We start from the raw sequence: 283,330 nt of genomic DNA, 5'->3' as shown, positions 1-283,330 counted from the left end.
TAACAAGAGCAAAATAAGAGAGTGGCTACTCGATCAACAGTTTATATATGAATAGTAGCTTATGTTTAAATATTTGAATTTTTTATATATTTTCTTGTATTTCAAAAATAAATTTAAATTTTATTACTTGTATAAACATGTTTATTCTGATCTTTTCGGCAGTTAAGTTTTATCTGTTATTCATTGTTTTTACAAATTAAAATATTATTACATAAGTTAGTATAAATATAATCTCCACCAACAAGCTACAGAAAGTGGCTTGGTGGAATTTTAGTTTTATTAAAAAAAATTTTTTTTTTTTTTTAAATTGTAAAAAATTTATAATTTTATTATTTAAATAAAAAAATAAATAAAACCGTCTTTTAAGCTGGTATTTTAATTCTTCACTGCCTCTCAGAAAATGATTAATTTAGGGATTTTTATTTCATGTTTTACATTTAAATTTTGCTTTATTTATATGGCAACACTGATGATTAAACGCCAAATAAATACAGAAACATTTCTAATTTTTATTTATTTATTTATTCATATAAAGATACAAATTACAAAAAATAAATATCGTATTCCTTACTCTATGAGACCAAGGGCCCTGTGTTGAATTGGGGTACAACATAATATAGAATGGAAGCATGCGTATTATTAAAGAAAACTACAAATAAAAATTATAACATAAACTTGAATTTTAATAAACATTTGAACAACTCGCTCACTAGTAATATGAATATATATACGAAGATCTGTGCAATATCTCACAGCAGTCTCCTGTAATGGTCTCTTCCCTTAGACAAAATCCAAACTTGTTCACATCTTCTAAAAATGGCCTTCGTTTTGAAGAACTTAGTATGTTTATTCGGGAGTGTTTACATTTTAATGGGTAAGATTATTTCACGAAATTCTAACGCCTCGTATTTCATGGATATTGTAGGAGTTCAAATACTTACCTATTTAATAAAATACGCACTGTCTGGAACCTACAATTTTACTCAACAAAAACAATATGTGGACTTTTCAACGCATACATCGTAATAGTGCACAATTTCGTGCGAGTTGATATTGATAATTATATTTTTTATTATTCCTCGATTGGGCGGGCAGTGCAATATCCAAATAGCCATATTACCATGGCAGAGTATAAATAATATTCTAAAGTTATAGTAAAGCATAAAATCATAATTCAGATGATTATAAAACATGTATAAACAAAATAAAATAAACAAAATATTTAAGATCAAACCAAAAAAGATTTAAAGATAATGTTACTCGAAAAATAATATAATTAAACCAACTGGTCAAAGAAGGAGTTTAAAAATTGTATAATTAATTTCTAGCGTTACTTAGTTCGTAAAATAATTCGATTAAATGAATTTCTTCAGGTTTCAACTCTTTAACTTCACTCTAATCAACAAAAGGAAGAATCAAAAAAATATGGATGTTCAAACATAGGCAAAAATGGTGAGTGTTACATAGTGTGTAAAGTGGCCACTTTAACCAGCCAACGACAGATCTTAAGCCCTGTAAATGCCCGGAATTCCATATTCGTTTCTTCAAAATGTTCTTCATCTCTGTTGTAATTTATTTATCTAGAAGTTAAATCATTTTCCTAATTTTTGTGCTTCTACCACATATTATTTTCACATCATAACAATATTAACATAGATTTATTTTGTAAAAAGTCGGCCTCGTGGTGTAATGGTCATCGCGTTTGCCGACCATGCAAGAGTACCCTTTAAATACCCTTTCAATTATGATGTAACGTAAATTAAAAGCAATAAACTTAAGATGCATAAATGATAAAATATTGTCTCAAGTAATTACTGTACCCGTAATGTTTTTTACATAATTATGCCCATACGAGTAAAGGATCGAAAAGCTTTTTAAGTGGAAAGCTACACGCAACATGCTTTTGTCGGCACCATATAAAAATGCAATGAATTAGTACATAAAATGTAGGTATAATAAAAGCCTTTACAACGAAGCGAAAGTTTTATGGGTTCATTCACGTGATTTTCAAAGGTTAAACTCTTTGACAGGTTAACAAAAATGTCATTTTATCAACCTCATTTTTCAGACAAGGGATAATCTTTTCATTCGAGTATCACAATATGAGATAATATTCAAAGGATGAAATGTTCGACAAGTTCAACAACTCGAAGAAATTAAAATCTTTGATATTTTCTCTTCATGGATTTTTTTTGAAATTGAGAAAAATTATTAGACAATGATTTTTCAGATCAAACCAGGTTTGAAATTTATTTGATTTCGTATACGCCTACATCAAGTAGATTTATATTGTAATGTAATATATTTAAAACATTTAAATTTGTAAGTAAAAGTTCTTGATGGAAGTTCATTGTAAATTATTTTATAAGTAAGAAAAAAAAAGCTTTCTAACTCAGGAACTCACCTTCTTAATTGTAACGACTGTAAAAACACATACTCCGTAGGCCAAACGGGGAAAGCCTTTAAAACTCGCATAAAAGAGCACATAAAATCATGGTCTATTAATAAAGATAAATCAAATTTTGCCAATCATTTAATGGAAAATTAACATTTCTTCGATTTGAAAACTAATGTAAAAATAATTCATATTGTACCTAAAGGCCATAAACTTGACATTCTAGACATTCTTGAAATTAATAGATTAAAAAATAAACCCGACGTAAAATTACTCAATGAACAGATAACACACGTGCATTCTCCATTACTTTACCATTGTAATATTTTTTTACTAATAATTTCCTACCCTTTGTGATTCAGAAATCATAATTGTCAAAAATCACACTCACGAAGGATGGTGCACTAAAAATAAAATACTTAAACTCATTAAAATAGCATCATATCAACTTATTAGATAACCCAAATAAATAATTGATAATGATCCTTAAGATAAAAATAACTTTTTAAAAATTACTTTGGTACAATTTTGAATTATCTATCTTTACCTTTGTTTTGTGTAAAAACATTGAGCTTCTTAATAATGATTCCAGCCTCGAAGATGTCACCAAAGCGATGAAACCGGTCACTGGATATTCCAAATTTGTGGATAACGTATCGCTCGTCTTTTATTTATACAATAAATTGTAATATATTTCTTTACGAAAATCTTAAGAATAAAATTTGAACATCTAGTTATACCTTAACTAGTAAACTATAACCAATATAAAAGTATGTACATCTACAAAAGAAGTATTAAAAACAAAACATTGTTATCCAATCCAGATGCTTTCCAATAACACTTTCTACCTAGATAGATGTTGGTTTTTAACAAAAACCATCGCTTTCTCAGCATCCCATATCTTTTTTGACAACTCATGAACATTTAAATTCCTTAATGACACATTTATTATTCATTTATTTATTTTTACATATTTATTACAACAATTTACAATGAATCATGAATACAAAAAAATAATTAAGAAGTAAAAGTAAACATGTATATTTTTTATTTTTGCTGGTGGTTCATCTAAACTGCCTAACTAGGGATTGCTTCCCCGTTCTAAGGCAGTCAACTATGTATTTTATAATAATATTGAAAAATCATTACAGTTTTATAATTATGTGTGCTTTTTCAGTATTAAAAGAAAAAAATAAATGTACAGTGAAAACATAAATAATACCAAAATCACTATATCCTTAGTCCTAAGTAATTACTAGTAAAACAAGAAATCAGCTTACGTTCTTCTACATCGGACATCAATTTCTCTGACTCTCTCCAACCAATACAGATCAAAAATGCAGTCAACACTTTCCTTAGCCTGGCAATCCCACTACATTTCCGTGAACCTGGGGTAAGGTTATATATCCTCGGGCCTATATAGTATTGCTCCCTTTGAGCCAAAAAATATTGACTCCTCTCTGTAGAATCAGATCCTTATTGGAGTGTCTAGTATTATGAACATGACAAACCTAATTAACATATTGTTATGATTTGCCTGGATTCTTGTTTGACATGTATTGAAATGTATTTTAACGGATACAAAGAAACTTTTATGAATTGAAAAATATACAAGTGTTGGCATAAATAGAACTAGCGACTTGTTACCGGCTTGATTTTTTTATGATCACTACGCAAATTGTGTCAATTTCGTTCTACATAGAAAATTATTAATTCACAAATCAACAGTCTAATTTTACCGATTTTTAATTAGTTGATTATTGTGGAGTAAAAAAAAACATAAATATTGGTTTTTAAATTTAAAACGTATTTTTTTTGCACCACAACAGGCAAAGAAGCCCGATTTAAGTGGTTAATTACAGCACAAAACATCTAGGCTTGAGAAAAATAAATTAAATTTATGTGATCTCACCAGGAATCGGAATTGGAATCATTCATGCATGAGTCAAGCGACTATTTTATTTCACTACATGGGTCGCTATGGTTATGCCTGTTGGAAGGGCTATCTCTATGTTGAACCATATTACTTTGGACATTGTCATTTTTCACGTCTCTGAGGGAGTTTTTCGTTATAAGATCCTCTTACTTTTTTAACATATTATTCTCTGGATATTATGTATACTTATGTGTTCATTTTATATACTTAATTTTACCTAATTATTTTAATTATTTCTATATGCATGAAATAAGATATTCCATTTGGTAATGTACATTTATATGTATAAATAAAATGGATTAAAATATAATCTCAGCATTTACTTGATTTAAATAAAAGGACTGGACAGCTCCCTGAAGCATAATATTGACTTGCCTTCCTAGTTACAAAAATGATCTGCAATTTGAGTACGAATGCATTGCTTTGTGTATTGCTTCAGTGTGGATAAGAAAACAATGATATTTTTTTTCAATAGTCAGCCAAGTGCTAATTATATACTAAATTATTCTCATAATAACGTATGTATTTTCATAATTATCCCATTATCCGTGTAGGATTTAGCTAATAAAAAGAGTTGGAGCTCCTAACCCAGTTGGAGATTGACAAAACACATGAGGTTCATGTTTGATTCGTATTTATTGAATATTGAATAAAATGTGGCAGATAGTGCATGAAAATAATGGTGATGAGAAGTTGAACGAACTGCACTTGGACTACATGCTTGAACTGAGTGACTACGTTGAGCTGACTCGGCTGACTCTTGGGGCTGTCTTTCTTGGGCTGACTTGCTGGACTGACTGGGCATTACCACGCACTGTAATTTCTTCATAGGCCGCTTTACTTAAGTATTTATGTCTTCATGCCGTATATGCACCGCAAGACGTTGCTCTTATGTAGACGGACGCTTAATATGCAATTCTTTTAGTATTGCAAAATAAAATGTATTGTATTCCATATTTTATGTACCAACTTGTAAAAACAATTATACCTCGAATTCATTCATAAGACGTACCTGTAGAAATTATAATGGATTCAGTATTGATGTAGACATTTTTAACTGCACGTTGCATTTGTACAGAAAATTTCTTCATGGGGTCGATTATTTGGGATAGTTGCTGAATGTGCATCTTGAGTGTTTTACGCTATGTATATGTGCCGCATGTAATGTATAAGTTTGTGTATGTTTTATATGTGCATTCATGTGTGTGTGTGGATAGCACAGAGTGTACATTAGGTATTTTTATTTATTTTAATTTATTACCTCCATGGAAAACGCAAATGTTAACAATTATTCTTTTCTCACTTAAAATTCTTATTTATTTATTTTTTTTGTCACATTTAATGTCCATATCTTTTGCATAATTTATGAAAACTGAATTGGTTTTTTTATGTTAAAAAAATGTTAGTTTTCATACTTATTATGTATGTTTTTTGAATAAAATAAAATAAATTAAAAATAAAATAAAAATAAAAATAAATAAATATAAAATGATAAATTGCTTCATTGGTCATGGCTCAATATTTTAGGTGTAATCATCGCACGTGTGTGTCATCAATCAATAGACTATGACTCCCACATCCGCACTCAAAGGTGCATGTGGCACTGAATTAGTTCAACAGAATACAGTGAACTTCAGTCGCATTAATTATCCTATACAATTAGTTGACCAGTTTTACTTTTACAAATATTTGCGTTCATACAATTTACCAAATAATAAAATTTTGCGTTTAAGGTTGAGGTACAGGTTAAGCTATTGAAAATTGGAGTGGAGTGGAGTTCTGACTTTGGACATCTGATCCGTTAGTCTGCGACTTTGGCCATAGGACAAAACTTGATTTTTAAAAATTAATAGTATTTTTGTGTTGTCCTCGTCAGGAATGGAATTCAAGGATTCTTGTATGAAAGATATAGACGCTTACTATTACACCACAAAACAAAGAATAAAAAACTCATAATTTGAAATTGAATTATAAAATTGAAAATTCGTATTAATTGCGTATTCAATTTTTTAAAACTCACCACGCTGAAATAATATTGAGCTCATATAACTAAAGACAAAAAATTTGTTATGTAATCTGTAAAAATGAATAAATAAAAAATAAACATTGGAAATAATAATTTAATTGTTGATATAAAACATAAATTATCAAAAAACGTTTTTCACAAATTTATTTTTATGTACATGAATAGGAAAAACCTTAAAAAATACATCAATCAATAAAATAAATTATATATTAATTACTAGGTATGTGTTCAATTTTAATAATATTCATGTTATTTAACTATTTTTAAATGGCTTACAATGATTAGATTGATATACGAGTAAAAAAACAAACTCATAAAAAAGTTATAATTTGTTTTGTTGATTTTTTTATGACCTATGTTTTTTGTGTATCATTTGAAAGCTGAAAGATTTTTAAAAATACCGATGTATCCAATTTTTTGCATTCATGTGAAGCCATGATTTTTTTTGAGGCTTTGCACTTTTTTTTATTAAACAATGTTTCGAGTATGTCGAAGTGTTTGCAGACAGGCTGGATTAATTTCCTTCTTAGAGAGAAATCTTAAATGTTTTTCCTCTCTGTTGCAACTAATTTAAAACTATTTTATTTTCTTAAAAATACCAAGTTTTCGTTTATTTGATTTAAAAAATCAGTTTAAATGGTAAGACAGAATAATTAACTAATGTTTTTTTTTCGTCTTAATTTGAAAATCATCGGATAGTGTCATTGTTATATTTGGAATGTTAAAAAATTTCACTACTGTAAAAAAAAATCTACGAAACACAAACTATCAAGATGCTATTTTATGGTTTTTTAATACACACAAACAAATAAACGTATATTTTTAACCTAAAATACAAAAAAATATTGGGAAAACTCAACTTTTAATATTTACATATTATGCATATAATTATAATCAATGACGTAGTATAAACAGACACGCTACTCCTATACTAACTTAATCCAAAATACAAAAATTCCGTTGTACTCAACAATTTAAAAAAAAATATGTATCAAATCAGGACACAAGTGCTATAATAAATGTAAGAAAGAAATGAGCAATTTTTTTTATTCATGTTAATTTCTGTTCTGGAGTCAAGCTGGCAGCTGTTAAAATTTAGAAAAACTTACTGAAAATAAAACTGAAAAAAAAAAAGTTGCAGTGCGATTAAGCCACTTTTTCTTCATACACATCGGCATATTTCTGTGTAGTATTGCGTCTGATCATGATGAGTTCGTTAGCTCCTGTGTGGCTGTGGTGAATACATAGTACACAAGACTTGAAATATCTCTCTTATTTTTTTAAATAGTAGAGTTTTTTTTTTGGTTTATTTTAAATTTGTATAAATATGCCGGATTGTACAAAACATATTTATCCTTACGATGCGAAGAATTATTATATACATGAAAGCCAATACCACATAAATCTGTTTTACTGTACAAGAAAGAGCACGAGAATAGAATTTATAACAAAAAAGACAGAGACGCTGTTTTGTGGTAGGTGTTTGTATGAAAGAGACAGAATTAAAAGAAGAAATTCGTTCAATCAATAAGTAATTTGCAGTAAGCGGGAGAGCACGTTATTTCTTTGATCTTATTTTCCTATTACAGGATTAAATTATACTAGAGTTTTCATAAATTATAGAAGTAAAAATATTAACCAGCTTGTCTCCGTGTTTTATTTTCAAATATGTGAACTTCAGAATATTATGTCTTTTGCTTGAGGTAACGCAATGTTACATCACCGCGCGTAAAGGAATTTTGGGACACAGCCTTTAAAGAGTTAAAGAATAATGCAAAAATGGGTGAGGAAAAACTACGCACAAATTGAAATGTAATTTTTTTGCCTTTGTAACGTGTTATCGTACATTTTTTTTGTGAGTATTTTTAATTTATTTACTTAACTACAGAAGTATACACATTTTTAAATGCATAAAATGGAAACTATTTGACATGTTACACTCAAAATACCGAGAATTTTTATGCTTGTTTTTCATCTTGTTTCAAATCTTTCGCATTTCTGTACTGCCATCCTTGGTAGGCGAGGTCTTGTGAATGTCCTTCTTCTCTGAAAGCGACTCCGCCTGAAGATCCTTGCTCCCTACCGTAGTAGCCTTCATGAGGCCTTTGGTGATAGAGAGATTGGCCGTAGCTCGGCAGACCTATCCCCGCAGGAGTATACTGTGGGCCGCTATAGTATTCATTTCCAAATCCAGGATATGATGATTGCAGGTTTGGCTTGCAAAGTTTAAAGTAGCCGATTAGACCTGTAAAGAAAAACAAAGACATTTTCGTCAACATTTCAATACATATTTTTTCATAACTACTAAGCCATTTTACTGTATCTATCATTTTTAGGACATACAGGTCTTTCCATCAGGATACTAACTACGCTAATATAAAAATTCTTCTGCATTACATTTTTATTTATTTATTTATTCATTTAAAAAACCTTTAAAAAATATTAAGTCTTACTAAACCGTATGGCTGTGGTCCGTCAGTAGGTGCTTATTACTAAGATTTTATAAATAAAATATACATAGTATTATCTCTTGATTTTTTAGCACGTCAACAAGCTTGTTATCGTGTGAAAAAACATACATGTACATCTCAATTTGTCATAGATAGAAACATAAAAACCAGAAATGGTCCAAATATTTTAAAAATTGTAACACAAAAAACTCAATACAGAAAATCAATTTTTAAAAGCAAAATCCCTAGCATAAGTATTCACCGTAGTTTCACAAAATATTATTGGTAATAGGACACATGCTTTTGTACAATAACACCAATGTGCGCTTATTATAATAATAAAATAAATATACGGAAAAAAAAACCTAAGACTCATTTATATTTTTAATGTAATCATTGCACGTTAATTTTGTGTTTTTATTTTTCTATTTCTAATAATATTAATTTTTAATTATCATTATTAGGTGCGGATAAATTATGTAGCGCCACTTTTGTAAAAATCACCTCAAGGTCGCTGTTTTACTAGCACACTACTTTGCAGTTAAAATATGTATGTGTATTGTCCAAAGGGCAAAAAATTGTACAGAAGGGATATTGAAGTCTAGGCATTTACAAGAATCATGATATGTCATTGGCTGGTTTCAGTATGCTAATTAAATGCCTTGACTTCATACCCCTCTCAAAGGCGAGCCTTATCTCTGTTGTAATATAATTTAATCCACAAATATTTGAGCTTACTCGAAATATTTTTGGCGAAAATTCCACTTTTTTTTACTGAGAAAAATCAAAAGATCAAAGTTTTTACAGAAAACGATTCCTTTAGATGTCTGATATTTTTTCTGCGGTGAAAAACTTTACCAAGAGAAAGGCTTAAAAGACTTGGATCACATGCCTACTTTACCTTTACAAAACACTGGGAGGCAAACTTACGTTTTGCTTTCACCAATATAATCTTCTTTATTGAATTAAAAAGGACTAACGCACCTTAAAGCTACTAAATGTCAAGGACCGAGGTTTTATCTTTATTTCATAAACCATAAAAGATATTTTAAAATGCCAAAGAAATAGTTTCTTTAACAATGTGGAGATTTTTCTTAAAATATTTAGGTTTTTTTTTTTAAAATACTGTGATAAAAAAGAATCCCCTTGCATTCGGTGCTGTAACCTCGTGTTACATTAATCAAGAGACGGAATATTTTTAACACTTTGTATCCCGGAGCCGTGTAAACACGTGATTATATAACCACACGTTGTGTTCCGTGTGGTCACGTAATTTACTAGCTGTTCAAAATGTGCATTTTAATGACATCTGGTGAATTTAATTAGTATTTTTTTGCTGTTGGTAAACTACGTAAAAACACGGGACCGGGACACAACGCGTGGTTATTATAAACACGTGTTTACACGGCTCCGGGACACAAATCACGAAAAAAGGAGTCTGACGTTGTAGGGATATGTGCGAACATTGCAATGTGGCTCTCCGTAAAGGCCAATGTTGGCAAGACTGTCATACAAAAATTACTTAGTAAATTGTTTCAAATAAATATGAAAAGTGAGTATTGATTTTATTTAGTATTTTTATAATTATGACACGTTTAAGAAACCCTTCACAAAGTATGCATTTTCACAAAAATGGGCCAGGCACAGGGTAAATTCTATGTGCATTCGGCCGGTGCTCAAAGTGTTAAGTTAAGATTTCAAAAATAAAATCTTAAAGACATGCTGTTAAATAATTATTTTTTCATAATTTATAAAATTTCTAGTAAAATTTAGGCCTGTAATGCCAAAACAAATACAAAATCATAAATATGCTAGTCATGCACGCACGAAGAAACGGCGTGATGCTTTGTTGTTGTTGCTGTTGTTAGTACCTAAATACTTTTTTTTTTAAATACTGTGACTTTAATAAATTGATGTAATCAATAAACTTTTAATAAGCGGTGCTGCAAGTATGGTTATGGGAGTTTTCTTTTGGTGATTTATATGAAGAGCGTCAGTGTTCAGAAATTTAAAAACAAAACTAGCGTCCTTGTATGCAAGTAAATATTGTGCGCAATGGCGCAGTCGGTCAAACGGCCAACTCTGAAACTGGCGTCGCGAATTCGATTCCCACAAGCTGCAAGAAAAAAATCCATGAAATATTTTTATCTCAATTGGTCTGATTGTGGTCTAAGCTTCCTTTCATATCCCCTCTTCACCACCTGTTGACAAGCTTCTCAAATGAAGGCTTACCGGGTCATTCCTATTAAATATAATATACAAATAAACATCAGTCGTAAATGTACAAAATTTGCTTTGTAAACTTTTTTTTATTAATAAGGAGCTCACAAGAAAATATGTATTTATTGTTTTGTAATACTCATAAATAACACAATATTAATTTATAAATTTTAAAACTGGAGCAGGTTTGGAAACTCAAAATAATTTTAAATTCACTTTGATATTTTAACGAAATGTAGTATAATTCACTCATAGTTATTTTGTTTTAGAGAAGATAGCGTGTTTTGATCTACGACTCCTATACTCGTTATATTCTAAGGAATATGCGAGTATTTCATATAAAAATATTACTAAGGCTATGCAAAGCTAAGGCATCACGTTCATTCTGCTTCATTAATTCAATAAGGTCTCGGTGACGTACGAATATAAAATTGTTTTACGTGCTTTTAGAAGCTTAAAAGCTTCCAAAGTTATTGATGGTTAAAGAATTTTTTAGACGTTTGCTAGCTGATTTATTACCCATAAAAAAATTTAAATTTTGTAAAGACTAATAGGTAGACGTGAATAAACTAAAAATTATGTTAAACGACTTTCGTGTTTTTACGCCACACGAGTTTATTTAAGTTTTGTTATTAAAAATTTACAACAGAAATGGATAATATTTAAGATAAGATATAATTAAAGTCTAGGCGTTTACAGGGCTCATGACCTGCAATTGGTTGATTTAAGTGACTAATTTACATACTGTGTAATATTAACCATTTTTCCTATGTTTGAACATCCAAATTTCTTCAATTCTTGACATCATCTGTTGACAAAAGTATTTTAAAACGACCAATCAGTCACCTGAGCGTGAAATCACTTCAATTGGGTCGAAAAACAACCAATTATAATTTTCGAACGTTTATCTATGCAAATATAAAAAGTAATATTTTAGGCAAAAACTATTATTGAATTTCAAAAATATTTCAATAAGATTTGCGAGTCCACTGTTTGTGAACTCGCTCCAACAGGGTGGAAAATCAACCAATCATATAAACAAATGTATATTAATTGTTTTTGTATATGTTATAAAAAGTAACAAACGAGCTAATAAGTTGAAATGATCAGGTAAGTAGTTCTGGTAATTTATTCATGGTTTCATCCACAAATCATGTGCCTAAATTGATACATTTTTAATTTAACCCGCCTCTTCCTGTGATGTTACCGGCGTTGAAAATTGCATGAAATTCATTAATATCTCGGAAATTACGGTGAATATTACCACTTTTTTTATAATCTTCAAGTGAACCTTACCACATTAAAAACATATATTTCACGTATTTTGGCATATTAGGTAATTATAAATCAAATATTTTGTCCATCAGGATCACCAAAAATGACAAAATATCTAATACCCTGTGATAAATAAAACGTTGAATATTCCTTTGTGACTAAGAGATAACAAATCATTAGATTAGTAATTGACAGATATATAAAATTTTGATAAGATAAAAAGACGGTGATTATCAGACAATCAAATTATACCAATTTTTGAGTTTGTCCAAATGTTTGTAGACAAAAGACTGGATTTCGACCCCTCGGGAGTCGTTAAGATAAAAAAATAACAACATGGATGGAGATAACTTTCTTTTCTGTATTGTTGTAATTCAAATATTGTAATAAAACCAACTGGTCCAAAAATAAATTATTAAAATTGGTAAACTGTTTTCAGGCGTTGCCTAATATGTGAAATAATTCAGTCAAATATTATATAAAAGAATAACAATATGGTCGCTATTTAGTAAACAAATGTAAGATTCAATACAAAGAACAATGAATAAAGCACTCAATGTAATATTTAATTTTAATAAATATACTAGAACCAGAGATTTATATAGAATAACAAAAATGCTCAATCTAGAGGAATTAATCCACGCAGTAAATATAAAAATGATATTCAAGATGAAAAATAATAAAATAAAGACAAATATTGAATCAAATTTCAACAACAACATACATAAAATAAATACAAGAGCATCAACTAATTTAACTTGCAAACAACCTCGGACCAACAGAAAAAGAACAATTTTTTGTATACAGCAATAATTTTTTACAATTCACTTTCTAATGACCTAAAAATATACAAAACATATACGTACTTTAAAAATACCTAAATATAACAGTTCTTACAGCCCGTGTGACGAGTGATATGTGATGTTATTTCATCGACTTTTTATTTAAACTATTGTGTTATTATATATAATATCCCCTCATACCAGCACTTTTGCTGATTGGGAATATTTCGTACAAATAAAATATATAATGTAATGTAATGTAATACTTCAAGTTTATAAATCTTGTTTTTTTTCATAAATAAATAAATTATTAATAAATAAATAAATGAATCTCTTCACAACAACAAAGGTTTCAGCTATTTAACTTCACTAAAATCAACAGATTAAAGAATTGAAGAAATATCGATGATCAAACATAGGCAAAATGGTAAATGTTACACAGTGTGTAAAGTGGCCGCTTAAACCAGCCATTGACAGGTCATAAGCCCTATAAATGTTGTAATTTGTTAATAAAATTACTACCTTAGATAAACTAAGACTACCACACAATGACTCAAAGGGATTTTTCCACACAGTACGTCAAAGTTCAATGTGTAAATGATTAATTTATTAAATCCGGGCGGATTAATTTTTAAATAACAAAACTTTTAGAAATCCGTGATAATCATGCAATACATAAATGATAAAAATGAAAATGTTGGCATAGTTTGATAATTAATCAACAAATAAAATAATAATAAAAACCACTGGACCTCAGTTTTGAATGAATAAATAATAAATTTCAAAACATAAATTTTACAATTCGTAATGCAGTGTAATCAACTGAAAAAAAAATAAATATGTATGATTCAAGTCGAAATGGAAATACACAAATTCACGAGTATATACAATTTTTAAAAATTGCAAGGATATGGAAATTTCAAATAAGACAAAATACTTCATGTTTCATAATATGTTAATGCCCGGTCGTTTGTAATTGTTCATTTTTATAATACATTCTTTAATCTTCATTTTCTGAGAATTCTTAACGTAATTCTGTCTGTTTTCAATTTCAGAAAGCTTTCTTTGTATTTTTAATAATGTTATATTTTATCTTTAATCAGAATAAAGATTAAAAATAAACCTGTCTTTTGATAAATTTCTTAAGTATTGGATAACGAAAACTCTGTTTGAAATTTTATTACAGTGATATTATTTAACTCTTAGCCTAGAGTGTTATTGTTGGTAAAACGTTTCAAATGCCACATAATAGTAAAAATTATTTAATACAACCCAACAAAGAAAAGGTTACCATTCATAGAATTTAATAAATTTTCTGTGTTTTCTGTGTTTCTGTGTCGAAAATAAGCAGTTTACAAGAAACCATAAAAAGTAACACAAATGTTTATTTGTATTCTTACTGAGGTAAGCTTTTTATTGCAATTAATTTTGACTAAAAACTAGAACAAGGAAATGTTTCGCTTAACCGTGACTACTTTGAAACTAATTAAAAACTTTCACAAGTTTATGGACAAGATTAGCATTTAATCGTAAAAGGGTGCTAATTTTGTTAATTTAATTACAGGAATAAAACGAATGTATAATTTCAATTTCACACAGAATAAGAAAGCTTTTGTTAATATTAACACGAACCCTCATTTAATGTAAATGTAAGTTAACATTTGTATATAACCACTTACCGACTTTTAAGTCTACCAGCTTCGAGACGTACCCGTCTTTTTGTCAGGTAACTAATTAAGTTAACATGCAAATCACAGTACGCACCTTCATCATATATACAAATATTTACTTTATGTTTGACCTTTAAGTCGATTCTGTAAATATTTATAGAAACTTTTATTATTATTATAAATAATTTATGAAGTTAAATTTTCTTTTTACAATAACAAAAGTGCGCTTTGTGAGTGATCAAGTAAGTGATCAAATAATGCCGACTTTAATTTGAAATAAAATTATGAAAAGTTTTAGTCTTACAATTAAATTCATTTGTCATACCATTTTTTATTTAGATAGTTTCAAAAATAAAAAAAACGATTAACAATTTTCAGTAAACTAGATATGTACAAAAATAATTTCAATAACTATGTTACACGTTATTAAATCAGACGCATTATGTTTCCTATTTTTTTTCGTATTTCCCGTTAATTATCTGATTGAGTTATTTAAGCAACTTTGTACGCGTCATCCCTCTGTTTTTGAAGTTCACCCAAGGGTTGATGCATAGAATTAAGAGTAGTCCAGAAACCGCATATGCACATCAAACAGAAGGCGACAAAACTACTCATAAATGAGTAGGTTTACGTTTTGTCCCATTAGTTTCTTTATAGATGTCGTTCAGTACGCAACTCCTGATTTGAATTTAACTATGCCGTAATGTGTTCTTTTGAAGTGTAAAAATACTGCTAGGATCTTAAAGAAACAGGGTGGTATCACATTTCATATGTAATTAGCAAACGAATGTTTAAGTAGCAAATGCATTAATTAAAAATTTAATTATGTTTGCATCTGTCAGATTGTCGAAGAAACAAAATGGAAATTTCGTTAGTGTTGCCAGGGTAGTAAATTTTTTTACCCTACTTTGCTCATCTAATGAAAAAAACTAATGAAAATAAGACTTTGAATTAAACAACGCCTTGAGGGTTATTTGAACGACATTATCTTTAAATCATCAAATATTATTTAACGTGATATAAAAATATCCGTTTTATGTAAAATAAAGTTTATTTTATATTTTAAGTTCAAAGTTCATTAATTCAATAACTCTTATTAAATGACCCTTTACTTATCTACTCTGTTGTGTCAATCAATATTTCCGTGTGCACAATAAAATTTTGGAGAAATTAACATATTGCTTTGTTTTTACCTTACATTTGTGTTATGATTATCGTCGTGCGTGCAACATTACGCGGCGTCATCACGAATGCGCGCGAAAAACGTGGGGCATAGTAGGGGGATTTTTGGACACAGTCCGATGTATTCAAATATGATTCTACGCTCCTTCTGGACTATTCTTATTCTTAATTCTATGAGTTGATTTATACCATTATTGGTTAATTTATTCTTAATTCTAAGAGTTTATGGTTAATTTATTACCATTATTGGTAAATTTTCGTAATTTTTTTTGGTAAGTATGAAATTGTCAAATTTCATCACAAAACTCACTATTATTTACGTCACATGTAGATATTTCATTTTTCTATATTTCTTTTTTATGATCCATAAATATGTTTTCTTTGTCAAACTCTTTTTTTTACCTCTTTTAATTCTTGTTTTTACCTCTTTTAATTCATGTTTTTTGACACCAATATTCGAAAAAAACCCAAAACAATTAAAGCCTTGATTTGAAGAATGACATACATACATACGTGATTTTTATATTTTTATTCCCAACTTGTATAACGAGCATCGTGAGTTTTGTTATATAAACTTATTTGAAATTATCTTGAAAGAAATTTTACTTTGGATTACGATCGTTACGCCTCCTGTACACTGACTTAACGAATCACATGTGACACTCTTGTATCCTGGAAACATTCATAGTTTTTTCTTAAGCTGCGTACGTTTCACTTAGCATCAGCATATATGGTTAATACTTATATAATAATACTTCAAGTTCTTCGCAAACTTAAAGCCTTTAAACATTCATTGCATTCATGCAAATTGTACCAACAGAGATTTACGAACAAAGAAGTAATAATGATATCTTGTACAAAACAATCAAAACTCTGCCTGTTCGAGGACTACTGTGGCTTTGCATCATTTTATAACAATTTAATAGTATTACATTCAAGTTTCCTCTCAAACATAACCATAATACACGCTTCACGTTTAATGATGGCTTGGTAGTACCAAAAGTATGGAAATAAAAATCTCAAATATTTAGTAACTAGAATTTTTAATTTATTGCCAAAAGAACTTAAATTAAACTCACATTGTAACAATAGCAAAATAAGAGAGTGGCTACTCGATCAAAAGTTTATACATGAATAGTAGCTTATGTGTTAATATTTTAAGTTTTCATATATTTTCTTGTATTAAAAAAAAAATATTTAAATATTATTATTTGTACAAACATGTTTATTCTGATCTTTCCGGCTGTTAATTTTTATCTGTTATTTATTGTTTTTTATAAATGTAAATAATATTATTAAGTCAGTATAAATATTTTAATCTTCACCAACAAGCTCTAAAAAGTGGCTTGGTGGGATTTTAGTTTTAGAAAAAATATAACAAGTGAAAAAAAAATAAAAATAGTAAAAATGTATAAGGATGCTATTAAAATAAATAAAAAAATATATAAAATATATTTGAAACTATTTTTTACTTCAAAAAATCTATTTTTCGTTTCTCTGATTCGTTTATTTTTTTATTATCTGCACATTCCTTAATTCAACCCGGATAGTTTATATAAAATTGTAATTTCAGTAGTTTATCTGTGATCTGTGATCACATTTAGATTAAGATATGAATAGTGTAGTATCAAAGTCGGACATCTGACATCTAGATGATTTTTAGCTACACTTACTTTTTAACCCTGATAGATTATTTTCGTTTTCTATCCCAATACTTTAATTTTATACATCGAAACACATATTTCAAGTTAAAAATATCAATATTTCATTACTAGTTGCTGAAATTTAACTGTAAAAAAATAGCTGTCCGCTTTTGATTAAAAAACTCGTAGATGTCCGCCTTTGACATAAACTTAGTCACAAATGTCCGTTTTTGATCCAACCATTCTAATTCATTGATTTGCTATTGTGGTTATGTTTTTTTTTTTAAATGGCTGCAAAATTATACTCAGAAAACCTTTAATTTTAGTGTATCACAACAAACGACTGACGGCAACACACTATCCGCCATGACAGTTTACTAATCACGTAACCCAAATACCGGCCTCTGATTGGTTGGTTGTACAGGTGTCCGATTTTGGAACTAAACTAGTAGGTAAGAGTTCGATTTTGAAATAAACACAGATTTTTCATGGCGTTTTCTGTACTTCCTATCATTTCTATCAAATATATCATTTTGTTATTTTATTTTTACTTCAACTGTTCCGTTAGGCTGAAAATGTTTCATACTGGTCTCTTTTTTTGTAAAATACCTATCATTTATTTATCTACGAATTTTCATTTTACTTATTCCTGAAAATATAACTTTCTTTGGATCTTTTGCATAAAATTATGACATTTAAATTTCTCAACCCCGAATCTTCGATCTAAACTGGATCTAGATTGTTTAATGTCATCAGATATAATTACAGTTGATTGTCCTATATTTTTTGGTTTAATTATAACCACAGCACTATTTATTAAAACGACATTTAAGTCATCACAATTCATTTGAATGTTTTTACAATGTACGAAGGTTTTTTTTTCTATGTCTTGACCAGCTAGAAATTATTTTCATTATTACTTCTATGTAGTTGATTATTGAATTGATTTGCATGTCGTTGCATTAAATTTATTATAAGATTTTATATTTTCAGACCTTACAATTTCTCGTTTTGAAATTGCAAAAAGCTTCCAATTTCCACATTTTTTTCATTTCATATCGTAAAGTTAATAAATTTAACAATTTTGATCGACTCATATGGTGTGATGTGTAGTGACCGTATAAGCGCCTTTGAAATGAATATCATGCAATTTGCACAGCACGTGTGTAAAGCAAATAGTAAAGGAAGGCGTTGTATAAAATGGCTTACGTAGAAGACTTCCTCATAAAATTATTTATGCAAAGAGAAAATCTTTAAGATAAAAATTAAACCTTATTTTTTTGACAAAGATATCAATATAAAGCCAAAAAAATAATCGCTTTATATGTTTTGAGCAAACAATAATATAAACAAAAACAGAATTATAACGATTGAGTAATTTATTTCTAAAACCACTAAGATTTTTTTAGTATATACGTGTTATTATCATGAGAGTTTTTTATTTTTTATTTTATTGAAATAAACGGCACTTAGTGCCTTTTACATATTAGTTACAAATACAATTAAATGTACATACATGTAAGCATAATTATAAGTAATACAGAGCATTTAAAACAATATTATTAATTTAGAAAGTCTAAGAAATATAAACTATATAAAATAATAAAATATTACCAGTTGTAGAATTATGGATAAAAAAAGATAATTTGGTATAAGAAATACTTTGAACCTTGGTTTTAACGAAGATAAGGGTTTGTCTTGAAATCAGTACCCATTAAAATATCAGGAAGTATTTTAGGGTACTACTTGCAAGCCTGGCAAAATATAAAGTCCAAAAAAATAGAGATATTAATTGAAACTTATTTAGAATACAAATTTAAACAGTAATTATAACATTCTCAGTTAAAAATACGGCTTTATTTGTAAGAAATCGACTTTTGAATTATCGACTTTGTTACAAACATGGTAACCTCTACTTGAGTATTGTAAAATTAGAATGTATAAAAAAAATATTATTTCAGTACTGTTTTATTGACATAATCATAAAATATTTACTGATTAAAAAAAATAAAATTAAGTTTAAAAAAGTTGAAGCTAAGTATTGTTACAGTTTTTTTATGATTTGCTCAAAATAAAGAAATATGGATTTTGCCGGGTTTGCAAATAGTACCCTCATTTAAATACTCGTAAAATACCAAACCAATATAGCCTTAGTAATGATTAAAACAATAAAAAAAATATTGTTAGCTTTTAATCAAAATGTTACCTGGAATGATGATAGCTAAGAATCCAAGGAGTTTTTTGAAGCTGGCCAGACCCAAAATCAGCGGCAGGAATAGAAGAAGCTTCAACTTGAAAAGTTTCAAGATCAGAAGCATGGGAATAAAAAGTTTCTTCAACTTGTTCCTCTCTGAAAATATAATAAAATTGGTTTTAAAATTTCTAACCACTTCAATCTTCCCTTCTCTAGCAATTTTTAATTTTTTCATTTCTTTTTCTCTTTGATGTACATAATTGTAATAATAAGATAGTGTTTTTATGTTTCCATTAACATATTTTAGACGTGCATCATAACTTTTTTTATTTGATTCCAAAATTTATGTTTCTTGCATATTTCATTGCGCATCATTGAAGAAAAATGCTTAAAAATCCTTCTGATGACGAAACTGTACTTTTTTTTGGACAAAATACGGTCACTGGGATTTCGTAAAAACAAATGTAAAATAAAACTGTATTTTAATAACATTAGTTGAAATGCAGTTTCACCGAAAAATATATTCAATATTCGATTCTGAACGAGAAACTTAAAATGAATTTCTCTCAGCTCAACGACTCATTTGAAAGTTTGAATTTTGCATATCTGTTGAATTACCTTTTTATTTATTTATTGACTTATTTATGCTGAAAGTAAACTTATAGAGCCTTATTTATTAAATTTTTTTATACCAGGTTTAAATTAAGAAATAACTTTACCCGGTTTAACTGTTTATAACCGATAAAAAAAAACCTTACTTTGAAAAATATTTATTACCTATAATAACAATTCACAGGTTATTTCATGCTTATTTTTTTAAACAGTCAACACTGTTATATGCGCATGCGCAGTAACTTTCAAATCAACACAAACAAACGTCAAAGTCAAACATAGAGAAAACCGTTAGAAAAAAAAATCAATATTGGAAAGAAAAGGAGAATTTAAAAACGAATTGTATACTTTACTCGTATTCCTGTTTCTTTTTTTATCGAGATTAATTAAAAAAACATACAAACTTAAAACATTTCGGACATTATTTTTAAAAAAAATTCAAAATCACTTGACACGCATTAAAAAGGTCACAGGACTTCAAAATTGTTTAAAATTTAAATTAAAACTGATAAACTAATTGTTTTGACTGCCAAAAAATATGATTTTTGACAGATCGCGTGCTTCTTACAGCGTTATACAACAAAATATGCAGGCATAAGTTTCTATGGTCACTATACCAGATTTAAACCGAGTTTAACTCTATGCGAGGTTTCTAAGTAATATTTTTTGCAATGCCATCATGCATTCTACCACTATTCTAAAGCTTAACTTAATACCCAATTTATAAGTAAGGCCCATAATAAAATACGATTCGATCTATAGAATAATTTATTATATTATCTGATTTGGAATTATTTATTTATTTGCCTTTAAATTAAAAAAACGAATAAACTGATAATAATGATCACACTACGCGCACAATGCACCCGATGGCGCATACGCCACTGCATTGGTACATCACATGCAGTGCATGTCAATCGTGTGCTATAGGAAGGTAAAATGATTGAAATTCTGCGGTGTTAAATCCCTTAATAAACAAATATTTCATGTTGACCCTCCTAGGACACGAATCCAGGACCTCAAACCTAGCAGGAAAATACGCTAACAACTACATCAATCATCAGTCAGGTTTTTTTCCACTGGATTAAAAAAAAAATTGACCTTAAAGTAGCCATCGAGTCGAAAATACTCTTTTTCTTTTGCACTTAGGGTTTTCATTCGAGGTTTTTTATTCTACATGCACTATTATCGTAGGCATCGAATAGTCGTAAAGGCTCGTAAAGTCTAAAGATTTGAAGACTTGGTCTCCGAGTTTCATCTCAGTCTAAAATTCAAAGTTGTCCCGCGACTAGAAGCTCAAATAGCACAAACATAACTATTATTTTCATCCACCTGGACACAGGCACATTACAAACTGTAAATATTCGCGATTTTACAAAAACATGAGAAAACCATCCCAGGTTTGCATTCTTGTCAGATTTTATCATTTTTGTTATTTTGTCATGCTTTTATCGTGTCCGATAGTATGAAGACTACAATTATGCGTGTAAATAAATAAATGTATTTTTGTGTCGTTGTTCTCAAGCTTAAAACCCTTAAACAGTTAATCAAGTAAAGATATAAGATCCGACTAGTAACATTGTAGTTGACGTGTTTGTCTATCACGCTTGAGGTCCCAGATTCATTTAGTAACAAAATTGACAAAAAAATCTTTTCTTTTACATCGAAAGCCCCACTCACTTACCCGGATCTATTTGAGAGGTCTTACGACCTATTTTCAGATCGGCAAATTGCAAAACAAATATTTTTTGCTTTAATAATCGATTTATTTTTATTTCAATTCTTTGATAACAAAATATTATTGTTGTCTTTCAATTTTCATTTATTGCTTTCAATGCCCATATTACCTCCTGTTACCACGTTAGTGCACCTCAGTATATAATATATATAGTTAGTTTGTCTGTCCCCTCAATCTAATTTTTCTATTTTATTTTTATTTTTATTTATTAAGGAAAAACAACAGTTGTTATATAAGAATACAAAATATTTAAATGAGTTCATACATCCAGTTAAAGTTTTTCACAAATATAATGAGAGAACATGTTACACAGTTAAGAAAAAAATATTATATTATATAAGACATAAGAAAAAAAAAAGAAAATTAATTAATAAAAGAAAATAAAAATTTTGATATCATAATAAAATAAACTAATATAATTAATTAAATGAACATAAACTTATTACACACTGACAAATGTTTCATTTTACAGTGTTTTAAAACGGTATTTGCTTAAACGGTGTTTTTACAATGTGATATTTCATCGTCTTTAGGGTTGAACATGAGGTTAAAGGCTGATCAGTTTACTTTTATGTATATATGTTATTGCCAGATAAAAATCCCTACGCTAACACGACTTTTAAACTGCGGTCACCATGTGACCTTAGGCATTCTTATCTGGCGACGACTTTAATATCAATATACGCTGTATTTGTTTTACAAATACAGTCCCTATGCACCATCGAATACGGGTAGATAGATGATAATGAATTTTGTCTAACATCAATTACTTAGACATTCGTATTTGAGATAATATGTTTTACCTTATTTGAAACCAGTTATTTGTTGTGCCAAGTTTCGATAAAATCCATCTCACAATCTCACCCAATTATTCAGATTAATTGGCAAAGCTCCGTGTATGATTGGATGGCCGATTTCCAAAAATACCTTTTATCCGCGTATACAAAGGACCAAGGATACTATTCAACCTTCCAAGAAAAACCCTGGACCATTGATGCCGGCCGCTTGAGGATTCAACGAATTATTCGGAGACTTAAATTGTATGGGACGAATGGACAATTTGTTGATTTTCAGGATATGTATTTATTGTATCAATGGTGTTTTGTAAAGAATTTTGTCATGGACTGATAATTGCCTCAAATACCAGTTAATTAAAGTATTTTATTATTTATTCAACAAATAAAAAAATACTTTTTATTAGTTGTTTAGTTTCAAAAGTATGTGAAAATATATAAAATCTACTCAAAATAAAGCTAGCATCATTTGAATTAATGTAAATATTACACAGTGTTTTTTGAAAATGCTCTAACAAGGCGAAACAATTATCACGAAATGTTTGTTTTTATATTAGTTAAAATAAAGTCAAGTGTTCAGTAGACTCAAATCAGTGTTTGATTTCTTGAATTTTAAGTTTAATATGGCCACTATAACCTGCCAATGATAAGCCTGTAAATGTCATAACTTACATATTCCTTTTTTTTTAAATGTTGTTTGTCTTTTGAAATATGCTTATTGAATTACACTTTACTTTCTTTAATACCTTTTACTATAAGGCAAAAACTTATATTTTAATGTAAGATACGATTTAAATAGAAGATTTACTTTTACTCAATCGAAAAACATGAACATTTTGCGTGTAGAAAATAAATGTCCATAATAAGATCAACCAGAAATTAAAAAAATAAATATAATAAAAATTGATTTTTATAAATCATCAAAAAAAATCTGCAGACCCACGACTTGCTCCCGTCGTTTTAATAAAAGGACGACATAAAAAAATCATGTTTTTTTTTGTTAAATTCCCCGATGCTGTGCACCGCTAACACATGTATCCTACAACATCAACCCTTTCTTTAGGGCATTATTTTTGTATCGTTTTCGAATTTTTTCAAATCTTTAAATTTTTTGAGAGGGGAAACATTTTTGAGAAGGGAATATAAAAGTCTAGGCATTTTTAGGGCTGACGACCTGTAGTAGGCTGGTTTTTAAATTTTTGATTAAAAAACTCATAAAACTCGCCCTATCCTGAACTTTATACAGTAAAATATTATGTGCGTTTTAAAATGTAATATTTGTTTTTAAGGAACTCGTTTAAAACATGAAAATTAATGTAAAACAAAATCGCTCTCTAAATACAAGTTTTTCGCTCTCTTGAAGAAGTAAAAACGTTATGACTAACTGAAGAAATACATATCCCTATTAGGTTTATGCTTATTTTGTAAAACTATTTTGATCAATAAAAAAAAATGAAGAACATGAATATAAAAAACTTAAATAAAACAGAAAATTTTTGTGTTACTTACTGAATAATGGAGCCTTTTTATCTTCCAAAACGTCGATTTCTTCGGCAATTTCATTGATGAACCTCGGGGAATACCTCCCTTCCTCACTGACACTGTTGTCAATATCAATTTCGAAAGCTGACGATTTCAGGAATCTGAAAATGGATAATTTCAGGGTGAAAACCAGCATTCTTACAGTATTTAAGCATTAATTCACCACCACTATAGACCCATGTATTTGCGAATCAATATGCTAATGACATCGATGTCTTTAACATAAACCCTTTAAATAGTAATGGGCAAACATTTATTATCTATCAAACATATTTAATATTAAGTAACTTTTTTTATTAATGAAAACAAAAATAGAATATATAAATCAGGTTGTAGTCCTGTGGCTAGTGTTGCGGGCTCATAAATGAGAGTTTCTAGGTTCGACCCCACTCTACTCTAACTTGGTTCCCATTTTCTAAAAGTGAGTTTTAAGAACTTGTTGAAAACGGCCGCAAAAATTAAAATGTTTTGGTAAATCATGAAAACGCTATTTTTTTATTTTTTACAAACAGTTCTTTGTTTAAAATTTCTTTTTAAAAAGTATTTTTAAAGTTGTAAGCGGAAAATAAGAAGCTTTCGAGTAGAAAGATAAAAGTACAAAAGTTGTTACAAACAGAAGATTCGATAAATGTTTCCTATGAAAATCCCAAGGCCAGCTTCTTTTCTTAACCACAATTATCAAATAAAAGTCCCAATTTAACAATGTAGAATCGGAAAATTTGCCGAGTATAGTTGTAGGTGAAATAAATTGGGCAGTTAACTAAGTTAGGCAAATGAAAAACAGAAAAAGGCTTGGGAAAGAAGATATTATTCCCGAAATGCAAAAATCAACTAGTCATCGCTTAAGGGAAATTTCGTGTATTTTGTTTAACAAATGTTTATAAGAGGGACATGTACCATTATACTGGTGCAACACAACAATTATTCTGATCCACAATAAAGGTGACGTCACAAAATTATAAACCATTGACCAATAAGTCTTCTCTTTCATATTTACCATATTTTCATATAGTTAACAGGATCACGACAAACCTAGATCTCTATCAACAAGCTGGGTTTCGTTTAGAATACAGCAAGAATGACCATTCCAGACCTTTAAAATCACGTTTGAAATATACAACAAATACAAAAAGCTGCTCGTTGTTACCTTTGTGAACTATGAAAAGGCTTTTGAATCTAATGAGATGTGGATTATTTTAAACGCTTTAAAGATAGCAGAATAGATGGAAGATATGCCACCTTCTTGAAAAACATATATTGCAATACCACATCAGTAATTAAACTGCAAAATACTGGTAAGTTTGCCATTAAGAAAGGTGTAAGAAAAGGCGATACAATATCTTCCAATCTATTAAAGGCCTTAGGATAATGTCTTTAAAAAGCCAAACTGGGAAGAAAGTGGCCTTAATATTGACAGGGGGAGGCTTCACTACCTAAGAATTGCAGACGATTTAATCTTGATTTAATCTTGAGAGCGTGAATGAGATGACTGGGATAGGACGCTCAATAACTTGAAAGTGGAATCTGCTAAAATTAAACATAAAATAAACGTCAGTAAAATAAAAATGTTGACAAACATCAATTACAATAGCAAAATCTTACCTGAAGACAAAGTTGACCACTGTACACGGTGTTTCTGGGCCAGGCCGTGAAACTTCAGAGGAATATTCGTCATTGTAAACAATGGAAAAAATCCTAATATTTCTTTTCCAAAAAACTTTTTTTTTCAATAAAACCTTTACGTCTCCTTTACTCAGCCGCTTCTTTTGACTGCGCGCAGTGCTTATCGCTTCGTAAATAAATTAAGTTTTTAATCTAGATTGTTTTTGAAGGAGAGGAATTGGGGTTTGTGGGTGAAATGCTAGTCGGAGAAATTAAATTTACTTTTTTTTCAAATTATTAAAAAAAAAAAAAAGTTTCGAAAAAAAAATATTACAAGGAATATCCCTCTGAAGTTTCGCGGTTTGGACCGAAAACACGTTTATATACTTGGGTAACAAAATCACCGTCGGCAAAGATAATCAGATCAGTGAAGCAGAATAAAGGAAAGGTCTCGTTTGGGTGGCATTTGGTAAATTAAATTCCACATTTAGAATCTCCATTCCAAACTCCTTAAAGACTAAAGTATTTGATCAATGTGTCCTACCCGTCTTTACATACAGTGCGAAGACTCTGTGTCTGATTAAGAAGCCTTCTCATAATTTTTAAGTTGCACAGAGAAGTGTGGAACGCATTATGCTTGGGATAACATTAAACAATAGAAATAGAAGCGATTGGATCCGCAGTCTAGCCAAAGTGTGTAATGTGGTGGAAAGGACTGGTTAGTTGAAGTGGAAATGAACAGTCCATGTCGCTAAAATGTCTGATGATAGATGGACACAGCATGTTCTCGAGTGGAGACCGAAGAATAGGCCCCAATGACGCCCCCTAATAAGACGGTCTAATGATATTTAGAAGTTTTGCCGGTAGACAACAGATGAAAACGGCGCAGAACTAAAAGCAAAAGATGGAGAAGACAGGGGACGGCCTATGTCTTGCAGTGGACCAAAACAAGCTTATCATAATCCTAATACAATAGTATAAGCCGTCCTTTCCCATCAAAGGGAAGAAGTGTTGCTAACTCTCAATGTTGAAATTGTCAAACGTAGTACGTACCTTTGCACCTTTTAACATTCCTTGTACTGCAATTTGATTAAATTGATGGGATTTATCTTTCGGTGACTTTTATAAAGGGCCTCTGAGTAAGATCATTTTAAAATAACTGTAATTATGAACTGACCTGACGTTATTTAATGTATAAAATTACTACAATGGACATGGGTTATTGTGAAATGAGTCAATACAGTTTTTGCAACCATTCGCGTTTGCAATATGAGGATGTATGACAATATCCGACAAAGGCCCTTCATATAATTTGCCAAACTCTCAGTGATAGTTTTAGAGTAAACTTAATCAAAATCGCGATAAATGAAACTTAAAATTTTAAAAGAGTAACTCGTTTATTGTTAAAAAAACATTGTTTTTTGTATGAGTGATATCGAAAGAAAGACCGACGGTCTTAAAAAAGATATCGGGTTTGTGGAGGAACGTACTTCAAGTAAATAAATTAGAAAAAACACAACCTTTTCACTAATTTTTACATAGTAAGAAAGAAGTTAGAGAGTAGAATAATAGCTGTTAGATGGCCAACGCATGTTCTAATTTGAATTGTGATTACATATTTTAATTTATTCCATTGATTGAATTATTGAGATCTTAATAAATTTTTTGTTTTTTAGTATTTAAAAAAAATGCTTTTTTTAAAAAGGTTTTTTTTATGATATGTTTAAATAAGATGCTTGTTTTTATTACGTTTTTTACTATGATTTCAAATATTTTTCTACTATGCCTTTTACTACATTTTTTACGGTGTATTTAATTTTTGTATGTTTTTTCTGTGTATTGACAACTATTTTTATATTTTTACTGTCGTAGAACGAGGATAATAACTTATGTTCGACATTCAAAGCAACTTAAGATAAATATAAAATTTAATGGTCATGATTAGATAATAAATAAATATAATAAAATAAATAAGCACAACAAAAAAAAAGTGTCGGTTGTGGTCCCGTGGCTAGTGTTGCGGACTCACGGGCCGGAGGTCCGAGGTTCGAACCCCATTCCACCCCAAATTTATTTCCATTTTCTAACAGTGAGTTATTTACAACTCGTTGAAAATGACCACGAAAATTGGAATATTTGGGTAAATTATAAGAACGCTAATATTTCATTTAAAAAATATAAAAAAACAATTTATAAAAAAATAGACATATTTAGATTAACAACAATGTACTTCGGGAGGTGCGATATATTACATCTGTCAGAAGTATGTATCTACCTTACTTTTGTTGAAAGCAAGTCATTCGTATACATATCTTCATTAGATAGCACGGAATGTAATTAATTCCCGAGATTTCCATATTACATTATACTATATATGTGTAAGAGTGTACTAAGAGTGTTTGACTATTTGTATTTACTAAATTAAGTTCACACTTATTAACCCTTAACGGCTAAAAACATCAACATATTACAACAGAGGTGAAGAGCATTTTAGAGAAGGAAATATACCTATATAGATACTGCAGAATATAAAACTTTTATAATTTTACATATAGATTACTGCTCTTCAATATTATTTTTAGCCAATGATTATTACTGATTACTTAAGAAGCGCCATTTCTGTAATATTATGCATCAAAGAAGTTAAAATAAATTGAAAGTACTTCAAAATAGAGCCAGAGGAATACTGCTTAAGAAAGAAAGGTATAAAAAAAAAGAAAAAAAAGCGAAAAGAACTCAATTGGATACAAATAAAAAAGGAATTGATGTTTAATATCAATGTGTTTCTTTTTTTGGTGATACCATGTGTGTTGGATTTGTTTCAACGTTTCAACTATCATTGCAGGAGCCATATTCAGGGTAAATTGTGTGTTTTGAAGACAAATACACAGACACCCAAATAACATAAACAGAGACGACGCCGACGGGCTTAAGTTAAATTCAACATTTCAGCACAACATACAACAAAAACGAATAGAAATGTGCCTACTGCCGACTGCGACACGGTATAAATTTTTAGTACATAAACACCCAGTTTGTTTGTAAAAAACACACAATTTACCCTTAAAAAGGCTTCTGCAATGGTAGCCGAAACTTTGAAACGAATTCAACACACGGCTTCCCCTAAAAATGAACATATTGATAATAGGGACCGTGAAAATCTTCCCACCTCTTTGATACATAATACCCTTTTTTCAAGTATTTAAAAAAAAATTGAATGTTTAAATATTCCACTAAAAATAAAGTATTAAACAAATATTTTCATAAGTTAATTACTAGAAATAAAATTAGAATAAGACTGCATTACAAAAAGTAGAATCCTGAAATTGCATTATGTGTAAAGGTTTAAAAATGTATGAAGAGATGCCGGCATGTATAAAGAATGAAAAGGCTTTTAATCAATTAAAAAAAAATGTTGTTTACTTTAAGAAGACGTAAATAGATATGCAATTGAAGTAAGTGTAAATATTAGTTTATGTACCCTGATGTATGGGAGCGAGGTATGGACTTGGAAAAACAAGGATGAAAGTAGTCTGAATGCTGTTGAAATGCGATCTTTCAGGCGGATGTGTGCTAAAACTATGTACGATAGATGCACAAATGTCGAGAACCGTACATTATTTACGGCTGAGATAAGCATTATCGACATAATCAAGAAAGGAGCTCTGCGTTGGTTTGGACATGTAGAATGTCTAACCTTCTTCCAACCTCTTTCACAACACGGACTATATCTTCATTCTAGTAACGAGATAACTCTTTTGTTACCCTGTCACCGCTCTAATTTTCTTGCCTCGTCTTTTACAAAAGTACCCGCTCGATTGTGTAATAATCTACCCAGTAATGTTAGAGACGCCCCTTTTTTATTTACATTTAAGTCAAGATTGAAATGTCACTATCTTAATATTTAAATTGTTCCTTAACCTTATTCTTTTCCTCCTATCCCATTTCCTCTATTTATAGTATAGTTTATTTTTTTTAAATATTTTTGTTTTGTTAATCTTTGTTTTTAATTTTTGTATAAAATTGTAAGATTCAATATGTCCATGAATTTGTAATTTTCTCAAACTGAACGGTTTGGGTAGGTAGGAAGAAATTGCCTTAAGGCAATTTACCTGCCCTTATATGTAAATATATTGTATATGTATATAAAGTGTAAAATAAATAAATAAATAGAGCGAATGGACAGCGAAAGAACGGCTAAGAATATTAACAATGCTAATGTTGATGGATACATAAATAGAGGAAGACCGAGAAAGACATAGCATGAACAAATCCAACAGATACTTGAAGATGGACATGACAAAGGTCAGAATAATCGGCGAGCGTGCATGAAAAGATGTATGAATGTAGAGGAAGCGAGATTTGTATGCAAATATAGAGTGATATAGTATTCTATCCATTCTGTCTAGTTTTGAGGGGAAACAGCGTGATGGTTGTTGTTATTGTACTAATTGTAATATAAGCTTAACTTAAGAAATATATTTTTTTTTAAATATAAATATAAGTCTAGGTATCTACAAAACTTATAACCAGACATGAGCCATCTAGACAGGGAGTTTTTTACACAGTAAGTTAAAGGTAAACAGCTCCCTAGAGGGTTGAATCCAAGTGTACAAAAATTTGGACAAACTCAAAACATTAAATCCACCTTGTCCAAGAAGAATAAGAAAAATAATATTTTCGGGCGTTGCCTGGTGCATAGGTGAAATATATCAATCAGAAGAATGTCACCCGCATCAATAAGGGTTTCAACTTCACAAATACCAACGGATGAAAGAATTCAAGGAATACAGATATCCAAATAAAGGCTGAATGGTGAATATTGCACAGTGTGTAAAGCGGCCCCTTAAATCAGTTTATGACAGGTCATAAGTTCTGTTAATGCCTAGACTTTAATATTGCCTTCTCAAAAAAAATTTTCCTCTGTTGCAACTTCAGCTAAAAAAAATGGTAATTGACTGATCACATGCTTTAGAGTTTTGTCAACAACTAGGAAAGAGATGATATGGAAGGAATTTTTGAAAAATACACTTATTATAGACTAGATTTTTTGAAAATCTGGCGGAATCAAACTTTCGACGCCAGTTTCATAGTTGTCCGTCTACCAAACTGCGCTACGGCACCTCATATGATTTGTACACGTTTTTTAAAATCTTTTTCCGAACGAGTTGTTTTGGTAATTATTTTTTTGTTATCATCACTTTCTGACTATAATTTTCGTATTCAGTTAAGTTTCAGTAAACTTACTGTTTTTTTAAATAAATTAAAAATTGAGAATGTTGTTTGTTGTTAATAATAACAACCTCGTTTTGAAGAAGTTAAATAATTTCCAAGTAGGTTACATTCAAGATCTTAAACTGGTTAGCAAACACGGATCGCTTAAAGCCCGACAAAAGCTTTCACCCTCTTTAGGTATATTTTGATTTACATAAAATTTACATTGATATTTAGATAGAAGTGACTGTAAACATTTACTGTGAATTCAAGTCGCAAAATAGGACAATACCATTCAATAGTCCTAGAAAACGTGTACAAAATATGTTGATGTATTAAATCGGCGAAAAACAGGAGTATAAAATTTATACTTACGTTTTTTTAATAAATAGACGGTAGTCATTATTTCTTATCGAAAATTGAAAATTTTCAATTTCTGTGTCAAAATACAGAATTTATTGGCAAAATAAGAACATTTTATTCACATGCAATATGAAAATCCAAAAAAAAAATGCATAATAACATATATAAATTTGTTTTTTTTTTTTTAAATAAAAAATGAAACAAAAAAAGTTTTTTAAATGGAAAACTTTTAACGTCACTCGAAAGAAAATTTCCTATTTTACATGAAACTGTATTTGGTTTACTTTACAAAAATTACTTAATTAGATTAGGAGCTTTCAAAATGTCGATGTCTGTCGATGTGTTCCAACAGCAAAGACAAGTATTCAAGAAGCAAGCGGTGTTGTCACTCCTGGCTCGCAATTACACACTTGCTATGTCCGTCTAGATTATGCCATAATTTCATCTTTTGTAAATTTAAATAGACTTTAAGATTATTTTGATTAAGTGTTATTTTATATTACCATTAATGCTAATCTATTAGGGCTTGAATAAGCCCGTTGATCGAAAAAAATATTTGAAAAAAATGCAATGTCAAGAAGAGGAAAGTGAGAATCGTCAATGCTATTCTTATGTTCGTGTTCAATCAAGGAAATAAAGGAAAAAATAAATAAGGAGCATACACATTTACTAACTTGTTATAAAATAATGAAAGAGAATACATTATTCACTAATTTGTCATAATAAATTTTTTTCCCTCTTTTTCCCTTTATTTATATAGGACAAAAATTTATGTTAACATCTATACTTAAGATAAAACGGTTATTTCATTTTACAATAGTAAAACGTTATTTCCTACAAAGGCATGGCCTGTCCCCCTTTATTTTATTTTATATTCAAATAAAGGTCTACTGAAAAAATACGATAGATATGAAAAAGTTTAACAATTAGTGCTTATATAAGAACACAATTTATTTGTCGTAAAATATTAGAAAATTATAGTAAAACTAGATTTTAATCATTAAAAAAATTTTTTTTTTTAATCTGCTTTTTTTATCTATAATTTCAACAAAAAAAATGTTTTTGAATATTGTCGTAATGAAATGCATTAAAGAGTTTTGGAGCTTCAAAAAATTAGTGTCCTTGCCCGAGCCTGGATTTACAATAAGGGATTTCAAGTAAATTATTCAAACTTTAACCAGTTATCAACTATCCTTCATGTAACAAAACGATCAAGATACCTACACTGCAAATGTTGTATCATTAAAGCGCCATATGCATCATTTGGCGTTAGTAATAATGATGATGATGATAGTTATAACATATCCTTTCTCTAATCCTTGAACAATAAACTCGTTATATATAGTAATACATCATTTTTATCAATTCTACATAAAAGATTTCCAGAAAACCGAAATTTTATCTGGAACTTGCATCATTTATATGGTTCGTCAATAATTTAAAATAAAGGATTGCTTCAAAACAAATATTTTGTATCTTTAAGGTACAAATCTTCATCAGTTTAACACAAATTAAAATATGTTTAACCCTTTATACGACACCTAAAATAACATGGTTGATTAATTGAACTGTAGACTGAATTCAAGTATTTACGCATTTTCTAATGTTTCTCACAATAAGTCTTATGTCGCGAGAGAATCGTAATTACTTTCATTTGAATATCAGTCTTTGACTCTGTTTTTTAAAACGTATATTTTTAATTTTCATATAAATTTTCAATAACTTATTATAATATTAAATAAGAAAGGAGGGAGGACTGATCTGGGGTTACTCCGTGTGCATCCGCCGGCGAAAGGATTTTTAAGTCCGAGAAAACAAAAAACTTTTGAAATTTATTTCAACAGAGAGGGAAAATATTATTGAGAAGGGGATATGGAAGTCTAGGCATTTACTTCACAAAAGTCAACAGATGGAAGAGTTGAGGAAATGTGGATGTCCAAACTTGGGCAGAATGGTAAATGTTACACAGTGTGTAAAGTGGCCACTTAAACCAGCCAACGACAGGTCGTAAGCCCTGTAAATGCCTAGACTTCCATATTGCCTTCTCAAAAATGTTTTCCCTCTCTGTTGAAATAAATTTCACTATGAACAACTCCCTAGGGAGGAAATCCAGCCAGTCTGCAAGCATTTGGATATAATCAAACATTGTTAAAAAACTTTTTCTTTAATTTTTTTTATTATAATTGTAATATTTTATTTATTTTTACGTGTGGAATGATGTGGAGTGGCTTTTTAAAGTGACGCCTTTTTTCTTATTTTTTCGACATTGTATTTAGTCATGTATAAAAAACTATAATTGGCCTGTAATTTTTGTTTTTTTGTAAATATTACATTTTTAGTTGTTCTTTTCTTAAAATAAATCTTAAAAATTATGTATTTTATTAGGTTTGCAAGACATACAGAAACTCAAACTTTGCGCCCTTTGAATGGTTAAGTGGTATTTGTAAATCTGGTCAAATCTGCAGAAAAATAAGTGCTATTTTTCTAATTTTGTTTCTTTATATAATTTATTTTCTTAAATATTTTTTCTAAAAATATCCTAAATGCAGACTTTTTTAATCCTTGTTTCGTTTTTTTTGTGACAAATAAACAACAAATAGTCAACTTTTCCCACTGTACAATTATTTAAAAAAAATAAGGTTTTGGATATGAAATTGTCATATAAAAAGAATTGTTTGCTTCAAATACATAAAGACAAAATACAAAGTAGTATTTATAGGTCACGAAACGTAAGTACGCAACCTCAAACAGGTGGTAATATCTTAATTCCCAAATCAAAAACAACTACAGCACATCATTATACTTACAGAGGAATATTTTTCTTTAATGAAATGAACCGAGATAATAAAAAGTACAGTCAGGAATACAATATATTTAAGAAAGAAGTGAAATGTTACATTTATTATTCTTCTTTATGTAGCAATGATTAAAAACACAGTTTAAACGTATTTTTTGTAATTTATATATGTTATCCTAAAAATATTAATAATAAAAATAAAATAAACTATTTTAAGACGTCACTCCCCATTATGTAAACAAGAATCGTTTATTTATTTTACGTAATGGGAAACGTTAATGTAAATATATGTATTGAATAAATGTAAAAAATTGTATTAAGCAGTATTATTAAATTTGTATTTGTTATCTAAATAAAAAAATATAAATAAATAAATAAATAAAAAAAGTATGTTCGTAACATAAAATATGGCTAACTTAATTTTTTTCGTATTCAAAATATAAATATTGCAAACACGTTTTTTAGGGCGGTACCGCGAAATTTCATTTTTTATTTTTTTAAATATCCTGAAGATTTGTTTTGAAAATTGCCAACGAAGCTGTACGCACCAGATGTCTAGGGAAGGGGTCAGATGGGGGAGGGGTAGGAGATTGTGGAAGGGACGGTAGTCTGCGACATTAAGGATTGTATCAATTTTTAAATCATAACATTAATTTTTTTGAAATGAAAAAAAAAAGCCTAAGAAAACAATAAAATGATATTTTTTACAGTTTACCATGAGGAATTTTTGCCAAAAGTTTTGTGGTTTGGCCCTGAAAAATCTTATATATAGGATGTCTATATATTAATTTGCATCTTAGTGTATTTAAAGTCATGACGAATCGCAAAATATAGATTTTAAATGCATATTTTGCAATGTTAACAAACATTTAACTAGCTGTGTTTATTTAAACAGTGGCAAAATGTTTATCACATCCTTGTTCAGTATTTTCTCTTATATATTATTATAATTTAATGGGAGAGCCTATAATAATCTTTTTATGCCTTAAGAAACCGTTCGAAAAATAATTATTTTACAAAATATTTTTTCAGTCAACAAATTATTCTAGGAAGCTGAATTTTTGGAGTTTAAATAAATTTATCAATAAAATTCTCCCTAATATGCTTTTCATGCGCTAATACTTTTTTTTTTTTAAAAATAATACATATAACCAAAGATTGTACGAAAAATTCTATATTTTAAACTAAGCCAAGCGATGAGACTCATTTTTCATGTCTCCAAAAATGTTCAATGTATTTTTTAAGGATCGTAATACGATGAAAATGAAAAAAAAAATGGTTTCCACTTACTTTTTTTAAAATTTATGGATACAAAGAGTAGATTTAAATAACCTTGCAGTCTCATTTGGTAAAATATATGATATTCAGGTGAGACTGTTAAGGAGGACTGAACCAAATAGCATAATTCGTTGGACAAAATATATGTGTGAAGGTTTATATTTTAAAGTATGTGATGTCCTGCCGGTAATACAAATGTGTGACTATAAATTGATTGAAGATCACTTTGTTAATCCGGAATATAAAAAAAAGAGTTTCCCACACACACAAGACTAGATTAAAAATGAGAGACTTCCTGGTGGTTAACAAACTTTTAAAGAACTATTCCAAGTATGTTCAATAATCTCCAGCAAACCATGACAATATCAGTGTCGGCGTCCCTAATACACTGTTGAGAAACACTGCTTTTCAATAGAAATTGTTTTTTTAATACTGTTTAGATTGAACGTATAGTTTAATATTTCCGCAACATTTAAAAAACAAAGAAAAAAATATTTTAAAGAGTAAATATTTATTCCAAAAAAATATTATTTCATACGACAGTGTGCAAAATAAACTAAAGAAACAGTAAAAAAAAATATATCTCAGGAATGGTTAAAAATTAATTTTAAAATTTGCCCTTTTTACACAGCCCTTGAGGTGTTATATTCCATGTGTTTTTTTACTTCAAGTATTTAGCCACTTGTCTAAGATTAAATAACTATTTACACGTTCCGGAAATTATGATACAAATACGTACATAGATATATACAAATATATTCTCTAATTTATTGTAAGGAATAAACTTTAATGATATTAAAATTTCTTAGGAGATATTGTTTGCGGAAGCTCATTGTAATTTATTATAGAAATAAAAGGTTTACATTTCATACCTGTAATAAACTTCAATTATTTAATATTAGCACTTTTTAAAATTGCTGATTACTATTGTAATCTTCCAGTAATAATTAAATGATTTTTTTAATGTCTCACACACCAGTTTTACCTTTGTAAGATTTTTTTGAAATTATTAAGTATTTGTAATATTTATTGTCAAAAATAAAACTGAAATTCAACGCTTTTATCTTTACCGTTTGTTTTTAATTGACATATTAAAAGCAATCTGAATCAAGCTTATTTAAATTCAAAGTTTAATGTCTACAAATTGATTTATTAACATTGCGTCAATGCATCACGTATGTCTTCATTCAGGATTGTTTTACGTGGAGCGTTTGATAGACAAACGTTTTAATAAAATGTGTTTCCAAGATGTCCAAGATAAATTGTTCCTTGGAAAGCAATATATTCACAAGAAACTCTGTAAAAAGACTACATTAAATCGTTAATACAAGACACTACGTCACGAAGCGATCGGAAAAAGCTCTGACTTATGTTATGGCCAAAAAAAAGTTTTTAGTTTTGTGAAAATTAACTTCGAGAGAAATGAAGCGTTAACGAAAGATATGGTAACCTTTTCGTTTTTTAAGGTTTTTTTTATAGTTCCCATATATTTGTACTAACTGAATAGTTTTAATATGAACTTCATTTAAAAACAACTTAGGAATGTGCGTCAATTAAAAATGTACTCTTATATGTCAAAAGTGGCTCGAAAGCTTTTTGTGTGAAATAGAACCAGAACCCTGGATTAGTCTGTGACATTACGGCGATGAGGTACACGTCACTAAAATTGAGGAAAATTAGTTAATTATACAGTTCCACTCTAAAAGGTCTCCAGAAGGTTGCGTGAAGATATAAAATTGAAGAAGAAAATATTTATTTTAATACTAAAATTGTTTGACGTTGAAAATTTTGGAGATACTCTTAGGTAAAGAGTGAATATTACCTGTAAAAAAATTGCATTTTACAACATAAAAAACCCACATATGAGAAAAAATTATACAATAATATTATTTGAGCCAATGCGAGTGATATCTTCAATTTGAATGATAACAAATTTAAAAGGGACATCGGCGACAGCGTGCAGGCATTGTCACCGTGGGTGAGTAGTGATGATCATTTTATTTTAAATTTACAATGGTAAATATGTACAAACATTTTATTCATAGTTTTCCAAATAATATAAATATATTTTTGTCACATTCAGTATATTTATAATTATAAGTTTGAGATCATTTTTAGTCTAGTTTTAAGTACCTATAATATTATAACCTTATTATTGTATATGACTGCAGATTTAAATAAATAAATATTTTTTAAAAAAATTAAAAAAAAGCAATATGACTTGTACCACTCTACATATTTTAATCCTAAGTGTACGGTTTTAAATTTTATTCAAGGATAACACCTAAAACCATATGCACCTTTCCTCGTAAAAGTAATTAAATTCTAGAAAACAAGAATTAAATTAACTATTTTTAGGAATTCTCGCAAGTTAACTATTACTATGGATAACTTGTACTCCGTTATTTGATACCTTAAGGCGCTTCACACCGTGATTTTATATTTGAACAATTTAAATTTTAACATTAAAAATTTGTAATTTAAGAAAAACAATTTACTTTTAATATTAAAAGCATCAACCTTATGGTCTGTGAATTTTTAAATATTTGTATTTAACCACTAACTGACTTGTCTTTGTCTACCGGTTGCAAGGCGTACCGTCTCTTCGTCAGGACATCAATTAAACCAGCATGCAAAACCCACTACACACCTTTACCATAGTTATTGCATAAAAATAGAAAACCAATATTCCTGCTTTATACGAGTATATGCGGTCATATATGTGTGCATGGATGGCTCGTAGTGAGCATTCGGTATTTTTTATTAATTACCAATAAAAATCTATATGGAAAACGAAAATGTTTACGATTATTCTTTTCTCACTGAATTTTTTTATTTATTAATTTTTTGTTACATTCAATGTTAACAATGCTCATATAATTTATAAAAAACTTAATTGGTCCTTTATTTTATAGAATCATAGTTTTTATTAATTATTATGCTTGACTGTATGTTTTTTTTTTCAATTGAAAAAATAATTCCATGCATTTTTTTAAATGTTATTGAAGTCACGCCCCTCCCTTCATCCCCTTCTTCTTTTCCAACTTCTTTTCGAAAAACATAAAGTATTTACACACATAATCAGTGCATGTAAGGGTTGCCTATTTAAATGCATGACATGTAGGTTTTATATTTTTTCGCAACAACTATGGTGAAGGTATAAAGTGGGTTTTGCATATTAGTTTGATTGGTGTCCTGAGGAAGAGACGAGTACGTCTCGTAACTGGTCGACATAAAAAAGTCGGTAAGTGACTATGAACAAACATTTATCAAAACAATTTACTTTGTTATCAAGGATAGAGTCAATCAGTCTATAATGATTTATATTTAGCTCTAAAGCAACTCAATCTATTTTTGCTTTCAAAAAAGTTCTGAAATGTTTTGTCATCTTGTAATAGCTAAATAGTTGAAGAAAAGTAGTGAAGAAGTTATTATTTACAAGACTTTTGGTGTCTTGCACAGAAATAAACCAGCAAGAAACATTAAATGGCTTCCCTGCACACTTCGATAATAGCGACATTTTTGTATTTTACCACAAACTGACTTGTAATTGTCTACCGGTTTCAAAGCGTACCGCTTCTTTGTCAGGACATCAATTAAACCAATATACAAAACCCATTACACACCTTCACCATAGCTATTGCACAAAAATAGAAAATCTACATGTCATACATTAAAATAGGCAACCGTTACATCCAGCAAGAAACATTAAATGGCTTCCCTGCACACTTAGCTAATAGCGGCATGTTACTCTTTAACTTAATGCCACAGAAGTGGTTTCAACTCTGGCTACAATCAGGTAAAAAGTGAAAATCCTGAAAGGGAAAATTCAGTGCAGATTATTCTACCTTGAATTAAAAAGTTAAGTGGTTTTTCATTTTTTTTACTTTAAAGGGACTATTCAATTAAGCCTTTAAAAAGAATATGTATCGTATTAAAAGAGCTATAATTTTTTTAAGTTTTGTGATTCTGAAAAAGTTGTTCTTATTCTTAAATTCTAGGTTTAATGTGTAAAAAATTAAGGAAAAAAAATGAAAACTTAACAGTTTTAAACAGTGTTAAAAAAAGTGTTTGTATATATTTTTGTTATGTTAGGGTAACAAAAAAGACTTAATTTACTATCATTTTTTTCTAAACTTTTGTTTTGTCGAAATACGAGTATTTCAGATTTTTTTACGCAAACATTATAGTGTGTTACTAAAATATTTTAAGAGAGAAATCCTTGCAAAAAACCTGATTTTGCAGTTTGGTGGGAATCAAATGAATGTTTGAAAAAATGCTTATGTAAATAAATTGAAAAAAATTTTTTTTAGTTCATCCGCGTGTGACGCCTCAAGTTCTCTTTCGTATTTTTTCTTCAGTTCTGCCAATTGGTCCGTTCACGGTAAGCAAACCATAGATCTTCGAAAATTCCTGACCCTGCGCTGTTCGAAGCAGTTAATTTTTATTAAATTATGAATAATGATATTTTTGGTACATTTTCAAGAAAATTTGCCGTTTTATTTACTGCTCTATTTTTTACCGCGTGAAAGAAAACTTTTTTGTATCCAGTTTCCCGTAAAGCTGAAGTTCTTCATTGTTGTGGATGGTGCATTTGCGTACCTTTTTCGAGGTCCTGAATTCAATTGATAACAGGGTGGGCATGTCATACTGATTTTAAACGTGGGTTTTTACGACAATATATTATTGATCCTGGACTACCACCTGAAGCGTAAGACTGATAACCTTACGTTCCGTGTTAAAAAAATGATCAAGTGACGCAACGATTGGCGCACCAATGCAGAACCCTATTGCAGAACTAGGATAGATATAAATGAAGTATTTTGTCATCAGTTGTTAATTTGCTTATCAAGTATTTTTTGTTTGATTAGAAAGTTTGTGTTCTAGTTTACGTCTGAACAACTTGACTTAAAAATAGATATTGTGAATACCGGATGCTCTATCAGGGAAGTTAGTAATATTAAACGTGCGTATTATTTAGATTATGTTCTCTCACAGGTAAGCACTTTTCAGGTGAGTGTATGAAGTATACTGTTCTAAATGTGAAATAGAATCTGTTTTCTGGACTATTGTTTTTGACTCGATAGCTACGCTCAAGTTATAACCTTCAACAAAGAAATCTAGTTAAGGGCTGACGTGAAATGGAGGCTTTAAGGTAGTTCTACATTGCAATATTTTTTGCTTTCGAAATACGATCTGAAATATGGTATTTCTGAAAAAACTTCTGAAAGATCTATTTGGCAAAATCAAGAAAATAAATACTGCGTTGGTTTGAACACGGAGACCGAACTGAAGGTGAAAAATGATTTCGACGCTGTCAAAAAGAAATTGAGCAACTTTACGAAAGAGCCAATTAAAGGCTCTTTTTTAAAAATTCCTTTTTTTTACTTAAATGATGTTGAAATCACGCCAAAGTAACACGTTTGTGTAGTTATTGATTGAAAAAAAGGATTTTTTTTTTTTTGTACAGTTACCCGATTTTTGTTATTTTCATGTATTCTAAAATATTTTAAACTTAAAAAAAAAGTTACGAATGCAGATGAATTTAAAAACCAAGGTAGACCGAGAAAAATGAATTTATGGTATTTAAAATGTAAAAATTAACAGTTAATCGAATTGAAAAAGCATGGATATTTAACAGATGTAAATATTGCACATATGTAAAACTACTTGATGACGGATAATGAGCCGTGTAAATGACTTTTTTTTATTTAGTGAAAATTTGGATGCTATCAAAATTTTGGTTACTTAGTAAATTTACAACCTTACCGTTAAATGTTTCATACATAGAAATAAATATTTTTTTAACGACGTTTGGTCCTCAAAGACAATATAAAAATTCTTACCTCTCTAACTTTCTAGTGGCAAACTTTACTAAAGCATCCCATTCAGAATCCTCTGCCCTGGCCTCTCCCGAGTACTCGTAAGGCTCCTGAATCAATGACCTCAGCTGATTTTCTGGCATCCTGATGATTCTTGCTGAATCAGACAATCTGAAAATAAAAAATGTAAAAAATCAGCAAAGTAGGAATCGTCGAAAACAAATAAAAAACTCTAATGAACATTAATACTGTATTTTTTCTTGAACGTATTTTTATCATTACATATTTCATTTGGTTTTCTTCAGAATAACTCTCTTTGCTGTAATTGGGAGTCACTCAAACTTCTTTACACATCCCTTGTTGATCAAGTATAGTGGTAGACCAAAAGCAATTTGTTTTTCACATATTCCAGAAAATCCGTGCACAACATCGATCTTTTTTCTAACAGAAAACATTTACAAGTATTTAAACTATTTGTTGGATCTTCAGTATTTTGAAAGAAAGAGTTAAGAGTTGCGGCAAATTAACTCAAGCAAATTGTTTCTGCGGAGGCAGGGTGCGTTTGCTATTGGATTTTTTGACCGCGATCAAGGCGAAGTGTTAACTGTTTGTATTGTGCACTCCCTACGAGGCCGAGTATGTCGAAAAAAATCCCTTCTTTGATAAGGCTAACGTTAAAGTATTTTTTAAAACTTTTAAATCGATATATATTTAAGTTTGTATTTTCTCCAGTATATCATGGTGTGTAATGTTCTATAACATCATAAATATTCATAATGTTTTATTTAAAAGTAATGTTTTTTTAAATAAAGTTCTGACGGAAGCATAAAGGGAGACTACCGTAGAGAAATTGTGTATATTTATTAATTGCACGCTTTTTTTTTGCCCAAATTTCGACTTAAATTACTTGGCAATTTTCTTTTAAAAATAATGTATATGGAAAGTAAATTCGTTAAAATAGCGTGGTTGACAGCTGCGGGTGGAGGTGAATTTTCTTCCTCAAAATTCCAGAATATACAAAAAGTCCCAAACAATTTTCTAACAGCTTTTTAAATTTTTTTCTCTCTCGAGTTCTGGAAAATTCAAGTTGAATATAAAGTTTCCAATTTTTACCTGAAAATTATCTTAAAGTTCTTAATCTAAAAAAAATCAACGGTAAATGTTGTATAAAAACGAAAAAGAGATGATCGACCCTGTGGGATATTTGCAAACAACAATTTAGGCCTCAGAAGAGCTTTAACCCAAGTTGCCTCAGCTTCACATCTGAGGACTCTTGCGGTCCTGGAAGGCCATCATGTGGCTTTATTCGGTGGAAACAAGGACGCGAGGGGTAGTCCAGTGTACCTTTTGCGTATCTTGATCTTTCTTTTATTTAAATATTAATTTATTTATATTTTTTATAATCCACTAGGATTGTATAAACATCTGAATGTATTATTTAACTGCTTAAAGATTCTTTTTCTATCTCTCAAATATTTATAACAATGATCCACAAAGTTAGTGTTACAAATACCCAAAATACAATATTGATTAATCATAATGAATAAAATGTTTTTTTTTTTTTTTTTTAAAAAAGAAATATTTGCGTTCTTATGATTTACCCAAATATTTAATTTTGAGGGCCATTTTCAACGAGTTGTAAATAACTCACTATTAGAAAATGGAATCAAGTTGGGGTAGAGTGGGATTCGAACCACAGACCTTTGGTCCGTGAGTCCGAGACACTAGCCACAGGACCACAACCCGACATATGGTTTTTATTTCATGGTCTACACTAGTAATTAGTGTATATATCAACATTAAGTCCAATTTTCAGCCCAAATTGGCTTTTATTTATAAAATGTACAAAACGGCACTACTGCCAATTACGATGTACAGATTATAAAATTAGGTATCTACAAAAACATGATAAAAAGCACAAAATATTATTAAAGTCCATGTAAACAATAGGAAACAAAGACGAATAAGTCATCAATACAGATGAGGTTACAGAGTTAGAGAGGAAGATCCTAAAACTGATAATCCCAGCATGGAAAAAATCTACCTCTATCGAAAAGCTGTTTAACAGACTAATAATTCTTCCCACAGGCATTGAAAACGGTAAACTCTCCAAGAATAAACAATATTTTGAGTTTGTCCAAATTTTTGTAAACAAGAACTGGATTAAACTCCCTGGGGAGCTGTTTATATTAACATATTACAACAGACATGAAGAAATCCTTCTCTTAAATGTTCTTCATGTCTGTTGTAATATGTTAATATAAACAGCTCACCAGGGAGTTGAATCCAGTTCTTGTCAACAAAAATTTGGATAAACTCAAAATATTGTTGATAAATTACCTGGTCCATGAAGAAGTATAGAAATTGAAAAAATAATATTTTCAGGCGTTGCCTAGTATGTAGGTGAAATAATTCAATTGGATGAATCTCACCCGCATAAATAAAGGTTTCAGCTGTTTAACTTCACAAACATCAACAGATTAAAGAATTGAAGGAATATAGATGTTCAAATATAGGCAGAATGGTGAATGTTACACAGTGTGTAAAGTGGCCACTTACACCAGCCATTGACAGGTCATAAGCCCTGTAGATGCCTAGACTTCTATATTGCCGTCTCTTAAATGTCTTTCATCTCTGTTGTAATATGTTAATCTCCAAGAATACTTATAGCTAATGACCTGTCATTGGCTGGTCTACGTGGCCACTTTATGCACTGTTTAACAATCACCATTTTGTCCACATTTGAACATCTATATTCCTCTAATTCTTTTTTCTGTTGATGTTTGTAAAGTTAAAGAGCTGAAATCTTTATTAATGCGGGTGAGATTTATCTAATTGAATTATTTCTCCTACATACTAGGCAACGCCTAAAATTTTTTTTTTCTGTTCTTCACCTCTGTTGTAATATATTTATATTAAAAAGTCCCCAGGGAGTTAAATCCAGTCCTTGTCTAACAAAATTTGGACAAAACTTTAATATTGTTGATAAATCTACCTGGTTCATGAAGTAAAGAATTAAAAAAAAAAAAAATTTCAGGCGTTGCCTAGTAAGCAGGTAAATAATTTAATTAGACGAATCTCAGCCACATAAATAAAAGGTTTCAGCTCTTTAACTTCACGCACATCAACAGATGAAAGAATTGAAGGAATATAGAAGTTCAAATATGGGCAGAATGGTGAATGTTATACAATGTGTAAAGTGGCCGCTTAAACCAGCCAATGACAGGTCCTAAGTCCTGTAGATGCGTAGAATTCTATATTCCTCTCTGTAAAATGTTCTTCATCTCTGTTGTAATATGTTAGTATATTTCAAACTTCGGAATACTTGGCGCGAATGCATGAGAAGAAGTATGACTGGAGAGTAAGCGAGGCCTGTATGCAAAGCCATGGTATTTTATCCTCTCCGCCTACATCTATTAGAAAACGGCGCGACGTGGCGTGATGGCTTGTTGTTGTATTTATTAAGGTACTTACAAATACGACTCTTTGGAGAAAAATTCGCTGAAGGAACTTAAAGCCTGTGACTTGAAACATTCTGCTAAATCTCCAGATAAACATCCTTGATTGGTCCTGGACAGGTAAGGATCTGTGTCAGATCCTGTGCCCAAACCAATCCAGTCAAGAAGATTTCGTCCTTGACGCTCCTGAAAAAATAAAATCAAAATTATAATTTCAATTTTCATGTGTTTTGAGGATAAAAAAAACTAAAGTTCCTCTTCAAATGTATCAATTTTTTAATTATCATAATTATTTCCTTTCGGCAACCGTGTTTGTAGGATGCGACGTAATTTGATCATCTGTTATAATGTTCATCAATCATCAATCGCCAGTTCAAAAACGTTTACATAATAACTCTTAAAAGCAAAATTTTAGGTCCGCCCTGCCAGGAATCGAAACTGTGACCTCAAAATTATATGTAATTTTTGCAGACAAACGCGTCATCCACCACACAATACCTTATTAGAGAGTTTTAGTCATAGAGTCAAAAACACTCCCCAAAGATTCTGGTTCTATTAAACACACAGAACCGTGTTCTCCATTAACCTGTATTTTGAGTTAGTTAAAATGTTTTTGGAAAAAAAAAATGTACCAATCGATTGCATAGAGCAAAGAAACTAAGGTTAGAAAAAACAATTTGTATCGAAATAAATTATTTACTTTTAAAAATGTAACAAAAAAAGTTGTGGATCACATTAAAAAAGATAATTAGTAGTTAACATAAAGAATGCCGTAATGAAATCGAGTTCTCCGATGATACCAACACAAATAAAGAAAAAAATTGCCCTTACCAACAAAAATTGTATTCCAAACGCTCTCGTGCCCGTATTATCTCGTGTATTTACGTACAAAATACACGAAAAAAACTGTTTTCTTGTGCCACGAGAATGGTTTAGAATAGCACCCTTGTTAACACGAGCTCGTGTTAAATTATCGCAAACTTAAAATTAGACTGCTGGATGGTATGGTTTAACGATTTGTATCATTAAGGAATTAACGCTTATTGTTGGAGAATATTTGGTGAGGATTATAAATGATTCGTTAAAAAGGGGTGTGTTTCCTAAAAAAATAAAAAGCTCTGTAATAACACCGATACTGAAGTCGACAATGCAAAGCAAGTTGAAAATTTCAGACTTCTAAAAAGAAGATACTTAAAAATACATCATTTGGTAACATGTGTTTTGTGTTCTTTGTCAAAGCTACAAATTCTCGTAGAAAAGATAAAGATGTTATTTTTAAATACAATATAAATTATTTAAAGCTGTTATTTAATGATACAATAACTCATAATTAAATATAAGTTACTAATTAAAAATACTGGGTACACCTCTATTTATTTATTTAAATAATTAACGCTTTCATCCTCTTATGGGCATATTTGGACTGTTATATAAATCTTAAATGTGATTATTTATTATTGGATGATTTTAAATGACAGTTCTTTATATATCTCATTTGTGTAATTATCTAACTTCATGTATGACATTATCAAGAGCAAAATATTTTTTGTATTAAAAAAAAATACTTATTTAAAAAAAGAAAATCATGATGTAAAAGATTTCATTATTAATTTTACTGTATAATACATAATCAATATTTCTAAACAATAAAAATACGGTTCATGCCGTTTAACATCATTAATGTGTAAATTCATATATAAATAAAATCCTTCAAAATAAAACTAAGATTTTTTTATGGTGAGATCTTAATATTATATTTGTTCATTTGTTATTTAATTTTCAAGCATGATAATATATTTACCGTTGAATTAAAAAAATTAAACTGAGAACCTTTAAGATGGGTTTTTCATATTTTTATATTTCAATTAGTGTTTGTGATTATCTTGAATAAAGAAATGTGATGTATAAAGAACTGTGATTTAAATCTTAATACAAAGCCGCATCCTGTTTTATGAAAAAATATGATTTTGATAAAAATATAAACATGAATTAAGTTTACCCAAAAAAAAGTTTTTAGTCAAATATTATTTAAAATTTAAATAAAAATATTTTGTTTCTATCCAAATAATTTTTAATTTATAACCGACCAATTTCGAAGCTACGCAAGTTTTCTTTATAAGGTATTATTTTTGATTGAATAACTATGAATACCTACAGGGCTAGTGCATTAAATATATTCAATAGTAAATACTCATTTTTTGCGATTGGACGAAGAATGCCGTTTTGGATGTGATATAGAACCCAAACCCTTGTCAAGGGTTTTTGACTTATTGGTTACACTTTGGATTGAATCCTGATAAAGGAAGTAACGTGTAGATAATTCCGATTCGTAGTGTAGTGATTAACAAGTGTGTCTTTCATGCCCAAGATCCTAAGTTGAATTTCTGGCAGAGAATATGGCAAAGTTTCAAAGGTTCTACACTGCAATATTTAATTTTTCTCGATTGGCACCTGAGGCGTAAAACTAATCACTTTACCTTCATGTAACATATGATTGAACTTACCGATGCAGTGCCCTATGCACCACTGCATACAGAAAAGGAGACGATGATGTTCTTTCTTAACTGATAAAATTGAGTATTAAATCCAGTAATTTTTTAGGAAGATGATGACGTGGTAAAACATATTGATTTTTAACTGTCTTGGTGTTATGGACAAATACGTCAAGCCAAAAAATCTAAATAATGAGTTAGTGTCAGAATCGTGATCTAAAAGTGATGTTGACATGTTACAACACAGGTGAAGAACATTTAAGAGAAGGTAATTTAGTCGCTTATGCATCTACAGGGCTTATGACCTGTCATTGGCTGGTTTGAGTAGCCCTTACACACTGTAACATTCTCCATTTTGCCTATATTTGTTCTATTTTCAATTCTTTCGTCTGTTGATGTTTGTGAAGTTGAAAATCTGAAACCTTTATTTATGCGAGTGAGATTTATCTTATTGAACGATTTCACCTACATACTATGCAACGCCTGAAAACTTTATTTTTACGATTTCTGCACTTCTTCATGGACCAGGTGAATTAATCAACAATATTTTTAGTTTGTCCAATTTTTTTTAGACTAGGACTGGATTCAACTTCCCGGGGAGCTGTTAATATTAACATATTACAAAAGAGATAAAGAACATATTAGAGAAGGTAATATGGATGTCTAGGCATCTACGGGGGCTTATGACCTCAGATGACGATCAAGGATATGTACTTCATAAAAATGTTAGATTGTTTTTAGAATTATTTTGACACGAAACCTAATCTTATAATATCTTCCATTATATATGTGCTTATTTTACGCCAATCTTTTTACGCCGGTGTCTCTCGGAACTAAACCCTGGCGTAAAACAACGTTTACCTGTATATATGTGGCTAAGTTGATAACAATACTGCAAAAATGTGTTAACCCCGCAGTAGATGTTTTTTTTTTAAATCAGAATTGCCGACAAGTTTTGTTTATTACAAACGACAACTAATTTTTTGTAATTTGAGGATTCATATTAACAGTAAATCCTATGATATTTTAAACGTCTGGTTTAGAACGTGAAGCATTTATTTTTATTTTTTTATTCAAAATGTTTATTCACAATAAAACTTATTCTATTGATAATTGTATATTTAAAAAAATATAAATAAAGATTAATTTAACACTATATATTTGTTTTCAAAAAAAATTTTCACTTTGTGGTATGACATTTTACACTTATTTGTGTATAAATTTGTATAAACCACATAATTTTTTTAATTACACTTCGACCGGTTTTGAGGTTACTACCTCATCCGTAATGATTTATTTTATCTTCTTTCGTCTCTTTCATACAATATTTTATTATATAAATAGCAACGCGTGTAATTATAAGTTAGTTGAATTCCTGACGATGAGGTTGTAACCTCGAAACCGGTCGAAGTGTAATTAAAAAAATTAAGTGGTTTATACAAATTTATAAACAAATAAGTGTAATTTAACACTTTTTAAAAAATATGTTTGGATTACTGTTATTACGAAGGTTTTAAGGTGGTTTGCCACAATGTGTTTTCTCACTTTTTGTTAAATTTTAAAATATTAAATTAAAAATAATAAATACATTTTTGCACCGTGTTTCATTTATATCTTAAGGGCTTTTTATACTCTTAGCTTGATTCGAATTCATGAAATTTTTTTCTCCATTACGAATTGAATAATTTTTCATTATATCTTTCTCCCAGAAGTTTTTAAGCAATCAGATAATTGTTTTGAAAAATTATAATTTATAAAAAATAATCGGTCTTCATTGTTTAAGTGGGTTTGCTTTATTTATTGTGGGAGTAAAAAATAAATATTTATTTACGAGCTTGCGTTTTTGATTTTATTTAATGTTTGAATTTAAATTAGAACGTGGTCCAGTAAGATTACAAATGATTTTTGTTGATCCACATCAAAAAATCTTCTAATTTTTCCCAAAGTTGATTTTTTCGCATTATTTTTTATTACCATGTTTTGATGATAAATGTATGAAAAAAAAAACTACTATTTTTTTTTGTCCGTATCTGTATCTGAGCGGATTAAAAATACAGTTCTACGTGTGAAATAAGACCAGAATCCTGGACGAGTGTTTTTGACTCATTGACTAATCTCTGGTAAAAATACTGAGAAAAAAAATCAAGTAGAGATAAATCTACCACTTAGTGTATTGATGGCGCGTTTCCTTACAATGCTTGCGGTTCTGATTCTTGGGAAGGTTGACATAAAATAATAAGCAAATATGTGGTTCTACAATGCAACATTCCATATTCCTATACTGGTACCTGAATCGATCACCTAACCTTACACTCAATAAAATTGATTGAAGCATCATAATTACTTAAGAGTTTTTTTAAATTATTTTTTTACATTTCACTCAATTCAAGATACGTGAGTGTTCCTCTACGAAAGATAGAAAAAAATATGGTTTAGCATTCATAACTCAAAACAGCCAAACTTAGGTTTATGAAATTGGACTTTTGGAGGTGCTATGCGTAATTAAATAATAAAAAACTAACAAAGAAACTACAGACTTTATTCCTCTGTAACTCTTAAAAGATTGTGGCATAAAATATTTTTGCGCGCGGTGATGTAACATCGTGTTTCTTCGATCAAAAACGGAATCTTCTTAATAGTTTAGACGCTTAAAAAACACATGAAGATAATCTTTTTGATGATTTTTTTCTATAATTTATAAAAATTTACAAGTAATTTAGCCCTGTTATGGAAAAATAAATTAAAAATCATCAATACGCATCTTATTTTACATACGTGCGTCCGCCATCACTGTCAACAACCGACTAAATTTGTTTTATACAAACACAAATCACAGAACAGCGTCTTTGTTTTCCTTGTTATGAGTTCTATTTTCGTGCTCTCTCTTATACAGATTTATTGCGGCATTGGCGTCACATTTATTTTTTGATAAATGTTATTTCTATTAAAATCCAGTATATGAAAACAAATTTTCCCTTTGAAATCCGGTGTGAAAATGTCCATTTGAAGACAAAATTACAACTTGATCATTATAAAAAATAAGAAAGATATATCAAGTCATGTATCGTATGTAGACTAATGTGTGCCACACAAGAAATTATAATAATATTAAAAGTGGAATTTTCATAGATTTTCTTACCCCATTTCTTCCCTCCGTTTCTGGAGCGCTCGGACTAGATTGAACGGATGATGGTTGATCGGGTAACCTTATACCGCCTTCTCCATGACTCTGCATGGTGAATACAGAGGCTGCCATGGCTATCAATAACCATTTAGCTGAAGAAAGCATAGTGCACCGGTTTAAAAAGACAGCGGCTTAATCTGAAAAAAAAAATTAAAACACCCATTAATGGAGAAATTCAGACGAAATAAACAACAGCGACATTAGAATAAACACATAAGATATATTCTTACGAAAAATGTTTGCAATTGGCCGATACAAATCCATAGGGACAAAGTTGGCAATCTTTTTAAAGTTCGATTTAAAATGTACTAATTTGCTTTCATTTAATACTTTTATTTTCTTATTATACCTATATATCTTGATAAGTTGATATTTTTTAATGTTCTTTTTGTATTTTTTGATTAAGTTTTCTGTTATTTGGCATATTATTGATTACTTAAATATCTTACCATAGAACGACTAAGTAGAAACCGTATCTGAGTTATTACTTCAAGAGCATGAATTATGTCATACCCAAAACCCGTACGACTTTTGCTCAAAGACATCTCTCATTTATCGCACCGAGAGTGTGCAATATTTTGGAAGAACGTATTTAGCTCTCAAGGACAAAAAATAATTTCAAGAAAAGTTGAGCACTTGATTTTCCATAGTGGGAGGGATTTGAGTGAAAAACTCCTTTATGATTTTCCAAATTCTTGAGTTTACGGTTTATCATATTGATGTGCCTTTATATATGTTTTTTTAAATACTTTTCATAGTTATTTTTTTATATTTCTAATCCTTAATTTGTGGTTTACTCATGAGTCTGTGTCATGTAATTGCTCGTCCCATCTCAACACAGGACTTTTAGTCCCATGGAGTTGGGACTGATTGTTTCAAAAAATGTACAATAACCTTATGTATATAAATAAATAAATTATGCTTTTTTACTATTTTTTATAGATTTAAATGAAACTATTTTTTGTTTATCTGATAATGTATGTACTTAATTAATGAAAACTATTATTAATGAAAGAATTATTTCGTTTATCTGATTATGTATGTATTACTGATTATGTATTAACTTAATGTGTGTGTGTGTGTAGAACATTTGAACTAGACAATTTCTAAAAAAATTAAGTTTGTAAGTGAAAATTCTTGATTGAAGTTCATTGTAATGTATTATATAAATAAAAGACAAGTGATACTTTAATCCACAAATTTGGAATATCCTTACCTCTATTTCGTATAAATACACTGAACTCCTTAATAAAGATACCAGTTTTGAAGATGTCGTGAAAGCGATGAGACCGGTCACTGGATATTCAAATTTGTGGATTGAAGTATCACTCGTCTTTTATTCATAAAATAAATTAGACAATTTATGCTCAGTTTTTCAGGCTGAACTACTCGCAATACAAGAAGCTTTTAAATGGTTATTTAAAAAACTACCACATAAAATGCAGTCTTTGCTGTGGGAAATTATAAAACCAACATCAAATTCTTTTCCCCTCTGCCGAGAAACCTCAGAACAATTAACTAAATCTCATTAAATGGTACTGTTGATGTGTTCCAACAGCAAAGACAAGCATTTAAGAAGCAAGCGTTGTTGTCACTCCAGACTCGCAATGATGCATTTGCCATGTCCGCCTAGATTATGCCATAATTATACATTTGTAAATTTAAATAGACTTTAAGATTGTTGAGATTAAGTGTTGTTATTTAAAATAAAGTCAATAATGCCAATATGTTAGGCTTTTCATAAGCCTGTTGATTGTTCTGAAAAAAAAATGCCTAGACTTCCATATTGCTTTTATAAAAACATTTTTCCCCTGTGTTGTAACGAATTTAAACGTCAAAGGTTCACGTTAACGCATACTAATCATTATAGCAATGTGAAGTGTTGTGATAGATTTCCAGTTTCTGGGTGGACATTTTTTCAACGTTTATTTTGGACAGCTTCAAGGTTCAACTTTTAAATGTCAGCACAAAACATCGACGAAAACTCGTGATATCACGGGCGGAGTAATAGTTAAATGACAAATCTTTAAAAATCATAGCCATAAAAAAACGGTACTTTATTTATTTTTCCTAATTTTGCCGGGTTTGATTGTTTTTTGACAAAAAACACGCCGATCTTCTTAATTAACAAATAACTCAGAAAAACATAAATAAATCACAAAACGAAGGCTATTCAATAAGTTTATCAAAATGTATTCTAAAAAGATTTTGGAAGTAAATAATGTACCTATTTGGCAGTAATTTCTTGCCTCCATTAAATTAATTGCTCAGTGAGAAAGACCGAGGCGATATCGAGGCGTAAGTATTTGAAGGCTGTATTTATCATGGAATTAAGATCGAAAGCCTAAGGTCTTTCCAAAGGACATTATTATTTATTATGCGAAAGAAACCACAACATATTTATGTCTATTTTAGTTTAGCAAGATATAAGGAAAAGTAGCGACCAAGATAGTTTCGGTTTCTGTTTCAATTTCGGCCAGTAAAATGAGTTTCGGCCGAAACTTCGGCTCAGCCAAATCCTGTGGTCGGGATGTGTAAAAGCCTAGACATTCATATTCCCCTTTAAAAATGTTTTCCCTCGGTTACAACAAAATAAAAACTTTTAACATGTTTAAATAAAATTCAGGTTCGGCCAAAAACTATAACACGATCTGAAATTCAGTTTCGGTTTTAGCTAAAAATTTTGTTTTGATCGGACACTAAAGAGAAGGGAAAAATCGACAATTTGTCATTGACCTAATTATTTTAGAACCCGGTTGTGATTTGTCGTCCAATGGTCGCGTAGCGGATTCACTTATTTTGAATGTTTATTATTTATAACTTACCAGCAGAAAACTGCCAGCTATCGCAGACTGTTACATGTCCCTTTAGCTTCATTTAATTGACCCTACGGGTCTAAGTGATCGGCCCTTTGGACCTTGGTTCATTTGGTTTTCGGGCACCTAAAATGGTGGCGTTTTTGTGACTTACAATTTCTTTTTTGTCGTCCGGTGCAAAAGAAATGTAAAAAAAGAAGAATGTGTCACTCAAAATAATGTTACTAAAACAACACAAAATAAAAAAATACTATTTTTTTAGTTTATGACGACGTTGCATGGTTATTCTGTTGAAATGACAATGAATTTTAGACACATAATTTTCCTGAAAAAGTGTGATGCTTTTTCGGAATAAAAAGTAGCATTTGAAACTTGTAAGCCCTTCGTCTATCCCTTTGCATTGTCATAACCTTTCATTGGCCCGTTTAAGTAGCCATTTTACACAAGGGAGAAAATCCAACATGTTTACAAACATTCAGACATACTAAAAACATTGACTATTAAACGATGAGAAAAAACGAAAAAATATAAAAATATATATTTTTATAGGTTAAATAATGCCAAAATAAACATATTACAACAGAGATGAAGAACATTTTAGAGGAAGTATTATAGAAGTCTAGGCATCTACAGGGCTTATGACCTGTCATTGGCTGGTTTAAGTCGCCACTTTGTACACTGTCCAACTTTCACCATTCTGCCCATAGTTAAACATCTTTATTACTTCAATTCTTTCATCTGTTGATGTTTGTGAAGTTATAGAGCTGAAACCTTTATTTGTGCGGGTGAGATTCATATAATAGAATTATTTTACCTACATACTAGGCAACGCCTGAAAATCTTATTTTTTCAATTTCAACTTCTTCATGGACCAGGTGAGTTTATCAACAATATTTTGAGTTTGTCCAAATCTTTAAAGACAACAACTAGATTGAGCTCCCCGGAGAGTTGTTTATATAAACATATTACAACAGAGATGAAGAACATTTTAGAGAAGGCAATATAGAAGTCTTTCCTATCTCTGTTGTAATATTTTCATATAAACAGCTCCGCAGGGAGTTCAATCCAGTCCATGTCTACAAAGATTTGGACAAACTAAAAATATTGTCGTTAAATAATGCCAGTTTAATTTCACCCACATTTATAAAGGTTTCAGCTCTTTTACTTTGCAAGAGTCAACCGTGGGAAAAGTTGAGAAAATGTGGATGTTTTAGTATAAACATAATGGTTAGTGGTACATGGCGTGTAGAGTGGCCATTTAAACTAGTCAATATCTGATCATCCACCCCTTTAATGCCATATGAGGGGGTGAAATGCAAAACCACTACTGTGCATGATCGCTTTTTATGGGAAGATCAACAAAACCACTAGCCAAATGACTATTTCTTTTTAGTTTAATGTTCATGATACATAGTCCTTTTGCTGCTAGTTTAATAGGTCTTCTTTAAAACAGCAATCATGCACAGTGGCGGTTTTGCATTTAACCCCCTTATATTATACTACAATTTCCCTAAAAATTATTTCCCTCTTTTTCGCAATTGATTAAGAATTAATTCGTAATCAGATAAGCCAAAATTTCAAATCTGGGCATGTCAAAATCTAACAAAATCACAAAACATATGATATTACAAGGCTTAATGCATCAAATGATTAGAAAAAAATGAGAACGAATGAGCTGATGAGTTCCATTCTCTCAAAGTAGCAGTACTAAAACATGCAGTTATTTAAAAATTCACTTTCATGTTTCAGACACATTAGACTTGACTCGTTAGAAGCGTGACCATTAACGCCCATACATTATTTTCTTTGAATACCTTCCACAGCCACAGATAAATAAATAAATTTCTCTTTCAACGATAATCTAAAATTGCTGAAAATTTTATTATCTTTCGATTAGTCGGATCTAACATTTCCTACCAAAGATTATTCACAATCAAATATTTTTTCTTTTGCAATAATCTATTTTGTTAAATTTATTATAATGTTTCCTTACTACAGGGGTGTTTCATACCGGGTAAGTAAAAAAGCCTTGTTAGTCTAGTAGTGTAATGGTCAGCGCGTTTTCCAACCATGCAAGATGTCTCGGGTTCGATTCCCGACATGGTTGCTGCAATTGGTACCAATGCAGTACCCTATGCACTATTAGGTGCGGAAAGGGAATGAAAAAGTAAAAAAGTAATTCAGGGTGTTCTTATAACGGATACTTTAATTTTAATATACAAATATGTATATTAATGTTATTCTGAAACTTATTTTACTATACCGATGTAAACACTAATGCAGCAAAAAATTCATGCATACATAAAATTAGTAGTAAAGCCAATGCGAGTGATTTATTCAATTTGAATAATAATAAATTTAAAAGGGAAATCAGCGATAGCATGCAGGCATTGTCACCGTGTGTAAGTAGTGATAGGTAAATACAATATTATTTTTTCATATTATTTTAAACCTACAAAGGTAAATATGTGCAAACATTTTATTTACGGTTTTTCAAATTCTGTTCTTGTATAATATGAATTTATGACACATTAAGTACATATTTAATTATGAGTTTTAAATCATTTTTAGTCTAGTTTTAAGTAAATATTAATATATTATAACCGTTTTACTGTATAAATGACTAAAGATTTCAATAAACAAATTTTAAAAAATCAAGAAAATGTTATTTCGAACAATACATGTAAAAAGAGATTCCAGTTATTTGGCTAGAATAATTAATCAAAGTAATATTTTTGGATGTTTTCCCGTTTCATTATTAGGCAAAGTGATACTTGAAACACATGGTAGCCGATCATCTATTTCTTTAACCTGATTTTAAATGTATCTGACTTAAACAGATTTAAACTGTAAATTATGTATGAGAATGTGTACGTGCCGATATGCACGACTGTTGATAATATTAAGTTTGTGTGTCACTATTTGTAAATCATCATCATCATCTTTTCCTTTTCCACAACCAATGGTGCATAGGACACCGCGTTTGTAAACCAAATGCAGCCTACTTCGGTCATTTATTTTATTTCATTGGAAAGCCAACAGACATTTATAAATTTATAAGATACAAATATACCATAAATACATATCATAAAATCCAATTAGAAGCTTCCACAAAATATTGTTATTGTAAATGTTGTCACATAAAAATTATTCATAACATAGAAATGTTAATGTAATTTAATACATATTATTTAAAATATATCTACTTTGAATATTGGTCACACAGTTGCACATGATAATATTTAATACAAATATAGTTGACCATACAGTGTACATTTATAATGTGCCTACATACAGAACTGCACATAACCTGCATAATATAGGCTGCGGATTCAAGGCGCAACATCATAACTTGAATTATTTTTAGAAATTTCATTTTTAAAGGAAGTTAAAGATGTGTTATTAATATCAATACAATTTAATTTTTGATTACACATATTGCAGGTTCTATTTTACATGACGTTTAGGTGTTCAGTCCCACGGTTCAAACGCCTGTCCAGGAACAATAAGTAAAACAGTTTAACTCTCCCTTTACGATCTAATAAATTTTATATCTCTGCAAACATTTTAAATACTGTTTTAAGATTTTCGGTATTCCTTTGTTATACATTAAAAAACAAATTGAAATATTTTATTGTTAAATAAATATACGGCACAGAAAACGCATTTTATCAGAAAGCCGAGATAAATCAATTATACAATCCAAAGTTTACCAATGTGTCATATTGTCGCAGTAATGTAAAAATATACAGAATAAACATCGGTTTCAAAAATTATTTACGTCTTACTCTCGATGCTATAGATATACTCGCGAGAGAGAGACAATTTTACGCGTGACGTAGGCCAGTCTGTACCACTTCCACGAAACGCTCAGTTGATTTTGGAGATCCTCTAAAGGTGGATCGTTTGCTCGCGCTGTGAGCGTTAGAATTTTTTTTCCACGATTTTAGCTACAAAGTTGATTAAAGCAATTGCCATTTTTCAAATGTTAAATATGTGTTGTTATTATACAGGATTACGCGCGGATTTTTTAACACAGTAAGGGAAGGATTAATTTAAAGGAGTTTGAAGGAAGGACGTTTAATATCGATTCTTGGCAGAGTGAACGTGTTGCTGATTTTAAATATATTTTAAATTGAAATGCTTCATGGTTCTTGTAGCGTGGGACTAACCGCCTTACTTTCATTAAACAAATGATAAAATATTCTGCATTTGGTTTACAAATTGAGTACATTTTGCACCACCGGGTGAAGAAAGAAGAAAGGTGACGATAATGAAGTATAGTTTAAAACATGTTATTAACATAAAAAAAAGGATAAAATAATCTAAGGCATAAACATGCCCTTGCTGTGTAATTATCTAAATTTTATTAAATTTATTTATATCTCTGCAACTACATTGAATATTATCTAAAAATAAAAAAAGTAGACTTAAATAAATATATCACGTATCTAGATATATGAGATAGTTTTGAATGAAATATTTGTCACTCAGAATCTCCGAAAAAAAAAAATATCGAGTTTGCTGAGACAAATGAACAAAACATTCATTTGAGAGAAAAAAACGTAATCTAACTTGATCACTTAGTAAAATACACTTGTTATTTCAATAAGATGAAGAAACAGTGACTATTAGGTGGTTAGGTATCATTTCCTTACCCCACGTTACTACACAATGACTAGAGAGACTTTTTTCACACATGATATAAAAGGTTAAAATAATATTTAACAAATGCAAGGTAGTCAAAAATACTATGCAAAGGATTTAAACACTAAAATTACTATAAAATAAAATTATGTTTTTAACCACTTATATTTTTGCTTTTTTTACCGACCGGTTTCAAAACTACACAAGCTTCTTTATCAAGGTATACTTAACTGATGAATTTTATCATATTTTATTTTTGCTATAATTACTAAATAATATTTTATTTTATCAACATAATCGGCAAATCAGCCTTTTTAAAAACATTTATAATACCTAATATATTTGGCTTAATATATTTTTTTTTAAGTTTTAAATTTCCTTTTACCCAAAATTTATAAAAAAAATAAAACCTAAAAATTATACAACATTTTCAGTAGAAAGTTTAAACAATTCAAGAATAAATGTAAAAAACAAATTAAATCTTAAAATATTTTAAACTAATATAACAAGAAAATCAAAAATACTGTTGCATACAGCTGGGCAAAGTGAACAAAAAATTGTATCTATTATGAAATGCATAAATAAATAAATATAATTACCATTCACCATCTCTGAAAAAGTTCAAAAGGTTTGTTCTATAGGAACAATACCCTACACTAAATATATTAGATACGTGGGAATAACTATTGCCGAGTTCATGAAGTCTGTTTAGTACGACATTACAAGTATACACTGTCCGTGAATTGTTGCTACAAAATGGTGGCACCTGTCTAGTCATTCTAATTAAAGCTTATGAAGCTAATGAGTCAGGTAGTGGTTTTATATTTAATTCATTACTCGCTTTTACTGGCGGCCTCACTCGCGTGTTATTTGGAAGAAATATTTAATTAAGGTAATTAGTTTTGTTGTTTATCAATATAAGTTTTTGTTTATCGATATAAATTTTTCTGATGGAATAAAATGTTTTATTGGGATTGAAAGCAACTTTTTTTCTTACTACTCGTATAACTATGAAAGGAATACCATTATATAATACGTGAGTGACGTATTTTCGTTATTCTATTCACAAATCAATAATTCTACCATAAAACTAAAACAAAAAGCAAACCAAACTAATCACAGATCATTATCCCCTTTCCGCATTTTATAGTACATAAGGCACTGCATTGGTACACCAGTCGGCGTGTATCTTGATCATTTTTGTTACATGAAGGCAAGATGATCAGCCCTACGCTTAGGATACCAGTGATAATCAATATATACATTTATAAAAACAGGGTGTTCTTTAAACCCTGTCACATTCAAAACCACGGTGATCAGTATGGGCAAGAGTACATATTAGCATATTTGAAAAAAATATTTAGAACAAAGAAAATTTTTAAAAATAAAATATTAAACAAAACAAATGGTTGCTTACTTCTGCAGGGGAGAAGCGACGAGAGCGCGGCAACGCATTTTTGGCGTATCAGACTCCCCCTTCCCTCTTCTTGTTTGTTTCACTCTTGCAGAAGGCAGAAACCATTTGCTTTTTCTGATATTATATTTTTTTTAATTTATTCGTTCTAAAAATTTATTTTCATGTGTCAATATGTCTTCTTGCTCATACTGATCATCGTGGTTTCGGATGTGGCAGGGTTTGATGAACACGCTGTATATTACAAACAAGAATCTAAATATGCATTTGACCAGTTTTAATGATTTTTAAGTACCGTAAATTTTTTTTAGTGCTGTAAGTGTTTTCTGCTAATTGAGAAATGCTGTTTTTGCGATCGGCCAATTTTAAGAAGGTGATTTTTATGTTTTTTTTAATAAAAGCCGCCTGGCGGTTTTAAGCAACATAGAATCAACCTTATTGCATCTGATAACACCAATATCTTTTTTTTATTTATTGAGAACTAGCTACTTTCTGCATAACTACGTTAAAATATTTTAGAGTAAAAATACCCTTTCAAATAAATATTTCATATCAAACATGTCGTGAATCGAACCCGAGACCTCTTGCATGGTAGGCAAAGTCACTCACCATTACGCCGCGAGGCCAACAATAAAGCAATTCAATTGTAGAAATTAAAAAAAAAATCAAATGAATTATATCTCACATCCCACCTTACCGCCTATTTGCAAATAATGTTGCCAATTGTCGATTTTTTTTTCAAAGTATTTAAAAAAAAATTCGGAACGAAAAATTAGTATCCTTTTTTACTTCTCACCTCTCCGGCTATCCCTATGCAAAAGTTCTTCGTTTACAATTACATCAGGGGCTAATTTATGAATAAGTTTTAAGGATTCTAGTTTAAGGAGTTTAGTTACATTTAATTGTTTAGTTTATTAAAAAAGTTCTTAAGTTGCTGTTAGATAGGGCAGGTCATAAATTAACTTTGATATTTAATTGTCTGTCTTTGTAGTTTGTTAATGTCATTTTGATTTCCTGTTCCGGATAGTAGTTGCATATAATATGTTTTAGTTATTACATAGGCTTTGTACATTAGATTTTTTTTTCGTTTTTGGAACAAGGTTTTTGATTTTAAACTTTTTAAATTTGTTATTTAAGTAAAACACGACAATGACTTATTTCGAAAGAAAAAAGAATGCGTTAATGGAACACTTACCACATTAATTTGTTTTCTATCACTTTCTTATTGATAAAGCATATTTTTGACACTTTGCTTTTCAAACTGACGTACCACAACATAACTATCTCGTTTCTTCGCTATCTTCTTCGTTTCGTGATCTTCTTCTACTCTCAATTGAACCTCCAGGTGACACGGTTGACAAATATTATTGAAATGCCGTTGATTTCAACTTTGTAAAGACGTTGCCGATTTTTTTACGACAGAACTCGACGAATGTTTAAAGTTTATGAATCAATTCCGTTATCTTTCTCTGGCATTCAAACATACCTCCGGCGAAACAAGTTATTTGCACCCGTAAAATAAAGACGCCTCACAAAAAGATTAAAGACACCGGTGTGATGCGTTTCAATGGCCAATACAACAAATGTGACACTTATTTTGTGTTCTTCTACTTTCTCTCGTTTGCTTAGTTGAGGTTAAGCCATAGAAATGCAAAAGGTTCCCAAACTGTGCGAACCAAGAAATATAAAGATTTACATGCATTAGAACTAATTTGAAAAACTTTGAAAGATTGACTTTGACTTTGTGAGGAATAAAATAATAAGATAACAGACGCAACAAACTATCATCAAGCGGAGGCAATACGGTTGGCTTGGCAATAAACTGCGGATGCCTCTTGAGAGTCTTAAACACGCAAGGCATCAGGTTCTTGAAGTCCTGATTCTCGGCAGTTTATGTCAGAACTTTAGGACGCGAACCTGATTTAGGAGGACGCATATGAGCTGGCAGCCGATCAAAATGCATGAAAGCTTTTTGTTATCACCGTATGCTCCACTTAAGAGGAGGATATAAAACGACGATGAGAACTAAATAATAAATATAAATCAACTAATTTTTATCATTGCAGAAAATTACATTAAAAAGGTTTAAAGTTTCCGTTATTTATTTTATATCATATTATAAAACTGACAAAAAGATTTAAAGATTTTTTATCTAAGAACGTAGATGTTAACCTACCATTCGTGAGGTCCTGGGTTCGATATCTCGTTGAGTGAAGGAGAATTATAATTTTAAAGTTGTTAAATATTTTATTGTTGAGTTTTTCTACTGACATTTCTTGGTAAAACTGCATTTTAATTATAATAATAAAAATACTTTATAGTTTCATTCCACTTTTATTTAAAGTTATTTTATAAACCAGTCTGATGATGTCGGTCACGACGAAACCCGGTCACTGGTAAAAAAATTTATAAAGTAATTATAAATGAAAGTGAAATAAAACTATAAAGTATTTTTATTATTATAATATGTTTTTGTTCCTGAATTGGCGCCTGAAGCGTAAGACTGATCATGTTACCTTCATAAAACATATGAATTTAATACACTACATTTGGTTTACCAATGCAAAGCCTTATGCACCATTAGGTGCGAAAAAGAAAGGCCGTTATAATTAAGCTTTTGAAATATAAGGCTGATTATATCTTGCAATTATGTTATAAATTATTTATGTATATAGCGATAAGTTTACACATTTAGTGCCTTTTGCTCAGTTTTATTTTTTAATATAAATGCCTCGCAGAACCTTATACAAGAATCGTAATAAGTAGAAATAAACATTTTAAATACGTATAAAGAAAACGTAAAAAAACAAAAAGAAATATAAAAAGGCATGTTAATTTTTGCCACAGAGAGAAAACATTCTTGAGAAAGAAATGTAGAAGTCTAGGCACTTACAGGGCTTATGACTTGTCATTAGCTGGTTAAATCGGCTACTTTACATACTTTGTAATATTGCTACTAGAAATCCAGCCAGTCTGCAAACATCTGGACATACTCAAAATATTGTATAAACGTATGTTTTTCATATTTCTATTCAGCAGATTCACGGGAAAAAACATACTTTTCGATTTTTAAATGTTAACATGAATATGTGCAAAACAAAAAATTTAAAAAAAGAATAAATAAAGCGAGTGCTGAAGTTTGGTTCTAATATTTATTATTAAATTGGAAAAAAAATGATTATATGAATACTTTTTTTGTTAATTCTCAAACAAGAGAATATTTTTATAATTTAATCAGTGCATGTATGTCCTAATTGGTGCATGTGCTTATAAAAATGCATGTCGTGTTGGTTTTATATTTTCATGCATCAACTATGGTGAAGTTGTATAGTGGGTTTTGCATGTTGGTTTGCATGTTGGTTTAATTGGTGTCCTGACGAAGAGACGGGTATGTTTCGAAACCGGTAGACATAGAAAAGCGGTAAGTGGTTTTATACAAATATTTAGTAAAATGTTTGACCACAAAGTTAATGCTTTAAATATTAAAAAAATATTGTAATTTTAATTGACACTGCACAACAGTTCAACAATCTCTGGAACAACGTACAGAAAAGTGGGTAACAATGCGTCTCACCTTTCCTCGACTTACTAAGTATGCGGCGTTCGGAGAGTTAAAAAGTTTAAACGTTAAGCCTTCTGGTCTTATCTCGACCTTGCAATTAATGCGTCTTTTTACGCAAAGTCATAAATTACCATGCCAGATTTTGCGTTAGTGTAAAATCACGGAATTGAGATACGAACTATCATCGGCGGTGTAACTGTTGAAAATATTAGTTGGCAAAAAAGTACGAAAAATAAAATTAACAGAATACAATTTTTTTTTATAATTTTCAAACGGTTGATTGAACGATATAAAAAAATACGCATTTAAATAATACAGATCGCTACTGAGTAATAATAATGGCACAAGTCTAAAATTGACGTTTTTATTTATTTATTATATACACCCGTTGGACTTTTACACGAAAGGGACAAAATTAAAATTCAAGCATTTCATGGTATGATAATTAAATAATAATGTATCTTTTAAACAAATTATACTTTAATTAATATTTAAACATTTTTTTTTTTTTGGTATTAAATAAGTTTAGAGTATTAAATAAATGAAATACATATTAACAGTAAAAATAGTAAATAGAAAAATCCCACAAAGACATGACGTGTTCGTGGGTATACAAGAAATGTTTATGAATTTTTGCTCTTATTAAATAGACGGTTATAAAATTTGTGTAATATAAGAAAAAGAAGAGAAAATATTCTGTAAAAGATTTTTTTGTTAAGGTTTTTTTTTTATGGTAATGATGTCAAACATTTTACAATTTTATTTATTTAAATAATTTATTGATAATTCTTAAAGGAATTCCATTGTAATGATGTAATAACTTATATTTATAAATAAGTTACTAATTTAAAATGGTTCGCTAGTCTGAAAATACCATTTAGAGGGTGAAAGCACTAATTGGTCAAACAAATAAGTGGACGTGTACCAAGTATTTTAAATTAGTAACTTAATTGTAAATATAAGTTATTACATCATTTTCCTAACTGTTATTAAATATTTGTATATAACCACTTACCGACTATTCTATGTCAACCGTCCGTTAGGAAAACGATTAAACCAGCATGCAAAACCCACTATACACCTTCACCACATTTGTTCTATCAGAAGTCATGTTGGTTTTATATTTTTGTGCAACAACTATGGTGAAGGTGTATAGTGAGTTTAACATGTTGGTTTAATTGGAGTCCTGATGAAGATACGGCCACATCTCGAAACCGGTAGAGAGTAACGAATTACGTACAAATATTTAATAATTTAATTCTGACTATTAGACTTCCAGCCAAACTATTATATAACTTTTCTCAATTTTTCTTGGTATATAAATTGTAATGTCTCTAGTGAGAGGAATCAAGAGCTTGTCTACAAATACTACAAATATATTAAAAATACTGTTACAAAAGTAAATATATAATGTTATATTTTTTTTTGTTTCCAGGAAGATCAATAGTACTGTTATGTGTGTGAAACAGAACCTTTTAATCTAGGACGAGTGTTTTCGACCCAACGGCTCTCAGGGAAAAACCCAGAAAAAAAATACGCCTCGCAGATAAGTGGTTTATGCATTCTTTTAGCATGCTTGAGGTTTTAGATTCAATTCCTGAGAGGGTTGACATGAATAAGTTCTTCATAAGGTGGTTTTCACTGAAATACTTCGTTGTAACTAGACTGATATTTAAAGCGTAAGGCTGAATATTTTACCTCCATAAAATATATGAGTGCCATTCCATGTACAGTAAAATATTGCAGTACGAAAAGGATAGTTCTCTTGGTGAACGGAGACGATATGATCTGATAATTTTGACCTGATTTTTTTTTTAAAGCGTTGACGTATTATTTTAAAATATTAAAGATTTTAAATTACACATATTCCTTAACTCTTGTGTGTCACAGCCACACAAGAGTTAATATTCCTTAACTCTTGTGTGGCTGTGATGTCAAAGGATTCGACATAGTACACCAAATTTAATATATCTCTCTTATTGTTTTTAATAATGAATTAAAAAATTTCGAACTCATCAAATGGATATTTTCATACTCGATTTGGAAAGTAAAATTTGTATAATTATGCTAAATGTTAATACAAAAAATATTTATCCTTGCTACGCAAAAAATGAATGTCCGCTAATTCAACAACACATCGATACAGATACCTTATACAAGAAAGACAGAGACGCTGTACTGCGGCGGGTGTCGTCTAAAACATATTCAGTCTTCAGTTGGTCGATGACAGTGATGGGAGACGCACGCGCGTAACATGAGCGGCGTATTTGTGATTTTTAATTGGTTGCTATAACAGGGCTAAATGATATGTTTATTCGCACACATTATGGAAAATAAATTATTAAACAGTATGTCTACATGTTTTTTTTTCAAGGTCTGAACTTTAGAATATTCCGTATTTTACTAGTGGTAACACGGTATAACACCACCGCGCGCAAATGAATTATTTACCACAGTCTTTTAAGAGTTAATTTTATTATTAATATTTAAGAATTTTGTAATGACTTTGTTAGAATTTTCCTTTTAAAATGTTTTTTTCTTCATAGTTCTTAAACATTTGCCCCAAATCTCTATAAACCATAAGCTCAAGCAAGCATTGCCTCATTAAAACGACCATTCTAACTGAAGTGCTTTCTAGAGTTTCCACGGCGATGGAGCTTGGAGTGGACCCAGTCGACAATAATAAGGCGTTGTCAACCAAGGTTGGATGTTAAACAAAAGGCCTGCCCCGTGGGTTATTGTATTTTTTTTTTTTAATTTTCTCCGTAGGGAGTTGTTCATATTTAAATTTATTTCAACAGAGAGGGAAAACGATAGCAGAGTTGAGGAAATGTGGATGTTTAAACATGGGCAGAATGGTGAATGTTACAAAGTGTGTAAAGTGACAATTTAAACCAGCCAATGACAGGTCATAAGCCCTGTAAATGCTTAGACTTCCATATTCCCTTCTCAAAAACGTTTTTTCTCTCTGTTGAAATAAATTTAAGTATAATTGAATACTGTTTTTGCAAGATTAAGAGATGGTTTTGAATAACGCTTTTATTTAATTAGTTAAGTTTTTGTGTATAGTTTATTTTGCCATAAATAATTAGTCTTTCTGCAATACTTGAGTTTGTCCAAATATTTGTAGACAAAAGACTAGATTTAACCCTCTCGGGAGTCATTTAGATTACCAAATTACAACAGGGACGGAGAATACCTTAGAAAAGGGAATATGGAATTCTAGGCATTCACAGGGCTTATGACCTGTCAATGGCTGGTTTAAGTGGCCACTTTACACACCGTATATCATTCACCATTTTGCCTATGTTTGAACAGCCATATTTCTTCAATTCTTCCATTTGTTGATTTTAGTGAAGCTAAAGCTGTGTAAAGTGGCCAATTAAACCAGCCAATGACAAGTCATAAGCCCTGTGAATGCTCAGAATTCCAAATTCCCATTTATCAACCGCCGCGCCGTTTTTAAATATATTGTCTATCCGATCGCGCTAATGTTGTGTCCTAAAACTCGCTCCAGAAGACCATCCCTTTTACGCAAATCGGGTCTGTATATTTAAAAGTGTCAAGTTTCGGGATAAAATCAATTGCTACAGGAAAGACCAATAACTGGAACAGGTTGATGGCTTGGCATTCTAGTTTATTTTCCCTAACAGAGGCTGTGAACGACAATTGACACCGCATACTGCATCGCTACTAGGATACTCAAAGATAAATGACGGTGCACTCTGCTCTAATAATAACATAGAAGCCGTTGGGCTTCGCCCCCATTACCGCGCCCCCGCATTCGCGACGTTAATTTGTTTTCCTGATCAAAGAGTTACATGATTTATTGACTAAGCTTTTGAGCAAAAATATCATGTGAAGAGTGTGCTTTTATTGTTGATTTCTACAATGTCAAAGAACTTGTAACTGAACATTTTAAAGAATACAAGACAAGCCAAAAAAAGACTTTGGATATAAGAAAACTAAGAATACCAAACAGATTTCTGTATTTTCCACGCCGATAGCTCCCAGCTATCGCCGTCCGTTTAATATCTGATGATCTTTACTATAAATTATTCTTACCTTGTACATTCAGAGCCAAGTTCATCTCATGTAAGCAATCTTAATGGTAAATTATTAAATAATCATGACCGATGTACAAAATTTATGCGTTCAGGTGGATGATGAATACAGTTTTGTATGCGATATAGAACCAGAACCCAGAATCAAGTGTTTTTGACTCGATGGCTGCTCTAAGGTAAAAATCCCGAATAAAAAAATCGAGTAGAGAAAAGTTTTTATCTTTCTGTAATGATGAATGTGTTCACCTACCATTCTAGATGTCCTGGGTTCAATCCCTATCAAGGTGGACGTGAAATATTAATTCGAAAGTTTTTTTGAACTCCAATATTTCATTCCTGGACTGATATCTGAATCGTAAGATTGATCACCTTACCTTCATATGACATTTTTACCTTACCTTTATATGAAAACGACTTTATTCAAAAAAAGATTAAAATGAGTTTAGGTCATAAAACGACTTCAATGAACATTATCCATCTTTCTGCATTAAAAAAAAACGCAACGTTTGGGTGGAAATATTACGAAATTCGGTATTTTTATTACTCAGATAATTCGAAATCCCTGTTAGTACGGAAGCGACACAACGCAGACAGATATATAGTGACCAAGAGCCGGTTGAGTCGATTTTATTCCAATACAAATAGAATGTTCGCTTAACTTTTTTAAGTTTCATATGTAACTTAGTAGACATTATAATAATAAATATGTACATCTCCCCTCCCCTCCTTATCCTCTCTTAGAGCATTTTGTCCTTATCCCGCCCAATTTACAGTAACTTAATGTTCTTAAAATTAATATTTAAAAAATCTTTGAGTATTGAGTACATGAAAATAACATTTTTATATGTATAAATTGTATGTATTTATTTGATATGTAATATATTTTCTTTACTAACTTTGTATACTATGTGGAAATTTGTTATTAGTTCTGAGTTTATACAGTATATCTGTTTGTTTACTAAAAATATGTATGTAGAACTGTATATTTCCCTAATAAAATAAAATAAAATTAAAATATTAAAATGACCAATTTAGCCTTGTGATTGTTTTATTCCAGCTTACCGATAATCCTAATGACTTGTTTAAGTTTATATCATTTTATTATTTGAATTATCGATAATCTTAGAGACTTATATGCGTTTACGTTATTTTGTAAATAAATAAAAATACGTGTTTGGTGACCTGATCAGACCTAATAAAAGTTATGTCATTATCTCATTTATCATAGTTCTTTTGTTTGTTTTTTTCGATCTAATAATGACTCATTTAATAAATGTCTTGTTTAAACTTTTAATAATTTATTTTTATTACGCGTGTTTTTTATAGATTCATAGTTGAAAGCTTTCGGTAAAATTTGTAACTCATAATTCGGTGCTTACTTCGAAAAATTCACAAAAATGTCACAATTTACATTCTTTTTTTGCAATTTTACAAAAAGTAGATTTTTTTAGTGGAGTCGTTTTCGTCCAAAGATGCGATTTGTTTAACCAATGCAGTGCTCTATTCACCACAAGGTACGAAAAGGGGGATAGTGATGATTTTGACATATACGATTAGAAATATAACTGCATTTATTAACTTATCTAAAATCGGGATAATCTACCAACGGATCATATCTCAAAAGTGCTAGTTGTTTCGAAATCTTTTTTGGCGTAGGGGAAATTTTTGTATCTCCTAAATTCGTATCCTTTTCTTAACGGTCTAAAGAACGAATGAAATTAAATGAATGGAGCAATTTAAGATTCACTGAGTACCCCTTCGCGTGGTCAAAGTATATTATGGCTACCGTAATAGTGTAACATAACAATAAGTATTCTTTAACTTTTGTACAAGTTTAATGTTGAGAAATGTTTTTTTTTTGGTAAAAATAAATAATATTTATTACTTTATCACCCATTTATCACTATCGGGATTAAAAAAAGGGGTCCATTTTTTGCCATTTTGAAGTTAAATGCAAAAATTATAGTAAAATGCCATTAATTTTACATGTGAATATAACACCGACGCCCATTTTTGTCATAAAATTGCTTTTTGTTGAAATGAAAATTTGTAATTTACTTAGTTTTAATGCAAAAAACATCAGTTGTCCCAGATACGCTATTTTTATAAGTACTTTTACTTTTAAGATAATAATTATTTCATTTTGAAGTTTTATATATTGTGTGGCAGTGATGGCGCACTAGTCTACGTAAAATACAATACTTGATATTTCTCTCTTCTTTTTTTAGTGACAAAGTTGCATTTGAACATTTCACACCGGATTTAGAATGTAAACTTTGTCAAACCAAACTGGATTTTAATACGGAAAATATTTATTTTTGTTGCATTAATACCGCAATAAATCGGTATAGGAGAGAGCACGAAGATAGAACTAATAACAAGGAAGACAGAGACGGCATTCTGTGGCCGGTATTAGTGCAAAACAGTTTTTTTTTTTTTTTTTAATATCTGTGTTCTTATGATTAACCCAAATATTTAATTTTGAGGGCCATTTTCAACGAGTTGTAGATAACTCCCTATTAGAAAATAGAATCAAGTTGGAGAAGAGTGGGATTCAAACCACAGACCTTTGGTCCATGAGTCCGAGACACTAGCTACAGGACCACAACCCGATAAAAATTTCAAGATTTCAACCCCGAGATTCAGTCTGTTATTGACAGTGATGGGCGATGCACGTTAGTAAGATGAATGGCGTATTTATGATTTTTAATTTTGTGTTTATTTTTATAAATTATAGCAAAAGAATTATTATCACCTTTCCATGTTTTTTTTTTCTAAAATTCTGTATTTTTACTTATGGTAACACGATGTTACATTACTGCGCGCAATGGAGTTATTTACTACAGACATTTAAGAGTTATAGATTTAAATAATTTCATTATTTGATTTTGCCCAAATGTTTGTAGACAAAACACTGGATTTCACCCCTCAGGAGTCATTCAGATTAACAAATTACAACAGGGATAAAGAATACATTACAAAAGGGCATATGGAAGTATAGGCATTTACCGGGCTTATGACCGGTCATTAACTAGTTTAAGTGGCCATTTTATACACTGTGTAACATTCACCATTTTGCCTATGTTTGAACATCCATATTTCTTCAATTCTTTAAATATTTTAGAGACCTGTTTCACTGTTTTAACATCTTTTATCAGTTTGCATCTATTACAGTTCTAAGATAGTGTGGAGTTATTTGTTTTTCTGACTCGTGTTCAATAAAGAACTTCAGCCCTACGGGAAATTGGATACAAAAGCAGTTTTTGTGCGCGCGGTAAAAATTAGAGCATTAAATTGTATGGCGTAATTTTTTGAGAATGTACGAAAAAAATAATAAATCATATTTTAATAAAAACACACTATTTGAATGACGTCACTGGTTCATATGAACCATTTAATGAAATGAGAGCTTTGAAGGATATTCGGTTTGGTCACCGTAAACGAACTAATCGGAAGAGCTGTGAGAGAACAACCTTTGACGTCACACGCGGAGTTGTTTCAGAAACACAACTTTAAGAAATCAAAGCGCTGATAAAAGAATATATGAAAATGAAAAATATAAAATTGGCTTCGTTTAATAGTTTATTAACAAATAAAAAAGAAAAAAAAGACACTGAACTTCTTCATTTCTGAGATGTATTGATTTATTTACTTATTTTCAGTTCACAAACAGTCAACGATATCAAAATATAAGTACAATTTATAAAATAAAAAATAAAAACACTAAACATCTTTCACCAATAGTCACAAAAGAAAAAGAAAAAATGTAGATAGACCAAAATTTAGTTTTAAAAATATGTTATTAAAGCAGTTTATTAGAATTTATATAAGATTTATTTTAATTAAATTTAATTTAAGATAGATGCAATTTATACAATCGAATATAATTTTACTTGATTATTAATAAAGTCTCATAGTAGTAATAAGTTTTTTTAAATGTTTTTAAATAATTAGAGTAATAATAGTCACAGTAAAATAAAAACAATACGTAATCTTATGGACTGCGTACTCTTAGGCGTACCTCCCCTAATATATGTTTGCTGGGACCCAATTCCACGATTTTATCAGTCATTGGTTGACTATTGAGCATGTAATAAAAAAAATATACAAGTAAATGACCGATGGTAAATAACATATTGTGTTAGTCTTATTTAACGGCCATAATTCAGTTTGATGGCAGAGATGCTAGATAAAATTTGTGAAACATGCGTTATAATAAAAATAACCTCGCACATTATTTATAACTTGACACACATGCTTTAATCTTTTGTTTGAATTATGATTTTTAAAAATGCCTAATTTATATTTTTTCCATTTTATATATTTTTTTACTGCCTTTCATACGGTTTCGGCAAGGATACATTCTGTCTCCTCTCCTTTTTAATATGTATTCGGAAGCCATTTTTAGAAATGCACTAAATGAACTAACAAACGGCATTAGCATAAATGGATAAATTATAAACAATATCCGATACGCGGATGATACTGTCCTTAGCAGATAGTATGGAAAGCCTGCAACTATTATTGGACAAAGTTTACACGGCAAATTTGAATAAAGGGCTAGAGATGAATATTTCCAAGACAAAATGTATGGTTATTCAGAAAAAGCCACAAACTTTCCCAATGACTTTAAAACTTGGAGCGCAGTTTATTGAGCAAGTTCATCAATATAAATATTTAGGATGCTGGCTGAATGATAAATGGGATCACTCGCAAGAGATCAAAGTCAGAATAGAGGTGGCGCGAGACTGCTTTTTCAGGATGCGTGACCTTCTTTGCAGTAGAGACTTTTATTTAGACCTCCGAATGCGCATGACTCGATGTTACGTCTTCTCAGTACTTTTTTACGGCGTCGAAACGTGGACACTCACCCGAAACACTTCAAAAAAGATCTTGAAATGTGGTGCTACAGGAGGATATTAAAAATCTCCTGGGTGGATAGAGTCCAAAACGATGATGTTCTCCGAAGAATGGAAAAAGATAAAGAGGTACTGAAGACCATAAAGAAAAGAAAACTTGAGTACTTTGGGCATGTGATGAGAGGCGAAAAATATAAAATTTTACAAGTCATTCTACAGGGAAGGATTGAAGGGAGACGTAGTGCAGGTAGAAGGCGCATCTCTTGGTTTAAGAACTTGCGCGAATGGTTCCATTGCAGCACTCAGTCCTTGTTCAGGAGAGATGCCAATAAAGTAAGAATTGCAATGATGATTTCCAACCTAAATCGGGGAGAGGAACTATAAGAAGAAGATACGGTTATGCAATACTTTGTGATATAGCCCTCTTTTAAAACGCCTTAATTTCTATTATTACACAAGATAAAGGGTAGCGTTCAATATATATAGGCGAGGTCCATATTATCACAAGCTTTTGAATTTACCTTATATTTTGGTACAAAGAACTAATTAAATATTCGCCTTATCAAAGAGGTAGCAGGCATAATTAACTCAGAGATAATCACTCGCCCAACGAGGGTCGACTCAAATTATCCTTAGTTATAATATTATTTTGTATAACTACGTAATCGACAAAATGGTATCATTTTGGTTTAGCCTTCTGAATATTTATTCTATAGATTTTGCTGAATACGTTCAAAGCCACACGCATACAGAAAAAGCCCTTTTCGAAATGAAAAAGTATCATGATCTATTATCATCAGAATTAAGAAATACTTTCCCAAAATTCAGTTTTAATATTTGCAATTTAAGAAGTTAGAAATTGAAATAATTTCCAACGATGAAGTTCAGAGCTGTCTGAAATTAGATATAATAAATAGTTTCTTATGCGTAAAAATAAGACCATTCAATTGTAAGGCGAAGTTTGTTGAAAATGTATAAAAGATTTAATAAAAATGACCTTCAAAAAAACTAACTTCTTTGAACGATGTCGATAGTTCTTTCGTATCAATCAATGATGGAGTATTGTGACAGATTTCCAGTTAACGGAAAGCGAATTGACCAATCCGCAGAGCTCACCGAAGAAAACTTGTGACGTCACTCATGCAGTAATCACAAAAAGTTAAAAAATCATAGTGGTGATTATATGATACATTTGAAAAAAATGTTGGTGTGTTTCGTAGTCCAATAATAAATAAATTTAAAAAAGAAACAATTATTTTTCCATTACCGCTTCTATTAAGATTTAGATTTAGCGTTCTCCAAAGTTAGTAAAATAAAAAAAGTATTGGGTCAGGTAAATGGTTTTAAATATCATCAGGCATTTATTATGATACGTTTTAGTAATAAAAAAACTATTTTTTTCCCTTTCCGGGAGACAAAAATATATATTTTTTTACAATTTTAAAACACGTGAGATTTGAATTTTTTTTATTTAAAAATAAGTTTTTTTGTAATACTTTCTACTGGGAGTTTTCAAAATTGACAAATATTGCAAAAGATTACAAACTCATTTAAATACAAACCAGGCTTATTTTTAAAATTACAGTACAATCCTTAAATGTACGAGCTTCTATATTATAAAGCATAATTTCAGGAGATGACATGTTAAATTTTCGGAGCATTACAAACGTCTTATTTGTTTTTGAAATTTCGGAGAAAATTGTCTGTTACAAATAATCCTTCGCTTTCTCTCCAGACTATGTACTTGTATGTCATGTGTGTTAAGCATTGAGTAATCATGTTTTTTTTTATGTCAGATGTCACCGACTCGCGAGGTTTTTGCGGCGATCTCATGCCTAATATTTTTTACAATAAATGAGTGTAATATTTCTTTTTTAAAGTCGGATAAATAAATGAGTGTAATATTTATTTTTTAAAGTCCACCAAGAAAGCAACTAATACATGCATGCGTTAATAAACTTATAATTAATCAGTCATACCATTAATTCGGTGGCTTGGATCTAAGAGAGGCAATGTCAGATTTCATATTTTTCTTGCCAATATTTTGTTTAGGGGCGATGACAATTAAAAAACTTGTATATAATGAATATCTTTTTTACTAAATTTGGTATTGCATCCAAAATAAAAAAAGTTTATTGAATTTTAATGTTTCTTAATTTTTAAACATATTTTAGTTCGAAAATGTCCTAACAAGATGAAACGCGTCACAATAAACCCTCTTGTATATAAAAAAAATAAGTAGAATTAAAATCCAATTTACGTGTTTTATTTTGAATACATTGCCAAATTTAATATGAAATTCTACCAATTGTCTGCAAACAATTTTTTTATTTGTTTTCAAAGAGCGTGAGAGACGTCACAAAAAGCTTCACAATTTTATTAATCCCTCGTAGAAGTATACGAGATTTTGTTTGTTTTTAAAATTTATTCAAGAAAAACTTTAAGGCAAACCTTTACTTAGTCAATTTGATTATTAAAAAAAAAATGTTTTTCATACGAAATTCAATGATTGTTAATGGTACCTCCTTGTTTTAACTACGTACACAAGTGCCAATGTACCTAAGAAAAATATTTGCAATTGGTTGCTGCACATCGATAGGGACGAGGTTGTCAATTGTTTTGAAGTCCGAGATGAGCAATTAGCGAAAATTGACAAATCTGCTTTCCTTCCAAACTTTTACTTTTATTTGCTTTTTATATATCTTGAAATTTTGTATGTTTTTTCACTACATATTTTTGTATAATTTAATTAACTACTCAATCTTATTTGGCATATTATTTATTACTTCTATTTCTTACAACAGTGTAGAGTGACATTCTAGAAACCACATCTCAATTATCATTTCAATTATGTTTTTTATTTATATATTCTTTTTCTATTGATTTCAATGATACTTTTACTAAACTTTTTTTCAATACTACTATATTTTACTATTACACTATTATTTTGTTGATTTCAATGATGCTGTTTTTTGTATATTTGATTATGTATGAATCTAAATTTGTATAATTTAAAAATAACATTTTTCCTTTTATTTCTGATTATCTTTATTTAAATTGTATTCTTTAAAATTTTATTGTTTACTACTTTTACCTTGTTTTCTTTGATTGTTATTATATTGCATCACATGTCATTATATTTGAATCTAATTATTTTTACTACGTATTTTTTATTGGAAATTATTATGACTTAAGACGGGCACAGCCTAAAAAACCTTAAAAAGTTCACTTATATTTAAACGAGTGTAATTTTGAATTAATAAATAAATAAATACAATTTTAAATCAAAATAAAACTCTGTTTTGTGTTTGTCTTTTGTATGGTATATGAACTTATACGTAGGCACAATTTAATTACTCTCCTGTAATATTAAGATTTATGACATTGTTTTTTTACAGATACGAGTCATAGAATTGTAAGGATTTTGCATTTGATAAATTTGATGTTATCATAATGAATAATAGATCAATTTTTATAACTACAGTAATATCGGATAAAATTGGACTTAAATGGGAATAAGAACGATCACCGGTAGAAAGTTCAAAATCCTATTACTTTATCTTGGCTAAAGTTTAAAACCCGGTTTATATTTCGTTTTCAGAATTCGATACATTTTCTTATCTGAATATACGAGTACTATCAGCAACCTTTGCACTGTGAAATTTTCAGATTTTTCGAATCGAGTGGAAGTTTAAAATGTTAGATTTTATATCACATAAATTCGGCTGTGAATATATTAAACATTATATTTTTTTTAATAATTCTACAATTACAAACAAACAAAATACGTGGATGGCTCATGTTTTGTTTCTAAGCATAGTTTCTAAGCAAAAAATTTTTTTATACTGATTAAACTATCAATTTCAACACTGTTTTGGCATCGAGACAACACTATTACGTAGGCAAAAAGGTCCATAACCTTTTGCCAGAATCGTGGAAAGACGGGAGTGTTGTCAAGTTACGGAAGGTGTTGACCTCGCTCTTTCATGACATTGGTCGTAGGGAGTCAGAAAAGTTGATGCATGCCACGGATGAACCTTACTGGATGTCAAAAATAAAATAAAAAAAATAAGGAATAATTTTAAAAATGTATTTTTATAGATGACAACCAAGAAGTTTCGCATAAATAAATTGTCTATGTTTTTATGAATGTATGTATGTGTATGTGCATGGGTGTATGTACGTGTGTGTGTATGTACATGTGTATATATGTGTATATTTATATATACGTGTGTATATATGTGTATGTCTGTATGTATATGAATCAAAATGTGTATCCGAATAAGTTTATATTTTGTTTGTCTGTGGTCTATATTAATTTGTTAACTATTATAATATATTAAAATGTAATTGCCTAGCTTGGAACGGGGTATGTACCCTTGTTAGCTGGGCAAAGTGAACATGGAATTGTGTTTTGATAAAGAGTGTGAATAAATAAATAAAAAAAATAAAAAAAAATAAAACCAAGTTTTTGGGTAACACGAGCTGTAGGTTGACTTAAAAAAAGTTTTTGTGGAAAATAAACACGCCACAAAAACCTTTTTTTTGGAAATTCAGTAAAAAAAATAAATAAAAATCAGAATCTTGAAGCAGTGCACATGTTTACAGAAAATGCGAATGTTTGAACATGGGCAGAGTGGTGTATGGTACACAGTGTGTAAAGTGGCCACTGAAATCAGCCAATGATAGGACATAAACCCGGTAATCGCTAGAATTTCATATTCCCTTCTCAAAAATGTTTTTCCTCTTAATTTAACTCAAAGCATCTTTACCCTACACTGTGTAAATATTGCAAACAGCTTTGGCAGGTTTATTCCCTCGATTAAACAAGAACAGAAGGAGGTTTCAAAAATACTCACTTGCATCTACTTGACATTTCATTTTGAAGGGTTATAATAAAACAAAATAATAAATGTAACTTAAAAGCAAATGCAATATCTTAGAGAACAGAATTTTTTTTCGAATGACGTATAACCTTTTTGTTTTACTTTCGGTGCTCATTTTTAAATTTGGAAAAAAATATACTCAACTTATGTTTAAACCAAATAATTTATTTAATTGCATATTTATTTAGAATACAAACAGACGTACAGGTTATCTAACCTGTACGTCTGTTACAAATAGCTACGCAAACAGCGCACTAAATTCGGCGAACGCGCATTTGCGGTCGCAGGCCCTACGGCATGGAATGCTCTCCCAGCAGAAGTCCGAAACTGTGAGAGTGAAGTGATGTTTCGGAAAAAACTTAAAACCCACTTGTTCTCTAAATCATTTGAATTAATTATTAGCATGTGGCGACAAAGTACATTATTTTTCTTAAATTAGAAAGTTTAAATTAAATTAATAACTTTATATAATCATAATGTATGGCGCCCTTGAGGTATTATATTATGAAAATGGCGCTTTATACGTTATGCATGATTATTATTATTATTATAAAATAGAAACTAAAAAAAATATTTATAAAAAAAGTAAGACCTGTCATTCAATAACACGTGTTTATTAAATTTTAGTACAATAAGGCGACGACGGGTTAAACTATATAAAAAAAAAATATTTACTACAAATTAAAATAAAAAATATATGAACAAAACAAGAAGATATCTGGAAAGAAATTAATTAGGAGTGGTGGAGGATAAATGAAAGAAAGTATGAGTGGAAAACTGCATCTGATTTGATGATTTGAAAAAAAAATAGAAAAAGAAGACAAAATGTATATTTTCTGTTATTTTGAATCAAACCCATTAGTTCTCTTTTGTACTTTTTATATCTATGGAGCGTAAAATATATTTACACTATTAAAATACTTGTTAAATGTTTCACATAAAACGAAGGGATGATAGAATGTTTCCGATGATTAGTTTTGATATTAGGCATATAGAAAATATCAGAAAGTCTAGTTGGTATATTGTTTTAAGTACATTTGACATGAATTAAACTTTCGAGACATTAAAAATTCAGTGCATTTTGATATTTCCTTTCCTCGGTGAAAGAAAGTGAGATGGGACCGTAGTTTTATAAAGCGGGTTTTGTCTTACCCGATTACGAAATCCGAATATGAGTCACACGATCCACTCTCACTCACGAGTCACTACTAAAAGGAATTGCAAATGGTGGCTTTATATATAACGTGAACCCGGAGTTAAAACTGCGAAAATATTACGTTATGATCTACTCAGTCACTGTAACATTAAAAGTATCGCACCTTGCAGACATTGATGACAAATCAATCAGAAACCCTACGATGACATAATAAAAGCGAACGAACTGTTTCTTTTTTGTTACGTAAATGTGACAAAAAAAGTAGTTTGAAAACAGTTTAAAAACAGGAAAAACACGTGGTACAAGTAACGTGATAAGATGGGTTCATACGAGGACAATATTGTCTTGTCCCAACTCCGTAAACAACATAGAAAACCCTAGACATCACAATGGGACAAGCTCTGCATTTATATGCGCATAAATTATGCATTTATAATTAAGTAGTTGTATTTTTTATTTTTATATTAGTATATAACTACTTCTACTTTAAAGCGTAAAAATATTTCATCTAAGAACAGGCTGAACCATGTAAGATGGTGACTATCCTAACCAGAGGACGCTCCGTATTCATTTTTTAAATCACTTATTTTAAAAATTTAGTTATATAACTACAATAGTAAGCATGAGTGTCCGAAATACGGTCCCTCAACCTGCGGCCAATTGGCATATGTTTGATAGTACGGACTTTAGTCTGTTGCGAGCAGTCCCCGGCTACTTTGGAACTTTTGTATCCTTGAAATTACTAAAATACGTAAGTACTGCACAAATCGATCTGGAAAAGCAATGTTATAACCTTTCACCGGCAAGTAATGTTCTTATCTAAATCAGTATTGTCAGTCTCCTGTCTCTGTCCTGCTCAGTTATTTGAGCGTATAATGAAACGACAAATAAAAGGTACGCGTATGCGGAAGGGAGCGACATATAGAATAGAACTTACAGTAGACCGATGTTGTTATTTCGTGTTTTGCTTGCCAAAGTCGACTTGAGATGACGTGACGGCACTTGCTCCCTCCGCTGGTCATTCCCTTCCCTTAAGGGGAGATTTGTTTGATCGCATTTATGTTGGCAGTCATTTTTTATATTATATTTCAATGGTTTTATATAGATTCCCTGGTTTGAAATATGTACAATTATTCACGCAATTTTTTATTTAAAAAAAACTATAAATACAATAATTCATCCGTAGTTCATACGATGAACACAACGAAATATATTTTGTTGATTTTCAACTCAACACAGGGCTCTTGGCCTCATAGAGTTTTTTTTATCTACCCCCACTAGTTTGCGAGTGATTTAAGCTCTTTAAAATTAGAATAAGAAAGTCAAAAAATATACGCTTTAATAAAACGACAAAAAAAAAACCCCCAAAAAAATATAAAACGTGCGATGTTTAGCATCAGTATTAAAGAGTTATGTGACAATAAAACATTATTACCGACTAAATTAAACGTAAACATCACATGGAATTGACGGGCAAAAAGTAAAGAAAGACATTCAATTAGTCTTTTTATTTGGATTTGGCAAATAACATTAAACGAATTCAAATATTTTTAGTTTTTATCCTTAAGAATTTAGTAAGAAGTATCCAAATTATTCTGGGCGAGTAAAAAAATAACGTTAAGAGGGATATTATTGCATAAGAGTTAGTCACAGAGTTAGGGATATTAATTTTTTTGTTTAATGTATCTATACATTAACAAATAAAAACATAAAAAAAGGAAACACCGTGGAGAAGTTTCAAAATTTATATTCGAGACTATTTAATAAAAATGATAGTTTAAAAAAAAACATGTAGTAAATATATAACATCAAAGCATATTTTTAATGATTTTTTTTATTTAAATAAATATAAAACATTCCAACCTTATATATTTCTATCAAAAATCTTCTTAAATCAATAACTAGTACAGAAAATACGTCTTTATCGACAGCCTCCATGGCCTAGTAGTCAGGACACTTATCTCAAAAATAAAACAATGAAAACTAGTTATAAGTGGAATAACTTGTAAACGATCAATACGTGTATATATATATATAAAATGTAATAGGTGATATACTTTATGGTATATTAATGACATTTATGGTTTACTAATGAGCCCATCTACAACACAAATTATGTTTGCGGGTAGTCAAAAATTGCTTAGTAAGCTGGGCGTATCTTCACTTAATCCTTTTTATGTCAATGGTACCAATATTCAATACAGGAAATCCGCAAAAAATCTAGGAGTACAAATGGATGAACATCTACGCTGGCGAGCTCATACTAATGAATTAAGCCGAAAAATATCTTCAGTCTACACTCACTAAGAAGGTTGCGAAAATTCTTATCCATTAATACTAAATGCACCCTTGTACAAGCATTACTACTATCCATTCTAGATTACGCTGATGTTTCCATGACTGATTTAAGCTGTGAGCAACTCGATAAACTTAAACGACTTCAGAATACATGCATAAGGTACATTTTTGGTCTTAGGAAGTGTGACCACATTTCTAATTATTGTAGAAAACTGAAATGGCTCAAAATTAGACAGCGGAGAGACTATCACTCCCTCTCACGTCTGTTCAATGTACTTCATAGTCCTAACGCTCTTATATACCTGAGTGAAAAATTTCAACGCTTATCAGTTCATGGTTTACCTCTTCGTTCTAATACTCAAGGCACTCTCTTAATACCCATCCACAATTTCTCTTTCTTCTCTAACTCATATAGTGTCCATGCGGCTCAGCTGTGGAATCATTTCCCATCCACCATCAAAGATGTTACTACATTATCTCTGTTTAAATCACGTCTGAAGGATCATCTCCTTTCTTTTCGTTAATCTCTCCTCCTTTCCTTTTTCCTTTTTTTTCCTTTTTCTCGTTGAGCAATAGTTTTGATTTAAGGTAATTTATAAACAAATACGTTTATTTATATTTTTATATATATTTAGCTCTTTAATCTTTTTTTTCTATTGAATATGTTCTATGAAAATAAAACATTTATTTTATTGGTTGGTAGAAATTGCCATTTGGCAACACGCCCGCCAATGTACCAATAACATTATGTACAAAAAGTTAAATAAAAAAAATATATATATCAACTTAATATATATATCTAAAATACAGTATGAATATAAATATGTATATGCGAGTCTATGGATGTATATGTGTGTATTTATTTTTATGAATGCATTACGTGTGCCTTGACTCAACACAGATTTTCTAGCGAGTTGAAGCAACGTCACAGATATGGGTCGTTCCATATTGTGTCGTTTTAAACTGTATTTCTGTCCCTAATAAATGTATGTACAATGTTATTTAGAATTAAATAAGTTAAGAATGGCGGTTTTGACCTAGAAAATATGTTTTTTGCTTTTTATTCTTAGTGTTGCCCGCGCTAGCACTGTCAAATTTTAACTTCAATTTCATAATTGTATTGTTAAATATATTTTTTTTTTAAATATGCGTTATTTTTTTCTTAAAGCATTTAAATAATCATATTTTTATGGATAAATATAGTTAAATATGTTGCTTTATAAAGAGTCGAAGATTACTTCATTAACTTCCGATAATAACTGCTTCCTAAGTTCTTAAAAAAAAACAAAAGTAAAGAATGTTTCAAAAATGAACACTTTTTTTTTAAAATTTTATTTGACAGTCATATAAAAGGTACGGTTTGTATGTGTATCCTCGATATACTGAATGACTACTGAAGTGATTTACATGCAGGTTTCAGAAAAATGATGAGCTTTGCCATGTGCATATTTATAGTTTTTAAAATCTTCAATCTGTTGATAAGTATAAAAATTAGGAGCGTAAATGTTTTATTCATCGTTTACCAGGGCTGCATTTGACAAGAATAGATATACAAAAAAAATTAAGGAGTTGGTTTTTCAATGTTTACAAACAACATTTACTTTTTATGGATTCAAACAGATTCTTTCCAAATTCCTTTAATTTTTACCCATTTATTTATTTTTAATGGTCTCAGTAATTATAAAATAAAATAAACTTAAATAAAATGCATTTTTGAATACCGCATTACTTTATAAAGTGCACCCCTGTTGACATTTGGAAAAATAATTATTTATTTGAAAATGAAAACTTTCCTATTTAGGGATTCAAACATAAAAAAGTAGTTAGGTACATACCAAAATTAAATAATTGAATATAAATTATTTTTACATTTGGAATTCAATTATAAACAAGTACCTAGATTCCTACTTTTAACAAAAAATTACGCCATAATTTGAAATGTTTTTATTTGCTTTTCCGCAAAATCGGGCGTTTGGGTTTTAAATGAAATATCAAGCTCACGTCAAAACCAGCTGACTGAAAGACTAAATACGCGTTGGCCATGACCATACGTTTGGGCACAAGATACGTGTCATAACTTAAGAGGGCTCAGGGTACGTTTAGGTACTAATAAGTTGATGGTTTTATTTTTTTAAAAAACTAAACTTTTTCTTAGGTTACGTAAAAGCATGATTTGCAAATTTGGAGAAAACTTTATAATAAAGACACGAATATCAAATTTTTCTTATGTTCTTCCAACGTATACTCAAGGCGATTAAAATTATATATTTTTTTTTATTTCTTAACTCCGACGCTCTTAATGTCGGTCATTTAAAGGTTAATCGCAAAACCGAACACGCATTACCGCTTATTAAAATTTTATTAACAATATCAATTGAATAAATGAACAGTGAAAGAATTGTTATTAAGTAGGTACTAAAATGAACAAACTGAATTGAAGAAATATGGATACTTAAACAGAGGCAGAATGGCAAATATTACGCTGTAGTTAAGTGAACACCTCAACAATCGAATGGCAGATCGTTAGCCCGGTAAATGCCTATGTTTCCGTATTTCCTCCTGAAAAATATTTCCCCTTTGTTTTGCAAAAAAATGAGAAATAAATATGTGTTTATTATTAACATAAGTTGAGTGCGTTTTTTTTCGAATTTCATGATGAGCGCCAAAAAAAACTAAATGTCTCAATTTGTACATCACGAGCTGAGCCCGGCAATGCTTTGCTATTGCTAGATTTAAGTTCATACTCGTATAAAGATTAAATGGACAAAATCAAATGCTGTCGAAATACGATCTCTCATGTGAATGTGTCGTAAACATATATACGATTGCTGCACAAATGTTGAGCTCCGTATATTATGTAAGGCTGGGATAAGCATTAACAACAAAATCAAGAAAAGAGCTCTGCGTTGGTTCGGGGATGTAGAGGAAATGGACAACGAAAGAACGGATAAAATTATTTACAACTCTTATTTTAATGGATGCAGAAATATAGGAAGACCGAGAAAAACATAGCATGACCAAATACAACAAATACTTGAAGATGGACATGGCAAAAGTTGGAATTATCGGCGCGCGTGCATGAGAAGATCTATGAATGTAGAGGAAGCGAGATCTGAATGCAAAGAAAGAGTAATGTGGCGTTCTATCCTCTCTCCCTACCTTAACGGGGAAACGGCGTGATAGTTTGTTGCTGTTGTTGTTATTGTAAAAAAACATTTCTCTAGTGCCATTCAGTGAAAAAATACGCGAATACGTTCGTATGAAGAAAAGTCGGACCGCGTTTGCCCTTAAGATTAAACACAATAAGGTATACTTACAAAACTCTAGTAAAAAATGTTTGGTAAAAACCGTTTGGATAAACGTGAAAACTATGTTGTAACTTTTCATTGGTATGTAGGTACTTAGGTACTTGCTTATGATTGAATTATAAATCTTAAAATAATAGATATTCAGATATTGGGTTTAAGTAGGTACCTAAGTTTTTGTTTATGTTTGAATTCCAAACCATGAAATAACAACAAACTATCTTTAAATAAAGAACTCTTTTGGCAATTGTCAAACTCTGCTTAGGGACGCACTTTAGTCAGGAATGTGATTATCAAAAATGTATAGAATGTCAGTTGTTATTATTTTAGTTGAACAAAAAATCCAATAAAAAGAAAAAAAATGAGTAGAAATTATAAGGAATCCAATGAAATAATCTGATTGGGATCCATAAAAAAGCCAATGTTGATTGTAAACATTAAAAAAACAGCTTTTTTATGGACAAAAATATAACCTCCGTCCATTTTTTTATATCCGCATTCTCCGCAAATGCAACCCTGGCGATGGATAAAAAAATCATTTACGCTCCTTACTTTTTTTGTACTCAATAAATTGAAGATTTTATGAGCTATAAACCTTTTAGTGGCAAAGATGTATAATTATCTGAAAACAGCACGTAAATCGGTCCTGTAGTTATCGAGTCCATCGAGGACAACCATTCGAACATTGCCTTTTATATACATAGATTTGCAAGTAAATTTTCTGTTCTACAAGATGGTGAATTTGGTTTCAATATACATAGTTTATTTTGTTTTATCCCAATCAATTTACACAAGTATTAAAGCTGCCGAAGCTGTTTGCGATACTAACACAGTGTACGGTAAAGATGCTATGAATTATGGACTAATTTGTTGTTAGTTTTTTTTGTTAAGTCCTCTCGTTCTTTTTATAAATATAATAATTCATTTTCTATAATTTTTTCAAATTAAAATAAAATTTAGCAAAATAAATTAAAAATCGTAAATTCGCCGCTTATATTACGCGCGTGCGTTTCCCATCACTGTCATAAACCGACTGAATATATAAATTTATTTCAACAGAGAGGGAAAAAGTTTTCGAGAAGAAATTTGGAAGTCTAGGCATTTACAGGGCTTATGACCTGTCATTGGCTGGATTAAGTGGCCACTTTACACACTGTGTAACATTCACCATTCTGCCCATGTTTGAACATCCACATTTCCTCAACTCTTCCATCTGTTGACTTTTGTGAAGTGAAAGAGCTGAAACCTTTATCACGTGGGTGAGATTCATCCGGCTGAACCAAATCACCTACTAGGCAACGCCTGGAAACAATTTTCCAATTTTTATACTTCTTCTTTTACCAGGTAGTAATTCAACAATGTTTGATTATGTCCAAATGCTTGCAGACTGGCTGGATTTCCTCCCTAGGGAGTTGTTCATATTTAAATTTATTTCAACAGAGAGGGAAAAAGTTTTCGAGAAGAAATTTGGAAGTCTAGGCATTTACAGGGCTTATGACCTGTCATTGGCTGGTTTAAGTGGCCACTTTACACACTGTGTAACATTCACCATTCTGCCCATGTTTGAACATCCACATTTCCTCAACTCTTCCATCTGTTGACTTTTGTGAAGTGAAAGAGCTGAAACCTTTATCACGTGGGTGAGATTCATCCGGCTGAACCAAATCACCTACTAGGCAACGCCTGGAAACAATTTTCCAATTTTTATACTTCTTCTTTTACCAGGTAGTAATTCAACAATGTTTGATTATGTCCAAATGCTTGCAGACTGGCTGGATTTCCTCCCTAGGGAGTTGTTCATATTTAAATTTATTTCAACAGAGAGGGAAAAAGTTTTCGAGAAGAAATTTGGAAGTCTAGGCATTTACAGGGCTTATGACCTGTCATTGGCTGGTTTAAGTGGCCACTTTACACACTGTGTAACATTCACCATTCTGCCCATGTTTGAACATCCACATTTCCTCAACTCTTCCATCTGTTAACTTTTGTGAAGTGAAAGAGCTGAAACCTTTATCACGTACGACTGAATATATTTTAAAAAAACACCCGCCACAGAACAGTTTCTCTGTTTTTCTTATTATAAGTTCTGTCTTCGTGCTCTTTCTTATACAGATATGTTGCTGAATTAGCGGACATCTATTCTTCCTGTAGCAAAGATAAATATTTTTTGTTCGAACATCCAGCATAGTTATACAAATTATACTTTCCAAATCCGGTGTGAAAATGTTCATTTGAAGATTACATAAAATACGAGATTTTAAATCAAAAAAAAAAATGAGAGATATATCAAATCTTGTATCCTAGGTCGACTAGTGTGACATCACAGCCAGACAAGAGTTAAAAAAATGGGAGTAAACCAATGTTAATACCCAATATTAAAGAAAAATTGGCTCTTTATTTTTTATGGCAGATAATTTCGATGAAAATGGGAATTTTTACTAATATAACATAATTTGTAACATGTGTCAAATATTTCACTAGTTGTTAACTTCTCAGACAAGATAAATGAAAGCGATTTCGAAATATTATGCCTACCGAATTTACAGCTTAAAATGTGTTGCAAAAAATATTGTGAATGAACTTGGAAAATCCGTTCATTCATAAAATAATCCATTACTCAGAACGTTTCAAATCAGATACTGCCACCAAAGGAATATAAACCCAATGATCTATGTACCGTATACTAAATTTAAATCACTTTACTGTGAAAATATCATTACGTGATACTTATACTTCGTAAAAGAAGAATGGTAAACCCACTCTCATACGCAATCTCATTACACAATGCTGCCTGGGTGACCACATTTTCTTAGAAATTTAGAACTCAAGAATATATTACATGTTTTACTAACAATGCTTTAGGCAATACCATAATATTTTATTATTCAGTCTATTTTTTCTGTATTTCAAGGCATCATTAATTGAATAAACAGAAAAATTGTGTTTTTTTTTAAACAATGCGAGAGGAATCTTAACAATATGGAAGTTTAATGCTGCGGGAAATTTTATTTCAAAATGCTTTTTTTTAAATTATACAGAAAAAAATTATCATCGTCATAATAATTCCTTTTCCACACCCAATGGTTCAAAGGGTGCTGCATTAGTGCACCAATCGCAGGGTACCTTGGTATTTCTTTTTTACAAGAAGGTAAGATGATCACTCTTACGCTTCAGGTGCCTGTTCAGGAACTCTAAAAATAGTTTGGTGTAAAAATACATTTAAAAAAAAATATTTCATGTCAAGCTTTGTATGTCGAGAATCAAACCCTAGACCTCTTGCATGGTAGGCAAACGCGCTGACTACTACACCACTAGGTCAAATTATAACTGCAATATTGTGTACTACTAAATACAATTTTATACATATTTTTACATTAATGTTTCTCTTTGCGTAAAAGAAAAAAACGATTATTGTGTAAATAATGGGGAGTGACGTTTTATAATGTGTTTATTTAAAAAATATTAATGATATTTTTAGTTTATATTTTTTGTGTTTTCAATCACCGCTACAGAAAAAATGGTTATTCCCATAACTTTTCATTTTTCTCTTATATATATTGTATTCCTGACTGAACCTTTAATTTCCTTTGTTCATATCATTAAATAAAAATATTTCTCGGTAAGTGTAATGATGTTTATTTATTGATTGAATTTTTTATATACAAATACAATTTATATAAGGGCGGGCATATTGCATTAAGGCGATTTCTTCCTACCTGCCCGAATTGTTCAGTTTGAGAAAGTACATGGACATAAATAAAGTTTTGCTGTAGTTGTTATTAATTTTGGAATTATGATGTTACCAGTTGTTTTAGATCGCGTACTTACGTTATGTGTCGTAGAAACACTACTATCTATGTTATCTTTATGTATTTCAAGAACACAATTCTCTTCAATTGTCGTTCACACATTTCTGATCATGTGGTTACAAGAGCAGATCCCAGCAAAATGCTCATACAAGGTTTTCCTGTAATTTGAATTATTTAATACGAGAAACACGTACGACTTTCGCTCAGAGAAATTTCTCTTCTGTGTCCTCAAGAGTGTTTGATGTCCTGGATGAACATACTCAGTCCTCTTAAACGAAAGCCATTTTCACGAGAGGTGTACAAGCTTGGATTTTGTCTCTGAGACCATTGCAGGAGACTACATCTACAACACAATGAGGTTTACTTGTCTCCATTTGATTTCTTGATTCAGGGTTTTTACCTGAGAGCAGCCAACGAGTTAAAAACACTCGTTCAGGGGTCTAGATCTATTTTACACACAGAGCTGCATTTTCGCTCCGAACTTAAGTGGATTTGTTTTTATCAGCGCATAAACTTTTAATCTCTCTCGCTTCTTCATAATATTTTTCAAAACCCTTTCCTTTTCCCTTTCCAAAATATCATGATGAGAACTTTATTTACCTTTCTGATCATGGTCTTTTGCTTCGCTCTTCTCGAGAGAGAACGTTTTCCATTCCTTGACAGAGCACATTGTTTTTTAGCTGTTTTTTTTTCCGTCGAAGCTGCTAGACTTTGAAATAAGCTAGCTCTTCATATAAAAAAATGCACCTTCTCTAGCCACCTTCGAGAAACATCTGAAACATTATTTTATATCCCCAGAATCCCGAACTCCCTGAATTAAACTGTTTTTTTTATTTATATATATTTATCCCCTTTTCTTTCCTTGGTTCCTTTTTCTTTCTCCTTTTCTGACTAATTATCTGATTCCACGTTCCTTAACATTTAATATATATATATATAAACCATACCGATACCTGAGAGATTTGGTCTTCAAAGAATTTCAAGTGCTGGATATTCGTCAACAGTATATATTGAGGTCAGTAGCGGTCACACATCTCAACAGGGAAAAATACGCAAGGGTTTGTCATGTTCATAATACTAGACACTCCAAATAGGATCTGATTCTACAGAGAGGAGTTAATACTTTTTTGGCTCAAAGGCAGCAATATTATATAGCCCCAGGGGATATAACCTTATCCCATATTCGTGGAAATGTGGTGGGATTTGCAGGATGAGGAAGGTATTGACTGCATTTTTAATCCATATTGGTTGGAGGGAGTCAGAAAAATTGTTGTCCGATGTAGAAAGACGTAAGCTGGTTTCTTGTTTTACTTGTAATGACTTAGGACTTAGAATATAGAGATTTTGGTATTATTTATGTTTTCTCTGGATATTCATTATTCACTTTCAAGACTGAAAAAGCACACATTATGATAAAACTGTAATCACTTTTTAATATTATTATAAAATACATGATTTACTGCCTTAGAACGGGGAAGCTATCGCTAGTTAGGCAGTTGAGATGAATCAACAGCAAAAATAAAAAATATATATGTTTACTTTTACTACTTAATTAATTTGTTGTATAAATAGTTACTTGTAAATTGCTGTAATAAATATATAAAAAATAAAAAAATAAATATAAAACATAATGCCCCTTTTTGCTTTAAGCAATAAGTCCCCGTAAGTGCTTATTCTAAGTACTTAAAGTTTTAAACAAAAACAATTTAATTTTATTTATCCACCAAGACATTTTCAAGAAACTTTACGGTACTCTGCTCTTATTTTTACCACGTGAAATAAAACATTATTTTTATTAAATATTGCGTAGCACGGAACACCTTCATTATATTTTATTGTAACATTAAACTAGAATCAAAACGAATTCAATTAAATTTTGAACACTGTTCAATCCTCTTTAGAACAAATTTCCCTAGCAGCGAAGACTTATAAACTAATTTTGTATAAAAAATAGTATACGGAATAATAAAAACATAAAATAAAAATTGCAAATACAAATAAATTTAACGGACAAGTATAATGGGATGAGGTCAAATATTGGTGTAGGAAATTGATTGAAATTAAAAATTCAATTAATGTCCTTTAAAATTAAGAATGAATTCAAAAGGCTTTTTATTTTAAAGAAATAAGAGTCATTTAATTTGGAAACAAACCATTTTAGTTAGTTTAATGGCAACAGAGGAACGGAATTGAAGTATTTCTGAGTGAACGTAGTTTGTCATTTTTTTGAGTTTTTACCTACATATTTTTGACCAGCCGCACCATTTTATCATCACCTTGTTGGAGCATATAGTGTCCGCAAAGAGCATCAATGCATCTCTATCAGCTGCTAGCTCCTGTGCGTCCTCCCAAGTCAGAGTCGCGTCCCAAATTTCAGTAAACTGCTGACGAAAAGTCAGCCTAGTAAAGTGAGCAAGCGTGGTTAAGACTCTCAAAAAGCATCTGAAGGATATGGTCCAGTCAACCTCATTGTCTCCGCTTGATGACAGTTGTCACTGGAGTTTTCTGTGTCCGTTCTCATATTTCTTCATTTCTTAGAAAGTCAAACAACCGCACACATAAAATTCTTCTGAGTATTTTCCTGTTTGGGCACAAGTGAGACCATGATTCGCATCCGTGGAGTAGAGAAGGTGTTATGCAGGTGTTATATAGGGATTATTTGGTTTTCACTGAGTAAATATCAAATCTCCAGACAGCTTTCATACTGTTGGATTCGGCGCTTTCTACTCCAAGCCGCACTACAATTTTTTTTAAAGCTGCCATTTCTGTAACATATACTCCCAGGTATTTTAAACTCTCGACCTTTTCGATGATTCGGTTTGACAGAGTCAGGGAATTTTGGGCATCAAGGCACAAAGTTTTACACAGGATATAGGTTTTTTTTAAATATAATTTTCACATCATTTAATTTGTATTTTTTTATTTATATTTTCCTGAACAAGAGTTAAGACAAAAGGAAAACAATATGTCAGTGATATTTTTAAAAAAATAGTGAATTTTTCTAGGATAATGTTAAACAGGTTTGTTTTCTTGTGTAAGAAAGGAAAACATGGTATACAGGGTACGTTCGAGGATTTGCGTAGGATGTTGTTTGCCTAAGTGGTAAATTCAACCTTACACTTCCTTCCCTTAGGCGATGCTTCCATAAATCATTACTTTCATTATTATTTCGACTTTTCAAATTTTTACCCTTTCAGCCCGACTGCCTCTGAAAGTAACAAACAAACCGTCATGGCGTTTTCCCTAAGGGTAGGTAGAGATGATAGAAGCCATATCACTCTGTCTTTACATGCATATCTCGCTTCCTTACATTCATACATCAACTTTTGACATGTTCATCTTCAAGTATTTGTTAAACTTGTTTTTTCCGTTTCTTTTTTGGTCTTCCTGGATTTCTGCAACTATCAAAATTCACATGGTACATGTTTGTAACCGTTTTTTTGCCGTCCATCATTCGCTATATATGTCCATACCAACTCAAAACACTTTTTTTCAAACGGTGGTTTTTTTTTTATGCATTTCCTACTGACGACAAATTTGCTTGTTTGCTTAGCCTTTAATAAAAAATCAGGCCTCGTAGCTGAATATGATTTTCCTAATGAACGTACCTCGAACTGAGCGCTCATTTTAATAATTAATTAGATTCCAGTAGAATGCTCGTACGAGGTTTTCCTGTAATTTGAATTATTTAATTCTAAAAACGCGTACGACGTTTGCTCAAATGAATTTATCTTTTGTAGCATAAGAGTTTTCAATGTCCTGGATGAACATATTTAGTTCTCCGAAACAAAACCCATTTTTAGGAGGAGTTTACAAGTCTGGATTTTGTTTAAGAGAAAAGACCATTGCAGGAGACTGCTGCGAGATATTGCATATATTTATATAATATTAAGCGTGTTCTCCAGATGCTCTTTTCAATATATGTATGTTTATGTAATAATTATTCATTTTTATTTTCGCTATTATTTTATTAGATTTGTGCTTCCACTTTCCATTATGTTGTATTCCAACTTGACACATGGTCCTTAGGGCCTATTTCACCACCTCTGAGTAAAGACTTGATTAGAACTACTCGTCGAGTAAAACAAATAATCTGTTTCACCACCGCTAAGTAGCGCTATTCGGCGAGTAAGTCCCTGAGTAAACTACTCAAAGCTCTTCCCTATGATTATTTGCTAATAATAACCTAGAGAAAAAATAAAATGGTGGCAAAACAATTTGACAGCCGGCAAGGAGGGTTTGTGTTTCGATTTGTTAGTTTGGAAAGTGGGTGTTTTTATAAATTATGGAACTGATAAAGCTTGTGGACGATTTTCTGTAAGACCGAAAGTGGTTGGATTTGGAGCACGCGTTAAACTCCGCTTCTATTGATTTCCACGCGGAATTTTTTTCTTCCCACAAAACATTGTCGCTTTTTTTATTTTCAATCACATTTTTGTGACGCAAAACCAAATTTATAAGTACTTCGCATTCCTCAGTACTAAAGTTTACACCCCTTCGCGCATATTCTCCATTATAATGCAGTTTTTAAAAAACACGTGCGACTCCCAAAGTAATGAACGAATACAATAAACAACACACGAAAGCTAGCAGTAGACGTTGTCATGTTGTCAGACGTGAGCGTAGACCGTTTAAATGCGACGTTGCCACACAAAGTATCTTTTTAGCAAATCAAAGGATACTCATAGGTCGTAAAACCGTTGCTCGGTAATCGGGACATTAATCATCGGATTAAGTTATGTGATGGTTAGTTATTCAATACTTTACTCAGAGGTGGTGAAATAGGCCCTTAGTCTCATAGAGTTAAGAATACATTATTATTGAATTTTTTTTTTGGTAATATGTATGTATTTGTATGAATAAATATATATATTTATTTTTTTAACGATTTGCATGCGTTACTCAACACGGAAAGTTTGATTTTAATTTGCTTGGTATAGCTTATTAAAACCTCTAACCTTAACAGATGTAACTTTACTAACATGCTTATTATACGCTTTTAAAAGTTCAAGCGCCCCAGTAGGAAAACCCGATACATCCATAGGTAAAACTAATGTAAGATTTATATATATTCGCGTACGTACCGAAATTATAAAGCGTGGGTCTTAGTTTTAAATTAATGGGATCCATCAGTACGTCTCTATCTGGAACCATTTTTTTTTCAATTAAATGCATATTTTTTCAGTATTCAGAAAGTTTTTTTTATGTCTGTAAAGGTTAAATAGTAATATTCCTTTGCGTAATATTATGAAAACATAAAACCTCATTAAAAGAAACAAGTTTTTCTGCAAACTCACATAATAAAAGCATTACAATTATTCGGTAAAGCGTAATGGTTCTTGGAATTAATAACATATTGAAATAGATAGAACGTTATCCAAATCATTAATTTTCTCAAATAGGGGAAGGCGGGGCATGACGGGGTACAGGGGCAAGATGGGACCCAATAGAAAAGTCGAAATCTGCCAAGTAGCTGCTCCAAGCGCATTACACCATTTTATTATTTTCCTGGACCTCATGTCAATGACGTGATCACAGTGGCAACGAGTGCACGTTCCCAGGCACAGCGATACTTATCGTGTTTTTTGTAAATTTCGTATTATTTTTCATAATTGATTTTTCTGTTTGTGACATCAAAGGAATAAAATCGTGATTAATACTGGCTGATAATCTATTGGGTTTCAATGAAAGATCGTCAATTTTTAATAGGGAAATTGTTTTTTTATTATCAATAAATATTTTAAACAAACAAGAAAGCGACAAGACGGGGTACCGAAGATCACATTTAACCTCGTCGCTTGGACCATTATAGTATGGTATTCAATCACATTTGAAAAGTGCGCCATAATTCAAACATAAAAGAATCCAGGACATTATTTCTAGGTAGGTATTTATTTACATGTTGTTTTCCATTGTTGCATTTAATAGTCCCTGGACTGGATCTGCAGCGTTAGACTTGCCTTAAAATATCAAATCATAAAATCACTCTGCTATTGGAACACCAAAGCAGTACCCTGGGCAGGAGAATTACGATTATGATTATGATTTCGTAGACCTAGGTGTTCTATGTTGAAATTCTGCATTCAACCAACCAACAACAAGTCACAAGCTTTCTTTTTGCCAGGACTTCTTTGACTCTTTCTCAATTAAGTTTTTATTCATTTAATCCAATATAAAATACAAATACATAGTTAGCAAAAATGTTTATACAATAGGTACGGTACATTCAATATATTTTTACTTTTATTTATGGATGTAGCCACTCCACTGGCCCACAGGCACGTTCCGGAGTGTCAGTGTATTATTTATTTTATACATAATTGTCCATAATTTCACTTCAATTTTATAAAAATTCAAAATAAATAATAAATAAAAAACACATCCACATCAATAAAACGAAAAAGGATTTTCAAGAAACTAAGATTATATTCTTATAAACGAAACGTATTCTTCAGCTTCCTGTCTAGTCTTTTTAGCAATCCATTTACGGACTCTAGCTTCAAAAATAATGTTTTTCATTTTGTTCGCCAATATGTCCTTGCTTAAAAAGTTGTACAGCTTAGGGGCCAGAAAAGTATAATGCCTTTGTCCGTTATTTGTTTTTTTCTTTAGGAGCAGAAGTATTGTATTTTGTCTTTGCCTAGTGTCGTAAATTTGTTGGCCGTCATTATGTCCGTCAGGATTTTGATGGAAATGTCTTAAAATTGTCTCTATGTATATTTGTTCTATGTCTAGTACTGGAAATTCTGTAAAAAGTCTGTCTGTAAAGTATTGGTAAGGTTTTTTGTTGGCCATTCTTGGTAAGGCTTTCTGTGCTTTCATTAATGGCTCTAACGTGGTTTTACTTGTTCCTCCCCATCCTATTATTCCGTAACTAATAGTTGATTGTGCTAGAGCAAAGAATACATTAATTAAAGTTATTTTGCTTAGGATGTTTCAAATGTTTTTAAATAAATACATCATTTTTCTTAGCTTGGTTGCTGTCTTATCTACGTGTATGTTCCATCTTAAGTAACTAACAATGTGCATACCTAGATATTTTGTATGATCTTTATACATCTGTTAATTTCAATAGAATTTTTGACGCAGCAGGGAGTGAACCTTTGACCTTATCTTCAAAACCATACTACCACGGGCAATATTCTGGTTGCCGATAATTTTGTTTTTTTGCGGCACGAGCAGGAAACTTTAATTGGTTTTTAATAAGATGAAATTATAGTAAAATATTGAGTTTTAATGCAGTTAAGTAAAACAACCGGAGACGTAATTCTTGTTTCACATGAAATGTAATTGAATTATTATTTCTCGGTCGGGAAACTATGGAAAATTAATTTATGTAACGTAAGGAAACGCCATGACATTAGTAATTAAATAACATGTTTATGCCTAAGAAATTTTTATGTTAAGTATAATGTTTTATTAGATACCTAAATATGTGCTGTAACCGATTACATGATCTGTTTTTTACTGTTTTTTTAGAAGGGGTAACTTTTTTTTTGCATTGTTTATTTTGAAAAAAAAAACAATTTCTTTATATTATTCTTTATTTACTAAATGTTTATGTATTTTTTTATGTATCTCTACAATGATGCACTCTTTAATGTGTTTGTGTGTGTATATATTTTATGTATATGTGTATACATTAGGGTGGTTTTTTTTTTTTTGGAAATTAAGAACGGTCGTATGCGGAAAAGATGTTCTATAGCCTAAAAATTACGGGAAAAATAAACAAAAAATATTGAGACAAGAAATATATGAGACTGTTGAAAATAAGGTATTTTAACATTTTCATATGGTATAAAAAAAATTTTTTTTGGGTAAGAAAATTTTTTAATATTATTTTTTAGTAATGATTGCAAAGATAAAACATAAACAAACAAGGTTATTTTTTTTTTGTCAATAATTTGTATTGAGCAGCTTCAGAAAATCATTTTGTTTTATGTTTAAAAAAACATCAAAATTCCAGTTGACGGTTATTACTAGTCATTATTCACTGGCATTATTTTTCTTAATTTTTACATTTTTTTATTAAACCTGTTTCTTTTTTGGTTTTTGAAGACAGAAACTGATGCTTTTGTTACTATTTTTACAATAAATGTTGCTTGACTGTGACAGGAAAATCCCTTAATGGAAGGAAGTATGGCCTCCTTAATAATCAATTTCTCCTATTGCTTCTGAAATCATCTTATTGGTAAATTGTTCAGCCATTCAAGGCTCTGCTAAATTAATTTTTTTAGTCAAACCTTCAAAATCTGTTGCACAAGTATCACATTCATGAAATAAGAATATTTAAATACTTGTTGCAAGTGTAGTCCGTTTTATTTTGCAGGCTCTCGGAATTCTCCTGAAAACATTTTTTTCTTACGCGTTTTCTCTTGTCAGCTAGCACTGATAAAATAACATTCTCAGGATACGAAGTAAATTATTTTTTAAACTGGGTCATAATAATTAAATTAGTCGTGTTACTTTTAATTACCAAATATCTCCTTATTGTTTTTATGTATATTTTATTTTTACTTTTTATGTTTATTCCTTTACATATGTTTTATTTTTCTTATTAATACTAGTATTTACACGTATATTTAATTTTCTAACTAAAAATAATTTATTCTGTAATTTGTTTTTGTTCTTAAATTTTTAATTACTAACGATATATTTTCAAATTTATATTTATGCTTCAATTTTTATTATAATCGGTATGTTTTCTAATTTATAATACTTGTCTCATTTCTCTACTATTAATGGCATATTTTCTAATATATTTTTTTGATGCAATTTCTATTATTATTGCCTGCATGTTTTCTAATTTATATTTATATTATTTTTTTCTAATGTTATTATTATTATTTGAATTCATTAAGCATTATTTAATGAAATAAAAAAAAAACACGTGTAAAAAATAAGGTCCATCCTAAACACAGGAATTTCCTAGCTTGTCGGGACCTGAAATAAAGAAACTCTGAACATTTTGAAACTGTGAAATACATTAATAAATAAATAAATGTCATATTAGAATAAAGGAATCATTAGCTGTATGATGCATAGAGCTAATGATTCCTATTTGCGGTTGTAGAACACCTACAGTGCCAAATTTTTCTAGGGGTTTTATTTGACTGACTTTAATTGCAATGTCCGAAGTTGATCATTTTACAATGTCCATTTAGTAAAATTTATCAGTGTTAAAGCTGTTCTTTTAAATGACTTCAGGTATGCATTCTATTGAGGTGAATAAAACTAGGCAGTTTCTCGCCATAAAACAATTTTTTTATTTCACCCGTGAATTTTCTGAGCCCGATCGTAGTTCTATACAAATTTACAAAAATTTGACAATGAAGAACGTTATTGGCATGTGAATGGCACACAAACCACTGTTCAATCAAATCAAATCGCTACCAGCTTTGAAAGAAAAATATCAGACTTTATCTTGTATTTTACAATTTTTCTAATATTTTTTCAATATACTCAGACTCAGGTTCTTTTTACCAGACGAATGTGTTTTTTGTTTTGACTTTTCCTCCTCTTTTTCTTTCTGTTATGGTTTTGTCTTTACGTTAGTTAAACTATAAATTAATCAGATCAGAATTTGTGACAACTGGCTGAGATGGTTAAGTAGTTCTTGTTTTTGTTCTCTCACACCAAATTAAAATTCAACCAATTACGTTCGATATGTTGCTTAGTGATATAAGGCCAACATTTTGAAGTGCAGCTGACACAATAGCTACCCCTGCTTGATCAGAAACGCCATACTGATCTAATGCTCTTTAAGTGTGAGGTCTTTGAGAATTTAGGATGAGGTTTCAACAATATCCGACTGTATAGGAAAGTCAAAAGTCTCTCTCACACGTTAGTTCCGTTTTCTCGTATTTTTTCTCTTATCATTTACATTTTTAACATTTAACCTAATTCAATTTATTCTTCATTATAAATAATTAATTTGGTGTGTACATTAGTTTCAAACACTAATTAACAAAGAAATTGTCAATATTACTGTACATTCTGTATGTTTACTCAATAAAATAAATATATAAAATTAATTGTACTTAATTTTTCGGATTGATGCTTGTTGTAAGGTATCACCTAACTTCTTAAAAAACTATATATATGGTGCAGAAGTGTCTTTTTTATGTTTTATACCAGCAGTTTAAGTGACAAAATACGTACCCAATTTTGTTTTCACAGGTAGTAAGCATATTTGGTGACATATCGCAACCAGGCCCAAAAAAATGACAAATTATGTATTTTCTTAATATTACTATAGTGCAAAACTAGTTCAAGTTTATGGACTCACACAATTCAAACAGTACAATAGTAATTTATTTATTGGAAACAGCGGTCGCGCATGCTATTCTGATGGCCTCTCGCTCAGTTTAATGCAGTTTTATGAACTGATTAGAGAGGATGAGGGGAAAAGGTTGGTTTTCAAAGCTATTGAAATGAATTATTTAATTAAAATTTAACAAAATTCATTTAGTATCCAAAATCATCTTACAAAAACACGGCTTTTTTTAATAAAAATCAAAAATTCAACCCCCTCGTGGCAAATTATTAAAAATAAAAAATATAAAAATATTTTTATTTTATTTTTTCCTTATTCTACATACTATAGAACATCTATTCCGCATAGGGCCGTTTTGATAATTTCTTTTTTTTTCTCCATACAAGATCGATCCACCTTAGTATACATGTTTGTTTATATGTGCATGTATGTTTGCATATGCATGTGTATATTTGTGTGTTTATTTATGCATGTGAACATATGAAATATTTTCTCTTTACCCATTTACCTATGTGAGAACATTTCCTTATTATTGTTTCTTTTAGTTTCTCTTGCGTTATTCGTACTTTATAATTTATGTTTATACTTATTTTACAGAGCTGCACTTGAATGTTCACTTGAACAAATGAATGTAATAGCCATAGAGCGTATAAATAAAAAAGTGTTTTCACACTAGAATATTACAGTCCCTGGACTAATACCTGAAGCAAAAGACTGATCATCTTACCTTCATGTTAAGAAAATGATCAAGATACGCTGCGATTGGTGTACCAACGCAGTATCCTATGCACCATTAGGTGCGGAAAGGGAATGATGATGATGATGATGATCCAAAATAAAACACTTAAGTTCAAAATAAAACACAAGACAAAAAACGTCACATGTATTTTTTAAAAATTAAGTAGAATTAAATATATTACAAGTGTTTTATTTTGGATTCCATACCAAATTTAAAGAGGTGATCTACTTGTATTTACGAGCATTAGTAAATTTTTATTATATTTTATAATATTGATGACACAAGTTCATTGTAAAATCAGTGTATTGTACTATTATTAAGCCATGATTTTGTAATAATCATAACATACGAAGAGGTCAATAAAATGCTTTACCAATCTTGTTGCGGCTTGAACTGGAATAACCCACGTGTTACATGAACAAAAGTATTAAAACGGATCTCATTTGTCCACGCTCGACGAACATGAGCCTCATAACTACATTTCTGGAATTTTATTTAAATCCACATTTTTTATAGTGTTTTTTTTAGTATTCCGTAAATTTTTCAAAGTATTAAATATTTTTTAATTGTGTCTCGTGCCTTGGAAAACATTTTAAATTTTTTAAAATATGTTTTTAATACATTGCAGATTCGATGAAATATTAAACTCAAAAAACAAAGTTTGCAAGAGAGCCTAGTAACTAAAATATCAACAATGTTTTTAGCATGTCCAAAAGTTTGTAGACAGGCTGTGGAGTTATTTAGATCTTAATTTGTTGCAACGGAAGGAAATTCTTTTTGAGAAGAGAATATGGAATTCTAGGCAGAGTTGAGCAAATGTGGATGTTTGAACATGGGCAAAATCGTGAATATTACACGTTGTGTAAAGTGGCCAATGACAAATCATAATCCGTGTAGATGCCTAGAATTCCATATTTCCTTCTCAGAAATGTTTTTCCTATGTTGCAACAAGTTTAGGACTAAAATAACATATATTGTTTTATTTATTAACTCTTGAAAGGTTGTTCTCCAAAAACTTTTTACTCTCGGTGATGTAACATTGTATAATTTCAAATAAAAGAGAAAATATTCTGAAGTTCAGACATTTAAAAAAAGAATATTGACATTTACTAAATAAACAATTATTTTCCAAAAGTTATAAGCGTTGTAATATAATTTAGGCCTTTTTTAGCAAAATTAAAAAAAAATCTTAAATTCACCGATCATTTGACTAGCGTGCATTCATGCTTACTGCCAATGATTAACAGACTGAACGAAATTATTATTTTGTTTGTCTCTCTTTCACACAAGCACCGGCCGCAGAACCGCGTAGATGTCTTTCTCGATGTAAGTTATGTATATTCTCGTGATTTGTTTAATGAAGCAGTTCAAATTTTTATGTATTTTTATTTTATTTTTATTTTATTTCATTGGAAAGCCAACAGACATTTATACATGTATAAGAATCAATTATAACATAAATACATATCATAAAGTCCAATTAGAGACTTCTACATAATATTGTTATTGTAAATGTTGTCACATAAAAATTATACATAACATAAAATAACTAATCAAACAAAACTTATAATATTACTAGAAATGTAAATGAATATTGGTCACACAGTTGCACATTACAATAAATAATACAACTATAGTTGACCATTCAGTGTTTATTATGTGCCTACATACAGAACTGCACATAACCTGCATAAAATAGGCTGCAGATTCAAGGCGCAATATCATGATTTGAATTATTTTTGGAAATTTAACTTTTAAAGGAAGTTAAAGATATGTTATTAATATCAATAGAATTTAATTTCTCATTACACATATGGCAGGTTCTATTTACAAATGAATTTTGAAAAGATTTAGTTGGACATTTAGAAATTTTAAAAAGAGATTGGTTTCTGGTCTGCGTTACTGGGACTCTAAAATTATATTAGTGATAGAAGAGAAATTTTAGATTAAGTGCTGCTTTTCAAGTTATTAAATAATGTTCTTGATAGTCCCGAACTTTTAAATTGTGTGAATTTTTATGTGAGACAGCGTGGAACGAGACAAAATACTTCTTTTACTGTTGATTTGCATAGTTCAAACTATGTTTTCTTAATTATAAAAATGTACTTAGTGTTATAATTGTTTTATGGTGTATGCTATGATAAATCGCCTCTGTTAGTTCAAATCTTTTTATTTAAACCCTTTAATTATTGTTTATTTGCTGCATACCTATGTAATGATTTCTTTTTTAATTTTTCTTTATTGTTTCCTTATTTTAAATTATGTATCAATATTTTTATGCTGTGTTCAGGTGTTTTGTTTTATTATAATTGTTTTTAAAATTATTTTATACTTTGTTTAAGTCGTAAACCATTAAAATAAATAAATGAAAAGAAAATATACACTGATTGCTTAGAGGAAAATTTTTAAGGGAAGCATTGATTCCGTCGACTATATTAACGGACCGCCCCTGCTGTATATACAAAATATTGAATAAGAAAGTACGTTCAATATCATATTTTAAATATTATTATTTAGGGCGCTTCGACCCGAAACTTTGAATTTAGTCATAAAATGCACACAAATACTTTTCTTTTTTTTTAAACCGTCATTGGCTTAGTGTAGACGAAGCATGAATTTTACATCCTATGTGAGTCATAAAACCTCTCTATAGTGATTCGGAGGAGAAAGCGAAGTGGCTTATATTATATTATGTTATAAAGCAGGTTGGTTTGTATACAGCGTAGACAGAAAAGTTAATCGTCATATGACATCATAAAAAATCAGTATTTTTTACACGTTTTTTTATTTCTATTTTTTTTATTAAATATTTTTTATCGAAAACTGAACTTAACAAACAAACAAACCATCTCGTCGTTTTCCCGTAGTGGTTAACAGAGAGGATAAAATGCTATACATACGTTAACATGGCTTACGACCTGTCATTGATATATAGTACTACTATAAAAAAAATATATAAAAAAAATACTAATAATAAAAAAATAGGCGTAAAAATTATTTGTGTGATATTTGCCAACTGAAATATCGTCAAAAAAGACAGGACACAGGAGTCTTGAATAAAAAACAAGAGAGCATTATTTAACTTTTTATTCAATAAATAAATAAATAAGTACACAGCAATAACAACATCAAAATTATAAAACCATATTTACAAAAAAAAATAATAATAACACCTTAACCACAATTAATTTTTGCAATCAAAATTATTTGAAATACTGTTTTTTTATTTATGTGAGACTGTTTACATTTTTTTATAGTAAAAAGTCATCTGACTTAATTTACAGTTTTCTTGTCTAGACAAATAAGAAAATTAATTATCTGTTGGACTATCTATTGTTCTAGTGAGATAGAATTTTGGTTCTGAATAGTTCTTTGTCATATTTTATATAAAAACTCCAAAAATACTTAAACCTTTTTGTTGTGAGACAACTTTAATCGGTACTACTATCTGTTGTCAAACTAATGATAAAAGTTTTTTTTGTATTTTGAAACAATACGCAAATAAATAATGCAACGCCTTAACACTTGCAAGTCGTGTTTTTTATGTATTTAATCAGTGTAAAGTTTGCCGAATAAAAAGGACTATTTATAAAATTATGAATTTGCTGCGTGACAAGTTTGGGAGGAATATATCCAACAATAGGCTTGTAAATTATTTTACCTCTTTGGCCTAGAGTAAACCGATGATGCGGTTATAATTGACGATTCAGCCAGAAGTCTTCAGGCCACTGTAAATAGCCTAAATTGGTACTCCATATCTTGTACTCGTGTACTGTGTAATATTTCATGCCTTATAATCCTAAAATCCCCTCTGTCAAATCAAGAAATCAAAAGGGTCGAGAGTTTCAAATACCTGGGAGTATATGTTACGGAAAATGGCAGCTTTCAAAAATAACTGGGAGTGCGGCTTGAAATAGCAGGCGCCACATTCAACAGTATGAGGGGTGTCTGGAAATTAAATATTTATTCAGTGAAAACCACATGCCGTCTTTATAACGCCTGCATAACAATTATTCTCCTCTCTGGATGCAAATTGTGGCACCTCAGTAGGGCCCAAAACAGCGAAAATCTGAAATTTGAGAATAGGTGTCTCAGAAGAACCTCGGGTGTGTGACAACCGTCATCAAGCGGAGGCAATACGGTTGGCTTGGTTATGTGCTGCGGACGCCTCCTGAGAGCTTTAATTACGCTCGCCTACTTTACTTTACAAGGCATCAGGTTCTCGACGTCCTGGACGTCCACTGCTGACTGTTTGTCGGCAGTTAATGTCAGATCTGCGGGACGCAAACCTTACTCGGGAGGATGCACAAGAGCGGGCAGGCGACAGAGATGCTTGGACAATCTTTGAAGACACCATATGCTCCAACTAGGGAGTGGATTGGAATAATAATAATGACATTATTTTATTTGCCTCACTGATCCAGTGATTTGACGCCATCGGATTATTTCCTATTGGCTGTATTATTAGAGGTTATATTATTTAAAGCATTATTAGCCAACAAAACACCAACCATTTCAAAAATCACACCGGATTTATTTAATAAGGTTGTTGAAAATTAACAGGCAGAATAAACCAGGGTAAATTGAATTTGTCAAATACAATTTCAAAAAGTAAGTTTGTATTTTCATTATTAAAAATTATCTCATTCCAACAAATTTTTATTTCCATTATTATTTTTAATAAGGTGTCTCAAGGTTAAAAAAACACAAATATTATTCTTATAACATTTAACAAAAAACTTATTACCTATAAATAAATAATCTATACATAAAGTTTTATAAGTTCAACAGTAATTCCCACAAAAAAACCTTCCCATAAGATAAAAATAAAACATGTAACACAAACACAATAAATAACCTATATATAAACTTTGTACAGAGATATCAAATATGAATATCTTGTAAACAGAATTGAAAAACATTTTTTGAATTGTAATTCAAATTAAATTTATATTTGAAGCACTTACTTTGGGTTATTATTTACAATTTTAATGAAACGGTTCGGTTAAACGCAAGTTATTTATTATTAACAAAAAATAAGTTTCTTTTTTTAATTTTTATTGGAATTTACAATTTAAAGGGTGCTTTCCAGAATGTTCTTTACTTCCTGGAGAGTTCTTTTTTTTAAAGTTTATTTTTTTTGCTTGCGTTTTACTTTGCTTCATACATGACCGCACTGATGATTAAATGTCAAATAAATATGAACACATGAAATAAATTTAAAAAATGATTTTCATTTTGAACATGATTGCGACCGCATTTCTCAAAACACTTAATTAGGTTGAATTGACCAAACCTTGTTCGTTTTTTTTCATATAAAAAATATTGTCTATCGCAAAGACGGCATTTCACAATTTGCAAAAAACACCCACAACACTGGGAAAATCTGACGGTACTTTGAAAATCATTAAAACTGGTCAAATACATAATTAGATTCTTGTTTGTAATATAAAAAAAAAGAATTCCATTTCAACTATTTGTCATTCAGTAAAGAGTCAGTACTGTTGTGTAGATTTGAAGTTTCACTCGTTTCATAAAGGTGCTATTATCTCAGTTTCACTTTTCTATGGTTGGCTGTTTTCTGCATAACTACGCTTATTTGATGTTTGATTATCTGTGTGGCCATATATGAAGCAAAATGTAAAAAAAACCCAATTTCTTTCTTCTCTACCCCCGTGATAAGATCAATAATAGAGTACCCCAGGCATTTAAAGGGCTCATAGCCACTGAGGAAAAGACGTGTACATATAATAATGCTAAAACCTCTCATTTAATGGTTTAATTGCTTATTTATACTGTTTGTAAAGTGGAAATAATTTCATCTGAGTAGCCTATTACGGTCCATAAAACCTATAAATGCCTCGTTTTCTGATTTCATTTCTCAAAATGTTCTTCATCTCTGTTTGTTTATTTTGCAAAGTTATTTAATTTTAGTTAATTTAATTACGTACAAAAAATAAATACTTAAATCTATTTTTTTAAACCAATTTAGACTTAACACGAGCTATGCTGACTTATTCAAAATATATTTTACAGGCAGTAGTTTTATTGTCCTTACTGAATATTTTCTACTTGTATATTTTGACTACAAGCCAATGGTTTTGTGCTGTGTTATGGTGATAATTAAAAACAGTTATGAAGCTGATCAGTCTTACGAATCTGAGCTAATAACATTAAAATATGAAATAACGACTATTGACTAAATGTTTACATGTTCAAGTGTAGTTGAGTTCAAAAAATAACTCGATGAACAATGTACACCATGTACACTTTTCTTCAAAACAGATGATCTTATTGTTTGTTGATGATCTAAATAGCGCCATTTTTATAAAATTGAATTTTTAATTATTTGTGTCTAAGGACATTTTTAAAAGTGGTACAGGGTAAATACAAGAGTTTAAATAATGTAATTAATAGGTTAATTTAAATTTATAGATTGTAGTAAAATTTGTATTTTATCCATTTGAGATAAACAATAAAACATTACTCAAGGGTTTCTCAATAATGTAATTTTGATCTTAGATAAATGATAAACTAATTTTTATTAAGAAATTAAAACAAATATTTTAATTTTGAGGCCATTTTTTGGCGTTCACATATAATTGCATGAAAAAAGTAAGGAACAAGTAGTGCTTAAGCCGGATTGGAATTAAAAAAAGGATATTCATAAGTGTCCTTGGCACGGGTAACCCCAGTGAGGTCACAATATTTTTTATTATAATTCATAGTTTATAATGTGAAAAAAAGGAAAATAAATTAATAAAATAAATAAGAGCATACCAAAACATATTTGCTTTTACATATAAGTATAAACATTTTAAATTTATAAGCTATTTCATTTGAAATTAACTCGAACATCTGAGCATCCGATAACAGAATATGAAAAAGCCACTGTGTAAATCTATTGTGCAAAAAATGTTTCAAAAACTGTTTTTTTTCCTTCTCAATAAATTCATTTATTTAACAAGATTCACCTGTCAGACAATAGTAAAAAATATACACAAAAGTCTTTGTCATTTAATTAAAACCGCAGTTTGTATGGTTTTTAAACAAAATTATCAACAAAAAAAATGTTAAACAAACAAGTCTTTGTGAGTTCTGTGACAATGGTTCAAGAGATAACTGAACAAAAATCTTACACAGAGATCAATCGCTTTGAAATAATCATTTTAAAAAATGTTTTTCATTTGGTTTTGATATAACTTATCGTCTGTTTAATCATGAGTCGTATTTCGTATTTTTCTGAACGGTTTCTAAAGTATTTTTATTTATATATCCGCCTGTTGGGTATTAACGAACACAATGTACAATACAGACATGAAAGGAAGAAAAAAACATTAAAGTATAAATATACCTGTTGATAAGTAGTCGGAAAAAAGCTCAACAAATATTAATCTATAATAATTATTCATTAAAATCAATGATATATAAAAAAAAAACATTGTTTAAAATGAAAAAATCGTTACAATTTAATTTTGATTGGTTATATTTAGGAACTTTATCTTTGTGATTTATTAAGATTGTTTTTTTATTGATTTAATCTTTATTGAAAAAACTAAAAAAAAATTATATCAGAGTACAAGAACACTTTTAATAATATTTTTTTTTAAACTGCAAACCAACTGATAAAATTAATAAACTGGATTAAAAGTTCTTCATGTTGAAAATAAAATACTAAAATTAGGCAACTTTAAAATCTCATTAATTTAAAAAGTGGTCCATCTTAAGAAACAAATAATAAATAGGTAATAAAATACACTTAGTTCACTACGGTCTAGTTTTAAAGATATTATCTATCTCACTTCACACTTCCCATCTTTACAAGATCAACATGACAAAAACACTCGACTTATTAACTCCACATGTTTCGATAAAATATTTAGTAATCAAGGTTTAAATCAAATTGGATAAGATTCATTAGTTAATTATACCTTGATAAAGAAGCTTGTGTAGATTTAAAACAATCGGAAGAAAAAAAAATAGTGCTTACAAACAAGTTTATTATATATTTATTTCAAATATAAATATCATGGATTATGTTACCTCAATGGACAAAATTCAGAATTAATTCAATATGTTTGGTAAATTTAATTATATTTACCGGTAAGATTGTCATAAATCATTGTAAAAGACATTATCGTATCAAGTAAGGACTTGCAAATCTGGCCTTCTTCTATATTCCAGGAAGTAATTTTAAATGTTTTCCTGTACTAACGTAACCTGTTACTTATTTTTTTTAAAGAAACTTATGTCAATAAAATACTGTATTTTTTAAAGACTTAAATGATTGTTCATAAATATTTTCTTATAATTCAATGAATGAATTTGTTATGTAATCCTTTATTTTATTAACGTAATATAATTAAGCTTTACATTTACTGGTAGTGTTTTTTGAGCCATTTTGCTGTGTGACAAAAACAATTTTGGCCCTCATTGAAGCAAGATGTACTCTTCTTTAATGTAAAGCAATTTCACTAGTTATTTTATTGTTTAACTAACTGTACAAATTAAAATACCATAAAAACAGTTTTTAATAATTCATTTAAATAAACCTTAAAACTCCAGTATTTTTTTATTATCAATCAATAATGTTTGGAATAGTTCAACAAAATTATTTGATCAATTTTAGTTTTACTTGCAAGTTAAAAATTTGCCATTAAAATGCGTAACTGGTGGTTTGAAAACGTTTCGCGAAAAACTCAAAACACGCATGTTTTAAAATAATTTTAGTAAAAGTACGTTACATAAATCCCAAACATTTAGTTATAAAATAAATATTTTAACTGATGCTCAATTCATATCCATTTTCCATTGTTAAATTTAACTTCTACCAATTGCGTTTTTATAATTATTGTTATCATAAAAGTCACAATTTCGGAATGTATTTCTTTGATGCATCTGAAACAAAAAAAAGCTACAATATTTTGAGTTTGTCCAAATTTTGACAAAGTTTGACAAGGACTGGATTCAACTCCCTGGGGAGCTGTTAATATTAACATATTACAACAGAGATGAAGAACATTTAAGAGAAGGTAATAAAGAAGTCTAGGCATCTGCAGGGCTTATAACCTGTCAATGGCTGATTTAAGTGGCCACTTTACACACTGTGTAACATTCACCATTCTGCCTATATTTGAACATCTATATTCCTTCAATTCTTTCATCTGTTGATGTTTGTGAAGTTAAAGAGCTAAAACCTTTATTTGTGCGGGTGAGATTCATCTAATTGAATTATTTCACCTACATACTGGGCAACGCCTGAAAATGTATTTTTTTTAATTTCCATACTTCTTCATGGACCAGGTAATTTATCAAAAATATTTTGAGTTTGTCCAAATTTTTGTAAACAAGGACTGGATTCATCTCCCTGGGGAGCTGTTTATATTAACATATTACAACAGAGATGAAGAGCACACTTAAGAGCCACTTAAACCAGCCATTGACAGGTCATAAGCCCTGTAGATGCCTAGACTTCTATATTACCTTCTCTTAAATGTTCTTCATCTCTGTTGTAATATGTTTAAAAAAATCTATTTACAAAAAAAAATCAGGTGTGTATTACAATATTTGAAAAAAACGGGAATTTGAAAATGTAAGCAATTGGATTCAATTCTAAAATTTAAGGAATGGAAAAAGCGAAGTGTACTCGTATTAAGTGTTCAAATTTTAAACATTTTTCATTTATTACAAGGATAAACATTATTGTCAATTTTACGCGTACGCAGTGGTTTTTAAGTATCAAAGCGCATTTTTCACAGTTTTCTGGCAGAAACCAACTTGTTTATGTCGTTGTATGTCGTTATCATGGCAACACTTCCTGCTTCCGCCGTGAGAGCCTGACAACCGGGGTGACTGCGCGCGCAATCTCCGCCTTCCTGGCCATCCTTAGCAGCCTTCATGTACCTGAAAAATCGAAGGATTTCCGGGTTGTCTGATGTAGGCTTTCTTAACTCATTCAGCTCCCTGAAAAAAAATGAAATACTGCTATAATCATCTTTATATATATATAGACTCCACATTTTTGGGAACGAATATTATTTATTAAAGATATCGATTTTTTCAACCTGGCTTTACCATGATTTTGAAAGCAATTATAAATAAATGAATCTTTTATTATATAAATAAAACACGAGTGATACTTTAATCCACAAATTTGGAATATCCAGTGGCCGGTTTCATCGCTTTCGCGACATCTTCGAGACTGGTATCTTTATTCCAAATTATTCCAAATATTCCAAATTTGTGGATTAAAGTATCACTCGTGTTTTATTTATATAATAAATTACAATGAACTTCCATCAAGAATTTTCACATACAAACTTAAATGTAATAAATAAATCATTTTAATTATGTAAACACATTATATCATTTCGAAAAGAATCTGTTTATTATTATTTTTTTTAATTTGTTTTAAAATGCCTTGTATATAATTTAAGCTATTCTAATTGTACATTTTATGATTGCAGAAAAGCACTTTTTTTTAATTTTCAATGTAAGATTTTATTTTTTCTAAATGAAAATAACAAAATATAGAGTATAAAATAATCAAAAACATTTTTTAATTGCATTATATGAGCCGTAATTCAGTTTTTTAATACGTTATGTTTAGCTTATTTAGAGAGTTATTTAACTTATTCTGTGGCAGTTAACATTATTCAAAATATTTTATTAAAAACATATGTATAACACAAATAAAGTATACATATATGTACATCATCATTATCATCATTTCCTTTCCGCACCTAATGGTGCAAAGGGCACTGCATTGGTACACCAATTTAAGCGTATTTTGATCATTTTTGTATCATGAAAAAAAGAGAATCAGTCTTACGCTTCAGGTACCAGTCCAGGAACTATGAAATATTCTAGTGTGAAAACACTCTTTAAAATAAATATTTCATATCAACCATGCCGGGAATCGAACCCGAGACCTCTTGCATGGTGTAGATACGCATACATTTAAACATTATTAACAGAAGTTTCATTAATTAAAATAATAACACAACATTTTTTTGAAGAAGTTCAATGAAATAAATGAAATAAAATTTGTAACTTATTTCACAGAGAATGTGCTAACTTGTAAGCATATAAACTATTAATTAATTTAACATTTTCTCTAACATATAATTAAATAATAATATTATATTTATATGGAAAATATACAAATCAAACTAATACAGACATAGTACATACGCATAATAATTTAAAATATTTATTTTTTACAATAAATACTAACAAAAAAGTTGTATATGGAACTCAAAAAGAGACACATAAAATTTGGACATAAAACAAATAATATAGAATATACAATATCTTTTCTTTACTTAATAAATGTTTCCTTTAACAGTGTTATTAAATTTTTCATTGAATACCTTATACTTGTACCTTAATCTTCAAAGTATTTTCAGAGAAAAATATGAAACAAATTTACTGGGATTGATCGAATTTTCACATAGGAAATTTATTTTCTATTTTTTCCTATTACATAGTTCATCTGTTTCCAATAAAATCGGGTATTCGTGTGTTTTTTTACAATCTATCATGGTTCTTTGATCAATTCCATCATTTTTACGAGTATCTATAAATCTTACTTTAACTTCAAGAAAAGTAGATATGTTAAATGCATATATGATAAAAAAAGATCAATGAACCACTACCCTTTGTATGACACTATTTTTGTATTGATTCACGTCTTCTAAGCCTAATCAAATTTAAATGAAATAAATTGCATTTGAAAATCTGAGTAATAACCTGATCTAGTTATTCACGTTATCACAGAACTCTTGCGAAAAAAGACTTGTCATTATTTTATTGATTGTTTACCATATTTCAATTTTTTTTTCTTTTCAAATACAAAATTCAATTACTTCACAATATATTTCAGCTTTTAAAGAAAAAATCTGTGTTGAGCTAAATGTTTTATATAAAAATTAAATACGATAAAATATTACTCGAATAAAATGACTCGCCTACAGTCTGTATTGAATGCCGCAGTGAGACTTATTTTTGGATTCTCTAAGTTCAGTCATATTACTAATCGGGAATTGCACTGTCCACGTTTTCCACAGAGGGTGGAATACAAACTATGTTGGCTTATGTATAAGTAACTGCACAACTCTGCTCCAAAATATCTAAGGGAACTCTGCATTCCAGACGAACTAGCTGACAGACATCTTACGCTTAGATTAGCTACATCTACGTCGAAAGGAAAAGTTATTATACCTCTACGCAAACAGCGCACTAAATTCGGCGAACGTGCATTTGCGGTCGCAGGCCCTACGGCATGGAATGCTCTCCCAGCAGAAGTCCAAAACTGTGAGAGTGAAGTGATGTTTTGGAAGAAACTTAAAACACACTGGTTCTCTAAATCATTTGAATAAATTCTTAGCATGTGGTGACAAAGAACATTATTTTTCTTAAATTAAAAAGTTAAAATTAAATTTATATCTTTATATAACCACTTTGTAAAGCGCCCTTGAGGTGTTATATTACGAGAATGGCGATTTATAAGTTATCCAGAATCATTATTATTAATAAACTTGCTTATCAGATATTTTTAATAAGTCATAATCAATAATTATAAAAGTAAATGTTGACCTTAAATTATTTTTAAAAAAACCCATATTTTTAAACTTTTCTTTGGTAAAGAGAATAATACTAGCATAGATTTACAGACAAAGAAGTGATAATGTTCTCCCGTACAAAACACTTTTAACTCTGCTAGTTCGAGGATTTCTGTGGTTTTGTATTATTTAAAAATAATTTATTAGTAATAATTTCAATATTCCTCTTAAACATAACTACAATACACGCCTAACGTAAAATGATGATTTAAAAGTACCAAAAGTATGTAATAAGTATAGTAATATAACTTCTCTTAATTAAATACTTATCATTTTTCATTTGTTGGCGAAAGTACTTAAACTTAACAACACACAATGTAACATGATTAAAATAAGAGAGTGGCTACTCGATTGAAAGTTTATATTTGAATAGTTAATAAACTAGCTTATATGTGATTAACATATTGCAACAGAGATGAAGAACATTTTAGATAAGGTATTATAGAAGTCTAGGCATCTATAGGGCTTATGACCTGTCATTAGCTGGTTTAAGTGGCCACTTTACACACTGTGTAACATTCACCATTCTGCCCATATTTGAACATCTACATTCCTTCAATTCTTTCACATGTTGATGTTTGTGAAAATGTTCTTCATCTCTGTTGTAATATGTTACTGTTAACAGCTCCCCAGGTAGTTGAATCCAGTTCTTGTCTTCAAAAATTTGGACAAACTCAAAATATTGTTTATATGTGAATATTTAAAAAAAATTGAATATTAACAAAAACATAAAAAAACAATATTACTGATCTTTCTGGCTGTTACTTATATTTGTAAATTCGTCGTTTTTATAAATTTATATACTATCATATAAATTAGTTTTAGTATAAATCTTCACCAACAAGCTACAGAAAGTGGCTTGATGAGATTTAAGTTTTAGTAAACATAAAAAATAAATTGAAATGTTAAAAGTGTAAATAGAAAAATAAATGTTATTAATTAAATAAAGAAAACGCAAAACAGAGAATCAAAATAAGGTTAGTAAAAAAAATTAATACCATTTATAATTTTAACCAAAACTATTAAAATAACTAATATCAAAAGTATTAACTTTGTGGTCACACATTAAACTAAATATTATTAATTATTTATATACAACCACACACCGACTATTCTATGTCTACCGGCTTTGAGGCATACTCGTCTTTTTGTCAAGACACCAATTAAACCAATATGCAAAACTTTAAAACACCTTCACCATAGTTGAACATAGAATAGACATGGAAAAGTTGGTAAACGGTTATATAGAAATATTTAATAACACTGGGTAAAACTATTAATTTAATTATAATTAACGAAAGCAGGATAAAATAACAATATTTTATTTAAACAAGATTAAATTGTACAATAGTGAAAAAAAAAAAGAAAAATACCAATGATGTTTTTAAGCAAAAATTTGAATAAAGTATCAATTACCTAATTAACCAAATAATCAGTTAACTTAGAATTTTATTAAAAGAATGTCTTATAAATAAATAAATAAAAAAATACTGTGGTAAATAATCCCTTTGCTCGCGGTGATGTAACATCGTATTACCGCTAGTAAAAGACGGTTTATTCTATAGTTCAGACATTTTGAAAAAACAAAAACCACTGAGACGTGCAATTAAATAATTTCTATTCCATAATTTATACAAGCAAACATATAATTTAGCCTTGTTGAGGATGCGTGAGCTGGTTCTCGATAGTAAGTATATTTACTTTTATAAATGTCACAGCGCAAATGGATTACAAGGAAATGGAGTGAATGGGCTGACCTTTTTTGTAGATTTTTTTATTTTTCAGCTTAAGTGGCAAAACTCCACACCGAACATGTTCTTCAATCGCGGTCAAAGCGGACACTGACCCAAGGTGGCAAAATAATCAACTAAATAGTTTTTGAAACTATAAAGTTGCAAAAGGGACAGGATTCAAAAGGACGAGAGAAAAAGAGACAGGTATAGGAATGTATTAACGCTGTGACACATTTTCAAACGGCCTAACCACTCGTTATAACAAAATAAATTAAAAATCATAAATACGCCGCTCATATTACGCGCGTGCGTCCCCCATCACTGTCGTAAACCGACTGAATATGTTTTACTGTTTTACACAACACCCGCCACAGAACAGCGTCTCCGTCTTATTTATTTATTTTCTTCTTTATTGCAAATTCTGTATTTGCGCTCTCTCTTATACAGATGTGTTGCTGAATTAGCGGACATTCATTTTTTGCGTAGCAAGGATAAATATTTTTTGTATTAACATCCAGCACAGTTAGACAAATTTTACTTCCCAAATCCGGTGTGAAAATATTTATTTAAAGATTACAAAAATACTACTTCATCGTTTAAGAAAGTAAGAGAGATATATCAAGTCTTGTATCCTATGTCGACTTATCGCAACAGAAATAAGTTATAAGGACTTCTCGCATGAGGTTATATCATACATGGTAAAAATAGTAAAGGTGATTGTTGAAATAAATAAAAATAGGACACAAAATGCCGAACGCTCTCAAAGTGGAACGGAAGATATGTTGATGCCTATCAATTGTTTGGATTCTCAGGTACGAGTTTCCACTACCAAATCCTCACACTACAGTCAAAACATTAGAAGGAACATTCCTTTTGCAGTTAATATTAGCCTTGTACATAATAAGCAAGGCAAAAAATATGCAACTCCTTAAAAAAAATAAAAATCCTATGTCAACTATTGTGATATCACAGCCACGCAAGAGTTAAGTATCATTCATAATTTTATATGAAACTAGCTGACCGACAGACGCTGTTCTGCCCGAACGTTGGCTTGCCTTGGAAAAATATTTTTTATTGATAAGTAGGTACCTAGGTACCTGCTTGTGATTGCATTCCAAAACTAAAAATTGTTAATATTCAAATAATATTAAATTTAAGTAGGTACTTGTTTATGATTGAATTCCAAAACATAAAATAAATATTTTTTCAAATATGGCATTCTTTTTGCAAACGTCAAACTCCGGTCGTCTCACTTACAAAGTGGTGTAATTATGTAGGAATACGATTTTAAAAAATAAATTGAATTTAATGTTATTTTAGTGTTACCGAAAATCTAATAAAAATAAATAAATGGGTAAAACTTATGAGGAATTTAAAGAAAGAATTCGATTGAGATCCACAAAAAACAAATGTTGTTTGTAAACATTCAAAACAAACTTTTTTTACACACAAAAAAACATCTTCTTTTCATTTTTTTGTAAATGCATTCCCATCGAATGCAACCCTGGTAGATCGATGAATAAAACATTTTTGCTCCTAACTTTTTTTTCACATTTTCGATTAAAGATTTTAATATCTACGAACACGCACAGCCCAAAAATCTATATTTCTTTGAAAACCGCACGTAAATCAGTTAAGCCCTTTAGGAGGAGTACGGTGACATCACATGTGCAGAGGAGTTATTTATATATATATAAGGATAAAATAAATTTATAAATTATAAATAAAAAACTGTATCAAGTATGGAACTCAATTTTGGTGGTATTTGAACATGTACATATACTCGTAAATGTACCATTTTGTTATGTGTCTTATGAAAGGATAAATGCATGTTTTTTTAACAAAAACAGTACATAAATTTGTAAATGTAACTGTCGTAGTCTCGAATAAAAAGTTATACGTATAAAAATTAAAACAATCACCGTAATGAAGTGGTTAAGACTATCGACTCACGCACTGATGGCTCTGAATTTGATTCCCGGTGAGAACACAAGAATTTAAATGTGTTTTTTAAAGCTTGGGTATTCTGTGCTGTAATTCACCACTGTGATTGAGTTTTCAGGTTTTCTGCTGTGGTGCAAATTTAAAAGAAAAAATGTTTTCACGTATTTTAATTTTATTTATTGGGGATATCAACAGTAATACATGTAACAAAAATACAACAAATAAAATATACAGAGAATAAAACCAATGACAGATATCCACAGAAATACATTAAATACACGTACAATACATACAAGTGTGTTTGTGTGAGTGTAAGTGAGTGAGAGGGTGGGTGAGTGGGTGTTATATTGGAATGAGAGTGGACATGTGTGTAAATATTGCACAAGTGTCAAGTGTCGAAAATACAAATATATTTAAAATATTAAGAATTAGAGATAAAATATAATAAAATAAAATAAAATAAGATAAGATAAAATAAGACTTTATTATTGAAACTAAGTATAAGACAAAAAAGCATGTTTTAAAACGCGCATTTTAAATGTTATTTTTTTACAATCGAATGGATCAATAAGGGGAAAGTTCAAATTATATTCACTAACAAAGTGTATTAGTGGAGAGTTCTGGGCATAGTTCGTACGAACTGCTGGCACATGAAATAGAGAGCTCGACGTGTGACGGGTGCGGTAGCCGGGGACATTTAATGATAACTCCGACAAAAGAGCCGGACTATCAAGGCGTCCACTAAGTATGTCATGAAGCACCCCCATGTCCAACAGTAGACGGCGATCTTCTAAAGTAAGCAAGTGGTGTTTTTCGCAGGAAGACATATAATTGAGATCGGTATACCTGCATCTCCAGTTAAGATGTCTAAGAAATGTCCATTGAATTTTTTCGAACTTTTCTTTATGTGTGACATATTGTGGAGACCAAACAGAAGAGGCATACTCGAGCAAACTGCGAACATGAGCAAAGTAAACCATTTTTATACACGCGATATCTTTAAATACCTGACATGTACGAAGTACAAAACCAAGGTTTCTATGTGCACGGGTCAGTATGTCATCGAAGTGATTCTCAAATGTAAGTTTGCTAAATCATTCAATTTATGGTTTGTCAGTTATCAAATATATAATTCAATTTATGGTTTGTAAGTTCCGTTCATGTTTCTAGAGAAAGAAAGTGTCTGTATACAAAAGTTAGGGTATTCTAAAAATATTAATTAATAAAAAAAACAACTATGAACGAATGTAAAATTGAAAAGGGTTTTTAGGCGTTTCCTAGATTTACATATATAATTTGACTGAATAATTAAGTAATGTAAAAGATAAAAAAAGGTGTGTTTTTATCTATAAAACAATCATATGCCCACATATAAATTACCGTTCTTCGATTCTATTTTGAATGTAATAAAGATCATATTAAAAACATACGTTTTTAAAAAACAAGGCGATAAGGATTATATAAAAAAAAAAAAATATTTTAATCTACGAATATTCCGCAAAAAAATGACTTGCTCACAGTAAAGCAACAAATAAAATTAATTTTTCAATTTTATACATAAAATAATCAAAGAGATAAATTAAATAAAAAACACAATTAACTTTTACCAACAATGTCATACATTCAAAACTAGAGATAAAAAATAGTCTCAAAACTCACTGTTCAAGGAAAAAAACCTGTTCAACGAGTTGCCTGAAGAATGCCTGAAGAAATAAAGAAACGAAGACCCTTGAAATATTAAAATTATTTGGAAAAAATATGTTATCGAGAAATATTTTTATTAAATTCTGATATTATCAAAAGTTTATATTAGTTCTTAAGATGTTTTGAACTAACTTAATAAAGCATAAATAAAAATGAAACCTTGAATTATTTGAAAAAAAAAACACGTTATTTGTAGGCACATAATATTTGTATGATCTACAATATCTCAAGAGATACAACGCGTGACGTCCGTCTGGCTCCAATGTTTATCTCAAACAAAATGTTAAAATTAATATTTGTTCGTTTGCGTTTGAAAGTAAGAAAACATTTATGAGGTTCACCTCTTCCAAAGCAGTATGTTCCTTTTTCGGGTGATATCGTGTGTGTTGGATTTGTTCCGACGTTTCAGCTACCATTGCAGGAGCCATTTTTGGGGTAAACTGTGTGTTTTTAAGAAAACTTTAAGTGTTTAGTTTGTACCGTGTCGCAGTCGACAGTAAGCACATTTCTATTAGTTTTTGTAGTATGTATTGCTGGGAACCATGTTGAGTTTAAGCCCTTCGTCTTTGTTTATGTTATTTGGGTGTCTGTGTATTTCAATTGCCTTTTTTATTATTTGTGCACTGTAATTACCGGATTTATGTAAAAATTTTGGTTCGAAGGCAAAAAAATGACCGGTATCTATAAAATGTTCCGCTATTGCGTATTTGTCAGGGTGCCCAAGTTTACACGCTCTTTTGTGTTCGTCAATCCTGTTCTTTCTGTTCAAAAGTATGTAATAAATATGTAAATAGAACTCTCAAATATTTAGTACCTAGAATTTTAAATTTATTACCAAAAAAACTTAAAATTAACTCACATTGTAACAAGAGCAAAATAAAAAAGTGGCTACTTGATCAAGAGTTTATATATGAATAGTAGCTTAGGTGTAAATATTTTAATTTTTATATATTTTCTTGTGTTTAAGAAATAAATTTATTTATTATTATTTGTATTAACATGTATATTCTGATCTTTCCGGCTGTTATTTTTTATCTGTTATTCGTTGTTTTTTATAAATGTAAATAATATTTTTAAGTTAGAATAAATATAATCTTCACCAACAAGCTACAAAAAGTGGCTTGGTGGGATTTTAGTTTTAGTAAAAATAAAACAAGTGAAATTTTTTTAAATTGCAAAAATGTATAATTATACTATTAAATAAAATAAAATAAAAATAAAAAATTGCAGTACGTCCTGTGTGTCCTATGTACACTTTATCACATCCTTGGCAACCTAGTTTATAAACAATTTCCGTTTCCAGGGGATTCTTGTCTTTTGGGTTGAATAAATGCTTCTTTTTTTTTCCCACAGTCCCAAACGTTGTGACAGTATTTTGTTTCTTCAGTGCTCTGGCTATCTTGTCAGTAACATTCTGTACATATGGTAGGTATGCAGTTCTTCTGTCAGTATAAAATATATTTTATTTTATCTTAAAGCAGACCACACATAAGCATATTTTAAAGTGTGCTCTTATAAAAACTATATACATGTGTTTTATTGATTAGTTGTTTAACACACATAATTGTAGTAAAATAGTTTTGTAATCGGGATGTATTAACGATACTGGATGATTGGTCCCGCGCTTTTGAGACCTGGGTTGCAAAGGCCCTGAGGGTCAGCTGGACCCGGTTTTTGTGCCAGGGTTTTACTTCCCTTATCCAAGTGGAGTTCGGTTTTGAGGCGTCGTAGACTCGCCTTATCCCCCTGCCGTTTGCTACAGTTAAAGCTGCATGGCCCGTCACGAGGAGGCCGACAGCAGGATTTGCAGGATATAAATAAAATAAACGACACAAAACCCCTATACATAATAAAAACGTTCTTATATTTTCCCCCCACAACACGCACTCAAACAACGAAATAAATACAATTCGCTTTCCAAAGCACATATTGTCGGGTTTCTGTAGCTTAATCACAAATCTATTGACGTGCCAATAATAAATGTTTTTTAATAATATGCTTGCTTCCACTTTTTTTATGTTTTATCCCAATTTTTTGTTCATTCATTTCTTTTTTGTTTTATCCCAATCAATGTTTTTGGTTTCACAGGTTTTATCAGTAGTTATCATATATACATATTTATCTTTCTGTTTATCCAATACCATCTTGTCACATACGCTAAAATGTCTGTTGATGACAGACATAGGATCCTTCACCCCCATAGCATGTTAGCATGGTAAGTTTGTGAAATAAAAATATACTCTTGTTTTGAGTGACGCAACGAAACAAACATGGCTCCGAAATTTGAAGAGGGTAAAGCTTTTATGCTCATAAAATGCTAAACATTGTTACGTTGAAGGCGGGTGAGGCTTTAAGATTTTTTCTAACAATTGCAGCTAAGCGTATCTGAAAAATAATTTTCAGATGTTTGGCCGCTAAGATAATATAGCCAGCAAAAAACATTATTTGCACGCAGAGTTTTCCATGTTCGGGCGTCATGAAGAATACAATTCCAACAAATGTAAGTAAATATTTGTAAACACTACACGAATTTTTAAGTTTACTGGTTTTGAGACAGTTATTATTAATGATAATTATTAATATTTAAAATATACATTTTGTAGTAAAAAAATTTAATTCATAACATAAACACTTCCTGGTTTTTATTTTTCTACCGGTTTTGAGACGGTCATGTCTTTTCGTCAGCACATCAATTAAACTAACTTGCAAATTCCACAACCACCTTCTTCAAAGTAGTTACCCAAAACTATAAAACCAGTTCTGCTGACACATGCTGTTAGAAGGTAATGCTAACGTGCAGTGATTATGGCTTATAAAGATGATTGAAGTTGTGGGAGAAATGAAAAAAAAGGGCCCGTTTTTTTTTTTTTTGTGCAACTACACACTATGGTGAAGACGTAAAGTGGATAATTTGTTTGTTCTAATAACGAGAGAACCCTTTTAAAACCCATTCATCGCTCTAATTGTTTTGCCTACTCTTTCACAGTAAAAACTGCTTGACTGTTGAATAATCAACCCCACTTGTATCAAAAACACCCGTTATTAATAATAATTATTACATTTAAAAGAATTTTAAAATGTCTAAATATATATTTTTTTCTCTTTTTTTGTTAAAGGATATATTTGCTTTCTTATTACATACACAAACAATTCGATTTTGACGTAATTTTTTACGAGTTGCAAATAATTAAATAATAGAAAATGGAAATCAAGTTGGGGTAGAGTGGGGTTCGAACTTAGGACCTCTGATCCATGAGGCCGCAACACTAGACCACAACCCGTTAAAAATTTAAGTAATTCATTTTTTCTTCTCTTTTCCGTCCCATCCCTTCTTTTTTACATAGTATATTGTAGATATTTAGTTCATTTTTGTTTCAAATTTTGTATGAAATTATAAGATTTTGTTTATTAACCTAGAATATGTTCATATACCTTCTACTTATTTTCTCAAACTAAAAGGTTTGTAAAGGTAGAAAAAAATCCCGCCCAACACAATATATGTATATGTTTGCAAAGTGTTAAATTAATTATATTTCTATTTCATACTACAGAGTAGAATGAGTTTATAGAAACTTTATCTCAATCAATATTTCATTTATGTTCATATATATAAACTTTTTCTACTGATTTCAATGATAAAATATTTAGTTTTTTTCTCAATACAACTATATTTTACCATTATACTTTTATTTTATTGATTTTAATGATACTGTTATTTTGTATATTTGATAACGTATGAATCTAAATTTGTATAATTTATAATTTGCATTTTAATATTAATGTCTGATTATATTTTTTTAATTGTATTCTTTGGAATTTTATTATTTTTTATTTATACCTTTTTTTCTGGATTGTTATTATATTGCATCACATGTCATTATATTTGAATCTAATTAATTTTACTACGTATTTTTAATTGTTAATTATTATGGCTTGACACGGGCACAGTCTAAAAAGCCTTAATAAGTTTTTTTTTGCACCACAACAGGCCAGGTGGCCCAATTACAGTGGTGATTTACATCACGGAACACCTAGGCTTGAGATAAATCACATTGTAATTTTTGTGTTCCCACCGGAAATCGAACCCGAAACCTTTCGTACGTGAGTCAAGCGTCTTGACCACTTCACTACGGAGGCCGCCAAACGTTATATTTTAACAAGTGTAATTTTGAATTAATAAATAAATAAACACAGTAGAGTTTACATGTTAGTTTAATTATTGTCCTTACGAAAAGACGAGTTTGTCTCGAAACTAGAGACATGGAAAAGTTAATAAGTGGTTTGATTGAAATATTTAGTAGCACTTAGTAAATTCTAATAAATTAGTCATTGTTTCCGCAAAAGATAGTTCCGCAAAAGATAGTTTCGCCATATTGCCGCTATAAATTCAAGTAGTAAATCCTACAGACCACGATTAAACCATTTCTCAATGTAAAGAAATCACAGTTGATTCGATGGAGAAGAGCAGTCGTCGACAACCAGCGGCCCGCGGGCCGCATGTGGCCCACGAGGCGTCTCGATGCTGACCTTTACAGCTGGTATCGACAATAAGCCAAGTGATTAGCAAAGCAACCTGATAAATTTGTAACGTGACACCATACTTAAAATGTATTTTAAGGAAAAGTCACTTGGTGGATTTCTATGAGAGTTTGCTTTTTTTAAACTGCAAGAAGTAAAAAAAGTTTGCTGATCAAGTATATTTTTTTCAGTGTCATACACTCTAAACATATTGATTTTTTTTAGTTCCATATTTTATGTAAGATTCTTATATTTTTTTATATTAATTAATCTTTTTTCCATAGTTAAATCATTTCTACACATTATTCATCATCATCATTCCCTTTTTGCACCAAATGGTGCAAAAAGCACTGCACTGGTAACCAATCGCAGCGTATTTTGATCATTTTTGTTGCATAGTAAGATGATCAGTCTAACGCTCAAGGTACCAGTTCAGGGACTATGAAATATTCTAGTATAAAAACACACATTAAAATAAATATTTCATATCAACCATGTCGGGGATCAAACCCGAGACCTGTTGCATGGTAGGCAAACGCGGTGACCGTTACACCATGAGGCCGACGACACATTACTTAGACTAAATAATATGCTGTATTACATAAAAATAATTGAAATGGTGCCTATCTAAGAACAGGTATTTACAATACATCATTAGGATAGACAGTATCTAATATGTAACTTTTTTTAAACTAAAAGGACATTGAGCACTCTTGGGGCCACAAAAGAGAAATTCCTCTGAGTAAACGTCGTACGTGTTTTTGGAATTAAATCATTCAAGTTATATAATAATTGTAATACATATAACTTTATTGAATTGTTCCCTTCTTATTTTTGATTTTTTTGTTATGCTTTTTTTTTTCAATGTTTTTCAAGCAACTTGAAAAACTCATGAATATCTGAATTAATACGTTTCTTTGTAGCTTTTTTTTGTCATATTATATTTAAAACTATAGAATAATATTTTTTAAAAGGGAATGGCCCTCGCTCAGACATAAAAGAATTTGTGGGCATTTTTTTCTAAATACTGACTCTTTTAATTGTTTTTTTTTTTGTTTTTGTTTTGTACAAACATAAAACATACATACCCTGATATAAACTTATTTCTAACTATAAATTTAAAGATTTTTTTTTGTAATTGGTATTTTTTGTTGCTATATGCTACATTATTTTGTAAAAAATAAAAATTGTAGTGTAATTTGGAAAAAAAAACAAAAAAAAAACTAACTGTAAAATGAATACAAATTACTCAAATACCGATTATTTTTTTTTTTTAAATTCACTTATGCGTTTACGACGGGGTTTTTTGCGAAGATACTAAATATATATATTTTTGTTTTGAAAAAAGTTTAGAAAACTCCTAAATATTATTCATTTTCTGAAACCGTCCATTTAATGAAATCTTAAAAATGTGACTTTTTGACAAAATGGTCTGAATGTTGAAAATGACTCGCGGTAAACTATTAAAATATTTAAAAAAACTATGTTCTACCAATAAACACAGTATTTAAAAAAAAAAAGCTATTATCTCGGCTGGCCAGTTGATGGTTGGATGGTTTTTGCATATTTTTTTTCCATAGAACAAACCTTTTAAACTTTTTCGAAGATGGCGAATGGTAATTATATTTATTTATGCATGCATTTCATAATGTACATTTATACAGTTTTTTGTTCACTTTGCTTAGCTGTGTGAAACAGTACTTATTTTTTTTTATTGTTTTACTGTAGAATGTTTCATTATTTAAACTCTCTACTGAATTTGCTGTATATTTTTTAGGTTATTTTTTTAAATATAAATTATGTATGATTTTTGGTTTATTTTATTTTTTATAAATCTTTGGTATAAGGAAATCTACGTTTAAAAAAATATACATATATATTAAGCCAAATATGTTAATATTAAAAATGTTTGTAAAAGGCAGATTTGCCGTTTATGTTTATAAAATAAATAAAATAAAATGGTTAAATTAAGACTCAATACTAGCTTATAGTGTGTTTTAGTCTTACAACTCAAATGCTACCAAAAAACTATCACCGATTTTATTAACAGTACGACGTAAAAGTAATTGGCGATTAATTATTAAAACTAAAATATTAATAAATATTTTATGTATACTGTAATGACATACGGCCTACACTAATCCCCACGTAAAATATTTGCCTCTCTTAAAACAAAGGTTGCCGACATGGGACGTAGATGAAGAGATTTATGTTTGTTCTAATTTTAAATAGAGCCTCCTCAAGAGGCGTAATCTAAAAAGATTTTTAATTTTTTAAAAATTATAATTTAAAATAAATAAAAAAAAATTAAAAAGTTTTCGATACTGCTTTGACAGTGATACATTATTTACGACTGACTATTTTAAAATTGATAACATTAGACATTTTTACTAACACAAAATAAATGTTTACTGACATGGACTAGCATATTAACATAGGGTTATTAACTCTTAAAAGGCTGTGCCAAAAAAATATTTTACACACGGTGATGTAACATCGTGTTGCTTCAAGTAAAAGACAGAATATTCTGATGCTTTTAGACATAAAAAAAAAACATACAGATATTGTTAAAAATTGTTTCACTCCATAATAAAAAAAAATATATTTTTGCGATTTAGGCCTTTTGTCGCAAAATTTATTAAAAATCGTAAATCCTCCGATCATTTAACTAATGCACGCTAGTCCTCAATTACAATTGGAAGTTAACAGAGTTATCTTCGACTTCGACTTCGATATAGAAAAACCGATAATTGTGTTCGAAAATGAGTAAATTTGCATGAACATTTAACACCCGTTTTTTAATATCAATTTATAAAGATGCAAAATAATATTTAGAAAAAGAAACAATAAAAGAAACAAAAATGAGAATGCCTACAAAAAAAGCTATTTTATTTTATTGAAATAAACCATACTAAGTAAATAAGTATAAAAAAATGGTATCAACAAATTATCGTTAAAAACAAATAATGAAAATTAGTTAACAGTAAGTATATATGTGAAAATAATATAATATACGGTACACAAAAATATTTGATAAATTAATATCAGAAAGAGATAAGATAATAATAAAACACATCAAAAACAGAGAAAGAATTGTATGAAAAAGAGGCGTAAGTATAGCCTGTGAGCTCGCCAATACATGACAGATGACAGCAAACATAACCATAGAAAAACACAACAGTTCAACTTAGAAAAACAACGTGAATGCAGCAATGCTTGAAATACATGTCAATAATATTCTATTAATAAAGAATATTATTTGGTCATACGGAACTTTACAGCACACATTAGTTAAATTACTACTAGCATTTTATCGGCTGGGAGGTGGAAAAGCCAAAAAAAGTACTAAGAAGAACTATTAGCATAATTTGCATTTTGCCACGGGTCGATTACGATTTTTCATAGGTTATAAATGTTTTGATCGACAAAATAAGACCGACGCTTTGGCGAAGCAAAGAATTTCATGGCGTAGCCGAAATATTGTAATAAAAACGAGGATGTTTTTGTTAAGTGACGTTAGCAGGCGCTACCCAGGGGCAACTTTGTGACGTACAAAATTATTTAAAAAGAAATTCATGGCGTAGCCGAAATATTGTAATAAAAACGAGGATGTTTTTGTTAAGTGACGTTAGCAGGCGCTACCCAGGGGCGAGTTTGTGACGTGAGAAATTATTTAATAAGAAATTCATGGCGTAGCCGAGATACAAATTCGCGTGGTGTTTCGAAATTCAACAGTGTTGGTAGCTGCCTAGTTACAATTTTTTTTTGTATGTATGTAATTTTCCTATTATAAAATGAAAATAAAATTATCGGTATTTTTTTTTTTTAATCGCTACCCGTTTTTTACATTTGTGTTATTTTTGCATTTTAATTAATATTTTTATTATAAAGCATATTATGATTTATTCTAATTTACTGTACTGTTTTTATTACAATAAATAAAAATGCGTATTTCTCGATGTATTTTTTCCGTAATAGACAATCTATTAAAATAATACTCATCAAATTTCAATTGTCTGTTGCTTTGATTTCCAATCTTCTTTTTTTTCGATGGTTAAAACTCTAGGAAATTCAAAGACAATAATTTTTTTACTGTCATGTATTGGCGAGCTCACACGCTATACATAGCCCGAAAAAGAAAGTTTTATTACGACATTAATAATTAGTTTCAAACAGTGCATTTAAGAACGTTTTAAAATGGATAATTGTCGTATTAAAAATGTCTATTTCACAAGTAAATTTGTTGGTTAAGGAATGTAAACGCGGAATCGGCGAGTGTCGTGCATAGTTAGTACCCACGTATGTACTCGTAGTTGCAAACAACTCCGTACTTCTAGTGACTCAATTAGGTATTTTGAAGTTAATGAGATTCAGGAATTCACAACAATCGAGCTCCGAATTTTAATTTTTAAATAAAAAAAGGAGGTCGTTTATTTTTCTACGATCTTCTAATAAAATAAAATTTAAAGTGTCTAATACGTGTAATTTATGTTATCCAAGGGAATATTTAATTTAAAATATAAGTTATCCATAATAATAATAAATTATATAAGTTATCCAGAATAATAATAATAACTAACTAGTACTACGCTCTCACACGCATGACATATTTAAAAAGGGCCACCTTGTAGGTATATTACTTCATTATTAAGAAATTAATCACAGATGTCTTGGTATTAATTGTATTTCCCAGAATATTGTTTTATTTACTGAGAAAATCTTAAATTTTTGGGCAGAAGATTTTATTTAAATAATAAATAAATATATCTTTTTACTTACTTCAAATTTAAAATGAATTTTGAATTATTTAAACAACTCATTATTGCGTGGTTTCTTTTTTCTAAGTAAGAAAAAATATTTCTGTTATCAACAATATTTTGAGTTTGTCCAAATTTTAGTAGACAAGGACTGGATTCAACTCCCTGGGGAGCTGTTTATATAAACATATTACAACAGAGATGAAGAACATTTAAGAAAAGGTAATATAGAAGTCTAAAAATTTGGACAAACTCAAAATATTGTTGATGAATTACCTGATCCATGAAGAAGTATAGAAATTGAATAAATAATATTTTCAGGCGTTGCCTAGTATGTGGGTGAAATAATTCAATTAGGTGAATCTCACCCGCATAAATAAAGGTTTCAGCTCTTTAACTTCACAAACATCAACAGATGAAAAAATTGAAGGAATATAGATGTTCAAATATAGGCAGAATGGTGAATGTTACACAGTGTATAAAGTGGCCACTTAAACCAGCCGTTGACAGGTCATAAGCCCTGTAGATGCCTAGACTTCTATATCACCTTATCTTAAATGTTCTTCATCTCTGTTGTAATATGTTAATATAAACAGCTCCCCAGGGAGTTGAATCCAGTCCTTGTCTACAAAAATTTAGACGAGCTCAAAATATTGTTGATGAATTACCTGGTCCATGAAGACGTATAGAAATTGAAAAAATAATATTTTCAGGCGTTGCCTAGTATGTGGGTGAAATAATTCAATTAGGTGAATCTCACCCGCATAAATAAAGGTTTCAGCTCTTTAACTTCACAAACATCAACAGATGAAAGAATTGAAGGAATATAGATGTTCAAATATAGGCAGAATGGTGAATGCTACACAGTGTGTAAAGTGGCCACTTAAACCAGCCGTTTATAGGTCATAAGCTCTGTAGATGCCTATACTTCTATATTACTTTCTCTTAAATGTTCTTCATCTCTGTTGTAATTTGTTAATTTCTGTTATGATAGAAATAACTCTGAATTGATTGGCGTTTTCTGAACTTCGAATAAAATAAATTTCCTTGCTTATCAATACATTAAATCTAACTTACATTTGCCTAGCTTTTGTAATTTAAATTCAAAACATTGAGATTTTGTTAACTTATAAACTTGATTTGCGTTCATTTCTCACGTTTTAATTTATTTTGTTGCCCAAAATTGAGAGAGAATAACTTCTCAGGGAATTAACAAACTCTGAGACATCGAGACTTGGGTATAAAATATATACAGTGGTGCCTCACACAACGAACTTAATTCGTTCCAGGAGCAAGTTCGTTATGCGAAAAGTTCGTTATGTGAAACGCGTTTTCCCATAACAATACATGTTAAAAAAAATAATTCGTTCTGTAGCATAAAATATGGTAAGATGACATAAAAAAAAGATAAATTTTTTGTTATTATTTTTATTTAGATACATCTAAAAACATAATGAAAAAAACACACATTTTTTAATTTTAAGAAATAATCGAATCTTGCACATCTTCATCCATTTTCCGCTTTTTGGCCGATGGTGCAGTGAAAAACCTGTCCAAAGTCGTTTGTTTCTCTCTTTTCTTCAACATCTGCCGGAAATAACGGACAAGAGTATCGGAGTACAGGTCGTTGATCCTGTTTGCTTCAGCGGAATCCGGATAGTGGGCATTGGTAAACTCCTGAACTGCTTTCCATTTGACCAGGATGTTCTTGATGTCAGCAGTTGGAATTGGTTGATTGTTTGATTGTTGCTCCTCGTTATCAGATGACGCTTCCCTTTGAGCATTGTCCTGTTGTTGGGCCAGAAGTGTTTGGAGCTCTTCAGTTGTCAGCTCTTCTTTGTGTTCCTCAATAAGCTCCTCTACATCCTCTTCAACGATTGCTGCGACACGTGCGTAAGTTAAGCGTACTGCTCAGTGACTAACGACTGCCTGCGCGGAAGGATGCAATAAATCGGCAGTGATCGTGTGAAGTGGGCGACTTCGTTGTGTGAAGCGAAGTTCGTTGTGTGAAGCGAAGTTCGTTGTATGAATCGTCAAATGAACGAAAAGGAAGTTCGTTGTGTGCAGCGTTCGCTGTGCGAGGCGTTCGTTATGCGAGGCACCACTGTATTGTCCTTTTGACTACTCCAAATCTCTTTACGTAGGAATCAATTTTTCCGCTGAGTAGGCAAGAATAAAGAAGAGATAAATTATTTATTAGAATTAACGTGAATATTAGGAATTATATTTCTCGGAAGGAAACGTAACGAACGAATTTGCATTGACATTTACTTACTCATTTCTCACCCATATTTTTTTTAATTTTTCCTTTAAAATACGAGTTTTTTGGACATTTTGATAAATTGTATTTTACATATAACAACAGAAATGGAAAACATTTAAAAAAAAAGGATTAAAGAAGTCTAGACATTTACAGAGATTATGAACTGTCATTGGCTGGTTTAAGTGGCTACTTTACACACTGTGTAACATTCACCATTTTGCCTATATTTTAACATCTATTTTCCTCAAATTATTCAATCTGTTGATGTATGTAAAATATAATATTTGAAACCATTATTTATGTGTTCGAGATTTGTCTTATTTAATTATTTCACTTAAATTGTAGGCAACGCCTAAAAACGTTTTTAAATTTTTATACTTCATTTTGGACCAACTGGAGTCATCAACGATGTTTTGAGTTGGTCCAAATTTTTGTACACAAGAACTGGATTCAACTCCTTAGGGGACTGTTAATATTTATTTTACAGATATGGAAAACTTTTTAGAAAAGGGAATATATCGTGGGCATACGAGATAAATTGACCAAGTGACAAAATCAATAATGTTCAGGGGAGCCATTTCAATGTATTTTTAGAGTTCAATTGCTTCTCAAAGATCAGATTTTTCAAAAAATCAAAAAAAAAATAAAACTTAGTCAATTTTTCCTGTAAAATTTGTCATGAAATTTTGCAGATAATAATTTTTCTTTCGTTTATTGACGAAAGTAGTATTTTATTTATTTTATTTTATTTTATAACTATTAATTATGTTTTAGGGGTTTTTAATTTCAATAATATATTTTTTTATATTTATGAAGGTTAAATAAACACAGAAATACAAAATTAATGAAAAAGAACAAATAATTAAGAAGTGTTACGTTATAATCTAAAGAATAAATTTTATTAAGGAACTTTTTATAAAAAAAAACCGTATCTGTCAAATACAAAACGTATACTAACCTCCGAACTTACTAACTACTAATTCTTACTAACTCTTCACTGGTGATATCACCTACAAGTAAAATTGAATTCTTGGTCAATTCTTTGGATCTTAAATTTACTAATAAAAGTGACTATGTGTGTTGGTTAGGTTAGGTTAGTCAATTCTTTGGATCTTAAATTTACTAATAAAAGTGACTATGTGTGTTGGTTAGTTTCACTTGTCAAAAATCTTTGAGCTTCTATCAAATGGTCACATATTTTACAAATGTTGAGTAATGTTCAGCATGAAAATTAAATTCATCGCTGTCCTTTGGAGTGAGGTAAGGGATTTAGACCTTCTAAAACAAGAATCCTGGCAACTAAAAACAATCTGTATCATAAAGGACTTAAGATGTTTAATGAGTTTCCAAAAGAGATTAGGGATAATGGGTCTATCGCATCGTTTTGCTGGATGGCGATGGTTTTTGTTAAAAACAAACATCCATATAGGTAGATAGAGTGTCATCAGAAAGCGTCTGGATTTTATAATAATGTTTTATTTTTGTAATTATGTTTGTTTATATATTGTTTATTAGTTAAGGTTTAACTCTGTATTCATATTTTCTTCATACAACTATCTAAAAATAAATACAAAACATTACATTACAAATGTATGTGCTTACTCGGAAATATGTAACATAAAGTAAGTTTTGACTCAAATAAAGGTTATTCAAAATGGAAAAAAAAGCAATTAATGCCATAATTTGGAATAAGTTTATGAGACTTAGTAAAGCTCTAACCCAAGTTAGAGATTGACAGAAGACACGAGGTTTCTGTTAAATGCGTATTTATTACATGGTGAATAAATAATAAATTGTGTCGTGTCGTGTGACGGCGATGAGGTGTTGAAGTCATTGTACTTGGACTACGTGTTGGAACTGATTGACTGATTGAACTGGACTGGTTGACTAAACTGGGCGTTGACTGCACCCTGTGGTCTTTTAATGGGCCACGTTCCTTTGTTCTTTGTATTTCTATAGTAGGGGCGATGTTAGTGTATTTCAGTACGTCGATATTGTGTTTTACTGAATTAAATTAATTGAATTCAAAAGAAAACGCTGACTTGCTTCTTGGAGTCATGACTCTATGTTTTAGAAAAAAAAATTAAGCACGTGTGTGTCATCAATCATGGACTATTAACTCCATAGATTCACTCAAGCAAAGTAAGTGTTATGTTAAATTTAATGTACTATTGTAGGATAAATACCAAACGCAGACTTATATCCACTCGATTGACTTATTCCGGATCTCAGCCTGAGAGAAGTCATCGATTTGGAAATACTCCACCAGCGAGCTGGTTTTATTCCACACACAGAACTGTACCAAACGGTTTTTTTTTAAAGTTGTACAAACTTTCGATTACTTAGGGGAAGGTGAGGCATAATGGGATAGCGAGGCAAGATGGGACCCCACAATAAAATCGAAAAACTGGCGAGTAGCACTAAGCGTATCGCGCCATTTCATTATCTTATGTCAGTGACGTAATTAAAATGGTGATGAGTGTACATAAGAGTGGGCCGATGATGTATGAAGTTATTTACTTTATTAGACGTGAAAGTGAAAGGGGTTTAAAAAGTTGCATTTTGGATCACATTGAATGTAAAAATTATTTAAAAAAATATTCCATACTACTTTTGGCACTCAACCGAGGTTTAAAAATTATCACTGGCTGAACATTTGTTGATTATCTATATTGATAAAATTATTTTTTTGTTGGTAAAGATATAATTTAATCACATTACAAATTCAAACACGTTTTAAAACTACCGAAACGCAAACAGTTTACACTCCGCGAAACTGATTCCATCGAGCGCCCGGTGAATATTGATGAAAACAATGGCTCATTAAACAATGCTACCCATTTATTACAAAACAAAGTGCAACTCATGCCCTTGGATGCTTATTTAATACGGTTTAATGCACATTATAAAATTTAATTGGTCTGATTTTCTTACTTAAATACGAAATGACAGCCGGTTTAGCGCTAAAATCGACTTTTTCAAAAACTTCAAGCTCTGGTCTAGAGCCAAAAAGAGTATCAAATTTTTTTCCTGATATTTTTTGTATTCCAAGTAATCCAAAAGGCAAATTTTTAGACCCCTTTCATTTCGAAATTCGGAAAAAAAAATTATCAGCCCACCCTAGTGAACATTCCTAGGCGAGGCCATACTTAACGTGTTTTTTGCCAATTTCATCTTATTTAACCTAATTTTTCAGCTTGTGACATTGAGGAAAAAATACAGTGATTGAGGCTAGCTGATGGTCACTTTACAAGCTCTAACTCTTGGATTTTAATGTATGATAGAGAAATCATATTTTATAATCAACAGATGTCTTAAACAAACATAGCGAAGGGGTAAGATGGGGTACCAAAGTTCACATCTTGGCTCATTGTTTGGACACTAAACATTGAGAATTTTGGTAATCATTTTTGTTATGTTTATGTCGCACAATATGGTCTGGAACTACGTGAGAAAGACCGAGAAGGAAAGGTGGTCAGAATAATGCAGCATAAAAAAATATATCAAGGACATTTTAGATTTAAAAAATACGATACAAACTACCCCTGAAGATAGAATAGTTATAATTGATTGAAATGATTGATTTTTTTTACTCTTATGTAATATAGTGTAATGTTACATAACTGTCAGCCTTAAATATCTTTTTAAACAAATGAATTTTAGATTGTGCCCCAAAAATTGAGGTTCTCGCAATTTCGACTTACGTTTTAACAACCTTGTGGCCAATAGCACTACAGACAGATGCTTTATTGACTCCTCCAGTTTTGCAAAGGAGCGAAAATACATCGACGCGTTGCGCACGGTACAAAAAACAAAAGTGAGCAATCGACACCTTCAGCGTGAGAATGGTATCGAAGAGCCTCGTGTAATTTGACTCATACGACGGTTCCATGTCGAATCTTGGAGAACTCCTTGAGATCGTTCAATAAACTACGGATAACGCTAACAACAGAAATTCGTAAACAAAAAGCTTAATTAAAAAGACTTATTCGTAATTGGTCTTTCATTCGTTGAGTAAGGGAGGTCTGTGAAAGCATTATATCCCATTACATTAGCTATACATCTTAGCGAGGTTGTCAAGGCTAGGAGGCCATACCATAAAACTGGGTTTAAAGGGTATTTACTCATTGAAATGACCTGGCTGACGTCTTTTAAGAAACTGATAGCGAGCATTGATGTGTTTGGAGTGGTATACCTACTTATATGATAATTCAGTTGAACGCACCAGTATCCTTAAAACTGTATCTCATATTAACTAAAAAATGGAGTATTTATATATTAACACGTATAGAGAAGGAAAGAGCTTTTTCTTAAAATTATTATTTATTTATAATATTATGTTTATTTATATATTGATTGATTTGGTGTTTATTTTGTAGAACTCCATATTTAAACTTATAATATTAGAAATCAAACACTGATTTGAGTCAACTGAAAACTTTATTTTATTTTTACAAATATAAAAATAAAAACTTCGTGACAATTTTTTCGCCTTAGTAGGGCATTTCCAAACGAATGTGAAGATAACATGGATTGAATGTCCTTATATAGTTATTTAATTCAAGGTACTTAAGTAGAAAATAAACATAATCTTATGAACTAAAGCAAGTACATTAATCACAATTGAGGGAAAAACCAATGGTTAAGGGCAAGGAATATTGTATAATAATACATTTATGTTTATATAAATTTCCTCATAATATTTCAATAATGTTTTGAAATTAAAATGAACAGCATCGTATAATTATATTATTTATATTTTTTCGACAGCAATTATCTAAATTTACAAAACTATAAAGCTTCATTAATTATCTCACAATACATACTTGTACGTCAATAAATACTTACCGTGTTATATTTTTCCCAAAATTAAAATATAAATACTTGAATTTCCCATTACCTATTAAACACTTAGCCTCGCCCTAAACCATTGGTTTTTCCCTCAATTATGTACTTAATGTACTTGCTATAGTTCATAAAATTATTTTTATTTTCTACTTAAGTACCTTGAATTATATAACTATATAAGGACATTCAATCTATATAATCTTCACATTCGTTTGTAAATGCCCTAATAAAGCGAAACAATTGTCACGAAGTTTTTATTTTTATATTTGTAAAAATAAAATATAGTGTTCAGTAGACTCAAATCAGTGTTTGATTTCTAATATTATAAGTTTATATTTATATAACCTACATTTAACACTATTATTCTTTTCCGCACTTGTACCCGTGTACTTATCCGCCCAGTTGTTAGTTAGGCGGCCTCCGTGGTGTAGTGATCAAGACGCTTGACTCACGCACGGAAGGTTCCGGGTTTGATTCCCGGTGAGAACACAAAAAAATAAAATGTTATTTTTCTCAAGCCTGGGTGCTCTGTGATGTAATTCACCACTGTAATTAGGCCTCCTGGCCTGTTGTGGTTCAAAAAGTGTCTCAGAGCCATCTCCAGCCTCCAGTCAAATCAACAGGATTGATGGCGATTCTTATAACTTATCTGCTGGGATCCAAACCCGTCTCCTTTACTCTTCTCACCGCAATGCTCTGCAAGGTCACACGGTCTCTCCATACTTTTTGGTTCTTCGAACCAGATAACTTATAGAAAAAAAGTGTTTTATTGACGTTTAACTGTAAATACCCTATGAAACCCTACCTTTTCCTACATTATTTATTATATATATGTATATTTTAACACATTACAACAGAGATGAAGAACATTTGAGAGAAGGTTATATAGAAGTCCAGGCATCTACTGGGCTTATGACCTGTCAATGTCTGGTTTAAGTGGCCATTTTACACACTGTGTAAAATTCACCATTCTGCCTATATTTGAACATCTATATTCCTTCAATTCTTTCATCTGTTGATGTTTGTGAAGTTAAAGAGCTGAAACCTGGTGAAATATAACAATTAGATGATTCTCACCCGCATAAATAAGGGTATATTTGTTATATAATCTATCTCAATAATCTCTATATATTTGTTAAATAATGTTTTTTTTTTTTTACATTAAAGATAATATCTACTCACTTACAATATTACAATAAAACAAAACTATTTACAGTCAAAATATACAAAAATAAATAAAATCAATAAACTTTAAGTTATTAAATTCAGACGCACTGCATTCCTAAGTTGTTTCATGTTTCCCATTCTTTATCTGGTTGAATTATTTGAATTACTTTTATTGTTTGTTTTTTTCCCAAGTTCCGGGCTTTAAGAGCTACCCGAGGTAATAAACTTTATTTTGTTTTTACAAAATTTAATATCAGAAGCAATTTAGTTTAGCAAGACTATAAAACATGCTCCACCGGCAGCATCAAGGTGGTTTTTTTCTATAGAGGGAAAAAATAAACAGTTTGCTGACGTCTAAGATTCATAGAATAACGACTTATGTGATCTAACCTGCTTAGTTGCGCGGATACCAGATTGCTGTATGGTGCATATTTTGCTGGTGAAGCATACATCATGCAGACCAGCTTCTCTCTGCACCTTTCGGGGGCTGAAGCCTGAGATCCTCCGAGTCCAAGTCTCTGAAACACCGAGTCAAGTCTGGAAAGCAGTGGACTGTAGAACGGGTCGTAGTTCGACAGGAGAAGGGAGGAGGCTGGAATGTTGTGGAAGACCTGAAAAATCATTCATCAAATTGTCATTTTAATTGCTGTATTTTATATTTATTCAAAAATCCCATCCAAAAATTTGCAATGTAAATTTAAGTTATATGAACTATGTGATTTTGAGGTAAATCACACGTTTCATGAAACAATACAAATTGTGTAATTAAAAAAATATATATTTATATATTAGTCTTAAATTAAAGTCCTGCTAAGTTGTATACATACAACTTGTTAGCAGAAATTGCTTCCATTATTCTTTAATAATAATTTTACTTGAAAAACATTACAAATAATACCATATTTATTACATTATTAAAAAATAACAAATATTACTAATACAAAAAACTTTTTTCGATTAACCATAATTTGAGCAAACGTCTCCTTTTTTTATTTAAATCAACAACAACAACAACAACAAACCATCACGCCGTTTCCCCGTAGGGGTAGGCAGAGAGGATAGAACGCCATAACACTCTATCTTGGCATACAGACCTCGCTTCCTCTACATTCATACATCTTCTTATGCGCGCACGCCGATTATTCCTACTTTTGACATGTCCATCTTCAAGTATTTGATGGACTTGATCGTGCCATGTCTTTCTCGGTCTTCCTCGTTTTCTGCATCCATCAACATTTGCACCGTAGATCCTTTTAGTCATTCTTTCGCTGTCCATTCGCTCTACATGTCCAAACCAACGCAGCACCCCTTTCTTGATTCTGTCAATAATGCATGTCTAAGCCTTACACACTTCACGGATCTCGACATTTGTGCACCTATCATACATCGTTTTACCACACATTCGCCTGAGGGATCGCATTTCGACAGCATTCAACCTACTTTCATCATTATTTTTCCAATTCCATACTTCGCTCCCATACATTAGAGTTGGAACTAGAACTCCCTTGTGAACTGCTAGTTTAGCCTCCTGCGATAAACATTTGTTTGCCAAAGTAGATTTTAGTGCACCGTTCACCCTGTTCCCGGCACTCACCCTCCTTTCAATATCTTTATCGGCCTTTCCGTCCCTAGTAAACATACTTCCCAGGTACACAAATTCTTCTACCTGATTCAGGATATCTCCGTTCACGCTGATCTCACATTTAGTTATATTTTCATCCCTTTCAAAAACCATAACTTTCGATTTATCAACATTCATAAGCAAATCGCTTTTCTTGCATACCTCGTAGACTTTTGTTACTAAGAATTGAAGGTCTAAATCAGTATTTTAAATATTGTTTGGTAACATGTTCAATCTTTTAGTACACTGTATTGTAGTGTCCTTTTGCCATATTTATTGCAATATCTAGGAACAACTCTTTCATACTAGGAAACCTGGTGTTGTAATCATGTACCAACTAGTGTTAATACTCGGAGTGCAACGCATGCTGACAAATGAAGTTGTACCATAGTTGAGCCCTAACTGTAATTAATTTACAGCTTTAAACATCAATGTTATCAAAATATTGTGTCTCTGGCGGTATACATATTTATGTAGTAGATCAAAAAGATGATTGCATTTTATATATTATCTTTTTAAAAAAATGATATATTGTTTTGCATTATTCAAATTACCAGTAATTAATACAATTATAGAAATAAGTAATATACACGATAAATTATTTTGTTTTGAAAGACCGATATAACTTTTATGAGTTTTGGTGAGTTTTTTTTCAGGTATTTGATGCGTCTCGATTAAAACTTTAATTTTGTTTTTAAAACCCTTATCCACACGTGACGGTGCATAGGGCACTGGGATAAAATCTGAGATGAAATCGAAAGCAAAAACAGCATGTCTCTCGATAATCTGTCAAAAAAGGTAAGACGATTACTCTTTCGCTTTAGGTGCCAGACCGGGGACAGTGAAATATTGCAGTGTTAAACCAATTGAAAAATATGTTTTATTCAACTCTTTGGAATTGAACATAGAATCTCAAGCATGGTAGGCAAACGTTCCAACTATTACACTGCTAAACGGACTTTTTTCGTCTAGATTTTTATCTGTTCGCCATCGATTCGAAAACAAGTGTCCATAATTAACATTCAGAGCTGTATTCTTCGTTCCACCTGTATTTGAGAAAAAATATACAAAATGTCCAGTAAAATGGATTTTCAAAATGATTGCAAATTGGCCGTAAAGAAAAGTAAAGAGATTTTCCAGTACATTTTTTACTCTAATTTATTTTACACGATAGAAAAAACCTCGACTTCCTTCCCATAAATTTTCTGAAAATTTGCAAACGTCAAAGGGAAAATAGGGGGCGAAAGTTTTTCAATGATAAGGGTAAAAAGAATCTTTAATTTAAAATATTTCGGGGAAAAATGGGGGAGTTTATGAATGAAAAGATCTTGTGAAATGGCAGAAAAAAACAATAAACTTTTATACACTTTTACTAAATAAACAGCTGATCGATGGTAAATAATATTCAGCAATGTTTTGGGTATGTCAAAATCCTTGCAAACTAGCTGGATTTTCTCCCTAGGTCATAAGCTCAAAACCAATATGTGACAACATTGTTCATTTTAAAGATAAAAGATAAAGATATAGATATAAGATTTAACCTATAGTTATACTTTCTTATCACAGTTCTTTACTTCAACTCAAATATTATATAGATGATCAAGTATTCGAGATTTGTATGAATAATGTATTTATATTGCCAATTACAAAATAATTAAGATAATAAAAGGCGTTTCTGAGCCGGCTTCCTCTACAAAATTAATCGTTGAAATTCCGAAATGATAGGAAGATTTTTGCCGGAAATGGCGGATATGAGAACATTATTTACAGGATTTGAAAATGAAAATGGAAACAGAAATCAAATTGTTTTAATTAAAACATTTATCGGTGCAATTTGTGTTTTACAATTATTGTTTTATTACATAGGACAAAATGTGTTTATTACTTTTGCTGATTAAATTTGTACTAAAGGGTAAAGCAATAAACATTTACAGGGTCTAAACAACATAATTTAATTTATATCGATGGATATCGGACAGAGCAGCGGTAGCCAATCAGTCGGTCGCGATCCACTTGTCGATCATAGCTATTAAATATTAAAAGGCTGTGCCTTTAAATTCATTTACAGGTGGTGATGTTACATTGTGTTACTTCAAGCAACATACAAAATATTCTGAAGTTAAAATATTTGAAAACAAAAATATGGAAATATACTGAGAAGTTATTCCTTTTCTGTAATTTAGAAAAATTGTGATATTATTAAGGCCTGTTATCACAAGATAACTACGCTGGTCATATAACTAGCGTGCACTCCCGCTCACTGCCAATAACCGACTGATTCCACACAAACAGTGATCACATGACAGCGTTCCTTTCTTCCTTGTGATAAGTGTCTTTCGCTCTTCTCGTGCTCTTTCTTATTCAGTAAAACAGGTTTATTGGCATCACTTTATTTCATATAATTATTCTTCGCATAGGCAGGATATTTTTTTTTGTATTCCAATCCAGCACACTTGGATCAATTTTGCTTTACCAATCCGATGTAAAAATTTCAATTTGGAGATGATAAAAAATAATCCTTCATCATTTGAATAAATACATAAGAGAAATATATCGTTGCGATTTTTTGGTTTATCAACAAACGTGTAACATACGGTTTTGTCGCTGTGCTTGCAATTTGCAACCGAAGTACCTACGGTACATTAATTTGCTGCATAGTTTACTTTATGATTGAAAATCCTAAGTTGATATATTTCTATATGGTTAGTTCTATAGCGTAGCGCGTTATTAAAAAAAATATTTTTTTTTGGTTGTTTATTTTCCCATACATATATTATTTACATAGAAATATAATTATAAAAATACACTTTATAAAAATACATCTTAAAATTAAGCTCAAACATGAAATGGAAAAAATGCCTACAAAGACTACAGCGTCTGAGCGTTGGCCATTCCTTTTTTAATTATCAAATAGTTTATAGCACATATATATGGTATGACATAACCATGAAAAGAAAAGAAAAGAAAAATAAAATAATTAATAACAAATATTACTTTGAGATTATAACATATAAGCTACACCTAAGAGAAGGGAACATAAAAGTCTAGGCATTTCCAAAGCTTATGATCTGTCATTGGCTGGTTTAAATAATCATATTGCATACTGTGTAAAATTTACCATTATGGCTTTGTTGAACATACGTATTCCTTCTTCCATCTGTTGACTTTTGTGAAGTTAAATAACCAAAAACTTTTTTGATGTGTGTGAGATTTATCTACTTATTTCGCCTACATATAGGGCAACGCCTGAAATAATTTTTTATTTTAATATATACTTTCCCTCAGACTAGTTGGTATTACCAACAATATTTTGAGATTGCCTAAATTTTTGTAGACAAGGACTGGATTCAACCCTTTAAGAAGTAATAAATATAAGTTTATTACAATAGAGATGAAGAGTATTTAAGAGCCAATGACAGACAATAAGCTCTGTAAATACCGAGACTTACATATCGTCAGTCTCGTGGTGTGATATTCAGCGCGTTCGCCTACCGTGCAAGAGGTCTCGGGTTTGATTCTCGATGTGGTTGATATGAAATATTCATTTAAAAGGGTGTTTTCACAATGGAATATTTTTTACTTCCTGAACTGGTACCTGAATCGTAAGACTAATCATTTTACTTTCATGAACCAAAATAATGATCAAAATATGCTGCGATTGGTGAACAAACATAGTGTCCTATGACCATTCGGTGCGGAAACGGAATAATGATGATGACGATGTATATATTATCTTCTCGAAGATGTTGTCGATCTCTGTTATAATCTCAAAGTAAGAACGCGCTTTTCATCTCAGTTGTAATATATTTATATTAACCTAGCCAAACCAAAGGGGGGGATTCAAATCCCCCATTGAAGGATTTGGTTAACTTCACTTTATGTACATAAGCATTCGGTAAACTAACAAATTTGAATAAAATACACAAATAATTGAAATATATGTACGCGAAAACAATAATAAATTATTGCACGATTGCCATATATACAAGAAGGCGCTGGGGTCGTTTGGTCCCCCCGTTTGGATCATGGGTAATTTTTGGATGCTTAGTGAGGGAAAGATTTATAACTTCTAAAGAGGTTGAATTCAGTCCTTTTCGAAAAAAAAAAAGACAAACTCAAAATATTTTAAATATAATTTACTCTAATACACGTTAATATTAAAACGCTTGTTTTTAAATAGTATGAAATTATCACATCGATGATTACTAAACAAAGTTAAAATAATTTTATAAATTGAGAATACTTGACTAAGCTCATTGAAGCAAATTCACGAACGTGGGTCATAAGCCCTGTAAATGCCCAGACTTGCATATTCCCTTCACAAAAATACTTTCTCCCTTAGTAGCAATAAAAACGTATTAATTATTTTTTTTATTGAAGAATAAGTTTTTTAATCCATATCATCAAATTCAAGTATATCAAAACAATAATAACATATTATCGGTTATAACGTGGATTTTTCACAGGAAAACATTTATAGATTTGAGGCTATCAAAGAGACTTTGATGTTTAAATCGAGTGAAAATATATTGAATAATTTTTGGTTGCTATTACGAAAACCAATATTATTAAAAACATTTTGTATACAGCTCTTGAATATCAAAATAAACATTTTTGCTTAACTTTACACTTAAGGGATGAATGGATAAATACAAAGTGCCCACATTGATTTGCAAAACTTAATAAATTATTAACAAAATATTCTGTAAAACGTGGAACAGTAATATAAAATATTTTGCTTATTTAAGCTTAAGTATTGTAAATCAGCTTAGTACTGCAAAAAAGGCTGTATATGAAAGGTTAAGAAGTATGGTTAGTGCGTACCGACTTCCTAAAGACGAAAACTGATTTACAGCTATGTCTTAACTTGACAATGTTGTGTCTTTTTATTTTACGTACGCAGTAAAATACCAAGAATAGGCTGATAAATAAAATTGAATTTTATTTGAATTTTTTACAGCTATAAGTTCGTAAAAATAATGATTATATATTAACAATACTAAAGCCAATTAAAAATTCCACTGTTAAGTTTATTTAACCCTGAAACCGTTGCGCCCTGAATAATCACACCCAATTACGTTCCGCAACCGCGCCTACTGTTAGTTGATATACTTATTTACGGTCACTTACTTATTTATTTATACATAAGAAAAATCACACAAGCACAATTACAAACACATATTTTAATTAAACACTAAGGGTAAATCAAACAAGCGGAGGAGTGTGTTGAAGCAGAATACTTGAAAGTATCTATTGGTTCCTTTGAAGGCAATGCCTGCTCTAAGGAATCAATACGATGCGGCAGAAAAAACAATAATATTGGAACAAATTTGCCAGAGTGAACACAAATTTACCCTATTCATTTATCTTAAATTTTGTGAAATAATTTACCCTTTTTTCAAAGAAAAACAATCAATCATAGGAACTCGGGAGTAGTAACCATAATTATTTAAAAGTAAGATAAAAATAACACCCATTTTGAGTTACACATTTTTTGAGATCGGTAAAATTAAATGGGTTAAAATTTAAGTCTTATTTTTTTATTTAAATATTATTTTATTTATCATTAATTAATAAAAAAATAATCAAATAACTAATTCTTGCATAAATATTATAATAAAAATGAAAAAAAAAATATTTATTTATTTATGCATACATTTCAGATTAAGATACAAGAGGCTCATAGCAGAATGCTCGTACGAGGTTTTGTAATTTGAATGAGTTTATTCCAAAAATACGTACAAAGTTTGCTCAGATGAATTTCTCTTTTGTGGCTACAAGAGTGTTCAATGTCCCGGATGAACAAAGTTAGTTCTCCAAAACGAAAGCCGTTTTCAGGAGGAGTGTACAAGTCTGAATTTTGGCTAAGGAAAGAAACCATTGCAGGAGACTGCTGCAAGATATTGCATAGATTTATATAATATTTAGCGTGTTGTCCAGATGCTCTTTGAAATATTTATGTGTTTGAGTAATAATATTTAATTTTGTCATTATTTAATCATGAACGTGCTTCCACTTACCATTATGTTGTTTCCCAATACAACACAAAGCCCCTGGTCTCATAGAGTTTGGGATACGTTATTATTGTATTTTTGTGTAATATGTATGTATACGTATGAATAAATAAATAAATAAAAAATAAATAAATATTACAAAATGGCAAAACAAACAGTAGGCTCAGTATATGAAGAGTCGGCAAGCCTAAAATATAAGTATGCCTAATGTTGCAGTCGATTCATATATTGTCAAAAGCCTGTTTTAAGAAATGTTACACTAAGATGGAACCAATTTTTCTCTTACATCAGACTACGTTTATTCTATCCAGATAGCTTATTTAGGCTTACCATCAACATGTTTACCCCAATAACACTATTATTGATTGTCTGCAAAAATCCAGCGTAGGTTTTCTTTAATGGAAAATGTTTAAAAACTTGTTGAAAAAAAAAGTATCTTATGTACTCATATTACATTCTGCTCGTGCAGTCTGGATGGCTTATTGAGGTTGCATGTTCAAGAAAAATAAATTTTTGACCAGTATGATTATGGAACTTAAACCTCGATGATTGATTGATCGTACTTATGCAGAAAACAGCCAGCCATAGAAAAGTGAAACTTAGGTAATAGCACTTTTGTGAAAATGGTGATTAATTAGATCTGTACAACTGTAGGAATGTTTTTCTTTTTTACTTTAACGAATGATAAATAATGCACACAATCATATTTCTTTTAATAAGAAAAAGAATTTAATTATGTATTTGACCAGTTTTAATGATTTTTAATTCTGCTGACCACAAAATCCAAGATGTCTATTTTGCAGAAAACAGCCAGCCATAGTTAATTATGATGTGTGTTGTGCACGTATGTATTAAACATGTTATTTATATTTATATAAAGGCACTTAATTGAAAATAATCACTTAATTTATTTGTTACATTAACTATTAAAATGAACAAATTATAAATGAAAGGAATTTCGATGATTGTTTTATGTCTGGCTGAAAACAATCTGAAATTTGCATATCGGAAAAAACAATTAAATTTTATATTGAATAGTACCTTATTCAAACTTTAAAAGCCCTCGGTAAGAAGTTTGGTTGTTTCGACTCTATCGTAGACAGAACAATATATCAACAATATTTTTGGTATTTGCAAATGTCCCGTCGATACTGACCCCCATCTAAAAGATTTTCCAAATGCTCAAAGAAAAGGTATTTAAAGAATGCGATGTCTGTAGACTAAGACAGAGAAAGGTGGCATTATTTCAGCTCTGCCTACGCCTACGTGGGAATGGCGCGATAAATTTGTTGGTATAATTGCGTACGTATTCTCTAATGAATGTACAGTGGCTGATAAAAATAATAAAAAAAATACCTTATAATCTTCTTGTTTTTTGTATGCGTTTCGATAGTAGTTGTCTGATTGACTTGGTACATAAGTCACTTTTGCGCCGCCTGGACCAAATCTAAAATCACAAAATAAAACATTAATAATTTTCCTTAATTAAACGTCCAAGGGGTTAATTTTTTTTTATTACAGTTATGAGTCTAAAAATAAAAATGAATATTTCGAAAAGTAATAATTGACCAAAATACAAAAATTAGGTGAAAATATAAATCATAAACATTGATTTTTTTTACATTAGTAACAAAAAATACAAAGGTATAGTAAAAATTATGAGAAAGATTCTAAAAATAAAGTTTAAAAAAAACATACATATTGGAATAAAAAGTATTACAAATTTTGTTATAACAAACAAAATTAAAAATATAAATGTGTTATTAAAAAAAAAATTTTTTGGTGGATAATAAAAAATCCAAAAATTTAGTTTTAGAAATTATTGCACGAGTAATTAAAGTAAAAAATATATCCAGTTTATAACGCATTGTGTTGTTTTGCGGGTTATAAAGGTAAAAAATACAATTAATTGTGTTTAAAAAAAGACAACATAATTTTTATAATACTCATTCCTATTCGCACGCAGTAATGCAAATAGCACTGCATTTGTCCTGTACGCAAATGTATCTTGATTAATTTTGTTATCTGGAAGGTAAGGTGATCAATTTTACGCTTGAAGTGCCAGTTAATAAAATATTGCAGTGTGGAATCTTTCTTTTAGCCAATATTTCAAATCGACCCAGGCAATATCGAAAACGGCACCTCATAATAGTATTACTAATCTCAGAGATATTTCGTTTGGCAAATATTTCATTACAGCTGATTATTAAAATTACTTGCAATTAATAATGATATTTTTTCATCAGAGTAAAACGTTAAAAAATAAAGTAATTTACCAACGAAAAACTTTGTTTAACTCAACAATAATTCAGACACTACTTTCCAAAGAGTAACTCGTAGAACGTATTCTGGTTTTTTAAATTATTTATGCACAATTTATCACGCAATGACAATGACAATGCCAGTTAATAAAATATTGCAGTGTGGAATCTTTCTTTTAGCCAATATTTCAAATCGACCCAGGCAATATCGAAAACGGCACCTCATAATAGTATTACTAATCTCAGAGATATTTCGTTTGGCAAATATTTCATTACAGCTGATTATTAAAATTACTTGCAATTAATAATGATATTTTTTCATCAGAGTAAAACGTTAAAAAATAAAGTAATTTACCAACGAAAAACTTTGTTTAACTCAACAATAATTCAGACACTACTTTCCAAAGAGTAACTCGTAGAACGTATTCTGTTTTTTTAAATTATTTATGCACAATTTATCACGCAATGAGCGTGTTGAAGATGAAAATAAAAGTGTTTGTGCTTATTTACTCCACTGGAATGTGAAAAAATGTAAAGAAATTATTTAACCCTTTAAAATGCAAGAAGATTTAGAGAAATAGTTTTAAACAAAAATAAAGAACTTAATACGCGATGAGCGTATTGAAGATGAAAATAAAAGTGTATGTTCTTATTTACGCTACTGGAATGAAAAAAAATGTAAATAAATTATTTAACCCTTTAAACTGCTAGAACATTTAGAGAAGTAGTTGTAAATAAAAATACAGAACTTAATGCAGTTAACGCGTCTAAAACAAAATATCTGGCTTTAAGTATAGACCAACAGAATCAGCCAACTTTTGATAAATTTGTATCATCATCATTATCATTCCCTCTCCGCACCTAATGGTGCAAAGGGTACTGCATTGGTCCGCCAATCACCGCGTTTCTCGATTGGTTTTTTTCACACGGAGGTAATATGATCAGTAACGCTTCATGTGCCAGCACAGTGATTAAAATATTCCAGTGTAAAAACTTATTTTAAATAAATATTTGCCTCTTGCATAGTAAGCAAACGCGCTGGCCACTACACCACGATGCGGATTTGTATAAACCACTTTATTTTTGATAATACTTCGATTAGTTTCGAGCTAATGTCCTAATGATGAGGAAAAACCATCAAAAGCGGTCAACCTTTATTGTAAAAATACGATGATTTATTTTATTGGTTGTTTGAAAAAAATATGCCCACTGATGTACAAATGTTTTCTAAACTTATTTATTTATTTCGTTTTATAATTTTATTTTTATTTTTCACATTAACTTTTTATTATTTAGTTTTAATTAGGCTGTAAGCCATGTTTTATTAGTCCGCCATTTAACTATGTATACCTTCGTTATTATTTTTATATGTATGACATTGTATATTACGGTAAATAAAGATTTTTATGATTGTGTATTTACAAAAATTTTAATAATAAAAATACGTATATAGTTTTATTCCACTTTTATTTTTAAATTTTTTTTACCAGTGACCGGGTTTCGTCGTGACCGACATCGTCAGACTGGTATATACAATAAGTTATTTTAATAATACTCAATAAATATTCGGGTAACATTGAACATTTTAGTATTATAATTAAACATATATTCAGATTCAAAAAGCAACCAACCTGACAACGTTGCCTGTTTAACCCTTTTTTACCCTTAGATCAAACGACTGACACTCTCAGTAACGCCGAGGAAATGGGAGGCTTAAGATAAATGAGGGGTTGAACCATTGATTTATCTAAAAGAATCTGGATTTATAAAACTCTCTCATATTTAAACTAAGGGAATATATAATTCAGGAAGATAAATCAAGTGGTATGTATTGTAGCGATAAGAGCTAAAATCCTGTGCACTTCGTCGTGAATGTTTTCCAAAGAATGCGTAAGAAAGATATTTAATGAATAACTACTATTACTACTACTACCATCACGCCATTCACGTAGGCAGAGAAAATAGACCACCACACGTGTCTTTCCTGGTATACATTCCTATCTTCTTCCACATTCATACATCTAGTCATACATTCCCTTCTGTTCTGTCTGCTTTTGACAAGACCAAACTTAAGATTTTGGTTTATCTGATCATGCCACGTCTTTCTTGGTCGTCATTGCCCACGTAACCGTCTGCCAACAAACATACCAGTTTTGATTTCTCTGATAACAAGTTGTCTTCTTTTAAACGATCACTGAATCAAATTTAAATACCAACACCTTTCTCCCGCTACTACTACCACAAAATCTACTATAAACCATTGGTCTTCCTACTTTTTCGTAATAATTTTCTATGTATAAATGTGTCAATAAAATTTCCCATTGGGCGTATATATAAATAAATAAATAAAATAAAAAGATAGACTTCAAGCACAGTTTAGAAGGTGAAAAAAGACGAATTCATATTGACTTTACACTAGTGTTTTCTTTGGAAATAAAACTATTTCCAAGAGGGAAAAACTGAGTTCAATCTCAACCCCTATTTTCGTTTACTAAAAGTGTTTAGTACACAAAACAATTATATTGTTTAAACAGTCTCTCGATTCAAAGACAAAAACAACAAACAGATGTATTCATTAATAAAAGTACATTTACTCAACTTTTTTTAGCATACCAATTTTTCTTTTTATTTTAATTGATTATTTTCTTTTTATTTATATTTATTTATTTACATACTTTAGTTAATTGCACATTATTTGAGATACGAGTATATAGGTAAGTCCAAACTCCGTGGGACTAAAAGTCCTGTGTTGAGATGGGACGAGCAATAAGTTTACACAGACACATGAGTATATCACCACAAATATAGGGTCAGAAAAACAAAAAAATAATTGAAAGCCTTGTAGCATATAATTGAATTTATTTTTTTATTTTGAAAAAATATTGACATTAATCTGCATGTTAAAACATGTATTTTTTTACAAGTAACTAAAATCCCACTAAGCCAATTCTGTGGCTTGTGGTTAAGGTACTACAACATAAAAACTTATCAATGGAATATTACCTACAATTTGAAAAAAATATGAATTAACAGGTATTGTAATTAACAGACAAAAAGATCAATAATATACATAGAAATTAATAATTTTTTTCTTTTTAAAAATAAAAATATTTACACATAAGCTAGTTAATATAAATTTAAATTTAAACTTTTGATCGAGAAGCCACTCTCTTATTTTGCTTTTATTACATCGTAAAGTAAATTTAAGTTTTTTTGGCAATAAATTAAAAATGCTTGGTACTGAATAAACAAACATTTTCTATACATATTTATAAGGGCCGGCATATTGCCCTAAGGCAATTTATTTATATCTTTCCAAACCATTCAGTTTGAGAAAATAAAAAGTACTATATGGTCATATTCTTGGTAAATTATTACAAATATAAAATATAATTTTATTATAAAACACTACACATACTCATTGGTGGAGTTGTATTTTAACTTTGAACTTATCTGACGATATCAGTTACGACGAAATCTGATTACTTGGAAGTCTTAAAATAAAAATGATCACAATTTTACTTAAAAACCTACGTCGGTACTTTATTTACATATAACATATTTGGATGTTCACTTTATCACACATCATTGACTTTCATATGATATTATAATTTATTTTTTTTCTTTGTAGTTTATTTTTTATTTTATATATTTCAAATTATTTTCTTAAGGGTAAACAATTTTTAAATGTGTCCTACAATAATATACAAATAAATTGTGAATATTTCTATAAAAACTGTTTGTTTACCCAATAAAGTTAATAAAAAATACGGTGATATTGATTGTTAAACATATTGCACAAAATTATAATTATAGGACAAAAACGACCAAACTCAAAAAATTAACTTTTTGGAAAACTGCAAAAGAAGAATGTAAATTGTGACACCTTCGTATTCTATCTTCGATCGTTTCGTATTTTTCAAAAGAAGCACCAAATTTTTAATTAAAAATTATACCGAAAGCATTCAGATTTGAATCTATGAAAAAAAATCGCTGTAAAAATAAATTATTATAAGTTTAAACAGCAAATTTATTTATTGAGTCATTATTAAATTGAAAAAAAAAACAAACAAACAAAAGTAATGTCAAAAGTCAAAGGATTTAAAATAGTTCAATGTAAAACTACCTTTAACTCTTAACTGGCATCCTTGCCCTTTTGAACACATGTTGATTTTTGTTTATTCCACTAATCTCTCGTTTTTTGCTGAAGTGCCTCCCCCTCCTATGTACCTTCCTTTGGTCGAGGTGCAAATGTGCTAGTGAGAGAAAATATCGATCGGGCCAGTGAAAATGGCATTTTAAGCAGGCGAGTGGGTCCAGCGGGGCTAAGACTCGATTTACGTCACTTTTTGTTTTGTGTTATATCCATCATAGACAAGCAAATTGCCAGCCCAAGTGTACCAAGGCTCGTATTACAGACCAAAAAGACAGAATAAAATAGTGGTTTTTCGAAGAACTCGATGATAATTATCCTACATCATCACCATTTTCGTTTCCTCGGTCAAATTACAAAACAATGTTTTTTCATTTTGTCAATATTGTCGTTTTAGACTGATTAAAGTATATATTTTTGTAATTTTAAAATGATTTATTTACAGATTAACAGAATATAAAACATTTAATAATAAACAATAATTTAAATTAAAATCGACCGTAAGACATTTTCAAAATGTATTTTTTAAAAAAGGCTGGGTCCAACGGGGCTCGGGCGCCAGTTACGTGTTTTTTGACCATGACGCCAGTTAAGAGTTAAGAACCTTCTTAGGAATCGAACCCAGAGCCTCAAGTATGGTTGGTGAATATGCCAACTACGGCACTAAGACACTAAGAGGTGGATTTTTTTTAATGGATTTCTTTTTTATGGTTTTTACCTGAGACCAGCCATCGAGTCAAAAACACTCGTCAAGGATTTTTGTTATATTACGTAAATATGACTGTATTATTTGTTCACCCAGACACACACCAACTATAATTAAAATCATCGTAATTTTCATCACAATAGATCTTTACAGGCTTCAGTGACGTCGGAGTATGTATAGCACTGACCCCCACCACTAAAAAGAATCCTCATTTTATTATCGGTACTCAAAAGTACATACTATTCTTAATTTGTACACCAACTGTTAACGAAAAGGCGGACTGTAAATGAAAAACGAATTTCATTCAGTTTCAAAATATTTGAAGAAAGGATAGGAACATGGAATGGGTATTTACTTTTAATATGATGTGAATGTTCTTCAACTTCAAGAACTGGATGATAAAATTAACTTCAAAATGTAACAAAGTTATCAACGACGCGCGACGATTCCAAGCACTTTTTATGCAATTTTATGTGGAGTAAAAAAATATTTCTTTTGTTTTTGTTCTAAATCTGAATCTTCTCATTTTGAGTTTCTTCTATCTTGGTGTTTAGTAGGTACCATAAGGATGGGTCAAGGGAAGGATGGGAAAGAAAAGTAATCGGCCAGGAATAGTATCGATAAATGCTGTTATTTACTTAACACCAACTTAAGCATAATATTTCTTTTTTTATGAACTATTTACCGAAGTAAATATTTTTTCAAATAAAGACTATCTGTGATTTTAATATTCAAAGCCCCAATAAAAAGACGGTCATTTCAAATATTTATGTCAATGAGACTCAAATCAAATAAGTCTAATTTAATTTAATTACTTCTGAAGCACTTTACTTCGAGGCATTAGGCCCTTTTACTCAATTATTATTAAGAATCGATCTTATTTTACTTATTATTCAACATTAAATAGAAATAAAATGTCAAACTTTATAAGGACTAAGACATTACGATTTTCTAGAACCTAATTTTTTTTTTTTTTAGTATCGAAGTGCTATTAAGCAGAACGAATAACAATTGTTTCAAATTTCTCGTTAATAAATGAATGATCAAAAGGACTAGAAAGGAAGTTGAGGAATAAGGATATATCATAATGAGTCCGATTATAATTTATGGCTTTTAAAGGCTATTTTTTTATAATATCGATGTTTTTTGATGATATTTTTTTAAATTTTATTTTTTTATTCAGATAACAAATATGAATACAATATTACCACAAAATACAATTTTTACATTAATTAAATACATATATTTACATTAACGTTTTACATTACGTTAAAGAAAAAAAAACTCTTGTGTACATTATGGGGAGTGAGGTCTTGCAGTTGTTAATTTATTTTATTTTTAATTATTAATATTTTTAGGATAACAAATATAAGTTTTTAAACAGTTCTACATAAATGAGAATTATAAATGTAACGTTTTACTTCTTTCTAAAATAAGTTGTATTCCTGACTGTACTTTTTGTCTTCTTTGTTCGTTTCATTAAAGAAAAGTTTCGCTCTGTAAGTTTAATGATGTCCTGTTATTGTTTTTAATTTAGGAATTAAGATATGACTACCTGTTCTAGGTTGCGTACTTACGTTTTGTAACCTAAAAACACTACTATTTATTTTATCTTTATGTATTTGAAGCAAACACTTCTTTATATAAAACAATTTTATATCTAATACCTTAATTTTTTAAAATAATTGAAGAGTTCTTGATAAAACTTCGTATTATTTAATGAATTTTATAAAATTTTAAATAAAGTAATCAATAAAACTTTTTGTATCACACACGTTTGTTGCTAAACTAAAAATTGAACCAAACGATTGCAACGCTTCTATGTAATAAAGCAAAATGCTCTCTCTACAACTGTGGCGCTTTATTACTCTAAGGACTAACCGCTTTTCTGCAGCCCTGTAACTGAAAATGAGTAAATGCATTATGTAGCAAGGCCGGCTTGGTAATAATACCACAATTGACCCTTGGGAACAGTAATTGATTAGATTAAGAGAACCAACGTTGTGTTTCAATCAGGAGAAAGAGCTTGTAGCCATTTTGTTCATTAATTTTCCGCTCACAAATATTGAATCTCCTTATGATTTATTCAAACAAAAACAAACAAAAAACTGATGAATCGCCATCTTTTTCAATTAAAAAAAAACTTAAACATTAAAAAATCATGGAAGCTTAAGGAGAGACGACAGGCTAGCGAGAAGACGCGAGTTAGGTATTTTATACGATGCTCATAAACACCAATCGACAATACCCTAAGTGACGTAACGCACGCTGAAGATGCTATAAATTCAAGTATTCCAGGACAATAAGCTTGACAAATGCATGCTTAATTGGTCTGACTAATTCACGCGCTTACTAATAATTACATCCCAAAGCACATAATATATTTATTTCCGATTCCTTAGAACATTTATTCGCTAATTGTCGCGCTACAGTCAAGGTTGTTTTTTTTTTAGATTAAGTGAGTGGAGGCGTATAAAAAAAAAAAAAAAAAAAGTGATTATTTTTGTTTTAAAAAAAATAGATTACTTTGAAAAGTAGTTTATTTTCATATTTTATGTTGAAACATAGTAGGTGTTCCTGTCAAATATGTACCGATTTTTTAATTTTTTTTTTCAGCGTCGCGAGAGTTTTTCTCAAAACAACTTCACAACGTGACGTATTTTTAAAAATTGTACAATATACATCAACTAATTTTTATTTGATGTTCTATCGTTTTTTTCTCGAAAAACCTTGAATCACGGTTTTTTTTTATTTTGTTTGTGGCAGTGTATAGTTAAAAATAATGTTATGAAAAAAATTCAATTAAAAAAAAATGTTAACCGGTACTTTTAGGTTGATTTAAATTTATTTTTAATTTAATATATTTTTTTTAAAAAACAATTTACAATTAAACACAATTTTTCATCATGGCCGGATGAAGTATATCGCACAAGTGGGTTTTGAGCCCTTTAAGAATGTTTGGCTTCTAGCTTTTATGAAACGAAACACTGCGCGAGGTCCGTTTGGCTCCAATGTTTATCTAAGACTTAATTTTTTGAAACTAAGTTTGCGTCGTACAAAAAATAAACATTCACTTAGTTGTATGAAATTAATTTGTATGAAAATCATGCATGGCAATCAATTAAAATTAAGAATGTCTAAGTAAATGACAGTATCGATAGTCATACAAATTTGCTTTTTTAGTGACTGTTTTTTCATGTTGGATGCAAAACAATAAAATATGTAATAAGTTAATATGCTTAAACATTAGATAGAAAAATTAAAGTTAACATGCTTTAAAGACTTTCAATTGTGTCTAGAGTTAAGGAATTTTTCTAAATTTCAACCCATATTTAGGCATGACTATCTGTGTTCACGTATTAGGTAAATATATAAATAATAATATTTTGTTTATAATAAACTTTAGGTACTGCTTTTTCTAAGCATGCATATTTAAAAAATATTGGATGAAGGTTTCACTATATGCCAATAGTAACGCCCACAGCATACCTTGTTTGCGAGTTTTAGATCCATAATAATATTAATAACAATAATGAATCAAGTTGTGGTCCCGTGGCTAGTGTCTCAGATTCACGGTTCAAAGGTCCGTGGTTCTAATCTCACTCTACTACATTTTGATTCCTATTTTCTAATAGTGAATTATTTACAACTGAAATCATAGAAAATCATCAATCATAAGAACGCAAATATATCTTTAAAAAAAAAACGCAAGAAATGGAATAGCAGTCGGATTTTTCTTCATACAAACGTATTCCGGGATTTTTTCCCTGGATTATGGCACTGTTAATATTTATCATAAATGCGTTTTTATTGTTTTGTCTTTTCCTACCCAGTGGTGCAGAGAACACCGCATTGATAAACAAAATGCGGAGTAGTTTGTTCACCTGTTACAGGAAAGAAAGATGAGCACTCTTACGCTTCAAGCGCAAGTACAAAAATACTGATATATTGCAGTTTAAAACTGCAAATAAGCAAACCTAGAACTTGAGAACAGGTAAGTGAACAGAACAGGAAGGTTTATCTGCACTCAACATCCTTTTTCATAATTCTTACCTGGGATATATCGAGTCAAAAATACTCGTCGAGGATTCTGGTTCTATAGTACACAAAAAACTGTTTTCCTAATCGAAGAATCAGAAACAGATCGATGATGCTTAGTAAGTTAAAATGATAAAAAAATATATCATGGGGTTAGTCTTAAAAATTTGCAATGTTTCTAACAAGATAAATTGATTAATTTTGTTTAAATCAACCCTAAGTTTTCAATAAAATTTGGTGAGTTGTGAATAGATCGGATGAATGATTACACGTGAAATATAGCCTTTGGATTGGCTAATTTTAGATGAATTTCAGTGGATATTTGTTGATGAAAACCACAAGTTCTGGTAGTATGGCATTTGCTCATAAATCAATCTACATAACAAATATCTACATTTAATATTAACAAGCTATTTATCAAAATACCTTTCTTCTCTTGATGGAAGGGGTTTCAAAATGATGTGCTTTATAATGTTACTTCATATTTTAATCTAAGATCTAGAAACAAATAAGCAATAAAACTATATTATTCATCGAATTTTCACTATAATAACAATAACAAATAATTGAGGTACACTTCGATCGGTTATATTTTGCATAAATTTAACTGGTATTTATATATGTTAAAAACTAAAAATGAATAATACTTAGACAATTGACATAAACAATTCATATTGACGATTTAATTAGCAAAGTGGCGACATTCTCGAGTCTTTTTTTTTAAACTTTTTTTTTCCAAAAAAGGAAAAAAAAATGTATGAAGCCAACATAAAAACTAAATTTTGTAAAATGCAACAACTATGGGGAACAGGAAATAAAAATGACATATACAGACTATAAAGAAAAAAAAAAAAAATTTAAAGTTAGAATATGACCTTCGCTATCTAACAGCAACTAGATGACTTTTTAAACTAACCAAGCAATTAAATATAGCTGAACTCTTTCAACTTGAATCATTAAAATTTACCCACTAATTAGCCACTGATGTAATTGTAGACGAAGAACTAAAACTTGAAAAAAAATGTTGTAAACATGGACACAATACGAGAATATCAGAAAAATATCATACACAACCTTCTAAAACGAGACAAGGACAGTCGAGACAAATAAACTATGGACTAAACTAAGTATAAAATAAACTACCAGACAAAACTTAACAAAGACAACTTTTACTAAAGATGTTAAAAATATTATCAATAACAGTATAATGTGAAATTTAAAAGTAAAAATATTTTGTTAAATATATGTAACCCGTAAAGGTTTATCAATGAAATTTAAAATATAATAACAAAATATGATTTCAGTTATTCATTGACAATTCTTTATGGCATGCAATTGCAATGATAAAATAATTTTTATTTAAATATAATTTACAATTTGAAAATGTATGGTATATTTCCACTTATTGATTTGACCAATTAGTGCTTTCACTCTCTACTAGGCATTTTAAGAGAGGTAAATATTATGCAGGGTAAAGTTAATTGATTAAAAACTTAATATTTTCTGAAATGTAGGTGCATTTAAAAAAAAGATCTAAAGAGATACAACACATAATATTCTGATTAAACATAGAGGGAAAAAATTATTAAAAACATGTGTAAGCGATGTACTGGGGCACTGCATATTAAACAAAGACCTTTCTAGAATAAACCTTTCGAAACTTCTAGATGTAGGTTCTGCAGTGCAGATTAGGAAACACCTCTACACATTTTATGTAAATGTGATGTTTTACATCATAAAAGGAGCTTCATCCTCGGGGAACCACTTGTTAAACTTGAGGATATGAAAGAGCTCGCCCCCTTCCTAATAGCTCGATTTTTTACGGTTCTGGGTTTGAAGGGGGAGATTTAGCAAATTGTTAACTCTCGCCTTTCACACAGTAGCCAGGCTCTTTATAGACCTGGTCTTGTGGGGCAAAAACTATTCGCGGGGACCCGTCACAATAGATCTTCACAGGTCGCAGTGACGTCAGGAGCTTGCATAGCACTGACTCTTACCAATAAGAGAAAAAAAACTAAGTACTGTAAGGAGCTGCTGCTGTGTCCATTAATGCAGTTAACTTGTGATGAGAAGGATTTGAGGATGGCCACTGACCAGGCGATATCTGACGCTGCGTACTGGAGAGGCAAGCTCTGAAGTCCGGACCTGATAATTAGGTACTGTAAGGGAGGATTCTATTGTACGAAAATATTTATTGTTTTATTGCAATGTACAGAGTCATACTAAGGGGGCGGCTTCCGTGGTGCAGTGGTTAAGACGCTTGACTTACATACGGAAGGTTCCGGGTTTGATTCCCGGTGAGAACACAAAAATGAAATGTGATTTTTCTCAAGCCTGGGTGTTCTGTGATGTAATTCACCACTGTAATTGGGCCTCTTGGCCTGTTGTGGTGCAAAATAACAAAATATAAAAAAAATGCATTGATTTAAGATAGTTTATTTGCAAAAAAGGTGAGATTTTAAATTCTAACTGCTGATTTATTTAAATTGTTATATTTTTAATCCGATTTATTTCTTAAATTTGTATTCAATCTAACTAACGTCATATCACCATATTTCTCTTAAAATCTCAACCTTTTTTTAGTTAGTTTAACAAATATTAAATGAACTAATGTCGGGCTAAAATTATAAAAATGAACTTAATTTTATTAAGACAATATGTTAAATCAAGATTTTAAAAATCAATATTCTGTACATAAAAAAATGTTTTTGTATTTGTTTTGCGAAAACGCCAGTACTAGATAATCGACCTATACATGATTTGATTGAATGATATATTTATGAACCAGTGTCTTTTATCTATAGCTTAATACAAATGCATTTAATACATTTCATTATATTTTTACTATCAAAAATTGTAGCAAAATGCAGACGAACGCAGAAACATCCTGTGTATAATCCCTAGTTAATAATTTAAAACATAAAAAAACGAAATAAAAATATGAAATCTCAATATACAATATACAGTAATTACATCAAACAATGATATTAAGAATTCAGCTCATAAAAAAAAAACACTACACCCAGCTGATTATAGTGCCAAGCACATATAATGATGTTGATATTCGGTGATTTTCTGACAGATCATGGTCACCTTTATTCCCTATAAGTATTTCCCCATAAGTTGGTCGTATTTTTTACAGCAGTTTGCCTTCACTTAAAAGATAACATAATTTTTTGCCAATTAATGTTAAGCAAACATTAGTCCAGAGCTTACTTCTTCCACTCCTCGATTATGCAGATAGATATTATCGAGATGCTTACTATAAATTACTTAATAAGTTGGAACTGTTGAAGAATGTTTGTAAACGGCATATCTTTGATCTTCGCAAATTCGACCACATAACTGAATATCGCACGCAACTACACTGGTTCAGTATGGGTATAGACGAAACATTTTCATTATATCACTTCTTCATAATATTTTTAATAATCCCACTTTGCCTGTTTATCTGAGAGAACTCTTCCAACCTCTATCACAACACGGACTATCACTTCGTTCTATTAAAGAGAGAACCCCTTTAATACCCTTTCATCGCTCTAATTTTCTTGCCTTGTCTTTTACAGTCGTAGCTGCTTAATTGTGGAATAATAAAACCACTAATGTTAGAGATTTCCCTTCTTTGTTTACATTTAAGTCAAGATTGAAATGTCACTATCCAAATATTTAAGTTATTCATTTATCTTTCTTCTTTTCTTTCCATCCCCTCTTCACTTTTTATAGTATAGGGTTTTTTTATATTTTTTTTAGTAAATCTTTGTTTTTAATTTTGTATTAAATATGAGGATTCAATATGTCCGTGTACTTGTAATTTTTAAACTAAAAACTTAACGATTAGGGTACGTGGAAAAAAATGGCCTTGAAGCAATATTCCCGCTCTTATATGTATATGTATATAAAGTGTTAAATAAATAAATTGTATATGGCTTTGCAGCAGATATTTCGGAAAAATATAAATGCATTGAATTCTTTGCAATTTTTTGAAATTCAACATGTTGAAGGCTAGAAAAAAATAGTATTTTTTCACTTTCGTGGAATAACATATACTGTCATGTAAAACCTAATAGAGGAGCTTCTCAATAATTTTGACGAGTTCTTTCCGATGAAAAATTCTAAGATAAATCGTGAATTTATTCAAGTCCCCATTAATTAATTAAGGTACTGTGATCAGTATTGCAGGGTAGAACCAAATTAAAAATATTTTTTTATCCACCCTTGTTATAATAAAATCCAATTTTATACTTTGTTTCAATAATGTAGTCTTATTTTATCATATTTTATTTTATTTTATTTTATTTATCCCAAATTCTTAATATTTTGCATATATTTATATTTTCGACTCTTGTGCAATAATATTTACACACACGTACACCCTCATTCCAATATAACACCCACTCACCCGCCCTCTCACGCACTTACACTCACCCTAACACACTAGTATGTATTGCACGAGTATTTAATGTATTTCTGTGGATATCTGTCATTGGTTTTATTCTCTGTATATTTTATTTGTTATATTTTTTTTACGTGTATTACTTTTGATATCCCCTGTAATTTTTTTATTTTTAAAAAGACCTCAAGCATGATACGCAAACGCACCAGCCACTGTACTACGAGTAGGATTTATCTGTACTTGAATTTCTTTTTCAGGGTTTTAAGAAGTCTCTATTATCTAGTCGAAAGCCCTCGACCACCGTTGGTCTGGTTCTATTTCACAAACAGGACTTTATTCTTCAACAAACACAAAACTATACAATACAATTTGTATGTTCTGTCCGTTTTATGTTTTAGCATGATTATTAACTAAATAAATAAGTAAATATTGTATTTGAACAAACATTGTACAAATAGAAATGAGAAATAACGTTGTTATTTTTTCCTTTCATAAAAAAATACATGCTGTCCTTTAAACTGCTTTCTATTTTCTTCCACAAAATCGTCACCATTCGACAAAAGTCACTTACCCAAAAAACTCCGTTGTGAATTGAATAAGCCATTCAAAGCAAAAGACACCAAGGTAACTTAGTTTTAAAAAGTTGCCTTAATCAAAAGTTTTTTGTTTGTTCTAAGTGAAAAACAGTAGTGTGAAGTTTACTAAATCTCAACTACTACTACTACTTCTACTACTACTACTACTACTACTACTACTACCACTACTACTACTACTACTACTACTACTACTACTACTACTACTACTACTACTACTACTACTACTACTACTACTACTACTACTACCACTACTACTACCATCACGCCATTTCCCCGTAGAGCTGGCAGAGAGAATGGACCGCCACACTCGTCTATCCTGGCATACATTCCTAGCTTCTTCCACATGCCCTTCGGTTCTGTCTGCTTTTGACATGACCAGATTTGAAATTTTGGTTTATCTGATCATGCCACGTCTTTTTGGTCGTCCTCGTCTCACGTTACCATTCATATTTGCCATATTTACTTGTTTTACCATTGTTACATACTAATATTTAAAATCATCAATTTAAATTTTTGCCCACTAAGTTAATGCTTTAAACATAAATATTAATTTGGCTCTTAGCCTCATAGAATATGGGATAAGCTTTTTTTTTTAAATAATATACTTTTATGTGTATTTGCATAAATAAATAAATAAATACATAAATTGACCGTTTAGACAGATTTTTATCATTGTTTTAAGTATACGAGTTTTTTTCCTAAAACCAAAATTCCGTTTGTGTTTTGGTATTTGTATATTAAAACAAAAAACAAAAGCATGTTAAAAATATTTATTTAAATTGAATATAATTTTGGTGTATTTATTTCCTGTCTCTAACTCTTTCGGGTTGCATTGTCTAGATTTCAAACAAACAAAAGTCATGATACCAAATTTTGGCCAACTTGCTACATTAAAAACCTTCTAGACGTAAGAAAATGTATCTGAAAGAAAAACTTACGAATAGAATTTATAAAAAAGACATAAAGAAATTATGTTGTGTGCACAACACTTTCAAACACAAAAATCTGATTTTTCCTAGTTCTCCAAACTACGAAATTGCGATTTTTTTAAATGGTGTGATTTGGGGTAGTGACTTTTGCTTGAACAGCGACGATATAGCCTATAAATACTGAAAAGGGCGAATTTATTATTTAACGTTTTGCAAAGCTAAGATACAAAGCATTGTTAAAGTTGTTTATTGGTTGCTTAGTTCGAGATTGCGTTTGCTTAGTGAATGTATTTACTTGGCTCAGAATATATACAATGAACTCCTGTTGTACACAATGTAATGTAACAACTTGTACCATAACAATAAAAACGTTACCGAACGGCTACACGTGTACGTCACAAAAAATCATAATACTTATATTTATAAATTTATATGAATAATCTTTTAATGAAATTTTTTAGCTTTTTAAAAATTTATTGTTGATTATTTTTTTATCTTTTCTCTTTCTGCTTCAAAGCTAAGAATTGGGTTGTGCTCCCGTGGCTAGTGTCACGGATTCATGGATTAAAGTTCCGAAATTTGAACCCCTCTCTTCCTAAATCGATTTTTATTTCCAATAGTGAGTTATTTACAACTTGTTAAAACATTTTTTCTAATTTAAATATTTAGATAAATTATAAAAGCGCCAATTGTTTTTTTTTTTTTTGTGAAACATGAAATATTTACCAATATTTTGTGTTTGTCCAAATTTTTGTAGACAAGGACTGGATTCAACTCCCTGGGGAGCTGTTTATATTAACATATTACAACAGAGATGAAGAACATTTAAGAGAAGGTAATATAGAAGGTAATATAGAAGTCTACAAACATCAACAGATGAAAGAATTGAAGGAATATAGATGTTCAAATATAGGCAGAATGGTGAATGTTACACAGTGTGTAAAGTGGCCACTTAAACCAGCCATTGACAGGTCATAAGCCCTGTAGATGCCTAGACTTCTATATTACCTTCTCTTAAATGTTCTTTATCTCTGTTGTAATATGTTAATGAAATATTTATTTTAAAGGGTGTTTAACACAACAATATTTCGTAGTCCGCAGATTGACTTTTGAAGCGCAAGACTTTATATTACCTTCATGTAGCAAACAGTGGTTCATCAATCGTCATGTATCTTGATCATTTTTGTTACATGAAGGTAAGATGATCAGTCTTACGCTTCAGGTGCCGGTCCAGAGAAATATTTTAGTGTAAAATCACCTTTTCAAATAAATATTTCATGTCAACCATGTCAAACGGGAATCAAACCAGAGACCTCTTACATGGTAGGCAAACGCGCTGACCACTACGTCACGAGGCTGACAAATACCAATGCAGTGCCGTATGTGCCATTAGGTGCGGAAAGGAAATAATGATGATGATGAACAAACAATGATCATGATACACTGCGATTGGGGTACCAATGCAGTTTCTTATGCACCATCAGGTGCGAAAATGAAATGATGATGATGATAATGGTGAAAAAATTTTAACCGGTGAGTAAATTGGGTGATGGTTAAAGCACAACTTTAAAATTATCGCATTCTGGTTACGTAAAAAATGTGACCAAAATGGACCAGTTGAACTAATATCAGAAACATTTTGATGGCAAAAGGGACCATTTGCCTTTCAATTTAAAATATTTCAGTAAATACTTATTAAAAAATAATAAACGACACCAATATTTATATACTAAAAAGGTTAATAACTATTAAAAACTAGACAAAACACTAAAATATTTTAGTTTGTAGATTGAAACAAAATCTTATTTGAGCTCTCCTGAACATTTATAAAAATGACAGATGGTTACCGATATAAGCATTGGTTTGTATGTTCCTTATAATAACCTAAGACAGCGTCAGCATAGATTGTTTCATATTCCAATTTACAGAACCAATCCGTCGTTGAAAGGGCTACCGCTATGCTGAACAAAATTGGTCGAACTGTAAATCTATTCTATGCATCCAAAGGGGTTTTCTGGAGCAAGATTTTCCTAATCTTTTGACAAGAGTCTTTTTTGTATTTTTTGTCTTTTTTTCATTTGTACATATTGAATTTTCGTTTGTTTTGTATATGTTATTTTAAATAAACGAATCGGCTTAAACTGAATAAAAATGATTTATTTTATTTCTACACGGTATTTCTGCCATTTACAGAAATGTTATTTTAAGAGGTTTATAGAAAAATAATACGATTTGAAGTATTAATACATGCATACACATAAATACATATTTTGGACTCACCAACTAAATTGCACAAATTAATACTATCCTTACCTGATCTATTGACATTGTTTTCCTTTTTGCAAATAAAATATGAGTTATTTGTATCGTATTTTTTTTTAAATTTGGCAGTGATAAATTTAACGTTGCCAGTATTTTGCATTATATTAATAGATGAATTATATTAAGCCTTGTTCAAGAACTATAACAATAACATAAAGTAAATTTTCTGCTCAACCTACGTGAATAATATAATGAAATCAACTGCAATAAATCAAGGGCAATAAGCAGTAGTTTTATTATTCGTATCATAACTATTTTTAATTTCTTACATTTGATGAGCTAGGCATTTATAATTAAGTAGCTTTAGTTTTTCTTCTTTATGTTATTGTTTTATTAGTATATGTATATTAATATATTTTTTTTGTTGTTTTTATTGAAATATACGGCACTTATTGTTTTTTACTTTTAAATTGCATATAATAAAATACTTACATGTAAGTGAAATAAGTAAAATATAGTATTTAAAAGAAATTATTACTAAACAGTTATTTAGAAATTAAGGAGTCAAAAAAAAATACACGGTTTGAAAATAATATTACTAGTTATAAAAATACTTGAAAAATTAAATATTTGGTGAAAGAAATATTTAAACCTGTAAAAAACAAGAAAGAAAGCAACACATATTAATAAAAATAAAATAAAACAATTTTGAATAACACTAAACGAAGATTTTTCTTTCATTAATTACATGTAATACATGTGTTATTATTTAAATCATCTTCTTAGGTAGCTTATATAAATATACACATAATTAATAACTGTTAAAAAAAAATTGTTCTTATAAATAAAATCAAGAAAAAAAAAGAAAAAAAATATATAATAAAGAAATTTATACAATTTTAAAGAATGAATACTTATTGATCTAGAACTATTAGGACTAATTATGCTCTGAAGATAAAAGGTCTTCATCTTAGAACAGGCTGAGCCATGTTAAATGGAGGGTATCCGGAAACAGAGAATACTCCGTTATCATTTTACATTAATTCGTTTTATATAGATTCCCTGTTATTAACTATGTAAACTGTATTATTATTTTTTGTAATAAATTTATGAAATGAATTTAAAAAAATATATTGTATAAATTCGTTTGATTGGTTGATGTTCTACGTTGATGTAATTTAGTCAATTTTAGAGTGTATAACACGTCTGGTTATATTTCAAAGATATTTATTGATTCAGTTCATACTTTACACACAGTACAAGCACTAGGAAATTAACTCAATACAATATCGTTGGTTACACGGGTTGACAAGCACTGATTTTACAGATTGAGAGGCAGTGGAATTGTTATTCGCAACAGAGGGTGATCTCGGGATCCGGATGGCCAAAACACGTGTGTGCCTCGGACAACCGAACTAGCTCTTCCTAGTAATATGATGTCTCGCACCATATTCAGAAGTTAGTGAAAAGGCCGAACAGCCAGCATTCGTACTTCACTGAGTAGGTACTCGGAATCAATTAGTAGGACCTCGATTAATCAAATTATATGTCTGACCAAAGAACCCGGAGGTGCCAAACAAGGCAAGCAACTAGGTAAGCAAGGGTTGACAGTATAATATGACTGTACGAGATGAGAGTCAGGGCATAGTCTAGTACCAAAGAGTTCCAGAAAAGGAAAGCAAGCTGGTTCGCTAGGAGAGCTCTGAGTGGCTGTCCTTTCCAAAAAGTACCAAGAAGTTAGGTAAGCAGAAAGGTTAGAGAACGACCCGGAATACTCTGACTTCTGGGGCTAGAAATCCGCCTTATAAAGGCCAACATCGAGGGGGGGTGAGAAATTTAGGGGTCTCGCGGGGCCTGAGGTAAGCGTGGGTGGCTGGAGGGCATCGCATTGGAACGCGACCGAATATGCAAACCTATACCATATGTTAGAGGAGTCGTTTATACGTAACTATCTCGTAAGAAACGGATAACAATATGCGAAAAAATGTGTAGGGAAAAAGCGGGTGCTATAAGTGTTAAATAAAAATATTTAACACTTATAGCACCCGCTTTTTCCCTTGAAAAAGAGATTTAAGAAATTATAACAAAAGTTATAATTTCTTAAATCTCTAGGAAAACCCATTTAAAATTAATTTAAATAAAAAATCTAGGTAATGAAAGCGGTAAAAATAGCAAATTAAGGAGGGGGAGGTAGTATCAAACGGGAATATAATGGTGAAGAAATTTTTAAAATATCTATGCTCTCCGAAATTATACAATTGTGTTTCAAAATAAATTCAAAAGGTATAATCAACCGTATAAAAAAATACATAATGTTGTTCCACAAAGTTTATGTCGATTGAATAAATAATATTTCAATAAGAATAAAAAAAAAAAATATCACATTTGAAAATTATTTATACTTTAAGGTACTTAAATTAGCATAATATGTCATATTATAAAGGCGCAAATATTTCCTTTTAAGATTGAAGTCTGATAAAAATTAAGGAAACCATAGGATTCCGTCATTTTGAAATGCTATTTTTCAATATTACCATTAATGAACACTATTTAAGGTTTTTTTAGTAAAAAAAATACATATAAAAGTTTTATATAACAAAAATATACTTACTTTACGACCGGTGGATTACGCTTCTTAAAATTAAGACAAAATCAAGATAAATAAAGACGAAGTATTTCACTTTTTTTTTAATGATTAGATGCTTATAAATGAAACAAGAGAGTGAGTAAAAAAAAACATTCATTGGTTTTTATAAAGAAATACAATCATTTTAGCACACGAAAATTTTGTGATATTTCTCTTAGATTCCTGGTTAAATTATTACGCCTTACAATAATCATTAAAAAATCAAATATTTAAGTTCGAACGCCTTTTCATGGAACTGTGTTGTTTGTTTTTTAAGAATAATTTTTTGGTTGTAATTTTTTTTTCAGAATAAATTTTAGCTTTGTCTTCAAAGGTGTAAAAAATTATAATAATCTTCCCAATGAACTATAAACTATTAAAAATAATAAATCAATAAATAAATTCAAAGTAAATCTAAAATTTTTTTGAAAAACTACATTAAATTTTAATTAGTATGAATGTATTATTGTTTTATGTTTTTTTTTTATATTTCCTATGTTAGTTTTTTTATGTACTCGTATTTAAAATTATATAAACTCTTATAATAAACAATAAACAATTACGACAGGGTAAGTCATTTTCTTAGCACAAGAGCTAGTCTCTTTTTTGGAGAGTTACAGTGATCACATTTACTGGATGTGTAAAAGTAGATTTGTATAGAATTTTTAAAAACATGTACCTTTTTATTAATATTTTTTTTAATGTGGTTGAATGGCCAATTTGAGTACTACAACTTTGCTAAAAATTTACCATAGAAATGAACAATAATAAAGTTAGTATTATTTTAACTCTTACCTCGACATTGCCACGTTCGCTAGATCATCCTTGGTTCCATACAGGGCCGTGGCTGGTAAAGTTCCTACTGTGTCGGTATTCGGATACGTGTATGAAGGGTCATTGTCTCCATACCCAATGTCCTTATAGTCCATATCATCCGTCTGAACTTGAGGCTGTCCAAAGTTGGTCGACGCTCCGGAAAACTGCGACAGTCCTGAAATATGGCAGCCAAAGGATTAAAGATCGGAAAATGTCTCAACTGAGACACGTAATGTACTTATTTGTGCATTTTTGCAACAACAACAAATTACTTCAACACTCACATAGACATATAAAACAAAATATAACCTAGCCAAGAGTCCTTTTCTACTGTCCACAGTGTGCAATTAAAAAAAATATTTTGAGTTTTTCCACTGACATTTATTGGTGGAACTGCATTTTAATTATAATAATAAAAATACTTTTATAGTTTTATTTCACTTTTATTTATAAATGTTTACCAGTGACCGGGTTTTGTCGTAATTGAGATCGAGTCTGATGATTTTTTATTATTATATATTTTTTTTAAATCCGGCGAAAACTGACTTAAATAGAAATATTAAAAACGTATGAATAAAACAAAAGCAAAAAATGACTGAAAAAGGCAAAAAAATCATAAAAATAATATTTGAAGCACGAACCTAACTCCGACTTACATATACAATGCCAAAATATTGTTTTGCGCCCTTGTTTTGTAACGGTTCTTTTTTTTGCTAATATTATTGCTTTTGGATCAGCCAAATGTCATTTAAGATGCAAAATAACTAATTTGTTGTATTTTATAAAGTATATTGTTTAGAAACAGCAAGTATGAATAATTTCTTATGGAAACTTATGATAACATTACTTTTTTTATATCTATAATAAAAATATTATAAATAATGATAGAATTTAAAAAAACAATTTCCTCAATAATGTCACAAAAATAAAATTTCTTGGCATAAATATAACATTTTGTTTAAAACTGTACATTTAGACTGTTTATTTGATAAAAACGTTACTTCTCATTAAATTTGGAACTCTAAGTTGAATCAGCCAGAGCTTTAGCCCAGTAAATGTTCTTTAAGCACCTAATGGTGTATGTATACATTTTTCACTGCATTTGTAGATCAGCGTATTTTTATTTTTTTAATGACCTGAAGATAATCCTAGGAACTTTTGGAGCCTACCTTGCTCCATTATTATTTAATATTTTTATAAATGATATTATCAATGTTTTTCAAAATTCAAATTTATGGCTTTTTCTTTACAAGACACTTCAATTTATCGAATCTTCCAATGATTGTCTTATTTTTCAACACGATATTAATTGTTTTAATGAACATCAATTGTCTTCAACTGAACACTGACAAATGTAAAATAATATCTTTCTCGCGACGAAAAAAACCTATACAATTCAACTACAAACTAAAAAATATTTCCCTTTTAATGGTTTCGTCAATAAAGGATCTTAGCATTACTTTAGATAGTAAACTCTCCTTTTGTGAACACATTGATCATATTGTTAACAAATTCCCCAAAATTCTGAGTTTTATCAATGGAATGACGACGGACTTCAAAAATATAAATACCATCAAAGCTTTCATGCAAAAGGTTCATTTGTTCGACCCCATCTAGAATACGCTCCTCCTATTTAGTCTCCATTCTACAGGACTTATATTGACCATATCGAGTCTGTCCAACACCGTATTGTAAAAAAAATAGCATGGTTGCTTGGATTACAAAGGGATGGAGAAACGTTGAGCTGAGATGGACCTTATATGCCTTTAAAAAATACTAAATGCTACAAGTGATGTCCCATCTCTGTCAAAATATTTTTTGTTTCATGTTCCCGACTATGTTATCAAAAGTCAAAATATGCTATTTATTAAATCTTCTAGGAGTAACTTTTGTTTTTATGCCACAATATCAAGAATGTGTAGATTAGTCAATTCATCACACGAATTCTTTGGGATAGATCTTCCGGCTTTTTGTTGATCTCTTCGCGACTAAAACAGTGTGAGATGAAATTGGATTGGCATAGTTTAACTCGAAGTCTTGTCTTTCGTTTTTATGAATATCTTGTATACCATTATTGTTTTGCCCTTGTTTGTCTTTGCAACATAGTTTTATGGTGTTTGTTCAGTTTCTGGTATTCATGTTTCTTTATGTAACTGTTGTAATTGGCTTAGGCCGTATGCATATTAAAATCAAATAAAAAAATAAGGTGACCAGTCGTAAGTTTGACATAAACTACTTGACTAAAATTGAGACCTTAAAAATTGTGCACAAAATAACACTGGGAAACATACAAGACGACGACATAATATTAGTCAAAAATGCTGACATACATAAATATAACACCAGACAACAAAAACACTATCATATTGAAAAAGCAAAGACAAACACAGGACAGTCAAAAATACTACATAATGGACTTAAACACTACAACGACCTACCTTACTACTTGAAAACTTTTAATGGAGACAAATTTAAAATCAATCTGAAAAAGCACATGATGACTGAACTAACTAGACTAGACGAGACATAAAATGACTAGACAATATTAAATTTCTAACGTAACCCTAACGGGTTTTTTTAAAATTGTAAATAAAAAAAAAAGCTTCAGGTGCTAGTCCAAGGGCTATAAAATATTTGAGTAAAATAAAAATAATTATTATTTCTGTAAATCATGTCGGAAATCGAGCCCAAAACTTCTTTCGACTACGTATCGGCTTCTGTATATCTCGGTTGAGAGATAAATACATTAATGATATTAGCTTTTTTCAGGACAAAGGCTTCAAAGCACAATTTCATCCAAATTTGTTTGAATTACGTGGGTCTTACACACATTCTGGTGAAAGGATTGTGCCAAAAGGCGTTTGCGGCTTAACCATTAACATACTGTGTAAAAAAAACTCCCTAATCGCTTTTCATTCTCATCTTATTAAAATAATACGCTTGTATTGCTTAGTGATCTTAAAAGGTTTCATTTCTTTCTTTCAAATGAACGTTTTACATATTTGTCTCAGGATATTTAATACGTTGTCATTTTCAGAAATCCCTTTCGACACAATATTACATGTATAATTATCTATATACATAAATATGTGATCCATGTTTTTTTTTCTCATTTGCTAGGATTGACTTGAAGATAGCCTAAAAAAATGTGAGAGTATTTTTAGTAATTAATTTCAATTTTCAGCTTCGGTTACATAACAGGAACGGGTGGGTTACACACTTTAGCTAAAATAAGACTAACGTAATTAATTAAAATACAATAAAGCTACTTTTCCTATAATTGTGATTGAAGACTTGTCTATAACACAATCGATTTAATATTATTTTCTTTGGTAAGTTATCGGTCTAAAAATATTTTTTTGATGATTTCGATATTTTTCCTGAAAACGTGTGTTCGTATTTCTACACGTGACTTTTTTTTAAGGCGGGGTAATAAAATGAAACTAATACCCAAGGGTATATAATGAGTACCAAGTGTGTGTTGTAGTTAAATTGAACAACTGTGTTTTCAGGTTTCTTTCAGAACGTGCTAAAACTTCACCTACATTCAAACGGGAAATGTGTACATTAAAATAAAGGGTACTTGAGAGAATTGAAAAATGTTAATTTAATTACTTTATGATGATATTCATTGAAATAAGATGGATAAAACTATTTTCTAGAAAAAAAGGGGTTAATGTAACTTATTATTTTTAACTATAGTCACTTATTGAGGAATTTAGTTTTTCTGCTGACATTTCTTGGTGACTCTGAATTTTAATTAAAATAATTAAAAAACTTATTAGGTTTATATCCAGTTTTAATTATCCAAACCAAAACATTTTTTCTACAATTTGGCGTCAAAATGGTCCAAAAATGCCGCGTAATAATCTCCAGTTACTGTTTTACCCTTTTGCAAGTAATCAATAAGAATTATGCCTTTCGCATCCCGAAAAATAGTCGCCATTACCCAAACGGCTAATTGGGTTGTCTTTGCCTTCTTTGGTGGGCTTTTGACGCTTTTTTTCACTGCGTGGACTTTTTCTTCATCTTTGGTAAGTAATTTTTGCCAAAAGCTTTTCTGACTTGTCGCACGTGTGCGATTTTTGGTTGATAGTGAGCAAACACGATATTCATCGCGCACATGGCTTTTTGTTTACAAACTAATTAATTTGACTAAATATAATTAAATATTTGTACATAACCGCTCACCTAATTTTTTATGACTACCGGTTTCGAGACGGACCCGTCTCTTTGTCAGGACACCAATTAAACTAACATGCAAAACTTACTAAACACATTCACCATAGTTGTTGCACAAACATATCAAACCAATGAAGAAACGGGTTCGTCTCGAATCCGGTAGATATGGAAATGGCGGTAAGAGGTTATGAACAAATTTTTAATAATATTCAGTTAAATATTTGACCACAGAGTCAATACTCTGAATATTAAAAAAAAATATTACATAATCGGGTTGTGGTCCAATGATAAATGATTAGCCTTGTTAATGCCAAGACTTGCATATTTCCTTCTCTAAACTGTTATCCATTTTGTTGTAGTTTGTCAATCATTATCGTTTCTCACTGTAGCGAAAAAACAGTAAGTGTTTAAAATGATGATTGTTTCATAATATTTACCTTTTCCGACGATCTTTCCAAGGCTCCCCAAGATGCTCGGCAGAAACATGGCGATCAGGACACTTTTGACTATCTGCGCTCCGATGAAGATGGGCAACAGCAGTTTCTTCAGCCCGAATGCTAGAAATCCGAGGCCGAAACCGGTCAGAAATGTTGACTTTCCCTGCCCGACTGAAGCCAAGAAAGTAAAAAGTTTGTGCAAGTGCGTTAGGCGGGGAAAAAAGCATTACGTCATGATTTTTAACAAGAACCACAGACAGGGTTGTCAATTTGCTGTATTTTGCTAATTCATTATATTTTTAAGGCAATAATGCAAATTTTTACAGAATGTTCTATTACAGAAATTACAGAACAGAATTTTCTGGCTTGAAAAAGTTATTCCATCGTAGTTCCAATATTTATTCATTGCATTTTCATTGTTATCCAATCAAACAATGGTAACAATCAAAAACGCGTTGAAAAAATTCATTTAACTAAGATGAAAGTCCTTTACCGTAAATTGTCAATATAAGAAGAAGAAAAATTTTTTTTTTATTTTTTATTCCAGTATTCATTTTGAAGTTTAAATAACAATTGAATTTTAAGATGACGAATTAAAATGTTCAAAAACAGCACTTTTTTATATGCTAATTATAATGTACGCATACAAAAAAAAACAGATTAACTTTTAAAATTTGATGGTTTTGTGTGAACGGTAGGCATTTCCTAGAAACGGTTTTAAAACTGGTTTAACCTATTCGCTCAAGTATTTTTTTTAACGTAATTTTAGTCCTTTTATTAACTTTCGTGCCATAGATAAAAGCACCGTACACCAAGATTGAGAAAAAATTAATTAAATTTTTGAACCTTCCGTGCGTCAGTTAAGTATATGAACCGTGACACCACGAATGCCTCCAATTTAGCCATGGGATTGTTATGAAAATTATTGAAAAAATAATTTGCATCTTTAATTCAGGTTTACTTGGTCAAAGAGACAAATCGTTAAAAAATGTTTTTTACGACTGAATTTATTTAATATAAAGGAAAATTCTTATTTATTCAAGTCAGCTAATTAAACACTTTTATTTTTTTTTTATTTAAACACTTTTTTTTAAAACTGTTACAACAATAAAATATAAAAAAGCATATCATTATATCAATTAACAATAAATTACGAAGTTCTTTGGTTAAAAGTTAAAAACCATATTGTAAATCTACAAAACCATTTTTTAAATGTGTGAATCTTGAATTGATGGGAATTTAGGTCTACATGTGTTTTTTTACAAATATGGGACTACATAAGCAAAATCGTTTGTTGTTTAAAAATACAGCAAAATAAATGACAACCCTGTTTTTAAAAACTACATTTTCTACTTAGTAAAGCAATGGCAAAGAATAAGCAAACTACCTACAATAAAAATTGACGACCTAACTACTATTTAATTAAATCAATAATGGGTAATATTTATATTATAATTTTAAATAAATTGTATGAAATTTATAATTAAAATATAATAAATAATTATATTAATATTGCCAACTTGGTCGTTAAACTTGCATAAACTACTTGAGTTATAATTTTTTGTTTTTCCCTGTTTCCAGATTCATATCTTATCGTCAGGACTTAAATTTACGCGCAAATAAAAATGTATGTAGTTTATACAAATTTATCAATATAAATATGTAAAATATCATACTATAATGCGATAAATATTTTTTATGCAATAACATCTTATTACATATTTTGCGAAGCAAAACAAATTGCTAAATTAGTGTTTAAAAATATTAAAAATACATCCCTGCACACTTTGAGAGTCTCTTTTGAATCTTTAATACTTAATCATTTTATCATCATTTAAATTTTTGTTTTTTTATACTTTTTGGAAAGGTACAACCATGTATTATATTCCTTGAGATAAAAAATATAGATTTCTGGGATATTATTATAAAATGGTATTGTATAAAAAAATATTGCAAGTATTTGAACATTATTATTGCAAATAAAATCGAACTTTTAAAACAATTTAATAAAATTAAAAATGACAAATATGTAAAGTTCAGATTGGACTTGACAAAAAAAAAAGCTTTATGTTTGGCAAGTGATTCACTAAAGGAAAATATAAAAATAAATTGTATAATATTTTGATTACAAATAATAGATACACTCAATTCAAAGTTGTCCTAAAAAAGTAACAGGGTTAAGTGTAAAATAAAAACTAAATTTTAAAGGAGAGGCAAGATTTAATTATCAAAAAAATAACTATAATATACAGACATGGGTAAAAGAGACTATTGATGGATTGAGTTGGCATTTAAATGTAGAATTCCTCTTTTATTTAGTTAAGGAATATTATATTTAAACAAATACTAATTTGAGTTTAAATTATTTAATATAATTTATATATTTTTAACAAAATAAAATTAGAAGACTCACACCAGAGTTTGATTTTACATTTTTACGTCCTTATGATAAACGTATATATTTTAATGTTCGGGGTAATTTTCAATGGTTGTAAATAACTCACTATTAAAAACAGGATTCAGTAGATTGGGGTTCAAACCTTGTACTTCTGATCCGTGAGTCCGTGACAAGCCACAGAACCACAACCTAATTTTAAGTATACTGAAAAGTAAATATTTAGAGAAATCGAATGCTTTTATATTAAAACACCGAACATAATTTATGATAAAAACATATCATTACAATGTAATTGGTACAATACGACTAAGATTTTTTGGAATCAGAAAAAAAAATTAACTTCCTAATTTTTTGACAAACTCAATCACAAAATTAAGGCCATACTGACAGAATGCATAAAGTCAACAATCTCTATTTATTTTAAGTAAAGGTGCAAGATGTGTAGTTTAAATTTATGCTTTGCCTAGAATTAAGATTACTATTTCAAAGATTTAATAAAATAAAATTGTGCGAGAAACAAAACCTTGCATGAATAAAAAAGCTTTAAATAGGATTTTCTTGGAACTTGTTTTAATGACTGAATGTATTCTGTCAGCAAAGCCTCAAAATGAAATAAAACTTTTTTTTATTAAAAATAAAATACGTTATTTTTATACATACTCATAATTACTACACCTGGATAAAATATTGTTTGTCAATAAATAAATTAAACATAAGTTGGTATTTTTTTAACGAAAACTAATTTAGTTTGTTATATAATATATTTTTAAGTTGTAAAATATGACAAAATAAGTTATAGCAATAAACATTAATCAATAAATCGATTGTTTATATTTTTTTTAATTAAAAAAAGGATCAATATGTTTGTTATTAAGGATGTCTTCAACTACCCTGTAAATAAAAATTACTTTCATAGACACGTTCTATATCGTGGTTATACAAGTAAAAGTGACCATTTGCAAAAATGTCGAAATTGAGATTATTGACTTTTTGACATCGTATTAGCATAATGCCTGACCGGTCTAACTGGACCAACTCGATCCAACACTCAAAGAATAATTAAATTTGTAAAATATGTGACCATTTGATAGAAGCTCACAGATTTTCGACAAGTAAAACTGACCAACACACATAGTAACTTTTATTAGTAAATTTAAGATCCAAAGAATTGACCAAGTAACAGTGAGTCAATTTTACTTGTAGGTGATGTCACCAGTAAATAGTTTGTGAGAGTTAGTAGTCAGTATACGTTTTGTATTTGACGGATACGTTTTTTTTAATAAAAAAATAATTTATGAAATTTATTATTTTGATTATTACCTGACACTTTTTAATTTATTTGGTATTTATGTGTTTATTTCACCTTCATAAATATAAAAAAATGAATCATTGAAATAAAAAATTCCAACACCAAAGTTTATTGTGATAAAATAAAATAAAATACTACCTCCCAAATTTCATGACAAATTGGCACAGGCAGAATTGAATAATTTTTAATTAATTTTATTTGATTTATATGTTTATACTTTACATTAAAGTTGAAAGTACCGTACATATGTTGTAAATTACCAACCACCTACTTAAAAAATCTGATTTTTGAGAAGCAATTGAACTCTAGAAAAACACTAAAATAGCTCCTCTGAACATTATTGATTATGTCACTTGGTCAATTTCTCTTGTATGCATACGATAAATAACTTGTTTGGTAAATAAATTATTATTTAAAGAAAAAAAAAATGCTAGAAACAATATTGGCAAAGTATACCCACAACTACAACCAAGATGATTAACGTTATTAATATATTTACATACAATTTATCCTTTCCCGCAATCACCACCACCAAAATTTTGTCTTTTATACAAAAATGGAATGATTAGGCCAAAGCTTTTAACAGCAACAAATTCAGCCAGAGTGAAATGAAAAACAATTTCTAATACCCATAAATGTTGTGCGTGAAATGGATGATTGTGCAGGGTCAGATGATTTTTTCTCAATTTTCTTTGCTGGCAAAATCTTGTCAACGTTTGGCCAAATCTTTGTGACAGTTGGCCAGGAGCCCCAATTTGGCCGAGAGTAAAATCCCGAACCGTACATTTGGTTCGCGCCAGAAGGCCAATAGTAGTTATGGCCGCCTGTCACAAAGTTTGTTACGCCTGGCCACGTAGCCTTTGCCCCCGAGTTTTTCGGGTGGGCCTTTTGTTCGTTCGCCCCATCAGGCCATATTTTTGTGATTGTTGGGAACGTTTTTGTGATTGTTGACCAAGTTTTTATGATAGTTGACCAAGCGTTTGTGACAGTAGGCCATGTGCTAGCGTAGCGTGCAGCCGTCTCCCACAGCGATGAAAATACTTTTTTTAAAACAAAAACAATTTGTTTAATTACACTCTTAATAAAACAAATCATTAAATTATTGCAAAACAAATTTGTGATTTATAAAACAAAATATTTAGCTAATACTACTTCATTTCAGTTTTTGATGTGGTTATTAAAAAAAAAAAAACATTCTTCATACAAAAAAAAAATATTGCGTGCAATGAGATATTAATAATATTATTTTTGTTATTTAAAAAAAAATGTTTTTTAAAAAAAAAAGTATCTCCACGACAAATAAAAAAGCTAAAAAAAACCCATCACAAAAATAGTGATACCAAAAATGACCATGAAATTTATCTAAAAATATTACATCAAAACAATGGGGAAATACATAATCAATTATTAATTGTAGTATTTTGTTTTTGCTTTTGATGCAGGTAAATATTTTATTTGTTAAGGTATCTATTTCATTATTTAAAAACGTTTTTGTTCTTTTGTTTTATTTTTATAATATTTCTATAGTTCGAGTAACTGATTTTTAATGATATTATGTTTCTATATTCTATCATACAGTATAAAACAATCGTAAAAATTTGAACCATCTCTAAACTTAAGTAAATTTTGTTTTTAAAGCACTTACTTTTTCATCATTTTTTGACTTCTTATTTTTTATTTTTTCTACTGTCCGGTTTCAAAGCTACACAAGCTTCTTCGTCAAGGTATACTTAACTTATGAATTCTATCCTATTTTATTTTATCCATATATACTAAATAAATATAGAGCAAATAAATCAAGTCTTGTAAGGATGGAAAGCGTAATGTCATCTGGATACGGTTTTTAAAACTAGACAGGAGTGAACTAAAGAAAATATGGTATAATTGGTTTAAAAAAAATCTTAACATAATTTGCTTATTTGATTTTTAAGATTCTCAAGTTGTTCAATTGTTATATTTTATCTTCAACATGACGAAATTTTAATCCAATGTTTTTATTAAAATTATGTTTATTTTATATTAGATGGTTTGCTATGAAAGAAACAAAAAATAAATTTGGCACCTTAACTTTTCTTTTACTCTTGTAAACGTGTATCTTGTAAATTTACTTTTTGTAAACGTGTAGCATGTAAACTTCTTGTAAACTAGTGTTCTTTTACTTTTGTATTTTACTCTTGTTTTACTAATGTATAATTGTATTTGGTAAAGTTTTTTGTTTTTGTAAAAAAAAACTTCCAAAGCTTACTGAGTGTGCAAAGTTTTAAAAAGACCGAATATATCTCAATATAGATGAATAGATGATGAATGAAATGATCATTTGAGTGTATAACAACTCAAGGTGATCACTTTATACACAAAGTAAAACTCACCATTCCGCCCTTATCATTAATAATTCCGTGTTCATCTTCTTCAATTATTACAGTGAATTCAGTCTTTGTCTATAATTTTTTTAATTAAATAATTTATTTATTCACACTTTTTATCAAAATACAATTCTATGTTCACTTTGCCCAGCTAACAAGGGTATATACCCCGTTCCAAGCTAGGCAATTTCATATTAATATATTATAATAGTTAACAAATTAATATAGAGCACAGACAAACAAAATATAAACTTATTCGGATACACATTTTGATTCATATACATACAGACATACACATATATACACACATATATATATGTATACACACACACATAAATACACACATACATACACACACACGTACATACACCCATGCGAGTACACATACATACTTTCATAAAAACATAGACAATTTATTTATGCGAAACTTCATGGTTGTCATCTATAAATATATATTTTTAAAATTATTCCTTATTTTTTATATTTTATTTTTGACATCCAGTAAGAATCTCCAATCCGTGGCATGCATCAACTTTTCTGACTCCCTACGACCAGTGTCACGAAAGAGCGAGGTCAACACCTTCCGTAACTTGACAACACTCCCGTCTTTCCACGATTCTGGCAAAAGGTTATGGACATTTTTGCCTCCGTAATAGTGTTGTCTCGATGCCAGAACAGTGTTGACCCCTTCACTTAGTATCAGATCCCTATAAGAGTATCTTGTATTATGGTTGTGGTTGACGCTTGGGTAAATGTCTCTATTTATGTGTGTATAATAATTCGGACTTCTACCTTGTGGTGTATTGGTAAGTGTATTTGCCTTATATGCCAGTGCTCCCTGTTTTTAGTCCTTGCCCTGGTTATTCTACTTTCATGTGTATAACAAATTATTTCAAATACGCTGGGATTAGACAAATCAGTGCGCTATGCATTGTTAAGTTTTAATAAGTAATACCATAGTAATAAAGATACGATTGGGTTTTGGCTATGGGATTAGACTATTGCAGGAGATTGCAGCGAGACATTGCATAGATTAATATAACATTATAATATTGAGAGTGTTGTCCACATTTTTATTAAAATAAATGTTTATGCAATAGTTTAAATTTGTTGTATTTTTTTAATAATATGCATGTTTTCACAAAAAAGGATTGGCTTGGAAATGAATATTCATAAAACAAAGATTATGAGTCCAACAGGACGAGACTTTTTCAGTTACAATAATAAAATGAAAGTGGTTGATAAATATATATATCTAGGACACAAAGTCAACATTGGTAACGATAACCAGATAGCGGAGTTATCAAGAAGAAGAAGGGTAAGTTGAGCTGCTTTCGGCAAACTCGAATATATTTTTTTAAATAAAAAAGTCCCTTGATGCTTAAAAAGACAAGTATATGAATCGTGCATATTGCCGGTGAAAACATACGGACTATTACATAAAAAAAGTATCCTGAAATTAAAATGCACGCAACGATCCATAGAAAGACAGGTGCTTGGTGTATGTCTAAGAGACAGAGTAAAAAATGAAGAACCGGAGTCATAGATATCATGGATCGTGCAGCGAAATTAAAATAGCAGTGGGCAGGACACTTGGCGAGGCAAAATGATGGCAGGTGGACACCCAGAATAATAAAGTGGAGACCATGGGCAAACAAAAGAAGTGTTGGAAGGCCACAGAAAAGATGGGTCGACGATATTGCCTATATTGCCGGTAAAACATGGACGATGAAAGCGGGTGATAGAAAAGAATGGAGACGTTTGGAAGAGGCCTTTATCCAGCAGTGGAGAGAATAAGGCTGAAGAAGAAGAAGAATAAAGATGCTTCCACTTTCTATTATATTGTATACCAACTAACACAGGGCTCTTGGCCTCATAGAGTTAGGGATACGTATATATTGTAATATGTGTATCTTTATATGAATCTATAAATATTTAGAGCTCTTTTTCTATGGTATCAATACTAAAAATGCATTAATTAGCATCAAAGCTTAACATATCCTATGCCATTCTGGTCTGTCTGTTAAAGTTAAAATAATTATATTTAAGCAGTGTCTTAAATATATTTTATGCACCCTAACTTATTTTCTTAAATTATTTGCATTGCATATTTGTTTAATTATTATATTTTCTCTCAAATACTTTTTTAACAATAAATTATCATTATAAATTACACTGGAAGTTATATTTATTGGAAGAAATTGCCGTTTCGCAATTTATAAACCTGCCTATGAACAAATATACGAGTATATAACATTATGTACAGGAAGTTAAATGAATATATTTAAACAGAGATGCAACATTTTTGAGACGGAAAGATTCAAGGTTGACGTTTTTCATTATTTAATATGGTTTTTTACCTCCTAAAATTTCCCAAAAATATTTTTCTTCGAATAAATCGTATATTTTTAAAAACGGAATTAAAACTTTTAAGTGTTTCTCACGAATCTATTAAAAATTGACACACTTTGAAAAGCCGCGCAATAAAATACAGCCATGTTTCCTGTAAAAACTTATTTCTACAGGTGAGATTTGATGGCAACGTTATATCAAACTTCAAAGACATAGATGAGATGGAGATGACATTCGGTTGTGATGAAATACACCGTAAGGAGAGAACATGCTAAGCATTTACTGTGCTTATAACCTGTCATTGAGTGTTTTAAAATATTACTTTATGAGTTAGATGTCAGAAACACCTCTTTACATTATTCTAACTAAAACAATATTACTGATGATTGAACTGTGAGTTCTATACTGATAGTTAGGTAAATATCTGAACCACTTATTGAACTAAAAGATGTTTAAGAACTCTTTACCTTTACCTATACTTTTTGGATCTGGTCTTGAAGGGACTATTATCTTAACATAATACAACAGAGATAAAGAACATTTTAGATAATATTATATAGAAGTCTAAGTATCTAAAGGGTTATGATCTGCCATTAGCTGGTTTGAGTGGCCACTTCTTCTATCTATATATACTTCTACCCATATTTCAACATCTTCATTCCTTCAATTCTTGAATTTGATGATGTTTGTGAAATTAAAAAGCTGAAACCTTCATTTATGCGGGTAAAATTCATCTCAATAAATTATTTCACCTTCTAGGCAATGCCTCAAAATTAATAAATATTTTTTTTTCAATTCCTATACTTTTTCATGGACCAGGCGAATGTATTAACAATATTTTGAGTTTTTCCAAATTTCGACAGGTCATAAGCTTTGTAAATACCTTGACTTCTATATAATCTTGTCAAAAATGTTCTTCATCTCATATTAACAGCTCCCCAGGGAGTTGAATTCAGTCCTTGGCAACAAAAAATCGTTTTTTTAAATTATTTTTATGATATTTTTTTTATTATTATTTGATACATTATGTACATTTAACATTGGCGGCTTTATTGCCAATGGAAATTTCTTCCAACCAACCAATAAAATTAAAGTGTTATTTATTGTTATATTATTTTGTGACTTCAATAAAAAACTTTTTGAAACACTGTAAAATAAAAAAAATTGTCAGTGTGTGTTCCTTTGATTATGTTCATGTTTTTTTTTGTATACAAAATTTTGAATCAATCAGCTGTATAGTGAAAATCCCTCTCTTCCTCTTCTCCACTCTATTTCCTCGTCCCTTAACCTTCTGACGTGCTCTTTTTTTCTCTTGTTTTATTTTTTTCTGTTTACTGTGCAACATGTTCTCTCATTATATTAATTTGTGAAAAACTTTTACTGGATGTATGTACTATTCATTATATTTTATATTCTTATAAAACAACTGTTATTTTTCCTTTATAAATAAAAAAAAAATCAAAAAAATAATTTCAATTTCAAAACGTATTCAAAAGAAAATAAAATGACAAATCAAATAAATTAAAATATGAAAATAACAATAAAATAAATATAAATTAACTTTTTTTTCGACCGCTCATTTTTCTTTTTTTTTCCACCCGTTTTTAAAGCTACACAACCTTTTTTATCAAGGTATACAAAATTTAAGTAAATTATACCTTGATAAATAGGCTTGTTTTACTTTTAAACCGTAAGGTAGAAAAAAGTTAAAATGTGGGATTAAAAACAAAGTTGCTTTATATTTTCTTTATTATAATATATAATCACACAACAAGTTCGTTAAATATTAATTTGCTTAGATGACTTAAATATAAACAACTTTAAACCAATTCTTGTAATCAATGGGAAAAGTGAATAAAGAAGAAAAAAGAACGGAAGATAGATAAAGCAAAAGAAAGAAGATATTTCTTCAGATGTGATTTAAACAGAGATACTGTAGGAGGGTCTTTGATAATGGATGAAAGATAATTCCACAATCAAACCGCATGAGCACCATATGAGTAGGAGAAGATATGGAAATTGTGGACGGGTATTAAAAGGGTGCTTTTAGAATCAGAGCAATGAGATAAACCACGAACTGATAAGCGTCGAAATGTTTCAAGGAGCGCTAGGACTATAAAGTACATTAAACAGAAGTAAGGAGTGATAATCTCTCCTGTGTCTAATTTTGAGCCATTTCAGTTGCCAACGCATAGAATTAAGAATAGTCCAGAAACCGCATACGCACATCAAACAGAAGGCAACTTAACTACTCATAAATGAGGAGGTTTACGTTTTGCCCCATTAGTTTCTTTGTAAACGTCGCTCAGTACGAAACTCCTGATTTGAATTCAACTATGCCGTGTTGTGTCCTTTTAAAGTGTAGACTTACTGCTAGGACCTTAAAGAAACACAATGGCATCACATTTCATGTGTTATTAACAAACGAATGTTTAAGTAGCAAATAAGTAACCTAAAAATAAATAATTTTTCCATTTGTTAGATTGTCGAAGAAACAAAATGGAAATTTCGTTAGTGTTGCCAGGATAATTTTTTTTTTTACCCCACTTTGCTCATTTAATAAAAGAACTAATAAAAATTAGATTTCAGATAAAACAACGCCGTGGGGGACATTTGGACGACATTATCTTTAAGACATCAAATATTATTTAGCATGATATAAAAATATCCGTTTTGTGTCAAATAAAATTTGTTTTATATTTTAAGTTCAAAGTTCATAAATTCAATTACTTTTATAAAATGACCCTTTATTTATCTAATCTGTTATGTCAATCAATGTTTCCGCGTGCACAATAAAATTTTAGAGAAATTAACAGATTGCTTTTTTTTACCTAACATTTGTGTTATGATTTTTTTTTTCCCATCGAGCAACATTACCCGACGACTTAACGTATGCGAACGGCAAAAGTGGGTCTAAGTGGGGGAACAATTTGACATAGTCCGATGTATTCAAATATGATTCTACGCTTCTTCTGGACTATTCTTAATTCTATGTGCCAACGTTAATCAGAAATATGGTCATATTTCATATGACCAAATTATTATAATTATTATGGATAATTTATATAGCGCCATTTTCGTAACAAAATACCTCAAGGGCGCTTTACACAGTGATTCTTTTAAATTCGTAATTTAATAAAAATAATTTATTTTGTTGTCACATGCTACGGATTCATTCAAATGATTTAGAGAACAAGTGGGTTTTAAGTTTTTTCCGAAACATCACTTCACTTTCACAGCCTCGTTTCATGCCATAGGGCCTGCGACCGCAAATGCGCGTTCACTAAATTTAGTGCGCTGTTTGCGTAGAGGTATAATAACTTTTCCTCTCGCCGTAGACGTAGCTGATCTAAGCGTTAGACGCCTGTCAGCTAGTTCATCTGGAATGAATAGTTCCCTTAGATATTCCGGACGATATATGTATATCTAATGCATGTATTTGTTCAAGTTTACCGAGTTTATTGCAACTTAAATCAGTTATAAAAACATTAGGGTAATCTCAAATAGGTAGTAATGCAGGCCTACCAATTTACAAAATGACTCGCCTACAGTCTGTTTTGAATGTTGCAGCGAGACTCATTTTCGGAATCTCTAAGTTTAGTCATATCACTCCACTACTTCGGGAATTACACTGGCTACGTTTTCCAGAGAGGGACAAATACAAACTCTGTTGGCTTATGTATAAATCACTGTACAACTTTGCTCCAGAATATCTAAGGGAACTATGCATTCCAAATGAACTAGCGGACAGGCGTCTCACGCTTAGATCAGCTACGTCTACGGCGAGAGGAAAAGTTATTATACCTCTACGCAAACAGCGCACTTAATTTAGTGAACACGCATTAATGGTCGCAGGCCCTATGGCATGGAATGCTCTCCCAGCAGAAGTGCGAGGCTGTAAAAGTGAACTGATGTTTCAGAAAAAACTTAAAACCCACTTGTTCTCTAAATCATTTGAAAAAATTCGTAGCATGTGACAACAAAATTAATTGTTTTAATAAAATTACAAATTTAAAAGCTTCAATTCAATTTATTTATGTAAAAAATCACTATTTAAAGCACCCTTGTGGTTTAATATTACGAAAATGGCGCTCTATAAGTTATCTTTAAAAATAACAGTAGTTGTTTTTACGTGAAAATTTGATATTGATGGGTAAAATATTGTATGTTTGATTGTAATTTTACTTCACTCTTCAGTGAGAATCAGTTTACGATGCTTGTAACTCATATATGTAATTAGCCCAGATAATGATTTATTAACAGAAAGGCGTTTGTATATTAGAGTTGAAAAACAGCATTTACAGTTATAAAAATGTCTAGAGGACCAATCATAAAGAACGGTCTTAGACGATGTTCTCAAGAAACTTGCGCTGAATCTAAATTATATCATATCCATGTAAAACGAAGCCGACTTAAGCTTAGTCACATAATATCGCTTGTGCTTACTAAGAATGAATAATATTTTGACATAACATGTAAAGCCCGAAGAAACACAAATACTTTTCAAGTAAAATGATGAAAGAGATTTTTACTAAGATAAATTTATACTCCAAACTTTCAAAGGTTTTACCTTATAATTCTGTTATTTGTTTGTGTGTTTGCACTATTTTTTTTTCAAACGGCGCCGTATGAAAGCACATTTTTTAAACGTTTATACTTATCGTTTTTTTCACGTATTTAATACTAAAATAAATTAATAATTAACGATAATTTATGAATCCGGGCGGATTAAGATTACAGTTATGTCTTTGAAATCGTTTCAGAATTTTGGACAAGCGTTTTTTACACGTTAGTTATTTTCTGGCAAAAATTCAGAAAAAAACAGTATTTTTCAATGCCGGAAAAGAAACTTTTTTTTTTGGTTTTTTAATGTAAACCTAGAACCCTCAATGACATGGGTGGCCAAAACATTGACCGCGGTCGACCGATCAACCGCGTGTCAATAAAAATCAATTTGTTGGATTTTATAAGATCCAGTCATAGAATTAAAAATAGTTCAGAAGGAGCGTAGAATCAAATTTGAATACATCGGACTGTGTCCAATGATTCCCCCACTTTGCCTCACTTTCGCCACGCGCATTCGTGATGCTGCCGCGAATTGTTGCACGATGGGAAAAAATATAATTATAAAACAAATGTAAGGTAAAAAAAGCAATCTGTTATTTTCTCTAAAATTTTATTGTGCACGTGGAAATATTAATTGACACAACAGAGTAGATCATTTAATCAGAAAGGGTAAACAGAAAGGGTCATTTGACAAGAGTAATTGAATTATATATAAATATAAACCTAATATATAAAACAAATTTTATTTTACATAAAACTGATATTTTTATATCATGTTTAATAATATTTGATGTTTTAAAGATAATGTCGGCCGAATGTCCATGATAGAGTTGTTTAATCTGAGATCCAATTTGCATTAGTTCTTTCATTAGATGAGCAAAGAAGGGTAAAAAAATTTACTACGAAGGCAACACTAACAAAATGTTCATTTTGTTTCTTCGACAATCTGACAGATGGAAAAATAATTTAATTTGTAAGTAATGCATTTGTAACATACACATTCATTTGCTAATTACACATGAAATGTGATTGCATCTTGTTTTTTTAAGATCCTAGCAGTATTTCTACACTTTAAAATGACACAACACAGCATAGTTGAATTCAAATTAGGAGTTGCGTACTGAGCAACGTCTACAACGAAACTAATGGGTCAAAACGTAAACCTACTCATTTATGAGTAGTTTAATCGCCTTCTGTTTGATGTCTGTTTGCGGTTTCTGGACTATTTTTAATTCTATTGATACATTATTATATTACCCGTGGTCAATTTACAAACATGTATCTGTTTTGTTTATCTTTAATATAAATGACTTAATAATTCTAGTTATATCCATTCCCTCATAATAGTCTAAGAATCTACATTTTCTTCAATAATTATTACTTATTATCTACTTGTGGACCCGACAGACGTTGTCCTGCCCAAACGCTGGCTTTATTTATTTATTTATTTATTGTGGATAACTTATATAGCGCCATTTTCGTAATAAAATACCTCAAGGGCGCTTTACATGGTGATTCTATTGTTAAGTTAAATTAATTGAAGCTTTTAAATTTGTAATTTAATTGAAATAATTTATTTTGTTGTCACGTGCTACGGATTTCTTCAAATGATTTAGAGAACAAGTGGGTTTTAAGTTTTTTCCGAAACATCACTTCACTTTCACAGCCTCGCACCTCTGCTGGGAGAGCATTCCATGCCATAGGGCCTGCGACCGCAAATGCGCGCTCACCAAATTTAGTGCGCTGTTTGCGTAGAGGTATAATAACTTTTCCTCTCGCCGTAGACGTAGCTGATCTAAGCGTGAGACGCCTGTCAGCTAGTTCATCTGGAATGCATAGTTCCCTTAGATATTCCGGAGCCGAGTTGTGCAGTGACTTATACATAAGCCAACAGAGTTTGTATTCGACCCTCTGTGGAAAACGTAGCCAGTGTAGTTCCCGAAGTAGTGGAGTGATATGACTGAACTTAGAGATTCCGAAAATAAGTCTCGCTGCGGCATTCAATACAGATTGTAGGCGAGTCATTTTGTTCATTGGTAGACCTGCATAGATACCATTACAATAATCGACTCTAGACACTACAAACGCATTTATTAATTGACGGGCGGCATCAACCGGCAAATTTTTGCGTATGCATTTAATTTGTCTCAGCTGGTAGAAGCATGAACTTATCGTTCTACTAATTTGAGCGTCAAGAGATAGGTCAGAATTGAGTAAAACTCCCAGTAGTTTAACGGTGGGTAAAACGGCACTCCCTACATTGGGTAGAGCCGTATCCTGGATCAAATTCTGTCGTCTGGCTGAAGCCACCCACAGTTGTTCAGTTTTTGATGGGTTTAATGTTAGTCTGTTTTCAGCCATCCAGTTTTCTATTTTCTTGATGCATCCATCAATTAAATTGACAAGCACACTTCTCTCGCCTCTGGCTTGCCTCTGGCTTGCCTTAGAAAATTACTTTTTATTCATAAGTATGTACCTAGGTACTTGTTTGTGTTTAAATTCCAAAACTTAAAATTGTTAATATTCAAATATTAAATTTAAGTAGGTACTTGTTTATGGTTAAATTCCAAAACATAAAATAAATATTTTTTTCAAATATGGCATTCATTTTTCAAACGTTAAACTCTGGTCTTCGTACCAAAAGAGGGGTGTACTTATGTGGGAATACGATTTTTTTTAATGTTTTGCATTTAATATTATTTTAGTATTACCAAAATTCCAGTTATAAGAAATTAATGGATAGAAATTCTAAGGAATTTAAGGAAAGAATCTGATTGAGATCCACAAAAAACAAATGCTGTTTGTTAACATTCAAAAACAAACAAACAAAAAAAATAAATATTTTTTGTCAATGCATTCTCCTCGAATGCAACCCTTGTAGATCGATGAATAAAACATATATGCTCTTTACTTCTTTTTTACACATTGGATTGTATTTTTTAATATCTACGAACACGCACAGGGCAAAGATCTATATTTCTCTGAAAACAGCACATAAATCGGTTAAGCCGTTTAGAAGGAGTTCAGTGATATCACACGTACAGAAGAATTATATATATAAAGATACACATTATATGTATCATTCTTTGAGTAGTACAAATAGTATTAGTTAGTTCTATAAGTATAAGTAGACTCATTTATGTCTCATTTTTAATGGATCAATTGATCCAGTATATCTGGAATATTTCTGTTATTTGTACAAATTACTTGAATGTTATTACACAAATGAAATTATCTGTAATTAATAACACATTTCGCCAAATATGAATTCTGTAGCTAAATAATTGGGTTCATAATATCGCTCATCCTAAAAATTGCACTGTTGCAGTTTTACTTTTTTGTCCACCCATCAAAGATTTATGATATATGATATCAATAAATTAATTTAGGGTTTAACTAACATATTTCATGTTTCACTGTTCCTAGACTGTCGCGAAAATCTTATGACTGGTCATAAGACTTATGAGACTTGCAAAGTTTTTACTTTTTAGTTTTATTTCATTCATAAAACCTACAGTCATACATAATAAGTATTAACTCTTTCGTGGCTATGGTTTAACACGAGTCTACATAGAATACAAGACTTGATATATCTATTTTGTTATTTAAATGATGAAGTTGTATTATTTGTAATGTTCAAATTAAAATTTTCACATGAAATTCAGAATGTAAAATTTGTATAAATATGCTGGATTATGATACAAAAAATATTTATTTTTTCTATGCAAAGAATAATTATACGAATAAAAGTATATTTTATTATTTATTCATGTATCCGTAACTCTATGAGTTGAGTTCAGAACCAACATAATGGAAAATGAAAGCATGCATATTTTTTAAGAATACTAAAAATAAAAAATAAATTACAAAAACATGAAATTTAATAAACATCAGGACAACACGCTTCATGGTAATATATATATATATATATATATATATATTTATATATATATATGTAATGACTCGAAGCAGTCTCCTGCAATCGTCCATGTGATGCCAATACTCGCTCAATTTCGTAAGATTACCATAAAATCTTTATATATATGATTCCTCTGTACGTGTGATGTCACTGAAATTCTAAACGGCTTAATCGATTTACTTGCGGTTTTTAGAGAAATATAGATCTTTGCGCTGTGCGTGTTTGTAGATATTAACATCTTCAATTTAATATGCAAAAAAGAAGTAAGGAGCATAAGTGTTTTATTCAGTGTCTATATGTTTACAAACAGCATTTATTTTTTGTGAATCTCAATCAGATTCTGTACTTAAATTTCTTTCCATTTATTTCATTTAACTCAATTTTTGGTAATACTAAAATAACATAAAATTCAATACTTTTTTAAAAATCGTATTCCTACATAAGTACAGCCCTCTGTTGGTGAGAAGACCGGAGTTCGACGTTTGCATAAAGAATGCCATTTAAAAAAAAAAAATCATTTTAAGATATTCGTTCAATCAGTCGGTTATTGACAGTGAGCGGGAGTGCACGCTGGTTATATGACCGGCGTATTCATAATTTGCAGTTTATTTTACTACAACAGCCCTTAATTATATTATACGTTCAAACAAAGGTAAAATGGTGAATGTTACACAGTGTGTAAAGTGGCCACTCAAACCAGCCAATGACAGGTCACAAGCTCAAAGTCATAAGCCTAGACTTTAATATTCCCTTCTCTAGAATGTTTTCCATCCCTGCTGTAATTTGCATATCAATTTAATGAAATTTAATTATTGAACCCGTAACTATTTAGTACGCTAGCAAACGACTTAAAATTTCCGTTAATTATCGTAACCATTTTAACCAATCATGAAAGCAACCGAAATTAGTAAACACCAACTATTAAATATGAGGATAGCGCTTCATTTAATTAATTAACTTTTTTATTGATATTTTTACATTAACGACTAACTTTTTCACATAAATATTAGACATCTACAGGGCTTATGACCAGCTATTAGCTGGTAAAAGTGGTCATAAAGAGAAAACACGGTCTGGCATATTTTTATGCAAATATACTCCCTTATTTTCTACGCCGATTAAGAAACGAGGGCAGTGTTATTTTCACAAAATATATATATTATTATAGGCGTGTCTATTGCTTTGCTTTTTTGATAAATTGTTTCTTGTGGGAGCACTGACCATTCAAAAACCCAAAAAAGGGTCCAGTTATATCTGCCGTCTTCGAACGTATGGTATACAGATATGATAAATAATTTTGGAAAACAGAAAAAACAATATTACAGAAAAAAATATTTTTATACTCTCTCAGAAAAAAATAATCGAATCGGTTCAGTTTCACGATGCGGAAAACGGAACAACGACACATCGATTTTATCGTTTTCAGCTAAGCATAATGAGTCCAACGTGTAGTTGCCTATTTTGAAAAGTATTGGAAAGGCATTTGCGAGAGGGTGACAGGAAAATAATGTTCAAATACCCATTTAAAAAAAAGCACAGTATGTACTTATATATGTTAAGATTTTATGTGAATTTTCTTAGATATTTACTATTTCGGTAAGTGCACATACACGTAAATGTATTTACGATTTGTATACCAACTTTTTATGTATTTGAATATTTTACATACGTCATTTACAGTTTATATATATATACGGGAATATTTGGAACAAGTGTGCGAAGATTTTAACTGTGCCTCTTATATCGAGCTGAAGAGGGCTGCAGAAAATAGAGACCAATGAAGGACGAGATGCAGGACTTTGCTGCAAACCAATCCCCAGGATTGAGACTGCAAAGAAGAATTAATATAAGGGCGGGCATATTGCTTTAAGGCAGTTTTTTTTACTTACCTAAACCGCTCGATTTGAGAAAATAAGCAGCATATGGACATATTGTAGGCGTATTTGAATATTTAAATTACAAAACAAAACACCTTTTTTCTTTAGAAACAGAAATCGACTTAATATTTACTCTTTAAAATGAAAGGAGGAGGGAGTAAAAGTGGAAAGGAAACAAGGGGGAGAAAGGAAAACCTCAAATATTGAAACATATAATAGAAAATGACATTTTGATAGTGATCAAAATGTGAATAAAGATTGGGCGTCGATTGGTGTGAAAGAGGAGCAAAAAAAATAGAGTAGTGAATAGGTGTGTATTGAAAGGGTTTTTTCGTTACTAAAAGAAAATTTTGTTAATGCTGTGATTAAAGTCAGGAGAACTCTCTCAGATAACAGGCAAAGAGTGATTTTTTAAAATCTTGTGAAAAAGTGAAAGAATGTCAATGTTTTTCCTATGTTTGATGCTGAGGCAGTGTAGATGCGAGCGGTATTCGGCTTTATAGTCAAATTAGCGGAGATTAAAGATAAAACGTAAACAAAAATTATGCAATCGTTCTAATTTATCAAGCAGTTCAGAGTTAGCATCTGAGTAACATACATCTGCATAATTAAGGAGTAGGAGAAGTAAACTGTAAACTATTGTCTACCTAACATAACTATTACAACAAGGAGCATAAAATAAACAATATTTTGCCCAGTCAGGGTGTTTATATTTTTTTTTAAAGTAGTACCGTAATACTATGTTAAGAAAAACTCTACATATTTAGTTTTTTTTTTACTTTTTGTACCGTTGTATCATATACACACTTGCCAAACATACTACTTGCTGCTCGATGTTTTTTATTTTTTGTAACATTTTAAAAATAATTTTCATGATGATAGAATTCCATTCGTATATGCGGCCGCGGTCTCAATTTGGAACTAACACTGTATTCCTCCACTGTAATACTGGGAAATTAGAAAAAGGTGATTGTGCTGACCATGTGTATTTGATTGATCACAAACTGACAATACTGCAGTGAGGGGTACAATGAAAGTTTTAAAAGTTTATTTGTTTTGTTATTTTCGCGGTTTGATTGTAAAGAAATATTAAATTTTCGCTTAATTAGTTTAAAAAAAAAAAAAATTGATATTGATATGCGAAACTGAAGAAAGACTTAAGTCTTTATGAACAGTTTCGGAAAAGGGGTGGATGCTTTCATTGTATGCCCTTTGTAGCTGCAAGATGTTTGATTTTTGATATTAGCTGTCATAGTATGTTAATTCAATGTATTATTATTTAATCATTTCTAATTTAAGCTTTAACTGTAGATAAGGTCTAGATTTCTAACTGTTTATACTCTCTGTAGCTGCAGAATATGTTTCAATCTGGAATCTATCCGCAAACTTTAAAAAATAAATTGTTTTACTTAAAACAGTTCTTAGTATTTTTTTGTAAAATGTAAATTGGGGCTAGATTTTTACCATTAGGGCACTCTGTAGCTTTAAGACAAGTTTTATCTAGCACCTATGTATTATTTAAATTTAATACAATTCAAGTAGGTGAGACCGAGATATGTTGAAACAGTTTATACATTACCTAGTATATCTAAGCCTAAAACGGATCTACCTCAATGAACCTTATATCTTGACGTAGTTAATTTTATACCCTTTATAATCTAAACAAAATATCAGGAAAAAATAATCGGTGTCAATGAGAAAATCGGCTAAAACTGAAAAAAACTCCCTTCGTTACAACTTTCCTAGTACCGAGGTAAGTTGAAACAGAGATCATCAATCAATTTAATCCCAGTCAGTGAAAAATTCACTTTCCCCTCTTCTCAAACCAATGGATTACTTTCTTTCAGCACAAAGATGCTAAGGCTACCAGATTTCAGAGAGCTCCTTCGGGCAGCTTTTCTCGTTTGACAACGAGCAAATTTTTCGTGTATGTGGGCACCGCCAAAGAGACTTATGTCCTCAGATGCGGTGTGCGGTATGTGGTGGGTAAGCTGCCTTGGCGCTTTGAAGCTGCAGGGCGTGTTGAGATATTTATTGTACAGCGCCGTTAAGGAGATTTTTCTCAAAAATGGCGTCATAAAAAACATACGGCATAAATAAATACATAAAATTAATCAAAGTAAACAAATGCACAAGAAAGTGGAGTATTCCATAAGGCGCCATTTTTTCTTACTTCTGACGTAAGTATTTGTAAAGCACTTTACGCCGTCTTTCTAAGCTTTTCCATTCCAATGGAATTTTATTTAATTTTACATCCTACGCTGCTAAAACAAAGTCAGCCATCTTAAAAGACTCTTATTTGACGCAAATAAATTGACACATTAACAGGAATAAAGAACATTCCTGGGAAGAAAATTATACAAATAATTGTTTTTTTATAATTTTCTTAAAAAAATCAAACAACTAAGTTATTATTTCGATTTTATATCCGTAAGAATTTTAGCTGTAAAAACTGACAATGAAAAACGAAGGATTTAAATTTATCCATACTCGTTTCTAAGCCGGTGTTGTATGACAATTGGAGAATCTACAAAATAATTATATCTATCAGACGCTAGAACAGTTGGAAGTGAGGAACTGGAGAGAAATAGCAGCAAACCGGCAAGAGTGGTTGAGACTCCTGGATTCAACCAAGGCCCACCCAGGGCTGTTGAGCTAAAAATGACGACGAATGATCAGAAGACTAAAGGGTTACTTACAATATTTTGATTTCGTCCAAATTTTTGTAGACATGGACTGGATTCAACTCTTTGGGGAGCTGTTTACATAAAAGTTTTACAACAGATATGAAAAACATTCTAGATAAATATAAGATAATATATAAGTCTAGGCATCTACAGGGCTTATGACCTGTCATTGGCTGGTTTAAGTGGCCATTTTACACACTATGGAACATTCACCATTCTGTTCATATTTAAACATCTATATTCCTTCAATTCTTTCAAATGTTGATGTTTGTGAAGTTAAAGAGCTGAAACCTATATTATCTACTCTAAAATGTTCTTCATCTCTGTTGTAATATTAATGTAAACAGCTCCCCAGGAAGTTAAATCCAGTCCTTGTCTACAAAAATTATAACAAACTCAAAATATTGTTGATAAATCCATCTGGTCCATGAAGAAGTATAGAAATTGAAAAAAAAAGATTTTCAGGCGTTGCCTAGTATGTAGTTGAAATAATTCAATTTTATGAATCTCACCCGCATCAGTCGAGGTTTCAGCTCTTTGATTTTACAAACATCAACAGATGAAAGAATTGAAGGAATATAAATGTTCAAATATGGGCAGATTAGTAAATGCTACACAGTGTGTAAAGTGGCCACTTAAACCAGCCAATGACAAGTCATAAGCCCTGTAGATGCCTAGACTTCTATATTACATTCTCTTAAATGTTCTCCATCTTTGTTGTAATATGCCAAAGGGTTACGTTGAAATGAAATGTTTTTTTTTTGTACAGATTCGTGAGTTAAGTAATCTTGAATATTAGGGACCTCTTTTTTCTTTACATTAACCCATATATTAAAAGTGTTTTTGATAATAACGTGCGTTTCTACTTTACATAAAATTCACTATTTAAAGATAATAAAAACAGAATTCGACACTCTTCTATTCCGCGAATACTTTCCTTAGCCAACAAACTTACTTGTGATGTAGACATTTTTAATACGACAATTATCCATTTTAAAACGTTCTTAAATGCACTGTTTAAAACTAATTATTGATGTTTTTTATTATATATATAAAACACGAGTGATACTTTAATCCACAAATTTTGAATATCCAGTGACCGGTTTCATCGCTTTCGCGACATCTTCGAGACTGGTATCTTTATTAAAAAGTTAAATGTATTTATACAGAACAGAGGTAAGGATACATAATTCAAAGTTATATGTAATACATAAATCAAACTTTTATACTCACGAAGGATGAGACACCAAAAATAAAATAAAATACTCTAATAACTCATTAAAATAGCATTATATCAATTCATTAGTTAACCCATAGAAAATTTGTTGATAATGATCCTTAAGATAAAAATAACTTTATTTAATTTACTTACATATAACTTTGAATTATGTATCCTTACCTCTGTTCGATAAAGCGATGAAACCGGTCACTGGATATTCCAAATTTGTGGATTAAAGTATCACTCGTGTTTAATTTATATAATAAATTATAATGAACTTCCATCAAGAATTTTCTCTAACAAACTTAAATGTTTTAATTATTGATGTCCTGATAAAACTTTATTTTTCATGAATTTTTTTTTCTGTTTTTGATGTGAATTATTATTATCCTATCTTTTTCTGAAATAAATAAATTAAATATTTTTGTGTACCAAATATTATATTATTATCTTATATATACTTACTGTTAACTAATTTTATTATTTGTTTTTAACATTAATTTGTTAATACCATTTGTTAAACGTATTTATTTGTATATATGTTTTTTTGTTTAAATTCTATACGTATTTCTTATTTCCATTTTTTTTTCTATTTTACTATGTAAAGTTTCACTTTTTATTTTGCATAGTAGTATGCTTTTTATTGTTTTTACATGTATACAAAAAAGCGTTGTTTATTTTTAAAGTTATTACTTGCTTTGTTTGTACTTACCTGTATATTTTTTGTAAATGCCCCTTGGGCGTATTGTAAAATTTAACAAATAAATAAAGGAAAATAAAAAACATTTTAATGGCTACGCTCAAAATATCGTTGATGTAGTTGTTACTCCGTTTTAGTGTTATAGATCGGTATCTCCCTTTTTGTTGAGAAACCTATCAGTTGTTTCGTTTGCCATTAACGTTCCCATTGTTTGTTAGAATTCTATTCCATTTCAATAAAACTATCTAAAAGCACATTTGTCATGGAACGAAACAATCCATCTGACTGTTTTGGGTCAAAACCATTTGCAACAATTTGACATTCAGAACATGAACAAATGCTAATAGGCCATTGCAGATAAGCCACTAAAACGTTTTCAAATTTGTATAATTAATTAACATTTTTATCTTTGTCCGTGCGGATAAAGATAAAGATAAAGTTCTGTGTACAAAAAACAAGAAAAAAATTGTGCGAGTGCTTATTTGTCTCAACATTCTTCGGGTCCTGGGTTCGATTCTCGAGAAGGTTGACATTAAATATTTGTTTTAAATCATATTTTAGAGTGAGTTATTTCATTGTTCCTGGAGTGGCACCTGTATGTAAGACTGGTCATCTTACTTTTTTGTAAATAGTTATTGAAATTCTGTGCATTTGATTCAGCAATGCAGTGCCCTTTAAGCCATAAAGTCCGAATAAGGGTTTGATTATATTATTCTGATAAAAGTTCAAAAAGAATTATGTGTTTTTTATGAATACATTTATGGACACGGTTTTTAGTGCTATTCCGCGAATCATCAGAGGAACATTTTTTTATGATGTACTTGTAAAAATATCTTGGAAAATCATTTTTTTTTGTCAAATAATAAATAAATTGAGATTCAAAACGTAGTTGACCCACAAATCGATACACACCGCAAGCTGACTAGGGAAGCGGCTAGGTATGGGGGGTGTAGGGTTTTGTAGAAGGGATGCTAGTCCGAGAAATTAAGGGTTTACCCCAATTTACAATTATAACAATAAAAACAAAAAAAATCTTGTTTCGGAAAAAAAAATATGATAATTTGAGATTTTAGCACTGATAAGTCATGCATGCTTGTACTAATCAGTGCATGTGCTTATTAAAATGCATGTCGTTTTGGTTTTATATTTTTGTGCGACAACTATGGTGAAGGTGAATAGTGGGTTTTGCATGTTGGTTTAATTGGAGTCCCGAGGAAGAGATGGATACGTCTTGAAACCGGTAGAGATAAAAAAGTTGGTAAGTGGTTATACACAAATACTTGATAACATTTAGTTAAATGTTTAACCATATAATTAATTTTTTATTATTATCTTTAAATAAAAACATATTTTATGATCAGTATATTTTTTAATTAATGTTAGCAAATATTTGTGTTTGACCATTTACCGACTTTTAATATCTACTGGTTTGAAGACTTAAGTACCCATCTCTTCATCAAGACACTCACTACACCAACATGCAAATATTTTATCACAACAATGTCTTAGGCATGCTCAAATGTTTGTAGACAGGCTGAATTTTCTCCTCAGGGAGTGATTTAGATCATAATTGGTTGGAATAGAGAAAAAAAACATTTTTGAAATAGGAATGCGAAAATATAGACAATTATACAGCTCATGACATGTCATTGGCTGACACTTATGTCACTTATGACTTCTTGCGTGGTAGGCAAACGCGCTGACCAAAACACCACGAGGCTGACGATTTATTTACTTATATTTTATTCTACTTTTAAATTTATTTATTTACTTAGGATATGTAATGAGGTAATGAAAAATACACCGCAAGACCAAGTTTAATTGAGAAAAAAAAATCTTGCATTTTTTTCTTGCAACAGGCGGAAATTGAACCAGCGACGCAAGTTTCACAGTTGGCCGTCTTACCAACTGCGCCACGGCGCCTGTCATAGAAGATTTATTCACAAACATTGGTTTGGACATGTAGAGCGAATATACTGCTAAAAAGATTTAATAAATAAAAGTTGATGGATGCGAAAAACGATGAATTTATCTTGATTATGAGTCTAAAGGGTGAAATTCGTTGTTAATCCACAAAAGATTTGATGAAATAAAAGTATCGTGGGTAAGACATATTGTTTGTTTTGTAAATAGATCAAATCAGTTTTGAAGTTTCTTAGAAAAAAAACCCTTTTTTCACAACAGTTTTCATCATGTAATTCGAAATTCAATCACGTTTTTTGGTGATGATTGAATAGTACTAAATATATCCAATGAGTTGAACAATGTTCCACAATGAGAAAACACAATATAACTTTTGTAGGGAAAGCTATTGAATCTTGTCGGCTTTTGTCGTCATAAAACTGAAGGCTCTTACAATAGATTTCTTGAGGAATAATAGACTTGGAAAAGTTCTTCTATCGTTCGTACCTTCTTGAACCCACAATAAACCATTGAAACTCTAAGTGTATTAATTATTTCTCTACATAATTTATTTCACGTCATGATTTTACAAATATCAATCTTAACAACATTACTAAAAAATTTGTTTTTTTTTAATGATTGATTGATTGATTTTCTAGTATTCATGTTCAAAGCACTAATTTTGTGGTCAAACGTTTTAATTAATGTTAGTAAATAATGATCACTAACCGATGTTTTGTGTTTACCGGTTTCAAGGCTTACCCGTCTCTTCGTAAGAACACTCACTATACCAACATCCAAAGACTAAAATACCTTTCATCTTTACCACAAATACATGTTTCAATGGAGATTTAAAGGGAATACAAACACCACCATGTCCAAACATGCAGTAAAATTTGTTTTATAATATTAAACAATATATTGCAGAAAAAAGGAAAGTTAAATATTTCAAATTGTTGTTAGAAATATTTTACCCGCATCAAAAAATTCATTTATGTTGGGTCTAAATATTATTAACCTAATTTTAGAGCATGTTTGGATATAGCGGTGTTTGCATTCCCTTTAACTCTGCATTAATTGATGTATACTTTCGTAAGAAATTTGTTTACTACAGCATGCAAACATGTAAAACCCACTATACACCTTCATCATAGTTGTTGCACAAAATGTAAATCCAAGATGCCATGCATTTTAATAGGCAACCCTTGCATGCACTGATAAGGTTATGAAAATATTTTGTGCTGCGGGTAGTAGTAGAAATAGTTGAAAAAAGAGTGAGGGGATGAAGGGAAGTGAATTATTATTATTATTTTATTTTTTTGTTTTTTTTTACAATAAACGTAAGATGTTAAAAAGTTTTTAAAAAAAAGGATGATTACATAGCAATGAAATACATATTAACAGTAAAAATAGAAAACAAAAAATCCCACAAAGGCATGCCCTGTTCGTGGATGTACAGAAAATGTTTTTGAATTTTTGCTCCTATAATAAAAAGACACGTATAATATCTATGTTTTTATGAATGTATGTATGTGTATGCGAATGGGTGTATGTACGTATGTGTGTATGTACATGTGTATATTTGTGTATATTTATATATATGTGTGTATATATGTGTATGTCTGTATGTATATGAATCAAAATGTGTATCCGAATAAGTTTATATTTTGTTTGTCTGTGCTCTATATTAATTTGTTAACTATTATAATATATTAAAATGTAATTGCCTAGCTTGGAACGGGGTATGTACCCTTGTTAGCTGGGCAAAGTGAAAATGGAATTGTATTTTGATAAAGAGTGTGAATAAATAAACAAATAAATAAATATTTTTGTGTAATATTAGAAAAAGAAAATAAAATATTCTGTAAAAGATAAGAAAGTACTTTTTTATTTAATGCATGGCATGTTGGTTTTATATTTTTGTGAAACAACTATGGTGAAGGTGCACAGTGGGTTCTGCATGTTGGTTTAATCGGTGTCCTGATGAAGAGACAGGTACGTCTCAAAACCGGTAGACATAAAAAGTCGATAAGTGGAGTTTACTAATATTTACTTATATTAATTTAAATGATTCTCATTTATTTTGGATTTAGAACACATTACTAGCAAAACATTTACAAATGCAAACATTACAAAAAACATTAAATAAGAAGAAAAAGTTAGGTAAAAATTAAAAAAAACATCTATGCCAGCTGTTTGAATTTATAGTATATCATCATCATACAGCTATTTGTTTATTACACCATGGTTTGAAATCGAAAAGCAATCGAAATCGAACGTCTCTTTAATATCAAGAATGAGAATAGGACATTGTATCGTTGCCTCGCATTTATCGAGAATAGGTGTCTTTACTTCGGCAATGTGTCTTTGAGAAAATGACGATGAGACATTAGATCATCTGCTTTTTGACTGTCCCCTCTACGAAAGAAGCGAATTCCTTCAAAATATTTGTGAAGAATATAATACGTTCCCTCTTAACGTAAAATTTTTACTCGCCCAGAATGACTTGGATGCTTATTTACTTCTAACTAAATTCTTAAGGACAAATAATAAAAATATTTGAATTTGTTAAATATTATTTGCCAAATTTAAATAATAAGTCTAATTGAATGTCCCTCTTTACTGTTGGCCCAAAATTTCATGTTATGTTTACGTTTAATTTAGACGGTAATAATATTTTATTGTCACATAACTTTTTCATACTGATTTTAACTACCTCACATTATATTATATTTTTTCGTGGGTATGGGTTTTTTTTTCGTCGTTCACTGAAGCGTATATTCTTTAAATTTCTTATTCTTGTTTCTAAGAGCCAAAATCACTCGCAAACGAGTGGAGGCGTATAAAAAAAAAAAAAAAAAGAAACCGAACGAATAATAGTTCAGGTGTATCGTCGTTTTAACCTTGAACATACTGTAAAAAAACTCTCTCGAGTTCATGCGTAGTAACTTGAGGGTACTGTGGGTTACTTTAGATAACCTGAAGTTAGGAAATGATTGCCTGATTATCACTGTTTCTTTTCGTGTTATTAAAATGATAGCGTGAATAGCTTAGTAATTTAATTAGATTACATCTCATTCTCTCAAATGATTGCTTAACATATTTGTATCGGGGTACAATTTCAGAGATCCCGATGGACAAAAACGCGGTGCGCTCCTGTTCACTGACTCATGGCTTCTAACAAATCCGCAACACTTCTGCTTCGAGTGATACCCCGCTTTCCCCGCTGCCGCCATGCTAGTCGCCGTTAGCTCAATTTAAAGTGTAAAATCTGTCGGCGGATACCCTGTATAAATACATTGGATTTCTCAATACAGATACCAGTCTCGAAGATGTCACAAAGACGATGAAACCGGTCCCTGGATATTCCAAATTTGTGGATTAAAGTATCACTCGTCTTTTTCCATATAATAAATTACAACGAACTTCCATCAAGATTTCTTACTTACAAACTTAAATGTTTCAGAACTATTGTTTTTTTAAGTATAATCCAAATGTACCTAACTCGTAGTATATAATAATAATTAATTTTATTTTTATTATTTAAAAACAAAAATAATGGTCAAGAGATGGTTCAAAATTTAAACGGACGAACAATAATCGAATGTTATACATACATTGGTTTTTTTTTATTTTTTTTATCCGTAGGTTTAGGTTTTGATTTACAAATATTTTTAATGCATCATAATACATAAAGGTATAACAATTGTATTTACTATATGAAATAATTATTTTTAAACAGCAATTTTATGACAAACATCCGATTATAATTAATGTATCATGCTTTTAAAATTAATATCATATAAAAATCATTAAAAATACTTACATTTAAATCCGAAAAACCTCGCTGCTTGCGGTATATTTACACTCAAGACATGATTATTGGCGAACTTTTTTAACTTTTCCATTACTTTGGAGTCGAATCCATCATCATCAGGACTACCGTCCAATGATCTTGGAGCTCCAGTCCCTGTTACATTTAAATCTCTTCCCCGAAGAGAAACAACAGGTTCTATTTTTACTCCGTCGAAAAGGCTGTAGGAATCTTTAGAGAGTGTCTCATCAACGTACCCTAAAAGTTCGATTTCAATTTTATCGAACTCGTCTTCTTTACTCGGCTCTATTGGTGCATTTTTTTCGAGTTGTAACGCTTCGCTAACATCTTTAATTAAATCATTTTTATGAGTGTGACTGCTTTCTTTAATTTTTAATTCTTGATTTTTTATGAATTCTTCTATTTCAAAATCAGATGAAATTGGTTTGAATGATTTTAGCTCATCAACATGTTCAATTTCTTTATCTGCTTTTGATTGTACGTCTATACTTGTCACAGTTTTGTTTTCATTTGAGTTTTGAGCATCTGGTTTTATAGTTTCAATTTGTTTTATTTCTATGTTGTAACTTTCTTTCTTTAAATTTACTTGGTTGCTGGCAGGTCTCAACATTGGAGTTATATTTGGAATGTTGATATCTCCAGATAATCTTTTTGGTTCGTCTATTGACGTTACACTACCACTTCTTCTCACGTTTGAATACGCATTTGTATTTTGAACGCTAAATAAAACGACGACAAAACTTAATATGATAAAGTTGTAAGAAAATGTTCTGCTTATTGTAAACTGCTTATTTTTATTCATTTTGAATATATTCACCGCACACATTTTATTGAAAAATAATTTTATTACACTTTACAACAAATCTGAAACTTAATATTTTACTAAACATTTTTTTCTCCTAAACTGAATACTTTAACTTGCGATTTTGAAGACGTCATCTGAAACAAACAAAAAAATATATAAAAAATCGAATTCAAAACAAAATGATGACCAACTTTTATCCTCGGTCTACCTATTCATATATCACAACAGATATTAGGAACATTTCAAAAAAGGAATGCGGTAATCTAGGCATTTACCGGACATACTATCTGTAAAAAGTTGTTGATCATTTAACACGCTGGTTAAGTTTAAACATCACAAAAACTTTGCCATTATTCAAGACTCATATTTTAAAAAAAAATTATTTGAATTTAAGTTGGTACCAGCAATGTGCAAGAAAGTGACGTGATTAAAAAAAATAATTTTTGGATGTCGTATTATCATGATTTTAATGGCTTTAAATATGCTCATGGCAAAGATCTACTTTTCGCTAAAAACCGCACGTAAATCGGTCCAGTAGTTGTTCAGTCCATCGAAGATATACATACAAATATTGCCTTATATAAATGTAGTTGCATATAATATGTATGTTCATTTTGAACCAACGCATGCGTATTGACATATCTACCGTGTTTATTGTTGACGTGCACTGCATTTCGTGGTTACCTATCGTACTCGTTGTACATTATTCATTCAATATATGAACAAATTAAATTTAAAATGTTTTATTCGAAACAAGATTTTAAAACTTACTTTACTTTTTGAAATACAATCAAAACATCACAACTTACGTAAAAACAATATTTGTAAAAAGGTTTCGAAATGGGTACAAACTATTAAAAAAAATAAAAAAAACTTTTAAACCTCCTACCAAGTCTCTCTCCCATACCTTTTAAAATATAAATACACGTTTTAAATTACATTTTTTTTACTTACTATTAATATATGTCTACTATTTTTTATGTAATAGCTGTAAAAATCCAGAATAAATAAAATAAATAAATAAATTATTATCTTTACTTAACCAGTACAAAATAGTGCATAAGGCAATGAATGGACCCACTTACGAAAGGTTTTAAGTTCGATTCCAGAGGAGAACACTACTTTAAAATGTGATTTTTCTCAAGCCTGGGTGTTTTGTTCTGTAATTTGTCATTTTTATCCATCAAGTTTATTATATTTTAACAGATCGGCCTTGCGTTACCATAACTACTGGAAAAAAAATGTATTATTAACTTACTTCATCAATTAGAGATATATAAATTCTTTAGAAAGGTTTTTTCATTAATTATTACAAGAATTATGATTAACAATGTGCATTATGTGTCATAGTTTATATAACTTTGAAAATTGATAATAAAAGTGAAAAAAATCGTGTCGCATTTACGCATCATTTTAATTTATACGTTGATAAAGAAGCTTGTGTAGCTTTGAAAATGGTCAGTAGAAATAATAGAAATTAAATTTGTAAAAACACGGTTGTTTCATTTTTTTTATCATAATAAATCATCCTAAAGTTTGTGCTTCAAATTTAGACATTTGCATTTTTTATGTTTATGGTTTCACTGCGATTCTTCTAAGTCTTCATAGCATTTTTGGCAATATTAACAAGTCGATGATATTAAAATAATATTTAAAACTCATTACAAACGAACAAACGACAGTAAAAATATAAGTTTTATTTTATAAATAAAACACGAGTGATACTTTAATCCACAAATTTGGAATATCCAGTGACCGGTTTCATCGCTTTCGCGACATCTTCGAGACTGGTATCCTTATTAAATATTCCAAAATTTGTGGATTAAAGTATCACTCGTGTTTTATTTGATGTATGGAAAAACACCAAAGCGGTGTTTACCAATAAAACCATTGGCAAAAATAATTAATATTAAAATTGGGTTTTTAACTGAGGATGCCGACAGTAATAAATAATCATACACGTGCGTTTTGGTAAATTTTGAAAGCTGAAGTGAATTCCTTGCAACTAGCCACGGTTAAATACTTGGGTTTTTGCACTTATTAACAGAGGTCAATAAAACACGACTCCGTACAACGAAGTAAATCTCGAAATTCTTCCAAGGGACCGGACTTAATCCTACCCCATCATAAAATGTAAAACTTCCCGTCTCCGGAACGTGAGAAACCTTGCTCGGATTATCTGCATGCCGAAAGATGCATAGGGCACTAACACGGTCGACAGATATTCCGGTCACTCATATGTATGGAGGCAAGATGGTTAGTTTTACGCTTCAGGTTCCAATCAAGGAACGATAAAAACATTGCAGCCTAGAATTAAAATTAAAAATCAATATTTCACATCTTCCTTGCCGGGAATCGAACCCGACGTTTATTCGACATATATATCTTTATTCATTCTCATTTCTCTATCCGCACTCGGTGGTGCATATAGCACCGGATCAGTTCGTTAAGTGATTCCCATTTACATAGAAGGTAAGGCGATCAGCTTACGCTTCAGGTTCCGGTCCAGGAACCTCTATCAACCATCAACCACGAGGCGAAATTATAAATAAATTATATCTTAATCTCCATGTTTGTATTTAAGTTGATTTAATTAAATAAGTGTAAGTTAATTATAAGTATTATTATAGTTTTGTTGGATATAAGTTTAGATGTAAGATTTGTGTAGTAATAAGGGTTAAAAAAGGACAACATTCTAATTGTGCTATATGTGTGAGGGGGAAAGGAGACAGACACGATCGGGTGGTTCTATAAAATGGGCCACAGCCCTTACAGTTTTTTTAGTTGAGTGGCAGGTCTCCGGACCTCCGAAGTGTTTTCAGTTGAGGGAAGATAGTCGAGGGAGTTTTTAGTCGGGAGAAGAAAGTCGCGAAACTCGTCGCGGGACAAGTACTCGGACTTGTCCCAGCCTTTCGGTTGAATCTCCAAACTCCGGACCTTCGAAGTTTCATGGCCCAGTCTGTCAGCTTTCACCACGTGGCCGCCTGCAACCATGTCCAAGGCGTCCGCCTACCGCCAGCGAAGGAACCATCTCCGCGCCCCTTGCCGCCCCTCAAGAACGACGCTTCATCAGCGCACATCGTGATGACGTACCCCATGCGTCGTCCCTGGACGTCCACCTACGCGCTAACCACGCGTCCCCGCCGCAGCTGGATGCTGCCGCCGCAAACAACAACTCCGCCTGCAACACGCAGCCTCACGCGTCGTCGACAAGACGTCCGCCTACGCGCTAACCACGCGCCCTCGCCGCAGCTGGACGCTGCCGCCGCAAACAACTCCGCCTGCAACACGCAGCTCCACGCGTCGTCCACAGACACGACGCCGCCTACGCGCTAACCGCGCGCCCTCGCCGCCGCTAGATGCTGCTGCCTCCAGATCGTTTTGGGTAGTATTAAGTTTAGTTATAAGTCCGTAATATTAAGAATTAAATTAAGACATAGGTTTGATATTTGTTTAATTATAGGGATTGTTATCCTTTAATCGTTAAAAACTATAAAACCTACATGGGAATTTGATCAAGCACTCTTTCATTATTATATACCCCTTCCTCTCAACATAATATTACAAGGCAATCTAATTAATTTTACTAAAATCTTTTAATAATTAATATAAACTTTAGAATTAAATGAAACAACTGGAAATTCATATATTTCTAGTGTGTTATATTTATAAAATAAATTACAATGAACTTCCATCAAGAATTTTCACTTACAAACTTAAATGTTTTAAAAATATAAGTGACTAATTGTTTTGTCACGAAATCCAAAATTAAGTTTTTTAATTTACCACGTAACTCAGGTTGTGCGAGCTGACGCCCATTGATATCAGACGCAAATTTTGGGGCTTACAAAAAAAAAATATTTTGCGTGACGTTCCTAAAGTGAACTAATTAATGTCAAAATTGGACTTATTTTTTTTACGTATTGCCTTTTAGAATAACATTAAAATCTGTTTTTTATATAATCTTACTTAGTTTTAACAGTTTTACAAAATAACTGTTTTTACTACACTGTTTTGGAATTTATTTAAAATAAAAAATAATTAATTAAATGATAAATATGAAATGGTTCACACTTTTATTCACACTTTATTTTCAAATTTATTATTTAACTACTTTTGGTAACAAATTGTCTTTTTTGGGGTTTATCACAAACTAATATAATACATGTAAAAAGTACACAGTGTGGAGTTTCATTTGTTTTTTTTAAACGAGTTGCTTATTTTTTGTTTTGCTTATTATGTACAAGGCTTATGCTCGTATAAACCAAAAATGTATCTTCCTTCTAATTGCTTCAAATAAATGGTGTGAAAATCTGGTGGGGTAATCGGCTGTGGCCTTGTTAAGGAACTGTTCCACATTTGTTTTAAGTAGAGGAAACCACAGAAAACTCATTTACACAGTAGGGAGTGAGTGAGTGTGGCTGAAAGTCAGGAGAAAGAAGTTTATCTGTGGGTAGGGAGAGGGAATATATCCAAAATACGACTATCAATTATTTTTTTTAAAAAACACAAAAGAGTTATTTACTGCCTTTCTGCTTTCTAATTTTTCTAAATTATGAAGCATGCTTTCTTTTTATGTGTAAAATGTCGGTACTATCTTCCTCAACCCACACATAAACCCCCCTCTCTCATCTCTTAGCCAAACTCACTCACCCCTTACTGAGTACATTTTATGTATAATATCGTCACCGTTCAGGCAAAAGCCGCTAAACCTGAAAATGGGAATTTTCAGTTAAATATGCCATTCGAAGCGTAAAATTATGTTCTTAAAAGAAGCTAATGTTACCGAGGTAACGTTTTTAGAAAAAAGTAAATCCGAATTATTTGTTTTTTACTACGTGACTTTTAATTATCTTTATATATATATATATATAAAAAGGCAATGTTCGTATGTGTGTCCACGATAGATTGAATAACTACTGGACCGATTGACGTCCAGTTTTCAGCACAATTGACAATTATTATTGACAATTCAATTTTATAAATTTAAAAAAAATACTTGTTTATTTTTATTACCTTATACTTGTTTTTTATTTTTTACTATTATATCAAATTGCTAATATTTTTTTTTTTCACTTAAATTTAAATTTTTAAACAACCTTTATTTATGTTTTCTTTTTCCTTCTCTTTTTTATACTTTCATAATTAACATTAGATTTAATTGCTTTTTAATATGGAAACTTCACTGGTACACTAGAATTAAGTCCAATTGTGTAAAATATTAAACTTTGTAACTGTACTGTATGTTTCCTGAATAAAAGAAAATAAAAAATAAAAAATAATAATAAAAAAAAAAAAAAAAAAATTGCATTTTAGTATTGGCATATACGCATGTCATAGATACGTATTTTTATTCTTATTTTTTCGTGATAATATATGCTTGCTTGTTTATTAATTTAACTTAAAAATGTCTTTCTTGCTTACCGTAACACTTTATTTATTGTTTGCTTTACATAATTTATTTCATAAGCTTATATCTTTGCATTTTTTGTTTGTATGCTTACTGTTTTTTCTTGCATACCTTTGTTATTATGTTTTTTTTTTTTTACTTTGTAAAACTTTTTATCATATCCTTTTTAACTAATTTCACAATTTTTTTCTGTATATTCTGTTTATTATTTAGTATATTAGCATGTATTTCATTTCATTTTTTGTAAATGCCTTTTGGGCGTTAATGAACAAAATAAATAAATAAAATGTAGATCTTTGTCACGAACATATTTGTAGCTCTTAATACCGCTAATTTTTTAAAATGGAAACGTTTTTTTAAATCGTTCACCAGGTCTGCATTTGTAGAGAATGCAAATGCAAAAATAAAATTGAAAGTAAGTTTTTTGATTTACATACTATCTTGCGTTTTTTACAGATGTTTATTGAAATATATGTTTATGCGATAAATTTTTATTTTATTTAAATTTTCTATTATTTAATAATGTACATTAGATTAGGCCAATGATGTATGAAGTTTTTTTATTTATTAAGACATCAAAGTGAAATGGGTCGTTTCATTTAGAATCATATTGAACGTTAAAATTATTTTAAAATATATTTCAAACTACTTTTGGCCCTCAACCGAGGTTTGAAATTTATAATTGTTTGAATATTTTGTCAATTATCTACATCGATAAAATATTTTTTTGTTAGTAAAGATAGAACTTAATAAAATTACAAATTTGAACACGTTTTAAAACTACCGAAATGCAAAAAGTAAACACTCCGCGGAACTGATTCCGTTGAGCGCCTGGCTAATATTGACGAAAACAATGACTCATTAAAACAATGCTACCCATTTATTACAAAACGAAATGCAACTCGCGCCCTTAGATGCTTATTTAATAAAATTTGAAGCACATTGTAAAATTTAATTAGACTGATTTTCTTACTTAAATACGAAACGACAGCCGGTTTAAAGCAAAAAATGACTTTTTCAAAAAAAATTAAAAAGCTCTGGTTGAAGACCAAAAGCAGTATCAAATATTTTTTTTGATATTTTTTACATTCCGAGTAATTCAAAAGGCAACTTTTTTGACACCTTTCATTTTGAAATTCGGAAAAAAAAATATCGGCCAACCCTAATGTACATGCTTCTACTTTCCATTATTTTTTATTTTCATTTCATTGGAAAGCCAACAGTCATTTATTCATTTATAAGAATCAATTATACCATAAATACATATCATAAAGTCCAATTAGAGTCTTCCACGTAATATTGTTATTGTAAATGTTGTCGCAAAAATTATACATACCATAAAATAATTAATCATACAAAACTTATAATATTACTAAAATGTAAATGTAATACATGGTCAAAATATATCTTCTTTTGGATATTGGTCACACAGTTGCACATTATAATATATAATACAACTATAGTTGACCATACAGTGTTAATTTATTATGTGCCTACATACAGAACTGCACATAACCTGCATAATATAGGCTGCGGATTCAAGGCGCAACATCATAACTTAAATATATTTGGAAATTTCACTTATAAAGGAAGTTAAAGATATGTTATTAATATCAATACAATTTAATTTTTGATTACACATATGGCAGGTTCCATTTACAAATGAATTTTGAAAAGATTTAGTGGAACATTTAGAAATTTTAAAAAGAGATTGGTTTCTGGTCTGCGTTACTGGGACTCTAAAATTAATAAGTGATAGAATCTTAGGGCAATCTATCATGTTATTCAAAGTTTTATACATAAAAATAGCGTCAGCCATGTTCCTTCGAGTTTGGAGAGTTTGAGAATTATGTTGTATCCCAACTCAACACAGGGTTTTTAGGGATATTTTTTTTTCTGTGATATGTATGTATTTGTATGAATAAAATAAATAAAAATACTACGTAAAATTATGTTTGTTAATAAATTAAATAATGTAACTCTAACCCTTTCAATTACTCGAAATAAAAATTAATACATTGTCGCAAGTACACAGTCTTGCGTGTTGCACGTACATGCACGCTGCAGCGGTGCAGTAGGTACGCATTACGGACTGTGACGTCATCAACCGTGACCGAGTCACGGGTACGGAGAACGCGAGCGGTGTGAGCAATGGCGGTGAGTAATGAGCGGGATCAGTGACCGGGTCACGAATCGTTACGGATTACCGGGACTCAAGATGGGTTCGAACCTTTTTATTTCTGTAGAAAACGCAGCGACAGCAATTATAACATTCTCATAATCACTTCAAAAGAAAGTTGACCATTACCCAAGAAATGAGCAGTAAAATTATTTGAAGTTTTGTCCAACACATTTTTATAGGACAGTTGCATCAGATACAATTCACAATGCTTCTGTTAAAAGATGGGAAAATATGATGTCATATTTCTAATTTAATTTTTTTTTTTAATCATAAATTTCATAAAAAGTACATGTTTTTGTAAAATTCTAAATAAATCTACTTTTACACATCTAGTTAATGTTATCACTGTAAATCTCCAAAAAAAACTTACTCTTATGCTTGGAGAGTGGCTAACAGTGTTGTTGTTTATTGTTTATTATAAGAGTTTGTATATTTTTAAATACGAGTACATGAGAAAAAAAAAATAACATGTGATATATTAGGAAAAAATATCAAACAATAATACATTTATAATCATTTAAATTAATTTTTTTTTATACGTGCATTGCATTAACCACCAGCCTTGCAAGCTTGCCTAAACCTTAACTTAAACCGATTTACGTGCGGTTTTCAGAGAAATGTAGATCTTTGCGCTGTGCGTGTTCGTAGATATTAAAATCTTCAATCTAATAAGTAAAAAAATAAATAAGGAGCATAAATGTTTTATTCATCGATCTACCGAAGTTGCATTCGAGGAGAATGCATTTACAAAAAAATGTTAAGATGTTTTTTTTTTGTGTAAAAAAAAATGTTTGTTTTTGAATGTTTACAAACAGCATTTATTTTTTGTGGATCTTAATCAGATTTGTTCCTCAAATTACTTATAATTTCTACCCATTTATTTATTTTTACTGGATTTTTGATAGTACTTACTTAAATAATATTAAGTTCAATACATTCTAAAAAATCGTAATCTTCAAACATTGTTAAAAATTGACCAGGTAATTTATCAACATATTTTTTTTGAGTTTTTCCAAATTTTTGTAGACAAGGACTGGATTCAACTCCCTGAGGAGCTGTTAATATTTACATTTTACAACAGAGATGAACAACATTTAAGAGAAGGTAATATAGAAGTCTAGGCATCTACAGGGCTTATGACCTGTCAATGGCTGGTTTAAGTGGCCACTTTACACACTGTGTAAAATTCACCATTAGATGAATCTCACCCGCATAAATAAAGGTTTCAGCTCTTTAACTTCACAAACATCAACAGATGAAAGAATTGAAGGAATACAGATGTTCAAATATAGGCAGAATGGTGAATGTAACACAGTGTGTAAAGTGGCCACTTAAACCAGCCATTGACAGGTCATAAGCCCTGTAGATGCCTAGACTTCTATATTACCTTCTTTTAAATGTTCTTCATCTCTGTTGTAAAATGTTAATATAAACAGCTCCCCAGGGAGTTGAATCCAGTCATTGTTAAAAATTTTAGTTTAAAAAGTCGTGTGTTTGGCACTCCTGCAACTCAATGCAGTTCTGAATAATAAAAACTACATTTATGTACAAAAGACGTTCAATGGATGAACGATCGACCACATAGTAGATATAATGCAATGGTATCTCTCGCTAGTTTTACAGCCTGTGTGCTGTCGGAGCCGTGCCGTGGACAAAGGTATAAATTAGGTCAAAAACAGGAAAGTAATGTTACGGTATAGTAATTGGCCTCATTCTACCTGGAATGTGTATTCTGGATAAATCTTCGTAGGGAAAATAGAGGCTGAATAAATGTAAGATTGACGTAGAGAAAAAAAGGCTTTTAAGTTGGACTCAGGATTGTGGCTTGTGGCGCCACGATGCTTGGCGTAGATGCATTGTAGAATGTGTTCATTATTTATGTGAGAATAATTTATTTACGTTTATATATTTTCTGTATGCAATATATTTAAAAACTGTTTTTTTTTTTTTTAAATAAATAAATAAAAGTAATAAAATTATTATTATCAGCTACTTTCCGCACCAAGTGGTTGGTGCCTAAGGCTCTGCAGTGATTTTTTAACAATATTTTAATTTTATTTATTTATTTAACAATATGCCCAAGTAGTAAGTACAAACATAGTAAGTTATAATAAAAAAATAGTCAACACTTTTTTTGTATGCATTTAGAAACAAAAAAAAGCATGTTGAAATGCAAAATAAAAAGTGAAACTTTGTACAATAATAAAAAAAATATATGGATATAAGAAAAATGTTAGAATTAAGAAAAGCAAATTTTAAATAGCTTTTAAAGAATTTCAACGAAATACAATATAAGAATATACATACGTATGAAAAAATGGTAATACTTTTAATTTTTTTATAAAATAAAAAATGAAGTGCCTGATTCAAGGATAATTTTGATAAAATAACGAATTAATGTTAAAAACAAACAATAAAAATTACTTAACAGTTAGTAAGATAATAACATAATATATGATACACAAAAATATTTGATAAATTAATTTCAGGAAGAGATAAGATAACAATAATACACATCAAAAACGGATCAAAAAAATTGCGTGAAAAATAAAGTTTTAAATAATTTTAATAATAAATTTTAAGCAGTGCATTAAAAACGTTTAAAAATGAATAATTGTTTATGTTTATTGTGTACTAAAAATGTATATATCACAAGTAAATTTGTTGGCTAAAGCTAGGGTTTCCTAGGACAGCGGTGACCGTATCTTAACGGCCGTAGTGAACGGTGATGCGGTGAACAGCCATCGTAACGGTGACTAGACAGTGGTTTTATTTTTTAACGGTGTTATCAACACCATTTTTCAAGGAAACCACTTTCTGGTCACCGTTACGACGACTGTCCACCGCATCACCGTTCACTACGGCCGTTAAAATACGGGCACCGCTGTCCTAGGAAACCCTAGCTTAAGGAGTGTAAACGCGCAACCGGAGAATGTCGTGCATAGTTAGTAGTCATGCATAGTGATAAACCAAATGCAGCGTATTTGGATTATTTGTCACACGAAGATAAGATGATCAGTCTTACGCTTCAGGTGCTAGTCCAGGGAATATGAAATATTCCATTGTAAAAACACAATTTAAAATTTTTCATGTCAACCATGTCGGGAACCGAACCTGAAATCTTTTGAATGGTAGGCAAACACGCTGACTGTTACACTACAAGGTGAAAAAAAATGCATTGCTTAGTCAATTTTTTTTTAAAAAGAAAGCAGTTCTTCTGACAGACAAACAATAATTCTGAATATTTTTTTAATTGATAAAGTTCTTCTATCGGTTATGATTCACGGTCATTTAATACGTTATTTTAATTGACAAGAAAGTTTTCCTCTCATAAATGCATATTAAACTCAGTTTTTATCATCTGATAGGCACAGAACATTAATTCATGATTTCAATTGCATACAGTTAACCGGTAACTCACATTCGTAATAATCTGGTAACAGTTAGATTAATGACCCCTATAACGAGTTATCTCGAGATTGCGTCTAGTCTTAGATCCGCGTTATTACAACGATAACTTATGTCATATTGAGTGACGTCTTATCCGAGTTCTCCCCTCAAACATCCCTTTAATATCATTGTGCCTCTGAACATCTTTTTTCTTTTATTTTTTTATATATTTGGACTCCTTTATTTAGTAACCTTACGTATCCACAAGGCTAAGGAACTCGGAAAAAAATAATTTTTGTTTGTCTAGGAGATGGGAGGTTTGATCACTGATTTTGGTTTATTACCTTTATGAGTCCAATCACCATTGTTGCAAAGTTTAAAAACAATGGCGCGTGATAACTACTTTGAACTACATTTTTGGATATTTATTTAGGATATTCCAGCTTTCCTGCATTCTGCTTCAAGATTATGGCGTTGTCAACTGAAAAATGGGCACTGAAATAACAAATGTTTGATACTCTATGAAGAAATATTATCGCATGGACAATAGTTATCATTTCTTAATTTAAACCTATATAGGTAACTTCTCATAGCTCCGTGATGACGACGGAAGTTTGCCGCATCAGCCAGCGTTGGGAAAAACATTTCAGTGATTTTACCTGTAAGAGAAACGCGGTAATGATCCTCCTAACGCTGCTGCCTGAACATCGGACAGTTTGCAAAATTGACCAACAGAAGGCGTTGTCAAAAACACAAGAGAGATCGTTCCCTTTTCTCCACCGATAGCCTCCAAGCTTACATTTCACGTTTATCTCTTAAACCTTTGATCATTAACTATTCATACAAATTATATTAAATGCATCATAATAATAATAATATTGGGCTGATTTATAAAACTCCATTTTTGTGGAATATCACCTCAAGGGGGATTTACAATTATTGTATACGTAAACTTACATTCTAACTTAGCTCAAGTGACATAATATTTTTAGATTTAAAATTGAGGCTATGAAAAACTTAAGCTATAAGATTATAGTTAGGATCTGAACTGACTGAGACTGTCGATGATTCGTAAGTTTAAAAGCAATTGGTTCCATGCAGAGGGACCGGCAACAGCCAAAGCACGATCTCCGAATTTAGTGTCTGGGGAGCGCCGGATTTTGACAAGTTTTCCTCTGCCAGAATCAAACGCCAATCTAAGAGTAGATTTTCTTCGACATGTGTTTTCCATAATACAAAGGTCCGATAAGTATCTTAGAGCAATTTAATGAAGGGATTTGAATACTGTCCAGCAAAGCTTTTATTTTATTATTCTGGGCTTTTTAACCAGTGCAAATCTCGAAGACGTTGTGAAATGTGGGAATATTTTTTTACTCCCGTAAAAGCCCTTCATCGAGTATCGTGTAAAAATAATGACTTTCACGACAATGAAATATCAACTTTTTTTACAATTTAAATTAATGTGGATCTTTAAAATACTGCTGAGTAAAAATATATTTAAAAAAAAATATTTATGTCTTATAATTTTTCTCAAAATTATCAGTTTTATTTTGTAAAAGGTAATTATTTATTATTATTGTATATTGAACGCAAACAAATGTCGAAAATGCTCACTTTAGTCAACTTACCGAACTATTATTTTTTTGTTTTTATATCTTTTCTTTTCATTTAACATAAGGTATGCGTAAGTTACATATACAAAATATACTGTAACACAATAAAAAAAAATCCCAAAAATGCATGGCCTGCGTGTGAGGTACCATTTTATTTTGAAATTTAAACTTGTAGAATACGAAAGATTTTTTTTTAAATAAGAGCTAATACAACACAAATTTTTCATGAAAAAAAAAAAGGCTATTAATTAAAAAAGAAGCTCTTCAACCCTTTACATGGCAAAGGCCGAAATTGGTTTATTTATTAACCAGTTGCTTTAACGGTCATATTTCCAATACCGCCCATAGAAATCTCAACGTTTTTACTTCAATATGTTGTCCAGATCGGTCGTTGGTTAAGTTATTGTTCTAACCGCGTGAAGTTGGCGCGGTAACCTAGAAATTCATGTGTTAATGCCGTTGTCCAAACAGTCGTAAAAAAAATTATTACTGATATTTATACTTGTATTTTTTTATTTTCTGTTATAATATTTTGTCAATAAAATCTGTGTATTTTCATAAAGTATTTTTTTTTCCTAATATGACTTAACAATCACTGGTTAATATATTGACCGATGAAAAATTTAGTTTTTCTGAAAATAAAGGTTTATTTTTTGTGGGCAATACTTAAAATATAAAATTTCTAATTCAAATTCTCAAATATTTTTTTTGCTCTATAAAGGGTTTAATTAGCTTTTTTATCCATAATTTCAATAAAAAATTAAATTTAAACTAATTTTAAAGGTTTTTAATCACACATTTCAATAAGAATTACACACATAAGTAACGTAAAATTAAAAACCATATCAATAAAAACTGTTTTGGTATGACGTACAACCATAACCAATTTGTTTTACTTTTAGTGCTCTTAAATTAAAAAAAAACATTAGTGAATGAAAGAGGATGGGAGATAATTTCGTAGTTGAGCCGCATCGCCATTAAATGTGTTTGGGAAGAAGGAAGAATTGCGAGTAAAAATTAAGGGGGAGTTTTGAGAATTAGAACGAAGAAATAAACCACGAAATGATAAGCGTTGAAACTTTGGAGGTATTTAGGAGCGTTAAGACTATGAAGTACAGTAAAAGTAAGTGAAAGGTTGTGATAGGCTCTATGTTGTTTAATTTTTAGCCAAATCAGTCGCCTACCATAGTCAGATATGTGGTCATATTGTTTAACACCAAATGTATGTATTCTAAAGTCGTAAGAGTTTATCAAGTAGTTCACAGTTTGTATCAGTCGTAGAAACATTATCGTCGTCTTAAATAGGTAGTAATAATACTAACTACCTATTTTAGACGTCAAATGTGCAAGAATTCTTTTGGTCTTCTAAATTAGAGTACACATAAAAAGTTTCATAAAATTCGAATAAACTGTTTAAAAAATATATGCATGTTTTTATACCTAATTTCACTCGCTATTCACAGTTTTATAAGGCTTTTAACGCAAACAATAATTATTTAAAAACCAAACCTGTGCTCAACCAGCATAAGATATGTCAGCAAACATTTCAAATTATATTATTTTGACGCAATTTTGAATTGAGCTTTTTTGAAATGTGATAAAAAGGCTCTCAACTTATCTGTCAGAGACATGGATTCTTCCTACGTTTCTGTTTTCAGACAGTACCGATGGGAATTATTGGAGCTTTTTTTTTCATTTCAATAGCATGCTATCGACAATAGCTAAGAATTTTTAATGGTGTTGATTAATTCCATATTAAAATTTTGGAATAAGAATTAACAAGAATTTTTTAAAATTCACAAAAGAAGTAATTTATTTTTGAAATATTTGTTTGCCGATATTTTTTACTGTAATCGGTGATTTTAACTTTTTTTTGTCTACATAAAAATATTATTTCATGAATTTTAAGTAATCACCTGTTAGCATAGTTTTATTTTTTAATTTTTTATCCTATTTATTTATAACAGATGGAAGAGTCGAGAAATTGTAAATGTCTTAACATATGTAGGTAGAATGGTGAATGTTACATTTGCTTTTTACTTTTTGTTTTTAACTTTTTAAATTTATTTATTGAAGATATCAACAGTAAAGTGAAAATTAAAAAAATAACAAAAAAAATATGCAGAGAATAAAACCAATGACAGATATTCATAGAAATGCTTTATAATTTTGAGATCACTGTTATTTATTTTAAATTACTACTTTTTATGGATTGCACAGATTTTTCCATCTACATAAATATGTAGTTTTAAACGAAATAAAAAATTTTGGCCCTGACAGGGATGGGAAAAGCTTATATTATATTAGGTAGGGGGTTTGATATAACGGAAATAATGTAAGTTATGAATAGTGACGGATTTTTTATCGTCATATTATTAAAAACTTTTTCCTATTTTTTTTGTTGTATTTTTAGAATTTCCAAGCTATTCATTATTTGAGTTGATAAATATCAAACACCCGTATGTCCACAACAATCGACCACATTGTTCACGTGGACTTACTAGCTTCTAAATTGAAACATAGTTTTTTGATAGTGATTTGATTGAAATAATGAGGAGATATTTTAATTAAAAAAGAAGTGAAATGATAAAAAAAATAATAATACACTTTGTAGAACAAATGTCAAAAAAAACAAAAATTGGGAGGACCAAATGGTTTGATATTTATCAACTCATTTGGCCTTAACTTGTTAAAGAATGAAAGAGTACAACACATGATTACACATGATTCAAAAGAATGTTTCGATTCCTCATGTGATTGGCAAATTCTGAGAAGATAATGTTAATAATGTGTTCTTTTGTTCTAATTTTTATATTTCTCGTAGTTTGGCCAACGAATATATGGGTACAATCTTCAATAAATGTGATTTTATTATTTTACGTCTTTAATTTTTTTTCCTAAATTTGAGTTAAATATTGGAATCGTTTTTTTTTTATTGTTTATGTTTTATATTGTTATATTTATTCATAAAAATGTGAAACATGTTTGTTTTTTTTGTTGTTTCTAATAATAAACAAAATATTTAGCCCCAAATCAACTTTTATTACCTCCTAGGAAAGAAATAAACTGTGATTGTTTTATACTGAAAATTGCAGAAAAAATAATCATAAAAACAAGCAAGCCCCATATCATAAGCTCAGTTTACGCCTAGATTTCCATGATCGTATTCCGATGATTTAATTTTTTTTTTTTAATGATAACAAATAAAAATACAATATTACAACTAAATTCAATTTTTTTAATTAATCAAATACATATATTTACATTAACGTTTCCCATTACGTAAAATAAATAAACAATTCTTATGTACAACAATATTTTGAATTTGTCCAAATTTTTGTAGACAAGGACTGGATTCAACTCCCTGGGGAGCTGTTTATATTAACATATTACAACAGAGATGAAGAACATTTAAGAGAAGGTAATACTCACCCGCATAAAGGTTTCAGCTCTTTAACTTCACAAACACCAACAGATGAAAGAATTGAAAAAAAAATAGATGTTCAAATATAGGCAGAATGTTGAATGTTACACAGCGTGTAAAGTGGCCACTTAAACCAGCCATTGACAGGTCATAAGCCCTGTAGATGCCTAGACTTCTATATTACCTTCTCTAAAATGTTCTTCATCTCTGTTGTAATATGTTAATTCTTGTGCACATAATGAGGTGTGACGTCTAACAATAGATTATTTTATTTAAATCAATACTATTTTTAGAATAACATATAAATTACAAAAAAGATATAAACGATGTTTTCAATCAGTGTTACATAAAGAAGAATTATAAATGTAATTTTTTACTTCTTTCTTAAATATATTGTATTCCTGACTGTACTTTTTATTATCTTTCTTCATTTTATTAAAGAAAAATATTTTTCTGTAAGTATAATGATGTTGTGCAGTGGTTGTTTTTAATTTAGGAATTAAGATATTACCATCTGTTCTAGGTCGTTATTATTCTAACTTAAAAAATAAAATAAAAATTAATTAATGTTTGCTAATGCTTTTCACATTCCGCTTTAATTTTACGATGCTAATGCTAACGCTAATTATAATGTTACCATCAGACAGCGAGTAATGAAGCTGACAGGTGTCAATGACAGGTGTCACGTAGAAAAACGTTCCTACGACAAAATTTTTCATTTGGATCCTACAGAATAATTTCGGAGACACGTAGCAAGCACCTGTGTGAACACACCATGGAATCGAATGGGACAAAATAAATGATGGTATTGAATGGTGGATGCCATTTTCAACGTTCATTTTGACAGATAAAAGCGAATATATTTAACTAAGTAGATGAAAAAAATGGGTGATTTAAATGTCAATTGTCTTTTGTATGCTGACGATGCTGTACTCCTTGCTAACAACAAAGAGGAACTGCAATTCTTGGTAACACAGGTCTACGATGTATGCAAGAGAAGCAATTTGCTGATGAAGGTCGATTAATTGAATTTAATGGTTTTTGAAAGAAATGAAAGTATGACTAAATGTGAAATCACTGCGGATGGGGTTATACTGAAACAAGTAGAGGAATTTGTGTATCTAAGAAGTATGTTTAGTAGGGATAGAATTACATTTAAAGGAAAGTGAGTGCAGGCGAATGTGTGGTAAAACTCTGAACATAAAACTATGCACAAATGCTAAGATAAGCATTATTGACAAAATAATGAAAGGAGCTCTGCGTTGGTTTTGACATGTAGAGGGAATGGACAGCTAAAAAACGGCTCAAAATATTTTCGATTCTTATATTGATGGATGCAGAAATGGAGGAAGATCAAAAAAGACATGGAATGACCAAATTCAACATTTACTTGAAGATAGAGATATTTAAAGTAGGAATAATCGGCGCGCGTTCAAGAGAAATTGTTTGAATGTAGAGGATATAGGATATGTATGCAAAGATAGAGTGATCTTGCATTTTATCCTCCCTGTCTACCCTTACGGGGAAACGGCGTTATGATTTGTTTGGAAAATAAAACTTTATTTAACTTTTTCTATATTAAATACAAAAGAAAGTCGATCTCCCATTTTTAGTACACTTGTCATTGTTTTACGATCCTGACGATGTTTCTTCATATATTACTGTTGTAACTGTCTAAATTGGCCATAAATATAATAAATAAATGCTTCGACTAAAAACGCATTTCTCGCTGTGATTATCGTAATGACGTCATCCGCAGTTCAATGGCATCTTGCTATTTAACTTGAACTAGCGGTGAACTATGTCAATGGGTTTAACATAATCAATACTGCATTGATCTAGTCTTCCGTTCGAGTCGAAATCGTTCGCATTTTCAAGCAAAACACACGCACCTCACCAAAAAGGAAAATATACCAATTTTAATTGACATACCGCTATAGGTGATGGTAGTATTTTTTTGTGACTGACTTTGCTCCACTGACCGTATTTTGTAAACACATGTGGGAGAAAGTTAATTTCGACTTCAACGGGAGTTCGAGAAAAAACGGTTTTAAATCATGGTAATTTTAGGAATGTAGAAGGACATCAATACATGTAATTTTTCTTCCACCTCCATAGTTAAGTGGTAGATACTTGTGCTTTCACGCGTAAAATCAATGGCTTGATTTTGAACTCGTTCAGCAGAGACACTAATTTAAAATAATTCAACAATCCGTATTAGGCGTAATCAAAAGTTGTGAACATTATTTAAAAAAATAATAAATGGGTTTAAAAATGTTCAAACGTATACGTCATCCTAAAAAAAATAATCTGATCTACAAAGCGTTGGCATTGTTTTTATGCTTAACATATCTTTTTCAAATGCAAAAAAAAAAAAATAAAAAAAGATGAAAAAAGATGAAAACTTATATTTTTTCAATGTCAAGACGTAGCATTTCGACACACGTTCGATCGAGAGAATAAAGCTGCTCGCAATATTTGCGCAGTGTGGCTTAGAAATTTTAACTAATTTGTTGTAAAACAATGAAGGAAAATACATTATTGACTTATACAATACAATTCAAAATATCAACAATATTTGACATGCTGGATTTCCTTCCTAGGGAGTTATTCAGATCAAAATCTTGGTTTAGCCGGATGAATTCCATCCGCATTATGGAGGTTTCAGCTCTTCTACTTTACAAATGTCAACAGATAGAAGAATTGAGGAAATTTAGATATTTAAACAGGCAGAATGGTGTATGTTACACAGTGTATAAAGTGGCCACTTAAACCAGCCACTGAAAAGTTATGGACCCTGTAAATGCCTTGACTTCCATATTTCAGAAGAATTTAATTAGTTACCTCTAAACTTTAGAGCATGGATACTACTCATTGCAGTATCCATCATTGTTCCTTTTATGTATGCTTGGTATCAAAAATTTTCAAACGGCCAGTAGGAGCATTGCTTTGTTTATTATGGCCATTACCCTTCTGAAAAGGTTAATTTATAATCCCAACATTTTGGAGCGCATAAAATGATATGTATCGAGCAACTATTTAAGAGCTAGGCAATACAGATCATTTATTCTTCAAGAATGCAGGACAAATTCATCGTTGTTGAAGCCTGTGTTAAAAATGATTGGTCTGTTGGACAGCCTACCGAGAGAGGTGGATCTTTTTCTTGCTGGGATTACCAGTTTTAGACTCTTCCTATCTAACTATGTATCATAGTGTGTATTAGTGACTTATTTATCTTTGTCTAATATTGTTTATATGGACCTTAATAATCTATTGTGCTTTTTTTATCATGTTTTTGTTGATATCTAATTGTATAATCTATGTACAATGTAATTGATAGCAGTGCTATATTGTACATTTAAAGAAATCAATAATCCCTTCTCAAAAATGTTTTCCCTCTGTTGCAACAAATTTAGAATTCACAATATCGTTGACCTTTCTTGTCAAACTCTTCCCAAAGTCCCGAACTTACTTTTGTTCAGAGAAGAGGTTTATGGGAGATCAAACCCAGTCGTGTGTGTCGTGTCAAAATGTGACATTTGCAAATAGGAGTCTTTTTTCTTACGAGGGCAGAATACATAATATTACATGCGTAATTTTTATGGCATAATGGCAGTAAAATTTACTATTGGTTAAAAAGTCGACATTTTACCATAAAAAATCAGTCTCTTGGTTGGTAAATCAAAAGTCTGTTAGAATTTTAAGAATACTGCCATATTATACAGTGTTACTATACTTGTTTCAAAGTTTTATGTGATTTTTTATGTTTGTTATGTAGGAATGTGAGATAATTAATGTTGTATTAGGAAGTAAATTGTTATGTTGCGTTTCTTAAAATTATTTTTATTATTAACTTTTAAAAATCATTCTCATGTTGTTGAAATTCCATTTGTCGATGCGTTTTGAAGCTGCAAGACTTTTTGTGATGTTAGCTATCATATTATTTTTATCATATTATGTAAATGTTCTCAACTATCAAATATCTAAATTTAGTAAATGGGGTCTAGGATTTCAACCGTCCATGTTATGTGTTTTTAAAAACATAATAATCACATTAAATAGGTCTTAATTCGGTAATTTAAGATCGCATGTCCAGTCAAATGAATATATAGAGTTTAGAAAACAAAATACATATTATTTTTTACAAATTTAATTGGAACAAAATATTTCTAATTGGTAAAAGTGATGGTATGAGAGAATTGAATAAATATATTATGACAGTATTATATTATGTCATTTTTTTATTTGATTAACTTAGTAAAAAAAATAATATTAACACACAAAACTTATTTTCATTTATTTTAATTTTTATTTTTATCAACGGATGTGTTTTTACTTTTTTTTTTTCACCACAACAGGCCAGGAGGCCTAATTACAGTGGTGAATTACATCACAGAGCACCCAGGCTTGAGAAAAATCACATTTTAATTTTTGTGTTCTCACCGAGAATCGAACCCGGAACCTTCCGTGCGTCATTTGTAACATAAGCTGTTGGAATAGTTTTTAAAAAGTGTTTTAAAGTTTGTTTACGTTTTGTCTTTCGAAAGTGAATTATTAAACTTTATCAATGTATACACAATCTTCTGAACTTTGTTATTTTTTTTATAAAAATCTGTAATTCTAGTACATTTATTAAAATTAAATATTTCTTTAAGTGTCTCATTAATTTTTTATTTACATATGTTTTTTTTACAACACTTCGACCATATTATCAATCCATATTATTTTATTATATTTATTTAATGCACAAAATACACAATTTTACCATAGAGCACAATAATCATTTTTTATTTCCCGTCTTGTTAGAAAATTCCGTGTTAAGTCGGAACTCTTCTATATATAAAACAAAAATACATTTTAACATGTAAAAACAATACACAAAATATTCAAAACAATATACCAAATAATAATAGAAATTTATACATGTGGAATGCAGAAATATTTAAAGCATGAAAGTATGGAAGCATTGTATATGATTAATTTTGTAATTTTATTAAAGACATCTGTTCTTCTCAATACTTCAACAATTAAACACAGTATTTATAAATGCTTTTATCTGATACATATGTACATGCTTATTTGCTATCGAATTTAAACCTTACAAAGTAAGTACTTTACATTTTCTGTTTATTTTATTTACTCATCTTTAATTACTAGGTATAGTTTTAGTGGTCGTTTGTTTTTTTTGTTTTAATATTTTATATTTGGTCTTATTTGTATTTATTGTTTAAGAGTTATTATCTAAACAATACAAAAATTTATTCAGATTCTCAATCATGCCGGTCACCCTATCGACGACAGAGATAGAAAAATAAGGAATATGAATGGTTGCAGGGTATATGACTTAGGACTTAAGTTTAAGTGGTCACTTTTCTCAGTGAGTACCATTCACCATTTTACCTATCTTTGAATATCCATCTTTGATTAATTCGCCCATAAAATAAATTGCTTTAATATCCTTTTTTTATATTCCTAGTTTGTTAATTAATTTAAACGCTCTATATTCATATACAGTTTACATACATATGCAAAAGGGCGGGTATAAATTTGAATTTAAGGCTATTGCCTTAAATTCAAATTTAAACTTAAATTTCTTCCTACCTACTCAAACCGTTCAATTTGAGAAAATCAGTCATAGATGAACATATTGTTGGTTTATTCATAATTTCATTTAGAAACAAACAATTTTTAAAAAATGTATAAATATTTTGTTAGAAGTAAAAATTGACTAGATATTTAGATTATACTATAAAGAGAGAGGGGGAAGGGAACAGAGGGAAGGAAAGAGGAAGGAAAAAGTAAAAATTCAAATATTCAGGAAGTGACGTTTCATACGTGATTTGAATGTAAATAAAGAAGGAAGGGCGTCTCTGACATAAGTGGGTAGATTATTCCATAATCGGGCAGCTACTTCTGTGAAAAGGGAGGCAAAAAAATTAGGGCGGTGAATGGAAAATTGAAAGTGTCAATATTTTACAGATAAATGTGGCCCAAAGCCATTCCTTCACATGATCACTACATAAATAATATGAATTACTTGAAATAAATTTTATGTTCAGTCAACAAAATGATGCCTTAAGTGCCAAAGTGTCATCTTACCGATACATTATGTATAACATGCGTATAGCAATATAATGGTCTAACTCCACAATTGAAAAAAAAAGATCATCATCTTTTTCATTTCGTTATTCGTATGAAATGGTGTGAATATTTCTGTATTATATAGTTTCTGGACTGGCGTTAAAATATTTATTGCAGGTGGTTGGGGCATTTAACTACCGTTATTTGGGTCGTGGGTTCGATTTCTGGCAGAGTAAGCATAAAACGCTTATCTTAACTCGCTTAATTCATGTCCGCTCCATAAGTGGAGCATATGGACTCCAAGAAATCAAAATAATATTTATTTATTTATTTACGCTATTTATCAAAATACAATTTTACGTTCACTTTACGTGCCCAGCTAACAAGGGTACATACCCCGTTCCAAGCTAAGTAATTACATTTTAATAAATTATAATAGTTAACAAATTAAAAGAAAGCACAGACAAATAAAATATAAACTTATTCGTATACACTTTATATACATCCACACATACACATATATACACACACACATACATACACCCATGCGCATACACATACATACATCCATAAAAACATAGACGATTTATTTATGCAAAACTTCATGGTTGCCATCTATAAATATATTTTTTTAAATTATTCCTTATTTTTATATTTTATTTTCGACAGCCAGCAGAAATCTCCAATCCGTGGCATGCATCAACTTTTCTGACTCCCTACGACCAATGTCATGAAAGAGCGAGGTCAACACCTTCCGCAACTTGAAAACACTCCCGTCTTTCCACGGTTCTGGCAATAGGTAATGGAACTTTTTGCCAACGTAATAGTGTTGTCTCGATGCCAGAACAGTGTTGACCCCTCCACTTAGTATCAGATCTCTATTAGAGTATCTTGTATTATGGTTGTGGTTGACGCTTGGGTAAATGTCTCTTTTATGTGTGTAACCACTACCGTTCTCAATATATACTGTTGAATAATATTCAGTACTCTGAATTCTTTGAAAAACAAGTCACTTGGATAACGAAATGTTTTTTTTTTTAATTACTCGGAATAAAATTCTCTGTGCAATTGCTACAGGTTCAATATAGGTACAGTATATACAATACAGATATTAAAGTTTGTTAACCCTTTCAGCCCAAGTATTCATTCAAGTATACACGAATTTCTTTTTATTTATTCTCGTACCTACCTAAATTCATAAGCGGCGAACAATTTTTTGACAAATTAAAATCAAATCACTTTGTTTTTATGGACCACTTATATTTTAATAATTTGACAACCAACTTGTTTCGGCAATACTATGCCTTTTTCAGGGTTAATTACAAACTAACATAACTAATACCACTTTTGAACAAAGGTATTTTGAGTATTATTCGATTAAAATCTATAACCTACTTCCACTATCTATAAAAACAATTAGTAACGAGAAAATGTTTAAAAAGGACATAAAAAAAATGACAGTGGAGCTAGGTAGAAGCAAAATGGATTATTTCATTCGCCCATAATTGCTCCACAAGTGTATAACCTAGTATAACAAGAATAAACTGCTCCACAAGTGTATAACTTTTGTTAGGTTTTTGTTATTTTCATTGTGTGTTTTGTAATATAAATAATATAGATGTACATAAATACTTCGTTTTTAAAACTGTCTGAACATTTTTAATTATCTTTGTTCTTTAAGTAAGTCTTCTTTGTTTAATCTCAAATGTATTTTGAAAAAGTATATTGTTAAGTGTCCTCGGCACGGGAAACCCCAGTGAGTTCTCATAATTTTTATTATTAATTATAGTTTGTAAGCAAAAAATGTGAATTTATAAATAAACAAATAAATATGAAATTTTCACAGTGACGGTAGAGTGGGCTGAAAAAGGATATGTACTTGATTTTTTTGAAATATTGGTGATTAGAAAGGCTGTAAGTAAATTTTTTAAAATTAATAATAATCAAATAAATCTTAGTAATAGTCCTATTTTAAATATGTTCCCTCTCTTTTTATAGGCATAGAATTGCCGAAACTAGTTTTAAATTATAAAAATTATAAAAATATAAGTCATACATCAAAACACAGTGATTTTATTTTAATATATTAAAGAAAAAATATAATTTGTTTTAGACCCCTGAAACATTTACCAAAAAAATCATACTAACTTTACTCTTTACAATATATTGGTTTATCATATTCATTCAGTTGTACATAGGGAATCTGTACTACTGACATTACAACAACAACCAATGAATCGAAAATTCAATCACATTAATGTATTAGATGTGCAAATACGTCCGTCGTTTGACAAAAAAGTTGGCGCCACGGGTAAGTTATGGTTAGTTGTCATATATAAAATGCTATTATCATAAAGTGTATATCTTTCAACAACATATCCTCAAAATATGAGTGAATTTTTATCAGTTTCATATATTCTTTTGTATGTGAAAATGTCGAGTTTTGAGCCAAATAAGAGTCATTTACTTGAATCCATATAAACTGACGCTGAGAAACGTTAAACGCCAATTTTCCTCATATGACATGCTGCTTGCCAGGTAAAAATGAAAGCCTTTCTGCGCTAATGACGAAAAATAGATCCACCATAATAATCCAAAAAGTATGAAATCATAGGCACCATCTGTTCGTGCTTCATCATTTACAGCTATGTCAAACTTTCATGGAAAATGACTCTTGTTTACTTGGTGGGATCAGCTTAGTGTCGTGTATTATGAGTTACTGAAACCGAACGAAACTATTACTGGAGCTGTCTACCAAACACTATTGATGAGATTGAGTAAACCTTAGATGTATAATATATTTTATTACTTTTGCCGTTAATGAATAAATAAATACAATTTATAAGAAAGTGCATTATAGAGCTAGGCCACTATTAGTCTGTAGGATTCATATGTTATACAAGTCATCGCGTAGACCAGTTGAACATTGAACGGTGAGAACCGGTAATACTCGAATGGCCAGAATCACACTTTATTTAACATATCTTTGACCTCAAAAATGTGGGTCTCGCTTATATTTTGAAGATGCTGCATTTGACACTTATATCTTACGAGGTATGCACGGAGTACCTACTACTCTACTTGCAAATCCGGGTTTGATTCCCGGGTAAGTTATATATATTTTTTAATATACCTATTCATTATATACAAATAAAAAAAATGTTTTTTATTTTATTTTATTTTTATTTTATTGTATTTCATTGGAAAGCCAACAGACATTTATAAATTAATTAGATACAGGCTGAGAGTTTGATAAAGGCAAGGCTGAGTTAAGCATTATCGACAAAATTAAGAAAGGTCTTTTGCGATGGTTCGGTCATGTGGAGCGAATGAATGATGAAAGAACGGCTAAAAAGATTTATGATGCGAATGTGTCTGGTTGTAGAAGTCGAGGAAGGCCGAGAAAGACATGGCATGATCAAGTACAACAAATTCTTGAAAGTGGTCATGTGAAAAGTCGGAATAATCGACGTGCGTGCATGAGAAGATGTATGAATGTGAAGGAAGCAAAGGAAGTGTGCCAGGACAGAGTGGTGTGGCGTTCTATCCTCTCTGCCTACCCCTCCGGGGAAATGGCGTGATGGTTAGTTAGTTAGTTAGTTAATTAGATACAATTATACTATAAATAGATATCATAAAGTCCAATTAGAGGCTTCCACATAATATTGTTATTGTAAATGTTGTCACATAAATATTAAACAAAACATAAAATAACTAATCATACAAAACTTATAATATTACTAGAAATGTAAATGTTATACATATTTTTATTTTTATTTATATCCCTACAGAGATGAGGTAGAATTTTTTCAAATTCAAGATTCAGGATTATGGATATTCGAGCGTTTACCTCATCTCTGTAGGGATATAAATAAAAATAAAAATATATACCTACTCCCGTCTTGGGAGAAAATCCAGATTTGTGTGCAGGTACACGAACCAAAAAATGTAATACATATTATTCAAAATACTATATCTACTTTTGAATGTTGGTCACACAGTTGCACATTATAATATATAATACAAATATAGTTGACCATACAGTGGCGGCCTCCGTGGTGTGGTGGTCAAGATGCTTGACTCACACACGGAAGGTTCCGGGTTCGATTCCCGGAGAGAACACAAAAAAATAAATGTGATTTTTCTCTAGCCTGGGTGTTCTGTGATGTAATTCACCAATGTAATTGGGCCTCCTGGCTTGTTGTGGTGCAAAAAAAAAGAAAATAATAGAAAAAAATACATTTATAATATGCCTACATACGGAACTGCACATAACCTTCAAAATATATCCTGCGGATTTAAGGCGCAATATCATAACTTAAATATATTTTGAAATTTCCCTTTTAAAGTAAGTTAAAGATACGTTATTAATATCAATACAATTTAATTTCTGATTACACATATTTCAGGTTCTATTTACAAATGAATTTTGAAAAGATTTAGTGGAACATTTAGAAATTTTAAAAAGAGATAGGTTTCTGGTCTGCGTTACTGGGACTCTAAAATTAATAAGTGATAGAATCATAGGGTAATCTATCATGTTATTCAAAGTTTTATAGATAAAAATAGCGTCAGCCATGTTCTTTCGAGTTTGGAGAGTTTGGAGTTTGGAGTTTGGAGTTGAGTAAGTTAGTAGATTCATCTGGACCTGTATTCTGAGTCAACCGTCTAAAATTGCAATACGATATAAATTTTGATTGTATAGATTCAATTCGGTTAGTGTATTTTTGTATTGAACATGACATGTATCTTTTTTTGGGTGATTTAATGTAAGTTGGATTCGTTTCAACGTTTTCACTACCATTATAGCAGCCATCTTCAGGGTATAGTATGCGTATATTTTGCAGGAAAAAAAAATTGTAAATACATATTTATTTTTTTAATTTGTTGCAACCGAGAGTAAAAACATTTTTGAGAAGGGAATATGGGAGTCTGGGCGTTTACAGGGCTTATGACCTGTCAATGGCTGGTTTATGTGGCCACTTAACACTGTATTCACCACTTTGCATATGTTTGAACATCCACATTTCCTAAACTCTTCCATCTGTTGACTTTTGTGAAGTAAAAGTGCTGAAACCCATATCATGTGGGTGAGATTCATACGGTTGAACCAATTCACCTACTAGGCAACGCCTGAAAACAATTTTGTACGCATCTAATAAACATATTTATTGGATTGAGAAATATTTTAAGAATCGATTTTTAAAAATAGCGTATTACTCAATTGTACAATCCATATAAAAATGTAGTGTTGTTGGATGGGGTAGTGCATATGCCAATATACTAAACCCTTTTAAAATGATTCAAAGATAAATTATCAATGTAATTTGAAAGAAACTTTCAACATTCAACACGGAAAAATTATAAAAAAATATTTAAAATTCATAAAGTAGACACTACCTACAAAATAAATTCGATTCTTCAAATTTACGAAGAAGTAGAAATAAACGAATTTGAGATGAACAAGTCACTGATACCAAAATAATATAAAAATTCCCGAATTCAACACAAGTCATGGTCAAAATAATTTTGTGTTGAAATGAATAAAAAAATTACAATAACCTCCCAAATGAACTAAAAGCTATTAAAACTAATATATCAATAAATAAAATCGTCCTAAATTTTAGAATTTTTTCAACCCTAGTAAAAACTGTTTTCTATTTTAATTAGCATAAATGTTTCATTATTTTCCATTTTTATTTTTAATTTGTATAAAATAAATTCTTTTCTTTTGTCTATTTGAAATAAAATAACTTCAGTTTCAGTGCTGCATGTCAGCGTTTTTATTATAGTTAAAAAATACATATAAGAATTTGTTACAGAAGGAACATTCTGTCATTTTCGTAGCATGTGGTACCGGGCACCATGTTGAATTTAATTTCAGCCAGTCGTCATTATTCATGTTATTTGGGTATTTGTGTATTTCAAACAAAAAGAGAAGTCGACTGCCGCATGCACCAAGCAAGGCTTGCGTTTAACAAAAAATCAAAGATTTTTGAGTCAAATAATATCAATCTAAAACTCCGTAAGCAACTTGCCAAGACATATGTATGGAACATATTGATGTACGGTTGTAAGACATGGTGCTTTACCGAAACACATAAAAAAAGACAAGAGGCATTCGATATGTGGTGCTACAGAAAAATATTAGGAATTTTCTGGAGAGACCACATCACTAATGACAAGGTTCTCAACAGAATCGAAGAAGGTAGGCACCTCATCAAAACTATCTTAGAAAGGCGAGCCCGATGGATTGGCCACATTATGCGCCATGAGGGTCTCCTGCACGACATCATAGAGGGAATGGCTGAGGGGGAAAATTATAGAGGGCGCAATATTTGGAGCAAGTGTGCGAAGAATTAAATGGCGCCTCATATGTCGAGCTGAAGACAGCTGCCGAGAATTGAGACCAATGGAAGACGAGATGCAGGACTTTGCTGCAAACCAATCCCCGGGATTGAGACTGAGAAGAAGTGTATTTCAATTGCCTTTTTTATAATTCCTGTGTTATAATCCAGCATCTCTGCTAAAAATAATGATGTATGTATGAATGGATAGTTTTTATTTTCAAGATATAATTATGGCAAAGATCGGTTTTGAAACTCTCTATTTCATAGATGTGGTCCGATTCAGAACGTCCCAAATTATAGAACAACCTTTTAGTATGCTGCAGACTATTGTATCCTACAATTTGCCAATTGCAGTAGTATTTTTGAAATATTTATTTTATTTAATAGGCTTGTCTGCAACACAAGTAATATGGGACTTAATCGTGAAATTCGCTTAAAAGATATTACAAAAAAGATAAAAAATATTTTTAGTATGGGAATGAAGTTCAGGCATTTAAAAGACTTATGACCTATCGGTGGATGGTTTGAAAAAAAATATATTTATACATTTTATTATTAAGTGGCCACTTTACACACTGTATTACATTCACCATTATGCTTGCATTTGAACATCTTTATCCCTTCAACTCTGCCATCTGTTGTTTTTTGTAAAGTTAAAGAGCTAAAACCTTTATTGATGCGAGTGATATTTGTCTAATTGATTTATTAAACCTCCATACCAGACAACGCCTAAAGATATTTATCAATTTTAATACTTCTTCTCAACTAGGTGGATTCATCAACAATTTTTTGAGTTTTTCCAATTTTTTGTAGACATGGACTGGATTTAATTAAATAGATTTAATAATATTGTTTTGGTGAGTTTCAAGAAATTAACGTTGAAGAGATTTAATCAGTTTTTTATAAATAGCGTAGATCGGAGACAATATTATAGGATTGAACGCCTCTAACTTAGAATTTATATAAAGTAATTGCAACAACTGGTCCTTTGAATAGTCTTGAAATTCATAAAATAAATTAATAAGATTTTTTGTTTCAATATTGTCGACATGATTATCGTTGAAATAATTGAAAAAAAAACATTTAAATCCTAAAGTTATTTGATAGTCTATATTGAATTTTTTTAACGTCTTTCAAACCAGAAAAACACCAATAAATTGTATTTTTACTTTAAGAGATACATTTGAAACAGTTTTACAACTTCAAACCGCTCTCCTAAACTATTTACCAAATATGGCTTCCAGCATTTCAGTTTTATGGTACAGACATTATTATCTTCTATTAAAAATAAAAATAATAAATTGCTTCAGCCTATTTTCAAACTTCATATTCCATCAAACTGTCAGATATTTTTTAAATAATTGTAAACGTTCTACGCATATCACGTGTCAATTTATTAATCCAATCCGATCACGTTTCCACTTTCTAGTATTGACGGATTTCAAATTCCGAACGCGCTGTCACTTTTAAATAAGTACCTACCGCATTACACAGAGAGTGTTAAGTGAGGTTTGTGGTATTTATTGTCTATTGACAAAATGTGCGGCCCCCAAAGTGTGCTATGTAGTCTGAAAAGTAAAAAAAAAAAAAGTTCTTACAGTTAATCATCATCATGATCATCATTGGTAATCCAATCGCAGCGTATCTTGCTAATTTTTATTACATTAAGGTAAGATGATCAGTCTTATCCTTCAGGTACCAGTCCAGGGACTATGATATATTCTAGAGTGAAAATACACTTTTTAATAAATATTTTAACGCCATTTAAAAAAAAAAAAAATAGCACAACAACAGGCCAGGAGGCCCAATTACAGCTGTGAATTACATCACAGAACACCCGGGCTTGAGAAAAAATACATTTGATTTGTTGTGTTTTCACGAGAAATCGAACCCGGAACCTTTTGTGTGTGAGTCAAGCGTCTTGACCACTACACCATGAGGCCGGCTGTATTTATTTGATATATATACTGAGTTTTTACGGTTGGCATAATTGAAGAGTATAAATACTAATGCAGACTTGAATGACTTCTAGCTGTTATCCGACATATAGTGTCATTTTAGTCTTACTAAATCAAGCAATACTACAACCAACGTCATCGTAAAGTTCATTATTAGACTTGAGATGACAGTATATTTTATCCGCCAAATTTTAAACAACCTTGTTTTCATTGCGTTAAACATGTCGAATTTCGTACCAAAAATTAGTATATGTAATAGTATAGTAAATTTACTGCATTATAGTAGGGCCAATTTGATAGGTCACATTTGAAACTTGTCGGTTTTAGCTTCATAGTGAGGTAACCTGCTTAAAAACATCGATTCAAGTGAATGAATCGATTCGGACTTCAAAAATAATATATGTCAATTAAATTCAGTTGCTATGAAAAAGTACTTATAGGTACTGTAATTTTATTTTCAAAATCATAAGTCAAATCCCTGTCCCATTATTATTTTCTATCTTAAATTTAAGGAACAAAATAAGATATGTATATAATTTAACAAAACTATCAACATTCAATTTTTCTGGGTAACATCCCAAGTGTTTAAAAAGAAAAAGGATTCACTGATGCAACATTGTAACGACGTTTAGAACAGAAAAAGTTTATTTCGTTTAGAATGGTTTATTAGTGAAAGTAAATCATAAAATTATCTTCTTTTGTCATTGTTACAATAAATATGTAATCGTAATTGAAAAAAGTTAAGCAATTGTGCACTTCTAAATTTGAAAAAATAAATAGTATTTTACTACCGCCCTTACAAGGTTATGTTGTTGAATTTTGACGAAGTGTCAAATGTGACCTATTAAATTGGCCCTACTATAGTTTAAATGATTTTGTAGAGTTTTTTTTGCAATGTTTTTGGCGAGAAAAGAACATAAAACCCTTAAAAATTAATAAAAAGGGCAGACCACAGAGCAGATGAAGATGTAAATGCCTATATGCTGTAGTATGAAATGAGAGGATAAAAAATATAAATACTTTGATGACTTTAAACTTCTGTTCAATATTCTTCATAGTCCTGACGTTCCTATATACCTCCGTGCGAAATTTCAGTTCGACTCTTATCAGTTCATGTTTTTCCACTTTGTTCTAATTTTCAAAGAACCCTAATTATTCCCATCCACAATTTATATTTCTTCTCTAAGTCATATAGTGTCCATGCAGCTCGACTGCGGAATTATCTCTCAATACTATCAAAGATGTCTTACAGTATCTCAGTTTTTTTTTGTAAATTTTGTTTTTTGTTCCGATTAAAAAATATAAGTTTACAACTTGACTAATAAATACTATTTAAAGACAATTCAATACATTTATTTACATCAACGTTTCCCATTACGTAAAATTAAAAAAAAAAAAACAATTCTTGTGAGCATAATCGGGAGTGACGTCTACAATAATTTGAATATTTGATTTTTAATTATTGTCAGCCTCGTGATACAATAGTCAGCGCGTTTGCCTACCATGCAAGAGATCTCAAGTTTGATTCCCGACATGGTTGATATGAAATATTTATTTAAAAGGGTGTTTTCACTCTAGAATATTTCATGGTCCCTGGACTTCTACCTAAAGCGAAAACTGATCACCTTACTTTCATGTAACAAAATTGATCGAGGTATGCTGCGATTTGTGTACCAATCCAGTACCCTAAGCACCATTAGGTTCGGAAAGGGAATGAATATGATGATGATAATTTTGATTTATGCATATTTTTAGGTTGAGATATAAAAAAATGGTGTTTTAAATCAGTGCTACACAAAAAAGAATTATAAATAGAACTTTTCAAACAAAGTTAAAAACACGTATGAAAAAACATCTTTTCGTTTTCAAAATTTCATTTAATACATCTTCTTTTCGTTTTTCCTCTTAATTCCTTTTTCTTATTGAATACTAGTAATACTTTCAAGTTTTTTATGTACAATTATTCGTATTTTTCTGTTTGTATGTCTTAAGCATTTTATTTTATGTTCTATTGAATACTTTTTGTAATTTAAATTTTAAAAACAAAACTTCTATTTTAATGATTGGTTGGAAGAAATTACCATTTGGCAATAAAAACACCAATACACAAATTTTTTTTTGTAAAAAAACTTAAATAAATTGAATATAAAATGTTTCTCCAAACAAATTAATTTAATTATTAATTTACCGCTTTTCAACTTATTTTAACAAATAAGTTATACAAAACATTGATTGTATAAATATGTAGCCCTCTTACATATATTATAACAAATCTTTAATTTACATTTACATGTTGATGCAAAATATTTGCAATTCAATGCATTATAAGATGCAGTTTAAAAATAGCATTCAAGGCTGCATATTTCTAGGTAAACAGGATGCAACTTTACCGTTAGTGACCCGAAAACCGAATTGCACAAACTTGTTTATTGCCGCCGGAAAAATAAGGAAGAGAGCTTTAATTAAAAGTTTATCGATATTCCCGCTGTATTTGGCGTGGATAAATAGCCTTGTTACACCAGCTATAAAACCTTTAATTTTATTGATGCAGTTAATTCAGGATGCAATCAAACTATACCAATATTTTTTTAATGAAATCAAGTCGTGTATATACAGGTTTTCATTTTTGAAATAAAAATGTATTTATTTGTGTCTCGAAAGTACCAAAGTTTACTACAACAGGCAAGGAGGCCCAATTGCAGCATAGAACACTTATTTAAGAAATTTATATTTTTTAAATTCTGATTTCATTTAACTCTTTGCAAATAATTTTAACTATACATTAGCAGGCTTGTTGCTAAATGAAAATTTATTCTAACTATTTGATCAAATTATTAAATATTACAATTATTAAAAAATAGTCAATTAAAAACTTTTGGATAAAACTCCCGTTGATCCCTTTTTCTCTTACATCACTTCACATTACATACAATTATTATTTTTAATCGATTTTCTCTTCTGAAATTTGTATACTGCTAAAATTGCTTTAGTAAAATTTTATTGACTACTCTTGGTTTAAAATCTTCTCCTTATATTTAAGATTAATTTTAAAGATTATTTGCCATACCTGGTATTTTTTCTTTTTTCTCTGCTGCATTGACATGTTTTTGTACTTTTAAACTACTTTAAATTACTCATATTATATATGTTTATAAAATCAATATATTTCTGCTCTTACTATAATGTGCAGTTAATTTTGAAGATGTTTTTTAAATTGACAAAAATTTACTGTGTTATCTTTCACTTGAAGATTCTTCTCATCGTTCCTTTGAATCCCTCAAAATATTTATGTTTTTCCCTTTTTTTTAATGTTATTACTATTTTATTTTATTTTTACATCTGAGCATGTTTTTCGTTATTTATTTTAATTCTTAACTTTTAATTACTTTTACAAATTTTCTTCATTTTTAATATTATTTCCATTTGTAAAAACTAACTCTAAACTACAAGCTTTAAAAAATATTTTTTTAACTTAAATTTTAATTTTGAAACAACTTCCATTTATGTTTTCTTTCCTTCTCTTTTTTTACTTTCCTTAATAAACTTACATATAATTACTTTATAATATGGGAAATTCACTGGTCCATCAGAGTGAAGTCTAACTGTGTAAAATATAAAATTTTGTAACTGCACTGTATGTTTCCAAAATAAAAGAAAATAGAAAAAATAAAACAAAAAATAAAAACAGGAGTTATTTATATTTTTTTTATTTAAAGCATTTACTTTGTGGTCAAACGTTTTACTAAATGTTATGAAATATTTGTATCCAACCACTTACCATATTATTTACTTTTGACCATTTTTTTTTACTCACGTAAAATAGCTACAAAGTGCAGAGCCAATTCTACCTAAACATAAAAATAATTTGTATGTAAGATTTTAACTCCTTTATTTTTATTATAGTCGTTATTTAAATTGATTAGGTGATTTGCAAATTCGAAGAAATTATTATTGTGAAGACACCTCATATGTTTTTTAACACGAATATAAAAATTTCTTGATGTTCTTTCAACGTAAACTGAAAGACAAGAATTGCATTTTAATTGGTAATTACTTGATATATTTAGTAAACTAATTTTGTCTTTATAATTAAGCAATAATTTACCAATATTTTTATTTGTATAAAAAGCCGGTTTGATATTATTTGGTGAAAATTTGGATGCATTTGTTGATAGAGAATTTTTTTCCATTTATTATCATTGTTAGTATTATTATAATTACTGTTGACAGGACATATTTCACATTACAAAAGCTTTATAAAATAATGTTCCTTCGATCAATAATCAAACAACCTTTCAATATAGTCCTTTATACGATGTGTCACTGTAATGGTAACCCTTAACCTATTAAGCTCACCCCCTCCCTCCATTCCCTTCGCCTTTTTGTAACTACTTCTCAAACAACATATAATATTTTCATAATTTAATCTCTGCATGTTTGTCCTAATCAGTGCATGTACTTTTTAAAATGCATGTGGTGTTGGTTTTATATTTTTGTGCAACAACTATAATGAAGATGTATAGTGGGTTTTGCATGTTGGCTTAGTTGGTTTCCTGACAAAGAGACGGGTACGTCTTGAAACCAGTAGACCTAGAAAAGTCGGTAAGTGGTTATATGCAAACCTTTAATTATTTAAATCGTGTACGTTTCCAAGCGTTAACAACAATTTTATTTTTTTAAATAAAGATACCTTAACATAGAAATAACATTCGTATATAAATAAGGACTCAGACAAACTTTTCAAAAAATTTAAACAATAATATTTTCAACAACAGAATATGAATTATAAATCATTTCCGTAAGGGCAAGGAAATAAAAAATAAAAAAAAAGACTATTAATCACAACTAGTACTCAATAGAAAAAATAAATGAAATAGATAGACGAAAGGAGGATAGATTAAGGATCAGAAAAGAGATGTTTCTTTGACGTGATTTAAATACTGGAAACATATTTCGTATTGGATTGAAATGATTCCACAGTTGAGTTGCATGGATACTTTTTGAGTTAGTAGTATTTTAAAGTATTTTCGCATGTGCATATATATCGTGTATGAATGTGTGTATATATATATGTATATGTATGTATATGTGTGTATATATGTATGTATGTGTATATGTATGTACGAAGTATGTATGCTTTATATTTGTGTATTTAATTGTATTTTTACATTTAATGTAAACTTTTTTTTTTTCTTTTCTTCTCTTTTGGGCTATAACTGTTTTTTTTTTTATTTCTTCAATATAGTTTTTTTATTTATAGGAAAAATATTCGTAAACCATATTTGCCGCAACAAATCGGTTTCTTAGAACAGGCATTTGCCCATATAGGAACCGATTGCAACATTAGGCGTATTAATATTTCTGGCTTGCCGACCCTTCATATACTGAGCCTACTCCTAGTACTAGCAGAATTTTGCCAGAGTGTTTTTTGTGCCATTTTGTAACATTGTATGTATAAACTAATAAATAAATAAATAAATAAATAAATAAATAAAATGAACTGTCAATGGAAATGAAAATTCGAGAAAAAGAACGAAGAGGTGAACCATGAACCAAGCATTTTCTTTAATCCAGCAAGATTTTGTTGTTTTTTGTTTTAACGTTCTGTTCGAATTTGTAAAGGACCCACTAACTTATTTAAGCTCTGAAGTTCTACACTAGGACGAAGGTAAATACTAACATATTAACTTAGGAATTTTTATTTTTTTATATTTTACTATCGTATTATAATCGATACTTTTTTTTTTATTACTCCGCGCGTGACGTCACTGATCCACTCGGGTGGTTGTTCTGATTGGTGGGCTAGCTTCTCAAAAATATATCATTGGTTGATTTAAAAGAATCCGTGACTCCATCTAAAGTAGTTCATTTTTCAATTCACTTAAGAGAATCTTCGCCTTGCGATTAAGTGGTCTTATTTTTACCGCGAGTAAAAAAACATTTTTTTTTAATTTTCCATTGCACTGAACTTCCGCATCATAAAAGCATGAGGGTTGTTTTTTTTTTTTAATTTTATTAAAATTTTGGTAACGTTGGTTTTTATTTTTTTTTTTGCACCACAACAGGCCAGGAGGCCCAATTACAGTGGTGAATTACATCACAGAACACCCAGGCTTGAGAAAAATCACATTTTTTAATTTTTGTGTTCTCACCGGGAATCCGACCCGGAACCTTCCATCTGTGAGTCGAGCATCTTGACCTCTACACCACGGAGGCCGCCAAAAAAAAATGAAAAAACAACCCCATTGTCTGTTGCGATTCCCTGACTGCACAAATTTCTAGCACATTTTTTTACATTGGAGTTTTAAAAAAATACGAAATGGTTTTTAAAACTATACTCATTCTTTGTATAGGGGTCAAAAAGTTAAGCAGTGAACCGATTAGATTTGATATTAATATTTCACGAAGGTATAATGTAGCGTTAGGACTATTGAGCATAGTGAACAAAAGTGAGTGGGTGTTATAATCTCCCCGCTGTCTAATTTTGAGCCATTTCGGTTGCCTACGATAATCAGATATGTGGTCATACTTCCTTCATGTTTAATATCTAATTCATGCGTTCTAAAGTAGTTCGAGTTTATTAAGCGTACAAGTTAAGTACTATAATAACGTGTACTATGAGGATGGTATACTAAACTTATATTACCAGCCATGTTTTCTGAGAAAGGTTTAATAAGTTCTTAGTTTTATTACAAACATCGTATAATCTTTAGATAATCTAAATAGAAATACAAAATGCTACTATGAAAGAATGGGTTTGATCTTTTATGAACATACATGTACCACATTTAAATAAATGACAACATTTGCTAAACCGTTTAACTCTTAAAAGACTTTTGAAAATAATCCCTTTGCATGCGGTGATGTAACATCGTGTTACCCCTAGTAAAATACGGAATATTCTAAAGTTTAGATTAATGAAAAAAAACATCAACACACTGTTTTTTTTTCTTTTTTTAAAGAAATAATCCGCTAAGCCTCAACTTTGAGGCTTGTCAGCAGGTGGGATAGAGAGGATATGGAAGGAGGTAGTGATAAATACACCACATCACCCAAACCAATTGAGAAAAAATCTTTCTTGGATTCTTTCCTTGCAACCGTCTTACCAACTGCGCCACGGTGCCTGTCAATAATTCCTAATAATATTTATTTAATAGTTCCTTTTCCATAATTTATGTAATTGAACCATTTACTCATTTTCGACAGCGCCCAGTGTTGGCAGGTAATACACTCCAGGTTAAGTTTGAGTGTAAACAGACATACAAATAATCATGCCGTTTCCGTGAGGGCGAGCAGAGAGAATAAAACGCCATGTCTTTGAATACAGACCTCGCGTTCTCTACATTTTCTCGTACGACAATTATTGACACTTCCCTCTTCGAGTGTTTGTTGAATCTTATAAATATGTATTTATTAAATATAAATATTTTTATTTTTTTTTAATATCGAATTCCATTATGTTTCATAGGTATACATAAAGATAAAATAAAACATAAAAGTAGGTATGTAAACAATTAAATGTTTTTGAAAAATTGTAAAGATTATAAACAGTAGGTGAAAATAATTGTAAACAGTAGGAATTATTTAAATGTAGGTAAAAGTGAATTTAATTTTTACAGAATTCGAAGTTATTTTGATTTTATAGGCACAGGCATTTTAAATCTAAAATTTATCAATGAAAAACGCAACATATAAATTTATGTAGTTATATGAAACATACATAAAAAATAAATGTCCACCAGACACCACAAAAAAGGTAGAGTATAATCTTCTTAATTTATTAGGTAGGTACATTGATAATTATCTGTCTCGTTAAATCGGCGTCGTCCAGCGTGCCATTTGCTATTTTATAAAAATCAATTGTATCATTGAGAATTCTTTGCTTAGAAAAGGATGACAAGTTTGAAAAGTTAGGTAAAAAGTTAAGTCAATCTAAACAGCTGGATATATCAGAAACTTTTTTTGGATTTCTCTATCATAAAATAGTACTTCAGTTTATGTGGCCCCCAAATCACCGAACCACTCTCGAATCTACTTCGCACCAAGGAATTGTAAAGAGGTCTCAGTACGCGGGTATTTTCAAAACCCTGGCAGTACGCAGAATGAATCTAATGCATTATCCCTGATTGTGTCTATTTATTCATGAAATATCAGGGTGCTCACAAATCTTACGCCCACATCCTCAACATTTGATGTTTGTATTAGATTCTGGTCATTCATTTTGTAGCGTAAGTGCTTGAATGTACTGTATTGAAATAATAGAAAATATATCTACAAACTTCGCGAAGTTATAAATAATATTGTAATAATTATTTTGTTTAAAAATAAGTATTCGTATGTATTTCGTTTTCTGTTGTCAGCCGGTGAAGCGAACAAAACCATTGAAAAAAGCCGTGTTTATACTTAATTACTTACTAGCGGCCCAGACAGGCGTTGTCCTGCCCGAACGTTGACTTGCCTGCTATTAGCTTGGAATTTTATAAATAGATAAGTAGGTACCTAGGTACTTGTTTATGATCAAATTCCAAAACTTGAAATTGTTAATATATTCAAATATTGAATTTAAGTAAGTACCTAGGTATTTGTTTATGGTTGAATTCCAAAACATAAAATAAATATGTTTTTAAATATGGCATTTTATTTGCAATCGTCAAACTCCCATCTTCTCACCAACAGAAGAGTGTTATTACATAAGAATACGATTTTTAAAAATGTATTGAATTTTTTTTTTATTATTATCGGTGTGTTTTCCAATTCATATTTTTGTTTAATTTTTACATAAATAATGTTATATTTTATCATGTGTATTAATGCTTCAATTTTTAATGGCATATTTTCTAATTTATTTTTATGATTCAATTTTTATTATTATTTTGCATGTTATCTAATTTATATTTATATTGATTTTTTCTTATGTTATTTTTATTATTTGAATTATTAAGCATCATTTAATGAAATAATAAAATAAAAAAACACATGTAAAAAATAAGGTCCTTCCTAAACACAAGAATTTTCTAGCTAGTCGGGGCCTGAAACAAAGAAATTATGTACATTTTCAAACTGTGAAATTAAAAAAAAGAAAAAAAAATAAATTTTTTTTGTCGTACTGAAAATCCAATGAAAATATGACTGGGTAGAAATTATAAGGAATTTAAGGAAAGAATCTGATTAAGATCCACAAAAAACAAATGCTGTTTGTAAACATTCAAAAACAAACTTTTGAATACAAAAAAAACCAACATCTTTCCATTTTTTGTAAATGCACTCTCCTCAAATGCAACCCTGGTAGATTGGTGAATAAAACATTTATTCTTCTTACTACTTCTTTTTAACATATTAGATTGAATATTTTAATATCTACGAACACGCGCAGCGCAAAGATCTATATTTCTTTAAAAACTGCACGTAAATCGGTTAAGTCGTTTAGGAGGAGTTCAGTAAATTTAAACGTACAAACGAAATATAAATATAAAGATATGTTTGTATGTACGTGCAGGTACAAATTATGAAAAAAAAAATAGCTTACCTCTAAAATAATTCACCGTTCGCACTGGTTGGCAATAGAAAATTTAACAAATTCTAGTATTTTCAAATTACATGCAAAGCAGTAATCACACCTAAGTCCTCCAAAGTTAACGCTCTGTTTCGCTAACGATCAAGTGAATAATATGTACTTATTTATAGTGACTGGATAAGCTTATTTGGTTTTTCGTTGGAAAATTCCACTGACAGACTTTAAATTATATACATTTACAAGCGTACAAGCATATTGGTACTAAATACGTTAAATAGTTTTTCATAATATCTTTAAATTTTTTATTTTTTATAAATTATAAATAATTTTTTTTTTTTCATTTATAAATCATTTAATACAAAGTATTTTACAAGTCAAATACGTTGAATTACATTCCCAGGAGTTACAACAACTCAATTCATATTAACATATAGTAAATACAACATATTAAGAATAACAAAGAAACAAAGCAAGTTAGGCACCTTTATTACTAAACATAGCACAATAATATATACGACTTAAACCTTTTCTTACACAAGCAGAATAAATATTAAAAAAAAAAAACGCTTTTAAGAATAAAAAAAAGTAGTAAATCTACTAAGGGAGATAAGGTCATTAACATCACATGCCATGCAGATGATGCTGCCATAGTAATGTAAAACATATCCATCTCAGTTGGTAAACATCTGGATGCCTAAGAAATGTCGTATAGTACAATGAACACATGATTATTGGAAACGTAATTCGGATGTACAAAACGTGGGTCAGACCTAATCATGGTGTATACAACAGACGCGAAGATAGATGGAGAGAAAATAAAAAATTACGAAAAACCAAGTAGAAAAACTTAATAGAAAAACAAATAGTAAATGTTTATTTATTTAACACTTAATATACATAAACTATATATATACATATTAGGGCGGGCATATTGCCTTAGGGCAATATCTTCCTACCTACCGTTCAGATTCAGAAAATTACAAATACATGGACATATTGAATCTTATAATTTTATACAAAAATTTAAAACAAAGATTAACAAAATGAAACTATTAAAAAAAAATTAACACTTTACTATGAAGAGGAAAGAGGGAATTGGACAAAAAAAAGAAGGATAAATGAACAATTTAAATATTAAGAAAGTGACATTTCAATCTTGACTTAAATGTAAATAAAGAAAGGGCGTTAGGAACATTAGTGGGTAGATTATTCCACAATCAAACGGCTACTACTGTGAAAGAGATGGCAAGAAAATTAGAGCGATGACAGCGTATTAAAAGGGTTCTCTCGTTATTTGAACGAAAGGATAGTCTGTGTTGTGAAAAAAGTTGGAAGAGCTCTCTCAGATAAACAGGCAAAGTGGGGTTATTTAAAATATTGTGAAAAAGTTATAGAATTTAATATACATAGAAATAAAGAATTAAATTTGTTGCAACAAAAGAAAAACCATACTGAGAAGAAGATAACATTGAAAGAAATAAAGAAATCTAGAATTAACAGAATGAACGACCAGTCGTTGGGCGTTTATTTATTTATTTTATTTTATTTACTTATTTATTCATTTAAAAATACATATTACAAAAAAAACGTATCTCTAACTCTATGAGGCCAAGTCGGTCTTGTAATGTAATAGTCAGTGCACTTGCCTACCATACGGGTGATCTCAGCTCGATTCCTGACATGGTTGATATGAAATATTTATTTAAAACGGTGTTTTAAATAAATATTTAAAACACCGTTATACGAGAATATTGCATTGTCCCTAGACTGGTATCTGAACCGCAAACCTGATCATCTTACCTTCATGTAACAAAAAATATTAGTGTACTCTGCGATTAGTGTACTAAAACAGTGTCTTTTGCATCATTAGGTGCAGAAAAAGAATGACTTTGACGATGTTTCTTTTTTTTCTGCATGTAACTCATTTAAAGACTTTTTCTTTAAAAAATATGTTTTTTTTTTATCTCTGCTTTAGTATGTTAAGCATTGTTATTTAAAAAATTGTAAAAGTGTTTTTTTGTGTTTGATTTCAGCCCTTAATTATTTTATGAATGAAAATTGCAACATAATATTTCATTAGTTGCTTAATCGTGAGAAAGCTAATTTTCTTATGCATCCTTCAACATAAGAATATTATAATTATTTTGAGTTTGAACGTAGATAAAATTTGTGTATTTATTGAATTATTATGATTTATTTCTTAATTTAATTTAAAGAAACAAACAGTCGACAATGATATAGCAACATTAAAAAAATACAGTTTAATGACAGACCAGCAAAGTTTCCAAACAAGAATCATACATATTTTTAATTGTGTCGCAACAAAAGGGTGTGTTTATGTGTATTTGAATGAGAGTAAGTGTAGATGTGTGTTTGTGTGTATTAGTGTAGGAGTAAGCGTTCAGGTTTATGTAAGTGTGAGCATCATTAAATTGTAAGTGGGATCGTATCGCAACCAGAAATAAGAAGTCTTAATTTATTTTTAAATAAATTAAGGGGAATGTAAAATATATCTTTAAATGTAAAAAAGCATTATAGTTAGAGCAAAAACAATAGAGGAAAGAGTGTTGTGCATAGTTAGTGCTACAGACTGGCAGATAGAACAAATACCTTTTTCTTGTCACGCGAAAGAGGACATTATGATTTATTTTGAAGAGTAGATTAAATGAGTCTACTTTATTATTTAATTATTCAATTATTTATGTAAATAGCATAATTCAGATACAGCGCGTCTATTTTCAAGGGTAAAAAATCCATTTTGTTTTTCAGGCTGTAAGTACAAAGCGTTTGATTGTTTTTATAATCGAGGTATTTTAAAAATTTTCGTCGAACATTTTCAATCTTTGTTTTGTATTGTGGGCTCCACACAACGGATGCAAACTCCAAATTACTGCGTACAAAAGTATTGTGTAAAGTTTTTAATGTATTTGGTTTTTCAAAAGGTTTGGAAATTCTTAAAATGAAGCATTTGCATTTGGTATAGTGCTTGTTATCTCTCAAAAGGCTTTGCAAAAAAAGTCCTTTAAACGCGGTTATGAAACATGGTTTTCTCTCAAGCGAAAGACAGAATGTTTTTAAGTTCAGATATTTAAAAAAATATATAGATATAAAGTTGAATAATTATTTTTCCATGCTGCATAAAAATTTCAATATTATTTAGACGTGTTATGGCAAAATAAATATAAAAAACATAGATCTGATGGTCATTTAACTAGCGTGCAGTCCTGATCACTGCCAATAACCGACTGATTGAACGAATTTATTATTTTGTTTTGTCTCTTTCACACAAATATCGGCCACAAAATAACGTCTCTGTCTTCGTTTTTATACTTTTTATTCTTGTGCTCTTTCTTATACAGTAAAACAGATTTATTATGGTATTAGCATTATTTTCTTTTGTATTACGATTCTTCGAATAGCAACGATTAATATTTTTTATATTTAAATCCAGTATCTCGAATTTTGCTTTCCAAATCCAATGTAAAAATGTATATCCGAAGATTTTCAGACTACACAGGTACCCTGAAGATATTTCCTGCAGTAGTAGCCGAAGCGATAGAACGAATTGAACTTATCGGGGATCACCAAGAAAAATAATATTGATGACATTTTAATTCATTTAGTTTTAGTTATCTAAGAAAAAGGTCATGAAATTCAATTACCCAGGTCAAAAGCAATGCAGGATCATTAATAGGGCATGTCCTTGGTCAATTACGGTTCCCCATGTGGAAAGAAAAATACATTATATACGGTAAAAAAGTCCAAGAGGATGAAGGTAAAATGAAAGGGTTTGTCATGAAATTGAGGTTAATAATGTTAATGTAAAAAGGTTTTGTTTCCAAATGTACATTATTTTTATTTAATGTTTGGGCTTTTTTCAAAAATTGAAAACAGGAAACAATTATGTAAGTAAAATTAACCCAGAGATGAAGAACATTTTAGAGAAGGTAATATAGAAGTCCAGGCATCTACAGGGCTTATGACCTGTCAATGGCTGGTTTAAGTGGCCACTTTACACACTGTGTAACATTCACCATTCTGCCTATATTTGAACATCTATATTCCTTCAATTCTTTCATCTGTTGATGTTATGTATGTTTACATAAGAAACTTCTATTTTTTAAGAAAAGAAAAGAAAAAATAAGAACATATAAGATGTAAAAAAATAAATATTAGGCATTTGATTTAAGACACATAGTAATATTTTTTTATAATCATTTGCTCTATCATGATAAGTGTCAATGTTAACTTTTTAAAATATTTTGCTAAAGAGTCTTAACATACTTACAAGAGGGTTAAAATATGCCATTTGTTTGTAAAAAATGGAAGGTAAAATGCATCAGGTGATCTCAGACGCCTACGGAGAACGTACAATGACACATTTTTAACACAAAACACTGAATCAACATTATTGTGAATTATATTATTCAAGTGTATCATATCTATAATTTGTCTCCTAGTTTCTAACTTTTCAATTTTAAAATACTCCAAGCGCTCTTCATAACATTGAAGTATTCTGCCCATGTTATACTTAAATGACAAAAAACGAAGGAATCTTTTCTGTACAGTTTCAATTATATTTTTATAAATCACATAATGAGGTGACCAAACAATACTTCCGAATTCCAACTTGCTACGTACAAGAGAATTATACAAACAAATTATTGATGCTGCATTTTAAAATGGCTTGGATATTCCGTGTATGAAGCTCAGCATTTGTAAAGATTTATCTTTAACAATATTGAAATTATTGGAAAAAGTAAAACGTGAGTCAAATGTGATTTCAAGATCTCGGATTATGCTTACTGAGTTGAGTTCAATATTGTTAATGCTATAAGTAAAACAGGTTTGAGTTATTTTTCTTGTAAACGTTATTTTATAGCATTTTTGAACATTTAGATGTTTATCATTCAGTTCACATCATTCACTAGAATTACACACATTAGAAATTAGTAAAGCTATTGATTAAAAACTTCAAATAAAAAATAAAAAACTTAAAAATAATAATCAATTAAATTTAACTCTTTTAAAAATATTACCGTTATAATTCATTTTGTTTCCTTTCTCTCTCTTTCTTTCATTTTTCTCTTTTTGTCTCTTTCATATAATATTTTAAAATATAAATAGCAACGCGTGTAATTATAATTAAGTTTAGTTCCTGATGATGAGGTAGTGACCTCGAAACCGGTCAAAGTGTAACTGAAAATTTAAGTGGTATATACAAAATTATAAACATGTACGTGTGATACATAATCATGTTTCGGGCGTTTCTTGAAGGTGGCAAGAGAAGGTGCATTTTTTATACTAAGGTTAATATTGTGTTGCAAATATTGTATTAGACCTTAGAATAATAACTTGATAGAGTTGCCCATACAAAAAAATCATTTTATGATTGTTGACTACGAACTTAGCTACAGATTACAGCAATACAACGAGCCATAGGTACTTGCGTTGAGAATTCCAAGCGTTAACTGAAACCGTTCATTTTAAATTTGTTGGTAAACTAACAAACAAATTTAGAACGCTTTTGTCCTATGCAATACAGCTTAAGAACTTATCTAGAGAATTATTTTTCTGAGTATTAGACAATGTTAATCATGGAACAAAATTAAATAAATATTTACGGTCGTTTATTATTTTTTTTCATTTCCACCTTTGATCTACACTTTAGGAGGTACGACACAACCATTAAAAAGATTTACAACCACTTTTAAATCAATGTCTAATTACTTTTAATTGCAGTGATTTAATCACTGTTAAATTCAGCATAATATATGACTCGGACAATGTGGACATACTTAAATTACATATTATGGAACAATTAAGAGCAATATTTTTTTTAATGAGTGACTATTCTTCTTCACTCTTAACTTGTCCTCAATTGTAAATTTGAGTAAACCGTACACAAAACGATTATCTTAGCTAAAAAAATCAATCCAATTGTAAGTCAAATGAATAGAATTAGTTGACAAAGAGGATAAAACGTAATGTATGTTACATTACTTAAACTTTCACAGCGGACCTTCTGAGGTATGTTAGTCTTCAAAGAGCGTTTTACATGGACTAGAAAACTGTTCAGTATTAAGTTTTTCGAAACGTTTCCAGACAAAAAGTTGGATATTACTCTTTAGGGAGCTATTAAAATAAAAAAATTACAACAGAGATAGAGAAAATACATATTGTACTTGTTGGTAGTAAAAAAATGTAATCAAAAGTGAATTTTTCCACACTTCCTCTGTTCAGAATAGGTGGTACAGAAATTCCATGCATGACTTCAGTCAAAAACTTAAGTATTATCATTCATAAGCATTAAGGGTGGCACGATCAGGTAAACGAAGTTAGCCGTAAACTTTATAGCAGTTTGAATTCACTTAAAAGATTGCAGAATTTCTTGTGAATTAATGTTAAGCAAAAATTAGTCCAGAGCTTACTTTTTCCACTTCTTGATTATGCAGATGTATGTTATCCAGATGCTAATTCTGAATTACTTGATAAGTTGAAACGATTGCAGAATGTTTGTATACGTAATATCTTTGATCTTCGCAAATTCGTCAATATAAACGAATATCGCACGCAACTATATTTACTTAGTATCAGGCATAGAAGAATCATTCACATGAACAACTTCTTCACAATATTTGAAATAATATCACTTCGCCTGTTTATCTAAGAGAACTCTTCCAACCTCTATCACAACACGGAGTATCTCGTCGTTCTAGTAACGAGAGAACCCTTTTAATACCCTTTGTCACTATGTAGATATTTATGTTGTTTTCTTTAACCTTCTTCTTTCCTTCCCATCCCCTCTCCACTTTTCATAGTAAAGTGTTATTTTGTTAATATATTGTTTTAAAGTTAATCTTTGTTTTCAATTTTTTTACAAAATCGTTAGATTATATGTCCATGTAATTGTAATTTTCTCAAACTGAACGGTTTGGGTAGGTAGAAAGAAATTGCCTTATACGCCCTTATACGTATTTATATTACAGGGCTGGTTATAAGACATTTACAGGGCTAGTGATCTGTCATCAGCAGGTGAGGGTGGCTACTAAAATACTGTGCAACATTTACCATTAAGCCTATGTTTGGACATCTATATTCCTCCGATTCTTCCATCTGTCGTTTTAACTCAAAGATTGTGAAAAATAATATTTTTGCGCGCGGTGATGTAACATCATGTTTCCACTAGTAAAAGACTTAATATTCTTAAGTTCAGATATTAAAAAAAAAAAACATGGAGATATACAAAATTAGTAAATCAAAAATCATAAATACGCCACCCATATTAAGCGCGTGCGTCCCTCATTACTGTCATCAACCGACTGAATCTGTTTTACACAACACCCGCCACGAAACAGATGTGTTGTTGAATTAGTAGACATTCATTCTTCGCGTAACAAGGATATTTTTTTGTTTTTTTTTACAATAAACATAATTGATAAAACAGAGTATTAAAAAAATAAAGCATGGCATGGCCTGTTCGTGGGAAAACAAAAAAAAAAATTAATTTTTGCTCCTATGATAAATAGTGGACCGTTATAATATTTTTGTGCAACATTTTGTGTAAGAAAAAAAATATTAAAATATTATGTAAAAGATAAAATGGTATTTTTTTTTAAAGTAATGAAAAAACAAAATAAAAAATATTTAAAAAAAACACAAAAATATTTCTTATTATTAAAGGGCAACAAAATAAATCATAGAAAAAAAAATTCATATATTTAGTTTGAACCAGGATGGTGGATGTTTTTTAAAAGAAGAAAAATTTTGAATATTTGGAATCAATGAAATATTATCAGTAAAAAACGAATTAAACATTTTTAGGCCTATAAAATACGCATTTCTCTGTGTGAGCCTCGTTTTACAATGTGGTGTTTCTAACACACGATTCCTTCTTTGACTTGATCTACTTAAATTACTTGTAAATAAATGTTGAATCTTAAATATATATTTTAAACATTGAAAACAATATATTTGTCTTAAATCTAAAAGTTTAGCTTCTTGTAACAATTGAAAAGAGGGAAAAGTGCAATTTTCGTGAAGCATTATTTTTAATATAAAGTTTTGAACAGTTTCTAATGGTTAAATATGATTGTTGTAAGTTCCCCCATCCAATTATTCCTTAGGAAAGCGATGACTGTACAAGTGCATAATATACCATTTTAATCGTATTTAGCTGGGCGTAAATACTTTGTCTTTTGAACACATAGGTTAAATACCTTAGTTTATTCACAATTACTTCAAGATGATAAGTCCATTTAAGTTGACAGTAAATGATTACCCTCAGGTATTTTATGCACTTTTCAGGCTTCATGTTTTTACGGTTATTACATATGCCAAGATAACAATATTTATTATGAAACATTACATTAAGGGAAGAAGAATGGGGAAGATGATTTTGAGTTGTAAAATGGAATAAACAGTGTTTTATTACAATTTAGCGAAAGAAGATTTCAATCTAATGTTTTTTTTAATTAAAACCCACCATGGTAATGTAATTTTCTCTTTCCAAACCCGGTGTGAAAATGTTTAAAACGTGTTTTTTTCTTTTTTCAATATGCAGAATTCTGATATATATGAAACGGACTTAGTCAATACATAATTTGTTCTACTTTGTTTCTATAATAGATGCCCTCAATTTCTTAATCGGTATATAATATGTACATATTAAAGGTACCTATATTTAGAGGCAGGTACATGACATACCACCACATTTGTTATTGGTGCATTGAAATTTACATTTACTAGTAGAATGGCTGTTTTTATGTAAAATTACTAGCTTCCTTCCGTTATTAGCATTTGGCAAACGGTACTAAATTGGAACAAAATGGCGTGTTTACGCATTTTAGTAAGCCAGTGAAAGCATATTTATTTATTTATACTTTTACATTGTTTGTATTCCTTTTTTTATACAGAATAATGTTCCCTCACTGGGGTTGTCCCGTGCCGAGGGAAACATTTTACAAAATGTGACACATGCCTAAAATTAGCTATTTAACAAAGTTAACATAATAAAAACAATAAAAAAAACCTAATTAATCTAAATAACCTAATTAAAATTAACATAATAAACAATGAAAAACCAAAGTATTCATAAAAAACATAACCAATTTATATAGACCAATTTAAAAAAAATCATAAACAGTGCATACATTTTACCTATTTGGCTTGATCTACTCATCGATCCGTGCGCAATTCACCTCCACTATCCATTTTTTAATAGCAATTTTATATTGTGACAACTTACTAATTGTCCTTATGGATAATGGAAGTGGATTGTACACTTTAATCGAGTAGTAGGTCAATCCTCTTTGACCAAAGGTTGTATTTATATTTTTTATTTTTTTGCAGCATCGTCGTGGAGTATCTAGTAACTCTTGTATTTGTAACGGAAGGTTGCAACGAAAATAAAATAGTATTTAAGAATTTATTTTAAATGTTGGTAATGGTAATGTTGAGTCGGGTTGTGGTCCCGTGGCTAGTGTAGCGGACGCACGGATCAGAAATCCGAGGTTTGAACCCCACTCTACCCCAACTTGATTCCTATTTTCTAATAGTGAACTATTTACAACCCGTAGAAAATGGCGTCAAAATCAAAATGTTCGGGTAAATAATAAAAACGCAAATATATATTTTGAAAAAAAAAAAGTAACAAAAAGCAAAAAATAGTCACAACACGAAGATTAAACGAAATATCACATTTTTTTAATTTTTTTATGTTCATACGGCCTGAGCTGATTACAACAGTTACATGAAGTAACAAAATATACAAGAAACTAAAGAAAAGAAACATTTAACAATGTAGCAAAGACAAACAAATGCAATAAAATAATGGTTTATCATAATAATAATAATTTTTAAAAAAACTTTCAAACAACCTTTCAATATAGCCCGTTATACAATGTTCTATTGAAATGGTCACTCTAAACCTATAAAACTTAAGCCATTCTATCCCCTCCCACTTGTTTTCAACTATTTCTCAAAAAACATAAAATATTTTCATAATCTAACAGGTGCATGTTTATCCTAATTAGTACATGTGCTTACTAAAATGCCTGTCGTGTTGGTTTATATTTGTATGCAATATCTATAATGAAGGTGTATAGTGAGTTTTGCATGTTGATTTGATAGACGGTTACGTCTCGAAACCGGTAGACATAGAAAATTCGGTAAGTGGCAATATACAAATATTTTATAACATTTAGTAAAAAATCTTTATTGATAGTAATAAATAATTTTTTTTTCTTAAATAAAAATTGGTATACACGGTTAAATGGCTAACATTTTGCCACTAGCGATTTCCCAAAGTCTGATCAAAAACAAATAAAAAAAGATTTCTGAAACATATTATAAAAAATGAATAGTTAAAAAAAAAAAATTAAATGAAAACTTTAATAAATAAAATATTTAGAAAAAATAAGTAAAAAAATATCTAAGTTATGGTGTTTATTGCTTAAGTCATCAACATTTAATGTATTTAAATTCGTTCAATTGCATCTTCCAAATATTTATTAAAACTGTAGAAATATTTATTTATTAGCAACACTTTTATCACTCTTGAAAAAAAAATTCCGGCAGTACATTCATAAACACGATAAACATATAAGATTTTGAGCTAAACCATGCCAATCCATCTTTATCCCACACGGTTTTCGTGGCAAAGAGATCTAAGAAAAGCCGAAACATCTATCCCAAAGAATAGTTAGTAATGTATATATTATGTATTATCAAATTTATACAAAAAAACTAAACGAAAACATATCAAAATCAATAAAAAAAAAATTACTGTCTTAGAAAATGTAATTTTAAATGTGGCACAAGTAGAAATTTGTAATAATATTTTTTTTAAATCTTTCCTCTTAAGACCAAACTATTTTTTGTAGCACAGTGCAAAAATTGTTTATTGAATCGCAAAAACCACATTTTAAAAAAAGCAAACAAAATTTTGAAGCACAATTCGAAATGTTAATTTCAACAATAATGATGACCATATTGGAAGTTTTGGCTTCGAATTATTGAAATACAGTCCATAGATGGTTTTGAATGTCATTGATCTTCATTGACACACTTTTTATTTTGCATTACTCATATTCAATATTATATACACCTTATCATATTTTGTTTATAATTCTAATAATCTATAGAAACTTACGGCAGCTTGCCACCTACATGCCGCACACCGCATCTGCGGACATAAAGCTTGGGTTTCCTAGGAAAACGGTGCCGATATCTTAACGGCCGTACGAACGGTGATGCGGTGAACGGCCGCCGAAACGGTGACTAGAGAGTGGTTTCCTAGGAAAACGTTGTCATATCTGGCGGCCACGGCAGCTTATCTGTCAAAAATATGCCCTAGAATGCGATCTGTCATATTTGTCGTTATTTATGAATAGTTTGTCACAGTTTTATTTAATTTTAAACATTTTCGAAGGCATGCGACCTTCTCGTGCACGAAAATTGTATTAAAAAAAGAGTCAACTCTTTTTAAGATTTTTAAGACAGTGAATTCAAGGAGAAATACTGTTTTTCGAAGGAAAATATGAGGCGCATAATTACTCTAGTAAAACTCGATTTGGAAGGACACAAACGAGATGAGAAAATACCAGTAGAACTCCAGGGCCTATTTGCTATTCGGTACTGGGGTAGTAATGAGGTATGTAATGAATAATAATTTTGGCAATATGTAAGTATCGTTTCTATCAATTCATTTGACAATTTTAAATACGTAAATGTTTGATGCCTTTAGATATTAACTTTTGATAAATCTTCCAGATTCAAGACGACTCTGCTGATATACACGAATTTAGTCACCAAACTATTTCAACATCAACATCAATTGGCATGAAAAACACCGGACTATATTATAATGAAGCCAGTGTCCAGAACAAATGTAGTTATATCCGGCTTATTTTGTATGAGAGGATTTCTTAAAGTTATAGGTGCAATAGATTTTTTTTTTTAAATTTATTAATAACAAATTTAAATACAATATTAAATACAATTTTTTTCATTAATCAATTACATATATTTACATTATCGTTTCCCATTACGTAAAAGAAATAAACAATTATTGTGTACATAATGGGGAGTGACGTCTTATAATAGATTATTTTAGAATAACATAAATAAATTACAAAAAAGATATTAACGATGTTTTCAATCAGTGTTACATAAAGAAGAATTATAGATGTAATTTTTTACTTCTTTCTTAAATATATTGTATTCCTGACTGTACTTTTTATTATCTTTGTTCATTTCATTAAAGAAAAATATTCCTCTGTAAGTATAATGATGTTGTGCAGTAGTTGTTTTTAATTAATTTAATCCATCACAATAGATCTTCACAGGTTGCAGTGACGTCAGGAGTTTGTATACAAGGCCTACTTCACAATATCTTTGATATCCGATAATAATGCTATCAACAAAAAAGGCATTTGAATTGTTTCAAACAGATAAAATATTACTCCCTAGTTTACCTCACCCTTTAGATAATAGTAGAACTTTATTTTTCAAATTTGATCCTGTACTTACATTTAATTAAGTGTGTTTGCAATAATTGGATCAATTCAAAATAATCATCATTTAAATGATTTCAGTATAATATTAGATGCTCAATTTCAACATTCGAAATTCATTAATGATCTTGAAAAAAAAACCTTGATCAAATTTGGGCACATGATATCATACAAAGTCCTATATCCAAGCAACATTCTAAAACAAAATGTATCCCTAGAGTTAAAAGTTTTTAATGAGAAAACAATTGGTGGGTTTAAAGTGCGTAGCGCCTAAAAATCCAGAACTGTTTGTAGAACCCGAGAGTACTCTAGATTTTAAAAGTATATTTTGTAGATGGTGGAAGATTGTAAATGGGTAAAGTGTATTTGAATTTCAGAGATTCAACAATCTTCACAAGGAACCCTTTAGAGAAGATAGTGTAGATCATAAAAATTTTCTAAGAAACATGTCCCTTTGGTTAAAAACTTGGAGACTCTCAATACCTGAGAGTTAGTCTCTAGGTGTACAAAAATTTAAATCCCCCATTACTACATTGGATGCGTTTTCAATGTTGATCCAATATATATTTTCCATGCATAAAGTAGAATATTTACTCTTGAGTAAATTTCAAAACGATAACTTAAAAGCGAGGTTCGGCTGTTATCGTCAAACGAGTGGAGCTTATTATTGTATTATTTATTTGCAAGTCTTAGAGAGTAAGAGAAAGCTTTGATTTAAATGTGCTGTAATATTGCTGGAGTGGAGTGAGGTTTTGGTAGGTATGTGAATATGAGAGTTAGTGTATATGAGTGTGAGGGTGGGTTTGTGGAAAGGGTGAGTGTGTGTTTGATACAAGTGGATAGAAACATCTTAAATTTATAATGTAAAAACAAATATATGATTTATAGTTTATATAATATATGTTTAGTCTCTCTGATTTGATGTTATATGTTAAACTTTTAAATAGTATTCCTTGAGTATGTTGGATTTATAAATAAATATTTGCAATTTGTAAAATATCATAATTACTTATAATCACATCTATATAATAACTAATTTTAGTTTATTTAATCCTGTAATTATTGTTATTAATATCATACTAAATGGGATATGATAAGGTTTGCTGACGATATTGCTATGGTTGCTGAAAGTGAAGAAGAACTGCAAGAGCCCTTACAACTATGGAAAGCATTCTTCAAAATAACTACAGTATGAAGATAAATAAAGACAAAACAAAGCTACTGACTGTAGGCCGAATGCAACACCAGATAAGAGTAGTGATGTCGGGAATACCACTAAAGAACACCTAGGAGTTTCTCTACCTCGGGAGCAAAATAACTTTGGGACGGTTGGTCTAAGAGCGAGGTCGACAGCCGTATACATCAAGCTAGACTTGCATTTAATAAAAGGTCCAAAATAAAAGAATAAAATAATATAGACCTAAAACTAAGAATACTCCTAATCAAGACCTATTTATGGAGTATCTTGATGTATGGCTGCGAGACATGGTGCCTATCCGAAAGAGATAAACGGAGACTAGAGGCTTTTGAGATGTGGTCCTATAGAAGACTACTAGGAATTTCCTGGAGAGACCACATTACAAATGAGGAGGTTCTCCAAAGAATCGAAGGTGGAAGGCACCTGCTCAGGACCTTGTCCGAAAGGCGAGCGGGATGGATCGGTCATGTAATACGTCAAGAAGGCCTGCATGTGCAATGGAGGGGATGACCGGGGGAACAAATTCTAGGGGATGCCCACGCCGAGAGTACCTGGAGGACCTATTAGAGGACGTGCGCTGCTCATCATATGTTGACTTTAAATGAGCCGCACAAGACAGGGAGGAATGGAGGAGAAGAATGAAAGGAATTGCTGCCAGCCAATCCCAGGATTGAGACCAGAGAAGAAGAAGATCATACTCAAATAATTTTAAAAAATACATTACATAATAATTTATAAAATAAAAGGTGTATGTTTTTGATTAAATAAAAATAATATATGCAATAACTACATTTTTATTTGTAACTGATCTTGGTGCGTTCTATTCCTTCACAGGGCCAATTTCTAGTGTTTTGGTGAACAAATCATGATATCATGTAAACAGAAATAAGAGAAAGAAATATTTTTTTCTTTTATTTAGGAAACATTAAGTACTATTACATAGTTTTATAGTATGCAAAATTTTATGTAAATTATGTTTTTAATACCTCTTATGAATATACACATTATTGTTATTCCATTTTGTATTATAATTTTATATGTATTCTTCTCCTTTTTGTAAATCATGAGAAATGGAGTTTATACTCACATAATATATTCTCTATTGCATAATATTTATGTAAATTTAAGATCATAATGAAAAGTTCTCAAACGATAACGATACTAAAACGATTTCTTGTTTAGCATTAGGTCTTATACCCATATATATGTAACTCATATAATATTTGTACTTTTATACAAATATGAACCAAACTTTTCTTTTTTAAATATCTCTTTGTAAAACAAAAGAACCAGAATTCACTTTACTTTATGTTTTCTTTAATATTCATTTATGAACTTGTAAATATTATAGTAACAATTTATACTGGAACATCAGAACTTAATATTGCTTACTTTATATAAACTCTACAGATTTCTTCTGAAAAATTACAATCATTATACACTTACTTCTTACAGACACCATAATATATACTTATAACTTTCATATGTAATAATATACAAAACTAATTATTCTTTTCTCACTTAAAATTTTTATCTATTTTTTATTTTTTTGTCACATTTAATGTTTATATCTTTTTAATTTATGAAAACTTAATTGGTCTTTTTATGTTAAAAAATTGTTGTTTTTAATACTTATTTTTTATTTTTTTTAAAAAAGAAATATTTGCGTTCTTATGATTTACCCAAATATTTAATAAAATAAAATAAATAAATAAACTACAAACTGTAAGTTCGAAACCAAAATGTCTTCAGCGTTTAACTAATAATTTATGTACCTCACAACACAGTATTGTATAACTTTTAATTCTTTAGGAATATCATCTGCTCCATATCATACAAGTATATGTCCAACCTCTTTAAATCATAATTAAATTCATTTTATTAGTCTGTCAAAATATAATATAGTATTTTACATAGTAACAACAAATATAAAGAATACATTTGTCATTACAAAGCAGACATTGTTATCAATTCATTATTACTCTATTATAGCTATGTAAGTACTCACCTAGAATTTGCATCCATAATTTGGAATCCACAATACATTACTTATATTGACAGGCTGGAGAAAGTACAACATATTTTTTAAAACATTTGGATTTCTGATGCTTTCTTACATTTCGTGAGATTACTTAGCATTAGGTCTTATACGCATATATTATATGTAACTCATATAATATTTGTACTTTTATACAAATATGAACCAAACTTTTCTTCTTTAAATATCTTTTTGTAAAACAAAAGAACCAGAATTCACTTTACTTTACGTTTTCTTTAATATACATATATAAACTTGTAATAATTGTAGTAACAATTTATACTGGAACATCAGAACTTAATATTGCTTACTATATATAAACTGTACAGATTTCTTCTGAAAAATTACAATTATTATACACTTACTTTTTACAGACACCATAATATATACTTATAACTTTCATATGTAATAATATACATAACTACAAACTGTAAGTTCGAAACCAAAATGTCTTCAGCGTTTAACTAATAATTTATATACCCCACAACACAGTATTGTATAACTTTTAACTCTTTAGGAATATCATCTGCTCCCTATCATACAAGTATATGTCCAACCTCTTTGAATCATAATTAAATTCATTTTATTAGTCTGTCAAAATATAATATAGTATTTTACATAGTAACAACAAACATAAAGAATACATTTGTCATTACAAAGCAGACATTGTAATCAATTCATTATTACTCTATTATAGCTATGTAAGTACTCACCTAGAATTTGCATCCATAATTTGGAATCCACAATACATTACTTATATTGACAGGCTGGAGAAAGTACAAAATATTTTTTTAATATATTTGAATTTCTGATGCTCTTTTACATTTCACTTGAAAGACTTTTATTCTTTCTTTTTCCACTGCTGGTTTTATATTTTTAAACTTATTTGAATTACTTTTAGAATAGCATTTAAAAATAATATATTGCTTTTTTTACCACAATATGTTATTATTTTTTTAAGATGTTTTTTTAAATTAACTTAAATTTATTGTCTTTTTTTCTTTAAATATCTCTTTTTACAAAGAGATATTTAAAGAAGAAAAGTTTGGTTCATATTTGTATAAAGAACTAATATTTTATGAGTTATATGTATATATATGAGTATAAGACCTAATGCTAAACACGAAATCATTTTAGTATAGCATACTTGAGGATTTTTCATTATAATCCTAAATTTACATAAATATTATGTAATAGAAAATATATTATGTGAGTATAAACTACATTTCTCATGATCTAAAAAACGGAGAAGAATACATATAAAATTATAATACAAAATGGAATTACAATAATGTGTACATTCATAAGAGGTATTTAAAACATAATTTGCATCCAGGTAAAAATAGTTTGCTCATATTTATTAGTACATTTTTGTTTTTATGATCAGTATTATTCTGGGAAGTGTTCATTTCAGGGGAGTGTCTGCCTTCCTGGAGGTGGATCTGGTAAGTCCGAAGTAAGTACTGCTGTGGGTATGGTGTCATTGGATTTTTCCATCACAATAGTGAAGGTAGATTTCAGAAAGTCTTGTCTCCCGTCTGTTCTACATTGTATGGCGTTCTGGAATGGTCTTCTGTGGCAGTCAGTAAATATAAATACGTGGCTCGTGTTGAGAAGTTCTTTGTGGATAAAGGTTTTTTTTGGACTGTGGTGGATGCCTGGTGTTTGTCTGATGTCTGCGAGTCTGAGTCGTAGGTCGTTGACGAATGTCCCCTTGTCCTTGCATGTTGAGGCAGTGAAGAAATCGCTCGGGAGCCTAGTAATTTCTGCTGGCAAACATTTGAGTTCGACTCGCACAGCAAATCTAGTAGTACTATCGGGAGAGTATCTACCCTCTCACTACTCGTATCTTGATCTGCACTTGGGTGAAAATAATTTTGTAGTATGTACTTATTCTGAAAATAAAATTCACAATGAATATACAGGAAAGTTATTGCAACCTACCTTATGTATCTAAATAAGAACTTATTACTGGTGTTTATGGAGTTGCTATAAAACGAGTTTGAACTTGTCTCAAATATAAATGGGAGCTCATTTACATACCATATTATTTAATTGAATTCGGTGATAAGAATCCTGGAACAAATGTATTAATAAGTCCCAAGTATGTCTACATTTAATTGTTTTTCTGTGCCATAAGTTTACTCATTAAAAACAATGTTTTGAGTATGTCCATATGTTTGCAGACAGGCTGGATTTCCTCCCTAGGGAGTTATCTAGTTCTAAATTTGTTGCAACAGAGAGGGAAAACATTTTCGAGAAGGGAATATGGAAGTCTAGGCACTTACAGGGCTTATGCTCTGTCATAGGCTGGTTTAAGTAGGCATTTTACACATTGTAACATTCTCCATTCTGCCTATGTTTTAACATCACATTTCCTCAACTCTTCCATCTGTTTTCTTTTGTGAAGTAAAAGAGCTGAAACTTTTATCATTTGGGTGAGATTTATTCGCCTGAACCAATTCACCTACGACGCAAATTCAGTATTCCCTTCTCAAAAATGTTTTCCCTCTCAGTTGTAACAAAAATTGTTTATATTGGTGACTACTCTTTGGTGTTTGTAGCTTTCTAGAATAAATAAATGTAATAATTAATGCAGAAAAAATATTATAGTAATGTTTATACAAGAATTACATTGGTATACTTATTTGTATCCATCGACAAATTTGTTGTATTCATTTCATGTTCAAAGGGCATATTTTATTCAAAATTCATCAAACTTACTCTGTTAAGATTATGTTCCAGGCATTTTTCTTGGCTCTTTAATATTCATGGAGAACTCCTTATTTTAAATCACACCCATGTGACTTTTAATCTGAAATGTTGTGTGTTATTTCATAAAATGTCAACTTCAAAATAGGTTAGGATTTGGTAAGGTAACCTAATAAAAAGTTTGATAATGTCCTTACAAGACAAAATGCGTCACATTTTACACCCTTGTAAATAAAAAAAATAAAAGGATAATTGAATCCAATAAAAGCATTTCACTTTGGATACCTTACGAAATTTTAATACAGAATTCAACCAATTATCTGCAGACACAATAAATAGGTTAGGATTCCTTGGAATCTATTACGTATAAACAATGTTATAATAAATGATTTGAATTAGAAAAATAACATTATGATAGATGCTTAGCTTTTTTCTTGTAGCTTATAAACATTTGCTCTGTTATTTTTATATGATTCTATTGTTATTTACATTTTAGTACATACCTAATATTTCAAGCGTTGTCCCGATATTTCTTCACGAACTTTGTTTCAACTCGACTTTTTAATAGTCTTTGCCCTTCCATTACATAAATCGTCATGATTTTTACAAAATTAATCAATATTTCGTCATTTTCAACATTCCGCAGCACGTTTGCACTCATTTTGACAGCTAAACGGTAACCGCTTCGCGACAAAAACCGTTCGAAAACAGTTCGCACCGCTGTGACGGCCGTCCTGCAAATGGCGGCACCGTTGCTTCGACGTTACGTTCACGGTCAACGCTCTCTAGGAAACCGGCGCCATTGATTTACATAGTCAACGTTTTAATGACGTCATCCGCCGTCCCGTGACGGCCGCTTTGTGACGGTACCGCTGTCTTAGGAAACCATAGCTTAAGTCTCCATGGCGGTGCCACGTATATGGAAAAATTCCTTGTTGCCAAACGAGAAAGCTGCCCGAAAGAATTCTCTGTTATCTGATAGCCTTAGCATTTCTGTGCTAAAATAAGGTAATCAAAAAACACATAATATGCAACCGGTAGACATTAACAGTCCGCAAGTGGTTGTATACTTATACTGTTTACATATAATTGATTAAACAAAGTTCAAGGTAAATATTCTCTGAAAATACCATACTAATTACACGCACATTTCGCAGCCCCCATTTGAAGTGCCACAAGTCTAAATGCGACAAACTGAGAAAGAAAAAAAATAAAATTTTGAAATAAGTAATTTTTTTACCATAGATTCATATAAAACCATTGACCTTATCTAATTTTACGTAATATTCATTCAATAACAACTATCAAAACATTTTTTTTTTTTTTTTTTCGAATTTTGAAACATAATAAATATATCGGGAGTCTAACGATTGTATAAAAGTTTTGTTTCACCCGTCGATTTGAGGAGTGCTCTCCCAAAACTGTAGTTGTGTTCTTGTACAAGAATAAAAATTATGTAACACTAAAAACAAAGTTTTATTTTCATAATAATTCATATATTTATTATTATAACACATAACGGCAAGGGTATAAATTGCCTAAAGGCAATTTCTTCTTTCCTACCTAAAACGTTTAGTTTGAATAGCTATAACTGTGATAGATTATAAATAAATATCATTGAAGTGTGTATTTATGCACTCCGTAGGCGGTTATAGTATTTTTTTTAGTTGTGGCAGTCAAATCGTATTGAATGTGATACTTTATTTTAAAAACTATTTTTTTCTACTTATGGCACCCTTAACGGGGGATGCGATATTCTAGCACAAAGAGTGAGATCCCAGGAGTACGTGAGTAGGAAAATGCCCTTGTATTGTAAGGTCTTATTCAACAAGGGAGTGGAAATGTTCCACTTTGGTAAAATAATCCCTATTTTTCGTGGTAAACTTTAAACCTTTGGACAGTAGAAAAATCAAACTTTTTACACGGCAAATTCATTGAATATTGTCATATTACATTTCAATAAACTTTCAGGTTGTTTATATATTAGTCAACGTAACATGTTGAAGGATATTAGGTTTTTCAAGGACTCGCAAACATTAAACGTGAAGTAGACAGATTTCAGGCTTTTTAAGGCATAAAATATGAAATTTATTACTACAGAGAATAAAAACATTTTGTAGAAGGGAATAAGTCCAGGAATTAAAAAGTTAAATTTCCGAATATCTCCATCTAATTTTGTATTACAAGCCGACTCTATCTAAATTTAGGTAAAAGTAAAGAAAAAATGTAATAATTAAATAGTTTTTGTGAATTGATTTTATTTTTACGGCTAGATGCCGCTTTATGTCAATAAAACAGAATCTAGCCACATTATATCTGCATCTAGCCGTTAGTTTTTAAAACTGACCGTTATTTTAAAATTTAATTCTAATTCAAAAAAAAAATTCCCCTTCGTTTTGAGACTGGCTTTAAAAAAAAAAGCGCCATCCTCAGAACGAATCAAAATTTAAATTAATCGTAATCAAAGTAAAAATTGCTGGGTGGAACAAAATCTTTGGCACTTTAAATGCGCAGATATGTGTATCGTGGGGTACTAGTGTATTTTCGTGATCGTTTGGGAGAATTTATCTATAACTATGATGTCATAATGAAGGAGTAACGTCCTTAACTTTCCACTTTAATAGCGGCCCAGGAACGATAATATGGTTAAGTGCAAAAAAAACTTTTGGAAACAAAAGGTATTTTAAATTGAACGAGTTATTCCATTCACAATGAGATAGATTTATTCCAACTTGATTATTTTTGCAAACTGAGTCTGTCTACCTGAGATTAAACGTCGAGTTGAAAATGATTTTTCTGAGTTCTGGTCTATTACACTCACAACTATATCTTTACCGTCACGGAAGATGATAAAAGTTACTTGCACATAATTTTTGAAGTTTCATTGAACTGTTTTAAACAATTTGCACTTCGGCGCGTGCAAAACGCTCGTTTCAAAGCCTTAATAGTCGGAGTCAGCGACGCTTGAAAATGTGGGAAGTTAACTTGAAAACATTTTATTTGCGAAACGTCACGCCTCCTTGATTTGAGCTTATTACTGCGATGTTGGTAAATACTCGTTATACCACAGTTTTCTAAAAATCATCCCTATTACCTGCGTTGCCCTGAAATCAACAAGATGATCAAATGTTCTGAAGTATCTTTCTTTACTATAGTTAAAATTATGTTCTAAATTTGACTATTTTAAACGAAATTTGCGTTAATGGGTTGAATAGTTCTATATCCTACATCCACAATAACAGAGAACTTCCTTTTGTTTTTCTTATAAAGGTTCCTTTTACTTTTTTCAATTAAATTTATATATTTTCTCATTTTTATTGTGTCATTATCAAGTAGCAAATACCGAATCAGAATAGACGATGTTGTCACAGATTGGTTTTAGGTTACCACCGGAGTTCGCCAAGGTTGTGTCCTTGCACCGTTCCTTTTTATAATCCTTACAGACTTCATCCTTAGACAGTCAATTATACTAGATCAAAGAATTCCATCTCTTTTTCCCAAAAACTCTGCTACTTAAATTATGCCAATGATGCGGTTATAATTGACGATTTAGTCGAGGTTCTTCACGACGCAGTAGATAAGCTAAATAGGTACTCCGCATGCATGGGTTTAAAAATCGATAATGCAAAAACCCATATACTTTAAAATGCTTTGTGCCTTGATGCATGAAATTCCCTAACTCTGTAAAACTAAATCATCGAAAGGGTCGAAAGTTTCAAATATCTGTGAGTATATGTTACAGAAAAAAGCAGCTTTTAAAAATAACTGGGAGTGCGGTTAGAAGTAGCAGGTGCCACATTCAACAGTATGAAGGGTGTCTAGAAATTGAAAATGAAATGTCACCTTTATAACGCCTACTTAACACATATTCTTCTCTGCGGATGCGAATTGTGGCACCTCTCTGGGGCCCAAAACAGCAAAATTCTGAGTTTTAAGAATAGGTGTCTAAAAAGAATCTCGGGTGCGCGGTGGTTTGACTTTGTGAAGAATAAAGTTAAAAAAAACGGACGCGGAAACTTCAGTGACAACTGTCGTCAAGCGGAGGCAATATGGCTAGCTTTGGCATAAACTGAGGATGCTTCTTGAGAGCCTTAACCACGCTTGCCTACTTAACGAGGCGTCAGGTTCTTGACGTCCTGGAAGTCCACTGCTGACTGTTCGTCAGTTTATGTCAGACGAGAACCTGACTTAGAAGGACACAAAGGAGCTAGTAGCCGAGAGAGATGCATAAAGGCTCTTTGTGGATACCGTATGCTCCAACTAAGGAGCGGACATGGAATGATGATGACCATTATTATTGAGCAATCGGTAAAAAAATGCTCTATTTTAGTATTATCCTTATGATTCCTAACCTTTTTAGACAAACTATAAACAATATTTTTTATGTACCTATTATTCTTATTTTTAGTGGTGGGGATCAGTGCTATGCAAGAGACGTCTCAGACTATTGTGAACTCAGAACTATTGTGACGGGTCCCCTCAAATAATTCTCGCGCTCCAAGCCCAGGTCTATAAAGAGCCTGGCTACTGTGTGGAAGGCAAGAGTTTATATTTTCCTAAATCTCTCTCTTCAATCCCAGATCTGTAAAGTATCGGGCTATTAGGCAGGGAGCGAGCTCTTAAACATCCTCAGGTTTGACCAGTAGTCCCCCGAGGATGAGGCTTCTTTCATGATGTAAAGCATTACATTCACATATATTGTGTATAGGTGTTTCCTTATCTGCACTGCAGAACCAACTCTAGTGACGTTATGTTAAGGAAAATTATACTTGTTTAGTAATGTAAGTTATTATTATGTTTATAACTTATTTTATTTATTGTATTTATATTCTGCCTTAGTTTGTTACGACAGATAATTGAAGTATAATTAAAAACAAAATAAAGATATAAAACTTTAAGCTAACTCTTGCCAATCTATTTTCATCCCAAATCGTTCTAATGGCGGAGAGATCTACGAAAAGCAAGGAGATAACTTCCAAAGAATTCCAATTTGTGTGACGAATCAACTTATCAATACGTTCACCATATTGGGGCATAAAACCAAAAGTTGCTCTTAGAAGATTTGATAAATAGCACTTTTTTACTTCTATAGATATGGTTGGGAACATGAGAAGAAATTTATTGCAACAAACATGGGACATCACTTATATCATTAAGTATTTTGAAAACACAAATAAAGTCCATCTCATTTCTACGTTTCTCTAATGAATACAGATTGAGAGATTGCTCTATCTTAAAATGGGAATAATTATTATCCCTTTGCAATTTGCGGAACCATACCACTTTTCTAAGAAAACGGTGTTATTTTATTGCTGGGATATAATGTAATTTTTAATAACCTATTTCAACCATTGTGGAAAATGGAAATTGACTTTTTTTAAATAATTGTATTTTTTATGTTGTATGCATTTCATGTAAAATATATTATTTTCAGTGTAAACAATTAAACTCCTAAACACTGTCTATGTAAATATGACGCTTTATATCACAAAAGAATTCGCATCCTTGGAGGACCACTGGTTAAACCTGAGGATGCTAGAGCACTAACTCTCTACCAAATAGCCCGATACTTTGAGGATCTGGACTTGCAAAGGGAAATTAAACAATATAAAAACTCTTGCCCTCCACTTAGTGGCGAGGCTTTTTTAAAAACTGAGCTTTGAGGTCGCAGTGACGCCAAGGACTTATATAGCACTGACCCCCATTTTTCTGAGTCAGAATAATACTGTACATGGTTTTATTAATAATGTAAGCAAATGCGCTAATTACTAGATCACGAAGCGGGGTTTAATTTCTTTTACAACAAACGTACCGTTAAAACAGATTTCACAAAATAAGAACTCTTCTTACATTTTTTTGTGATTACTTTTTGATATGTCACAAAAGATGCGTAATTAAAAGAAAGTTATTCATAGTCCACGATCCATGAAAACATGAATAAGTTTAATGATATGTGTGTAGCAACATTACTTTGTAAATACTGAACAAAACAACTAGTAAACAAATGATTCAATTAGCATAATATTTTCTCCGGTGTTTGGAACAAAAGAACATGCATTTTTATATGTTTTAAATGCTTCAAATCATTTTTGAAGTAAGGAATATTCTTAAATTATTATTAAAGAAATAAATTGAAGTAAAAATAAAGTAAATTGATCGAGGCTGAGTATTAACATGAACTCCATCTCTGTTGAAACATTTGTATCTTTTATGAAGAGATGAATAATCATTTAAGCGTTTATATACTAGGTAAAAAAAATGTCGATTGCATTAGTAAATAATATATATATCAAAAACTTCACCGAAAAGTTGCTTTTAAGAAAGCATTAATAATATAAAAGCCCGCCTGTTATGACAAAATATAATATATACTACTTTTGCAGGCTCATTATGTTACAATTTTGTTTCGTAAGTTTGTTCGTTCATCATATATCCATTTCATTCTCACGCAATCAAAACCATATTTCTATCTCGTTTCCTCTCATATGATACGAATGATTTTACGAAACGAATTAGTTTCTGCATAAGGCCACATAATATTGCGGTGACTTCGTAAACATTATAACTAGAACCAGCCAATGCTAGATCATAGACCCTATTAATGCCTAGATTTCCACGTTCCTCAATTTTCATAATTTTTTCTCGTGTCTCTCTTAGGGCGTCAAACTATATTGTTTGTGGATTAGAATTGGAAAATATTGACCATATTCCTTCATAAAATTGATAGCAAGAAGCAAAAACTATTTAGAACTGCTGACAAATGGCCAGCGGATGTACTTAATAATAATTAATTTGAGGTTTTATTAATTATAATAATAAAAATACGTAAATACTTTTTTTCCACTTTTATTTATATTTTTTTAGCCAGTTTTATTGTGACCGATATCGTCAGACTGGTTTCGTTGTGATCGATATCGTCAGACTGGTGGGAGATTAAACAATTTCTATGTTATATATAAGTGCAAGCTGAGATGCATTAATTTTAATTGACATATTACAACAGAGATGAAGAACATTTAAGAGAAGGTAATATAGAAGTCTAGGCATCTACTACAGTCAATAGCTGGTTTAAGTGGCCACTTTAAACACTGTGTAACATTCACTTTTTTCATTTTTGAGCATCTATATTCCTTCAATTCTTTCATCTGTTGATGTTTGTGAAGTTAAAGAGCTTAAACCTATATTTATGCGGGTGACATTCTTTTAATTGAATTATTTCTCCTACGTACTAGGCATCTATTTATCTCTGTTGTAATATGTTAATTTGAACAACTCCCCAGGAAATTTCGACAAGCTCAAAATATTGTTCATTTTTTTTTAAATTTTATATCTAAATTGATGCTTGATAATTATTCAGTTGAGATCATTACGTATTCAGTGATGATACTTTTTTTATTGAAGTTGACAAAGTTGGAATAAGACAAAATACTGCTTTCTCTGCTGATAAGCCGATTCCGATTTACGCAAGGTACGCACCTTTTCCGTGGCTCAACAGGTAAATAAACAAACACGGAAATGCTGGCAAATGATAAATTTGAACTCACCAAATATTTTAATGAATTAGGTGTCCGTTTGATAACTCCAGATCACATGCTTTGCACTTGTCACAGTGATTATATTACGAACTCAACTCAAAACTTCGCTCTCAACTCTTTTTCAATACTGTGCCGCGCTGCACATCTGCGATCAAGATTCGCATCCAAACTGTGCCAAAGTAGAGCCTACCTGGATGTTTTTATCCAGAAAGAAGACTTAATAGCTATGTTATAGTGTGTTACCGAGAATGCGGGCTGCTTATCTCGTTATACGCGGGTTCACATAACAGAACGGCCGACCGGTTAAGACTGTTGGAAGACTGGTCTAGACGATTGTACGAGAATGATGCATTTGTAAAAGAGAGGGGATTGAAATTAGGTAAGGTTTGAAAGTTTGATAAAAATAGTGGACGCGTTTTAGCGGTCTTAATCGTGTTATTGGTCAATTAAACATCGAATTTACATAATAAATTGGATACTTTGTTAGCATAACGATGTGATTTGTTTATTAAACTTATAATTATGACGTTAAATTAAAACAAATTTTACTTTTTGATTTTTATAGGTATTTTTTTTTTGTTGATAAAAATAAATATTTTATAGTAGGGCCAATTTAATAGGTCAAATTTGACATTTGTCGGTTTTAGCCTCATAGTGAGGTGACCTGCTTAAAAACATCGATTAAAGTTGATGAATCGATTCGGACTTCAAACATAATATATGTGAATTGAATTCAGTTACTATGAAAAAGTACTTATAGGTACTGTAATTTTATTTTAAAAATCAAAAGTCAAATCCCTGTCCCATTATTATTTTCTTTCGTAAATTTAAGGAGCAAAATAAGATAAGTACATAATTTAATCAAACTATCAACATTCGATTTTTCTGGGTAACATCCCTAGTGTTTTAAAAGAAAAAGGGTTTACTGATGCAACATTGTAACGACGTTAGGAACAGAAAAAGTTTTTTAAGTTTAGAATGGTTTATTAGTGAAAGTATATCGTAAAATTACCTTCTTTTCTCATTATTACAATAAATATGTATAATATATACAAATAACTAAAAAAAGTTTAGCAATTGTGCAGTTCTTAATTCGAAAAATTAAATAATATTTTATTACCGTCCTCACAAGATTATATTGTTGAATTTTGATGAAGTGTCAAATGTGACCTATTAAATTGGTCCTACTATAGTTGTAATTATTTATCCAAATATTTCAGGTATCATTTTTAACGAGTTTAAATGACTTGCTATTATAAAATGGGAATCAAATTGGAGTAGAGTGGGGTTTGACATTAGAGTAATAACATCATCATTATTTCCTTTCCGCACCTTATGGTGCATAGGGCACTGCACCAATCGCAGCGTATCTTGATATTTTTTTTGTAACATGAAGGTATAGATCAGTCTTGCGCTTCGGGTATCAGTCACGGGAAAATGAAATATTCTAGTCTGAAAACACCCTTTTAAATTAATATATATATATATATATATATTTTTTATATTTTTTTTAAACAAAAATAATATAAACATTTTATATTCATACTCTGTTGTTCAAAAGAATATTTTTTACATCTTTTAAAAAGATTGTCTGAGTCTTTTGTTTAGTTTTGTCTGATAGTTTTTTTTATTTTTTTATTTCTTAAATTTTCAAATTTTTTTTATTTATTTATAACAAATAAAAATACAATATTACAACTTAATACATTTTTTTAACATTAATCAAATACATATATTTACTATAAAGTTTATATTTGAAGCACTAACTTTGTGGTTATTCATTATAATAAAATAAATAAAACAACTTTGTTTTTAACCACTAATTTTTGGTGGGTCCAATGGGTCAACCGTCTAGTCAGTTATTTGCTGACATATTTATGAATGAACTGGAGAATGAAATATTTTTAAGCACAACACCACTTTTCAAACGTATCAAATTATGGCGCCGTTTTGTGGACGATGTTTTTTGTTTATTTACAGGGTCGGATCAAGAACTTCAGACATTTCTAAATTTCCTAAATTCATTACGTAAAAAAATAAAATTTACTTAAGAAATAGAAAAAGATAAAAAATTTAACTTTCTTGACTTGTCTTTAACAATAAAAAATAAAAAAAATGATTTCGATATACACCGTAAACCAACATATACAGACACAATTATTCATAATTTTTCAAATCATCCAATTGCCAATAAACATTCCGCATTCCATTCAATGATACATAGGTTAATTCACGTTCCACTAGATGATATTAATTTTTTTTTAAACTTAATACAATAAAACAGATTGCTAATAATAATGGATATAATGAGAACTTAGTTGATGAAATATTAAATCAAAATCAAAAACGCCAACTTATAAACAAATATTTATATTCGACTCCCACAGTAAATAAAGCAAACCCACGTAAACAATGGAGGCGGATTCTTATTAAAAATGACATTTTTTCAAAACGATTAATAAATTCCCTACCATCAAACATTAAACCGGCTTTCTACACAACTAATAATAAAGGAACATTGTTAAAAAATCACAAAGACAAAGTCCATAAATATCCATAAATATCTGGAATAAACCAATTAAATTGTAATGATTGCGATTCAATCTACATTGGAAAAACAAAAAGAAACTTTAATATTAGAGTAAGAGAACACTTAAGATGCTTAAATAATAATAATTTTTCTGAATTCGCAAATCATCTGATAGAAAATAATCATAGCTTTAATAAAGACACTGGATTAAAAGTACTTCATGTTGAAAATAAAATATTAAAATTAGACAACTTAGAAATCTTAGAAATTAAAAAAGCGATTCATAATAAGAAAACGATAATTAATAACCAAATAAACAGTATTTCTTTTAGTCCTCTCCTGTCTTACTTCGAAAATAATGATATCAGATACTACCAGAATAATACTCGTGTAAGAGAAAAAAAAAGAGAAAAAAAAAAGAGAAAAAAAAACCACTTGATTTACTGGGTTCACGCGTAGTATTTAGTGAACATGATAGAAATAAAATAAAAAGGAATCAATTCATTAGTTACGTAAACCTTGACAAAGAAGCTTGTTTGTTTTGAAACCGGTCGGTGAAAAATAAAAATTAGTGGTTAAAAACAAAGTTGTTTAATTTATTTTACATGTATTTACATTGACTTTTCCCATTACGTAAAAGAAATAAACAATTCTTGTGTACATAATGGGGAGTGACGTCTTAGAATAGATTATTTTATTTTGAACAATACTATTTTTAGAATAACATAAATAAATTACAAAAAAGATATAAACGATGTTTATAATCAATGTTGCATACAGAAGAATTATAGATGTTGAATTATGACAAAAATTTGGAATGCTTTTTCTTTATACAATAGAGCTGACTAGCGAATAATTACTCTGAAAGTTTATTTTTTTTATTTATTTTTTTTATTTTCTTTTATTCAGGAAACATACAGTACAGTTACAAAGTTTAATATTTTACACAATTGGACTTAATTCTAATGGACCAGTGAAGTTTCCATATTAAAAGTTAGACGGACCTTTGATCCGAGCCACGGGACCACAACCCGATTTGAACAAATATTATTTTAAATGTCTCTCTAAGTGAGCAGACTGCTAGAGTTGAGAGATACAGTTCGTTTATTTTTATTTAATTTTCTATATTTTTTTTTTTTTTTTACATATTCAAACATACATACGTGCACATAATTGGTATAGTAAAATCTATTCATTTTTTTTTCTTTTTTGTGAACACCTCACTGAGCACAGCCCATGTCAAGGCACTTAATTGAAGCATATAATTCATAACCCGCTGAACCTATTTTTAAATGTTTTTATTTTCATTGAACTTCTTGAATAAACATATATGTCTTTTTGCGGCTTTTGTTTCCAAATATCCATTTCTTCCAACCAACTAATAAAATACACAAAAGCAATATTTAAACAATTAATGCTTCAAAATTTATTCGAGAGAACATATAACAAAATAGACACAAAAATAGGAATATAAGTATTTGGGAACTAGGAATAAAGAAAGATAAAATAAGGAAATATCAAGGAATGGAAAGGAAACGTTTCTTGAGCGTTATTTAACTTTATTTTCCCGGTTATGTGTAGCCCGCATACATCGCATATAATTAATATGAAATATCTTTAAATATTTTGAATACTGAGTTAAAATTTTTGGTATTCCTCCTTTATACAATTACGTTTTGATTAAAATAATATATTATTACATTATAAATACTTGATGAACACAAAAAAAGCATTAAAAAAAAATCGGAGATAAATCACCAATACAACTAACGTGTCGAAAATTGCGGTGTACGAAGTAAAAGAGTACCAAATATACGATTGTCTCACATATTCTTTACGTTCTTGATACCACAGACATGTTTACGAGCGAGACAGATAATTTAACACATCACGCAGACCAATAATCAAGAGCCAGTACACTACACTATTAGACACCAGTAGTTTCCCGAGCTTCGATGTGCTGTCACAGTAGTCAACAAAAGATACAAGACTTGATATGTCTCTCTTATTTCTTTAAATGATGAAATCGTATTTTTTAAAATCTTCAAATGGACATTTTTACATCAGATTGGGGAAGTAAAATTTGTATAACTATACTGAATGTTAATACAAAAAATATTAATCCTGACAACGCGAAGAATGAATGTTCGTTTAAATTAGTAACAAATATGTATAATAGAAAGAGCGAAGATAGAACTCATAATAAAGAAGACAGAGACGCTTTTTTGCGACGGGTGTTGTGTAAAACAGTGACAGATTCGGTCGGTTTATGACAGTGATAGGGAACGCACGCGCGTAATGAGAGCAGCGTATTTATGATTTTACCTTTATTTTGCTACAACATAGTTTAATAATATATATATTTTTTTATTTTTTTTATTATTATTTTACATATTTATTACAGCAATATACAAGTAATTATTTATAAAACAAATTATTTCAGTAGTAACAGTAAGCATACATATTTTTTATTTTTGCTGTTGGTTCATCTAAACTGCCTAACTAGGGATAGCTTCCCCGTTCTAAGGCAGTAAATTATGTATTTTACAATGATATTTAAAAGTATTTACAGTTTTATCATAATGTGTGCTTTTTCAGTCTTAAAGGTAAACAATGAATATCCAGAGAAAACATAAATAATACCAAAATCTCTATATCCTAAGTCCCAAGTCATTACTATTAAAACAAGCAACCAGCTTACGTCCTTCTACATCGGACAACAAATTCTCTGACTCCCTCCGACCAATATGGATTAAGAATGCAGTCAACACCTTCCTCAGCCTGGCAATCCCACCACATTTCCACGAAACTGGGATAAGGTTATATACCCTCGGGCCTATATAATATTGCTGCCTTTGAGCTAAAAAAGTATTGACTCCTCTCTGTAGAATCAGATCCTTATTGGAGTGTCTAGTATTATGAACATGACAAACCCTTGCGTATTTTTCCCTGTTGAGATGTGTGACCGCTACTGACCTCAATATATACTGTTGACGAATATCCAGCACTTGAAATTCTTTGAAGAGCGAATCACTCGGGTATCGGTATGGTTTTTTTAATATAACTCTTAACACTGATTTTTGAGCTATAGCTGCTGAAGCCATAGTCGTTTTAGTGCAGCTTCCCCAGCCAATCAGACCATACGTTAGTATTGAATTTACCAATCCATGATACAATTGTTTTAGTTCTTTAATCCTTAGTATATTTCTTAAAGGTATGAAAAAATGAATCAAACGTTTTATTTTATTAGAAATTTCTTCAGTTTGTAGGTTCCATCTCATAAATTTATCTATTTTTAAACCCAAATATTTTACACTAGTGACATTTTCCAATAGTGTACATTTACAATTTACATTATTTATGCAATTATGTAATTTTAGTTCATACCCGGAGTTTGGTTGTCCCACCGAAGATGGGCTGAAACAGATAAACTTTGTTTTTTCTGCATTGAGAGTAAGCAAATTGTCGTTCAACCAATTGTTTACCCTCATCATATCTTTGTTAGCTTTGTCATGAACCTCTGCCCAATTTGGGGCACTATATATTAATACTGTATCATTACTGTATCATTTAGTTACATAAATTATGGAAAAGGAACTATTAAACCGTATGTTTCCATGTTAATTTTTCTTTAAATGTCTGAACTTTAGAACAAACCATATTTTACTAGCGGTAACACTATGTTACATCACCGCGCGCAAAAGTATTTTTTTACCACAGTCTTTTAAGAGTTGATTAACGTTATATTATTTGTAACCCGCCATGTCGCATTTTCATTTCATTTTAAATTCATTTATTTAACTTAAAGTAATATATACAGCCTTTACTGACAGAATGCATTATGTCATTAAAACAAGTTTCGAAATAATCACAACCAAAGCTTTTTTATTTTTTCAACGTTTTACTTTTCCCAAAACATTTTTTTTTCAAAGTTTTGAAATAATAGTCTTTATTCGAGGCAAAGCATAAATTTCAAAATCAACATCTTGCACAAATATGTAAAAATATTAGAAATATATAAAGACTGTTGGCTTAATGCGTTCTGTCAGTATAGCCTCGATAAACTTTTGAATTTTAAAAGGCAGTGTATCAATTTACTATCTTTAAATTGTAATACCTAAATAATACTATGTCGATTTCAATTGTTTACCGTTTATTGACTTATATATGCATTCCTGAAAAGTATTTTTCTTACTTCTTCTAATTTTAAGATTATTTTAATACAACCTATACGAAAAAATATACTCTTGTTCCCCACTGCAATATATGTATATTTAATTATGTATCCCCATATTTTCTACTAATATGTATTTTTTTTTCTTTCTCTTCTAAATTCATTTTTATTTTTTGCTCTTTTCTTTGTGTAAAATGCATTTCTGTCTTCGTATTTAAAAATGCACTTCTCTTCTTTCCACTTTTATACTAATATGTAAAGATCATATTTTTTTATCTTTTTCTTTTTTTTCTAAGGATCATTAATTTAATTTTTGATACTTCTTTGTAAAATACATGTCTGTCTTTATTTGTATATATGTATGTAAAAACGTGTAAAAGTCCAAAAGGCGTTTAAATAAATAAATAAATATAATAAAGCGATATTATATCCTTCGAACAGTGGTTTTAACTATCACTCTCTAGGATTTTAGTTCTATTTCACACCAAGAACTGTATTATTCATCGACACAGACCATAAAACAAACAGATGGTTTCAGTAAGATAAACATTCCGATGAATATCACCACAAGTTCATTATAAATCTGCGGTTAGGGAAAGTCATGTATGGAAAACATACCTTTCTAATAGATCAAATTATCGAAGAATAATAAGTATAAATTTACATCACAAAAACTAACTTTTAAAAGGTTTTTATTTTATTTTATTTGTAGTTATACCGTCATTTTCCATTACTGTTATTTTATTTACTCAATAAATGATTTGAGATTTTTATCAGTTCTTTATACTTTCATAAGTAAAGATACTAATAAAACTGAGTAAAAAAAACCTCTCTTTAATAATGCCTTTCTATTGTGAAACGTACAATCCGTTAAATACGCAAAAAAAAATAAGATCACAAGAAAATAAGAGAAAGGGGAGTCATCATTTATGTTTTGAGTACGCACAAATGTTTGCAAACAGGCTGAATTTCCTCCCTAGGGTTTTTAAACCTCTTTTTGAAAGGGAAAAACCCGCTAAGCTTCTATTTTGAGGCTTGTCAGCAGGTATAATAGAGGGGATATGGTAGGAGGTAATGAAAAATACACCATTACACCCAGACCAATTGAGAAAAAAAATATTTCTTGAATTTGATTCTGGCTACTGGCGGAAATCGAACCCGCGACGCCAGATTCACAGTTGGCCGTCTAACCAACTGCACCACGGTGCCCGTTTGGTTTAATTAACTAGTATAAGATATATATAATGAAAATTTTATACTTTCAGGCGTTGCCTAGTAAGAGAAAAAGTTCAGCCTGATGAATTTCACCCACATTTTTTTAAATTTTTTTTTTAATTATATTGAAAACATATTATACATAATTATATACAATATTCCCAAGGAGTTTTTTTTAAAAAAACTCAGTTAGGGACATACAGATAATATTTTTTTTAGAGACGTTTTTAAATTTTAAACTATAATTTTATTTAACAAAAGCAGAAAAATTAAAATTATGATATACTACAAATTAAAAAGGGTATGAAAAATACTTGAAAATAACAGAATAAACAGAATACTAGGCATGGAAATAAATTCAAAATAATGTTTACATTATGCAATCTGGGAAAGAAAATTGAAAAAGTTTAAAAATTACATGGATGTATATATACATACTGAACTAGTACAAAATAAAATCATTTTTTTTAATTAACAAAATATGCGCACACCCAATACAGGTTAATTTTTTTTATCAAAAACGTTGAAAAAATTGAAATTTTGTATACAAGCCAAAAAAAGTATATAAAAAGAAAAAAACACAAATAACATTAAAAAGGTTTTTAATTTTTCGCATGACAAAAATCAACAGATGGAAGAATTATGGAAATGCGGTTAGCTAAACATAGGCAGAATGCTAAATAATACATGGATTTAACGGGAAAATTACATTTCTTAGATTTGTGAGATATTAATGTATTTTTTTTCTTCTGAATGATTTAAATAAAACGGAAAATTCAAAATTAAGAAAAAATGGTTTCCTCTCTTATAAATTCTATGAAATAAATATGGGGTTTGTGAGTGATAAAAAACTGTACGTAAAGTGGCCACTCAGACCAGCCAGTGACAGGTCTCAAGCCCTGTAAATGCCTTGGCTTCCATATTCCCTCCTCAAAAATGATTTTTCTCTTTTTTGCAACAAATTAAGACAAATTATTTTTTCCGGCTAAGTTTGTTAGTGTATTAAAAAAAAAACGACAAAACGACCGAATTTTCACATTGTGATTATAATTTTATGCTGATTAGACAGAATTCGATTCATTTTGTTTTGTCATTTCTGATATATTCAGATAGACAAAAAGTGTTCTGATTTCACATAAAAAACAATAACGTAATAGAATAATAGAGATTAGTTTTAATTGCGCCGATTCGCACGATTATGACGAGCGAAGGTGAAATGGGATCGTGTTGTCTCTTTCCCGTACGGAACTAACGGAACAACCTTGACATTGGAAAGAGAGAGAGGGAATGTACCAGTAAATAGTAAGCCTGGTACGTTAATTTGGAGGTAGGAGGGACGTATAAAAAGTTTCAATACAAAAATGTTGATAGTAATTAAAACACTGCATTTTCGGAAAGGACGGAAGTGGTTATAAAAAGTTATTTTATTAAGTGTTTACCAATTAAAATGCAATTCTCGTCCTTTAATTTACATTGGAAGAACATCAACAAATTTTGATATTCGTGTTAAAGAACATATGAGGTGTCTTCAAAATTATAGTTTCTCTGAATTTGCAAATCACCTAATCAATTTAAATCATGAATTTAATAAAAATACTGGAGTTAAAATCTTACAGTCAAATAATAAAGGGTTAGAATTAAAAATTATGGAAATACTTCACATTAGGAAAGCTTTACAAAATAATGTTCCTTTGATCAATAATGAAGCAAACTTCAAATATAGTCCTTTATACGATGTTCTACTGTAATAGTCCCTCCCTGTATTCCCTCCCTCCACCCCCTCACCTTTTTTCATTAATTCTCAAACAAGTTAATATTTTTATAATTTAATCGATGCATATTTGTCCTAATCAGTGCATGTGCTTATTAAAATGCATGTCGTGTGGGTTTTATATTTTTGTGCAACAACTATGGTAAAGGTGTATGGTGGGTTTTGCATGTTGGTTTGCATGTTAGTTTAATTGGTGTCCTGATGAAGAAACGGGTACGTCGTAAAACCGGTAGACATTTAATACTTCTGCTGAATTATGTGTTTCCAATTTTAATTTATAATTTTAAACAGTGACCAAATTTTGCCGGTGACCGACATCGTCAGACCAAACAAAGTAAAATATTTTTAAAATAAAAATGCATGTTTGGCGAAAAACTTTATCTGAAATAAAAATAATTGCAACTTCATATGTTTTAGCAATCTTTTTTTGCTTCAAACAAATTTCAATTGTTTTGAGAACACATTTTTATTTCGTTTTAGTCGTTTATGCAATTGTCTACTCGTCATTAAAACTGTGGTATTTTTATGATAATTTAAATTTCAGCATAATTCCGTTATTCTCTTTAAATTTGGATTACAGATTAGAAAAAAAAAACTCTCTTACGTACTTATCTCAGGAAATACATCTCTTTTGCTCTATCTTGCAAAACCTTTTTTATTTACTTTTCTCCTTGTATACATATTTTTCAAAGCATTCTAGCTTCCTTAATTTTTTCTATTTCTTTTTTTCCTCCCTTTTGCAGGGAAAAATCAACTTACTATTTCGTTATTCTGTACTTTGTAAAATATGTGTCTTCGTGAGAAATAAAAAAAATTGAGAACGGACGCAAAAAACATGGAGCACAGGAGCTGGCAGCTGATAGATATGCATGGAGGCTCTTTGTGGATACCATATTTTTTTTATTTTATTTATTTTGTTTATTTTGTTTATTTTGTTCATTTTGTTCATTTTGTGTATTTTATTCATTTTATTCATTTTGTTCATTTTGTTCATTTTGTTCATTTTGTTCATTTTGTTCATTTTGTTCATTTTGTTCATTTTGTTCATTTTGTTCATTTTGTTCATTTTGTTCATTTTGTTCATTTTGTTCATTTTGTTCATTTTGTTCATTTTGTTCATTTTGTTCATTTTGTTCATTTTGTTCATTTTGTTCATTTTGTTCATTTTGTTCATTTTGTTCATTTTGTTCATTTTGTTCATTTTGTTCATTTTGTTCATTTTGTTCATTTTGTTCATTTTGTTCATTTTGTTCATTTTTTCATTTTGTTCATTTTGTTTATTTTGTTTATTTTATTTATTTTATTTTATTTTGCTCCAACTAGGAATAATTGTTGAATGTATGCTCAAGGTAGTTAAACAGAAAAAAAAATGAATATAATATAACTATTTCAATTATAAATCTTTTTTGTTTCTTTCTCAAATCATAGTAATTTATATATTATTTTCATGTAAGCCTTTACTTTTCACAAACATTTTTCTCTGTTTTATTATCTGAAGTTATATATACATAATAATACCTTCATTTGGCGTCATAGTGTAATGGTCAGCACGTTTGCTTACCAAGCAGGAAGTTTTGGGCTCGATTTCAGAGATGGTTGATATGAAATATGTTATCACACCAAATATTTCAAAGTCACTGAAGCCTTCAATTGATCTTATCTTCGTGTAATAAAAAAATGATAAAGATACGCTGGGATTAGTGTACCAATGCAGTGCCAATTAGGTGTGGAAAGGTAATGAAGATGATGCTTATATTTTAATCACGAGTGATATTATACACGTTTGAATAACGATGCTACGTCACCATAGACAAACGGATCGTAGTATTTCTTTGTTTATCAATTCACTAGTCTTTTTTTAGTAGAAGGATTTTTGTTGAACCGAAAGTAAAGTAATTTATTTTATTGTTGCAATAGAGAGAGAAAACATTTTTGACAAAGAAATATGGATGTATAGGCATGGCTTTTCACCTGTTATTGGCTGGTGTAAGTGGCCACTTTACACACTGTGTAACATTCACGATTATCCCCATGTTTACTTTACGATTAGTGTTCCTTCTTAAAAACGTTTTCTCTCTCTGTTGCAACAAATTAAAATCTTTACTCTCTTGATAGAAAATACTCAAAACATTATATATTAATTTCTGCACAAATTTTTTCATAAAATACTCATTAAAGAAATGTATAGTAAAATACTATTAACATGCCCCTCACACAGTCTCTTAGCACTTGTGAATCGGGTCAATGGGTCACACTTTTACATTTCTTCGTGTTTTTTAAATTTTAAAGACGACCTAGTTACTGCTTCCATCTCGTTCACTCGTATTATCCAACCGTATTGTTATTTCATTCCATCAGCTTCATCTTCGAGTCGAGCAACTCAAGGATGAACATTGGACGAATACTTAAAACCCACGTAATCCAATTTCAATGGGAATTTTTTTTACTGTGAAAGAGGAATTAGTTAAACCATTGACAGACGTCTCAGCATAATACGGTGGCTACAAAAATAGTAGATAATATGTACAATAGGGTGGACCGATATTTTTTTTTCTGAATTTTTAAATAAAAGGGGTCCAAAAAATTGCCTTTTGAATTACTCGTAATGCAAGTATCTAAGGGCATTAGTTGCACTTTGTTTTGTAATAAATGAGTAGCATTGTTTAAATGAGCCATTGTTTTTGTCAATATTAGCTAGGCGCCTAGTGGAATCAGTTGCGCGGAGTGTAAACTTTTTCCGTTTCGGTAGTTTAAAAACCTGTTAGAATTTTTTTAGTGGTTTAGTTATATTTTTACTAGAAAAAAGTAAATTTATCAATATAGAAAATTAACAAAATGTTCAGACAGTTATAAATTTCAAACCTCGGTTAAAGGTCAAAAGTAGTATGGAATATATTTTTAAATAATTTTTACGTTCAATGTAATCCAAAATGCAACGTTTTAGACCTCTTTTACTTTGATGTCTTAAAAACAAAAAGACTTAATACGTCATCGGCCCACTCTAATGTATTATCTATATATATAAAAACAATGTTCGTATGTGTATTCTCACGGACTGAAAAACAACTGGACCGATTGACGTGTTGTTTTTAGCGAAATGTAGATCTTTGCCACGAGCGTATTAATAGCTATAAAAATCTCCAATTTACCAAGTGGAAAAAAAAGTTAGGAGTGTTATTGTTTTTTTTATCCATCGCTAGGGTTGCGTTCGAAAAAAATGCATAATATAATAAAAAAATGGGATGATGTCAATTTTTAGTTTAAAGAAAAATATTATTTTTGAATGTTTAAGGTTTTTTTTTTTTTCAAAAAATGTTATTAAGCTTGACAAACAAACAAACCGTCACGCCGTTTCCCCGTATGCGTAGGCAGAGAGGATAGAACGCCATATCACTTTGTCTTTGCAGACAGACCCCACTTCTTCAAAATCCATACATCTTCTCATGCACGTACGCCGATTATTCCTACTCCTGGCATGTAAATCTTTAAGTATTTTTTAATTTTTTTTTTGCCATGTATTTTTCGGTCTTTCGCTTTTTTAGCATCCATCAACATTCGTATCGTAGATCATTCGAGATATTCTTTCGCTGTCCATTCGCTCTACAGTTCCAGATCAACGCGGCACCCCGTTCCTGATGTTGTCGATAATGCTTGTCTCAGATTTGCATGGTGCGCGGGTCTCGTGCGATTATATCATTTTATGATTTCACACAGAAATATGTTTATTTGTCAAATTAATTGAGTAAAACATTTATGAAATCGATTTTCATAATCTCATTAAAACATATTATTATGTATTGAGTCTTTTGACATAGAAAACCTAAATTAACTATACCGTTATTTTAGAAATATTAGCAAAAGATATTACTGAGCATTGGAATATTTTTATGTCACTTTTTTGCTGAACGTAAAATACATATTAAATTATTTTATGACGTTATTAATTTATTTAAAATATGATTTTGCATCAAAAATATAACTTTATTTTTTGTTATTTTTTTAAATTGTTTGCCAAATACATAACTGAGATATGCCTAATAACTTTTATAATGTACTATTATTTTATTTTATTTTACAATTTAATGTTACAAAAAATGGAGTTATAGATTCATGGCCGGTGTCGCAGACTCACAGGTCAGTGTTCCACATATTAACACATACGAGTATTTATATTTATTTTATTGAAATAAAGGGCCATGCGTTCCATTTATGTATTAGTTGTAAACATAATAGTCTGAAAAGGTAAGCACAACAAAAATTATAAAAACCACTGAGGCCTGCAGGACCGATTAAATAAGGCCCTTAAGGCCGAATTCCTTCAAATATAACAGTCGGCAGTAGCCGACTGTTGTCTGTTTGTAAAATCACAATGTGGAAGATCTGTGGTTTCTTCCATTTTTTTTATACACTATCAAACTAAGCCAAGAACATTAATTTGTTTGAGTATGTTGCAATTAAGAGGGAAAACAATTTTGAGAAGGGAATATGAAAGCCTAAGGCCTTTTGACCTGTCATGACCTGTCTGATTTGAGTGGCCACTTTACACACTGTGTAACATCCAGGGTTCTGCCCATATTTAAACATCTGCTTTTCCATAACTCTTCCATTTGTTGACGTTGTTTTCATGAAGTAAAAGACCTGAAACCTTTTGAGATTTATTTGGCTGAACCAATTCACCTACTAAGCCACCTCTGAAAATATTTTTTTAATTTTTTATACTTATACCTATGAGTTTATTATACAAAGCTTTGAGTATGTTAAAATATTTCCAGACAGGCTGGATTTCCTCTCTTGAAAGTTATTTAGATCTAAATTTGTTGTAACAGCGGGAAAGCATTTTTAGAGGGGAATGGGGAAGTCTAAGTATTTTCAGGGCCTATGACCTGTCATTGGATATGTATGCTCGACAGAAAGTATCGTGTAAAATATTATAGCGTGAGTACTCACATAATCTAAAACGGTATGTTTACTTGGTTCACCGACAGGCACTAACTCATAAATATAAGCCATCAAACATTCGAACGCTCTATACTATTCTGTGTGTTGAGTTTTTTTTTTATTTTTTATTATTTGTTTATATATTTTTTTTTTAACAATTGAACGTAGTTATGCAGAAAACAGCCAGTCCATAATTAAAAAAAATGAGATTTAAGTGTTATCAGATGCAACAATGTCTATTTTATGTCCCGTTAAAAACTACCAGGTCGTTTTTGTTCAAAAAACTGTTATAATCATCTTCAGAAAATAGTATCGATCACAAAATTGGCATTTATCAATTTGCAGAAAACAGCCACAGCACTAAAATAGTGTAACGGTATTTTAAAAAGCATAATAACATTTCAAATACGTAATTAGATTCTTGTTCGCAACATCAAAAAAATAATGTATTTATTGTTTATCATTTGCCAAAAGTCGAAAACATTCCAATTGTTGTGTAGATTCGATTATTTACCCTTTTCACAAAAGTGCTATTATCTCAGTTTCACATTTCTATGGCTGGCTGCTTTCTGTATAACTACGTTCAATTGTAGTCTGTATAACTTTACGGGTTGTTTAACCCATCGCGTAATGCTGACTGCAAATATAAGTGACAAGTAAATGAATAGAACGCAGATAGTTGGTAAACTGCTGATATGTACAGAAAAAAATATCCATATGGGTTCTGTGTGCGTAAAACAATGCGTAATATTTCACTCAAGAATAGATTTTGGGGACAAACAAACTGATCTCTTTCAGTATATTTCGATTAAATATACTTCCAGAAATCAGCTTGTAGAAATGTTTCCTAAGAATAATTTGACGACAAATTTCGAGGAAGTTGTAATTCAGCATCCTTGTTAAAAATAATGACGGAAACAAAAATGGAAAATTACTACAACAATGTTTGAGTATGTCCAAATGCTTGCAGACTGGCTGGATTTCCTCCCTTGGGAGTTGTTCATATTTAAATTTATTTCAACAGAGAGTAAAAACATTTTTGAGAAAGGAATACGGAAATCTAGGCATTTACAGGGCTTATGACCTGTCATTGGCTGGTTTATGTGGCCAAACAATTGATAGGGCAAGCATTTGGATATACTCAAATATTGTTGAAGTAAAGTACCTGGTAAAAAAAGAAGTATAAAAATTTGAAAATTGTTTTCAGGCGTTGCCTGTTAGGTGATTTGGTTCAGCCGGATGATACTCACCCACGTGATAAAGGTTTCAGCTTTTTTACTTCACAAAAGTCAACAAATGGACGAGTTGAGGAAATGTGGATATTCAAACATGGGCAGAATGGTGAATGTTACAGTGTGTAAAGTGGCCACTTTTGGGGACAAACAAACTGATCTCTTTCAGTATATTTGGATTAAATATACTTCCAGAAATCAGCTTGTAGAAATGTTTCCCAAGAACAATTTGACGACAAATTTCGAGGAAGTTGTAATCCAGCATCCCTGTTAAAAATAATGACGGAAACAAAAATGGAAAATTACTACAAAAATGTTTGAGTATGTCCAAATGCTTGCAGACTGGCTGGATTTCCTCCCTTGGGAGTTGTTCATATTTAAATTTATTTCAACAGAGAGGAAAAGCATTTTTGAGAAAGGAATATGGAAATCTAGGCATATACAGGGCTTATGACCTGTCATTGGCTGGTTTATGTGGCCAAACAATTGATAGGGCAAGCATTTGGACATACTCAAATATTGTTGAAGTAAAGTACCTGGTAAAAAAAGAAGTATAAAAATTTGAAAATTGTTTTCAGGCGTTGCCTGTTAGGTGATTTGGTTCAACCGGATGATACTAACCCACGTGATAAAGGTTTCAGCTCATTTACTTCACAAAAGTCAACAGATGGAAGAGTTGAGAAAATGTGGATATTCAAACATGGGCAGAATGGTGAATGTTACAGTGTGTAAAGTGGCCACTTAAACCAGCCAATGTCAGGTCATAAGCCCTGTTAATGCCTAGACTTCCATTTCCCTTCTCAAAAATGATTTCCTTCTCTGTTGAAATAAATTTAAATATGAATAACTCCCTATGGAAGAAATCCAGCCAGTCTGCAAGCATTTTGGCATACTCAAACATTGTTAAATTAACTACCTGGTAAAAGAAGAAGTATAAAAATTGGAAAATTGTTTTCAGGCGTTGCCTAGTAGGTGATTTGGTTCAGCCAGGTGAATCTCACCCACGTGATAAAGGTTTCAGCTCTTTTACTTCACAAAAGTCAACAGATGGAAGAGTTGAAGAAATTGAAAGAAATGAGAAAAAAAAATGTTCAAACATGGGCAGAATGGTGAATGTTACACAGTGTGTAAAGCGGCCACTTAAACAAGCCAATGACAGGTCATAAGCCGTGTAAATGCCAAGACTTCCATATTCCCTTGGGAAAATTACCATATTATTATTTATGTTTAATGCATTAACTTTGTGGTAAAACATTTTAACGAATGAAAGTAGATATAAGTGTATTACCACTTATCGACTTTTTTAGTCTACCCGTTTCGAGACATACCCGTCTCTTTGTCAGGACACTCACTACACCAACATGCAAATAGTTAAATACACCTCCACCTTCTCCATCACCGTAGTATATATATGAAGTATTTCCAAAAATACATAAATCACCTTCAGATTTATAGAGAGACCGGTACGTCTCGAAACCGGTAGACTAAAACAGTCGGTTAGTGGTTATATACTCATATTTAATAACATTAGTTTATTACTATTTTCTTTAAGATAATATAAATATCGCGAAAATCGCTTTTAAGCATTCTTTATTTCAAGTAAGTGGTTGGATGCAGAAGTGGAATATTTTTTTTTTTTTTTTTTTTATTTATTTTCTTTTATTCAGTAAACATACAGTATAGTTACAAAGTTTAATATTTTACACAATTAGACTTAATTCTAATGGACCAGTGAAGTTTCCATATTATAAAGCAATTATATGTAAGGTTAATTATGAAAGTATAAAAAAGAGAAGGAAAAAGAAAAACATCAATGAAAGTTGTTTAAAAATTAAAATTTAAGTGAAAAAAAGATATTTCAAAGTTTGTATTCTGTAGTGAGTATTGACAAATGGAAACAATATTAAAAATGAAGAAAATTTGTAAGAGTAATTAAAAATTAAGAATTGAAATAAAGAATGAAAAACATGCTCAGGTGTAAAAAATAAAATGAAATAGTAATAACGTTTTTTAAAAAAAGGAAAAACATAAATTTACACATATTTCATGTTCAACATTTATGCCAAGTTCGACTTTTTGCAGATGATACTTTATATATATATATATATATATATATAATTTATGTAGCTGATAACGAATGTGATTCAGCAATAAAGAAAATAAACGCAGAATTAAAAACAGTCTCCAAATGGCTTAAAGCAAATAAGCTAAAACTAAATGTAGGAAAAACAAAATGTATGATAATGGGTAAAAAACGCTGTTTTAACAGTGATCACAGTGTTAAATTAGATGGAGAGGTTTTTGAGAATGTTGAAAGCATAAAATATCTAGGAGTTTGGATTGACTCAAAATTATATTTTTTCAAAAAATGCAGACTATATGAGTAAGAAAATTGCAATAAAGGTATCCCTGTTAGGAAGGATAAGGAATAAATTAGACATTAAAACCTCTCTGCTGATATTTAAAAGTATAATCATTCCCCAAATTGATTATTGCTCCAGTATTTTATATTTTAGTAATGAAGGAG

At 30.2% G+C, this 283,330-nt stretch overlaps 2 protein-coding genes and 4 long non-coding RNA genes across 11 annotated transcripts; 3 read left to right on the top strand and 3 right to left on the bottom strand.

Moving 5' to 3' along the window:
• Positions 1-6,796: 6,796 nt before the first annotated feature.
• Osi2 (DUF1676 domain-containing protein Osi2) lies at positions 6,797-78,128 on the bottom strand. Of its 4 annotated transcripts, none has more exons than XR_015821978.1 (8): positions 78,070-78,128; positions 50,625-50,806; positions 45,010-45,179; positions 41,560-41,706; positions 24,427-24,560; positions 19,786-19,929; positions 8,076-8,602; positions 6,797-7,770 (listed from the first exon to the last, which is right to left on the bottom strand). XR_015821978.1 is itself a non-coding variant. In XM_088224252.1 (7 exons), exons 2-7 carry the CDS (start codon positions 50,772-50,774, stop codon positions 8,316-8,318), a joined length of 1,032 nt encoding a protein of 343 aa, XP_088080378.1. In that variant the 5' UTR covers positions 50,775-50,806; positions 78,070-78,128; the 3' UTR covers positions 6,797-8,315. The 4 variants fall into 4 exon arrangements, 2 of the variants coding, with proteins under 2 accessions (XP_088080378.1, XP_088080377.1); XR_015821977.1 differs by lacking the exon at positions 78,070-78,128 and adding an exon at positions 60,742-61,140; XM_088224252.1 differs by having other exon boundaries at positions 6,797-8,602.
• Positions 78,129-101,576: 23,448 nt separating this feature from the next.
• On the top strand, positions 101,577-261,447 carry LOC148282959 (uncharacterized). Its single transcript, XR_015821975.1, has 2 exons — positions 101,577-102,586; positions 261,350-261,447. It is a non-coding gene; the product is annotated as an uncharacterized LOC148282959 (long non-coding RNA).
• On the bottom strand, positions 108,174-265,265 carry Osi24 (Protein). 3 transcript variants are annotated; one of them, XM_088224247.1, is made up of 8 exons: positions 264,953-265,265; positions 198,210-199,157; positions 173,428-173,838; positions 169,092-169,262; positions 164,452-164,647; positions 143,049-143,139; positions 134,448-134,668; positions 108,174-108,463 (listed from the first exon to the last, which is right to left on the bottom strand). In XM_088224247.1, exons 2-8 carry the CDS (start codon positions 199,042-199,044, stop codon positions 108,253-108,255), a joined length of 2,136 nt encoding a protein of 711 aa, XP_088080373.1. In that variant the 5' UTR covers positions 199,045-199,157; positions 264,953-265,265; the 3' UTR covers positions 108,174-108,252. The 3 variants fall into 3 exon arrangements, with proteins under 3 accessions (XP_088080373.1, XP_088080374.1, XP_088080375.1); XM_088224248.1 differs by having other exon boundaries at positions 169,092-169,211; XM_088224249.1 differs by lacking the exon at positions 173,428-173,838 and having other exon boundaries at positions 169,092-169,211.
• Positions 165,590-168,372, top strand: LOC148282962 (uncharacterized). Its single transcript, XR_015821976.1, has 2 exons — positions 165,590-166,692; positions 167,075-168,372. It is a non-coding gene; the product is annotated as an uncharacterized LOC148282962 (long non-coding RNA).
• LOC148282961 (uncharacterized) lies at positions 250,145-252,424 on the top strand. The gene is made up of 2 exons (XR_015821971.1): positions 250,145-250,598; positions 250,718-252,424. It is a non-coding gene; the product is annotated as an uncharacterized LOC148282961 (long non-coding RNA).
• LOC148282960 (uncharacterized) lies at positions 256,022-257,660 on the bottom strand. Its single transcript, XR_015821970.1, has 2 exons — positions 257,421-257,660; positions 256,022-256,591 (listed from the first exon to the last, which is right to left on the bottom strand). It is a non-coding gene; the product is annotated as an uncharacterized LOC148282960 (long non-coding RNA).
• Positions 265,266-283,330: the final 18,065 nt, after the last annotated feature.

This window comes from Micrasema longulum, unplaced genomic scaffold, assembly GCF_059751315.1.
Source record: "Micrasema longulum isolate JH-2025_06_02 unplaced genomic scaffold, ASM5975131v1 h1tg000274l, whole genome shotgun sequence".
Lineage (NCBI taxonomy): Eukaryota > Metazoa > Arthropoda > Insecta > Trichoptera > Brachycentridae > Micrasema > Micrasema longulum.
This window is presented reverse-complemented; position numbering and strand designations above follow the sequence as displayed.

What these genes read in the sequence shown, in the direction of transcription:
- Osi2 (XM_088224252.1), bottom strand. Translation starts at nt 50,774, where the DNA reads ATGCTTTCTTCAGCTAAATGGTTATTGATAGCCATGGCAGCCTCTGTA. An exon ending in TTCTCCAAAGAGTCGTATTT is followed by an intron (nt 41,707 to 45,009) that starts GTAAGTACCTTA and finishes TTTTATTTTCAG; the next exon opens with ATTGTCTGATTCAGCAAGAA. An exon ending in CTTAGCTATCATCATTCCAG is followed by an intron (nt 8,603 to 19,785) that starts GTAACATTTTGA and finishes TTTTCTTTACAG; the next exon opens with GTCTAATCGGCTACTTTAAA.
- Osi24 (XM_088224247.1), bottom strand. Translation starts at nt 199,044, where the DNA reads ATGTGTGCGGTGAATATATTCAAAATGAATAAAAATAAGCAGTTTACA. An exon ending in GCGAACGTGGCAATGTCGAG is followed by an intron (nt 143,140 to 164,451) that starts GTAAGAGTTAAA and finishes TTGTGATTTTAG; the next exon opens with ATTTGGTCCAGGCGGCGCAA. An exon ending in GTATCCGCGCAACTAAGCAG is followed by an intron (nt 108,464 to 134,447) that starts GTTAGATCACAT and finishes ATTTTTTTTCAG; the next exon opens with GGAGCTGAATGAGTTAAGAA.